At 47.8% G+C, this 287,311-nt stretch overlaps 3 protein-coding genes across 10 annotated transcripts; 2 read left to right on the top strand and 1 right to left on the bottom strand.

Annotated features, from left to right (window-relative positions):
- The first annotated feature begins 77,752 nt into the window (after window positions 1-77,752).
- Plekhg3 (pleckstrin homology and RhoGEF domain containing G3) lies at window positions 77,753-123,611 on the top strand. Of its 8 annotated transcripts, XM_038335768.2 has the most exons (19): window positions 77,753-78,026; window positions 103,614-104,003; window positions 105,475-105,572; window positions 106,815-106,884; window positions 107,156-107,202; window positions 107,303-107,453; window positions 107,544-107,675; window positions 107,841-108,023; window positions 108,169-108,261; window positions 108,529-108,615; window positions 108,819-108,852; window positions 109,171-109,269; window positions 112,321-112,410; window positions 112,831-112,869; window positions 113,282-113,301; window positions 113,776-114,036; window positions 114,642-114,755; window positions 117,173-118,595; window positions 118,986-123,611. In XM_038335768.2, the coding sequence occupies exons 2-19, from the start codon at window positions 103,653-103,655 to the stop codon at window positions 119,738-119,740; spliced, it is 4,047 nt and encodes a 1,348-aa protein (XP_038191696.1). In that variant the 5' UTR covers window positions 77,753-78,026; window positions 103,614-103,652; the 3' UTR covers window positions 119,741-123,611. The 8 variants fall into 8 exon arrangements, with proteins under 8 accessions (XP_038191696.1, XP_038191693.1, XP_038191691.1 ...); XM_038335765.2 differs by lacking the exon at window positions 112,321-112,410; XM_038335763.2 differs by lacking the exon at window positions 112,321-112,410 and having other exon boundaries at window positions 113,776-114,123.
- A 657-nt stretch (window positions 123,612-124,268) lies between these two features.
- On the bottom strand, window positions 124,269-247,962 carry Sptb (spectrin beta, erythrocytic). Its single transcript, XM_038335760.1, has 36 exons — window positions 247,766-247,962; window positions 193,205-193,406; window positions 174,706-174,857; window positions 172,936-173,109; window positions 172,062-172,153; window positions 171,065-171,145; window positions 170,625-170,740; window positions 170,047-170,159; window positions 168,809-168,996; window positions 166,986-167,103; window positions 166,188-166,346; window positions 165,030-165,332; window positions 164,263-164,413; window positions 162,843-163,713; window positions 161,300-161,437; window positions 154,390-155,146; window positions 153,807-154,009; window positions 153,613-153,703; window positions 152,259-152,405; window positions 150,509-150,772; window positions 149,986-150,192; window positions 149,490-149,579; window positions 147,232-147,510; window positions 146,462-146,592; window positions 145,375-145,579; window positions 144,720-145,094; window positions 143,023-143,267; window positions 141,527-141,665; window positions 141,022-141,106; window positions 139,850-140,046; window positions 139,531-139,580; window positions 138,984-139,059; window positions 128,374-128,633; window positions 125,346-125,519; window positions 124,985-125,027; window positions 124,269-124,817 (listed from the first exon to the last, which is right to left on the bottom strand). Exons 2-36 carry the CDS (start codon window positions 193,350-193,352, stop codon window positions 124,656-124,658), a joined length of 6,984 nt encoding a protein of 2,327 aa, XP_038191688.1. The 5' UTR covers window positions 193,353-193,406; window positions 247,766-247,962; the 3' UTR covers window positions 124,269-124,655.
- A 23,215-nt stretch (window positions 247,963-271,177) lies between these two features.
- Window positions 271,178-287,037, top strand: Churc1 (churchill domain containing 1). Its single transcript, XM_038338231.1, has 4 exons — window positions 271,178-271,302; window positions 278,044-278,179; window positions 279,597-279,667; window positions 286,867-287,037. Exons 1-4 carry the CDS (start codon window positions 271,264-271,266, stop codon window positions 286,957-286,959), a joined length of 339 nt encoding a protein of 112 aa, XP_038194159.1. The 5' UTR covers window positions 271,178-271,263; the 3' UTR covers window positions 286,960-287,037.
- Window positions 287,038-287,311: the final 274 nt, after the last annotated feature.

Here is a 287,311-nt window from a genome sequence, read left to right as displayed (position 1 = left end):
CTTTTTTTTCAAACTCTCTTTACCAACTTTGTCTTTATCTCTGGCAATATTATCTATGTATACATTGTATCTTGAACATATCCACTCTCAGCTCCAGCTCCATGTCCCCCCATCTCCCACACCTCCTAACAAGCTCCATTTCCTCCTTCATATGCACCCATACACACTGAATCCACTCTCAGCTCCAGCTCCATGGCCCCCTCCCCATCTCCCACACCTCCTAACAAGCTCCCTTCCCTCCTTCATATGCCTCCATACACAGAGTCCAATTAGTGCTGTCTGCTGGAACACAAACTGCCAATTCATGACTTGATCGTATGCAGGTGACCGTAATGTTGTCTATTTAAAGAGAAACAAATGGGACTGGAAGGATGGCTGAGTGGTAAAGAGCGTTTACTCTTCTCTCAGAAGACCTGAGTTCGATTCCTAGCACCCGCATTGCTCACAACTGTCTGCAACTCCAGTTCCAGGGCATCTGGTGCCCTCTTCTGGCATCTGTGTGGCACACACACATGCGTTCAGGCAAAACAAGCAAAGAACAAAAGCTTTAAGTGAAAAACTTGGAAAGCCTGACAGAAAAAGTCACATCTCGGGGCTGGAGAGATGGCTCAGAGGTTAAGAGCATTGCCTGCTCTTCCAAAGGTCCTGAGTTCAATTCCCAGCAACCACATGGTGGCTCACAACCATCTGTAATGGGGTCTTGTGCCCTCTTCTGGCCTGCAGGCATACACACAGACAGAATACTGTATACGTAATAAATAAATAAATATTTAAAAAGAAAAAGTCACGACTCTCCCCCAAGCCCTTTAAGGTTAACTTATTTTGTTGTGGTGGTGGTGGTTTGGTTTGGTTGTTTTTTGAGACAGAGTCTCACGGCCTAGGCCTAGCTGTCCTGGACTATGTAGACTAGACTGGCCTTGCACTCACAGAATTCCACGCATATCTGCCTCTTGAGTGCCAGACTAAAGGCCTGTGCCACCACACCTGCATCTTTAAGGCTAACTTTTTGCTCTGTTATTACCACCTTTAAATAATATGCTTAATTTTATCACCCATGTGACCAACACCATCTTCTTTCCTTCCTTTCTTTCTCTTTCCTTTCTTCTTTTACTTTCTTTCTTTTTCCGAGGCAGGGTCTCACGGAGTCGAGGGTAACCTCAGATTTACTGTGTCTGAGGACGGTCTTGAACCCCTTGATCTTCCTGCTTCTCTCTTCTGCGCAGTGAAATTACAGGCATGCACCACTATGTTTGGTTTTCATGTGGCGCTCTGGAATTGAACCCAAAGGAGTGGTACCAAGAGAGCCACAGCCTTATCTAGCTCATCTCAATTTCCTTGTGGTTGAATCAGCATCTTTCTGCTTATTATATCAGTAAACACCGTAACTTTGAAACACACACACACACACTCAAGAGTCTCTGCTCATTTACCTTCTTAAATCAATACACGAAGGAGCGGGCTCATCATGGCATTTTCAAATGTAGGTGGCATGACACTTTGCTCGCCTTCGTTCTTTCTCTCACTGCTTCTTGCACTCCTCCCCTTGTGCCGTTCAGCTTCAAACAATTTCTCTTGTTTCTCTGCAGTGCAAAGGACAGGAGAGAGGCTTGAGGACGCCATACCTTGCCCAGGCCACAATGGGTGAATGAGAGAGTTGACTACAAGCTTGGGTCAGTCACAAGCCCCTGAAAACTCTTCAGCACACGGTGTAATCTCCGTGGCCTGGAAACACTTATCCGGGTTCCTCTTGTGGAAGTGGGGTCACGTGCTATTTTTATAGCTGTTACTATATACAGCGAGCTGTTGCCCTGAGAACCGGACTGCGCTAGGGGATGCGAACACCTGTTATCTGGTTCTGAAGAAAGACTTACGGATGGGTTGCAGAGCGCTAGAAGTCTGAGCATTTTGAGTTCCCCTATCCTCTTGCTGCCTAGAGCAGGGATGAAAGAGTGCCTCTAGTGTATTTATGGTAATCTGAAAGAGTCCCTTAGTGTATTTATTTACGGTAATAGGATTGTTAGGGGGAAGCCAGCTCCGAGGTTTCCTCTTCAGTACTGTTAACCCCATAGTAATAAAACACAGAGGGACTGAAGTGAGGGGGAAGACAGGGCAAATCTTTAGGGTACCACCTCCGTGTCCCCCTCTCTGTGACACTGTGAAGGACTGGATTTATTCTCAATGCTCATTGGTGGTTTAAATCCCACATCAGATCTGGTCCCCACTGGAACTACTTGCCTCTCAAGCCTTTCGGTTATCCTACTACTTTTTCAGAACACGGAGTCCACAGTCCATGCTAAGATCAGCAGAATGGAATGCTGGGAATGCTTAACAAGGGGCTGTCCCTGGGCCTGACGACACCACATCTGCCAGTTTCCCTGGGTTGAGCACTTTCGTTGCAGATGATTTCCAGAAACCAGCCTGACTTCACTGAGCAGCGAGTCAAGAAGAGAGGTGCATAGAGGTAGTTCATGACCCAGTTTTCCCACTGATGGATGCTGCAGACAGAAATAGCCTTAAAGGGTAGGCAAAAGGAAAAGATACTAAGACAATTAGGAAGCAATGAATATGTTAGTATCAGTTGCTTGAAAATTAGGCACAGTAGCCGGGCAGTGGTGGCACATGCCTTTAATCCCAGCACTCGGGAGGCAGAGGCAGGCGGATCTCTGTGAGTTCGAGACCAGCCTGGTCTACAAGAGCTAGTTCCAGGACAGGCTCCAAAGCTACAGAGAAACCCTGTCTCGAAAAAACAAAACAAAACAAAACAAAAAACAGAAAATTAGGCACAGTGACACATGCTTGTAACTCAGCCCTTGTGAGACAGAAGCAGGAGGATCACAAGGTGGAAGTCAATAGCAAGTTTGAGGCTGGTATGGGATATATAAATTAGTCTGTCTGTCTGTCTTTCCTTCTCTCAGAAAAAAAAAAAGACAAAAAGTTGTGTGTTTGTCTTTACCTTTCAGTCCTCGAGTTTGCATGTGGGGCCTCGTGCACACCAAGCATGTACTCTACTTCTGAGCTACGCCCAGCCTCTATAGTTTCACGTTTAATAGTTCAGCCTTGTTCAGCAACTGGCTCGCAACTGTTTAGATTCCATAGCCAGCTCTCAAGAGCGGACACCCATGAGCTCCAGCATTCCCCTGCTCCTGTGTTTGCCGTAGCAGCCTGCTGCTAGAGCTAATGAGGAGGGGAGACAGGTCGGAAGGCAGCGACTGGCCTGGAAACAGTAAAGTGTGGGCTCTGGTCACAAAGAGAGAGCTGCCTGCCCAAGGCAAGCCCTCTATGAGATTTAAGACTTGTGTTTTGGGGAGTTACAGGGTGGGGTTTGTTGTCTCGGTGTCCTTTTATTGTTTTTGCTGCTTGTCTGTTTGTCGTTTGTTAAGGTGTGACATAGTAGTCAGTGTTCTCTAGAGGAACAGAAATGGTAGAGTGAATATATTTTTAAAGGATATTTATTGTTAGGCACTGTATCCTATACTTTGAATCCCAGCACTTGGGAGGCACAAACAGATGGATCTCTGTGAGTCTGAGGCCAGCCTGGTGTACACATAGAGTTCCAGGTATGTCAAGGTTAAGTAATGAGATCCTGTCTCATGAAAGGGAAGGGAGACTATTAGATTGTCTGTGTAGTCTACCAAAGTCTGACTAACACCAGAGAGGCTAAGAACCTTCTAGCTGCCTGGTCCACAAGGCTGGACGTCTCAGCAGTCCTGACCTGGTACCACAGACTGGAGTTTTCTTGGAGCTGCTGGTCTTCAGTCTATATTGGAAGCCTGGAGAAGCTGATTCTGGCATCAGTGAAGGAAAGCTGCCGTAGCAGCAACAGAAAGACAAGCTTGCCAGGAAGTGTGAAGGCACGCGGGCAAAGAGCAAAGATGTCCTTCTTCCAAGTTCTTTAGTCTGAGTGGCCACAGGAAGGTGCTGTCCACATTTAAGGTAGATCTCCCCACCTTAACTAATCTGATCAAGAGAGGCCCTCGCAGGTGTGCCCAGTGACCTGCCTTCTAGTTAATTCCAGATCCAGTCAAGTTGACAGCCAAGATTAGCCACCACACAGGGTCTCACACAGCCTAAGCTGGCCTCAACCTTGGTAGACAACTGAAGCTGGCTTTGAACTCCTGATTCTCCTGCCTCCACTCTCCAAGTGCTGTGATTATAGGCACACACCACCACATCTGGCTCAGATGCAAGTATCATCAGGATAAAATTCTATTCAATCCAGATGCACAAGGGGTGGCCCGGTTCTTGGGCTTGGGAGGTTGAACTGGTGGCAGAGGTTTAGGTGACAATGCCTCCATCCTTCTGGATTAATGTCATTTTCACAGGAGTAAGTTAGCATTCATGGGCCTACCCTCATCCTCTCAAGAGCAGGTTGTTACTGTACACACATGCTTCTCTCCCTCAGTTCTCTTGCCCAGTGAGGCAGGAAAAGCCTCACCAGATGCTGAACAGGTGCTAATGCCATGCCCCAGAACCGTGCATCAAATAAATTTATTCATAAACAACCCAGTCTTTAATATTCTGTCACAGCAACAGAAAGTGGGGGGAGTTGCTTACCTTTCTCCGAGACCTCGGTTCCCTCTGACTGGACAGAGAGAGGACTTCAACCTGTCTGAAAAGGGTAAGAAGATGAACACATTTTCTCCCATTTAGAATGGTCTCTTCCAAATTATCCCAGCCTGGAAGATCCCAGATCTTTAAACACAAATCCCGTTTTTCAATTTTCTCCCCGCCAACATAACTTTTTTTTAGCACAGATGGTAGATTGGTGTGTCAATGTTGCTATAACAAAGTCCCATGAACTGAGCAGTTTAACAATATACATGTATCATTTTGGGGTTCTAAAGGTTAGAAATCTGAGTTCAGGTTGTCAGTGAGCTGGTTTCTTCCTTGGCCTGGGAGGATAGGCTCTGCTGCAGGCTGCCTTCCTTGACTTGCAGAAGTCTATCTTCCTGCTCTGTCTTTTCAGATCATGCTGTCTGTCTGCAATGACTCCTCCCATGAGGAATGGTCTCCTAACTGATCCTGAACTTGTTCTATAGCTGAGGATGGTCTTGAACTCCTGATTGTTTCCCCACCCCATCCCAATTGCAGGCATTATAGTGAGTGCTACCATAACTACTTTATGTGGTCCTGAGGATGGAGCCCAGAGGAGTCTTACCTCGCTTTGTTGCTCCTTCCTTTCCCTCCCTCCTTCTTTCCCTCTCTCTCTCTCTCTCTCTCTCTCTCTCTCTCTCTCTCTCTCTCTCTCTCTCTCTCTCTCTCTCTCTCTCTCTCTCTCTCTCTCTCTCTCTCTCTCTCTCTCTCTCTCTCTCTCTCTCTCTCTCTCTCTCTCTCTCTTGTTTGTTTGTTTTTTGAGGCAGGGTTTCTCTGTGTAACAGTCCTGACTGTCCTGGAAGTCATTTTGTAGACCAGGCTGGCCTCGAACTCACAGAGATCTGCCTGCCTCTACCTCCTGAGTGCTGGGATTACAGGTGTGCGCCACCTATCTACGTGCACTGCCCAGCCTATCTATGTTGTTCTCTTAGGACCTTGGTTCCTCTGGTCATCTGGTCTGTATAAATGCTCTTTTTCCTGGATGTTTTTGAGAACTCAGATACGGGATGCCAACTATAGATATACAAGCTTATATCTATGACATGTATATGTGGTGATGGTTTATGTATATATGTATATGATGTGGCTCCAAAGCAATATATGTTTATTAATATACTAATGGTACATGTCACATAAAGTATTTGCCCATGGATAGACATTGTCAAGGAAGAAATGAAAATGTGGAAGTAGTACCGGTTTCGCCCTGTGCCCGTTTGTGTTGTCTTGGATACACCCCACTTTGAAGACCATTTCCCATCACTATGTTCTAACAAAGACCCTTCTTTTGTAGAGGAACTTGTAATCTGAAATAGAGCAATGACCTAGTTATTCACAATGACACGTCCCTTACCCTAAAGCACAGAAACCTGTTCCTGAAATGGGCGGAGCACCACAGAGCACCCCGATGTCAATGGAAAGAAAAATATACCAGTACGGTGCATTCTGAAGCATCATGCCCACTCTGTGGCAACCAAACATAATGGCCGAGCCCGTTTTTTCCAGGCCTGGGAGCAGACACCCTGCCTCTCTGCAGGCATGCACAGCTTGTTTTCCGCTCTCATCGGAACACCGACGTGTTAATGCTTGCCATTCCCTACTCTACTTGGAGCTTCAGCCCAGGCTGGCGTGTCCTTCATGTCAACGAGAGAGGAAGATGGATGCTGAACTTGCAAAGGGAGCCAGGAGCCGCTCGCAGTACAAGGCAAAATGCTGGGCTCTACATACCAAGAACAAACGAGGAAGTGCAATCCAAATCGGGATTTAGCTGTGATGATCATGCACCCCCCCCCATGCTTGATCACACCCCCACTCTCGAATAGTGTCGCCCCACCAGTCTGCCTGGAAGTCCTCATGTCAGAACAGTAGTCCCGACTGTGGGTCGATTCAGACTAAGGAGGCATCTGTGTAAGGACATCATTGCTCACACAAGATCTCTGAGAGCCCAGGATGCCCAGGGAATAGAATACATGACCCCGTTCTTGCATTTCGGGAAAGACTTTGAACAAAACTTAGGGGCCTTTGGAGAATTCTGTAACTAGTCACTTACCCAAGGTCTATCACATGGGTTTGTTCTGGCCGTAACCGCAGTGTGGCCAAGGAGAAAGAGCAAGTTGTTGGTTCCTAGTAACCGTTCATGGGGGGACTTGGGCGAGTTATGGTCTGATACAAGATGTGTCAAGTAAAGCTAGCTGACAGCAAAGCAGAGGCTTCCTAAAATAGTTTCCTCCAGCATTGCAGAGCATCTTCTGCCTGCCCGGTGCCTGTCCCATCAACCAGTAACCCAGAGGGATCACTGAAGGTACCTCTGATTGGAAAGACTAACTGCCCAGACATGTGTAGCATTCTAATTTAAAATTCATGTGGGATAGGTGTGGGAGAGGAAGAAGGAGAGGTGATAGCTCAAGCCTAACCTGGGCTATACTGAAGAGACCCTGTCTCAGCAAATGCCGTGGTTTGAATAAGATCAGCTTAGGGAGTGGCATGAGGGGGTGTGGCCTTGTTGGAGTGGGTGTGGCCTTGATAGAGGAAGTGGGTCACTGAGGGTGGGCTTTGGGGTTTCAAAAGCCCAAGCCAGACAGAGTAGTTCTCTCTCCCTCCCCCTTTCCCTGCTCCTCCCCCTTCCCCCTCCCTCTCTCTCCCTCCCTCTCTTTCTTTCTTTTCCTGGTGCTTGTGAATCTGGATGTAGAATTCTCAGCTTCTCCAGCACCATGTCTTCCAGGCACACCACCATGCCTCCCACTATGCTGATAATGGACTAAACCTCTGAAACTGTAAGCCAGCCCCATAATGTTTTCCTTTATAAGAGTTGCCATGGTCATGATGTCTTTTTCACAGCAATAGAACATTAACCAAGACAGCAAACAAAACACAGTTAGTTAGTTAATTAATTAATTAGTGTAAATTTTGCATATAAACAGTCAGGGAGTATCATTAGAAAAATCATAAATAGTTCCTCATCATAGTAATTTCCTCTCGGTGGTCCCAGGATATCCTAACTCACTCCCTTGTTTCCATGGTATTACACACAGTTTCCATAATTTTATACAGTTTCCATGGTATTATACACAGTTTCCATGGTACTATACACAGTTTCAATGCCTGCTGTCACATTTACATTTACAGTGGGAAGCTCTCTAATACCTGATTGTCTTCAAAATTAAAAGAATATATTGCCCACCATAGGACTCCAGGCGGCCTGACAGACAGTAGAAATATAAGTATTTCCCTAAAGCTTGTGTCTGGAAGAAACACATTTTTCACTTGTAGCTGAGCTGGCTATAGCTGCCAATTGGACCTCAGGCACAGACCTGGCAAAACCTCTCTCAGTCCTGAAACGTCTTTCTCATAGCCAATACCTGTTACCTTTACCGACTCATTGTCAGGACTGTCCTCTCCAGAAGTGTGATTGGTTAATTTCATGAGAACCGCAAGCAGAGATGGACAGGCCCAGGCTGGACCAGCAGCCAGATGTGCACAGTGATGGCCTTCGAGGAAGGGGAGGGGGAGACTGGCACATTAGTGATGGGGTTGAACTAACCATCCTGGGGGTATTGCTGGATGAGCAGATTTGTGGGAGCATCACATGGGAGTTTGGGCAGCTGGCAGGCAAGGAAGGAGGCGCCTGTTCCTGCCTTTAACATCTACCCTGATTTGTTTTTTTTTTTTTTTTTTTTTACCAAAATGCTAAAAACAAAACCCAACCCAAACAAACAACAAAACATGTGTAGGTGGGCCTGGCAGTGAATGTCCTTAACCCCAGTACTCAGGAAACAGGAGCACTCAGATCTTTGTGAGTTCAGGGTCAACCTGGTCTACATAGTGAGTTCCAGGACAGCTAGGGCTACATAGAGAGACCCTGTCTCAAAAAACTGGAAAAAAGTAAATAAAAATAAAATCACGTGTAAATGAACAAAAATCTTAAACTGAGGACTTTATCTCGGCAGTCGAGTGTTTACCTAATATCCACAAGGTCATGGGTTCCCAGCACATGCAAAACAAGCAGGCAGGTGCGACGGCCTTCTACTCCCACTAATTTGACTTCACATGTCCAGGCGTCTGTGCAGAGAGGTGTCTGTGCAGAGAGGCGTCTGTGCAGAGGCATCTGTGCCGAGCTTGGTGGACTCTGCAGTGCCTGTGGGAAACACTGCCACCTGCTGGACCTCTTTATAACGTCAACAAACCCTGTTCCCAAAACAACCAATCTTCCCCTCCATCACGGAGCAAGAGGCTCACAGTACACAAGATCTAAAGGCTGATTTTCACAGCAGCTTCCAGAAGCTCTTCAACGACCAGAACATACACATATTCAGTTAATTTCAGCGTTAGAGATTACTGTTTTTTGGTGGGGTTTTTTTTTGTTTGTTTGCTTGGTTGGTTTTGGTTTGTTTTTGTTTGGTTTTTCGAGACGGGGTTTCTCGAGACGGGGTTTCTCTGTGTAGCCTTGGCTGTCCTGCAACTTGCTCTGTAGAACAGGCTGGCCTTGAACTCACTGCCTCTGCCACCTGAATGCTAGGATTAAAGACAGGTACCGCCACCACCCCACCCCACCACACCACACCCCCCCCACAAGATTAGCATTTTTTGTTTCCTGAGATGACCCTTTTGTCTTACATCACCTCCAGAGAAATGGAGACAACTGGGAGTGACAGCACATATCTGGAATCTCAGGAGGATCACAGGGCCAAGTCCAGCCTAGGCTACATAGCAAGACACAAAGAGACAGGGCTGGAGAGATGGCGCCCGATAGTTAAGACAGTCAGCTCTTACAGGGGCCATGAGTGTGTTTCCCAGCCCCCACTCACAATTGCTCGTAATTCCAGAGGTTCCAGTGCCCTCTTCTGCCTCCTTGGGCATATACAGGCACGTGCACATAATACATGAAGACATACACGTAAATAAAATCAATAAATCTTCTTTTTTTTTCCAAGACAGGTTTTCTTTGTAGCTTTGGAGGCTGTTCTGGTACTCGCTTTGTAGACCAGGCTGGCCTCAAACACAGAGATCCGCCTGCCTCTGTCTCCCCAGTGCTGGGATTAAAGGCGTGTGCCACGACCACCTGGCCTTAATAAATCTGTTTAAAAAAAGAAACAAATGCAACCAACAAGAGACCATTAGATTCAATGAGTAAAATGTTTTCTTAGGTTTCTCCTTGATGGCTATAGGACATGGGGCAAGCCTTAACTTAGTAGGAACATTTACTCCACGTTGTTCTAAGGACTTAAAACCCGTGGCACTTAACTGCTTGATAAATTACTGCTCTTATTCTTGACTCAGTTCTAAAATTCTCTGAAATCTAAAGCATGGTAACATATTGACCCATTAAGAACCCAGATAAGCCCTTTGCTCTCCCTGATAGGAACTCCAGTCCTAAGAGAGGGACAGACTGTGGGAATCTGATCCAGTCAGACCTTACCTGTTATTCTAGAATGACCATGTTCCACCACCCTTGGTTTCCCGAAAACAAACCGTGGGCCCATATTTCATACAAAATATTTACAGGCAGGCTCTCTGGCCATACTTAATTTCCAAGGCAGCTGCAATCCTGCCAATTGCCTAGGGAGAGGTGTTGTTTCCAAAGCTGGTGACTTAAGTTGCAGGTGTTTCACTAGCCCCGTGTCCCCCAGAAAGAGAATATTAATGAGTATCCACCTTGGTTTGCCTGGGGGATAAAAGGTGTTTTGTATAATAAACGCGCATAGATCTTCAGGAGTGGATGAAGCCTGAGATGCCCTTCCGTTATGACTGTGTGAACTGTGTCTTGTTATTCCTCGCTCCTCCGCCTCCGTACCAGTCCAGTTAGGGGAAAATAGTTTCTATGTTGGGGCATACGGGCCCTGACAACAAACAAAGCAAAACAACTGCACCCCCTGTAGCACACACTAAGAATTTTGACCAGGATGTACGTACGTGGAGAACCACAATGGGACAGCAGAGAAGGAGAACGGCCACCAGGATTTTTTTTTCTTGGACCCTTGGAGACCAGTGCCTTTAGTGCTTCCATTTCTGGCCTAAGAACTTGGTTTAGGCCACTGATTAATGCTTAAATGTGGTTCTGCAGCCGGTGAGGGAAAGACATAGAGAAACAGAGCAGGCCAGACAGGAACTAGACTGGGCACCAGGATTGCAGGGGTGGGGAAGTGGGGAGGCCCCGGGTCTCAGTTCTCTCCTTCAGCCACGTGGGTCCCAGTGATCACTCTCAGGTGGCCAGGCCTGACAGTGGTGTGGGGGGAGGAGGGGAGGAAGAGACACTCCTCTCAGCAGCTCAGTGCAGCTGCCAAGAGGACATCCAAAGTGAAAAGGAGGCTGGAGATGTGGAAAACTGGGAGACAGGGAGAGGGGAGTCCCCCAGAAAGCCCCCCCCCAACTTCCTCTGTCCCCTCTCTGTGCTGGACTTGAAGTGAGGCAAACTCTGGCCTCCTGTGAGGTTCGGACAATTGTCCACTGTGGCAGGTGCAAGCTTGCCCGGGACATCTGGCCTTGACGTGAGAACATTCACACTCAACTTTCCCTTTGTCTGCAGAAGCAGTTTCCACAGAACGCAGTGGAAACAGGTGTTCCAGATGTTGGGTGAAAGACATTTCATTCTGGAATATTTCAGTTCTGGAAGCCGTTGAAACAAACACCGCAGGCATCGACCCAAATATAATCAGGGCCTGTGTAAACCAGAAAACAGGGGCAATCTGATCACTACCTGAACGGCTGGCTGTATTTTGTATGCTCATAAACGGGCATTGTTGCAAGACTGAAAGTCGCCCTCAAATCCAGCCAGTCAGAGCTCAGCTGTACTCAAGACGGGGGAACTACATTCAGCAACGGCACCAGGGTCCTGTCTGCCTCTGCTTTATAAGAAAATTAGGTCAATCTAGAAAGTGGATCATTGGTGTTTGGTAACAGCAACCAAATAAAACCTAGACGGAAACATTGCAAGAACAAAAACCCTTAACTGTGCCATTTAAAACACGAGGCAGCTGGTGGCAGCAGGGTCTGGGTGGATTGCAGTGTGTGAGGCTGGCTTTGAGGGTTACCGTGAAACGAGAAGTGGCTCTGCGTAGAGAGCATGTCTGCTGGGTCTCACAGCATGCGCTGTGGGCTGCTTGTCCACGCAAACTAAAACCCAAAGAAGCACAGCATAAATCTAGGTACTCAACCACGATGGGTACAATCCGAGGGCATAATTCCAAGGTGATATAGTATGTATGTTTTTATTTATTTATTTATTTATTTATTTATTTATTTATTTTGGTTTTTCAAGACAGGGTTTCCCTGTAGTTTCTAGAGCCTGTCCTGGAACTAGCTCTTGTAGACCAGGCTGGCCTCGAACTCAGAGATCCGCCTGCCTCTGCCTCCCGAGTGCTGGGATTAAAGGCGTGCGCCATCACCGCCCGGCTCAGTATGTATGTTTTTAATGACCAGACAATTATCCAGAGTGACAGATTTTTTATATTGTTTTTTAAAGACTTCAATTTTTTAAAATGTATGAGCAATCTCATTTTTTATAATTATAACTTTTACTTTTTGAAATTATTATATACTTATATTATTTCCCCCTTCCTTTTCCTCCTTCTACCCCTCTTGTTCTCTTTCAAACTGATGGCCTCTTTTTTTCTTAATTTGTTAGTGGTGGTGGTGGAAGTGTGTGTGTGTACATATGTATATGTGTGTGTGTATTCTTAAATATTTAAATCTCAGCTATAGAATGTTACTTGTATGTATATGTTCTCAGGGTTGACCATTTGGTATTGGATAACCAATTGGTGTGCTCTTCCATGGGGAAGACTATTTCTCCAAAGCTCAGCATTCCTTGGTTGCCTGGAGTTCTTCATTTAGTCTTGTGGCCTGTGAGCTTCTGCCATTCCATGTTAGCATGTCTGTTGGTACCGTCCTTGTTCAGATCATGTTTAGGCAGCCATGGCTAAATGATGATGAACTTCATGGGTGTAGCTTCTCTGACACTTGTAGGAGACACAATCTCACAGCAAGCTCCCTGATCCTTGGACTCTGATTGTCTTTCCACCCCCTCTTCCCCAATTCTCCCTGAGCCTTAGAAGCAGGGTAGAGGCTTCAGTTAAACAGCGGTTTTAGATTCACAGTAAAACTGAGTAGAGAACACAGAGAGTTCCCTTGTGCCCCTGGCCCGGCAAGCGCAGCTTCTCCATCACCCACATTCTCTACCAGAAAGGCACAGGCATTAATTGCAAGTAGTGGACCTCACTACTTGTGTGTGTGTGTGTGTGTGTGTGTGTGTGTGTGCAGAGGCCACAGCTCCAGTCTGGGGATCAGAGGACAGCTTTCTCCTTCCTCCATGTGAGTCCCGGGGTTTTGGGTCATCAGACTTGGTAACAAGTGGCTTAACCTACGGAGCCATCTGCTGGCTCGCTGATGTTATGTGGCTTTCGACAAATTTACAACACACGTGTCCTCCATCTCAATACCACACAGAATAGTTTGGAGGCTTTTGTGATACTACACACCTATAATCCCCAGCCCTTGGGAGGTAGAGGTGGGAGGTCGGCGGTTCAAAGCTAGCCTGGTCTACTGAGCAAGTTCTAGGACAGTCAAGAACTTTGATAAAGAAACCCTGTGAAAACACAAACTAAATAAATAATAACAAAACCAAGACCAAGCAAACCAGAACTTTACTCGCCTGAAAACCCTTAGTGCTCTGACTCTGCTTCTCTCTCATCCTTAATGACTTGTCTTATCATTTTTTAGATCAAATTTTGGCTGGGCTGGAGAAATGGCTCAGAGGTTAAGAGCATTGGCTCCTATTCCAGAGATCCTGAGTTCAATTCCCAGCGCCCACACGGTGACTCACGGCAATCTATAATGTGTTCTGGCGCCCTCTTCTGGTATGCAGCTCAGGCCTACAGGCAGGCAGAGCACTATCCACATAATAGATTGAGCTTTGGGAATGAGCCTAGGCACGCTCCTATTCATCATGCTCCTGCCTCCGAATGCACCGTCACCTGCTTCCTCCGTGTCTTCACAACTCATTTATTTTGCAGCAGAGTAATATTCTATGATACAGATCATGGCATCAGTTTGACTTCCAATGCGGTATTTTCGAAAGAAAGTCTTCTGGAGGAAAGGACGCTGGTTCTTGGCCTGATAAACTTCACAGCTCCTTGCAGTATTTGTGAGGCATCAGGGAAGGCCCTGGATCCATTTTCAGAAGATATTTTTATTGCTTCTTTGAGAATTTCACACAATGTATTTTGACACCTACTCCTAACTCCTCCCCCTAACCCAGATCCACCACTCATCCCACTAATCCCCTGACTTTAAAAACCAACCCATGGGGTCTAATTTGTACTGTCAATACACTCCCAGGAGTGGGGCCATCCCCGGGGCATGCCTGACAAGGATTTCACTGCGTAGTCAGGCTGGTCTCTAAGTCTTCATCCTCTTGCCCCAGACTCTCCTGGGTCCTAGGATTACAGGGGTGTGCCACCACACCCTACTAAATTACCGGTCTTTAAACTATCACAATTAAAAACGTGCAATGTCAGCGAAAACACGGGTAAATAAGATGTCCCTAGATAGACCCACACACAGTCACCTGATTTACAGCCAAGGTCCCATGCCACGTGTTGGGAAGAAATCAGACCCTGTCAACACACGGTGCCGATACCCTGCACATCTACATGTTCCTTGTATCACTCTGAATGCAAAAGCCCAGTCCAGATCAGTCACAGACCTAAAGGTAGAAAATGGAATCCTAGGACATCTAAAAGACACCACGAACCATCTTCACGAGCTTGAGAGAGCCGGTGCACAAGGAGTGCTTACTAGTCATTAAAGACGAAAAATATTGCATAGTTCATTAAAATGTAAACTTCTGTTAACCGCCAGGTGGTGGTGGCTCATACCTTTAACCCCAGCAGTCAAAAAGCCAAAATAAGTAACTAAGTAAGTAAATAAATAAACAAGGATTTTTTTTTTTCATTAATAGAAGTTTTTTGTTTAGTTGTTTGGTTGACTGGTTTTCAAGACAGAATTTCTCTGTGTAGCCGGGCTGTCCTGGATCTCCTTCTGTAGACCAAGCTGGTCTTGAACTAAAAGATCCACTTGCCTCTGATAACTCCCAAGGTTGGGGATTAAAAGCGTGTGCCACCATTGCCCGGCTTCTTTCATTTTTCCTTTCTTTCCTTTCTTTTTTTTTCCTTTTGAAGGCAGGGTCTCATTGTATGTTCCAAGTTCTCAATTCTCTTCTTTTTCTTTGTGTGTGTGGGGGTGGGCAGGGTTTTTCTGTGTAACGCTGTCTGTCCTGAAACTTGCTGTATAGGCCAGGCTGGCCTCGAACTCACAGAGTTCCACCTGATTCTCTCTCCTGAGTGATGGAATTAAAGGTGTGTGCCACCATCGTCAGGCCAAAAATACCTTTAAAAGAAGGAAAAGGAGATCTTCCAGATGTAAGAACACAGCTGCACCCAAACAGTTGGCTTAATGTACACTTGCTTTCTTCAAGTCGTTGAGAAAAGGGCCACCCGCTCCAAAAGGACACAAGCCATCAATGGCTTGGCCAGTGACTGAGGCTTTGGTAACCAGGGAGAAGCAGATTAAACCACATGGACTACCACTGCACCGCGTGTCAGTGTCTATGATCACATGACCACTTTAGAAATAGAAACATACACAGAGATTAACCAAACGATGTGTTCACAATCACTTTCTTCTTTATGGTTTTTCAAGACAAGGTTTCTCTGTGTTGACCTGGCTGTCTTCGAACTTACAGAGATCCGCCCACCTCTGCCTCCCGGGTGCTGGATTAAAGACGCGCACCCCCACTGCCTGTCTCAGGATCACCTTTGATTGATACCATCCCAAACTGAAAACAGTGCAGTGCCCATTGTGAATAGCAAAGCTAAGCAGACTCATCGTACAATGGGCTGTTTCCAGCCATTAAAGAGAACGGAGAAGCCACATCAAATCACAGCCTGGGTGGATTTCACAGATGCAATTTATTTTTGCAGAAGTATAATTTATATAATATAAAAGCCTTCCTCAGGCTGTCTTTCTTCATCTGTCGGGAGCGCATGTGCACACACACACACACACACACTAATAATAATAATGATGATGATTATAATTAACTAATCAATAATATAACTAATATATATAACTAATAAATAATAACATTTCAAAATAATGAAATGACTCCATTAAAGTGGAGCCATAAAGTGGAAAAGGCTTGAGCAGGAGTCCTTATGCACACATGGAATGATTACCTGCTCTGTTATGACATGAGCGAAAATAATTTTTATTATGCTAAGCCACTGAAAATTTAGGGTAGCCTTTTTTAAAAACTGAAGTAACATCCTGTATTTTTAATTTTTGTGGGTTTTTTTGTTTTGTTTTTGTTTGTTTGTTTGTTTGTTTGTTTTGGTGATGGGTTGAGTTTTTGTTGTTGTTTTTTATTTTTCAAGACAAGGTTTCTCAGTGTTGCCTTTATAGTCCTGGAGCTCCCTCTGTAGACAGGCTAGCCTTGAACTCAGAGAGACTGTGCCTGCATGTCCGCGTGTGCACCACATTTGTGTCTGGTGCCCTCGGAAGCCAGAGAGGGCATCAGGTCTGAAAGTGGAGTTAACGGATGTTTGGAAACTGCCATGTGGGTGCTGGGAATTGAACCCAGGTCTGGTAGAGCAGCCAGTGTTCCTGACCACTGAGCCATGTCTCTCAGGTGGAATGGCACCAGCATCAGTTACCCCCAGTCACACACAGGGCCATACACAGTTGCATGGAACAGTGGGTAACGCCGTAGTAGGCAGGAAAAGCTTATTAGCTGAGGCTGGAGTTTGAATGGTGGGTAGGGTTGGTATAGTTTCATGAGTGAGAGCCTGCGGCGGCACAGAAGCAGGGGGCTGACGCTGGTGGAGGACAAACTGGTGCACAACTCCTGCAGCGGGCAGGTGACAAGGGCCAGCAGCTTCCACAGGTGCTGTGAAAAAGACCAATTCCTTTCTCAAAATAAAAGATCTGCCACCCGTGATCCAAAATTAGGTAAGGCCTCGGTCTTCCATTCAGGGCAGTTTCGGTGAAGAGGTGTGATTCCTGTCTGCTGACAACATGGCTCAACGTCTCTTCTCTGTATAATTACAGTATCTGCTTCTGAGAGAATTTATGGGGCCGGATGAATAGCTTCACATTTTTCCCCCTTTAAACTCCCAGATGTTCTGACCAGATTCCAGCTTCCTGAGTTCCCAGGGCTTCCCAGAGCTCCTGGTGAATTTCTTGTCCTCCCCGGGACATTCCGATTTCCCACTGAGAAATGAGAAAACAACGCTGCCTCTCAAGGCGAGCTCCATCCCTGAGCGCTGGAATCTCCATTTTAGGAAAACTGTACCAGGGCGTGAGGCTCTGGAAGGAAATGCGCCTGAGAGTCTCCTGGGAAATAGTAAGACCACACCGAAAGGAAAGGACCGACCACAGGGATCTGCTGCTGGCTTCAGCTTCTGGGAAGCCGATTCCGATTAAACACCAGCTTGACACGAAAGCATGTGTGCACAAAAGTCAAGGATGTGAGGGAATGATAGAGAAAAAAGTGCCCTGAGAAAGCAAAGGCTACCACCTGTCACCCAGCTTGGACGGTTATCAGTATTTTACCCATTGTGTCCATGTCTCCCCTCTCCTGGTTTGTTTTCTTTTTTTCAATAGAGCAGGCATTGGCAACCCCTAATTCCATGGGCCAAATGCAGTCTGCTCCCTGTTTTTATAAATAAAGTTTTATTGGAATACAGCCATGTCCACTCATGTGCACACTACCTATATCTGCTCTCGCATGACTACCACAAGGCTGAAAAACTGTGACAAACCATGTGACCCTCTCCAGAAAAAGCTTGTCACCTCCTACCTTAGAATTTTAAAGTGACTAGTGGGCACGATCACATCTAACAAATGAGTGTTTCAGCATCAGCCTCTAACAGAGAAGGGCTTTAAGAACTAATACTCAACAAAATGTACGGTTACATCTAATAACAAATCTGTTTTTTAAGATTCGGTTCCCACAGAAAAATACATTCTCACAGTCAGCTTTGCCATACCTTGATCTAAACAAGGTCCACATACCCTGCTCAATTAACATATCTTCAGTATTTCTTAATCCAGCCACATCTCCTGAACACCCTCTTTTCTTTCCTCCATACTGAGAAAGTGCTTGGTAAGTGCTCTCTCACCGAACTGCATGTTCAGCCCTTGGTTTTGTGACAGGGTTTCGCTCTGGATGGTCTGGGCCATCCTTGAACTGATAGTACTCCTTAGCCTACCAAGAGCTGGGATTTTAGGCACATACCACACAACACCTGCCTGGCCTTTGCTTTCTCTAAGTCTTGAAGAAATTGGACCATTTCTACAGAACTCTGATTTGGAATATGACTGTGTTCTCACTACTTATTCAACATGGTCACAATGCAATTTAATTTTTTAAAAAATCATTTTAAAGATACCAGTTATGCTGCCTAGGCTGTTCCCGGACTCCTGGATCTCAGTTTTCTTTCTGCCTTAGCCTCCAGAGTAACTGTGACTAGAGGCACACACCTAGGGCTTAGAAGGGACATCTAACTCCCCAAGGCACAGCTACTGCACCCATGAGGTGGGGAGTGTCCTCCTGTCACTCATCACAGGGACAGTTCCTGGAGTTGGGTGTTCTTCAGGGGAAATACCTGGAAAGGAGGAAGGAGACTGCAGGGACACTGGACCCCAGTGACAACAGCGGAGGCGGCAGCATTTCAAAAATCATAAGCAATGCTCATTGAGAAAAAAACCAGCGCTCTGAGAGCATAGTCAGCTCCTGAATACACCCATTTCCCTTCCTCCGGTTCACAAGCGCTTTTTACCTTCCCAACATCCCTTTGGAGGGGATGGCAGTCTCACCTCACACAAGTTCCAGGCAGATCTTGCTTTGGCATTAGAATCAAGAGCCAGTGAAACCTGGGCATCGCTGTGTCCTTATTGTACCCATGGTTGAGATGACGTGGCTACATCTGTGTAACCTCAATGAAGTTGGCCGTGTGATGCCAGGGCATAGTGAATGACTCCAAAACTTAGAGATTTACAAGAAGAGTAAGCATTGGTCATCTCACACGATGCTGGCTCTTTGGGAGTGGCTCAGCCTCTGCAGCTCTGGCTCAAGCGTGTCAGGATATTACAACAGGATGTCAGTTAGGGCAGTTAGGAGCCACTTCTTGGCTGAGGCCAAAGAATGTCCTCACAGACTTGTCAAATTCCTCTGGCTGTGGTGGGAGGCTTGCTTGCTACAGTGTGGATGTCTCCATAAGGCCATTTGAGTCGCCTTAAAATGCAGCAGCAACCAGGTGGTGCTGGCACATGCCTTTAATCCCAGCGCTCTGGAGCAGAGGCAGGCGGATCTCTGCAAGCTCGAGGCCAGGTTGGTTTACAGAGCAAGTTCCAGGACAGGTTCCAAAGCTACAGAGAAACCCTGCCACATAAACAAAACAAACATAGCAACAGAGTCGCCTGAGGGCAGGTGATGAGGGTGACAGCCTCAGAAGTCCCCCCACCCCTTTCCTCAAACACTCGCAGGACACCACCTCCCAGCTCAATGCAGAGGGGACAGGGTGTGAGAGCGTGATGTTGGCAAGCAAGAGTCATCAAGAGTTTTTAAGATGCTGGTTGTCAAATAGTCTTGGTATGATATTGCTCTCAAAAACCATAACAGCCTAATATCTAGAGCAAAACCAGAAGGTTTTATAGAAGTCTCTAGATGAGGTAGGGGAATAAAGAATTACCCTGCAAAGAGCCCAGTGAAGCTTCTTAAGTGACCCATATCTGCAGTGTCCCCAGCCCCCACTCCTCACAGCAATTGCCCCTCAAAGTCTCCTTTCTGAGCCCATGAACATCTGAAGCTGGCATCCTCATTGTGACCTCCACTGCGGTGTACTGGATCACACGCTCTGAGGTAAGCCAGTCTGTGTTGTAAGGAGACTCAGGTAGTCCTGAGCCCCCCACTACAGCCAGCAGAACTTGCCAGGCGTGTGAGTGGCTTCATGAAGTGGATCCTCGTGGCTCAGAGGGTAAAGGCGCTTGAGGCTGAGGCTGATGACCTTGATTCCTGAGATCCACACAATGGAAGGAAAGCGAGGCCTCTCATAAGGTGTTCACATACACTATGGTGAGCACACACACAGACACACACCATGGTGTACACACACCACGGTGAGCACACAGACACCGACAAACACACATCATGGTGTACACACAGACAGACACACACACCATGGACAGACACAGACAAGCACACACCATGGTGAGCACACACACACAGAGACACACACACCATGGTGAGCACACACACACAGACACACACACACAGACACACACACACATCATGGTGAGCACACACATACAGACACACACCATGGTGAGCACACACACACACAGAGACACACACACACCATGGTGAGCACACACACACAAGCACACACACACCATGGTGAGCACACACATACAGACACACACACACCATGGTGAGCACACACACACACACAGACACACAAACATGATGAGCACATACACATATATATACACACACCATGGTAAATACACACACATACACACTAACTAAACTAAACTTGCTTTTAAACCTAGAACAGTCTCCAGCCCCACCAATTGTTTTTCTTTTTTTAAAAAAATATTTATTTATTTATTTATTTATTTATTATGTATACAATATTCTGTCTGTGTGTATGCCTGCAGGCCAGAAGAGGGCACCAAACCTCATTACAGATGGTTGTGAGCCACCATGTGGTTACTGGGAATTGAACTCAGGACCTTTGGAAGAGCAGGCAATGCTCTTAACCTCTGAGCCATCTCTCCAGCCCCATCCACCAAATGTTTTTCAAGACAGGATTTCTTTGTGCAGCCCTGGCTGTCCTGGAACTCACTCTGTAGATCAGACTGCCCTCTGGCTCACAGGGATCTGCCTGCTTCTGCCTCCCCAGTGCTGGAATTAAAGGAGTGCACCACCACTGCCCAGCAAAGAGAACCAATTTTTGTAAGGTGTCCTTTGACCTCCACACAAGTCTCATGGCACACATGGACCCACACGCATATGTATATCAATAAATAAATGTAAAATTTGAAATAAAAATACTAAAGCATATTATTGGTCGGTCTGTTTCTATGGAGGTTCTGTTAGCGTGCGGCAGACACACACACAGGGCAAACACTGAAGAAGCCCTGCAAACCTCAAGTGCACATCTAAGGTGACTCACAGAAGGAGCTCAGGAGGGACGACTAGGGAGCGGCTGAGTCTTTGAGGGGCTGACTTAGGGGAAAAAATAAAAAGGCAGTCAAGCAGTGGTAGCCCACACCTTTAATCCTAGAAGGCAGAGACAGGTGGATTTCTGTGAGTTCCAGGCCAGCCTGGTCTACAGAGTGAGTTCCAGGACAGGCTCCAAAGCTACAGAGAAACCCTGTCTCGAAAAAACCAAAAAACAAAACAAAACAAGCAAACAAAAACCCCAGCAATTTAACTAAATAAAGGCGAGCAGCTGTATTCACATAATCAGACGGCCAGCTGCAGCAGCCTGTAGCTCTGCCTCAGTCTACGAGGCCCCGAGCTGGGCGCATCCTTTGGAGAATGCAGGCTCCGTCACAGGTTACTAATACTGTGCTCATCCCCCACCCCAAGCCTGGCTGTGCTGGAATCACTAGACTCCTCTGGGTACTAAATCCTTAAACAGAACTTCAAAACTCATCCAGGGAAACTAGGAAGCAGCGCTTCTCTCCGAGGAAGCAGCTGATGGGAGACTTTCTAAAACAAGCCGCAGGGCTTCGGCAGCGGGATTCATGACATTTCTGCCCATCACGGCTGATGGCCCCCTCCCCTTGTTCAATAGCATGAAATAGTACTTTCAGCCTGCGGGAGCACAAGGCTGAGTAACTACTAAAACACTTCAAAAAAATGAGGAGAAAATGCCCTTATGCGGCCAGTGTGTTTCCCAAACAAAGCCTGCACAGCTGAGACAGAGGGAGACATGTTATGGAAATACTGGCTGTAGGACTCAGAAATAAGGGCCATAGGACTCTAGGGCTGGTGTGAGGACCCAGTGGTTTGAATTTTAGACTGCTGTGTACACATTTGTGTATTTCCACGGGGCATTTAACCGCTCAGAGTCTTACTTTTCTGTTCTGGAAATTGAGAAGGCTGCCCTAGAAGCATCTATGGGCTGCCTGGTCAGAGCCCCGAGTCTAGGAGAAACGCTATCGAGCTGAGGTCAGGGTGCAGCTTCCACTTGGTTCAAGTTCTGTGAGGCCCGTGAGAAGTGTTCTGTCTGGAGAGGCAATATGGCTGATGGGTGAACAGAAGCCGCGGGAGAGGAAGCATCCCGTGGAAGGTATTAGCCCAAGGAACTTGCGTTCTGGTGGACTGGTGGATTGGAACAGTTCGATTAAACACAGGACAGAAAAGATCCTAAGTTCGGTTCCCAGCACCCTCATCCTGCAGCTCACAACTGCCTGTAACTCCAGCTCCAAGGGATCTGATTCTCTCTCTAACTCTGAGGGCACCTGCACACATGGGGCCTGCATTCACACATACAGACACACAAACGCACAGACCAAAATAAAATAAATATTTAAAGTAAAAACAAAACGAATAAAACCCCCAAAGCAGAGCTCCCCCGACCCAAGGCAACCAGAGGCTGGCAGGAATTACATATCCATGGGTAGACCTAAGAGAACAACAGCAAAGACTCAGACATCTCTTCACACACACCCATAACAGCTGTGATGGCTACTGTTTTGTTGTTGTTGTTGTTGTTGTTGTTGTTTGTTTTTGTTTCTCGAGACAGAGTTTCTCTGTGTAACAGTCCTAGCTACACATAGTCCTGGAACTAGCTCTTGTAGACCAGGCTGGCCTCGAACTCACAGAGATCCACCTGCTTCTGCCTCCTAAGTGCTGGGATTAAAGACGTGAGCCACCACTGCCCAGCTGCTGTGATGGCTACTTTTAATTAGCAACTCGACCCAGTCTCAGATCATCCAGGAGAGAGTCTCAGAGCAGCAGATCAGGTTGGCCTATGGCTCTTCTGTCAGGATTGTCTTGATTACAATAATTAAAGCGGGAAGACCCACCTATCATGCACGTTGCCAGTCTCCGGATTTGGGTCCTGAACCGTGTAAGTGTAGAGGTGGGGTCGAGCACAAGAAACATGCGTGCATGCATGCGTTTCTCTCTGCTCTGGACGTGGGTGCAACTTGACATGGGTATAACTGATGAGCTGCTCCAAGCGTCAGCTCAGAGTGGCAGGAAGCAGATGGGGGGGTCACCAGACACTGGAGACAGTGGGGGGGGCATCCTCTAATGGATATGGAATCTTAGTTGGGTGATAATAAAAGGTTTTAGGTAGGGCTGGAGAGATAGCTCAGTGGTTAAGAGCACTGGCTGCTCTTCCAGAGGTCCTGAGTTCAATTCCCAGCAACCACAGGGTGGCTCACAACCATCTGTAATGAGATCTGGCGCCCTCTTCTGGAGTGCAGGCATACATGGAGGCAGAATGTTGTATACATAAGGTTTTAGGTATAAAAAAACATACCGATCACAAAACATGATGAACATATTTAATGGTCATGAATTGTGCACCTATGAATGATTAAAATAATAAAAGTGCCGCTAGATTGTTTTTTTTTTTTTTTTTTTTTAACCACAGTTGCATGTATTTGCTTGTTTATTCCGAGCTGGCTTGGGACTGCTGTCGAGCCTCTCCCCCTCCTGGCATTTTGTCACAGCTTTTTTTGTTTGTTTGCTTTGTGTTTTTTTCAAGACAGAGTTTCTCTGTGTAGCCTTGACTGTCCTGGAACTTGCTCCGTAGTGTTATGCCCAAATCCGCAAAGTCCCCGCAAAAGCGAACAAGGAGACCGAGTCCCGTATAAAAAGCAAAGAGCCTTTATTTTAAGCGAGTTTGCAAACTCGGTCTCTCTGCATACCCAAGGTACTGGAATAAACGGAGAGCCCTGAGCTCAGTTAGAATTGGTTTTTTATAGTAGGGGTCGTGAGGAGTTTCTGAGGTTCAGGACCCCTGATTGGCTGACATTTGTCTGGTGTCCTGGTGAGTGTGTGTTTGCACCTGGTTGGAATGTTAGGCATTTCCTTTGAATGGTCTGTTCTTGTGTGGGGGTCGGGTAATCTCCGCTTGTGGCTCTTCCTACAACCAGGTATTGCTTCAGGGTAAACTACTGAGACTCAGGCCTCCATATAAATTCCATTTAAATGTATTGATGGCCGAGTCCTACTCTGGCAGGTGATAATGATTGGAAGTAAAGAACTTCCTTTGGGTGACCTGCGCACACTTAGCTTGTCTGGGCTGGCCTTGAACTCGTAGATATCCTCCTGTTTCTGCCTGTGGAGTGCAGTCTTCATAACCATGCTTTTGAGGCAGCAGATGGGCAGGGAGAGGGAACACTAAATCTGCAGATTGTCAGGAGTTGCCAAAAAAGAACTGTCATCTTTAACAGTGTTAAGTACTCAATATGGATAGACTATGAGCGACTCTCTGTTCACTTGGCGTTCTTTAATTGCTTTCAGGAGTATTTTGGTTTTCATCAGTGTATCAGTCTTGCACTTTTTGCTTTTATTTTGTTTTTTTATTTTTTATTTTTTATTTTTTTTTTTTTGAAACAGAATTTCTCTGGGTAGCCCTGGTTGTCCTAGAACTCACTCTGTAGACCAGGCTGCCCTCGAACTCATAGAGATTCACCTGCCTCTGCTTCCCCAGTGCTGGAACTAAAGATGAGCACCACCAGCACCTGGCTTTATCATAGCTTTTAAAACAGGAACTGTGAGCTGCTTAGTTTTCTTTTTTGAGTCACGGTCACAGGCTGGCTTGGGACGCTCAGTCTTCCTGCCTGTAGAGCCGTGGCTACTCTTTCCCATCGTTCTCTTGTCTATGATTGCACTCTTACGTGTCTGACGCACCCGTCCACTGTCTCACCCACCACCCAGCTCCTTGCTCTGCGGCCTAATTGAGACCGTGCTGTCAGGCATTACCTCCTCTCCGAGTGGCTAACTGCGGAACTCCTTCTGACTGCTCAAGGCCACTCCTGGGAGAAGGACGCAGTGGAGTCCACTTGTTGGTTCCCGGCTGCTCAGCCCGGAAATAATCACACAGAAGCTGTATTATTTAAAACACTGCTTGGCCCATCAGCTCTAGATGCTTACTGGCTAACTTTTACATCTTAATTTAACCCAGTTCTAGTAATCTCTGTATCGTTACATGGCTGTGGCTTACCAGGTAAAGTTCTGGCGTCTATCTCCGGTAGGGCTACATGGCTTCTCTCTGACTCTACCTCCTTTCTCCCAGCATTCAGTTTAGTTTTTCCTACCTACGCCTATTCCCTGCGCAGCCCAAGACAGTTTCTTTATTAACCCATGGTATTCACAGCATACAGAGGGAAATCCCACATCAGGAGAAGGCCACAAAACACGGGCCTTTCTGCCTGACACATTTCCAAAGCAACCAGAGCAGCCACGGCTCCCCTTGCACACTAGCCTCTGTCGATGTGGACCACCATCCATAGTCTTAAAGGGTTTGTTGAGGGGCAGAGTTCCCAGCAGTTGCAGTTTTCCTTCTCGATATACAACTCCAAGAGCTTGGTTTAAAGTCCCCCAGCTTCTACCGGTAATGATCCTGGTAGCTGTCACCAGCTCAGAACATGACACATCCCCAAGGCAGACCGCAGCATGCTTCTGCAGCATTCCTGCCAAAAATACAAAAATCATGAGGGAGCTATTAGATGAACTCAAAACTGGGGCACATGTCCCATGCTCTGCAGAATGTCAAGGTCGTGAAAGACAGGAAAGCTTGAGGGGCCGTTCTAACTGAGGGGACCAAAGGCCACTGCAGCTAGCCGCAGTCTGCAGGCTGGGATCCCAGCTAAAACACTGGAACTGTAGAACACTGGCAAAGGAATGCGGTTTATGGCTTAGGGGCTATGTTCGACGCACCGTCAATTTCAGGCTGCAGTGGTTGTGCTGTGGCTGAGTGGGAACAGATCTTTGTATCTGGGAAGTCACAGACACAGATTAGTGTCAGCGCATCCTCTGAGCATGGGATATGGCTGAGGGAGGCAGGAGAACGGGCTTTGAAACCCATGGAACTTGGACCAGCATTGACAACCAAAGCTGTTTCATCTGTGTGGTGGAGATCATCCTGTACCACTTCAGGAGATGTTTTAAGAGTTCTGTGAGGGCTGGAGTGATGGTTCAGAAGATAAGAACACTGCCTGCTCTTCCAGAGGTCCTAAGTTCAATTCCCAGCACCCACATACTGGCTCACAACCATCTGTAATGAGATCTCGTACCTTTTCTGGCCTGCAGGGATACATGTAGGCAGAAAACTATAAACAAGATTTTTTAAAAAGAGTTCTGTGAGCTGATTTATATAAAAGGCTCAGCCGATTCCCTGGCCCAGAGCAAGGGTCCTCTGCTTCTTGGTATCGTCTTTACCCGTACAATACATAAAGATTTCCAGCTCTGTGGTTGAGATTCCTGCAGGTCCCCTCCAGGTTGTTCGGTTTCGAGGATGCGTCACCATCACCATGAGTATCGTCTCTGGAAACAGCCATTGGCTGAAATGATTTCCTTTGTCCTGCGCCAGAGTCCTAGACTAAAGCGCTGGAGCGTGAAGGAAATTCCCAGTCCGAGGTGGGGACCTCATTCCCAGTGTGGGCTTCTGGTTCCTTGTGACTTTAGCTTAATCTGGAGCCAGATGTGGTCTTTTTCAACCTCCTCATTTGAAAAGAGCTGGCAGGCAGCCAGCAAGGCAGGCCATCTTCTCCCTCAAAGTTGGCCTTTCTGTTTCCTTCAAGATGTCGTGGGCTAGACCCCAGAAGTATGTCACTATGGAGAAGGAAAGTGACATCTGTCCAAGCCAGAGGGATGTGGTTTGGGCCCTCCTCTGCCTGATTTACCACAAATTCAAGATTGGTGGGGTGTGGTGTTACACACCTGTACTCTCAGTACGGGAGATGTTGAGGCAGGAGGATTGCTGTGAATTTAAGATTAACCCGGGCAACAGAGTGAGATGCTAGCTCAAAAAGAAAAGCAAACTGAAGTAAGACTTGGAACACAATACTTACTCATCTGTGATTTGGCCTCGGTCCGGTGGGACCACACACCAAGGAGGGCTGACTGTTCTCTGTTCCACAACGTCTGGGGCTTCAAGTGGCAGATGCTGTGGAGGCTGATGATTGAGTCTACGGCTCCTACAAGTCCAGAGACTGATGTTTCCAGCTGGGGTCCTCACGTTATTTCAGGAAGTATACAGCCAGAAAGAAAGAAGTAGGAGGAGGCTGGGTTGCTTTTTATGACCTATGTGTATTAGTCAGAGAAACAAAACCAAAAGAGAAGGGGGAGGGTAGGAACAGGGGGCTGGATGGGGCAGGGAGAAAGAGAGAGGGGAGAGGGAACAAGAGCAAAATTTACTTTAAGGAACTGATTCATGCTATTCTGAAGGCTGGGAAATCCTTCTGAGCTTGCAGGCTGGAGACTCAAAGGCCTGATCTTGCTGCTCAAGTCCCAGACAGTTAGCAGGCTCGGACTTTCTGGGGGAGATGGTCAGATTTTGTTTATTCCTTCCATTGACAGAATGGATGAGAGATGGGACTCATGTAGTTGAATTTTTTCCCCACCCACCTCCCAAATAAATACACGGAGATGTACTATTACTTTTGAATCCCAGCCTTAGCTTGTCTTATTTCTAGCCAGCTTTTCTTAAATTATCCTGTCTCCCTTTTGCCTCTGGGCTTTTACCGTTCCCTGTTCTATATTTCTTTCTTTCCTTCTTCATGGCTGGCTGTGTGACTGGGTGGCTGGTCCCTGGTGTCCTCCTCTTCTTCTTTTCTTGCTCCTTCCTCTTCTCTCATTTACTCTCTCTGCCTGGCAGCCCCACCTGCTTCTCTCTCCTGCCTAGCTATTGGCCGTTCAGCTCTTTATTACACCAGGTGTTTTACACAGGCAAAGTAACTAACAGTCCTCATCAGGCCCACCCATATTACCCATATTATGAATCTGATTTGCTTAAAAGTCTGCAGATGTTAGTGTTTATTTCACCTCAAACACCCTCATGGAAGCTGTCCATCTGTAAAATTAACAATTTCACCTGGTTTCATAATTGTGCCAATTTCTGTTACCAGGGGCAACCATAATGGTCCTCTCAACATTTGGGAGAGAGGGTACAGATAGATTCTTCTATCAAAGCAGGATGCAGGATCACGACGTAATGGGGCACACAATGGTGTGACATACATAGCTGGGAAATTCAATCTGTCACTCATGCCTAGCTGCAGCATAAGAAAATGTTTGTACTGGGCGGTGGTGGCACATGCCTTTAATCCCAGCACTCAGGAGACAGAGGTAGGCGAGCCCAGCCTGGTCTACAAGGGCTAGTTCCAGGACAGCTAGGGCTGTTATACAGTGAAACCCTGTCCCCTGTCTTGAAAAACCAAAAAAAAAAAAAAAAAAAAAAAAAAAAAAAAAAAAAAAAGAAAGAAAGGAAGAAATGTTTATAATGAAATATTAAGCCTTTTCTTTTTTTTTTTTTTTTTTTTTTTTTGATAGGGTTTCTCAAAACCCTGGTGGTAATGGAATTCGTTTTGTAGACCAGGCCCACCTCGAACTCACAGAGATCCACAACATTAAATCTTTCAATGTGAGTGTCCAGTCAGGCTGCACATAAAATAAAGGGGAGCTGCTGGAAATCCCATGGTTAGCCACAGGATCACTTGGAATGAGAGCACTGTGAGTCTAGACTGCTGAGGAACTGCTGTAGCCTGGAGGAGCACATCCACTCCACCCCATCCCCCCACCCCCATGCCTCCCCACACCCCCGCCAAACTGATGACCGCAACATCCTTCACAAGATGAGGTCAGTGCTCCCGCCGTCTCCACGGTGTTTGCATTCCTACCAGAGCAAGAAGCAAAGTGTTTGTGTGGGGAATGTGGAGTTTGATTTTTAGGCTCGGCGCATCATAGTTAGATACACAAATACCATAGGGGAATTCTTGCAGAACTCTCCTAACTATTGCAGAAGGACTCAGCTGTCCAATCTCCCCCATCAAAAGCCCATAGCAGTCTCCTCATGGCTGAGCCAGGCCCAGTCTCTCTCTCTTTTTCTTTGCCTGCTGCCTGCAGGTCAGGATGTAAAGCTCTCAGCTACTGCTCAGCGCTGTGCCTGTCTGCTTCTCCCCATGGTGATCATGGACTAACCCTCTGAAACTGTAGGCGAGGCCCCAGTTGGATGTTTTCTGTTAGAAGAGTTGCCCTGGTCATGGTGACTCTTCACAGCAACAGAGCAGCGACTAAGTCAATGTCCAAGAGAACTGAGAACACGCCCACTCAAACTCTCTCACAGGCATGCGCATCTCAGCATAGTTCACAAAAGCTGAAGAGCAGAAACAGCCCACATGTCCACCAGCTGATGAATGGATAAACAGAATGTGGGGTGTGGATACAATGGAATGCTATTTGGAAATAAGGAATAAGGTGGTGCTAGTCCATACCACTGATATGAACGACCTTTGACATGTTATGCTAAGGAAAATAAGCCAGATACAAAAGATTCCTTCCTTCCTTTCTTCCTTCCTTCTTTCCTTCCTTCCTTTCTTTTGAAACAATGTTTCTCTGTATAGCTCTGGCTGTCCTGGAACTTGCTCTGTAGACCATGTTGGCCTGGTAATCACTCACAGAGATCCGCCTGCCTCTGCCTGCCATGTACTGGCGTTAAAGGTGTGCACCACCACAGTCCGGCTAAGACCACGTATTTTATGATTGCATTTGCACGCACCTTCCAAACATGCAGCTCTATAAAGACAGAAAGTAGAGTACTGGCTGCCAGAGCCTGGGGGAGGGAGGTACCAGGGAGAGACAGGAGGGAGCAGGCAGTGATTGTAGTGGCTGCGGGCCTCCTTGTGATGATGAGAGAAATGCTTAAGAACCTGAGGGTGGACATGTGGCACTCCAAACAGTGACTTGTAAACTTTAAAATGATGAATTTTATGTTCTATGGATTGTCTCCTAGTTAAGAAAAAAAAAAACCAAAACACTGCCATATGTTTGTATATATTGGATGAGGGAGGAGTGACTCATCTCTGGAAGAGATAGCAAATCAGCGGCTCTGGATCCACTCCCAGCCTTTCTGGATTCTCCTGCTAGCTCTGCTCATGAGTAAAGTTTGCTTTAAAGGTTGCAGTGTTTGGCACCTGGTGTGAGAAGGGGGCATGGCTGTGCTTTGTCTGTGCCTCTGTAAGGGCTGCCAGCATCCCCTGGATTTGGTCCATCACTGACACTTTTATTAATATTCAGAGAGGAAATCAGAGGTGAAGATGGTCACCCCACCCTAAAAATGACTTCTGGGGAGTGTCAGACTAACAAAAAGACCTTGCATAACCTCTGTGTGTGTGTGTGTGTTACAAGTCTCAGAATTTTGATTTACTTTACTGGAGTCTTCCTTCACACATTTACCTAAGAAGCTAAAGGAAATGTTCTTGTACTCTCTGCTCTAGGCAACCAAGCATGCCCAACTAAACAACTGTGTACAGTTCCAGGCCTGGAAGTACCGATGTAAGGATGGGGGCAGACACTCCCATGGGGATGTGTTCAGAGGGCCTTGTTTGATTGGTTTTAGAAATGACACTGCTCTGAGGCAGAGTGGAAAAGATGGACCTGTATCCATACCACAGGAGCAAAGAGGTCATGAAAGAATCTTAAGAAAAAGACAGACAGGGTCCTTTGAGATGACTCAGTGGATAAAGGTACCTGCCTACAAGCCTAAGGACCTGAGTTCCATCCTTGGACCCTTGTGGTAGAAGGAAAGAACCAATTTCCACACAAGTTGTCTTCTGATGTCTGTGTGTGTGTGTGTGAGAGAGAGAGAGACAGAGAGAGAGAGGGAGAGAGACAGAGAGAGAGAGAGAGAGAGAGAGAGAGAGAGAGAGAGAGAGTTTGTATGTGTGTGTGTTAGGTTTCTATTGCTCTGTAGAGACACCACGACCACGGCAACTCTTATAAATAAAAATCTTTAATTGGGTGGCTTACAGTTTCAGAGGTTTAGTCTATTATCATCACGGTGGGACTTGGTGGCAAAGAGGCAGACAGGGTGCTGGAGAAGGAGCTGAGAGTTCTACATCTTGATCCAGGCAACAGGAAGTGAACTGTCTACCACACTAAGTGTAGCTTGAGCAAAGGAGACCTTAAGGCCCATTTCCACACTGATACACTTCCTCCTACAAAGCCACACCTCCTAATAGTGCCACTCCCTTTGGGGGGCCATTTTTTTTTAAACCTCCGCAGTGCGAGTGTGTTTGTGACTGAGTGTGTATTTGTGAGTGTTTAAGTATGTGTACGAGTGTGAGGGTGTGATGATTTGAGACAGGTTCTTGCTATGTAACCCAGGCTTACTTCAAACTCCTAGGTCTCCCCTGCTTTCGTCTCCCAAATGGGTACTCAGGGCCTACAAATAGACACTTGGAATCTGAGCAGGAAGGAAGCTTGGGAGAGTGTGCCCACATCCTCTGGTTATTACAGACAAAAAGACAACCCAGGTCTGGAAAGAATAAGTAAAACCACTCTGCAAGCACCATGGGCGGGGGGGTGCCCTTGTTCCCACAGCACTTAAACATTGTTCTTACGCCCATCCTGCAGATGAGGAAACCAAGCTCAGAGTAGGTAACTTGTTCCAAAGCACATGGCTATTAAATAACAGAGCCAGAGTTTGAGGCCCGACCTGATGGACTCCAGATCTCAAGGTATCTAGGTTCTAGAAATTTTCCTTTTTTGTTTTGTTTTGTTTTTCAAGTCCTGGAATGTGAGAGCCCACCGAGCTGTGAGCCTGTTCTACCTTGACTGGAGGTCAGAGAGTTTGAGCTTATTTTTGCTCTCTCAAAGTTGTTGACAACAGGTGTGGCTACAAACAAGCAATTCTGACCTAGGGTGTGGTTAATTAGTATTTTGGGTATAGAGGTGGATCTGCTTCACCTGGACCAAAGGTCAGAGAATTCAAGTCTATTCCATTCACCATGTTAATAAAATCTGTTGCCTCCCCCTTCCCCTTTTGGAGCCAAGTATTTAAGAGGCAAATTCAGTATTCTCTGAATGTCCCTCACAATGCTGTTCTGTGTTTCTATCTCTTGCTTCTCCTAGATCTCTGTTCCTTTTGCCTAATAATTCTAAGCCTCACACTCCTACCCTAGAATATGAGTTTTGTCGAAGCCGGCTTGTGACACTAGAACTCACTCCATACCAGGCTGGCTTTGAACTCACAGAGTTCTGTCTCTGCCTTCCGAGATTAAATGTGTACTCCACCCCTGCCTGAAATTTTCCCTTTTCAGTTAATTCAACTTTCTCCCCAGGGCTCCTCTGAAATGAAAGCCTACATTCCATCCCAGACAGCAAAGAAAAGAAGGTTCCTACAGCATGGATGGAAATGCCAACGAGACGGACACCTGAAACATTGAGCCTAGGAAGGACACAGGTTTGGAGACCAGCATCTGAGGCGAGTCACCATCATCCAAGGCGGGTCACCAGTATCCAGGCGGTTCACCTGGACAAGTTTCCCTGCGGCCTCCCTAGAGGAGGGGAGGGGCTTAGGTCTGCAGGTAGAGATTTGATCAGAGTGGGAAGGGGGTTTAGAGGGGAACACTATCTGGTATTCCAGCTAAAGAAACTAATTCTGAACAGACAGCAAGTAAAGTCATGTCTGCAATCACAGTGTGGCAGCTGTTCCCTCACACCATCTTGGAAAAGGGCTCTTTTCTCAATTAGTAAGCCGAGTCTCTCAAAGGAGGTAATGTGACTGACCCATCCTCACTGGAGCAGGGACTTAGATCCAGCTCCCTTGGGCACACCACACTACCGTAGATGTATTGATGAGAGGTATTCTTGTAGCTCTCATAGGATGAATGAATGATGTGTGTTTGTTTCCCATGTTTGCCCTAGTATAGAAGTGTTGGAGCGCAGAGAACCTGGAGAGATGGAGAGGTGGCTGGGGGTTAAAATAACCTGCTCCTCTTGAGAAGGACCAGGGCTCCCTTCCTTGTATCTACACGATAACTCAAACCACCTTTCTTAACTCCAGTTCCAAGAGATCCAAAACCCTCTTTTGACCTCTGTGGATGCCATACACTCACATGGTGCATATGCAAAGCCCTCAAACACATGAAATAAAATAATCTTAAAAGGAAAAAAAAGGAACCATCTGGGCCTTGTATTAAGATGAGTACCTGGGGGTGGGGGTGGAGGGAGAGTGACACACACGTCTTTAATTCCAGTGCTCGGGAGGTAAATGCAGACTGATTTCTGTGAGTTTGAGGCCAGCCTGGTCTACAGAACTAGTTCCAGGACAGCCAGGGCTACACAGAGAAACTCTACCTCAAAAAGCAAAACAAAGCCGGGTGGTGGTGGCGCACGCCTTTAATCCCAGCACTTGGGAGGCAGAGGCAGGCGGATCTCTGTGAGTTCGAGGCCAGCCTGGTCTACAAGAGGTAGTTCCAGGACAGGCTCTAAAAAAGCTGCAGAGAAACCCTGTCTCGAAAAACCAAAAAAAAGAAAAGAAAAAAAAACAAAAAAAAAAAACAAAAAAGAGTGTTTCTTGTCTGACTATGGATCTATCCTGATGTAGTGTTCTTACTTTTAGTCCAGACAACCTCAGCCTACCTCTTTCCTGAAATATATGATGGTCTCTTTATATTAAGGGCTTTTATTCTTGTTTCTGTACGGGATCTCGGAGCACATATTTAGCTCCCCAGCTTCTTTCTCAGTGTCCTCTAGGGGGCAGAAGCAAGCTACTTGTCCATTCTTTGGATCCTTGGGACTGGCCCAACTTTTGTAAAAAAACAAACGTCCAGAGGCAACCAGAAAAGCAGAAAGAGCACATACTTTCTTTCTCGGTTGACATATGATCTAAGAGCCAGAGAGATGCCTCAGAGGGGAAAGGCACCTGCTTTCAAGCCGGACAAACCTGAGTTCCATTGCTGGGCCCCATAGAGAAAGGAGAGAATTGACAAGTTATCTTCTAACCTTTACTGTGCTTGTTGGCACGTGTGCGCCCCATCCCCGGCAAAATTAATAAATAAAATGAGTAAGAAATAAAAACAACATGATCTAGGGCTGGGTGTGGGGGTGCAGGGTGTGGGGGTGCACACCCTTAATCCCAGTACTCGGAAGACAAAAGTAGGCAGATCCCTGTGAATATGAGGCTAGCCTGGTGTACATTGTAGTTCCAAGCCAGCCAGAGCAACGCAGTGACACAGTGAGACCCTGTCTCAGAGAGAGAGAGAGAGAGAGAGAGAGAGAGAGAGAGAGAGAGAGAGAGAGAGAGAGAATCCTTTCAGAGACAAAATATTGGTTGGAACTTAGCTCCAAATTCAGTCTCCAATGTCAAACAAGTGTCAGAGGGATGCTTTCTGTCTTTGTCATCTCAGAAAGGCAAGAAAGAAGGAAAGAAATAAAGATTGAACATAGCCTAAATAGCCTAAGGCAGTGGTTCTCAACCTGTTCCCTTTGGGGGCTGAACAACCCTTTCACAGAGCTCACCTACGACCATCTGCCTGTCAGATATTTACATTATGATTCATAACAGTGGCAAAATTACAGTTATGAAGTAGCACAGACTGTTTCCTGCTGTCTTATTTCTCCTGTTTATTTGTTTACCATTGTGGAGGCAACACTCGCTGGTATGTGTTTGTGTGTGTGTATGTGTGCATATGTGTATATATATATATGTGTGTGTGTGTGTGTGTGTGTGTATGTATATGTGTGCATATGTGTGTATATGTGTGTATATGTGTATGTGTGTTCATATGACCTATTCCTTGTCCTGAAGATGCAGAAATCTATCAGTGCTTCTTTCTTGCAAAGCTGGGACTTCTTGCTTCTTCCTCACCAAGGAGAGAAAAACCTCAACCAACATCAAATCCCAAACCAACTGACCAAACACTGCTGGAGGCTGATGGACAGAAGCAAGGTGGATCTATGGACAATAAAGATCTCAAGATATAGCCAGGTAGAGGTGGCACATGCCTTTGTTCCCAGCACTCAGGAGGCAGAGGCAGGTGGATCTCTGAGTTCGAGGTCAGCCTGGTCGACAGAGCTAGTTCCAGGACAGTCGGGGCTACACAGAGAAACCCTGACTCAGAAAGCAAAAACAAAACCCAAAACCTCAAGATGTTTCAGGGCAAAGACACCAAGACAGTGAAGGATAAGGAAAGCAACACGTGAGCAAACGAGGGTGTGCTTGAAGCTCGGTGGGAGCGGGTAGCATGTATGGATTGGATTCCTTAGGCATGAGGCTGCTGGGGCAGGTGAATTGTGGGGAGAAGTGAACATGTACCAGAAGTTGAAGGCAGAATTTTTGTGTTCCTTGAGGTAAAGGAAAATACCTCCAGAAGGAAAGAAAATATGGGGCTAGACATGTTTCTTAGTTGCATGCAAAAGGTCCTGAGCTGGATCCCACAGCAGCCCACAAAACTGGGCACGATGGGTGTGACTGAAATACATGCACTTGGGAGTAGAAGCTATGGGGAATCAGAAGTTCAAGGTCAACTTCTGCTATATGATGAGTTGGAGGCCAGCCTGGGTTATATGCAGTCCTGTCCCAGAAAAGAAGAAGAGGAGGAGAAGGAAGAAGAAGAGGAGGAGGAGGAAGAGGAGGAGGAGGAAGAGGAGGAGGAGGAAGAGGAAGAGGAGGAGGAAGAGGAAGAAGAAAAAGAAGAAAAGGAGGAGGAGGAGGAAGAGGAGAAGGAGAAGGAGAAGGAGAAGGAGAAGGAGAAGAAGAAGAAGAAGAAGAAGAAGAAGAAGAAGAAGAAGAAGAAGAAGAAGAAGAAGAAGAAGAAATAAATGTAATAGAGAACCGACAAGATAGACTGCTAGCTCCACAATTCTGTACCATACTCTGACTCTGGGGACTGTCACCATGTAAATAGGACTAGGCAGGGCTTAGGGGAGGCTCCCCTCCCCCCAGGACTTGACCATATAAAATAATTGGCAGAGAAGGCTCCGTGGAAAAAGAGGAGGAAGCTGAGGTAGTTAAGGAAGTGTGTTTAAATATTTAGCGTAAAGAACACCATAATCTACGATTTCAGGTCCATCACATCCTGGAAAAAGCAAGTGACTGCATCAGAAATCAGATCAGGGGCCTCTGCATTGGGTGGCTGCAGCAATCCCAACCACTCAAAATGGGTACCTTTTAGGTGATGGAACTAGTTCAGATGTTACTTGGGGTGATGGTTATCCAAGTGCACACACTCGTCAAAACACATTCAAGTAGGCACTTTGAAAGAGTTTTACTGAATGTAAATTATAACTCATAAATGCAACTTAAAGTAAAATTGCAGGAGTTGCCCAACTTCACATGCCAGAACTAAACTGTTTCTGAAGAGTGAGCGCTCTTTTGCCTCTGGATTGGATGCAAACTTCACATGTATGTCTTTACATGTGGTAAAGTGGGAGAAATGTGCGTGCCTTTGTTTAATATAATATCTTAACTAATTCCTTGAGAATTTCATAAATGAATAGAATACATCTTATATTAACACACACGTAGTTTTTGCTGGGGTTTTTTGTATTTTTTGGGGGGGGAGCAGGTATTTCAAGATAGGGTTTCTTTGTGTAATAATCCTGGCTGTCCTGGAATTCCTGTTTACAACCAGGCTGGCCTTGAACTCACAGCACCCTCATAAGTGCTGGGATTAAAGGCATGCGCCACCTGTGCCCACCTATATGTTAGTTTTTGAGATGAGGTGTCTGTAGTCTGGACTAGCTTCCACCTCACTACAAAGCTGAGGGTGACCTTGAACTCCTAATCTTCCTGCTTTCATTTCCTAAATGCTGGGAATGAGGGTGTGTCCTAACACACCAGGTCTTTACTGGGAGAGTTTAAGCTTGAGATGAAAGAGAACCAGTCTTTTCTACTGTAAATTGGTTCAGAATTCCTGCTCTTCTGGACAGATAACTAAACCTCTGCCTGGACTACTGCGTCTCTGTTTTTCCTCTCTGGCTTGCCCTTCCTGGGTTTAACCCTGGGCAGTGGAGGAGGTGGCAGGTTTGGGTGCTGGCCCCTGTACTCTCGTCCTGGACTCAGTGACATCCATGTGGTGTCCTTCCTCGCACCTGCTCTATTGGTACCCACAGGGGCTGAGGGCTCCAGGTGGCTCACCTGGCTCCTGTGTCCTGTGTTAGTTCTGCAAACAGAACCTAGTTGAGGTCCTGCTCACTTTCCATCCCCCTCCAGGCTTGAGCTCTTGACAGGTCCCAGCTGTTGACTCACATCCACCTCTGCATTCCTAGGGACGATTAGGGGTTTTTTGGTTTCTCCAGGGCCACACATGAGCCAGAGGAAATTCGGATGGGGTCGGAGGACTTCTAACGTCTCTCTCCCAGACTGGTCATGCTTTGTGCTTCGACTCCGGGGGGAGGGGGCACAAATGCACTCACAAGGGGCGTGACTGTTCTGTGACTCTGTAGGAGAGCTGCACAAACAGCTTTTGTCTGAGAAGGCTGTCAGCCTCTGTGGAGGTTTCGGCTAGTCTCCCACCGCTTCGGGTGTGAGAAGATCTGGCTGATCTCCCATGTCTTATCTCCACACAGCTCCCTCCCAGCCCCAGGGGGTCTGTTCATCCTCTGCCTTCCAGCTTCTTCCTTCTGTCATTTTGTCTACCTTTCTGTTTGCCGAGGACCATAGCCCTGAGAAGGCATAGCTTACTGATGATGACCAGGCCTTTGAGAGGGACTCAGAGAGTCTTTCCCTTACCTCGGGCTTTTAAGAATGATAGCTGGGCATGATGGTGCGCGTCTTTAATCCCTGCATTTGGGACACAGGGGCAGGTGGAGCTCTGTGAGTTTGAGGTCAACCTATCTACTTAGGGAGTTCCAGGACAGTCGGGTCTATAAAGAGACCCTGTCTTTAAAAACAAAACAAAAACCCACTAAGGGGAAAAAATGAGATAGCCCTTCCAAGAGGGTGTTTGGGTTGGCCTGTTGAGGAATGGGCTCTAAAACAGCACTTGGTTCCCAGCCTGGAATTCTCCTCCCTTTAGTTAATGAATCTCCCTCCACTTTGTCTTCCTCAAGCCTGTGCCTCCTCTATGTTTCAAATCCACCCAAAGCACCCAAGCCAGAAGCTGGGAGCCCAGAGCTAGGAGCGGCAGTACACGTTCACAAACTTAGAATCACCATGAGCTTGGGGCGATCCTGAACTACCTATGCAAGGTCAGGGTCAGCCTGGGCTACATAGAAAGACCTAGCTCAAAACAAAATAAAATATCACCTAAAAACGAAGTTGAGTCTGGGCAGTGGTGGCCCACGCCTTTAATTCCAGCCCTCGGGAGGCAGAGGTAGGTGGATCTAAGAGAGTTCTGGCACAGCCTAATCTACAAAGAAGTTCAAAGACAGCCAGGACTGTTACACAGAGAAACCCTGTCCTGAAAAACCAAAAGAAAAAAGAAAAAGTTGAGGCCCTTCATGGACTCCTTTGTCTAATTTTACCTTTTGCGCCTCATCTGTCCCTGGTTATTTCTCCTCACACAATATTTCAGTCACTGTTCTACATCTGTGAAGAGACGCCATGACCAAGGCAACTATTATAAGAGAAAGCATTTCATAGGAGCTGGCTTGCAGCTTCAGATGTCCATTATCATCATGCAAGAAGCAAAGCAGCGTGCAAACACGGGAGCAGTAGCCAAGAGCTACATCCTGACTGTAGGCAGAGAGAGAGAGAGAGAGAGAGAGAGAGAGAGAGAGAGAGAGAGGGAGGGAGGGAGGGAGGGAGGGAGGGGGGGGAGAGGGAGAGGGAGAGGGAGAGGGAGAGGGAGAGGGAGAGAGAGAGAGGGAAAGAGAGACTCTGGGCTCGGCAAAGGCCACCCCCAGTGACACACTTCCTCCAACAAGGCCACACCTTTAATCCTTTCAAATAGTGCCACTCTCTGATACTAAGCATTCAGACCTCTGAGCCTATGGGGGCCACTCTCCATTCTTATCCAAACTACCACACACTTGAAGTCTTTTTCTCTTCTTTTGGTTTCTCAAAAGAGGGTTTTTCTCTGTGTAGCCTTGGCTATGCTGGAACTCCCTGTATAGACCAGACTGGCCTTGAACTCACAGAGATCCGCCTGCCTTTGCCTCTTAATGCTAGGATTAAAGGTGTGCACCGGCCGCCGCCAGCGCCGCCGCCACCACCACTACCACCACCACCGGCTATGCACAGAAGTCTTGTGTGGCCTCTTCTCCCACCCCACCCCCTTAGCTGACACTTCAGTCTCTCTCAGTTGGGTGGCTGAGATAATTTTCTAATGGGTCTTTCTGTCTCCAGAGATGCTGTCTTGCTCCCTAACACTCCACCTCTGCCAACCAGAGTGATGTTTCCAAATTCACAGCAGAATGCTCTGCTTAAACCCTCTCTGGGTCTAGAGGTCTCCGTACCTGTGTGACAGGGACTCTGTCTGCCTTTAAAAGTCCCTCTCTTTCTCCTTCACGCACAGTCTCTGCTCCACCCACCTTGGTTGACTTCCAGAAGCCTGACTATAGCCTGCTGGTCCTTTGCACTGTCTGTGCAGTCCAAAGAATGACGAGAGCCACACTCCTGGTTGGAGATGAGTGAGTTTACTAAGCGCACAACAAACAAAAAGAAGAGAATGAATAACAAGTCGCAAACAGGCAGCCAAACAGCCCCAAATCATGCTCTGTAAACATCCAGCAAACATGGCTAGAGTAGCCTGACTGAGAGAGAGGAACAAAGACGGTGCTTACAACGTCCAGCAGAAACTTACTGGGGAAGTCGAGGCAGTCAGCTGGAGTTCCTAATTGAGCTTTCTCTCCATGGTTAAACTTCTGACTTCTGGTTCCCACCGTAGACATTTTTATACCACGGGGTAAACAATAAGAGTACCACCTTTCTGTTCTCAGGAACACTATGTTGTTAATACCCTTAGTTAGCTACTTGTCGTTTTTCCCTCTCTCAGAGACAGAGTGGGGGTGGGGGGTAGAATGGAGTGGGGTGGGGCAGCCTGACCCAGAACCTGGGGTTTCGAGGAGACAGGGAAACTTTCCTTGCCCCCAGAGTCTGCTCTCAACAAGCTTAAACAACACGTGACAATTTCCCAACGTAACTCCCCTTACATGCCTGCCGGTCCCTCTGACTCTGATGTCCCTTCTTGCTTTCCCATCAGTCAACATTCACCCTGCAATTTCTTTCAAATCCCCCCAGTAAGAACTCCACCTCTGGTCAGCGCGGTATCAACTTGCCACCACTGGACACTTGCCCCAGAATTGCTTGGAGCCAGTCATAGGCAGTGGGTACCTTAATTTTCCTAGCAGGGGCACAGCAGGTCCATTGAGTGATGGTGAGCACCAGCCAGGAGTTAGAGAGATCTCTTGATATGACTGGGTTCTGTGTGTTTTTCAGGACTCTGAGAAATCCACTTGGTCATCCTCACATCCTAAGTGGTGACGTAACTAGGTCTGGCCTTCGGACACCAGAGCTGTCTCACTGCTCCGTGGGGCCATTAGACACAAAGAGGGGGCCAGGTAGGTCAGAAGGAGCTGGGTATGCTGGCCAGGTGTGTGCAGGGGTCAGTGAGAAGGGTCTAGAGGCAGAAACTTAGCTAAGGGCCTGGGTTTCACTTAGTCTCCTGCAGGAAAATGGGTCAGATCCACAATGGGCTTTTTGTGAAACCCCTTATGACTGTCAACCTGTGCGCATGCTAATAATGTACCCAGGGTCAGCACGAGCCGCTCACACCTGGAGCTACAATACTAATGAGTGGAGCTCATTTAAATACAGGCCCCATTCACTGCCGGTTTTGGTTCTTAATGAGACTGAGTGATTTAACAAGCCTGCTCTCATTCCCGACAACACAGGGATCGTCTCGTGGTTTGCTTTCTTTCAAACAAGATGTGTGTTTTGTGATTTAGAAAGGAGATGCTCTGATTACATCTGTCTTACCCTTTGACCTCCCAGAACATGAGCATGGAGGGACAGAGACATTCTGGAGTCACACAGGTGAAGACTGAGCCCTGGTAGTGAGATGGGCTGGGGGCAAGCTATGTGACTGCCCTAAGCATCCAGAACAGAGGCCACGTCCCTGTTCCCCACGGCTGACTCGGGCATAATCACAAACATGAGAGCACTGGCCGCAGACGGGGCGAACCTGGCCCAGGAGCCACAGAGCCAGGTTCTAATTCTTGTTCTGCTCCTTGCAAGGTGTGTGACCTTGTAAGGTTCCTAGTGTCTGTGGCAGTTGGACAGTAGCAAGAGCACAGAAATGCTGGGTGAGTTCCCTCCTTCTCCCCACTTCCAGGGGGAGCTCACTGTTTCTCTCCTCTGTACTACCCAAGGCACAAGGTCATTGGAGACATCAGACGTCTGCTCCCTTTGACCCCTTCCGTGAAGCCCACTCTTCCTGCCCTCATCCTCCTTGTTCTCCATTCCAATGATCAACACCTCAGGAAAGATCAAATACAAGCCCAATCCAGGCAGGTTCAGGACAGCATGGTTTCCTGCTTGGCTCAGTGCCAAGAGCTTTGTTCATTCAACACTGTGGCCTGGGCTGTGGTTCCTGCATCCTCCCTGAGGCCTGTTTGGACCTGTTGGAATAGCTCTTCTGTTCACTAGTCTCAGCTTACTCCCTAGAGTCCCAGCTGTGCAAGCCAGCTTCAGTCACCCTCCAAGTAGGTCTGCAACACCCCCACCCTGCCCCCTACTCTCCACCCCTACCATCACTCCTCCCCAGCCCCTCTCCCCCCATTCACCCCCACTCTACACCCTCATCCCCAACCCTCCATCCCCACCTCCCCTCCTCCCCACCCCACCCCACCCCAATCCCAGGCTCTGAGAAGCTCTGGTCCTGGAACAGGCGAAAGGGACAGAGGCAGAGCTCGGGTCAGACCCTCAGTTTAGAAAAACAGGAGCCAGAATCCTGCTGGTCATAAACTGAACACAGAGACTGCAAAATCTGCAGCTCTGGATCCTGTGTCTCTTCAAAACCTCCCACCAGTGACAGACAGCTCGAAGCCTAGGATCCCAGACATATAAACCCCGGAGTTCACTCCCATACCGGCTTGAAGGTGTCTGTGCTCTATCTAGATGGCCTTGCCTCACCATTGCCCCATATCCTGGGGCTAGGAATGCGGCTTCTGGAGCTTTGGCCCCATGTGTCCAGTCTCTTTACTGTATAATCATATGCTTGCCCTGTTAGCCCACCCACTTCAGCCACCAGCTCCGTAGTCCCATCCTGCTCATCCTATCCAGGATGACCTGTCTCCTCTCATGTCAGACAGAAAGCACCACTGTGTGCCCACTGTGGGCAGCGTGGGGACACAGGTCCCACACCTGGTCCCATGGAGCTGACCACAGAGGGAAGGGGTAGACAAGTACATGTTCACACTTGCAGGCCAACGCCCCAGAATATTCTGTCTCTTTCTGTATTAATGTCCAGACATCAGGGGTGAGGAAAGAACGTGAGGTTTCCTCCTGTGGTCATGAAGACGCTCTTGATTGACCAGTGACGCCATGCGACTCTGACTATTCTAAAAACCACAGCCTTACATACTTGAAGTGGGTGAACTAGACAGTATATAAATTAGCTCTCAAAAAATTGTTTACAAATTTGAAAGTTCGGGGCTGGCGAGATGGCTCAAAGGAGAGCGTGCTTGCTGTGTGCTTGCCACTAAGCCTGATGACTGAGTTCAATCCTCAGGTCCCACGTGAGAACACAGAGCAGTTTCGGCAGCTAGTCCTCTGACCTCCTCTGGCCACACACTCAAGAGTTCCAGCGGGTAGAAAGCAGGGGCCAGCCCCTGAATGTCACCAGTGGAGGGTTTTGAAGAGACCTAGGATCTGGGTCTACATAGACCTTTGCTGTTCCTGTGTTCTTTCTCATCAGCAGACTTCCAGCTTCTGGTCTAAATTTGGAGGCTGGCCCCTGCTCTACCACGCCCTTTCACCTATTCCAGGGCTAGAACTCTGAGTGTATGGTCAGAGGACCACCTGATGTAAGTGACTCCCCCACCCCCACCCAAACGAACTAAACAGATTTCTTAAAAGGGACTGAAGAGATGGCTCAGAGATTAAGAGCACTGGCTGCTCTTCCTGAGGTTCTGAGTTCAATTCCCAGCGACCTCATGGTGCCTCACAACCATCTATAATGAGACCTGGTGCCCTCTTCTGGTGTCCAAGCATGCAGGCAGAACACTGTATACATCGTAAATAACACTGTATGCATACATAGTAAATAAATCTTTAAAAACAACAACAACAACAAAAAGCTTCTTAAAAGTTTGAGCCAGGCAAGGAAGATCATACCTGTAATCCCAGCAATTGGGAAGGTGAGGCAGGAGGATCACCTCAAGTTCAAAACCAGTTTAGGCTACACAGTGAAGTGAACTTTAGGATAGCTTGGGCTATCGGGTGAGACTCTGTCTCAAATTAACTGATCAATTAATAGTCGAGTAATGAGTAAAATATGTTTTTTTTCTTCCTACCCTAAAAAGTATTCTTTCCTGCCAGGCGGTGGTGGTGCACGCCTTTAATCCCAGCACTCGAGAGGCAGAGACAGGCGGATCTCTGTGAGTTCGAGGCCAGCCTGGTCTACAAGAGCAAGTTCCTGGATAGGCTCCAAAGCTACAGAGAAAGCCTGTCTCAAAAAAACAAAACAAAACAAAAAACCAAACAAACAAAAAGTATTTTTTTTCCTAACCCCCTGGAAAGTTAGGCTTGAAGTTAGAGTTTTAGCATTCGTTGAGCCCCACAGGCTGAGCGTGGACAACACAGGCTACATTGTTTCCCTTCCCATCTGTCCCCAGGACACCTTGAGGGAGCCCGTGGACTCTAAGTCACAAGTTCCAGGTCCATTCCCAGACCCCCTCTGCCACCATGTGGTCTAGGAGTGTGCACCCTAACCGTGGGGTATGGCCTAAGCCAGACAGCATCACAGATCCAAGAAAACTAGGGCCTTTTGCAGGAAATTCTGGGTATTGGTCCAGGTCAGTGCTATCCTACAGAATAGTCTGTGGTGCTGGAGTTTTCTTTCTTTGATGCCCAGCAGAGTAGTCACTAGTAGCCACATGACATTTGGCTAATGCACCTGAGGAAATTAATGAACAAATAGATTATTTTGCATACTGAGATACAGTCTCGCTATGCTCCCCTGACTGAAACTGAACTATTTCCTGAAGTGATCCTCTTACCTCAGCCTCCCAGGTAGCAGAAACTATAGGTATACAGCACTGTGCTCATCTGGAACTTAATTTTAATTTATATGTTTAACCTATGGTTAAACATCTGGTTACCGCAGAAGACAATGGCATCCAGAAGATGGTGGTGGTCTCTACCCAGCTCAGCTTGCTCTTTGCTGGCTCCACGGATGGGGAGGGGCATGGCTAAGGGCAGAGGACAGGAGAGGGAGATACCACTGTCCATATAAGGCAGCAAGCTCCTGGCGCCCGGACCCTCCAATTGCTGAGGAGAGGGAGGCGGATGTCAGGGGGCCGGAGGAGGGGAGCGATTTGAGGCACCCCTTAGACAGGTCCTCCTGAGAGTCTCACAAGGACCCGTTTCTCATAGGAGACCCGCTTTGGTAAGCAGTGTCTGCTAGGACTGCGGGGCTCGGCAGAGCGAGGAGGCGCTGTTATTTTTTCTTCGGAGGCCATGTGAACAGGGCAGGCCGAGCACATAGTTTCCATGGCATAATCGGACTATAAAGCCCTGTGTGTCTGTGGGGGAGGGGTAAGGAGCGGCTCTTGGCCCAGCCTGGCTCAGGACTGGGCAGGGGCCCAGCAGGCACATTCCCTCCCAATTCCTGCAGGGCCTGGAGCCGCGGGAGGGAGAGGCTGTGCCTGGCTTCCCAGGGCTTTGGGAAGCTCATTTGGTTGATGACTGGGATGAGGGAGTTGACTCTCCCAGACGCCTAGACGGGAGGTAGTGGGAAGAGAATCTCCAGAGGACTGGGCCAGGCGGAGGCTCCGAGAGAACTCTGGGAGGCAAAGTGGGAGGCAGGTCCTTGTGTACACTTCATGACCCTCTCCCAGCGACAGAGAAGTGACCAAGGGACAATTCCTAGGAGGCAAAAATAAATAAATAAAGGGACAGGGTCATTGCCTTGAACGATTTTAGGCAGTGCATCAAATATCTTTTTCTCCTGGTGGAGATTCTTGCTGGAGAGAGGGTTCCTCTATGGAGGAGGGCTTTCTCCTCATCTCCTAAAGCTGGTTGATTGAGCCCAGTGGTGGTGGCGCACACCTTTAATCCCAGCACTCGCCATGCAAAGGTAGGCAGAATGCTGTGAGATCGAGACCAGCCTGGTCTACAGAGCGAGTTCCAGGACAGGCTGCAAAGCTTACAGAGAAACCCTGTCTTGAAAAACCAAACTAAGCAAAAACAACAACATTGAAACAAAAACTGATTCATTGAATAGAAGACCCGAGCCCGGTACAGGATACCTTTGGCGAGGTACCGATCTCTCGCTAAGCCAGGGGTTCTCAACCTTCCTGACTCTGCGACCCTATACTGTAGCTCTTCATGTTGTGGTGACCCCCTATCGTAAATATTTTCATTGCTACTTCATAATGGCAATTTTGTTGCTGTTATGAATCACAGTGTAAATATCTGAAATGTGGTACCGCAGGGGTCACGACCCACCGGTTGAGAACCACTGCCCTATTTTGCTTTTCTTCCCACGTGTAGAGCAGTACAGACTCCAGACAAGATAGGTATCTGTGTACTCAGTCTCCAAACCGCCCTGTCTTCGGAGAGGGAAACTATGCCTTATCTTCAGTTCTGCCCTAAGCCGTTTAGTCGTAACTGCCCCAGGGGAAGACTTTAACCCAGGCCCGATGTTCTGGGTGTGGGTTTGGGAGTCTCTCCACAGCACTGGATTGGTCCCACAGTTCTGACTTATCCAAGTTGCCCCAAAGCCTCTGCCTCAGCCTGCTTCTCATTGCTACCTTGACTCCTCAAGGCAGCTGAGGCTGGAGGGTTAGAGGGACCCTGTCCCCTGAGAGTGATTGTGTCTATAAATTTGCTGTCATGTACTGGGTGGAAGCCCCAGGCTGTGGAGGTTGCCCAGGACAATCGAGCCTTTCTGAGAGGCAAGCTATGCCACAAGTCTCAGGACACAGCTGACAGACACAATGGTCCCTCTCTCCACCAGAGCAGAAAGGCGTATTATTGCAGGTCTGGTGATTCCGGCTGCACTGACTGAGATGTTTATGGTCGGCACATCCCCCTAGAGGTACCTTCCAAGCCAGGACTTACAGGGCCAGAGGCCTCGCAGGGGCAGTCTTAGTGGCTCCTGGTGTCCTTCCTTCTCAGACGGGTCTTCTTATCCTCCGTTCTCACCAGCAGGCCCTTTCCCCTGAACTACATCTCATTCTCTCCAGGCTTTTTGTTTTTAGAGATTTGTTTTTATTTCATGTATAAGGGTGGTTTTGATTGTATATATATGTCTGTACACCACATGTATGGAATGCCTTCAGAGGCCAGAAGAGGGCGGTGGATCCTCTAGAACTGGAGTTACAGGTGCTTATTCGCGTCCGTGGAGTCTGGGACCCAAACCCTGGTCCTCTGCAGGAGTGGCAAGCATTCTTCACCTTCTCTCTAGTCTCAGTCTTTTTATTTTTTAAAGAAATATTTTTTTAATGCTGGGTGGTGGTGTTGTAGGCCTTAATCCCAGCACTCAGGAAGCAGAGGCAGGCAAAGCTCTGTGAGTTTGAGGCCAGCCTGGTCTACAAGAGCTAGTTCTAGGACAGGCTTCAAAGCCACAGAGAAACCCTGTCTCAAAAAAACAAATAAACAAAAAATTATTTTTATTGTGTGTGTGTATGTGTGTGCCACACATGTTTGGGTGCCCAAGGAGGCCAGAAAAGGGCATTGAATCTCTTGAAGCTGATAGTAGTTGTTACCTACCCAACATGAATACTGGGTTGTATAGACCTTGGGTCCTCCGGAAGTGCTCTTAACCACTGAGCCATCTCTCTGGCCCATCTTTAGCCTTTTTGGAGGCTAGTATCTAAATTACCCAAGAAAGCACACCGTGGTGCCTAGCCCAACAGGCTCTCCCCGGTATGACCTTTCTTTTCCCCTTTCCCCTCCTGGCATCTCCGGTTTGGACTCTATAAGTTGGAGGAATTTGGTCATCAGGAATTTTGACAGAGACCCTGAAAATGGCTTTGTTCTTAGTAACAACCCTGGCATGGGTTATTAAATCCTCAGCATGTGCTGGCACCTAGCCAGCTGCTCCCAATAGTCCCACAGTTCAGCTCCCTGTGACTGGACATGCCAAGAACAAACAGGAGGTCTGGAACTTGAGAGCAAGGCCAAGTGGTTGAGCCTGAGTCAAGCTCAGAATACAGTTTTTTCATGGTATTCTAATATCTCCACTGCTTTTCTAGACTGCAAACCTGGGGTGCTTATAGTGGTAGATGTTGACTGTCTCAGAACCAGATGGCAGAAGTTTAGTATCAAAGACGAGATGTGGGTAGGTCCTTTGGAGTATGTGGGGGAACCTTTCCCTGGCCTAGTTCCAGGTACTTGCTGGCATATTGATGGCCCTCACCTACCAATACCAAACTCTTCTGTCTAGAAAGCTGATAGAGGCCTTACCTGGGCATGGGAAAGTTGTTGAGACTGTGCCTGAGGCATACCAATTCCAGCAGTGCCAGGAGGAGGCAGGACTACCCGTTCAGCTGCTTCAAGCCTCTGGCCTTCTCTCCAGGCATCCAAGCTTAGCTCCATCCCACACCTGACCAGCCTTCTTTTATGACCCATACAGGCTCCCATACAACTTTCTGCCATATCCTCTCCTCACCCTAGAGGTTGGGTTTCTTCAGGCAGACCTCCTGAGGCATCAGGGCACAGCACAGACATGCTCTGTTCATGAGGCTGTACATTCCATTGTTCATGTGTACTTTATAGACAGTCCGTGTGTGTGTGTGTGTGTGTGTGTGTGTGTGTGTGTGTGTGTGTGTGTGCTGGATTTAGAACCCAGGGCCCCACACATACTAGCAAACTATCTACCACTGAAATACAACTCCAGCTGGCCTCCGGCTTTTGAAGGTTCAACGTGGGGCTCCCAGTTTTACAATGGTACAAAAAGGAGACTCAGGAAAATCTAAACTGAGAAATGTGCTTACTGCAAACCTGTCCAAAGGCTTGGGGGTGGGGGGGTCCTCGGCTCTGTGTAGGGAGGGGCCCTACAACTTTGTTCTGCTAAATGGATACGCTGTCAAGTTGCCTTCTAAATATTTATTAGACCCGCAGATTAGTGCTGCACTCAGCCTTGGCCAGGAAACTTCTCTTTGCCCTGGTGACCATTAATGCAAATACATGTGCTGGTCAGATCACTGAGAATTAGTAACTGTTGACTTAACCCTACACAGACCATCGATATCACCCTCTATCATGGTCTGAGGGAGAATGGACCCCACAGAGTCAAATATTTGGCTGGATACTTGATCCCATGCTGGTGGAACTGTTTGGGAAAGATCAGGAAGTTTTGTAGGAGGAGATAGTGCCACTAGGGGTACACTTTGAGGTTTCTAAAGACCCGCGCCATTCTGGTCCCTCTCTCTCCTGCCTTGTGGCTGTGTCTCAGGTTGTACACTCTTATACTGTTCTAGTCTCATTCCTGCCTGCCTGCTGCCATGCTTCCTACCAGGATGATCATGAACTTTAACACTCTGAAACGGTACACTCTTAATAAACTCTCCCTTATTATAAGTTGCCTTGGTCAAGGTGTCTCTTCATAGCAGTAGAAAAGTAACCAAGACAACCCTTCGAAAATGGGGGGCAGGGAAACATAAGATCTGGGGATGGGGATAGTGTTGCGACAGGTTGTGTTCTAGATAGGATGTCATCCTTGTGCTAGTGAGTTCGTAGCTGCTATGGTTACCAGCATTAGATCTATCCGCGATCAACCCTGTCAACATCCATGGAAGAAGAAGGGACTCATGAGGCCCAGACCTTCCCTAAGGAGCTATTGGCAGTTAATGGTTGCTGAGGAGGGGGAGTCATTTTCTTCAGTGGTGTAGCTACTGGTAAGTTGCCTTTGCTCAACAGCCTCCCACCCATGCTAATGTAAACAATCCTGATTAAACACAGTGAGTCACAGCACAATAAAACAAAGGACATGAGAGTAGGTGGGGGCTTGCTGGGAAGTGGGGTTCAGTGGGAGTGGGAGGGGAATGAGGTAGAGTGGTGAAGGTGAAAATGACCACAGTACACTATACACATGTATGAAACTATCAAATAATAATTTTTAAATGATTTTTAATCTATTTTTATTTTATGAGTATGGGTGTTTTGCTTGCCTTTATGTCTGTATATCATGTGTGTACAGTGGCCTCAGAGGCCAGAAGAGTGTGTCAGATTGTGTCAGAATGTGTCTGGGACTGGCGTTACAGACAGTTGTGAGCAACATGTGGATTCTGGGAACTGAGCAGTAAATATTCTCAATTGCTTAGCTAGCCCTCTAGCCCCAAAATATTTTTAAAGCCAAATTTGAAGCAAGCCTTAATTAAATACTGGCCAGATGGATGGGCTCTGGGCAGGTGCATACCCAGGTTCCTGGGAAATGGTCCTTGAAATATGTTTTAAGTACACACAGTACTGTAATCTCTCTTGTGGAGTCGGGCAGTGGCACTGAACCACAGCTTCCAGTCAGCCAGGGCCACCAGGGGAAGCAATCAGTGCCCTGGATCGTAGGCTATGCTGCTAAGTGTGATGGTCGAGATTAGGGCATTAGATGACTTTTGACTTTATGACATTTTCAGCTTACCGTAGCGTAGCAGGATGTAATTCCATCCCAACAAGGGAGCATCTATACTTTAACACGGTCACACTCATAACACTTTCCCGGGGCTTTGTACCCAGACCTGTGCTTTAAGGGAGGAGGGGTACATTTTGACTCAAGGTTCAGAGGGTACAGTCCACATGGTGGAAAAGCTGTGGAGACTAGGGTGGATCTGTTGTTAACACTGGGAGCTTTTGTCATAGCTTGATCACAGGTGCTGTTTTAATAACACACACACACTCAACATAGGCATGCCTAACACACACAGTCAACATAGGCATGCCTAACACACACACACAGTCAACATAGGCATGCCTAACACCGGGTCTGAAACATCCAGTTTCTGCCTTCGCCTTCCTATGCCATGATTACAGACTTGTGCCACTACCCCAGTTCTGATTCTTGTTTTTCTTTCTTTCTTTCTTTCTTTCTTTCTTTCTTTCTTTCTTTCTTTCTTTCTTCCTTCCTTCCTCTCTCTCTCTCTCTTTCTCTCTTCTTCTTCTTCTTCTTCTTCTTCTTCTTCTTCTTCTTCTTCTTCTTCTTCTTCTTCTTCTTCTTTTTGAGACAGCATTTCTCTGTGTAGCTCTGACTGTCCTAGAACTTGCTCTGTAGACCAGGCTAGCCTCAAATTTACAGAGATTCACCTGCATCTCATAGCCTCCCAAGTGCTGGGATTAAAGGCTTGTACCACCACTGCCCAGCTCTTGTATTTCTCTTCTTTTTCTTCTTCTTCTTCTTCTTCTTCTTCTTCTTCTTCTTCTTCTTCTTCTTCTTCTTCTTCTTCTTCTTCTTCTTCTTCCTCCTTCTCCTCCTCCTCCCCCTCTCTTCTTCTTCTTGTGATGATGATTATGACGATGCTGATAATGATAATGTATGTGGGCATTTTGGCCTGTATGCATCTACATGCACTGTGTGCATACCTGGTGTCTAAGGAGGCTAGAAGAGAGTGTTGGATCTCCTGGAACTGGAGTTACAGACAGTTGTTGGTCACCATGTGAGTGCTGGAAACTGAACAGCAAGTCCTGTTAATCACCGACCCATTTCTCCAGCCATCACTACCCTTTCTAATTTCTTGCATTTATTTACGTGTGTGTGTGTGTGTGTGTGTGTGTGTGTGTGTGTGTATGTGTGTGTGCACGTGTGCACGCAAGTGGGTGGGCATGCACATGTCACAGTACATGTGTGGAGGTCATGGACAACTTTCAGGAGATGGCTCTCTCTTTCTATCATGTGGGTACAGAGCTCAAATACTGGATCTCAGGCTTGGTGGCAGACATGTTTACCTACTGAGCCATCTCTCCAACTCAAAGTTTTGTATTTCTAGTAGGGGATATTTTCACACACACAAGACAGACACTGTTCTTCCTTTTTCCAGAGATGGTTATGTACTCTAGAAACTGTGCTGTGCCTTACTCCCCCACCACTGATCATGAGTTTTGGACCAACAGGACCAAAGGACTTCCTCACTGTTTTGTGGCCACATTGGATTTCATTTCCTGGAAGCCCATATATCATTTACATAACCAGTTCTCAGCAGGTAACAAACACATGTAGGCTATTTTTTTTTATTTTTTTGCTGTTTCAAACAAAGCAGTGACATTTTTAAATAGATATTCCATGACAATGTGATTTTGCGCATCAATGCTATCATAAGTGGATACTTAAGCAGGCAGTGACAACTCAAGGGGCACAGAAGACAAACTCTAAACCCTTGATGTGCTACCTGTTCCTCTCAACAACATCGTCATAAAAAACATTACATCACCAAGTTAAAATGGTTTCAGAGTGGAAGTCCATTATGATTAAGTGAAACCCAAACTCCAGGGGTTCAAGGTGGCCACACAAGTGACAAACCTTGACATCGACAAGGAAACATCACCAAACACAAACAGAAACTCTAGCTTCGCTCTTATTCAGCTGACTTAAAAATCATGGATTTTGGAGGCCCCAAAGCTAACTAAGGTACATATTTCTGATTTTTTAGTCATTTCACTTTAGATAACAATGTGTGGGTTATGATTATTGCCCGGGTTACCTTTGAGATAGATTCTACTGGGCTCTGCACAAAGACATGTTGATCATTGGAGAAACATTTGGACGAAAATTGTAATACAGGGCTAAGTTGGCCTGCTGTCCACTGAAGCTGATTTGTGGGGATTATAAGGGTTGTTTCCCCCTGCCCATGTCTGCTTGGCTGCTCAAAAATCCAGAGTTCTTTAGTCTTATTCTAAGACACAAACCAAACCGTGAGGCCAGTTATGATGCCAGCAGTGGGGGAGACTCCATAGTCTCTAAAAACTCTAAGCGTCCTTTGGTAGAAGAGCCACAGGGACCTAAGATCCTGGGTTGCCACGCCCATCAGCCCATCAAGATGCTTGCACACACGATCTTTTAAAACCAGGGCTATGACTCATGGTGGTTGTCAAACTCTATTCCCCTCAGAAAACTGATAAAAATCTGTAGTTCCTCTTGGTAAGCGAGCAACCCAGTTGTTTTTGCTTAGTGCTAGTTGATTTGAGGGACCTGCTAAAGGTGAAGAATCCATAGATGAGACAATCCATGTTTGTAAGGTGTGATTTGGCCTTGGTTCTACTGTGTCCAGGCCCCGAGATTCCCACCATCTGTTATCAGCTTTCTGTTTCTGGATCCTTTGTTTTTAATTTCTACAACCTCAGATATCCAGGAGTACGATGGGCATTACTCCATATATTGGGGGACAGCAGGGTGTCCTAGTCCCCAAAACCAACCCAAAGACTCTTGGTTTGGTGGAAGAGACAACTGTTCCATTGGATTCAGTGAGCGATGACTATCTGGATGTGAAGGATGGGAATAGTTACAGAGCTGCCAAAGAGAGAGACATTGGCAAGTCCAAGAGCTCTCATCTGAGCCCTGGGTCTCATTTAGTCTCAAATATCGCCAGACACATAGGCCTGGCGGTGAGGGCATAGTGGAGATCAACAAACAGGTCCTACCCTTAGGAAGCCTACGGGCATAGAGACCCAGAGTGAAGGAAGCCTTTACACAGGATACGAGCGGCCGTGAAAAAAGCAAAACAGAACGTACATTCCCCGGTTTAAGTCGGTTTAAGTCGACCTCAGAATTTAGAAGCAGATGAGAGCACCCGCCTTGACTCTCGAGGTCTTCCTGCTTTTCTTTTTACCACTCATCCTCCTCCCTCACTGACTCTGGGCAGGTGGAGGCCTGTAGGAGAGAAGCTGCTACCCACGGCACGCCTGGAAACACAGCGGCATTTCAGGATTTGCCGCTGCCGCCTGACGTCAGCCACGGCAGAGCTGCGCTGGTGCTGATGGGAGTGGCAGCAAAGAGATAAGGCAAGGCTGATGACCACCTGCCACCCTTCCCGGCGTGGCTGCCTCCCCTTTTTGGCCTTGGTGGTTCCATCAGCCCAGTGTTCTGTGCTTCTGAGCAGGCTCTCCCTTCCTGACACACAGGAAGACAGCGATCTGATAAAAACGGGTGGCCCTCCCGGGAATACACGTAGAGAGTTTTGCTTAGCAGCAAAGGAGGGACCTGCTAATTAAAGAGGCGGAAAGACGGTGAACTTTTATTTGGGTGGATCACAAGGGACCGTGCCCACCGCAGCGCTTCGTCTGGCTCAGGAAGGGCTTGTCTATAATCTCAGCCTGGATTTTATTGTTGTTTTCACTGTGAGGAATCCGTGTAAATGAAGCACCTGCCCCTCACTTTCATCAAAGCACTTGAAGAGCCAGCTGCTCCCGGTACCTGCTCAAAGGACAGGTCCTGGCCCTGAACCCATGGAGAGGGAACAACATTGACAGGGTTTCTCTTAGGTAAATGCTGTGCTTTTCAGTTTCTAAAGGTCACCTACTGTCCACCAGGTAGATGGAATCAAATGTTATCAGCTGTAATAAATGTAGATATTGAGCTGACTCCAGTCAGTGGTCGAGGGTTTGCCTGCAATGCAGGAAACCCTGGGTTCCGGAGACTCAGAAGTGCATGAACCCGGCTGGGTTGCTCATGCTTGTACTCCTAGCACTTGGGGGGTGGGGGTGTGCTAAGTGCTCTTGTTCTACAAGTGAGGAGGCTGTTGACAACGGATCCAACCACTTTCCATTGTGGTGTGGGCACACTGCTCACAATTCCAACGGCAAACAGTCAAACGACTAAAGAATTATAATTACTAATAACAAAAGATTGGTGGCTGGAGTGATGGCTCAGAGGGTAAAGCACTTGTTCTTCCAGAGAACCTGGGTTTGGTGCTCAGCGTCCCCATGGTGGCTCTCAAAGGTCTATAACTCCAGGGCATCCGCTGCCTTCCGGCACCTGCAGGTACCAGCTGCTCACGTGATACACAGACACACAAGCAAGGAAACCCTCAGATACTTGTAAAATGTTTTAATAGATACATTTTGGGGGGCCAGGCAAGGTAGTGCAGGTCTTTAATCCCAGCAATTGGAAGGCAGAGGCAGGCGGATCTCTGTGAGTTCAAGCCCAGCCTGGTCTACAAGAGCTAGTTCCAGGACAGGCTCCAAAGTTGCAAAGAAACCCTGTCTCAAAAAAACAATAAATAAATAAATAAATAAATAACAACAGAATAACAGATATTTTAAAAAACAACCGAAGATTTATAATAAATACTTTCCCAAATTAATATATTTTCTATAATAGGAATGTGAAAAGCTCACTTTATTTTCATTTAACATTTTTGTTATTTTATTTTATATTTTAAAATTGTATTAAAAAACTGTAGTTTTCCATTTTAACTTTTTTGTTCTTTGTGTGTGTGAGTTTGTTTTGTTTTGTTTATTTTTGAGACAGTGTTTCTCTGTAGCGTTGGAGCCTGTCCTGAAACTCACTCTTTTAGACCAGGCTAGCCTCGAAGTCACTGAGATCTGCCTGCCTCTGCCTCCCGAGTGCTGGGATTAAAGGTGAACGCCACCCTGCCCGACTCATTTTAACTATTTTAAGTGCACAATTCAGTGGTGTTAACTATATTCACATTACTGTATGACAGAGTCCTACAATTTTTTTTTCTTTTCTTTCTTTCTTTTTCTTTTCTTTTTTTTTTTTTTTTGATCATATAAAACTATAACTCTGAGCCGAGGGTGGTGATGCAGTGAGTTTCAAGACAGCCGGGGCTACACAGAGAAACCCTGCCTTGATAAAACAACCAACCCCTGGAACTCTGAACTCACAGAGGGCTAATTTCTCATCTCCACCTCCCAGCAACTCTGGGAAGCCGTCCCACTTTCTGCTTCTCCGCGTTAGACTGCTTTCCATACCTCATGCGATGGAGTCCTGCAGCATCTATTTTTTGTGACTAGCTTTTTTCACTTAGTATAATGTCCCCAATGTCCTCAATGTTCACCAATGTAGAATCCGGAGGATTTTCTTCATTTCAACAGGATTGATATTCCATTATATGCACAGCCGTGATTGTTTGGGTTGTCTCCTGCTCTGGGCTGTTGTGAATAACACTATCCTGTGTGGGTGAGCAAGCTCAGTGTGCTGTTCTAAAACGACACTCAGGGGTTGGGGATTTAGCTTACCTGGCAGAGTCTTGCCTGGCATACAGGAAGCCCCAGCACCATATAAACCTGGTGTTGTGGCACACACCTGTGATCTAGGCACTGTGGAGGTGGAGGTGGAAGGGTCAGAAGTTCAAGGTTATCCTCAGCCACAGTAGAAGTTTGAGATCTCCTTCTGTGAGACCCCATTTAAAACAAACAAAGTGGTGGGGACTTATCTGGAGAGATAACTCCATAGTTAAGAGGACAGCGCTGCCTGATTACAAGGCCAGAGACCAGATCCTAACACCCACACCACTAACACCCACACCACAAACTGAACATTTTGCAAACGCCTGTAATGCCAGCTTCAAGAGATAGGACTGCTGGAGCTAGCTTGCTTCCTGCCAACCAAGAAAAGATGAAGAGACCTTGGCTCAAAGAAATAGATGGGGGCTGGGGAGATGGCTCAGCGGTTAAGAGCATTGCCTGCTCTTCCAAGGGTCCTGAGTTCAATTCCCAGCAACCATATGGTGGCTCACAACCATCTGTAATAAGGTCCGGTGCCTTCTTCTGGCCTGCAGGCATACACACAAACAGAATACTGTATATATGTATTATGTATATATTTAATATGTATACAGTATGAATATAGAATACTGTATACATAATAAATAAATATTTTTAAAAAGAAATAGATGGAGACAGATGAGGACAGAAACAGAAGCCCTCTTTTCTGGCTTGTGCCCTTGGGCAAATACTTACACAGACACGCAAAAAAGAATTAATTCTTTAGAAAAAAGCTAACTCAAATGTCAGGTGGCATGTCATGGAAGCACTCAGATGACAGAATCAAAGGGATCATAGTTTCAAAGCTAGTCTGGGTCAAATAGTGAGATTCTGTACAGAAAACAAAAAACAGTGGAGAGGGAGGAAATGAATAAAAAATTTCAAAACAGCTGGGCAGTGGTGGCGCACGCCTTTAATCCCAGCACTCAGGAGGCAGAGGCAGGCGGATCTCTGAGTTCGAGGCCAGCCTGGTCTACAAGAGCTAGTTCCAGGACAGGCTCTAGAAACTACAGGGAAACCCTGTCTCAAAAACCAAAAAAAAACAAAAAACAAAAACAAAAACAAAAAAAAAAAAAAAAAAAAAAAAACCTTTCAAAACAAAGCAAACCAAACACCAGCAACAACATCCAAAGAGCCTAGAACTTGTGTGAAGTCCCTCATGAGCTAGGTCGCGAACCCCCTCCCACCCTCATCTTGATAGCCAGTCACCCTGCGTCAGTCAGAGCCCAATCTCTCCTGATGGTTGGCCCTGGAAGCTTGAAGAAGTTTGATATAGGAGCCACGGGGTATATATAGATGGTGCACTGGAAAGACCAAGTTGGCACAAGCCCGGCATGTGGCTCCCTTTGTGATCCATGGCCTCTGTCATGGCTTCTCTCAGCACTACCTGTTCCAACCTATGCCCTCGACTGGGAGACCTGAGCTGGGAGTTTCGTGGGTGTAGAGCTGTTCTACTTCTTTCCCCAGAGTTCATTTTTTAAAATAAAAAAAATTAAATTCAAATTAAAACTTCTTTTTGTTTTTGAAATGGGCTTTCTCTCTCTCTCTTTTTCTCTCTCTCTGTTTTTTTTCTTTTTCTTTTTCTTTTTTTCTTTTTTGAGACAGGGTTTCTCTCTGTGGCCCTGGTTGTCTTGGAACTCACTCTGTAGACCAGGCTGGCTTTGAACACACAGAGATCCTGCCTCCCCAGTGCTGGGATTAAAGGCACATGCTACCACCTCCTGGCTAACATGGGGTCTCTTTATACAGCCCTGGCTGTCCAGGAACTCTCTCTATAAAACAGGCTGGCCTAGTACTCAGAGACTGGTCTGCCTCAGCCCCTGCCTCTTCAGGGCTGAGATTAAAGGTGTGCATTCCTGGCCCTAAAATACAATGTTTTTAAATTAAAATTTAAACTTAAATAAATAAATAAAGCATAAGGTTGTACGCTGGTGTTCATGTGCAGGTCTAGTTTGGGTCTGCTGGTTTGGGGAAGCCAGTTACTTCAACCCTGACTGTGGGAACACAGCAGGTCCCTTTCTAGACAGGAGGCTGTGAGTGGAGCCGCCTGCTATCCGGCTGGATAGTTTCCCACTGTGTGAGGTGACAGCTTGTTCTTGGACAGGAAATTATATAAGTTCCACTTTTTCTCTGATGACCTGGAAAGCATGCAATCAACGCTTGTGAAACTGACACCCTGCAGGGACTTAGTGGACTTGTGACCCGAGGTCCTCCGACGCCACAGAAGATACTTTCCACTGTGAGGGTCGAGTATAGGATGTGGGGTCTCCACGCTCATGGTGGGCGGAGGGTTGTGTCCCTTCTGGGGCTTTTGGGAGGGATGGGATTTCCTTCCTTCCTCACCGGACAGTGGCTTCGCGGCCACCTGGTAGCCTCAGATGACTTTTGGTGAAGGCCTTTACATAGGCAGTGGCTCTCAGAGCTGGGTGACGGTTGCCAGGGCTCAGCAGCTGGTGTCTGTGACTAGGAAGGAAGTTAACACCAGGGGTCTTCCTCGTTTCCAGTCTACGCCACCTGCTTTCCTGTCAGCCACCCATGAGGATGCTGTGTTTCAATTTATCCTTTTTTTCCTTTTCCCCAGGCCCGGAGGTGAATGGCGGAAGGACGTTGCCTGAGATTTAGTGCCTAATATGTAGTCACTAGTTGTACATGGCTACAGAAGCCACATGGAGTATGGCTATTCATTTCAATTAAATATAAAGATAAATTCAGTTTCTTAGTTGTACTAAACATATTTCTCTGTGTGTGCACACATACATTTGTGTGTGTACATGCATTTGTGTGTGTGTTTGTGTGTGTGTTTATTTGTTTAGGTTTTAGTTTTTTGAGACAAGGCCTTTTATAAGAAGCCCAGAAACCCAGACTGGACTCAAATTAGTAAGCTGAGGCTGACCTTGAATTTATTATTATTATTATTGTTTACTAAATTCTTTTCAAGACAGGGTTTCACTGTGTAGCCTTGGCTGTCCTGGAATGTAGACTCACAGAGATCCACCTGCCTCTGCCTCCTGAGTGATGTGATTAAAGACATGTGCCACCACCGCCCAGCTGAGCCCACATTTTATTTAATTAAATTAATTAGTTGATTTTGGTTTCTTCGAGACAGGGTTTCTCTGAGTAGCTTTGGAGCCTGTCCTGGAACTTGCTCTGTAGACCATGCTGGCCTCAGACTCACGGAGATCCTCCTGCCTGGCCTGAGCCCACACTGAACTGTCCAATAGCTGCATGTGGCTGGTGGCTACTGTAATGAGCACTGTGGAAAAAGAAGAACACTCCCAGGAAAAAGAACACTCCCGCTGCACAGAAGATCCGCAGGCTGTCCTTGTCAGCAGGTGTCCGTGCTTTTCTCTGCTGCTCTGTCTGAAGTGTTTGAAAGTGGCCACCGTTGTCACCCAGCCTGTCCTGACCCAGAGTTCACTCTCCATTGAGATTCAAAAGCAGAGGTGAAGAGCTGGAAAACTCCTCGCCTTGTCAGTCAGTGTGGGCCCTGGGCAATCTAGGTTCTGAAAGGTTGCTCTTCCTGAGAGTGACACCTGCAGCCCAGAAGTCACCAGATCTTCTAAGCGAATTCTGGCTGGTGGGAAGCTCTGCTCACTGGCTGATCACCAAACCCGTTCGGTGAATTTTTGCAAGGAGAGACGGTCTATCAGCCATACCTGCCCTTCTCATCTGATGCCTATCCTGATATGACAAAACATATCAGATGCTGGTCCATAGGCTCACCCTTCTGCAGTGTTTTATAAGCTTTCCTGAAATTCAATGTTTCCCTGAAAGGAGAACATCTGGCCACCAGGTTGTTGAGGAAGCAGGGACTAGCGTCTATCTACAGGATCGGTAACAGGGATTTAGTTCCAGAACAACTCAGCAGGACTCCACAGGACATACAGATTTAGGACTTCAGAAGGGAATCTATTCAGCCTGCTGTTTTAGGTGCTTCTCACAGTTGTGATGGTACCTGATCAAAGAAACACATGAAGGGTTTATTTGGATTCACAGTTTGAGGTACAGCGGGGAAAATCGTCGCTATTGCTATGGCAGCAACTTCAGACAGCGGCCACACAGCTTCTGCAGGCAGTATTCCCTTTGCTTTCTCAGTTTTCCTTAGTCTGGGGAACCCCGGCCTACGGCCTACAGGATGGTGCCGCTCACAAGACAGATCTTCCCCCTAAACTCAGCTAACCCAATCAAGAAACTCCCTTACGGATGTGAAACCCCCTAACAGATGTGCCCAGAGGTTTGTCTCCCAGAAGATTCTACATCCTGTCAAGTTGGTTCTTTTCTTTTTTTTGGTTTTTCGAGACAGGGTTTCCCTGTAGTTTCTAGAGTCTGTCCTGGAACTAGCTCTTGTAGACCAGGCTGGCCTCGAACTCAGAGATCCGCCTGCCTCTGCCTCCCGAGTGCTGGGATTAAAGGCGTGCGCCACCACCGCCCGGCTAAGTTGGTTTTTTCTTAAAAGATTTCTCATTATTTATGTGTGTACATGCTTGTATGACTTGACATGCACCATGTGTGAGCCTTCCAGGTGAGTATGAAGCTCAGAGACTATTGGATCCCTTGGAGGATTGCGCAGGTGCCTGCAGGCATTGGCTTCTCTGCAGCTGGAGTTGCAGGTAGTTGTGAGCTGTCATGTGGGTGCTGGGACCTGCACTCAGTTCTTTGGAAGAGCAGTAAGCACCCTTAACCACCAAGCCATCTCTCCAACCTCAACAGTCAGTCTTGGAAACTGGGGCAGGGGGAGCTTCTCCTTGTCCTGCTGGGGTTACTAAGATGAGAGGTAAGGCTTGTCTTCCTTACTTCTCAATCCAAGCCAGCTTGAAGAGTGAGTCTCAATAGTGTGGGAAAATGGAGACAGGAGAGCCTTGCCTTGTCTCAGAGACTCCAGCACCCGTTGTGCCTAATTGCATGTGACAGTACCTTCACACTTCTTGGTTTAGCTTGAGTTGAGCCCCTGTCACTTGTAACCAAACAAACCTTCGTACAGTCATCAGGCTATAAGACTTGGGGATGACGGGAGAGGAAGCCTCTGCTTAGAGACCACATTCAAGTCCTTGTCAAAAGATCTGTGTCGTAGTTACTGTTCTATTGCTGTGAAGGGGCACCATGAACAAGGCTACTTGTAAAAGATAGCATTTAATAGGGGGCTTGCTTATAGCTTCAGAGGGTGAGTCCAGGACCGTCATTGTGGGAAGTATGGCAGCCTACAGACAGGGATGGCGCAGAAGCGGTAGGTAGCTGAGAACTTACATCCTGGTTCACAAGCTGGCGGGGGCAGAGGGAGGGAGGACTGGGCATGGCACAGGCTTTTGAGATCCTAAGGCTCTCCCCCACCCCCAATGACACACTTCCTTCAACAAGGTCTCTCTTAATCCTTCCTAAACAGTTTTACTAACTAGGGACCAATCATTCAAACATGAGCCTATGGGGACCATTCGCATTCAAACTGCCACAACTTGTAAGGAATGAGCAGATGGAACTATACGATCCAGAGACTACTAATATTGATCATAGATTTACCTTCCTACTGCTATCTTCTGCTCCTGATAATTCTTTTCCTCTTTGGTTTACAAAATATCAGGACTGTAAAAGCCCTAGCTAGGTGCTGTAGAGTTGGCTCAACAATTAAAGAGTACTTGCTGCTCTTCCAGAGGACTTGGGTTCAGTTCCAAGTGCCAACGTGGTGGCTCACAACTTTTGGTAACTCCAATTGCAGGGATATCTAATACCCTCTTTTGACCTATGAGGGCATCAGGTAGACACTCATACACATAAACTAATTTTTTCAAGACAGGATTTTGCTGTGGAACAATCCTTTTCTACACTGTAATGGTCTGTCCAGTCTCTTTAAGAGACAAGCCATGCCCCTCATTCCCCCCATCTGCTGAGGCAAGCTGATCTTCAGCTTCTAGCTTGAGTCCCTTCCTTTTCCATCTCTCTCTCAAGGAGGCAGCTTCTGTCTCTCCCTTATCCCCTTCCCCCAGTCTGTCTCTCCCCCCCCCCCCCCCCCCCCCTCTCTGCTCTTCTCCCCTTCTCTTTTTTCCCTCCATAACCCACTAAATAAATATCCAACCTTACTCTGCATGACGTGCCTATCGGTCTGTCTCTCACAGGACCAGCCACCTTTGGAGACCTGTGGAGTGGTCTCATGGTATGCCCAACAGTCTGTCTTTCCTCATGGCCTGATGCAGCCACTCCGGGAACTGTACCATCCCTGCCTGGGACTGGCTGCTCTCAGGACCTGCTGTTGGCTGCCTGATGCCACATGGCCCACTGCCACCACTCAGGGACCTGCGCCAGTCCCTGCTTAGGACTGGCTACTCTTGGACTTTCTGCCTACTGCCACCACTCAGGGACCTACAGCGTTTCTGCCACTGCAGCCTCTGGGGATCCCGCAACATTTTACTTAAACCATTACATGTACTACTCTCGTTGGTAAATAAAAAGCTAACAGGCTGGTAGCTGGGCAGGAAGTACAGGCAGGACAGTCAAACACAAAGGACTCTGGGAAGAAGGAAGACAGAGTCAGTAGAGATGCCAGCCAGCCACCAAGCAAATAGGATGTGTAAAAAATAAGGTAAAATGTTATGAGCCATATGGCAAAGCATAAACAAATTTATGGGTTAAATGTAAGAATTGGCTAGTAATAAGCCTGAGCTATTGACCGAACAATTATAATTCATATTCAGCCTCTGGGTAGGTTATTTAGGACCAGGTGGTAGGGACAGGAAACATCCGTTTACAGGGGTTCTCTTTGTAGTCCTGGCTGTCTTGGAACACACTCTGTACACCAGGCTGACCTCAAACTCAGAAAACCACCTGCCTCTCCCTCCCAAGTGCTGGGATTAAATGTGTGCACCACTATTGCCTAGCATAAAATAATTTTTAAAACTCTAAAAGAGCAAACAAAACAACAACCTGTTCAGAGCCCTTTGCCTCTGAAGGTTTTTCTGATCCTGTACGCAATGAGTTCCCTACCCTCTGCCCTCTAGTTCAGTTATCAATGACATCTGCTTCCCTTGTCTAGAATGAAACTTAAAAGACTTTGCTGTTGCCAGTAAAATCCACAAGGTCAATGTCAGAGATAGAGATTAATGCTGTTTTGTTTCTGTGTTGTGTAACAGTTTCCTCTGAGACTGAAACATTTCAACCTACAGGGAAACTCCTCAGTCAGGAACTGTAATGCCTGTGTAACTCTCTACAGTACAGCTCCCAAGCCATTGTACCATTCGAGAACCTGGCAAGGGCCTAGAGATTGAAAGAACACACAAGAGACCTGGGTCATTATACAAGCTTAGGAAAAACCTTATACACCTAGCTGCTGCACAATGGAATTTCCCCCAGGCAGGTGGGAAATTACCACGCCCAAGGTGGAGTAAGAAGTGCCCTATAGCTAATCACCAGGCGGGGCGTAGGGAGCACAGGATAGCTGGAAAATACAAAATGTCTGGCCAGAAACTGTCCTCAAGATGAACCCCAGGAGGAGGAGTAGACTCATGGGCCCTACAAGGAACAGCTTCAGGAAGTCCCTGAAAACGGACCAGACCAGACTCATTAGCTCCTCCCTCCCAGAATAAACAAGTCAAGCTGCAAAGACTCTGAGAGAGGGTGAGCTGCCTGGAAGAAAAGGAAATCAACGGGAACTGTCTGGAAAAGGTTTAAGACTAGAGGCACTTGGAAAGGACGCTCTCCAACCTGTTGAACGGCCTGCAGTGTGGTTCAGGTTACTAGCTTTTGTCATCTGTCACCTGTGCTGGGGTGGGCTTTGGCGATGTAGCTGTCCTTGTATCATTTCTGCTCTTGTAAGTTAACTTCTCACTCCATTTCCACCAAGTAATCCCAGTAAAACTTCATGGTTGACCAAGTTGGACTTTCATGATACTTTGGTTGGTCATGGGCTCCCTACCCGGGGTAAGTAGACATGTGTGTTGCTTCTTCCCAAAAAGTTTTATCACACAACACCCCGATAGGAAGCCAGTGTAATGTCCGGCACATAACTGCAATGGGATAATCCTCCTGTATGCTTTAAAGACATATTACTCTCATATTAATATATTATATATGTTAGTAATAATAAAGCAAATTGGCCAATAGCAAATTGGGTGGGACAATCAAGCTGAAGACTCGGATGAAGAAGGGTGGAGCCAAGAGACGCCAGTGAGCTACCTAAGAAGCAAGATGCTAGAGGACTGGTAAAACCATGAGCCACATGCAATGTATAGATTAATAGAAATGGGTTAATTTAATGTAAAAACTAGTTAGTAATAAATCTGAGCTATCAGCTGAGCATTCTGTAATAATATAAGCTTCTGTGTGCTTATTTGGGACCAGGCGATTGGACAGAAATTCCACCTCCATTTACATAGGATGTCCAACATACATACACATCTAGATACACAAAACGGAGCCCAGAGCGACTTCACAGTCATGCCTCTCGTGCGGGTCACAGTACAAAGACATGCCCCCTGGCTGCGATGCGTGGGCTTGAGCTGCAGCATGGTGGATTCTGGCAGCCTCACACGGGTCTCCCAGAGAGGTGTCTCCCAGCTGTGCACCGCATGGTGGATTTAGGGTGTTTGCTCATATGGACAGAATGGGTTAGAGATACGCAGTGAGGACAGATTCAGACAAAAGCCCTCTGAATGGAGCACAGTGTGTTTGAAAGAATGTGCACAGGCTTGAGAGAGAGAGAGAAGAGAGAGGGTAGAGACAGTCATAGATTTTTTTAAATGATTCAAAAATAATAAAGTCTTTAAAAAGTGAAGAGAGTAATAAGAAAACTATAAGTCACATAAAGATAGGAAATACACAGAAAGTCTGGATTCTATTTTATTGTGTTGTCTTTAGATTTGTCAACTGTCAATAAGCAAATAATAACTGCTAAGAGGCATCTGCTTATAAAAATTGCTAGATTAAACCAAGTTATATATTTTAAAAGTATCTTTACTTCAAAATTTAACTCAAGGAACTGGAGAGATGGCTCAATGATTAAGAGCACTGGCAGTTCTTCCAGAGGACAGGGTTTAATTCCCAGCACCCACATGGCAGCTCACAACTGCCTTTAACTCTACCTCCAGGGGATCTGACACTCGCAATATATCAATGCACATAAAGTAAAAATAAATAAATCATCAAAATTTAAGTAAAAAGATATGTTACTTTGGGGGGAGAGGTTATGCGTTTACTTATACAGGATATAAAAGGCTGTGGATTCATTCCAGGTTAAAGAAAATCAGATTCGACAGAGGAAGACCCTCTGAAACCCTGACTACAGACATGGGAAAATAACCAAAGTAAGGAAAGACACGTGATGTATATTTTACCTGCTCACACACATAACAAATCATCTTTGACTGACTGGTGTACGGCACACAGTTTATATTTGTATTAATACAGATATGTATGTTACCTTTAAAAGTTTATATATTTTCAGAACAAGGGGACCAGACACGAATAAAAATGGCCCAGGTGATCCAGCATTCAGAACAGCTTCAAGGCTGCTGACTGAGATGATCCAACTCCATTCACACCTAGCAGACCTCGAAGAATGATTGGGGAATCAGAAAATTTATGATTTTAAGCTAGAAAACAGCTGGGGTGTCACAGCGTGGGAGCAGCTAGAGACAAGATGCTTCCAGCTCTCCTTAGATGAAAGACAAGCGTGGGTATCCAAGGGCCGATGGCCATCAGCTGCACTCCTGTTACAGCCATTTGCTGGCCCCATGCCAGGGCCCATATCAGAGAATGAAGGCGAGGAAGGGAAGGAGCCAGAAGATAGGAAGGGCGGGGTGCTGAACCCAGCCCTTTGGAGCTCAGAGCTGTACTCCCGACCGGGGACTTGGGTGTCACAGTCCTGCTGTCACTTCTTGATCAGTGTCAACATTTCTCTAGATCAGGCTTCTTAATTTTTTCCCACGTGTGACTCTATTTCACCTAGGAAATTTTTACGTGACTCTAGGTATATCGGTACACAAAATAGATATACGAATCATTTTCTAAAGATAAACCACAGAGAAATTGATTTTAAAATAATTATTTGGTACACACATAATTTTAGCATTTATTAAAGATGATGGAAATTTCCATACTAATGAGATGGCTGTGCTCACTTATTTTTAAAATAACCTTTTAAGGCAGGTTTCCACTATGTACCCCGGGCTGGCCTTGAACTTGCAAGTAGAGCAAGTTTTGCCTTGAACTCAGGGAGATCCACCTGCCTCTGCCTCCTAAGCACTGAAATCAAAAGTGTGTGCCACCATACCCAGAAAAAATTAATTTGGGGGAGTGTAAGGGAGAGTCTTATGTCTTATGAAGCTCAAACCAGCTTTGATCCTTCCAAAGAGCCAAAAGTCACATAGCCAAAAATGACCTTGAATGTCTGACTCCCCCTGCTTCTGCCTCCCAAGTGCTGGGTGCTCCACTGTGCCTGCTTATTTGGTGCTCGGGACTCCGGAGTTTTGTGCGCACGAGGCAAGCACTCTACCAACTGAGCTAGATCCCCAGCCCCTAAGAGTTTTAGCCTGGCTGAGTAGCTGCAATTTCAGGAGGTAGAACATCTACGTTTTTCAAAGTGGATCAATATTCTGACTTTATAATTGTCATTACTGAGAATGCTAACTTTGCATGACTAGGTGGTACAAAGTAGCAGATTTATGTTTAGGGCTATTTCAGAAATCATTAGAAATCTTGTCCTACTCCCAAGCCAAATTCATTGAATGATTTAAATTTTTCCTTTTAATTAATTAATTAATTAATTAATTTATTTATTTATTTTTGACATAGGGTTTTTTTTTTCTGTGTAGCCCTGGCTGTCCTAGAACTCACTCTGTAGACCAGGCTGGCCTCAGAGATCCATCCACCTGCCTCTGCTTCAATGTTTTATTTACTTTTAGCCAGCCAGTGGTGGTGCAAACCTTTAATCTCAGGAGGCACAGGCAGGTGGATCTCTCAGTTTAAGGCCAGCTTGGCCTACAGAGCGAGTTCTAGGACAGCCGGGTCTACAATAGAGAAACCTTGTCTCAAAACCCCTCCCCTCAAAGTTTTATTTATTTTTATTTTATGTATGTATGTGTACCAAGTGTACCCTCAGAGGTCAGAAGAGGGGGTCAGTCCCCTGGAACTAGAGTTAGGGATGGTTGTGAGCTGCCATGTGCATTCTGGGGAACTGAACCTAGGTCCTCTGGAAGAGCAGTAAGTGTTCTTAACTGCTGGGCCATCTCTCCAGCCTTCCCCTTTTTTTTTTTTTTTTTTTTTTTTTTTTTTTTTTTTTTTTTTTTTTTTTTTTTGTGAAACTCATGCCAGTTACTCAAACAATAATTTTGTGGTTGTTTTGTTTTGCGGTACTGGGAATTGAACCTATGACCTCACAAACGCCAAGAAAGTGCTTTATCACCAAGTTACATCTCCAGTGTTCAGACAGCAGTTTTTAAAATCAAGCCTTCGCATACGATAAAATCCGAAGTTGATACTTGGCGCTGAAGGAGGAGGGTGAGAAAAGAGAAAAGGTCTGTCTTATCCACTGCTAAAGTCTCATGTTTCTAGGAAAGCAGAACACTTTGGTAGAAGCCCTGCAGTTCACGGCACAGTCTGTGAGCCTGGCATGGTGTGTGGGCACTAGCAGCATGAGGCCCAAGCGTGTGCTCCGAGCCCAGGCTCCGGTGAAGTCATGCCCCGCCAGGTGTTGAATGCTGACAGAATCACCTTGGATTCCTAAAGCGTCTCATTTAGAATTAATTTCCCTATAGGGCTTCTCCCACCGGATGGGAGACTGAATGACAGTCAGCCATTTCCCACACATCCTCCCCCAACCTAAAAATGCCCGGGATTTGACAACATTTGTGCTATTGAAAATAATTTAAAAGTCTCTTGAGTGGTGGGAAGATCCTTGAGATACGCGCATGCCTTGTTCTTTGAAAAGCAAATGCGTACTTCTGAGTCATTGCTAAACCCGGGGGGCGGACTGGAATATCTTTCTTCCCCTCGGGTCCAACAATAGAGGGTCACACAGAAAATACAGTTTGGAAAATAGAGACCGGCAAATATTTTCCATTTGTTTTGGAGTTTATTATTTGGTTTGGTACTTGCTTTCCCCCAGGAGCAATACCATGTCTTAGACTAAATTTACAAGTCCTGGTGATCAAAACGGCTGACAAGTGACTATCGGATGCACGGATGGATCGATGGGTGTGTGGCTGAGTAAGTGCGTAAGACACTTAGCTTGGAACGGAAGTTCCTCAGGAAAGTCACACCTACTAACTGAGTTGGAGGAGGATATCTTCTGGCTATTCAAATCTCTGACTCCATGTGGCAACAGGAGACTAGGATATTGTGGTTGGGCTTGGAAACCCAGCACTTATGATCTGAAATTTAAAAAGAAAACCAAACAAGCAGACAGCAAGCCGTTATTAGCTAGCTCTGTGCATTAGGAACAGCTGCTAAACGCCTTACCAATGTTTTCTCTCTCAAACTGAGGTACTGAGAACTTAAGTGGATTGATTGATCAAAGAGTGGAGATAGTAGGGTACGGAGGCGCAAGCCTAGAACCCCAGCTCCTCAAGAAGCTGAAGCAGGAGGAGCCCACGCTCAAAGTCTAGTTTAGCAAAACTGTGCTTCAGAAGCATGAGAAGAGGCAGCGGCTTTAGCTTAGAAGCATCATACTTGTCTGTATGAGGCCCTGGGCTTGGTTCTTACTGGATGAAAATGAGGATATGACCCCTCCTAGGTGTGGGTGAGAAGGTTTACTGTACACATGAGGGAGAACATAGCCTGAGGCATCTGGAAGAGTCCAGACTGAAGATGGTCAGCAGAATAGAACGGGCCATGACAGGAGAGAGAGAGAGAGAGGAAGAGGAGAGAAAAAGGAAAGACGGCAAGAGAGGAACCAAGAGATAGCCGGATTACATAGGAGAAAGAAGCTGGGGAAGGGAAGCTCAGGGGTTTAGAGTAGGAGGTGGGGGTGTGTATGAGAAATTTTAGAGGAGCCAGGACTCCAAACCGTGTACTTGGGATGCCGAGGGGGCACAGACACCAGCATCGATCGACCTTAATATGTTAGTAGGCACCTCAGCCATTTGTCCCCCAAGTTTCTTTGGGACCTAATACTTATACCTCACAAAGCAAAACAAAACTTTAAAAAGAATCTGTGGAGGTGGAGGGTGGAGAGATGGCTCAGGGTTAAGAACACTTGCTCTTCCAAAGGACCCAGGTTCAATTCCTGGCACCCACACAAGTCCTCTGTGGCTCTCATCTGTGTATTGATGCATCCACCTTCCAGGGAGACTGAAAAGCCCTGCAGAGAAAACAGGCTCTTTGGACCACAGGGAGGTGGAAGGGAGTGAAGTACTGGAGTAGCAAGAATCTTCAGAGAGAGGGGTCCTTAACTGGCTGGGGCTGTGAAAGAGTCCATGGACAATTTCAGGGATCTGCAGGAGTCTCTAAGCCCAGCAGCAAGCCAACTTTGTTCATGGTGCCTGGTACCCTCAGCTTTGCTCCACCAAGACATTCTCCAAGTTCCATCAGCAGGACTTGTGGGGGAAAGAGCTGTCCCTGGCTTGGGAGCCTCACATGTGTTTGGAGACTTTTTGCTTCTTCTTCCCTTCTCCTGAGCTTTATGACTCTGCTCACATTCTTCATTCCCCATCTGTCATTCATTTACCAAGCCCCATGACAAGTTTGTTACTCACGGTTCAGGACAGAGGTACTCAAACTCCACTACTCAAACTCCACTAATTGGACAGAGCAGAATAAGGTTTCTGGGGTTTAATTTGTTGAAGTTTGTTTTCACTTCCCCTGCTCTGGCCTAGTAGCTGGCTGTTTCAGGTCAGGGGAAGGCAATTTTGGTGGCTAAGAGCACAGGTTTAAGCTGCTGAGAGGCCTGGGTTCACATCTTTGACCTGCCATCAAGGATCATGTGACATTTGGAATATGTGACCTAACCCTCTAGATTCCATGTTTGTTCTCTTTCTCATCTATCTTTCCTCCTCCCTTGTTCTTTTCTCTTTTTTCTTTCTTTCTTTTTTGTTGTTGTTTTGTTTTTTGAGGCACAATTCTCTGTGTAGCTTTGGAGCCTGTCCTGGAACTTGCTCTGTAGACCAGGCTGGCCTCAAACTCACAGAGATCTGCCTGCCTCTGTCTCCCGAGTGCTGGGATTAAAGACATGCATTACCATGGCCTGGCTCGCTCTTCCTTCCTTCCTTCCTTCCTTCCTTCCTTCCTTCCTTCCTTCCTTCCTTCGTTCCTTCCTTCCTCCCTTCCTCCCTCCCTCTCTCCTTCCCTTCCTTCCTTTTCTCCCTCCCTCCCTCTCTCCTTTCCTCTCTGTCTCTGTCTCTGTCTCTTTTTCTCTCTCTCTCTGTCTCTCTCTCCTTCTGAGACAGTCTCACATAGCCCAGGATGACCGAAAATTCAAAGATGACTTTGAACTTCTAATCCTCCTGTCTCCTATCTCTATCTCCTAGGTGCTGGAATTACAGTCTGGTTTCTGTGGTACCACAGAACTTCTTGCATGATATAGGCAACTCTACTAACTGAGCTACACCCATACCCCTAGGTTTTGCTTTGTTTTAATAGGACAGAATACAAGGTTTTCCAGATTGAAAGAGAACATGGAATTTCTGTAAGCATGAGAAGAAAATAGCCTGGTTACATACAGGAGGGTGACAAGAGATGGCAAAAGCAAGACCATCAATCCCACATGAAGTAGCTGCAGGCTTTGGTAGGAGCACCTGGCAGCCAAGGATAGGACAGCCTGTGAGTCTTGTCACTGTGCAGGTGGAAATGCTGGCTCTGCCACTGACCCTTGTGTTAACTCCCCACTTTCCTAGGCAAGCTGCTGCTGATCCTAGAGACACTAGGAGCTGGGCCACAGTTACTATAGTTGTTATAACTAACTCAGCTTTCCTGTTCAGTCTGGTGCAAAAACCAAGGGAAGGGTACGCAGAGTGAGTTTCGTGGGTTTGCAGGCTCGACCGCCACCTAGTCATCTCTGTAAAGGAAGAGGAGGGAGCCAGGGCTGAGAACTCATAGGCCAATGAGGAAAACACAGCCCCAATTATAGTCAAGGAGAACTGCCTCCCTCTGCAAGCAACTGGGCAGTTACCTACTAATGAAGCTCTTGTTCATTGTTTTGGAAGGATATAGTGGAGTTCCTGGAAGCCCTGCCCTACCCTGCTGCTCAGCAAGGTGTTGAAGACTGAGAACTGCATATGGATTGAGGTGGAACTTCTCTACCTTGTTAACTATAACAGCCAGACTTACTCAAAAGTCAGGAGGCCTCACAAGCGCATGGGTTGTGGGGGGGGGGGGGATTGTAAGTGTGTGTGAACAGCACACACGTGCACATCCACAAAATAAATAAACAAGCAAATGTAATAAAAATGTGTATGGAGCTAGATAGATGGCTCAGCAGTTAAGAGCATTATGGCTTTTGCAGAGGGCAGAGTTTCGTTCCCAGCTCCCACATGAGAAGACCATAAACACCTGCAACTTCAGCTCCAGGGGAGTCTAACACTCTCTTCTGGCCTCCATGGGTGCCTGTACTCAAATGTGCATGCCCCTACACAATCATACACACAATTTAAAAAAATCCTAATTTTTTTAAAGAGTGCACATACCGAGCCAGGCATGGTGGCACATGCCTTAGTCTCAGCATTCAGGAGACAGAGAAAGGTAAATCTCTGATTTTGAGGTCAGACTGGTCTACAGAGCAGGATGCAGGCCAGCCATCTCAAAAAACCAAATCAAACAAATGAACAAACAAAAAATATTCATTCTAAAGCTGGGTGTGGCATGCATGCCTGTAATCCCAGCTCTCAGAAAGTGGGTACAGGAGGATCGGATCAGGGGCTCAAGGCTAGCCTTGGCTACGTGAGACTTATCAAACACCAACAAAGCAACAGAAAGAGTGCAGATCCACACAAGCCCTGACTTAGAAACCCTCTCTCTCTCTCTCTCTCTCTCTCTCTCTCTTTGGTTTTTCGAGACAGGGTTTCTCTGTAGCTTTGGAGCCTGTCCTAGAGCTAGCTTTAGCTTTAGTAGACCAGGCTGGCCTCGAACTCACAGAGATCCGCCTGCCTCTGCCTCCTAAGTGCTGGGATTAAAGGCATGCGCCACCACCGCCCGGCTTTTCTAGTGACTCTTAAGAGGGATGGCTCATAAGTTAAGAGCAGTGGCAGCTCTTCCAGAGGAGCTGAGTTCAAATCCCAGCACCCACATAGTGGCTCACCACCATCTGTAATGAGATCTGGTGCCATCTCCTGGCCTTTAGGCTATCTATCTATCTATCTATCTATCTATCTATCTATCTATCTATCTATCTATCTATCTATCTATAATCCCATGCCCGAAAAGCTCAGGTACAGAAGGATCCAGATAATCCAAATAACTCTAAACACCAGTAGGTCTACCCAGATGCCAGTGCACTTTGGCATGGGGCCTGTCTAGCTCTACACAGACACGCAGACGGAAGTCAGGAAATGCCCAGCAAGCTGTGTGTAAAGCAAACCCAGCGCCTCCAAGGCTGAGGTGTGAGTGCCAACTCCGTCTTAGGTGTTGTGAGTGCTGACGGGGCCCTTTTATCTCCTGATAAGGAAGTGAACATAAGTGATCTCCAGAAATGGTTCACACGGGCTCCCCGCTTCTTGAAAAACCGCAAGTGATTGGCAACCGCTTGTGTGGCAGACAAGAAGTCAAACAGCACCGCATTTCCTTCAGACTGCCCCTAGGGTGGCAGCCAGCTGTAGAGCTGGACATGGGACCGGCATCCTCTCCCTTCCCCCACGCCTCTTCCCCTTTCTGATGTCACATTTTTCTGACACCAGGAACAGAGGAAGCTATCAATAAAGGAGGGGACCATTTCCCCCCAAGAAGCCGCAGCCCTCTCTAAGAGTTAATTATAAACCTTCCTTTCCAGTTGTTTTGGGGAAGCTTGGGGCCACAAGACTTTGAATTATTGTTTTAGGCAGCAAATTACAGTGAACCTATTGCTTCATACAGAATTCTGTGCTGAGATGTGGAATTGAGCTTGCCCTGCCCCCACTCGCTGGGCATCCTAAGATGCTGATAGATTCGCATAGCTTTGTTTGTTTGAGACAGGGTCCCTCTCTATGGCCCTGGTTGGCCTCAAACTCATATGTCATAAAATTTTACCCATTTCATTAAAAAAAAAAAATACCCTGATGGCAATTTAAAAAAATCAGTCAATTTCAGAGAAACCCTGTCTCGAAAAAAAAAAAAAAAATCAGTCAATTTATTTTATATGTATGGTGTTTTGCTTGCTTGAATGCTCGGCAGCACACGCATGCCTGGTGTCTGTGGAGGCCAGAAGAGGGCATCAGATCCCCTGGAGCTGGAGTTACATCTGATTGTGAGCTGCCATGCCGGTACTGGGACTCAAACCTGGATTCTCCGGAAGAGCAGCCTGTGCTTTTAATCCCTGAACCATCTTTCCCATCCCCAGTTTACCCATTAAAAATACACAATCCAGCTGGATGTGAGGGTGAAAACCTTCAGTCTCAGCTGCTCACTAGGAGACTGTGCTGACTAATCTTGGTTGTCAGCTTGACTACATCCGGAACTAGAACCCCAAATGGAGGACATACCTGTGAGGAATGTTTGCTTAATTTGAAGTAGGAAGAGCCACTTTTTTCCCCTGATTTTTTGAGACAGGATTTCTCTGTGTAGCCTTTGAAAAGATCCACTTTAAAAAAATTATTGCACACCAGAAGAGGGCATCAGATCTCATTACAGATGGTTGTGAGCCACCATGTGATTGCTGGGAATTGAACTCAGGACCTCCAGAAAAGCAGTCAGTGCTCTTAATTTCTGAGCCATCTCTCTAGCTCCGGAAAGATCCACTTCTAATCTAGACCTTTGAGGGAGGAAGACACGCCTAACCCAGATCTGCTGAGCTGGGAAAAGACCTGTCTTTAATCCAGATCTACTCTGGGCCACACTTTCTGACAGAAGCCCATATGAGGACACGGAAGAAGGAAGCTTCTACTCTGCTTGCCCTCAACTTGCTAGCAAGCTTGCTGGCATGAGAGCCCACGTCTTCAGGATTCCAGCACAGATGGAAAGCCAGCTGAGACATTCAGCCTTGTGGACTGAGCAACTACTAGATTCTTGGACTTTCTGTTCACAGTCAGCCGTCATTGGATTAGCTGGACAACAACCTGTAAATCATTTTAGTAAATCCCCCCCCCCTTTTTTTGTTTTTTGAGACAGGGTTTCTCTGTAGATTTGGAGCCTGTCCTGGAACTAACTCTTGTAGCCCAGGCTGGCCTCGAACTCACAGAGATCCGCCCGCCTCTGCCTCCCAAGTGCTGGGATTAAAGGCGTGTACCACCACTGCCTGGCCCCATTTTTATATATAGAAAAAGATTTGGTCTATAAGCTCTTTTACTCTAAAGCCTCAGTTCTCAACCTGTGGGTTTCGGTCACTTTGGAGTCAAACAACCCTTTCTCAGGGGTCACCTAAGACCATCAGAAAACACAGGTGTTTACGTTATGATTCATAACAGTAGCGAAATTACAGTTATTAAGTAGCAATGAAAGTAATTTTATGATTGGGGGCCACCACAACATGAGGAACTGTATTAAAGGGTCATAGTGTCCAACATAAACAAACAATAACTATGACAACAAAACACGCTCTCCCCCCAAAACAAGCCTGACCCATCTGGTTAAATTGTAGTTTAAAATCTGTAGTAATTCTGGCTAGTGTGTAACTCAGTGAGAGAGCCCATGTTTAGCCTGGGTGCAATTCCCAACACGAACAAAATTGCAACTCAACAGTTATAATAACGAGTGCCATTTTCACAATAATTTATAGTCCTGGACTGGTTAGTAGTTCTTCCTCATTTCCTCCAATTTCCTGTGCTGGACAGTTCTTATAAGTGGGGCAATACAATATTTGGTCTATTATGATTGGTTTCTCAGCAATAGGCTTTCACGGTCACCCATGAACTGGAACTTCATTCTATTGTATTCTTTGTGTCATTGTGTTTACCATCAGCAGCTGAGGGCCTTTTGGGTTCCTACTGGTAGGGATAATGCTGTGTTGAACATTTATGTCCACTGTTATGTGTGGACAGGCGTTCTTGTTTCTCTAGGTACATTCCTGGGACTGGAATTGTGGTCATAAAGCAAATCTATGTTTAACCTTTGAAGAATGGCCAGACTGTTTGCAAAATGGGTGCACCAGCAGAGTGAGAGGGTTACAGCTTCTCCCCGTCCTCACGGACACTCACTGTCCCGTGCAAGCATCTTAGTGGACAAAGCAGTATTTCACTCTGGTTTCTTTTTCATGTTCTTGGCTAGTGTTGTTAGCATGTGTTTGTTGGCCATCTATATAGCTTCTCTGGGGAGATGTCTATTCAGATCTTTTACACTTTTAAAAAATGGGTTGTGTTTTTGAGTTGTAGGTTGTTTGTGTGTGTGTGTGTGTGTGTGTGTGTTTGTATCACAATGAAGTCCCTTAGTAAGATAACATAAATTTTTGCAGAAAGTTTCTCCCATTTTTAAAGCTACCTTTTCATAATCTCTCTCTCTCTCTCTCTCTCTCTCTCTCTCTCTCTCTCTCTCTCTCTCTCTTTCTCTCTCTTTCTCTCTCTCTCTCTTTCTCTCTCTCATCCCTGGGTCTTGCTACTTAGCCCTGGATGTCCTGAAATACACACTCTGTAGACCAGGACCTCCAGAGATCAGCCTGCCTCTGCCTCCAGAGTGCTGGGATTAAAGGCGTGTGCTACCACGCTGGCTTCTTCCTTTTTTTAAGATAACATCTCATTCTACAGTCTGAACTAGAAGTCACTATGTAGTCCTGACTGCCAGGACTACCATGCCTGACTTTTTTTTAAGTACCAGTCCCAGCCTCTCATACATGTTGCCCAAGCAATCAGCTGCATCCCTAGATCTTCACCCTTAATACATAAAAGTTGGGTGCTGGGAGTTTCTTATTTATTTTTTTCCTCTTTTGTTGTATGCAACTTAGACTTTTTCTTGCTTGTTTTCTGTGGTTCTGGGCTTCAAACCCAGAGTCTTGTCCGTGCTAGGCTCTACCACACTTCGAGAGACATTACTGAAAGTCAACTTGCAACCCTAAAGCCACTGGGATAATGTAATAGGCTATCAAGAGGGATTTCTTCCATGTTTGGGGATGAATTCTCTGTCAGCAGCAGCAGGCCTTGGCTCCTTCTCAAAGCCAGGGAATATGGCCCCTGGGGACCTATCTCCTGTGTTTACACCCCTCCCTTTCCTGAAGTCCACAATAGAGCAGCTGAAATGACAGTTTGGAAATGTCCTTTATTGTGAAAACTCAACAGCCTTTGTCTCTGGGATTTGAAGTTTTCATTCAGAAGGAGGTAGGGAAGGGATGAGATCCCTGCATGGTTCCTCGTGAGTCATCTTGACTCTAGGTTGTTTGGTTTTCTCACCCATAAACTAGAGAGCGCAGTTCCATTCTCCCATCCTAGCGGAGGGGCCCGTGAAGACGGATTAATTTGTATTTGTTAGACAGTTTGAGACCTTAGATTAAAAGCATTACTGAGACTCAAGGTGTTATTATAATAATAAATGATTTAATAGCAGGGTGAGGCTGTTGAAGCAGGAGCCGGGTGGGAAGGCAGAGGCTTAAAGCTGCAGCTGCGAGGGGTCGCTGCCTGAGAGCCTGGTCCAGACACGGACGCTCCGGTTTGGAGGCAGGAAACTAGTTTCTCATAAACCCTGGGTTGTTTCATCCGACTTTCAGCATAGCCTTATTGAATGTTTCCGACATAAATTCTGCTTCCTACATAAGTGAGATTACGATCTTTTCAGGAAACAGGCATATAAATTAAAGCAATTATAAACAACGTGGGGCGTCAGACTCAAGTGCAGGAGAGAACAGGAATCTAGAAGGAAGTGGAGGAAGAGCTGGGTAAATGCTGTTTTCCCTGTTAATGACTCCCAGCTCTACCGCCCACCAGCTGTGTGACCAAGCCTCAGTTTCTCCTTCTGTGACCACAATTGTTCTTGTAAAATTCTCCAAGTAAGGCTAACACAGTAAACGCTCCTCCTGTGTCAGAGTAGGCTTTGGCTGACCACGTGATCTAGGCCAGCCTGCTCCGTCCTCGGAGCCTCAGCGTTCTCCCCGTCCCTTTCTGGCAATCTTGGCTCTCACCTGCGCTGCCTTCTAGCTTGCCCCTCTTCAGGCCTAACCTGCGGACTAAGTAACGTGGGCCTAATTTTCTGGGCCTGCCAGGAGGAGCGCCTTCGCAGTCAGGAGCAAAGGATACCGGCTGGTCTACACCTTACCTTACCCTCCGCAGGGATCCCGTTTCAAAGTCACCTAAAAGCCGTTTCCTCTCGCGCTGCCCCGCCCCGCCCCTCCAGTAAATCACTAGGTGTTTTCCCTGGAGCAGCACTTTTTCTTGTTTTTTAAAGGATGGTTTAGGATTCCCACTTGTCTACACCTGGCCTTCTAAATGCTGGTGTAGAAGCCCCATTCCTGTTCCAAGGACCCCGTGCCTGCATCTAACCGGGGAGTCCCACCTCTTCTGTGGTCTCATCCTGGGCTCTCATCTCCCACCCCTCTTCAAGGTGGGTGTTGGGACAAAACCTAACTTCAGGTTTATGCTTCGCGTGGCGTAGTCACACATATCTGTAACTGCAGCACTCTGGCGGAGAGCCTACAGTTCGGGGCTAGCCTGGGCTACAAAGTGTGGTCCTATCTCAAATAAAAAAGTAAAAACAGTAATTAGGGTGTGGTGGTGCACACCAGTAATCCCAGCACTCGGGAGGTGGAGGCAGGAGAATCAGTTCGTTCAAGATCACCCTCCAGGGCTGGTGGGTGGTGGCCCACGCTTTTAATCCCAGCATGCGGGAGGTGGAGACAGGTGGGTCTCTGAGTTCGAGGCCAATCTGGTCCACAGAAAGTGTTCCAGGTCAGCCAAGGCTACACTGAGAAATCCTGTTTCGAAAAACAACAACAACAAAACAAAAAAAATTTCCCTCCGTCAGTCTTCTTGATAATTGAGATCCTGCTTCAACAAAAAAACAAACAAACCCAACCTTCCAAAAAAACCCAATAAACACAAAAGATCTATGTTCTTGTTCAAAACCTTTCTCGCCCGTATTCTATGTCCTTGTGCTACCTTCACCTCCCTTATTTTCCCAGCGCATGCCTTTTGTTGATACCCAGATCACATTCCAAATGGGGTCCTCTGTCACTCAGGTTCCTCAATCTGCTTTTCTCACTAACAGTCCTGCTGAGCGCCCCACCCAGCCCCAAGTTATGCGCGTCTTATCTCTTTCTCGTCAGAAGGTAAGATTTTTTACAGCTGTAAAGAGCCGCCGCCGAGACCTAGTTTCGGTGAGGAATTCGAGACGTGCCTTTCTGACTCAGTGGCCGTGGTGACCTGCTCCAGTAAGGACCAGGACGTCCTTCATCTAGCCAGGTGCTTCTCCTGGGAAAGTCCAGGGGGCTGAACAGGTGTCCTCCCTAGTCGGAACCCAGTCTGGAGGTGTGGGCTGCCCTCTCGGCGTGAGGTCAGGCTGCTGACACTAGGGTAACCCCACCACGTGCGTCTTGGAATCTTGGAGCTCCAGGTGACGGGGGATGGGGAGCGTCCAGCGGGACCCACACGGCCGGCCGCGCGCGTTAATCATTAGCCACACGGACGGCTGCCTCCAGCCCGAACCCCAGCTCGCACGTCGCGCCAGGAAGGTTCCCGGTGCCCCCACTGAGCCGCCAATTGCAGGATCGCAGCCGCGAGCGCAGTCTCCACCCACTGGAAACATTCCTGGCCCGCCCCTCCCTGGCTCCCTCCCTCCCTGCCTCCCTCAATCCCTCCCTCCCGCGGCAGCCTGGGCTCCGTTCGGCCGCAACTTCCTGCCGAGTGCTGGGGAACTGCGCCCGTTTCGGGGACCCTCGAAGTTCGGTGCTCGTAGCGGGAAGAAGCTGGGACCGCAGGACGGCCAGCCGTGGGCGGGAGTGGCCAGCTGCTCCAGTAGCTTCCGAGAGCGACTTTCAAACTCGCGCCCGCTTTGCGGCGCCACCTGGGCAGCTCCGCGTTCCCTGCGCGTCGCGAACCGGCCAGCCGGCGGGGTGGCCACCGCTCGGTGAGTGTCCCTGGGTTTGCCCCTCTCCCTTTGCCCGTGCGCAATCGGTGGCACCCTTCGGGGTGCCCCAGGCTAGCCTTCTGTGGGATGAGGATGTGGTCCAGGCTTCATCGGACGCACTTGGAGGAGGTTGGAGCGCGGGAAGGTCGTAAAGGGGAGTCACTTTCTGTCCCCACCCCGGAAACCAAAGGAGCATAGGCTCGAGGTGGCTTCGCCGAGTTTGAAATACGGGCAGCTCTCGACGTTCCCGCCACTCCATTCCCCTTGAGTGCACTGGCGCCAGTGAGTTAATGCTTGCCCGGGACTGTGAGACCTTCTAGAAGGATTCGCCTCTGGTCCCGTGAGCCCAGGAGTGCGTAGGCACTCAGCCTGTTCCGGGTTGGTGCCACACGGTGCTTGCTCCTGGGAATCTCAGTTGCCTATTTGGGCGGGTTAGAGTGGGTGCCAGAAACGGAGTGTCCAGGACCTGCAAGCCTAGAGCCCCTCTCTGGCTGCTCCTAACAGCCTAGCCCTCCCACACTTCCAACTGGTTTGGGTATTTGTACCCTGCTCCCAGACCTTCGATTTGGGAAGTTCGGGCCAGGCTTGAAGGCTTCAGTTAGTTGTTCATGATGCTGTTTCGGTGGCAGCGTTTACTCTGAAGCTACTTTTGAAAACAAAAGGGAAAAAAAACCTGGAACGAGCCATGGAATGGTTGTAGGGTAGAAAAAAGCGGCTTTTCGAGGTGGTGCTGAAGATTGGATAAGAGCATTCATCTCAGTCACTCACTAAACTCTTGGTAGATGTAGGGACTGTTAGGCTTCTCTGAGGGCCCCCCAGATCCGACTGGCACAGTAGCACCTTACGGAGAACCCTACTCTTGGGGTTCCCAGTCTCCCAAGCCGTGCCTCTTCACACATTCCAGTCACATGGCCCTTGCTCAAGAAATAATTAGCATGGAGTATAATGACAGTCCTGAGAGAGAGATGCTTCCTGCTGTGTCTGGCCTTCCGGAGAGGTCCTTTCTATCCCTCCTTTGCTAGACTGGAATCTTGGGTCATGAAACCTCAGCATAAAAAGCTAGGGACTAAGCCGGGCGGTGGTGGCGCAAGCCTTTAATCCCAGCACTCGGGAGGCAGAGGCAGGCGGATCTCTGTGAGTTCGAGACCAGCCTGGTCTACAAGAGCTAGTTCCAGGATAGGCTTCAAAGCTACAGAGAAACCCTGTCTCGAAAAACCAAAAAAAAAAAAAAAAAAAAACCAAAACAAAAAGCTAGGGACTAAACACCAGAAAGTCAACAACTCTGTTACTATTATTCCTGTATGGTTCTGGGCTTAGACCTCATCTCCCATTTGTATGGGTACTTTTCACATGCTTGCTGCCTCTGCTGGCCCTCCCCTGCTAGGCTTATCCACGTGATGCTGGGAATTGGGAATGAAGTAGGGGCCTTTCTCATCCCTCCACTTAGTCTGGGTTGATAAGGGTGGGCTGTCTGTTTTAGAGCGGTGGCCCAGCCAGGAGAGTGGGAGCCCCACTGGACTGAGAGTCCAGTGAGTTTTTGCAGGAGGTTTAATGCTGGCCCTATTGAGTTACAGCGAAGATAGATACTGCTTTTTGCATACATAATTCGCCCATGGCCAGATCGCACTCTCTTCCCAGATCACTTATCTTTTCTGACTCAGTTTCCATACGGAGTACCTGTTTTTCTTTATAGGGGATGTGGTGACGATCAAAAGAAGGTGCCCGTGTGAGAAGTACACCATACATTACTATAAAAAAAGAAACGCTGTCTAGTGGCTGGCCAAGGGGCCCGTCAGTGTTTGCTGGATAGGCCTCATGCATCATAACACAGGACATCAGGAGCCGGTGGTGCGAGCTTACCCTCTGGCTTGCAGTATCTTAGTCTCAGAGTAAACACTGGCCTTACTAACTCCACTGCTATCTCAGGGTCACTGTGTTTACACCAGAACAGGCCAAAGGCCATGGCCTGCGAGGTGACCAGTCCTGGGCGGGGAGAAGGTGTGGGTCCCAGATGTGAGGCCTGCTCGCTACTCCCACCCCGCCCTGAGAGCCCCATGCAGGCTTTGGTCCCCAGACAGGGAGGGTGCTACAAGCTGTGACAGGCCCTGGAGGGTTAATTGTGAAGTCTTCTCTCTTGTGCTGGGGTGGAGGGGACTGTGGTGATGGGAGGCGTTGCTTTTGCAGCTGCACGCAGGGCTGACTTCAGCCCAGCCATCCGGGCCGTCCCTCTGGCCCAGGCCACTGCGATGTCCCGCCTCTCCGGCCAGCTGCATGTCCACAGGCCTTTGTTCAAGAGCTATAGCCCGCCCCACTCATTACTTTCCTCCCCCCAGTTTCTAGAGGCCTTCGGGCAGGGGGTTTGGCAGCTAAGAATTACGACTGACAGTGGAAAAACCCTTCCGGAGTCCCCAGGGTCTGACAGACCTGGCAGGCTCATTCTGGGACCCCCATCACTCCTCGGTACACACTCCTTCACTCTCCTTCCTCATCTCTCCCTCCTTACACTCGAGTGTCTTATATCTATTTTATGCATTCACCCATTATTATTAGCATCTTCTAAGTGTGAGTACTGGGCATTGGGGACACAGCAGTGAACAAAGTATGGTTTTCAGTAATTGTTGACCTGGTGGAGCTGGATTCTACTAGGGGCAGCTGACAGAAAACAAGATGTGTCTGTCATTGGAAGCATCTTAGAGAAAGTCAGTGTGAATTGTCATGGAAGACAGGAGAGACAGTTGTTCCCTAAGGAAGGGACTTTGGAGTCATTTAGCCAGGGGAGACATTTTTTCTACGCACGTCTGTCCCTTGAAACCCAGGTCAGCGTCCTGATGTGACATTTAAGATCAGGGGTTTGCAGTTGGACGGACCTGGATTTAAACCTTGGCTTGGCAACTTCCTAACCCTGCAGCAATCTGTGGACTAACTCCTTTGAGTCTGCTTCTCACCTGTAAAACGGAGTTAGTCATTGCGCCTACCACCTGTGGCGTGGTGAGAATCAGCAATGAGATAACTCGTCTGCGGTGTTCAGAGAGCCCCCGTGGAGCTACGCTGCCGGTTCTTTCTCTCGCCGAATTCCACAGACTGAGGTAGCAGCGATATTTCCTGCCAGTGCACTCACCCTGGGTTAAAAGCTGTGCATTTGCACTTTAAGAGCTGGGATGGACAGGAATGAATTCAAAAGGAGAGTAACTAGAAAGCTTGAGTCAATCTAGTCCCTTATGCGACCCGGGACAGCAGCCGGTTGGGGATGCAAGGCTCCTATTGGATGTGTGCTGGCCACTGTCCCTCAGATAGATAGGGTGGCTTAGGGCAGCCCTGGCCTGCCTCGCTATGGAATTCCCCCTGCATCCAATCAGCTGATGAATCACACCTTCGTCCCTAGTCTCTTCACTTGGCCTCAGTCCTGGAGGTTCTCCGTCTGTCTTCATCTTTACGGCATAGATATATTATACGGGGGTTAAGAATGGGGAGGTTAGGGAGTGGAAGGAGAGGGGTATACATTGTGAGCAGGCTGTGCAAGGAGAGTGAGCAAGGATGGCAGGACAAGATAGAGGTTCTGAGGCACCCTGCAAAGACTTTGATAAGGGCTCCCCAGGGACCACAATGAATTAAAAATGTAGAGGTCAACTTATGGGAGTCCTTCTACCACGAGGGTCCTGTGGATCAAGCTTAGTCCATCGGGATTGGTGAAAAATGCCTTTATCCACTGAGCCATTGTGTTGGCCCAGAAATTAGCATAGCCTTGTGGTGTTATCTAGGCTACCTTCTCTTTCCTGGGCTCCAGAAATCTCAACTCTCAGAATTTCAACTGGCTGGACTGCAGAGAAGCCCAGGGTCAGGCGTGTGCAAATCTAAGCCGTCTCCGCCCAACCCATGTGATGAGTCTCTTCCCCTCTCTGCTAGAACCACCACCCTCCTCCAGAGAGGTTTAATCTAAAATGTTGTTGCCAAAGCTTGTGGCCAGCGGTTTCCTGGGGGCCCTGCTCCTGTGCAGGAAGTGGAAGATGGGCTGCGGAGGGGCCAGGCCTAGGGAAGTGGTTGTCAGCCAGACCACTCCTCCCAGGCCTCTGCAGGCACATACATGCACAGCCGGGCCCGCCCTGTGATGAAGGAACTTTTGGAGACTGTCAGTTGGTATAGAGCCTCAGAGGAAGTTAGAAAGAGGGCCCTGCATAGCCCCAGGCATGTTTGTGACTTTGGTACCTTGAAGTCAGAAAGAAGGTCCAGTGATCCACAAGAGGCTATCCTGGAGATGCTAACCATTCCTCTGATGTCTGGGGACCAGCATGTCTTGCTAACTGGATATGGTTTGTTGGGTTTTTTTTCCCCCTTTGAAACCAGATCTGATGGACCCAGAACTCCTTTCTTTACCCCCTAGACCATTTTCATCTTAAACTTGCAGTGATCCACTTCCCTTTGCGTCCCAAGCGCTGAGGTTTGTGCCGTCATGCTTGGTCTTGCTGGCTTGTTTTGATTGGAAGCGCTCTGAGAGCTGGAATAGCGCTTCGCTTATCCTTGTCCTCATACAGGACTGGGAATAGCAGAAAACATGACCTATGGGGCATGACTGACTGGTGCTGGTGCTCCATCTGAGAGGAATCCTGGCTTGGTGGTCTCATATGCTCCAGGACTGTGTGAAGAAAGCAGGGGTGGAGTCCACACTGGGTGAGCTGTTGCCGTCTGAGAAGGCAAGTTAAAAGGAGACCAATAGCTTGATAGCTGTTTTGGCTGGCATTTGGAGAGGATGCTTGTATTTAATGTCATGATGAACAGCTCAAGAGCTGAACATAGAAACTGAACAGGGTTCTAGAAGGTGCTGGGTACATGGGGCTTTTTTTTTTAGAAACAGAGTGAGAATCCTGGGAATTTCTCTGATGACTGCTGGAGTCTGAGTTGAGATGGGAGAGAGGAATGAATGGAGGAAAAAAGTCACATGTTTGGTGTGTGTGTGTGTGTGTGTGCGCGCACGCATGTGTGTGTTCAGAGGACAGCTTGTGGGAGTTCTTTCCCCTACCGTGTAGGACCTAGGAATTGAACTCACATTGTCAGGTTTGGTGTCAGGTGCCTTTACCCAGTGAGACACTTGTTTTATTTTACTCTTGACCCCAAGGGGGTATCCTGTGCTATCTTTGTATATGAATTCAGCAGGCTACTAGGACAGTTTAAAAATTCTTATGTTGTAAAATTGACTCTGTTGTTTTTTAATCCCAGGCTAACATGGGACCTCCTCATATGACTGAGGATAACCTTGAGTTTAAGGTGTTTCTCCACTTCCCCCATACCTTGACTACTGGCACCCGGCACCACGTCTGGTTTATATGCCATGCTAGGGATTGGACACTCGGCTTCGTGTATGCTGGGCAAGCACCCTGCCGACTGAGTCACAACTCTGGCTCTCCTACCCTCTTTAAAATTTTTGAGACAGGATGTTTCTATGTAGTCAGAATGGCTTTTATTTATTATTATTATTATTATTATTATTATTTATTTATTTTTTCCGAGACAGGGTTTCTCTGTAGCTTTTGAGCCTGTCCTGGAACTAGCTCTTGTAGACCAGGCTGGTCTCGAACTCACAGAGACCCTCCTGCCTCTGCCTCCAAAGTGCTGGGATTAAAGGCGTACGCCACTACCACCTGGCCTATTTTTTTTTTTTTTTTAAAGCTAGGGGCTGGAGAGACGGCTCAGTGATTAAGAGCACCGGCTGTTCTTCCAGAGGACCTGGATTTGATTCCTGTTAGGTGGCTAGCAACTGTCCACAACTCCAGTTGCAGGGGATCAGATTTCCTCTTGTAGCCTCCACAGGCGCTGCACTCCTGTGAAGCACAGATGTACATGCAGGCAGAGCACCTGTACACGTGACAAAAATAAATGATCTTTTAAAAAAAAAAAGAAAACCTCATAGCTTTTACTCTTAAGGCTATGAAGACACTCCTCCCTCCCTCCCTCTCCCTCTCCCTTTCCCTCTCTCTCTCTCTTTCTCTCTCTGTCTCTTTCGTGTGTGTGTGTGTGTGTGTGTGTGTGTGTGTGTGTGTATAAACCAGAGACTTGAGCAACAGATGACAAATATTTATTGTAGGGAAAGGGGAACTAGTGTTCTTGCAGCCTCTATGTAGGTCGTTGCTACATCCCCAGTGTCTGTACATGGTAGGATTACAGTAAATACTTGTCAGATAAGCTTTATGCTGCTCTGTGCTAAACCTCAGGAATGGAGGTTTCTCCTTCACTTTTGTTTGTGTTTCTCTGGTCTCCAGTCTGGCCTTGAACTCACAGTCTTCCTGCCTCGTCCACCAAGTGTTGGGATTACAGACGTGAGCCACTGTGCCTGGTTTACAAATGATCCGTTCTTGGCTAAAGTGAGCGATCAGGACCTAGGATTCTAATTTTAACCTGGCAAGGCAGTGATGCAGGCAGCCTGGTATTGCAGCTTGCAAAGCAAAGGGAACCTGGAGTCGCTGGGACCCAGATTCCCAGGCCTGCTGCTGAGTTTACCGCCATGCAAACTGGGCCGGAACAGGACAGCAGGGTGTGCTTATAGCTTTGAATACATGTCCCATAATATCCCATAATACCACGCCCACCCAGCTGCTTGGCAACCTCCCTCACAGTCCTGCTCATCTGCTCATAGCCAGGGGTTGAGATGCCCGTGAAATCCACACCAGCCTCCTCTGAGCCGGTTCAGTTCTCCCCATAACCTGTGTCTTCTGTCTGAGCCCATTGCAGATAGGTAGCAGTGAGAGCTGGGAGGAAACTGGAAGAGAAAGGGAAGCCACTGTGGGGCAGCGAGTTGGCAATGGAAGCAGGCTGAAACAGAAACGCCAGGAAAGGCCGCGGCTAGCGGAAGGACCCAGGGTCATTTGTTTGCAGGGAATGGCTTGACACACCTTCCACCTGGGGCTCATTAGAGATGATGGACGCTTGGCTCGCAGCCGTGACCCTGACTCCTGAAGAAAAGGCGAAGCTGTGTGCCCTTAACCCTGACTACGGTTGGGAGAGGCAAGGAAGTGTAAAACATGATCACCAGTCAGGGGGCTGGAGAGATGGCTCAGCCGTTAAGAGCACTGACTGCCGCTCTTCCAGAGGACCCCGGTTCTGTTCCCAGCACCCATATGGCAGCTAACAGCTGTCTCTGACTCGACACACAGATAGACATGAAGGGAAAATACCAGTGCAAATAGAATAAAAATAAGTTGTTTTTTTTTTTTTTTTTTTTTTTTTTTTTTTTGTTGTTGTTTTTAAATATTCCCAGTCAGATTGGTTGGGATCTTAAGAGATGTTGAGAACTGGGTAGTGACCACCTCACAGCCCCCACATCCTTCCACGGTCTGGTGAATTGCCCAGGATCGCTGCGCTGACACTTCACAAAGATTAAATCTGAACTTTCCTTACCCTTTAAAAACTTTTTCTTTTCTTTTTTTTTTTTTTTTGGTGGCATTGGAAGTGAGCCCAGGGTCCTCTGCCTGCTGGGAAAGCCAGCCATCTCCGCCATACCTCGAGCTCAGGATTTGAACTTCCTAATGACTCCGGAGCCCGGAGCTCTTAGCTCTCTCAGCATTTTGAAACTGCACGTGTGGTCTTTTAGACTGTTCTCTGTGCTGTCTTTGTGGGGCTGGGGCCCGGGTTTGGGTTCAGTAGAGTTTCACAAAAACAGACTGCCAGATACCCCAGGTGGTGCTTGCCTCTGTCAAGACAAGCCTCTGTGCATCCCAGGCATCTTCTGCACCTACTGGCTTTTTCTGGGGCTGGAAAATGACAGGGAGGGCTGCCCTCTCAACTGTCCACAGGAATTCACTCCTTTGTGTGGGTTCTGAGCCCTGCTGAAGATGCTGAACTGTGTGGTCTTGGCGCCTAATGATCTTGCATAGTCAGTTTTCATACTTATTTCTCTCGTCTTTTTTTCTTTTCTTTTCTTTTTGTTGGGGGTGGGTGGGTTTCAAGACATGTTTCCCGTAGCTTTGGAGCCTGCCCTGGAACTTGCTCTGTACACCAGGCTGGCCTCGAACTCACAGAGATCCGCCTGCCTCTGCCTCCCAAGTGCTGGGATTAAAGGTGTGCACCACCACTGCCCGGCTTCATTTCTTATAGGAATAAGATGTTACAGATTTTACCCACTCTACTCCCATTTTAAATGTGTGGCCGGAATGTATTTTCTGGTTGCTGGTTTTCGGCCCTGGCAGGACAAGAAAGAGCTTTAGCATATGCATCGATGCCTAAGCTTTGCTCTGTATTTCATCATGGTCACAGACTGCTTCAAGAACCTTGTCTGTTACCATGGTTAACTTTGGAAGATGCAAATGATTTTTTTTTTCAAGACTAGCCACCCTCCATCCCATGGCCTGCCCTCCATTGCTTATTGGATGATCTACACTACCGACTTATCCTTAATGTTTCTTTCTTTATTATTGAGGGTTTCATTGAGGTGTATTTCACATATATTAAGTCACCCATATGCAGTGTATATAGATCATTGATTTTTAGTATCATCAGCAGAGTTGTGCAACTGTTGCTATCTAATTTTGTAACGTTATTGTTACTTCCAGAAAAGACCTGTCCCCATTAGCAGTCATTTCCAGTTTTCACCAGCCCCCGGCTCCAGGCGGCTACTGGAATACTTCCTGTTTCTCTAGAGTTGCCTTTTCTGGGCATGTTGTATAAGTGGAGTTTTATACTCTCTGTCTTTATGACAGGCTTTCCTTTGCTGGGCTTCCACTTCATCAGTGTCTCCTAACATGTGCCATGTTGTAGAAAGTAATTCATTTTTATTGCTAAGTAACTCAGTATTAGGTGGATATATTACATTTTGTGTATTTATCCACCATCTGATGGACAGTTCTGCTTCAGTATTTTTGTTTATATTTTGTTTTTTGAGACAGGATTTCTCTGTGTAGCCCTGGCTGTTCTGGAACTCACTCTGTAGACCAAGCTGGCCTCTAACTCACCGAGATCCGCCTGCCTCTGCCTCCCGTGCTGGGATTAAAGGCGTGCGCCACCACTCCTGGCGTCTTTGATGTGTGGCCCTCCCCAGTTAAAAAACATTTATTTGAGGCCGTTCCAGCTCTTTAGCTGTTATGAGCAGTGCTGTTGCATGAGGCCATAGCTCAGTGGGACTTGCCTAGATGCACAAGGCCCCTGGGTTTGACTCCTGGCATTGCCAGTAAGTAAATAAATGTTAAAAGTGAGGAATGCTGCTGTGGACATTAGATTATGTAATGCAGAGCCATCTTGGTGTGGGCATATGTTAATGATTTACTGAAGAGTAGGATTGTTGGGTCATATGGTAACCCTGTGTTTAATTAAAAAAAACCTTTGTGTATGAGTATGCGTGCGTGTGTGCATGTGTATGTGTGTGTGTGTGCGCGCGTGTTCATGTGGTTGAGTGTGTGGAGGTCAGACAACAACCTCGGATGTGGTTCCCTGTCTTTGACCTTGCTTAAGAAAGGGTCCCCTGTGCACTGCTGTGCACACTGAGCTGTCCCGTGTGTTCCTGGGAATTCGCCTGCCTCTGCTTCACTGTGACCTGCTTTCTCTAACAGGACCCCACCAATTAAACGGAATTATCTTGTTAAAAACTTATTGACTGTAAATGGAGTTTTATTTCTGTCCTCTCTATTCTGTGCTTCTGGCTCATGTCTTCTCATGTGAGCGTAACACAGTCTTGATGGCTGTGCTTTCGAGGGAGCCGGGATCAGGAGAGCTGAATCTGCAGATAAAGTTTGTCAGAAGTTGCCAAGAAAGAGAACTGCCATTTTTAACGCTGTTAAATGCTCAATATGGATAGACTATGAATGATTCTCTGTTCATTTGATGCTCTTTAATTTCTTTCTTTTTCCTTTCTTCCTTCCTTTCTTCCTTCCTTCCTTCCTTCCTTCCTTTCTTTCTTTCTTTCTTTTTTTCTTTCTTTCTTTCTTTCTTTCACAGGATTTCTCTGTGTAGTCCTGGCTGTCTTGGCCTTCGCTCTGTAAATTGGGCTGGTCTCGAGTTTAGAGACCTACCTGTGTCTCCCTAGTGCCACTGCCCAGCTCTTTAATTTCTTTCAACAATATTCTAGTTTGTGTATCAGTCTTGTACTTTTTTCTTTTGTATTTTTATTATTTATTTATTTATTTTTATTTTTTGAGACAAGGTCTCTCCACGTAGCTCTGGCTGTCCTGGAACTCACTATGTAGACCAGGATGGCCTTGAATTCACAGTGATCTTCCTGCGTCTGGGGTTAAAGATGTGCACACACAGACACACACCTCATTTAAAGAACATTTATTTGTGGGGCTGGAGATATGGCTCAGTGGTTAAGAGACCTCTTGACTGCCCTTCCAGAGCTTCTGAGTTCAGTTTCTAGCACCCTCATGGCAGCTCACAGCTGTCTATAACTATAGTCTCATGGAAACCAGTGCCCTCTTTGGGTGTTCATACATGTAGACACAACATCCATACACTCAAAATACATACATCAATGAATCTAAAAAAATTATTTATTTATTTATTATTGATTGATTGATTGATTGATTGATTGGGCTGCTTGAGGTCAGAGGACAACCGACGTTCCCTTCTTCTCCATAGGGTCCAGGGACCTGAACTCTGATGATCCATCAGGTTTGTGTGCTGAGCCATCTCTCCACCTTGGATTGTTGTCTTTTTATGTTTCCAGATTTTTCATTATTATTGTATAGGAACAGATCTTATTGTGTGCCGTGTGTTGGGTGTCTGTGGAGGCCAGAAGAGAGTGTCAGATCCCCTGCAGATGGCTGTCCATGCTGGGTGCTGGGACTAAACTCAGGTCCTCTGCAGGACCAGGAAGTGCTCTTAACTGCTGAGCCTTCGCTCAGATCCTTTGTAGATTTTAGAAACAAGGTCTTGCTGTGTAGCCCAGGCTGGCCTGGGATTTACTCCATAGCACAGATGGTTTTTCAGCACACCCATCCCCCACCCCCGGTTGCCACCTCCTAAGTGTTGTGATTATTAGAATTTTGTGTCCTGTTACATTGCTGAAATCTTTTACTGGACTTTGTGTATTGTGCCATCCAGAAAGAGATAATTTATAATTTGACTTTTTACAGTCTGGATCTTTCTTATTTATGTTCGACCTTGATAGCACAGTTCAACAGAATCAGAATAACTTGGGGAGTGTTGGTCCCTTCCCTATTTTTTTTGACGTTTGTAAATAATTATGGTTTCTTTAAATGTTTGCCATAGTTTAACATTGAAGCCCTCTAGTCCTGGACTTTCATTTTAATTTTTAAAATTACAAATTGCTGTCTGTCTTGCCAGAGTCTGTTCCTCCTGGACCCATCAGTAGTTTGTGTTGTTCTAGAATTTGTATTGTTTATACTATTTTATTCATTGGCATAGAGGAGTTGTCCATAGTTTCTTATACTTTTTCCTGTCTTTTTCTTTTCTTTTTTTTTTTTTTGAGTCAGGGTTTCACTGTAGACCTGGCTGGCTTGGAATTTATTCTGTAAGTCAGGCTTTTATTTACTCTTTTACACTTATTTATTTGTTTATTGTGTGTGTGTGTTGGGGGTTATGCTCATGCTGTGGCCTGCATATGGAATTCTGAAGATAACTCCCAGTAGCTGGTTCTTCTGCAACTATGTGGGTCCCAGAGATAAGCTAAGGTCATCGGGCATTAGCAGAAAATGCCTTTACTCATGGGGTCATCCTGCCAGCTCCTTGCAATCACGGGATGCTGAGAGATGGACACTTCAAAGCAAGATAATTTTACAGATCTGTATTTACTGGTGGTGATTAAGGTGGGGTAGAGGAAAAGACCAGAAGGCTTCGCCTGTCTGGCTACTGTTTATTGTGTATGTCTCAACAGTCACCTCAGAGACACCTCATCCACACCCCTCTACCTAGCAAAGATCCCATCCCCCCAGTGACACTGTTTTTCCTGTTTTTTCTTCTGCTTGGCACTTAGGGCTGTACTGAAATCTATTAACTGTTTACTGGTATGGCCATCTGCCCCACATCACCTGAGTTCTTCAAGAAGCATTGGGTTGCTGGTGTTGCTGGTTGCTGTCCCCAGCACTAGCATATGATTTATTCTGTGATCAGACATGAGGGATCCCCTGCCTTTGTTGGGGGCACTGATTCCTGGGCCTCCCACACGCCAGGCAAGCATTCTACCACCGGGGGGGGGGGGAAGGGGGGGTGTATTTCAGCTTTGATTCCGTAGCATCAGCTGGGCTGAGTATGGCCAGGCAGCAAGCAAGTGAGCTATACCCCCCCCATCCCGCCCGCCTTCCCAAGCCTATCTCTGTCTCCTCTGCCAGGAGGACCCCTCTTTCCTTTCTTCACTGTAGTCACCCACAAAATGCCATCCCTCTCCACATTGCCCACACACATCAGCCACCTTCTGGCAATTCCTTACACAGCTGCCAGCACAGTTGACAAGACCTGGAGAACGAGAAGGGCCCAAACCTGGAAGACCCAGACTTGCCACCTGTGGTTTTATAGCAGGGTGCATGCAGAAGCACCTCAGGATTCTTGTCCCTCACCGAGTGCAGATCACCCCCCACCCACAGCCACAGAGTGTGTGGGCAGAAGAACGACACTCTTTTGTGTTTGGTCTTCTGCTGGCCTCACAAGTGCTTTCTGTCTGGAAGCGTCTATGGGTGAGTTATCAATTTCCAGGTGACTTTGTTTGGGCCTCTTTCTGGGGTTGTCACACTGTGTGGGAACTTTCTCCCAGTAAAATGAAAACTTTTAAAAGGAGCAGGAAAAAAAAAATATCCCGTGGGGGGACCCAAGGGGACGGTTTACCTACATTCCTTTTAGGCTCTGGCTCCTGGGTCCTGTGTATGAGGAGGGAGAGGCGTGTGTTGCTTGTGAATGGATTGCCCAGGGATCTGGAGTCCAGCAAACCCCGGCTCCCCACTTCCCTAGCTGCGTGGTCTTGAGTGGAGGAGTGTTGTGGGCATAGCGAATGTGTCAGAGCAGTGCCTGTACGCCCTCAGGAGATTTTAGTTTGGTGTCTGGGAACTAAAACTGAGGTGCCCGCGCCTCAGTTTTCCTGACCTGGATAATGTTGATGCCTTCTGTTCCACCCTCCAGCTTGCTGTTGTGCGGACAGAGGGTTAATAGCCTTGGGCTGTATCGGCCTGAGTGGGGGAAGGTGCCCCATAAATGGAGCATTGTTGTGTTGGTGACTGATCTGGCTTTGTTTGAGTCTTCAGTGTTTGACTTCCTGCATTTTAGTATCCCGTGTGCTTAGTCTCTGGAGATATTTGTGGCCCTCGGCTGCACGGTGCTTACCCCCTGGGGCTGTGGCCCGGGTCCTCACCCATTGGGAACCTGCTGAGTTGTGGTGGGAAGCTGCATTTCCTTGGTGGCTCCTCCCCACCAGCAATCTGGAATGAGAGAAATGTAGCAAGTATGACCCACACGTGGAACTGGTTCTGAATAGGACGTTTATTAAAGAGGTTTCACGGGAGGCAGCGGGCACTTTAATTCCCAAGGCTGTTGGTGGCAGTTTGCTGCTCGCCCAGCCCAAGCCTGTTAACTGCTGGACTGCCGCACTCCTGGAGAGAATGCAGCTCCCTAGCCCCTGGCCACCTTCCCAGTGTTTCTCTTTGTGTTGGGATGGGAGCCCTTTTGAGGAAAGCGGTAGGTACCCTCTGGGGCCAGGCCAAGGGGGTCCGAGTGGGCTGCAGGTGGGACTCTGGGAATCTAAGCCTTTCTTGGCAACCTCTGGGGAATGTGAACAGCCACAGGTTTGGGACACAAGGCAGAGTCTCCCCCGGAGGTTCAGAAATGGAGAGCCATACCTGGTTCAGGGGGTAGATGAGTGGACTCCCCTTACCTTGTCCTGGGTGCTTCCAGTAGGTTTGGTCTTGGGACTGGGAAACAGGCAGACAATCCTGCAGAGTGTGGAGTGCTTTACTTGGGGACTTCCGAGGTATCTCCTCCAAACATTCACAGTTGGTGGGAGGGGTGTGCTCGAGATCTTGGGTGATCCCACTGCCCTCATACCCGTACACATAACATGCATACTGGGAAAAGCATAGCTAATTCCTCATTTCTTCCTGAAGTTTCATTTGCCCAGAATCCACAGGGAGGTGGTTTATTTTGGGTGAAATCTAGTGGCACCATTAGTAGAGGAGGTGAGAACTGGGTCCTAGATACCCTAAAGTGTACCAGGCCGGATGGGGTCAGAACCTCGTTTGCATAATAGCTCTGGGCAGCAGGTGCAGGGAGCTGGGGTAGAGACCCCTGCTTGGACATCACTATCTCTTCCCTTTGGGTATCAAGGCCTGTCTCTTCATGGAGTAGACTGCCACGGGGCTGTGCCTCTCCTTGTGCATCTCCTTGCCCGGTGTCCCGCGTAGCCTCTGGGGTTTGGCGACAGGTAAGGGAGCTGTCGAAATTCTGGTCTTTGTGTGCTCTTTACTAAGGGAGAAGGCTCCTCTCTTGTACTGGAAACTGGTTGGATGAGTTCCCCTAGTCCTCTCTGGCTGAGGCCTCTTAGCCAGGATGTGAGGGACTGGGGGATGGGAGTGGAGGGGTTCGTCTGGGGCTGCAGCTCTGCTTGGTAGGAAAGTGTGTGAGGTCCCCGATCTGAAGACCTAGCCACCCCATGAGGATTCACACTTGTGTGTGAGTCCCTAGGGCCTGCCTCGGAAAAGCCACTCCCCTAACCCTGCGCTAGGATCCTAAGGCCCCTGGTGGAAGCCCAGGCAGTGGAAGAGGGTGGGTTGTGGAAAAGCCAGGGTGAGGAAGCTGATGGTTTAACTAACTGCATCGTCCTGGAAGGAGTTTGTTTCCATTCCTGAAGGCTCATGCTTAAAATTTTGAAGGAACCGAGACTGGGGGAGATACACTGCTGGCAGCCTTATCCCCAGTTCTGATGTGTGGGAAAGGAAGGTGGCGTGTGGTGGGGGGCAACCCCCCAGATGTTAAGATTCATATGGACCCTTCCCCAGCCCAGATGAGGGCTCTGGGCCTCTACTCCCTGAGGGAGATTCCCTCCTGGCTACTACCTGGAATCTCAGTGGCTGGTCCCCGTTGGTAGTGGCCTAGGGTTGTATGGGATTGTGTCAGGCCATACAGTCCCTTTGTAGTCCATTCTCTTTGAGATAGGGTCTCATAGCCCATTTTAGACTCAGACTCCCTATGTAGCTCAGGGTGACTTTGAACTTCCTATCTTCCTGCTCCCACCTCTGGTTTTATGTGTTGCTCCATCTCAAACCCAGGCTTTCCTGACAGGCAAGCCATTGAGCACTGAGCTACATCCTAGCCCTTCTTCCTGCTTTCAGAAACATCCAATTTATGCATTGCATCATGTCGCCTTGATCTTAGATCACACATCTTCCCCACTGCATGCGAGTATTTCTTGCTCCTTTTTAGACGGTGCTCTCTCTGCCATACCCAGCCCCCTTTGCTTTTTTCTAGAAAAAAAGGACCTGCTGTGGAAAGTCAGCAGGACCTCCTGGGCCTCTGCATTCTTTTCGGAACCCTTCTTGGTCCTGGGACAACTGTAGCTGCAGTCTGCATCCCAGATGGTATTTTTTTAGTGCGTATTCTCACGCCTCCTCTCCCAGCCTGTTTGCACCTGTCCTGGTGTTTGATCTTCCAGACCTGCCCTAGTAGTCCTTTTCCCACAAAACAATCCAGATGCCCCCAGGATACACAGGATCCCAGGCCTTTCTCTGGAGCTGACTTTTGATGACCCTTTCAGATCTCTTCATCTGGATTAGTCATGGGTGTTGACTCAGCCAGAATGTCTTTTCCTGCAAGGCTTGCGGGTCCCAGGCACACTTGGCTTTCTCTAAGCATCTTTTGTGTATTCATTGTTCATTTCTGCGCTAGCTCTCAAGGCATTGTTACGTAGATGATCTGCATACATTCCTTTTCTCCTAGAATTCAAGTTCTTCAAAGACAGGGTAGTGTGTCATTCATTTTAGTGTCTCCAGGGCCTAGCATCACGCTCAGAAGTGTTGAGTTCCTAAGCTGGAGGCTTCTGGAGCTCTCAGGAAGCTCATAAACTCCACTCTCTGGATTTTTGTTTTGTCTTCATGATACAAGGCCTTGAACCCGAGACCTGGAGCATGCTAGCAAGCCCTCCACCTAGCTGTCCCCCAGCCCATGCTGCCACTTTACCTCTTTTGGTAATAGAATGCGCTCTTGTGAGTTGGGTCTGTGTGCGATACATTGTTACAGTAGGTACTGAATAAATGGCTTGGTGAGTGAGTGAATTCTGAAGCTCAGAGCTTAGGAAGGAAGGGCAGCTATCATTATCTCTGAGGAGGGTCATCTTGGAGGTACAGCCAGTGTTTGGGGACACAGTTAGGGCCCCTTCAGAGGCATCTTAGTTACTGTTCTGTTGTTGTGAAGAGACACCATACCCAACACAGCTTATAGTAGAGAAGCATTTAATTGGGGGCTGGCTTACAGTTCCAGAGGGTGAGTCCGTGACCATATGGCAGAGAACACAGCTGTAAGCAGGCGGGCAGGCAGGCGGGGCACTAGGTGTAAGCTTAGAGTCTACTTCTGATTTATAGGTCAGAGGTGGGATAGGGGAAAGGCTGGGCCTGGCCTGGGTTTTTCAAACCTCAAAGCCCACCCCCAGCGACACACCTTCTCCAACAAAGGCCACACTTCCTAATCCTTCCTAAACAAATCTACCAACTGTGAACCAAGCATTCACTGTCTGAGCCTCTGGGGGCCATTCTCACCCAAACCACTGCAGCTGGCGACAGTCCTTGGCTCCTCTGTACTCTTTCTTTCTGTTTGATATTCCCCTTGACTTAGGAACACTGTCATCTTTGCTGCATTGACTTTTGTCCCCTGTCCTAACGCTCCACCAGAAGCTGTACTTAAAACCCAGGGACTAGCGTGAAGGATGGGATTGGTTGGTCGCTTATTTGTACCTTTGCTCCTACAATGCTTTGACTGTCCTGTTGGACTGGTGGTTCCCCAGGACCCAGCCGCCTCACCCTATGGAATGCTGAGGAATGTGTCCCACTGCGATAGCCCTGGGACTTTCCCTGACCCGTGCTGGCTATCAGTCGAACTGCTCTTGCGAGGTTATGAGATCATGGTCTGAACTGTGTTGGGCCCCTAGACAGATAAGCACTGGTTTAGTGGGGAGGGATAGCACAGGCTGATTCACCGAGTTTAACTTGAGCCTTTATTGTTCTTATTTTACATTTATTTATTTTGCATGCATAAAGGGATTGAACTCACTGTCATTTGGCTTGGTGGCAAAGCCTTTACCTGCTGAGTCATAGTTTGAGATATGGGTGGGTAAAAAATAAGGTCTTCGTCAGAATAATATTTCATCCTCGTGCTTTTGGGGCTAGCGTTTTCCCTCGGGTTCTTGGTTGGGTTCCTGTATGCTGATTGTGCAGGTTGCTTGTGTACTCCAGTCTTGGTGACAGTCAGTGAGGTTGACAATATTGTAACCACTTTGCTCCTGGACAACTAGAAGCTGAAGGCCACATAGAGTTGTGGGAAAGTAGAGGACCTAGACTTCAAATCAGGTCTACCCGGTTCCAAGACCCGTGGTATAAATTCAGTGCGTTTTAACCTGTTTCGTGCACACAACATCTCTTTGCCGCTTCTGAGAACTCTGCTGGCCACAGTAGATTCCAGCTGTGCGTCTCCTGTGCCTTTGAAGCGGTCTCAGGAACAGATGCTATAGCTCTGAAGGTGTGGCTCCTTTTCTCCTTTTGTAATTAGCTTCCTATCACCCTCTTCTAGGCCTCAAAGCAAGCAGCTCCCCAAATGAGGGTGGGGTGAGGGGCACAATGACTAATAACATGGGTAATTTTTCAGGACTGGGCCTTGGAGTCATGTCCTTGAAGTTTGCTAATAAGTAGTACTGGTTGTACTTGAGTGGAGTGTGTGTGTGTGTGTGTGTGTGTGTGTGTGTAAGTACTAGATACTAGAGATTGAACCCAGGACTTAGTACATGTTAGGCAAGCGCTCTACCAATTAGCGACATCCCTAGCCCCGCCTGATCCCTTTAAATCTAGGATGAGGGGTGGTGGGAGAGAACCTCAGTGGTTAAGAACTGCTGACTTGGGTTTAGTTTCCAGCACCCACATGGTGGCTCATAACCATCTGTAACTCTAGTTCCAGGGGATCCAACACCCTCTTCTGGATTCCATGGGCACCAGTTACGCAGGTGGTGCACATACATTCAGGCAGACCACACATACACATAAAATCAAAATACAAAACAACAATAACAACAAAAACAAAACATTTTTAAACCTAGAGATGTGAGAAGTGGTGGCTTCCGAGCACTTGAAGTGGGTTTGCAGTTGCCTCTGGCACTGACTTCTGGGACCTTGGCTGCTTCCAAGGCCTTGTCGGCTTCCTCTCCTGCTACTTTGTATCTTTTTCTGTAAATGGCAAGATTTGCCAGAAGCTGTAACTGACTAACCCCAGCAGTGAGCAAAAGTACCTACCTTCCTCTGGGTAAGTGAAATGTCTTGGTAGGCTGCTTTTATATAATATATATTTGAGGGGGGGATATTTATAGGGAGGCCTTATCGTTGCAGTCCTGTGTCTAGACTTGACTGCTCTCGTCTTTCCTCCAGTCTTTTATGACTGATCGCTGAGTCTGTGGCACGGCAGGGAGCCTCTGCCGGGCCAAGTATGACGAGGTTGTCGGGGTGAACCATCAGTCACTGGTGCTGGCTGTCTTGGCTCCAGGGACTCTTGCTGGCGGTGACTAATGTTGAGTCCTTCCAGGAGGAACTAGCTTAGGTCGCAATCTCAAGCACAGTGTAGCTGTTTCTTGACTGTGGGAACCGTGAGAGGATTCTAGGTCTGATCTTGCAGCTCTCCCAGTGGGCATTCAGACTTTAGTCCAGAAGAAATGCTTGCATGTGTCAATCTCATGGATCAATGTGTCAAGTGATACCCAGGATCATTAGAGTGGAAAGAAGCACAATAGCTTCCTATTCTGCTGTAACACACACACACACACACACACACACACACACACACACACACACTTTTATTTAAAGCATTAAACTTTGCTTTAGATTTTTTCTTTTTATGTGTAGGAGGGTTTTGCCTGATTGTATGTATGAGGTCACCACACGGGTGCTGGGAACCAAACTTGGGTCCTCTGTACAAGAAAGTGTTCTTAACCACTGAACTATCTCTCCAATCTTCAAGTTAGGGAGGATAGAATTTACTCTGGGCCCATGGGTGTTCGGAGCTGCTGCACCCTTTGACTCGTGGTTAGATTTCTGACTCGGGCTTCTGCTGCGTGTGCCTTTTATGATCATGCTGGGCTCACTCAGATAATTCAAGATCATCTCCCTTCCTCAGAATACTTTATTTGATCATGGTGTGAAGTACCTTTAGGTGCTACAGGTTCCAAGGATTGGGATGAGGATGTCTTCGGTGGGGGACAGTATTTGGCCAACAGTAGAGAGTACATTAAATTGGAGGGATTAGAAATGGTTGAAGCAGAGTGATTCTGAAAGCAAGCAGTGGTTGGTCTAATGTAGAGGGAGGGGGTCTGGGGGACTTCCCAGTTTGAGAAAAAGCATCCTAAACACAGGCTTAGGTTATCGGGGGAGGGGCAGTAGGAAGTAGGAGAATGTTCCTCCCTCTGAAGCAGGGTGCCAGGGGCTTTCCTTCCCTTCCAAGGCTAAGCTGAATTTTCTGGACTCCCATCAGGAGGCCCAGACAGGCCTCCTCTGGAATTCAGGTGGGAGTACCCCACTGACATGGTCCTTCCTAGCAACCGTGGTCTTGTTGCCTCTCATTCAGCCAAGGGCTGCTGCTGCTCTTGGGTGGTGGGAAAATGAGTTTGAGCCAGCTGGGCTGGGTTTGGGTGGCCCAGAAACCCTGGTCACACTGTTCACACAACCTCTCCAGAACACATTGCTCACATTGAACACAATCACTCCCCAGAGAGTGTCTCGGGGATTCAGGGCTCTTGAATCTCTAGGAGGCATGGAATGGACCCATGAGCAATACACTGGGGATAGTGGCAGAGAGCCACACCTCCTCAGAGCTCTCCCTCCCTTGAGAACCTTGGAGGGGTGTGTGTAGCTTTAAGAACAGACCGGCAAAAGCGAGGCTTCTGGGAACACTTAGGAAGTAAGTATGATGCAGGGGTCTGCTGAGCTGTGGGGAGAGCCCAGCCCAGCGGTTTGTGGAGCTCGCTGGAGACCTCTGAGGAAGTTCACGTTGCTCCTCACCCTGTTTGAATGGAAAAGTTGTGCCTGTTCTCTGTGGCTTCCTCCTGGCCCTCTCTAGGGAGGTTCTGAAAGTGGAATTGGGGTTGCTCTGGGGAAGATCAAAGGCCCTTTGGCTACCCCGATCTTGAGAGTTTGGGATGGGAGGCCAAGGCGGCCAGTGGATGGAGGCTGTATTGCCATCTCTGGGGAAGGACTGCCATCTGTGTGCAAAGGGGGGCCTAGGGACCAGTTACCTTTGCAACCCCACCCCCACCCCTTTTCTCTGGGCTGCTGGGTAGGCGTGTTGCTGTGGGGCTTCAGCTCTTGGGTATTGGGTGAAGGGCAATAGGTGAAAGGTTAGCCTTTCGGAGCCAGAATATTTTCAGGGAGTCTCCAACCTCTCCACCTGCCAGACTTGGGGTCTGTGCCAAGCGTGCTCTTCACCTCTCCTACCTTCTCCGCTTATTCTCCAGAGATGGGCTAAGGGAGTGTAGCCAATTCTTGGGTGTTTCTCCAGGACCTTCAACAAGAGAGTTCCAGAAGGCTCCAGGGGATTCTTTGGGGGAGGATCTTTTGTGGAGGGAAGAGGGTCTTAATTCCCTCAGTGAGAGGAGGCCTGAGGACAACACAGAGACACTGGCAATGTCTGGGGACTTGGGGGTATCCCCCTTTGGGTCAAATTGAGGGCACAGTACTGAGGCATAGTTGGAAGGGAAAGGTGTGGGACTTGGCTCCAGTTTACTGCTGGGAATCCAAGGACCTGTTGCAGCCTGCCTGCCTCCTTGCCTGGGGAGCCCAGGGAAGGTCCTTGGGAGGTGGAGCATACACTTAACACACGTGTGCATGGAGGAAGGGAGTAGATACATTTTAATTTAGATAGGGAAGGAGGGGAGGAAGTGGAAGGAAGGGAGGGAAGGTGGGTTTCTCTTCCTGTCCCTGGATTCTTTGGGAGACGTCTCAAAGGGCTTCATAGTGTAGGGTTTGAGAGTCGGTTCTCTAGAAGGTTGGTTTAAGGATTGATACCTGACAGGGTTGAGTCAGGCAGAAAGATGAACTTGGCCTCTGCAGGAGACATCTGGAGGCTTGGCTGTGGACAGGTGGGCTTGACTCTTGACTGCTGCCTTCTTCAGAGGCAAGTTTAGTTTAAGCCTGGCAGTGGTGGTACACACCTTTAATCCCAACACTCGAGAGGCAATCAGATCTACTAAGTTTGAGGCCAGCCTGGTCTACAGAGCGAGTTCCAGGACTACATAGAGAAACCCTGTCTCAAAAAACAAAAACAGAACAGACAAGGTTGAGGAACCAAATTCTTGTCCTGGTATAGGGTGAATCTTGGTGGGTGCTGCTCATCGGGTAGGAAGGAAGGACAGGCTGCCCTGCCCAAGGGAGCATTTGGGTAAGATCTGGCATAGGAGTCTGCACTGTACACACAGCAGTGATGTGGGGTGGCCAGCCTAACCATCCACTCTTGAATCCTGCTCTAACATACTCACCACCACTTGAGGTTCTTTGAACCCTTTGTGGTCTCCTGCCTAGGAGAGGTGACCTTATGATCATGCGTAGGACCCTAGATCACTGCAGTATCATCTGAGACATGGAACGTCTGATCCTGGGAATCCTTTGTTCACTGCCTGCCTGTGGCCCATGACCTCTTGATCCAGAGTCTGTATTGTCCCATGCCAGAGCGATTGTCAGAGGCCATCCACATGGTGCAGATTCAGACAAGCCTTCTCAGCCCTTTGGATGGTCACGATGCCCTTGTAGCTTATCCTACATCAAAGCACTGGAAACCAGGGGCCATGACTAACGCATCGGGTATGGCCCTGACAGGTGTGAGGTCCTTTAGGGAGGTAGTGGCTGGAGTCCACATGCCCAAGTCTGGTGGGCTCCACACTTAGTGCATCTGTACAAGGGCACTCTAGCGCCCACTGAGCGGTGTTGTTAGGTGAGACTCAGCACCCTGCAGCTCTTAGATCATTGAGCAAGTGACTCATCTGTTTTGTTTTGGCTCTGGGGGATTCAGGCAGGTACATTCTGCTTTCAACAGGACAGCTGGCTTTGCAAACAGGTAGCTGTGTTTAACTAGAGAAGTGGAGTCCCTATGAGTGGCTCTCAGAAGGTTCCTTTCATAGAGTAAACCCCTGATAGTGTGTGTGTGGGGGGGTATAAGTTAGGTCTGTAAGGCTTATGACCTTACTGGCTGTGACTTCCTTTGGGGACTTGGGTCTCTTCCGTTTAGCCTCCCCCAAAGGAGCTGACATGACCCCAGGGCTAATCTGGGAAAGATCTCAGGCCATAAATCTTTGTCTGGTTGTTTTTCCAGCTGGGACCGATGGGACTAGAGGTCAAGGTCAGGGTAGAGTTTGGGCCCAGTCTTTCCACAGAAGGGTGCAGCTGGTTAGCATGAAGTCTTTGAGGGTGGGAGGAAGCGGCGGCAGCACAGGGCTCCTGAGTGGTCCCCTAAGGCTTAGCTTCCTGTGTCGTAGGCAGAGGCAAACACCAGCACCAATCCTAGAGCCACCCTTGGCCTGTAACTTGTCACGTGATAGGCACCTTGCTCTGCATAAAATCCCTTAGCTGAGACTCAGGGCCGAAATGCTGTGAGAAGGGCCTGGCTGGGTTAGTGTTGACCCATAAGTGGGTCTGAACACGTTCAACTTTTAGCTTAATAAAGCAACAGTCTGGGGATATGGCTCCATCGGTAGACTACTTGCCTAGCGTTCACAAAGCCTCAGGGTTGAGCCCCAGCACCCCATAAGTTAGGTCGGTGACTTGTTCCTGTAATCCCAGGAATCCGGAGATGCAGGCAGGAGGACCAGACGGTCAGGAACATCCTTGGGAGTTGGAAGCCAGCCTTGGGTATTAGAGACCCCGTCACAAAACGGAGAAAAAAAAACTTTGCCAAAAAAAAAAAAGTCAACTTATTTGCCATTGCTACTCTCCAAACTGGTCCTGATGATCCCTGCTTGTGTAACTGTTAGCCCCGGGCAGAGGGTCTCAAGCGAATCACAGTCACACAGTGAGTTAACAAAAGAGAAAACTTGAGGCAACAAGAGTGCACAGCAGAGGCCTCCAGGTCTGCCGCTTATGGGGAGGTTCCTAGAGAGAGAACGTCTAGCCTAAGACGGGAAGGTCGAGAACGATGTGGAGTAGGTATGGAGGAGAAATGGCAGGCAGAGACGGCAACGTGTACAAAAGGCAGAACACAGGTCCTGGTTTCCACGTCGGGGTAGAGACACAAGAAAACAGGCTGGAGTGGCCACCGCATGTTATGGATCCTGTTGGCCAAGGCTGATCTGGCAGCCTCTGAGTCCTAGGGACTGTAGAGGTGAGAGAGGTCCCTGGGGTCCTCGCCTCCTCACCAAACTGGTCCTAATGATTCAGGCTCCTCCTCTTCTCCCTGCTCCTCCCCTGAGGAAATAGCAAGCCATGGAGGGTCTGGCAGCTTTGGTCCCGTGGGTAGGCATGAGGTGTTTTCTCTGGAGTGGGTTGTGAGCATTACCATCTGCTCAGGGAATAAAGTTCACCTGTGACTGTATTTGCCTCACCTGGGTGCAGCTTCCTGCCTTCTATGCCGCTTTGCCCAGCCGTGCTGAGGGAAGACTCAGCTGTTGCTCAGCCCTGGGGAATTTCCTGGCGTGGCTGAGTCAGGGGCCTGCCTACACCCGGTGCCTGGGAGTGGGACAAGGGGTAAAACTGGCTCATTCTTTGCCGTCCCTTCTCTTCCCTCTCAGTACAGGTGGAGCCACTGGTGCTCCAAGATGTAGCAATTTTTCAGAGAGTATCACATGCTGGTGCAACCCTGTTAGGAGTCTGTGCTGGTGGGAGGGCTCAGTGGGTGAAAGTACCAAGCCTGATGACGTGAACTTAATTGAAGACGTGAAACTAATGGCAGGAGAGAACCAACTTCCACAAGTTGTCCTCTGACCTCCACATGCACACACACACACACACACACACACACACATACACATAAATACATAATACATTTTTTTAAAAAAAAGCCAGCTTTTGCAGCACTCGGGTGGCAGAGGAAGGCGGATCTCTGTGAGTTCGAGGCTAGCCTGGTCTACAAGAGTTAGTTCCAGGACAGGCTCCAAAGCTACAGAGAAACCCTGTCTCAAAAAAACAAAAACAAAAACAGCTTTTAGCTCATCCCTCTGCAATGACGGCCAGCAAAGACTCAGACAGGCAGGCACATTTTGATAGCTGCCTTTATCATCATGTACTGATGATTTGTAGAGCAGTCACTGTGCCGTGCACCGGGCTCCAAGGGCAGGTGGCAGGTTGCATCACCTTGAGGATATAGCTCTGGGGTACACTGTTACAGGTAAAGCCCTGAGAGGCCAAGCACTTTGCCCAAGTGGCAATGCTTGTTTGTCTTGTTTCCTTTCTGCATTTTTTTTAAAATGATAGATGTTTAGATATGAAGCCGGGGCTAACCTGGAACTCACTGTATGGCTGAGGATGACTTTGAACTTCTGATGCTCTTACCTCTACTTCCCTAGTCCTGGGGTGACAGGTGTGGGCCACCATGCCAGTAGGTTTTTTTTTGTTTTCGAGAAAGGGTTTCTCTGTGTAGCTCTGGCTGTTCTGGAACTCTCTCTGTAGACCAGGCTGGCCTCAAATTCACATCCGCCTGCCTCTGCCTCCCAAGTGCTGAGATTAAAGGCGTGTGCCGCCACCACTCAGCCATACCTGGTTTTATGTGATGCTAAGAATTTAACTTAACGGCCTTGTGCATGCTAGGCGAGTGCGTTATCAACTGAGCTATATTCTCAGTCCCTAGGACTGCGTTTTGAGTTCTTTAGAAGGTACCCTAGACCCTCTCTGCTCTTCTGAGAACTTACTGTCTCCTAGTGTAGACCATGTATCTCCACCCTGGGGAAGACAGAGGCTGAGCTGCTGAGATCCAGAAAGGATGTAGCTTGAGCATCCTTGCCAGTAGTGTTCATACTTTGAGGGAATGGCTTTTCTCGGTGTTTAGACTTTTTATTGGCATTGTTTGTTAAATTACCTCCATTTATTTATTTGGGAGGTGGTGCGCATGCCGTGGCACACATTTGGAGGTCAGAGGTCACCTTGCAGGCTATCGGTTCTCTTTTCTCACCTCGTGTGTCTCAAACAAGGAGCTCAGGTTGCCAGACCTGGTGGCAAGTGCCTCTACTTGCTACTTCGTCTCACTGACCTTATTCTTAAAATATATAAAAGTTAATGTTTAGCATCTTAGCCATTTGTAAATGTGGTTCAGTGACATTAAGTCCCTTCATGTTGTCCCCACATCGCTATGCGTTCTGGAGCTGTTTTCATCTCCTCAAACTGGACTTTGTACCTGCTATCAGTGACTTCCCATTGTGTGCCTTCCCTGTCTCCAGCAACCTCCCTTCCTCTTTCGGATTCTGTAGCTACTCAGAATTTGACCCTCCATCTGTCCGTTTTATTCCAGAATCTCCCCGAGGTGACAATCCCGGGCAGCGATGCCAGGATGCCCGTCTCCACTGCCCTCCACCAAGATGGCAGCCAGGAGCGTCCACCCAGCCTAATGTCCACCACTTCCTCATCTGGCTCCTCCCGTGACAGCCACAGTGCCATGGAGGAGCCCGCCAGCTCTGAGGCTTCAGCCCAGAATGGGACAGGCTCCCCTTGGGGCCGGCACGTCCCCAATAGCAACAACAACTCCAGCGGCTGGCTGAACATGAAGGGACCCCTCTCCCCTTTCAACGGCCGTGCAGGGACAAGTCCTGCCCACCACAAACTCAGCTACCTGGGCCGGGTGGTGCGAGAGATTGTGGAGACAGAGCGCATGTATGTCCAGGACCTGCGGAGTATTGTGGAGGTGAGTGCTGAGGCTGGGAGGGGCTGGGCAGCTCTCAGTGGCCCAGCTCTTTAGTACAACCTGACTCTGCCCCAGGATGGAAGGCTCCCCCTGGACTTCTCTCTCTGTTCTGTAATCTGCCTCCCATGAGGCCATGAGGAAGCTTTGGGGACCTGCCTGGTGGGAACTGTGCTTCTTTATAACCCTGAGCCACCTTCCATCACACAAGTAGGGTAATTGAATTTCTTGTAGGTGCTTGGGGAATGGGCACTGTGATAGCAAAGAGAAAGGCTTTAGCCTGAGTAGGGAGACCTAGGTGCTCTGCAGGGATTAAACCTGGGCAGGTTCACCCAGGTTCCCCACTCTGCTGTTTCCTGGCTGTGGATCCTTGGGTATGGGCCTGGGTTCCTTGCCTGCAGAATGAATAGGGCTGGCACAAGTACAGTGCTCCGCACTGTGAGGCACATAGGGAAAGGTGACACATGCCTGCCACTGAGGATCCCTCTGCCTGGTGAGGAGCAGGCTTGGGAGTCCATTAAGGCTATGCCGCAAATTACCCAAACCTCCTGGCTTAAAGCACCGGAAATGAATTCTCTTTTGGATTGTTTGTTTTCAGTAAGGAAAAAAAAAAGTGTGGACTGGAGAGATGGCTCAGTGGTTAAAAGCACTCACTTAGCTGCTCTTCCAGAGGTCCTGGGTTCAATTCCCAGCACCCACAGGGTGGCTCACAGTCATCTATAATGGGATCTGTTGCTCCCTTCTGGCCTGCATGAAGATAGTGCACTCCTATACATAAAATACATGAATAAAGAACTCTAAAAGCTGGGCATGGTGGCCTTTAATTCCAGCACTCGGGAGGCAGAGGAAGTGGTGTGTGGGGGGTGCACAGTGCCCACGTGGAGGTCAAAAGACAGCTTTGTGGAGTCGCTTCTCTCGGTCCGCCTTTACATGGCCCTAGGGGTTGAGCTCAGGTCACTAGGCAAATGCCTTTACCATCTCACCAGCCTCTTGGTTTGGTTTCTTCTGAGATAGGATTTTGCCGTGTATCCCAGGCTGGCCTTTAACTCAAGGCAGTTCTCCTGACTCTGCCTCCCAAGTACCAGGATTGCAGAAAGCCAGAGCTTATTTTCTCTGTTGTCCTTTGGCCTGGGATTGCGTTATCCTAGCTCCTAACCAACACCTGGCTTATGCCTGTGCCCCTTTCTCTTAGAAGGACATCAGCCGTTGGAGCCTCCTTAAATATCTAATGATGTCATCTTGAGAGGTTTCACTGATGACATCTACGAAGACCCTGTTTCCAAATAAGGTTGCATTCCAAGTTGCCAAGTAGACTTGAATTTTTGAGTAAATCCCCATGGCTTAGGACAGTGCACACTGCCTGTGAACTCGTGTCATAGCCACACAATGCAGTATAGATTAAGGTGTGACTGGTGGGGGGGTGTTAGGTGACCAAGCCAAGCGGTGCCGGGTCCTCATACTTCTCTCCATGCAGGACTACCTCTTGAAGATCATTGACACTCCCGGGCTCCTGAAGCCAGAGCAAGTCAGTGCCCTCTTTGGGAACATCGAGAGCATCTATGCGCTGAACAGGTATGTTCTGGCCTGGGGCACACGTGAGAGCCTGGGGACAATCTCTGGATGGCTGGACATATGGCTGTGACATGCAGGCATGACTGCAGAGACGGGGAATTGAATGCTACCCTTGCTCAAGATCAAAGCGCTGTGCCGGAAGAGGGCCTCAGCTGACCTTTCTAGGAAGTTCTGATTTGAAGTCATGTGTTTGCTGGTTCCAGCACCTTCTGGGTCTTGTGCACATTGCTAGGCCTTGCACACTTGTTCTCTTCCTTCTATATCGTCTCGCATATCTTATAGTTTATTTCTTCTCTTTCCCACTGAGCCCAAGGGAAGTAAGGATTCCCTGGAGAGCTGACCCATTATAGCAGTTCTCAAACTGTGGGTTGCAACCCCTTCAGCGAACCTCTATCTCCAAAAAATATTTACATTACGATTCATAACGGTAGCAGAATTAGTTACGAAGTAGCAACGAAAATAATTTTATGGTTGTGAGGGGGTCACCGTCTTAAAGGGTTGCAGGAACTACATTAAAGGGTCGCAGCGTTGGGAAGGTTGAGAACCACTGTGTTAGTGTATCACACAGGCCAGGCAAAACAGGCTTGACCAGTCTGTGAAGGTTGAATCTGCTGCTGTAGGACCACAGTTAGACAAGGGTACTATCAAGAGAAACAGTTTAGAGAGCGGTGTTGACGGGACAGGGTCCCCTTGCAGCTGGGGGAGTCTGGGCAGTGTGTAGGTGGGAGGGGAGGGTGCAGGCAGTACTCAGGAAGGTGGGGAGGAGGCAGCTCGGGAGAGAGGAGGGAAGCAGATAGAGGAGGCGAGGAGTACTGTCTCCAGTATATCTGCAGTCCTCCCTACCTAGATCCGAGTGCTCAGTCTCACCTGTCCCTCTCTGCTCCCTGCACCCTCCCATCTGGGAACACTTTTTGCTTCTTTCCTGTCCTTAGCCTCCTTTAATCTCTGCTTTTGTGTGTTTGACTCCTGCCTACAGAGGAGCTGTGTCCCCTTCAGAGGTGGGTACTGGTAGCTCCTTTTCCGTTGCTGCTTGCTGAAAACGTGTGTCTCCCTGTTTTTGTGGCGTGCTGGATTCTTTCTGTGGTTGCTGCCTGGGGCAAGGTTTAGTCAGGGTGGAAGCTGCGACTCAGTGCAACACCAGGGCCGGCCATGATCTGTGTCTGAGGGAGTGGGCAGGGGTGTGTGTAGCTACAGAGGTGGCTACAGATGTTGGAGTCTAATGGCCTCTCTCCCTTTACCCAGCCAGCTTCTCAGAGACCTGGACAGCTGCAATAGTGACCCTGTGGCTGTGGCCAGCTGCTTCGTGGAAAGGGTAAGAAGAACCAGATCCTTGCTCCTTGTCCCATGTTTCTAGGATAGACGGTCCCACTGTAAGATGACACTTGAGTCCTGGGGATCCCTTGTCCACGGCTAGCGGGTGGATGAGATGCCCTAGTCAGATGCTAAGATGGTTCTGCAGCTTCTCAGAGATGACAGTGTGCTCAGGGGGTCAGGAGCCTGTCCTTGGTCTCCTCATGTTTTCTAGTCAGATGAGCATCTTCCTGAAATCATTTTTGTTTTCTTTTCCCCCTGTCTTTCCTTAGAGCCAAGAGTTTGATATCTACACTCAGTATTGTAACAACTACCCCAAGTGAGTGATTTTGGGGAGGGGGGTCATTTGATGAGTGTGGGGCTCCTGCCTCCTCACCAGACGTCCCCCAGGTGGTAACTCTCACTCTGCCCTCTCCCAGCTCAGTGGCAGCCCTGACGGAGTGCATGCAGGACAAGCAGCAGGCCAAGTTCTTCCGAGACCGGCAGGCGCTGCTGCAGCACTCCCTGCCTCTGGGCTCCTACCTGCTGAAGCCCGTTCAGCGCATCCTCAAGTACCACCTGCTGCTCCAGGTAGCTGCAGGGCTCCTGCCCAGGATCTGTGCTGGGGTACCGGGCAGAGCCTTGGAGCCGGTTTTTCCCAGACGCTTGTCTTTGGTCTAGGAAATTGCCAAACATTTTGACGAAGAAGAGGAAGGCTTCGAGGTGGTAGAGGATGCCATCGACACAATGACATGTGTGGCCTGGTACATCAATGACATGAAGAGGAGGCATGAGCACGCGGTTCGGCTGCAGGTGCCCTGGGGCTGGGGGGCGGCAAGGATTGGGAGAAGGAATACTGTCACTGTGCTTAACTGAGTGGAAGGGTGGTATCCACGGAAGCCTTTGGGGTGAGAGGGCTCGGTGACCTCCCTGAGGACAGTGAGGCCTGACTCTGGGTGTCGGGATGCTCTGCTGCAGGAGATTCAGTCGCTGCTCATTAACTGGAAGGGGCCAGACCTGACCACCTATGGAGAACTGGTCCTGGAAGCCACCTTCCGCGTACACCGCGTGCGCAACGAGAGGACTTTCTTCCTCTTTGACAAGATACTGCTCATCACCAAGAAGCGGGGCGATCACTTCGTCTACAAGGGTCACATTCCGGTAACGAAGCTGTCTTCGCTTATGCTCCCTTCTCCACAGACCCTGGCTCCTCAGCTTCCCTCTGGCTTCATCAGGCTCCCGTGCCGACTTCCGAGGGTTGGGGTCCTTTTCTCTCCTGCTGAATTATCTTGTTCTCTGCCCCCAGTGCTCCTCACTGATGCTGATCGAAAGCACCAGAGACTCCCTCTGCTTCACCGTTACCCACTATAAGCACAGCAAGCAGCAGTACAGCATCCAGGTGAGGAGCGGCCCACGCAAGGGACTGGGGAACTTCTAAGCACACTTGCTTGTGGCTCCCTGTTCCCTGACTGCCCCCATGCCCTAGTGTCTCCATCTGCAAAGGTGAGATCATCGTGGGCACATCTCCGAGGTGTACGCAGACACCCTAGCATAGCCCTTATTACTCCCTCTACCCCCCACCCGCCCCCAGCAGAAGTCCTGGGTGTGCTTAGGCAGTTTTGACCTGAAATAATAAACCCCGTTCTTTCTCCTTGCGCCCTCCTAGGCCAAGACAGTGGAGGAGAAACGGAGCTGGACGCACCACATCAAGAGACTCATCTTGGAGAACCACCATGCCACCATCCCCCAGAAGGTTGGTTCCTAGGGTTCTCTCAGATGGGCTTCAGGGAGAGCCCGTCCCCTCACCCAGTTCCCAAGGATCTGTTAGAGCTTCACTTGCTGGCTCTGGTGGACAGCGGGTGTTGGTACATGCCATGGCACGACCCCGCGTGAGTCCTCCGGTGGGCAGGCGAGGCACGGTCAGGTGGTTACTATGGGGGTCTCCTTTCCTTATAGGCCAAGGAAGCCATCTTGGAAATGGACTCTTACTGTAAGTCACCCTTTTCTGCCTGTGTTGTTCTTGATTGTGTACATCGTTACGTCAGGCAATATCTCGGGCAAAGCTTGTTTGGTATTTCTGTCTAGGAACAGGAAGGAAGGGGGACTCAGTCTGTCAAGGGCTGGGGGGGATCAGTTGTGTGACTAACGACACAGCCCCCAGTTGTAAGAAGATAGATGCTGGGGGACCTCCAGAGGCATCCAGGACCTTCGGAGGCGGGTGTGGGTGGAAGACATTGTCCTGTGCAGGCAGCATCTTGGTAGGCCGCTGGGGAAGCAAAAGGCCTGATTGTTTCTCTCCTGGCTGCAGATCCCAGCAGGTATCGTTGCAGCCCTGAGCGGCTGAAGAAGGCGTGGTCATCCCAGGATGAGGTATCTACCCACGTGCGCCAAGGACGCCGGCAGTCTGGTAAGAGAAGGGCTTTGTGGACAGGAACTTTCTCCATAGGATCCTGGCCCAGGCTGGGGATCATCTTCATAGTGGGGTGTTACTCTTTTCAGAAAACTGGGGGAGACAGGAGGGTGGTCTGTGGACCATTTCCTCTTTGCGCCCATGCTGCCCTTCACCAGAAGCTTCCTGGGCCTCTGCTCACTGGGGCTGTCCACCTATTCAGGGGTCTGGGGGTATTTGTTATTCAGAACTTGGAGTCTCTTCTTAGCCACCCAGACCTCCTTGTGTTGCTGCCCAGCCGGGAGTAGCACTTGGACATCATGGATAGTTCTGGAGTGACAGAGCAGAGGCTGGGTGGGAGGAAAAATAGCTTAGACCAAGTGGCACCAAATCCAGACAGGAAATATTTATTTTGGGTCGTACCATTTTCCTCTCCTGGGTTTTCTCCCATGACGGGATTTGCTAATGTGTTCTTGGAGTTGTTAGAATGAAGTATCTGTTTAGAAAGAGAAGACCTCGCTTTTTCAGTCTTAGCTCTGCTGTGATGGTGTGGGTGTTTCTGTGGCTGATTTTCCCTTTTTTCCTATACTTTTCTCTCATTTACCAATAAGTCTGAGGCCCAGGAACAGACCTGGATTAATCTATGGTGGAGTCTGGAAGTGAGGCCCATGCACCAGTAGCTTAGAGCAAATGATTTTAGATTGAGACTCTTGTTTCGGCTGTAGTCACAAGTGCATTGGATCTTGAGTGGCCACCACCTGTGGGGTCCTTCAACACTTGTGATTGATACCTGAACTTTGACCTTCTGGAAGGTGGAGCCAGGTGGTCTCTGGAGAGTTTTCAGGTTTGCAATGTTTGCTATTATTCCAGGTGGCTCCTCTCTAGGCTAACCTAGTTTGGTTCTATAAATTTTATAGTTAAAAGCCTCAAACTAGGGTGTTGCTTTATCCGTCTCTGGCCATCTGTATTTCTCTTCCCTTCTATAATTCTCTCCCCTTTTCTCTAACGTCCCCTCTTAGCTTGCTGTAGCTCGGCACTGAGAGAGTCTGGCACATGGAAGTATTCAGGCAGCAATGGTAATTGTTCCAGTTTCTGGTGTTGCGATGAAATGCTCTCATCTTAGAGGAAAGGATTCATTCAGCTCACACTTCTAGATCATAGTCCGTCGTTGAGGGAAGTCAAGGCAGGAACTTAAGGCAGACCTGCTTGCTATTCCATGCATTACCTGTGACCGAGGAGCTCACTTTCCAGCCAAGACATACAGCAGGAACCATGGAGGCTGCTGCTTGCTACCTGACTCACTAAGGCTTATGCCCAGAGAGCTTCTTTATACCGCCTAGGGAATGGCGCCCTCCACAGTGAGCTGGGTCCTCCCACGTCAATTAGCAATCAAGAAAAATCCATCACAGACATGCCCACAGGCCAACCCAATAAAGGCAGTTACTCATTTGAAACTTTCAGATGATTCTAGGATGTGACAAGCAAACAATTAATGCTAACAAGGATGGTCATGGTATTAATTCTATGGTTTGTCCTGACATCAGCATCAGAACTTTAGCCCTAGGAGATAGGGATATAGCTCAGTGGCAGGGCACTTGGCTTAACATGCCAATGCCCTAGGTTCAAGTCCTCAGTACCACAACAGACGTCTCAACCCAGAAAAGCACCCCTACACACACACACACACACACACACACACACACAGAGAGAGAGAGAGAGCACTGAGGTACAGCTATGTGAAGGCACTTAAAGCTGTTGATGTGTGTACTTTATATACACAGGTGACGTGTCTGGTGTGCGAATTACAGCTCAGTAAAACTGTTACCTCCACCTCAAGACTTGAGCCATCCAGGGCGGTCAGGAAATGAGCAAACAGGCAAGGCTGAAGTTTCCATGTGACAGAGAGTTTAGCCTGTGAATACTAAGAGACTTGGCTTTTTAAAAACTCATTAACTTTCCTGAGACATGCCTCATCTTCTGGAGCCTTCTAGAAGAGGGCTCTGGCCACAATTGCACTTTTCCTTTTCTGGAACTGATGCTTCAGTGCCACTGATGGTGTGGGAGCTGCCAGATGATGTGGTGGCAGCACTGCGGTTGCCATGGCGATGGCCTGTGTCTGAGGTTTATGTTCATCGTGGTATTCCTTCCATAACACCAAGGAGTGTTCATCATCTTAGTCCTAGCACGTTCCCTATAGCGGCTCTTCTTCCTCCTGTGTGGGAGAGATCAGTTGATGGGCTGGCAAGAATTGTATGAGAAAAGGACTCAGACCACATGCTATACAGCCTAGGTGCCCAGGCTGAGCCTTGGGGTCTTTGACACAGACAGCTGTGTCAGGCAGACAAGTCCACTTTGGGATTAGTAAGATCCCTCATGACTTTTAAACTCTTAAATATTCTTGCTATAAGCTTTCAACAGAAAGAAAAGAATATTTCTATTTCTCGCTTTGTTACATTTTAAAATCTTTCATTTTTACTACACACATTTCTGTGTGTGTGTCTAATATGTGTATTCAAGGGTGGTGGCATTTGTGTGAGGTCAGAGGACAACTTTGGGAAGTCGGTCCTTTACTTCCACCTTGCGTGTTCTGGGATCAGACTCAGGCCGTCTGGCTCAGCAGCAGGTGCCTAGCCAGAGGAGCCTCTTCTCATTTTAACATCAGCTGAGGGTGGTGGGGGGATAGGTTAGTTGATATGCTTGCCACATAGGAATGAGACCTGAGTCGGATCCCCAGTGCTCACATTAATAGCTAGCTATCTATAGTTGTATGTGTCTCTGATCCAGTGTTGGGGAGTTAGAGGCAGGAGGGTCTCTGGGGCTTGCTTGCTCTCTGTTTTTCGTTCTTTTTTTTTAAAAAAAAAATAATTTACTTAACTTTATTTTATGTACAGTGGTGTGAGGGTGTTGGATTCCCTGGACCTAGAGTTACAGACAGTTGTGAGATGCCATGTGGATGCTGGGAATTGAACCTGGATCCTCTGGAAGAGCACTGTTTTCATTCTGTCCCCAGAAAGGCTGGGTACAATGTAACGACACCATTAGCCTAATAGTTGTGTTTTGTGTCCCCAGAGCCTGGCTATACCCTGTTCAGCAGGGCATCACTTCCCAGCAGGCAGCAAGGATTGGAGATGCCAGGCCTTAAAGGCCGTAGAAAGTCGGGTGCGACCCCTGCTTCCCGGCTTGCACGCTATGAGGGGCTTGGTGTGGGGCGTAGCTGTGTGCTGATGCTGTAGTAGAGGTAGAGGGGCTTGAGATAGAAGCGTGGCTAGTGGCTAGCTGGTCTGAAGTGGGTAGCATGGGGCGGATCCCTTCAGATGACTACATAACCAAGGCCTTGCCTGGCATACTAATACAAGGACTGAGCCGTTCGTTCACTGTGTGCCGCAGAGGAGAAGTGGGGCCTCATCTGGGGCCTCAGTAACACTTTGAAGAAAGCCTCCCTGAGGCCTAGGGTGGCTGGGGGCCAGCTAGGGTGGACTTTGGGCTGGTGGTGATGGGCTGGTGGCACTGTGAGCTTGGGACCCAGGTCAGGTGCAGCTGTTTCTTGGCTTGTGCTAACTGCCCGTTTGTGTTCCTCAGAGCCGACCAGACACCTGCTCAGGCAGCTGAATGACAAAGGTGAGTGTGTGCGGAAGGGCAGTCAGGGCTCTCTAGGTGGGGTGGGAGGGTGAAAGCAGGCAGTAAGCTGGCTGGAGATTATGGAGAATAAGCTAGAGGGAATATGGCTTCGTTCTTCACCCCTGATGTCTGCAGAGAGCCTCGGCTCCCCTGCCCATACACCATGCCCTTCCTTCTGCTGCAGTGGGAGTTCAGCAGCTTGCCCAGACCTGCGCCACTTTCTGCTGAACTTCTGAGCTGTCAGCCATCCCTTTGAAAGCCAGGACTAGGGAGGGATTCAGGAGTGTAGGGACCCCTGTGAGACTCCCCCCAGGGACTCCAGTCTCTCTAAAGAGGCTCTCTTTTTTATTTACTGGTGTCTTCCTCTGTGCTCCTCCCACCATGTGCTTGGACCCTGTGATGGTGTCAGCAGCCAGAGCAGCAGGAATGAAGGTGAGTGCTGAGCCTCAGAGGCCAGAGAAGGGGGCTGGAAGGAGGGAGTGTGGGTGGCACTGCCCAGATCAGCCCTTAGGGACCCTCCCTGTCTTCCTCCTGCAGCAGCACCCTGTGGTGCCTGCCTGGCCTGTGTCCTCTTATTTTCCTCTCTTGGGATATATAAGCTCGTTTGGAGACACTTTATTCCCAGCTAGATCTCAGCCCTTTCCACATAAAATGCTCCGTTCCGGAGGAGGTTGAGATAGGGTCTCTCTATGTAGCCTTGGCTGTTCTGGAACTAGCTCTGTAGATCAGGCTGGCCTCGAACTCATAGAGCTCTGCCTGCCTCTGGCTTTCCGAGTGCTGGCATTAAAGGCGTTGCACCACCACCACCTAGCAGGAGTAGATTTTTATATGAAGTCATCTCTGGCTACCTACAGGAGGGGGTTTGCCCACAGGGTAGATCACAGGGGCATCTTGTGCTCTGAACAGCATGCAGGCAGTGCCGGAGCCCTCCTGGACTTTGGGCAGCTACCCCCTGCACAGGACCTGCAACCAGAGGCTGAGGGGGCTGCCACGGAGGAGCTTGAGGAAGAGGAGGAGATAGTGGAGGAGGAAGAGCAGCAGCAGACCTTCCCAGTCTCCCTGGAAGACTTGGCAGGGCATGAAGGCAGTGAGAAGGTGCCTGGGCCAGAGCTCCCAGGCTCGGAGGAGGAGGAGGAGGAGGAGGAGAGTCTAGCAGTGGCTGAGCAGGTAGCTGACTTTGCCAGCTCCCTGCTGGCTGCCCTCCACTGCTGGCACTATCGGGCCAACGCTTTACTTTTCTCCCGGGGTGCTATGGTGAGGTGTCTCTTTGATCTCCCTTCTTCTTTGCATGTTAGCCTGACATGTGCATGTCCTTCTGAGAGTCCCTTCCTGTGTCCTTCCCACCCCGCCTCACCCCGTTCCTTGTCCCTTTCCCCCCAGCTGTCAGCAACTTCTTAACTCACTCACTGTCACGCCCTGGTGAGCCCCTGGCATGCACCGGTCTAGGACCGGGTACCCACTGGTATACTACCCACTGAGCAGGACTAACAGGGTTGGGGGGAGGGGAAACCGGCATCCGTTAAGTGAGAAGGTCAACTCACTGCATCTGGAAGGGAAGGTGGGCTGGGTTTTTTATAAAACTGCACACTTTGAAAGGATTTCTGTGGCCCTGGACCTGGCAGTTCAGGCTGTTTGCAATGGCTCGGGCATAGGACTGGCTTTCGGGTACTTCATGTACCTCTGGGGATAGTGGGAGTCACTGTCCATGTTGGAATGGAATACAGAAGGGACCAGGTCTCAGTTGTCAACTGACTTCTTTCTGCTTGCTGCAGGGGAAGAGACACAGGGAGTCTGAAGACTCTAAAAGCTGCAGAAGGCCCAGCGACCGGTCTCCAACCAGCGCAGAGAATCGCATGAGCTTCGAGTCTGTTTCTTCCCTGCCAGAGGTGAGCAGCAAGCAGATGGGAGGGAGATAGTTCAGGGGATCTGGTGTCCGTATCTCCAGGTTTACAGGCAGGGTGTCTTGAGCAAAGGAACTCTCTACTTCTTGACCCTCACCGCTTCCAGAGGCCTGGCCAGCCTCAGGGTGTGTGGTTTGGCTAGCAGCCAGCCTATTTCTATGAATTAAACAAAGGTGACCTTCCCTGGGCACCCTCGGACAGGTGGCCTGGAGGGGACGTAAGCATGCCCTGAAAACTATGCTAGATGCCTAAGTCCTGGCTGTGGCCACCTGGGCAGAGGGATAGAGTGTGCATATCCATTGGGTACCCCACAACTGCTCCAGAAAGAAAAGAGGTTTGGAAAGACTGCTTGACAGGGTACACTGCAGGCAGCATCTGAGGGGGGTGGTGGACCTGACTCCTTTGCTTTCTCAAAGTTAAAAGGATGAAGTCATGAGCTAGACCCCAGGTAAGCCTCAGCTAGGACAGAGCTGAGAACCTAGATGGCCCTAGATAGAAATAGAACTGTCCACTTAAGCTGCTGTAACAACGTATCTTCGACCAAGAGCTTGTAAACAATGAAAGCGTGTCGTTCAGAGTAGAGAGACTGCCAAGTTCAAGATCAAGGCCCCATCAGCCGGTTCACTCTTTGATGAGAATCCCCTCTCTGCTTCAGTCACATCCTTCTTGTGTCTTCGCAGCAAGAACGCTTCCTTTAGCCTCTTTCATGAGGTGTGAGTATGGAGCCCTTATGATGTAGTCACTTCCTTAAAGGCCCTACTTGTTTGTGCTCTCACAGAGGACAGAAAGTTCTAACAGGAGTCTTCTGGAATTAGCACTAAAGATTCAGACCATGGCAATCGTACTGTCTAGGAATGATCGAATGTGGTGGCCCTATGTGGAACTGAAATTGTTTAGAATCTAGTCATACATGTTCCATTATGCCACCAGCCCACCATATTTTCTAGTAACCATGTTAAGAAATAAAAAGAAGCCGGGTGGCGGCGGCACACACCTTTAATCCCAGCACTGGCAGAGGCAGGTGAATCTCTGTGAGATTCAAGGTCAGCCTGGTCCGCAAAGTGAGTTCCAGAACAGCCAGAGCTACACAGAGAAACCCTGTCTCAAAAAAAAAAAAAAAAAAAAAACAAAAATGAAAAACAAAAAGAAAAAAAGAAAGAAAGAAAAAAGAAGCTGGGCAGTATAGTGCATGCCTATAATCTTAGTACCCAGGAAGCAGAGGCAATAGGATTTGACACTTTAAAGCTAGCCTTAGATACATATAACAAGTGTGAGGCCATAGTGGGCTCTATGAGAACCTGTCTCAAAAGGGGGGGAGTGAGTTTTAATGTCATATTTTATGTAGCCTAACAGAACCAAAGTAAAATTACTGATCCAGTCTATGTTTTATACACAGCCTTCCAAATCTGGATGTATCTTACCCTTCCAGCAGGTCTTGATTTGGGCTGGCTTCATCTCAGATGCTAGAATGGCTGGTGGCTACTGTGGTGGGCAGCGCGGCTCTAGATCATGGGTGTGGCTCTACAGATGATGGAGTTGCTCTTATGCTTCTGAATTTTATGTCTGTTCTGATCTTCTCCCAGAGGACTGCTCTGGGAAGCTGCCTGTGCCAGCAGCTTACGGGCCCAGTGACCAGCTGGTCAGGAGGGAATTCTCCTGTTTGCTTTCTCCTTGCCCATCTGTTGGGCATATGCAGAGACACTGGGCTCACAGGTGCTAAGACAGGTTGGCTGATAGAAGCTAAATCCTTGCCCTCACCTTTAGGGGGCAGGGAGAGTGTTTTCCAAGTGTAAGTGCTGGTGTGGTCATGTGCATATCAGTGAACATAACTTGGAAGTCTGGTCTCTCTTTCCGCTGTGAGATCTGGGGATTGACCTCACCTCCAACAGTGATCAACAGTGATCCAGCACACAGCTGAATTGCCCTCTGGCCCCTGGCCCCATGGAATCTTTTTGGTCCCTTGGGAAAGTTGGGATATCCATTCATAATTGCTCATTTCTGGATTTGATTCCTAGACTCCCAAGGTGCTTTGACATCAGGCAGGGGAATCTCCAAAATACTTCTTGCCTATGTGGCCCCCCTGGGAAACTGAAGTAGTGTCCAGACACTAATCCATGTTGCCTGTTTCCACACCGTGCCCGTAGTTCCCATGCAGGCTGCCGCTGAGAGAGGCTGCCACGCTTCTTCATTTCTGGTGTTTTTCTTGGTCATGAGGACATGGGCCTGTCCTCTAGCTGCAGGGTAGCTAGAGAAATAAATGGACCTTTTGAGTCCTGCTTATTCTGATTGTCCTAAGCTGCAGAACCTCCACCTGGCCTGAGAGCAGGCTGTGCCATCTTGTCCCCCACGCCTCATGAAGGAGCTTCACCCCCATCCCTAATATGTTCCCCATTGCCTCCCAGGTTGAGACAGATCCTGAGCCTGGGGCTGAGCAAGAGGCCTTGACTGCCTTGGAAGGTCCCAGCACTGAGGAGATGCCTTCAGAGCCAGAATCTCCAGGAGTTCTGGAAACACAGCTCCATGTCCCCAAGGGGCTGTTGCAGGTAGATGGTCCAGTTGATGTGGTGGACTTTGTGGAGCCTGAGGGCACTGAGGACCTTAAGGCCCTGAGTAGTGAAGAGGAGGAAGAGGAGGAACTGGGAGCTCCCCAGGAGCCCGAGAGCCTGCTGCCACCCTCAGTGCTGGACCAGGCCAGTGTCATCGCTGAGCGGTTTGCCAGTAGCTTCTCTCGGCGGAGCAGCCTGGCCATAGAGGATGGGAAGTCCAGTGGCCTCGGGACACCGCGGCTGGTCAGCCGGAGCAGCAGCGTGCTTAGCCTGGAGGGCAGTGAGAAGGGCCTAGCCCGATGGAGCAGCACTGGGGACTCCCTCAGCAACCCCCCCACCCCAGAAGTGGTCATCAGTGCAGACATGGTCACAGACAATGGCCCTTCTGTCAATGGAACGGAATCTCCAAATTCAGGCTCAGGCTGCTCCACGGAACCGGACAAATCTTCCTGCAAGAAGAAGGAATCAGCATTGTCCACCCGAGACCGGCAGTTGCTGGACAAAATCAAGAACTACTACGAAAATGCAGAGCACCACGACGCAGGCTTCAGCATCCGGCGGCGGGAGAGCCTCTCCTACATCCCGAAAGGATTGGTGCGGAGCTCGGTGTCCAGGTTCAACAGCCTCCCCAAGCCAGATTCAGAGCCAGCAGCTCCAATTGGGTACAAGAGGCCAGGGAGTTCTCGGCCAGCCTCATGGGCCTTGTTTGACCTCCCAGGACCCAGCCAGTCAGGCACAGGGGAGCCCGCTCCCATCACAGATGCTGAGTTTCGCCCATCTTCAGAAATTGTGAAGATATGGGAGAGAATGGAATCTTCAGAGAGAAGTCCACGGACAGGGCCTGGTCAGAGCCAGGCCAACGGCTTTGAGCTCCAAGAGCCGTTGTTCATCTTGGAGGAGCACGAGCTGGGGGCTATCACCGAGGAGTCTGCCGTGGCCTCTCCGGAAAGTGCCTCTCCCACCGAGCAGCCCAACCCAGCCCACCTGGCCCAGGAGCTGAAAGAGCTGGTGAGAGAGCTGAGCAGCAGTGTCCAGGGGGAGCTGGTCACCCCATTGCACCCCCGAATCATGCAGCTCTCCCACGTGATGGACAGCCATATGAGTGAGCGGGTCAAGAACAAGGTCTACCAACTGGCCCGCCAGTACAGCCTCCGAATTAAGAACATCAAGGCAGCTAGGCCACCTCTGCCGTGGGATAAAGCATCTCCTGACAGGGATGAGCAGATCCCCACCATCTCTGGCCAGCCCGAGGAAGCTGGAGAGCTGTCAGGGGGCAAAGGTATGACGGGGGTAGGAGGATTAAGAGTAGAAAAGCCAATTAGAATCCAGTGTTTTTGTGGGTTTGGGGGAATAACCTCTAAAGAGGCCATGCTGGACCCAGGGCACCATGGGTGTACAGTGAGCCTTGGCAATCTGTTTTACACTCTGGCCCATCCTGCTCTCCTGATTGAAGCCTTAGTCTGCCCCCTCCCTCTCCCCAGCTCTTCAAGGTGAGCAGAGAAAGCTTGGAGAAATGGCTAGGGCCTCATTCCTTACCAAGGAGAGGGTAAAGTGGGGTTTCTTCCTGTACATTCCAGTTCCCTTGCAGCTGAAGATGGCTCCCATCTCTCCCCTCCTGCTTCCTTCTCTCCCTCCACAGTAATTCACATAGCTTGCTCTCTCTTCGCAGCCAGGAGGAAGCCTGTGCTATCCCTCCTTAGCTATGAGCAGCTAATGGCCCAGGAACAGGGTACCTCCAAGACTTCCTCTGCTGTTGCTGCTGCTGCTGCTGCTGCAGAGACCTCCCCACGCCGGTTCTCCCTCAGCCCTTCTGCGCTCAGCCCAAGAAGTGCCTCCTCCGGGTCTCGGCCCTCCACTCGGAGCCCCCTCAGCCCCTTCGACACTGAGACCTTCAACTGGCCTGATGTCCGAGAGCTCTGCTCCAAGTATACATCCAACGACAAGGCTGCCCAAGCCGAGAGCAGCTGGCCGCGTGGCCTTCTGGTCAACCGGAGCCGCTCCTTGCCTGAGAACATAGTAGAGCCTCCTGTATCTGGCAAGGTGGGCCGCTGCAGCAGTATGAACACAAAGAGGCGCCAGGGGGATGGGGAGGCTTCCCAGCCGCCACCTCCTGAGTCTCCTCCCCAAAGCAGGCTGAATGGAGAGGAATCCCTGTATATCACTGCAGACCTTACCCTGGAGAACAACCAGCGAGTGATTGTCATGGAGAAAGGGCCCCATCCCAGCTCCACTATGGGGATGGAGGAGGGCAGTGGGAAGGAACTGAGTTCACCAGTAGCTTTGAAAGGGCAGGGCCAAGGTTTCCTGGGGTCTACAGAGTACCAGCCCAAGGAAGACGGTTCCAGGGACCCAGCAGACACAAACAAGCAGGGTAGAGTGAGAAACCTGAGGGAGAAATTCCAGGCCTTAAACTCTGTGGGTTGACTGACCCCTGAAGGAGAGAGCGGCCATGTCAAGGACTGGCATGCTCCACCAGGCCTGGGTCGCTAAGGCTGTGCCTCCATTCTTCTGGAAGAGTAACCGGTTTGGGGAGCGTGTGTGAACTCAGCTGCTACCTGTGTTGGCATGTCCTCACCTCCCCAGGGAGGTCCTGTGAGAACTTTCCTTAGGCCCAGATGAGCCACTTACCTTGTAAATATTTCTCTGATAAGAAGCCAAATATTTTATTTAAGCTTACTCTGCCCAAGGGGAGCAAGTACTGTCCTGGCTTCCCTTACTGCCTGGCCACTGCCTGGCTGGGGATCCAAGGGGAAACCTAGGAAGCAGCCTGGGCAGACTCTGCTCTTTACCTGCCTTGTCTTAGGACCTAGGCGGGAATGAGGCCAATAATTTATTGCTTTCAATCCTGTGGGGTGCGTGGATACATGTGTGTGAGCGTGTATGTGTGTGTGACTGTAAGCGTGCCCGCACATGCACGCACGTGTCCTGTAAAGAATGTAACGGACTTAGTTCAGGTACTCTTGAAGGTTGTCTTGCTGGCCCCGTGGTTGTTGCTGATGAATACACATTTCATTATTTGCCAATGGTGCAGTAACCACTGCTGGCCATCCAACCAACCTGTGTGTGGTCTCCTTATTGGGGACCACTCGGGAGGATTCTTCACGGGTCAAGGGACATGGAATGCTCACTCAGTGTCTAAGCACAGGAAACAGGAGACACCGGGGTGCTCCCAGGTCCGGTGGGGTACAGAGTGTGAGATGGGAACTTTGTCCCTGCCATGTCTGCTTCTCTGCACTGCTCTGTCCACCCCACGGCCCAGCATCCTGTCTGGGTTGGGAATCCCACATGTGAGCCCTTCACTTTTCTCCCAAAGACAAAATTATATTAACACGCTGGAGTTGCTAGGGGCAAGCAGAACACCTCAGATAAGCAAGTTTCTGGTGCCCAGTGCCTTTCCCTCCTTCTCTCCCTCTCCAGCTCCTAGGAGCAGGGATCCTAAGGCCGAGGCCTAGAAATGTCCTCCGGTGGTTTGCAGTGTTGTGGGAATGCACAGGCATTTTGTTAGGGTGGACCCCGTTTTCGCAGCATCCACAGAACTGTCCCGTTGCAGAGGACCAGGAATGCCCCATTTCTGGGTGGACCCTTTCCTCCACGGAAGACCAGCCTTACTTCATCTTGTTTGTTCTGTCTGGGGCCAGAAAGGAGGGGACTGTAGGGCCCTGGTGGTTGATAGAGAGGTCAGTCTCTTGAGTATTGTCTGCAAGTCTATAGAATTAAGACCTGGGGAATCTTCCAACCTAGGAGGATGGATTAAATCTGAACATGGGTCCATCCAGTCCCCCACTGTCGGGTGAGTGGTGGCCTCCTGGGCATGAGCAGAGCTGGACCGCATTAGCCCATGTTAGTTGTTCTGAGTCTTCTATGGCCCTTTGGTAGTCACTGAGAAGACAGCTACCGGTTTTGAGCAGGCCCATCCCAGGATGTGACACCTGATAGCAATCGTAAAAGCACTGGATAGATGACTCAAACTCCTGCCCCAGCCTTGCTGGCAGCTAGCTGGGACACCCAACTGTGTACTTTCCTCACCTCCAGATTGAAGGCTGGATGAGTCACTGTTTCTCAGACTCAGTGATGCCACCCAGGCGTGGAGCCTCAGCAGTTGTTGCTAATGTCTTTCGGATGTTCCTCACACTCAGTGTCTAGGTGTGCCTGGGAACCTTGGACAGGGATCATTGCTTTCACTGGTACTTATCAGAATATCTGAGGGGCCTCTGGAACCTGGCAGTCTTGTATCCCACCCAGGTCAAACAACCCTGAAAATGGATCCCCAAACAGATTAGGGATCAAGCTCCTGCACCCTGTAGTGAAGAGCATGAACAGTGATTGCTGAGGAATGACTTTGATCTAGAGTTGATTGAATTCATGAGTAAGCAAGCTTCCTCGGGGTCTCAGAATGGGTTTAGGGCCTGGATGCCAACAGAGTCAGCACGTAATCCTCTCAGGAACAAACCAAAGTCTAGCGGTCCCTCTGTTTCCATGGTACCTGTCCTCTGAAGTTCAGTTCAAAGGAAGACGAGAATAGTCAAAGAAACAGAAACAAACACGGAGTATTATTGATTTATTAGAAAAACTAGTAAATGGGATTCCTCTGGTTATGGAAGCACGTTTGAGCAGGTGGAGGACAAGGCCCAGCCAGCCCCAGGACCAGCCCCAGATGGCATGATCTGTGCCCAACAGGGTCGCATTCCTCTACAGTCACCTCGTCTTATGTCCTCCCTGAGCTTGTTTGTCCAAGGGACCAAGCCATGTGGCCTGCTGGCCACCTCCTCTGAATCTGCTTCCTCTTGCTGAGAGGAGGCAGATCCAGGGCCAGCCTAGAGGACCTGTTGCCCTCCAATAGGCAGGAAGGAGAGGTGGGGGTCAGGGGGAGTGCCTACACAGACTTCTGTTAGTACCAATGGAGGTGGGGTGGGAGGGTCCCGGGACCCTCTCTATTCCTCCTCAGCCCATCTGCCATGGCCCAGGACAAAGGGACAGGGAAAGGGACCTTGTCTGACCAAGCCCAGAGAGCTTCCTCCAACTACCCTGGGGAGGAAGCCTGTTATGCTGGTGTGGACGGTAGCTGAGTTAACCCAGTTTGGGAGTACTGTCAAGGAAGACCGCAAAGTAGAAAATACCAGGAGAAAAATCAGCCTGCCAGGACACCGGGAGAGCCTAGCCCTGGAATGCAGAATTCCCCCAAAGTTGGCCACTTGTAGAGTCAGTTCCATGCCTAGGGGCCTGGATGATGTGGATGAGAAGTGTGTGTGGGGGGGTGCTGTTTGTGATGGTAGGTCACGGTGCAGTTGACTAGCCTGTGTGATCCTTTGAGATGAGATTCTAGCTCTTCCATTGGAGCCTTCCTTTTTGGCTTTGCGGAATTTCTCACTTCAGGTGCTACATGGGTACATGTTGAGGGGAAATAATAGACCCCTGTACCTTGATGCCCCCTGTCCAAAGACTAGACCAAGGAAAGTGCCTGCGGGAGCTGTTTGCCACCCAATGCTTCAGCATGGAGTCCAGAGATAGACATCCCTTCTCTCCATGCACCATGGCACTTTTTATTGTCAGGGGTGCACGTGCCTCCCTGTCTGCTGCTTTGGTTTCTCCAGCTGTAAAAAGAGGCTGGCGGATGGTGCCCACTGTGTTCCCCATAGAAGGGGAGGGCTATAGGGTCCTATACACCAAGGCCAAGTAAAGACGCTGTGGAGATGAGAAAACCAGGGCCCGATGGCCACAGTGGCCTCAGTGGCTTTTATCTACTGGGGTTGCATTCATACTCACATGTTGGGGGGTCACAGGTGCACCTGATCTCTGAGTTATACCTGCCTGGTCGACAAGGGGTTCTGGGGAGGCCTAGGAACTGGGCGCTTCCCATTGAGCCTTACCCACGGGGAAGGCAGTAGAAACTGGCTGTGATCCCTGGAGACACGGATGGTCTCCTAGGTGAAAAGGCCTGTTGCCTCGACTCCACCTAACTCCAGCTGCCAGACTGGCTGGAGCTATGTTGCTTCCAGTTGTGTAGCAGAGAATGTCTTCAGGACCAGCGGTCCTATTCCTCCACAGGCACGGGGAATCGCTCCCTGGGGTGGGCGACAGAGCCCCCTTTGATGCTTGGAGAGGGATGGTAGGTGTTTGGAGACCTTTATACCATGTGAGCCCCCAGAATCTAAGACTAGGCCTGCAGAAGCCAATCAGCAGGGGTCATACCTTTAAGACTGTGTTCCCAACATCCATCCCTATATTCCAGGGGTAATTATGTCACATGCCTGCATTTGTCATCCCTTGGTAATAAACAGAGCTCTGTGACCAGCCACTGACCGGGTACCAACTGTATGGGGTGGTGGTGGGGGACACAGTGGGCATTTAGCTTTATGATACTTTACTGTAGGACCTGGATATTCAGCTTGTATCTGGCACCAGCCCTGGCCACATATTGCTGGTTTGGTTGCAACTGGGGAAAAGAGCCGCAGTATAGAGGCAGAATCTTAAGCAGTGTTGGGACCTTTCTGTCCCTCCTGCAGCAGAGGCCTGAGCCCTAATAGGCTCTAGCCAGGGTTTCCAAAGGAGTGGGATGAGGGCTTCTGGTCCTAATACTCCCCAATGCAAGGAGGAGCAAAGGGTGCCAAAAGAGGAAGAGCAGGAGGCTCATTGACTCAGGACTCACCAAAACTCTTAGCGGTGTGAGAAGGAAAAAAAAAAGGGACATGCTAGCCCTGAGGAGAGAGTCCCATTTCTGAGGGAGCCCAGCGGCGAGGAGGCTGGCAGTACTCAAAGCTTGACACCCCTTATTGTCCCCTTGGTACCTCACCAGCTGGTATACCAAGCCCAGAGCTGGGGCTCTGAAGTCCCTTTCCCCTGCCCCTGAGAAGCAGGGCAGCCATTGCCGATATCCCTTTTCCTGGCTGATTGTGGTCAGTGACACCCCCCCCCCCCAGGGGCAGTTGCTGTGGTCGTAGGCAGTGCTGGAGGAACCCCATTAGGCTTCCCAGCTTGTTGGGGGCACGAAGAGGAGAGTATACGCCTTACAGAACCCAGAACCGTCTCTAGCCCCAAAGGGACTGAGCCTCCTGTCCCTGGAGCCCAGCCAGCTGCATGGCGTGGGGGAGGTGGAGGGCTATTGGCAGGCATTGGGAAGGCCGGGGAGGCCAGGCAGGCAAGGCAGCTATCGCGGCGCAGTGTGGGCCCTGGGGCCGGCCCAGCAACTTGAACAGGCAGGCTGCAGGCAGTGGGGTGGCAGGCAGGAGGAGGACTGGCCGCTGTGGAGATCCGAGGCCGTGGGCTCCTGGTCCTTACACGTCCCGATGCACGCACGCTGCAGTGCTGCCTGGCTGGCCCCGCCCACGGGGGCCTCCAGCTGCTACTTCTTCTTGGGGAAGAAGCTAAACCTCTTTTCCTTCTTGCCAAGGCTGGCATCAGGACCCGCAAGGGAAGGCAGAGGCAGGCTCTGTGCCTTGACACGGATGCTTTGGGACTCGTTGATGGCAGTGCTCATGCTCTGTAGCCACAGCAGCATCTCCTCCTGTGGGCGTGGACATGTCAGGGAGTCTAGAGGTGCACAGCCCTCCTGGGGCCATGAAGGGAGGCGCGTGCTTCTGACCCCTCCCTTCCGAGGGAGTGCTGGGATGAGTGTCGGGTTTCCACCCACCGCATTGTTAGCCTCCTCTGAGTTAGGTCAGCCATACTTACCTCATCCTTGCCATGGAAGAGCCACTCACTGCCGTTGCTTAACCTAGGAAGACAAAGGGTTTGGGGTTGTGGTACTATCTCTAAAAGTCTTTGCCTGGGCAGGGAGCTAGCCACTGTCCTACAGCCTCTATGTAGGATTTCCTTGCCCCTCTAGGGTAGCAGGCCATCCTAGAAAGCTAAAAGTCTATGAGACCGTGAGTCTTTTAAAAACAAAACAAAAAACAAAAAACAAAAAACCCACCCAAGGAACAGCACCAGCTTGGAGCTGGGCTACAGTGGGTCTCTGCTGGGCCATTATTGCCCAGCAATAAAGGTTCAGAAGGCGTACGGGTCAGGCCGAGGTGCTGGCGGCAAAGCTCACCTCAGCTTAAATACGTGCTTCTTCTTCTTATAGTTGGCAGCAATCTCACAGATGGCATGCCTCAGGGCCAGGGGCTCCTCGCCGTGGTAGGGCACCCCGAGGGCCAGGTTTTTAGCATCCTTGTAGAAGGTCAGTTGGCTGTTCCTGAGCACACAGTACAGGTTGTTCCAGGACCTGCAACAATGTGGACAGGCATGTCACCTGTGGTCCTGATAGAGCAGCTCACAGATTCTATAGCCTTGCGGCTTGTTTGTAGTGCAACTTTTTTTTTTCATGGATAAATAGTACCAGATTCTGTTGCTTAAAGAAGAGGGGAGATTAAAAACCATCTGCACCACCAGAAGGTAACTATTGTTCCCATACTGTGTCCTCCTGGTCTCTGTTCTGTTTACATTTTTCTACTCACAGAGATAACTAAAATTAGATTATAATGTATATTGTGTCCCCCCACCCCAGGAATTGAGCTCAGGTCCTGAACATCTATCACTGCTACATGCCCAGTCTTCCATATTCAATTTTATATTGGCTTTTAGGCATAACAGGTATTTCTTCATAATATCAATACTATTTAAAAATAAATTTTGCGTAGCTGTATGGTAACCTATTATTGGTAGATTTTTAAAAATTTATTTATTTATTGTGTGTACAGTATTCTGCCTACATGCATGCAGGCCAGAAGAGGGCACCAGATCTCATTACAGATGGTTGTGAGCCACCATGTGGTTGCTGGGAATTGAACTCAGGACCTTTAGATAAGCAGGCAGTGCTCTTAACCACTGAGCCATCTCTCCAGCCCTGGTAGATCTTATAATAGTGGAAAACTTATGTAATAGTAATATGATGAATATTCCTTTTTCCTTTTTTTAGGCTTAATAAACTACATTTATTGAGAACGTTTCTTTAACACAGTGGGAGATTGTGTTTCTTTTTGGTGATACTGGGGGTTGAACCCAGGGCTACAGGCAAGCGCTAGACAAGTATTGCGCTATAGCCCCACCCTCAGCTCCAAACATTCCAATGCACAGTTTGTTGCTAATAATTCTAGTGTTTGATTTTTTAGGGATAAAATTTTTAATTAATTAATTAATTAATTAATTTTGAGAGACAGGATCTTACTCTGTCATCTCGACTGGCCTGGAACTCGCTATGTAGACCAAGCATGCTTCAAACTCACAAAGATAACACCACTTTTGCCTTAAAGGCGAGTGCCACTTATGTGTGTGTCTACATGTCTGCGTGTGGTTTGTGTTCACGACTGCAGGTGCCCTTGGAGGCCAGAAGAGGGAATCAGATCCCCAGGAGTGCAGGTGTTAGGAAGTAATCTTGAGTTCTTAACTGCAAGCCTTCTCTCCAAGGTCCCTTGAGTTAGAACTCATGGCCTTGCACATGCTAGACAAATGCTCTACTTGAGAGTTACATCCCTAAGCCACTGTTTATTTCGTAATTTAAATTCTACAGTGCTGGGGACTAAACCCATGCTAGACAAATGCTATGATTCTGATTGTTTCTTGAAGCTTCTTTGTATATTTATACATCAGTGTGGAGAATTAGACTTTTTATTTTGATTAATATGTGTGTGTACATATATATATATATATATATATATATATATATATATATATATATATTGTACTCAGTATACTGACCTAGCCCCCACACCCTTTTTTTTTTTTGGTTTGTGTTTGTTTTTTTGAGCCAGGATCTCAAGTCTGTAGCGTAGACTGGTCTTGAGGTTGATAGTAGAGGCATGTCTGATTCTGTCTATCATTTAAGAAAAAAACAAGCAAAATAACCCTCAAACACCAGATTTGTGCAAGTCTAGGCTTGTTTCCATGCTTGTGTTTGGAGAACACGAAGCTCCTGAGCTCACGGTGGGCTTGCCCAAGCTCCTGCACAGACAATGGGAGGCATGGTGCTGTGTTTTTATGGTAAGGAGCACTCAGCTCTCCTGCCTCTGGTCCTCCTCCCTCCGTCTGTCTTTTGAAGGCAGGTGGGGAGCTGGGAGGGCACAGAGGGAAGAAGCACCATCTGGCCAAAGAGAGAGCTTGATTCAGGCAGATTGGCTGCAGAGAGCTTTTCCCAAAGCCCTGGTCCCTGATGGAGCTCAGGGTCCTTCCGCCTGCAGAAAAGCAGTGGCTAAGAAGTGACAGTCCTGCCTCGAGCAAATGACTTAACCTCCCTGAGGTACTGTTTTCCCCATCTGGAAAATAGAAACTGCAGAGTTCCATTGCACATGTAAAGATCTGCCCAGTCCTGTTAGAATGCCAAGCACACAGGAGGTACCCAGTAAATGGTCGTTTCCCCTTTCCCCTGAACTCTGAACTTAAAACAGTGAATCTCTTCAGGGCAGTCTAGTCCCCCACATGGCTGTTCCTTTTTTGTTGAATCCCCTAGGGCAAACACTGGCTTCCACCTTCCAATGCTGCCCCATTTCCCTGTCTTTGGCATTCTCCACCTGAGGCCAGTTCTCTTCTACCACAGGCTACTGGCTCAGACCCTGTAGTGCTGCTAAAACGGAAAAGACCCCGGGGAAGCCAGGCAGGGGCAGACCATGACTGGCTCTGTGGTGTGCACCAGCCCCGGAAGGGTCCTGTGACAGGCATCTACGGCATTCATGTGTCTTAATCACCTCCCAGAGTACAGCAAGGAAAGGGAAGTCCCGACGGGTGAAGGTGAGGCTCGGTCGTGACCATGCTGTCAGCACCAAGGCTTCCTGTGATAACTGGCCAGCGCTCACCGTGAGCCTGCCGTGTGCCAGGCCCAGCACCCATTCTGAAAAGGCCAGCTGTGGCCATCATCCATCCTCATCCCATTTAAAAATGGGGAAACCTAACAGGGGAGTTGGGTAATCTTTGATGAAGTCATACTGTTTGAACTCAGGACCAAAGTCGAGATAGCCGTTTCCTGCCATGCCCAATAATACACATCATGGCCTGCTCTCCCCAGCATACACCTGTGTCCTCAAAGCTCTGCTGGTGGCTTGGCCCCTGGAGCTGCTCAGCCTCCCCAGTGGCCTTCCCCAACACACCTGTTCGAGGCCTTCTTGTTGGGCCCCTCTAGGTCGTGCTTTCTGCCCAGGTAGCCCTCCATCTGCACAGTGTGCCCGAGGTCCCGCTGGGCTGGCAGCGTCGTGGGCTCGTCACCCTCACTCAGGGGTGTGTCCAGGACCTTAAAGAGGGGCTCTGTGGCAGGCCTCTCCTCCCCAACGGATTTATCCTGCTCATCCTTGCGGTGTCCTGGCAGGGGTGGTGGCTGCAGATCCTGAGGCCAATTTCCTCTTTCTTCCCCCTGCTCAGGGGCACAAGAGAGGAGCATGCCTTCACGAGGGTTCAGGCCAGGGGTAGCTTTTCTTTGGTGCCTTCCTCCTGAGCCTACTTCTCTTGTGCTGCAAACTGCTGGGCCTACCCCAGCTCTCCTATGATGCTTGTGATGGCTGCCTACTCATTTCACTGGACTCTGGCTCCGCTTCCCTGACCTCACAGTAGCACAACCCCATCTCCATCTTAACTGGCAAAAGAGGGTTGTTAGAAGAGATGAAAGGCACACTGGCGATTAACGCATCCTGAGTGGGTTTCAGGGCTGTGGCCAAGCTCTCTAAGGCCTGCTCCAGGCTCCAACCCGGCTTCCTCCAGATTATTTCCAACTTCAAGACACCACGGGGCTCTAGAAAGACTTTCTCTGCAGAAAGGGCCTGCCGTGTGCACACATAACAAGCCACCTGGACAAGAGTGTTGACTGGGTACTCTTCCGTAACCTTCACATTGTAACCAAAGCCCCAAGTCTCCCTCACCTTACACTATGCTGGATCTTAGCCCAAAAGTTGAGGCGTGATCCCCTCACCTTATTATAAAACAAATGGGGTCTCTTCTGGCTCTGGCAAGTCCTCTGCTGTCACCGGGTGGGAACTTGTCAGATAGGGCAGGGTTCCTAACCATCACTGACCGCTTGTCTTGTGGAAGGCTGTGGTGTTTACCTCTGTGTGGGGTTCCTGCAGACCAAGCCGGGCGAGGGAAGCAGCTCCTTGCTGGAGGTATCGGGTGCCGGTGAGGAGAGGAGGGCATCCCGTTTCCTAGCTGGACATATCTTACAGAGCCTCTTTGACCTGACCTTGTACTAAAGGCAGCAGAATGTGGGGACAGCTATCCTTCCATTGCCAAGTGAGGCAAGACCAATAGGAGGGTCTTCTGAATGGGTACCAAACAAGGCAGTTTTACATGGGGCTAGCGCATCATCCCTGTGGCTGACTGCCGCTCACCTCAGGAGAAGGTAGGAAGGTGTCCCTAGAAGGCACATGTGGAAGCCTGAGGAGCCGTGGAGGACCAGAGTTACCCAAGCAGTAAAGGGACCACTCTGGAATCGGCTCTGTCTGACCTGCACCAGCAACTGACTGGAGGCTCAGAAGAACATTGAGGAGGAGCAGGTCGTGTTCCTTTCATTGGGAGCTTAGCCTTTCCCTGTCCTGAAGCAGAAAGTGGAGTGTACTTTTAACAGCTGCAATGACGGGGCTTTGCCTGAGGTGGCGCTGTGGAATGCCTGGAGAAGACTGGAGAAGCTGTGTGTGTGCGCTCATCACTTTAAACAAGCGCTAAAGTAGGGGTCCGGTAACATTTCATTCAAAGGAAGGGAAACCTGGCTGGAAGCATTTGGAAACCACTGACCAAACACTTTTTATAGATAATGAGAAAAGCAGTGCTCAGAGGTTAATGACATTTGGGATGTCATATAGCTAATGGGTATACAAAGTAATTAGGAAACTCTACTCCAGAATCGGGCAAGCCTGCATTTTATTCCATCTCCTTTCCTTTGTTAGGGTCCCATGAGGGTTGTGGAGAGGCCACTATTCTCTGTGTATGCTGAGGAGTTTCTATCTCAGAGTGTGTGCCATGCATCGGCCCCAAAGCTCTGAGGCCCTGAAATGCCTGTGTTGTTATCTTCTAGTGAGGAGTGGCAGGGATGGGACCTGAAACCTCAGTTTGGAGTCCTGTGGCCCCAATGCAGCCGACCTCCTTCCTTGGATAGAAAGTTCTGGAGGCAATCGCCTGCCTCTCAGCCCCAGACTCAAGTCTAATGGGGCTTTCTTATCCCCCCGAGAGGGGACTCTGTCCAGAGGATAGAAGTGTGAGCCCAATACCCCACACTGTCTTATCTCTACCTCTCCTAGAGATAGGCCAGGAGGAAGCTGAAGTCTGGGAGAAGATGCCACCCCGGTGCAAGGAGGAAGGCCATCAGCCTGTTACGCAGCTGCATTCGGCTGCCGGCTCCCTACCCCTCTCCCAGCCTCTGCCCTATTGCAGTTGCTTCCTATGCTTTAAATCCCACCCCTTTCCCAGCCTTTGAGCAACTGGCCTTTGAAAATCAAGGTAGATTCAGCTAGGGCTGACTCCTTCCTGTTGCATCCCGGGTAGGGACTAGCCAAGGCTGGAGCTGGGGCGTTTTGAACAGACTTGGCTGAGTTACAAGTTAGCTTGGAAACCTGGGGTTTTCCAGTGTATGCAAAGGGTTCTTCTCTGGTTTTGCTTTTGGAGTGGATTTCAGTGCATCCTGCCTCCAACCCCACACAAAGGTCAAGACCTAAGAGGGAGGAACCAAAAATAACGGTGGGGTGGAGGGCTTTGATTTGGGGAGTCCTCAGTTCCCTCCTGGATCCGGGAGATACACTGAGGAGGAAGATTGGCTGGAAGGAAGGTGGATGCAGGGGAGGGCAGAGAGGATGGAGAGGCCCCAGGACTTTCCATCTCTTCAGCTCCCAAGGAAGTCTGGCCAACTTCTGGAGGAGTAGGGGAGGATGGGGAAAAAGAAAAGAACACCCCTTCTATAGTAGCCACCTTTTCTCCATCAAACCATGCCCCACGGTACACCCGCACTTTTTCTAGTGCCCAAGGCCCACCTGCTGGGTCAGACAGACTTGGGGCTAAGTCCCTAGGCATCCATAAGGAACAGGAGAAGACTCAGCAAGTCACCAAGCCTTCCTGATACTGTCTGCTTGTAGGGCAGTACCTGCGTCCACTTTATGGGTGATCTGAAGCCCCGCAGAGTAAGACAGTATCTGCAAATGTTGGCTGTTATGATCCCAAGTCCTCCAGACCCATCTCCCGGCTCCGCTGAACTGTTGTGGCCAGTGCCTGCATGGTCAGTGAGAGACTGCCTCAAAACTCGTCTCAAGTATGGGATTTCAGGATGCCTTAGTGAAGCCTCCATGGGGAATCCTGACTGCATGCTGGCAGGCCAGATCCTACCCGCTACTCCTCCACTGTTTTCAGCTGGACTATTCTAAAGCTCCAGTCAGGAACAGAGACACTACGGTGAAGAAGTAAAGCCCTTCAGGGCAGCTCCGATTCGTCCTGAAGCTCACAGAGCTTAAAGATGAGGGTGAGAAGAAGGTGCCTCCTTTGAAGACAAAGGCAGAAGAAGGCAGTGGACAGGGCTGAGGTCAACAGTGAGTGGAAGAGCCTGGTAATTCACCTTCGGAGTTTTCCAAAGATCTCACAACTTGGCGAAGTCTACAAGGGACACTCTACCTAGCCTTATATATCCGTGGTCGGAAGTAAAGGCAGTGCTTAGAAGGGCTGCCTCCCAGCTTAAGGTCAGTCCTGCTCATAGTGTGCCCAAAACATGAGCATGGTTGTACAAGTCTTTCCTTTGGAATGCATAAGCGATTAGGAATTCCCCCTGGGGTTTTGACTTGCAGCTGTGCCTCAGGGAGGAGGGGCATGTAGGTAGAGCCAGCAATGAAGGCCTTATTAGGAAGGCAAGTCCCACTGGAGAAAGCTGGGGGTGGCAGGGACAGATGGAGCCCCCATGGGAGGCGAGAAGACATTCGTAAGGCTTTTTGAGGCTGAGAAGGGGTCTTGGGGAATAACTGAATCAACTCGTCCTATCAGAGATTGGAAAACTGGATTCCAGGAAGTTCGGGGAGGATCTCGGGTCACCTAGCATGTTAGTGGGGTCAGGGCAAGGGTCCACAGTATTGCTTCTCTGCCCGAAAAAAAAAACGCCTTGCAAATTTGAAAGGTAGGCAGCACAGGACCCTGGGCTAGACCTAGGCAGGCAGGTGGTCAGGGAACCAAAGGAAGAGACCCACTCACTGCCTGGGCTGCCTGATCCTAGCTCCAAACCTGCCATGAATGAGTTTGAGGCTGGCAGTGTTGCTGAATGAGTTACTGCCCCTTTCTAGGATGGGTGATGCATCAAGGATTTCCCAGCAAACATCTGGACCATGACCCCATCCCACAGTGGAACCAGAGGTCAGGTTGGCGGATGGCTCGGGCAGAAGGACCAATCTTGCCTAGGTCCTAAGAGTAAATAATGTAGGAAAGAGACAGGAAGAGGCGGCCATTCTCTTCTCCCTGGATGTGTATGAACTGGGGGATCCACTGTACCTGTCAGGCAGAGGAGTCTGGCAGCAAGTGTCTAGAGAAGGAGAAGGAGGTCATGGCTTAGGGCTGCTCTGCATCCAGGTCAGGTGCATGTATTAAGGACAGGCAGGTTTTGCATAGGCACTGTATGGAGGAGGTAAGCAGAGCCCCTGGCACCCTCTCTGCATTTAGCCAGCCCAGCCAGCCTTGGTTATCAGGAAAACTCAGTTCCACATCACTGAGGGGTGTCCATCTTAGGATGGCACCCAGAGGAGCTGGAGACAGACTGAAGGAGAATGCCCTAGCTACCTGGAGGGAATTCTGGGTATTGGGCTGCCATATGATGAAGAGGCACCACCTGTGATGAAGGCTGATCAGTGAATCACCTGCTGGGATATCAGAGAAAGAAAGGCATTGCCTGCTGATCAAGGGGCATTATGGGAAGAAAAGGTACTCAGAAGAGCCTTGTGGGACCTCGTAGTATTAAAACCAAACCAAGGAGAGGCCCCAGGTTCCTGATGTGAGGGGGACAGCCACCTGAGCCTTGGAATCATGACAGAGCCTTGCAAAGCCAAGGAAGTCACATAAGCTTGGCTTATAAGCACACACTGCCTCTTGGTAGGGTCGGGGAAGTAAACGAGTTAGTGAGGAGCTTCCTCACCGATGTTGAGAAGTGGGAAAGTGGATAGAAAGGGTTAAATTTCTTCTGGGGGAACTGACTTGAAGATGCATTTCCAGGATCCGTCAGCAGGTGGTGTGGGGGACTGCACACAGACCATTAATTCCACAGGCCAAAGTAGCCTGCTTCAGGACCACAGGGCCTTCCCAAAGTTCTGAAGATGTTCAGTGAATTCAGATGTACCCCGTAAGCAAAGACACCTCTACTGACAGTTTTCTCCCTGCAGTTAATGTTGGTGAGAACCAGGGTGCAGGGATGGACCTCAGAGCAGACAGCTGGACATCAGCAGTGTAACAAGTTCTGTGACAGGAGCCTGGGACAAATGGAGATGGAGTCTCAGGGATGGAGCAGGCTGGTTGGTGTCTAAGGCCTTGGCAATGTCACAGTCCATACGAGGGACAGTTCTTCTAAAAGATGGCGGGCTGGGGTGAGGATGACGGGACTTAAATGACCATAGGCTAAGAGCCAGATTCCTCACAGCTTTCTCGTTTTACTGACCAGGAGAGCCAGATCTAACAATGGAAGATGGAAGGCACAGGGCTGCCTGGCTCTGAACACAAGGCGCTCTCTACTCAGTCCCGGTGTGTTTACGTGTGTATAATACTATGACTCCTGAAGAAAGTATCGCCTGGTGGGGGTCCCAGTCTAAGTGAGACGTGCCACTTAGAAGGGGCTGGAAACAGGGTTTGTGCTACGTAAGCTTCACTGCTAGGTGCCTTAGGCAACTAAATGGTACCAGGTGACGGCAGGGCAAACGGAGCCACCTGTTGAGGATATTTGCTCTCCCCAGTGTCTGATGTCTTGGCTCCCAGGCTCCAGGGAAGAAGGGTTGTCTAGACAGTTTGTAAGGGCTGTGTGAAGACAGCCGTTTGCAAGAGAAGAAAAAGAGCTTGCTGAGTTGAAAGTAGCCAAAGAGATGGAAACTTGGGCTGGGTAGGAACAGCTACCCCAGAGGAGAAAGGAGAGGTTGTGCTGGACAGGAAGTGTAGGGGTGGGGAAGAAAAGGCAAGCTGGGGCAGTTAGCTAGCAGCCCCATGGATGGCAGGCCAGGAGATGGTGAGGGGCTCTCAGGAGAAGAGGGGTTTATGGAGCAGAGTAGCTCAATGCTATAGCCCCAGGACTCAGCGCTCTGAGATAGCTACTGTGGAGCTCAGTCAGGCAAGATGGAGGGAATATGGTACAGGCCACTGGACAAAGCAAAGGTAAGTGGGAAGATTGTTTGCTGGCTCCTCGTGGACACAGGAAGAGGAGACCTGGTCCACTGCCACCAGAGGAGAGCGAGGCTTCTTCAGGGGTTGTCTTCACCAAGCCTGTCACCTGTGTTGACATTAGAGGAGCTGATGGCTGCTGAGTTTCTTAGTGACCTGGTCCTCAGCACTAAATCACTAGTGTCCAGATAACCAGTTTCCCACCTACTCTGAGGCACTTCCAAATGTTAATGGGGTCTCATCCTGAGCCCACCAGTATCTGGGACACTGGGAGACATAGCTTGAAACAAGGAATTTCAGGAAACTTTGCAGCAGAGTGGCCAGGCGTTGGCATCTGGCATCGCAAAGAGAAAGCTGGGCACACCCAGCTGTGGGTAAATGTCCAGAAGGAGAGCAGGTTTCTCCAGGGAGCCAGGGCACGGTGCCAGACTGCAGGCAGACACGCCCTTGCCACGCTGACTCAGGCATCCTGGGGAGACAGAAACACGCCCAAGTTTGGGGCAAAGCTGACGTTTGTTCCAGGCTGAGACTGCCCTTTTGGAACAAACAGGATTTGCATTCGCTGCAAAATGTCTGAAAAAGCCGCCGCTGTTCGGGGGTGGGGAGGGGCAAGGACTGGGAAAGCTGTTCAGGCAAGAAGAAACACAGCTGCTATTCCACACCCACAGCGCCCACCAACGTCAGAGCCTCACTGCCGGCTGCTAATTAAAGCTCCAGGCTGATGAGGGCAACACTGGCTGGGGCTAGCAGCCTTTGCACAAAGGTGGCCACGGACCCCGATCTTAGTGCCCTCATAGTCCCTGGGGTACTGCCCCTCTCATTTGCAAGTGCTGGCTATTTCCCAAAGCCTCTGAGACAACGGAAGGAAGAGACAAGGATCAGAGAGATCCAGATCAGTCCGTCAGCTCTACTGTGATGCTCGGCCCCACTCCCCAGGGAAGTTGGCTGTGTTGCTAGTCTCAGAAGGTCCCACTTAAAAGCGGTGTTTGTGAACTGCCCTTGGGGAAAGATTCCTCCCTGACAGCCTGCGGAAGCTTCACCATAAGTGGTACCGTACCCACAAAATGCCACTCTCTGGAGTGGCCTTCATTTCCAGGGTCCTCCTGCACTGCACACTGGGGTCTAGCCTGGGGACCTGGAGGCAGGAAGGGTATGTTGGTTCCAAGCAGGAGACTGCTTCTTGTTGCAGCCCCTGAGGACATCCGTGTCTTTAGAGTGTCATCGCAGTAGCCCCGCAGGGGCAGTGCAAGAGCAGCGTGTAGGAAGAGGTCTTGAGCCTGGGGAAACTCACACCCACTTTAACACGAGAGCCCACTTTCCTCCCTCCTGGAGAAGACATCTTCCCACAAACACCACTCTGTCCTGGAAGATGAAGAACACTCCTCCAGGGCCTCAGGCCTTTCTGAGGAGAAGGGAAGATACCTAAGGCAGAGAGGGTGTCTGCCACTTGCCAGAATGTTCTCATGCATTACACTCTGGGCAGACACACGACGAGCTACCAGCTCCCCAACCCCCGGCCCTTTCCCCAAACAGGGACAAGGGCCAGTGTCCTAGCCCATGACCTCTTCTTCCCTGTCCTGGCCTCACGATATCTGGTGGGGCCTCAAAGTTAGGAGCAGATGGTGGGAAACAGGAAAGCCATCTCCTCCAACCCCTCCCTTGAAAGGCTACATTGCTGACACATGGGAACGGAGGCTTTCTGCGACCCCACAAAGGGACCTTTATGAGGCAGTGGACTTGGAGGGGGAGGGAAGGGCTCCAAACCCACACAATGTTCCAACAGAACCAAAGATCAGACCCCAGACATTCTGACTTCAAGTCCTGCTCCTCATGATACCTTGTCTTTGGCTTGCCTTCACACTTACCTGTGGGGGAGGGCCTGGCTTTTTTTTTTTTTTTTTTAACCAGGATGCGCTCTAACATGCAGAGGCGAGGGGCAGCAGTGGCATTGCAGTGATGGTTTGGCAGCTCACTCATTGCATGTACACACACAGGAAGGGGAAGATTGGATTGGGGCCTGCAGGGTGCTGCCCTGCGGGATGTACTATCCCGACAGGGCAAGGGTGCTTGATCCACTCCCGTTCGTAACTCCAGCAGGAAGCAGCATGCATTAGTAAGGGCTTTTACACGAAGCAATGTGGCATGTGTCTATACTACAGGACCCGACACCAGACTGTACAGATAGGACCAGCGGGAGAGCCATGGCACCCCAGGCCTATTCATGAGAAGGCGCAGCAGACAGCTGAACCTTCCTGTGATGGGCCAGAGATTCTGTGAAGCCAGTTTCTGTGAAACTGGGTTGGGTTTTCTCCGCCAGTATGGGCTCCATCCTCTTTCTCATATCAAAGATGATTTGGAGTTAGACCCTCCCCAAGCATCTTAAAGGCTCGGAAAGGGCTGTGGCAGGAAGTCTGTCTCCAGGAGGCCCTGGGTCTGGTGTTCATTTGATTAGCCATCTGGCTGCTTTCGGTATAGACATGGGCTGCTTTTCCCATCTGGTGAGTGGTTGGTTCCTCAGCAAGGGCCTCCCGTAGGGGCTCATTCCTCCCCCAGAGAAACACTCAGATTTAAGCAAATTTTATTCCTCCCAACCCAGTGATATTCAGGTGTTGGATGGAGGTGGCTCGGGGGCACACGTAGTCACACTGGCACAGACGTACACGGACACGACAGACAATGGTGCCGAGATGCTCAGGTGGTCATGAAGCCCGCACACCGGGGACACCACGGCATGCAGACACACAGGGATGCAGGGCAGAAGCGCAGAAGGTGGAGGCAGGAGGCAGGGACAGCTCCAGCCCTTGTCCACAGTCCATATCAGCCCCTGGAGTTCTCTCTCCCTCTGGTGGGAGTGGGGTGAGGTGGGGATGGGGTCAGGGGAGTTGGTGCTGGGAAAAGGGAGCTGGATGACAGTTTACCACAAATAGGGTGATGGGACCAGCAGCAGGATCTTCAGAGATAGGTCTTCCAGCAGAGCCCAACAGTGCCCTCTGCTGACCAGGATGGGCTACTACACCTCAGAAAAGGTGACCAAAGCCCCGAGGGTGTGTGTGTGTGTGTGTCTGTCTGTCTGTCTGTCTGTCTGTCTGTCTGTCTGTCTGTCTGTCTGTCTCTGTGTGTGTGTGTACAGGGATTTTGCACAGGGAGGTATATGCATCTCTTGGGGTAGCCCATGTAGCAGAAGTTCCCACTGAGGGAGGATGCTAATCTTTCTAAATCCCTTCTCAGGTCACTCATGCTCACCTGGGCTCTGGGAGGGGGAACACTAAGTATCTGATGCTCCTGCAATCCCCAAAGCCACATGCCACAGAGATCCATGCACTGGTGTGAATCACTTATGGACTCTTGCTTTCTTCTCAGCCAGCTACTCCTTCCCAACCTGAGTCAGAGCTGCCTGGGCTTCCTGAACAGACTCCCAGGGTCCAAAAGAACCCGCTCTGGGGTAACAGCATAAGGCTGTATGTCCTGGGCTTCCTGAACAGACTCCCAGGGTCCAAAAGAACCCGCTCTGGGGTAACAGCATAAGGCTGTATGTCCTGGGCTTCCTGAACAGACTCCCAGGGTCCAAAAGAACCCGCTCTGGGGTAACAGCATAAGGCTGTATGTCCTGGGCTTCCTGAACAGACTCCCAGGGTCCAAAAGAACCTGCTCTGGGGTAACAGCATAAGGCTGTATGTCCTGGGCCTCTGGAAGCCATTTTTCTTTAAACCGCTCAGATAAGGCTCTGACTCACTGTTCTATAAACTGGGGTTTCCCTGAAGGGCTATCTCTGGAGTTCTCCTCTGCACTTGCAGGATTCAAGCCTAATCTTGCCTCAGAACCATCCCCATAGTCAAACTCTATGACCCATAGCCATGGGGGATGAGCTCTGCCGAGAAAGAAGAAATCTTCTAGAAGGGTGGATAGTCACACTTTGCTGCACGGAATGGCTGTGGAGGGCTCAGGCAGGATGAGGCAGCCTGTTGATCCATGTGCCCTGTACATGTATGTGCCAGCATGTATATGAAGGGGGCACTGTGCTAAGGACGGAGTTTGAAGGAAAATGGGGAGACCATGTACCGAGAGGAATTGCCTCTGTATAAAGTGTTATCTGTCCCTGTGCTGCTGGGGATGTAGCAGTCCCATAAAACTTACTAGACTAGATAAAACCAAACTTGTAGAACCATGTTGGTGGGCAGGTTTCTGGGTTGGGAGGAGAGGACTTATTTAATAATTAAAATCTAATATAAAAGTAGACTGATCTAAAGAAGGCTCCTTAGAGGGGCAGGATGAGGGTGGGGACTAGGCAGCCCACCCTGTCCTCGCCTTCTTTCTGCCCTGGCTGAGCCTAGTAGGGGTGACCGGGCTCTGGCAGCAGCGACTCCCAGGAACTAGACAGGCGGGACATGAAACTGACCGGGGATGTTCGCTCAGTGGCCGCACGGTGGACCTGGGGAGCCTCGCCAGCTGTCTCGCCTTCCTCCTCTTGAGGCCTACGGAAGACACAACCGTCTTTAGTGACAGGTGCCTGGTTTTCTCTGGCTCTCTACCCACTGGGGAGCTCAGAGCATGTATAGCGCATTATCCTTGGCTCTCCTTCCCAGAGGTGCTCGGCAAGGACATGCCCCAAGGCTTCATGGGAAAAGTGGAGATAAATACGTGGGAAATGGATGAATTCCATGTGAGACAGCTTAAGGGCAGTGTCCGGGAGTTCCTAAGGAAGAGGTTGGCTTAGTAACAGCCACTGCTAGCCACCCCTTCCTTTCTTTACCGGGACCCGGTGCAACACAACTCTTAAACTCCATCCATTCTGCGTTGTTCTGACAGGGCACCCAGGAGAAGAGGTCAAACGTTTTTGTTCACATGGCAGCTGCTGGTCAGTAGCTTCCTTTCCCTCCTCCCTAGCCACCCCCTTTACAGCATGCTTGGTTTCCTGTACACAGGCACACAGTGCTGACACTCACCCAGGTTCCTCTGCGGGTCTGTCTGGAGTCTGGCGTTCCTTAAGCTCCAGCTGGGGGTGGAAAAGGTAAAGTGGTCAGAGCAGTCACACAGGGGAGCTACATCCTCAGATGATCTCAGTTTGGCCCTGAACCCCAACATGCCCTAATGTTTGCACCTGAGTCACAGCCTTTGTCTTTGGTGTTTATGCGCCAGTACTTTCTTGTACCTGTTTACCCTCTGACACCAGCCCAGGTACATGACAGCTGGCTGGGAGTACCTTGTAACAGCCCATCCCAATAGCTGTGGCCTTCCCAGTCCCCCCAGACGACCTCCGCTCACCGTGGTGGGCTTCTCCAGGGCAGCAAAGCGCTCTGCCCAGCTCGCTGTGGATTTCTCAAAAGCCTCGTGCCTCTTGATGAGCTTTTCCACGCTGTCCACTGTGTGTCCAAAGTCCCGGCTGGCCAGATAGGGCTCCTGGGCGATCAGCCATGCCTCGGCCACAGAGGCATCCCTCGAGAACTGGCACACCTCCAGCACTGCCGGGAGAAGCCACAAACCCACCCGCAAGGCCCTGGGGTCAGTTAGCACTCAGGTATCCCCCAACTATATGGGTACTTTGCTCAGTGGTGAATTTCTATGTAAGCCATTCCATCCCCACACTAGAGGCCCACCCCATCTCTACCAATGGCTACATGGCTACATAAAAATTTACATGTATATAATTTTATTTACATAAATTTCTCTCTCTATATGTATATAATTATATATAACTTTTTTATTTTGTATGGTGGTGCTGGGGGTCAAATTCAGGCCTATGTGCATACTCTATCATTGATATGCTATCATTGAATTTCATCCCTAGCCCTTAGCTTTTGAGACAGGTCTCAGTGTTCAGTTTAGGCTAGCCTCCGACTCTCAATCCTCCTGCCTCCACCCCCACCAAGTGCTAAGATTAATTGTGTGTGCCACCAAGCACAATCACAGTCATAGTTTTAAGTAGCCATTGGGACCAACTCCATTGTGGCTCACATCACCTTGCTTTAGGGAGCAATCCCCTGCCTCAAATTCTTGTTCTTGTCCCTCTCACACGGTCACAGACGAGCCTGCATGGGGATTAACTAGTCCTGGCTTTATCCTTGTTCATAACTTACCTGGGAGGTTAAGATTTTTCTTCTCTCTCTCCTCAGCCTCTAGCTGCTGGAGGACAGAGCACCTCAGCTCCATAGAACAAGAAGGTCAAATACCCAGGAGAAACTAGTGCTGCCTGACCCCTCACAAGCCACAGCTCAGCAGGGGAACCATCCTGGGCACAGGCAGGGTAGCAGTGGGTGATAAGAAGGGTGGACAGGGGTAAGAGGGTTGAACATGTGTCTACACAGGCCTTCTGCCTGCCTCCACTCAGGCCGGGGCCTAGAGCTTTGTACCCTGCCATGGAGTTTCCTCCAGTTATGGTGTGGTACCCGCTACCTCCAGTAGGGGCCTCAGGTTCCCCAGCCCTGAGCTATACTCACACATGTGAAGCCTGTCAGAGCGGGCCTCCCACTTGTCATTCATCTCCTGCCTCCTGGACACCACCTGCTGCAATTTCTCCCGGATCTGTGGGGTGGAAAGGGGAAGAGCCCAGGCTTCAGCAATGCTTCCTTCTGTCTGAGGCAGCCACAGACAGCTTCCAAGAGCAAGCTTGGTCACACAGTCCTAGATTCAAGTCTCGGCTCTGCTACTTGCCAGTGTGTGGCTTTGGGGAAATGACTTCATCCTTCTGAGGCACCTGTGAGGTGTCTCACCTGTGAAGTAGGGTCAACAACTCAGAAGTACGTGCACATGTGGGTACTGGGTAGGTACAGGCCTGCTCTCCTTCAGTGAGAATCCACCTCCCCAAGGCAGGGGACAGGCTCCTATGGCTCCGATTTCTGGCCTGAAGGCACTTCAGCTACTTGGAAGCATCCTCTCCTCCCCGCTCCGCACCCTGATGCTGCTTGGCCAGCAAGCATGGAGCAGGAACAATGAGGGACTCACCTCTTCTGAGGCCTGGTGTCGCCGCTGAAGCAGGGACTCCCCGAGTTCTAGGCAGGTGCTAAAGTTCTTGGCTCTGGTGTTGATCTCAGCTTTGATGCCCTGGTGATACTTCAAGAGCAATTCCACAGAGGAGACATCCCTGAAGACAGGAGGGTCAGGGCAGAGATGCAATTGGAGAGACAAACTGGACCACTCAGACCTGCCTCAAGGAGTCAGTCCCTAGTCTTTCTTCTCTCTGGCTAGCCTGCAATTCCTCTTCTGCCTCAGTCCCAGCAGTGACACTGGCATTTTAGTGTCTTCATTGCTCAGTGGCTCAGCAAGGTGAAGAGGTACCCCAGTGAAGCCCAGGAATATGATTTGATGGTAAAAAGAAATAAAGTACTGAATCATGTTTACATGGATGAACCTCTGAAACAGGCGAAGGAAAGAAACCAGTCACAGGAGACAATGTACTATGTGACACCATTTATATAAAACTTAGAGAATAGGTCAACCTAGAGAGACAGAAAGTAGAAAAGCAGCTGCCCCAGGGGCCAGAGTCAGGGAGCACAGTGATTGACTATGCATGGGAGTGGTTTTATGCGCGCACATATACACATGTGTGCGCACGCATGCGTACGATTGTGTGTGTGTGTGTGTGTGTGTGAGAGAGAGAGAGAGAGAGAGAGAGAGAGAGAGAGAGAGAGAGAGAGAGAGAGAGAGAGAGAGAGAGAGAGAGAGTGGGGCAATGATCGCATAATTGGGAATATATGAACACCACAGGATAATGCACTTTAAATAGGTCAAGGATGGCATATGAATTATATCTCTGAAAATGTTAATGTGTACGGTGGAGGGGGACGGAAGGACAGAGAGAGGTCACCAATACTTGCTCAGGTAGAGGTCCAGCCCCACTGGATCTCAACTGCCTGTGAGTCTGACCTGGCCTCGTATGGACAGTCAACTTTATATTGAGTTTTAGGGGAGTGACCTTGACACCCAGTGCTGAGGAAGAATGAGCTTGAGCCTGTCCAGCTCTGGATATATGAATCACCTACTTTCACTGATAGTGGTCATGGTCCCCTTGGAGAATCTATATGACCTTTTACTTTGAAAAGGTCAGTCCTCCCAGTAGATGATAAACCACTGTGTTTCCATCTGAACCCAATCAGGTCTCTGGTACCCCTCAGGAACTTCCATTCACTGGGACCATCCCTTTGGGGAGGAGCCTTGACTCTCTCAGGATGTACGAGAGCAGTGGTTCTCAACCTGTGGGTCACAGCCCAACTGGAGGTCAAATGACCTTTTCACAGGGGTTGACTAAGGCCATCGAAAAACATAGATACTTACATTATGATTCATAACAGTAGCAAAATTACAACATGAAATATGAAATAGCAACAAACATAATGCTATGGTCAGGGTCACCACGACACGAGGAACTGTATTAAAGGGTCGCAGCGTCAGGAAGGTAGAGAACCATGGTACTAGAGCATCCCCAAGGACACACCCCTCACCTGGGTCTCTCCTGGGTCTCGATCTGCCGGATGATGCTCTCCATCCAGGAGAGGAGGTCGCGAACCATGCTGAAGAAGCGGAACTTGTCTGCTGTGTCCACCAGCTGAGCGCGGCGCCCGGCGCAGGCATCAAGTAGTGCCTGCCAGGCTGCGGACACCTCCTGCTCCTTGCTCTGGATGGCATCTGCATTCTCTCCTGCATATGCTGTCTGCAGTCGGGTGGCCACATCCTGGAACTGCTGCACCTGTGCTCAGGCAAAACCGTAGCTATGGTTTTATGATGTGTTATTGAAGTGCAACCGTCTCCGTCAGCGTCCTCTCCAGGGTGCTACTGGAAAGCAGGATGCTACAGGATAGGGTCCCCTGCTCTAGCACCTCTGCCTGCCCAGGGCATGTGCTGGTCTCTGACCCAGGATTTGAGAATGGGAGGGTCTGTCTCAATTCCCCTTGGCCTCCTCAGGAGTGCAACAATGAGAGTAACTGCTGAGCAAGTATGGTCCTAGAAATGTAATTAGCTCTCCTCCTCTTTGCGGCAATCCATCCAGAGGTACTACTATATCCCTGCTTCTGTGATGTGGGAACCAAGGCACAGGGATGCTAAGTGGGCGACTCCAGGTTCCTCCCACTAACCACAGGGACAGCTGGGACTGGACCTGTACACTCGGGTCCCTGGTTCTTATTTACCCCCATGCTCCCTCTTCAAAGATAGGCCTACCCCAAATCCTTTGACTGGGGCCCACTCAGGGACAATGAAGCCTCTCTCCTGAATCCTCAATGCACTATACCTGTCTCCATAGTTCTGACATCCCAGATACAACAGTTACATACCAGACCCCGCCTTCAGCAGGAGGACAAATCCCTAAGATAAATCAGAGGTCCAGTCTTTCTCGGTGCTCCCTCCTTGAACCCTGCAGAGCCGGCTCAAGACTGTACAGCCAGCCCAACTCTCCCTACTCCACTGGAAGCCTGGGGAGCTGGCAGCTGGGATCCCTCACTTAATCCTTTCTACCCAGTCAAGCTCAGAGAAATCTAGAGAGTCTACAGAGGTTCCTTGGGATATGCTCTGGTGATCAGAGAGCGGATTTAGGCAGAACCTTTTTTTTTTTTCATTATTCAAGATGGATTTTCTCTGTAACTTTGGAGCCTGTCCTGGAACTCACTCAATAGACGAGGCTGTTCTTGAACTCACAGATATCCACCTGTCTCTACCTCCCGGCTGCTAGGATTAAAGACATGCACCACCACCACCTGACAATATAGGCAGCTCTTAGAGACTCTAGAACCCCATGAATGGCAGCCCTGTCTGATAGCTAACTAAACGTGAGGGATCTTGAGCCAGGGCACTAGGACCTGCGTTCTGGCTCCACTTTGTATCTCTTATTTTCCAGGTAACAATGACCCCTCTCTACCTCATTGTCCTTGTCTGCAAACACAACATGAGTGCCTCCTCAGAGGTGGCTGTGAAGATCCAACAACTGTGCACATCACTTAAAATCATACCTCGTACTGACAGAGCACGGCTGGGCTCGCTAGTAAACAGTACATAAGCCAGAAGACTAGAGCTTGCAGCACTACTCCTGAAGCTAATAAATTCCCGAGAGCTGCTGGGCTCTGTCCTGTGCTGCTGGCTGTCCAAGGAAGAGAAGCCAGGAGAAGGTGGTTGAGATGCCCACAGGTAGGAAGTGGGTGGAAGGTACCTGCACACCCAGGAGGTGGAGCTCCCGCTCGAAGGCGGTGTGGACCCGGTGGAAAGACTCGGCCGTGCTGGCGTCCAGCCCCACATCCTCCGGCAGCTCTCTGTGCTTCTCATCTATGAGGCCCAGGATCTCAGTGCCTGTGTAGAAGTAGCGGTGCCGGTCGTAGGAGGCAGCCAGCAGCTGCATGCGGGTGTCAATGAGCTCCAGCAGGTCGGCCCACATGTCATTCAGCCCATCCTTCCACTCGGCAATGGTGGCTGCCTCGCTGTGGCCCGCGTCGATGAGCCGCTCGATGATAGCATTCACGTTGTCTACCCGCTCTTGCCCGATCGCCCCGGTCTCCCGGGCGAAGTCTCTGAACTTGTCACGGAGCATCTGAAACACGGGGTAGACAGAATGTGGTTAGCTGAGCGCAAGGGTGCGTGGTGATCACGTTGTCAGGTTGCCACTGTGGCCACATGGAGCTGGCTGTCACATGCTCTCCAGGGTAGATTGTCTTTCAGTTACCGCCCCCCACTACCGCCCCACTGGCATAACCCCATCTCTGCAGTTTCTTCCACTTGGCAGGGGAGGGGACATGTGGGTCTGGGGTGACGGTGGCCTGTGTCTACGAAATTAGAGGAAGGCAAAGAAAGTAAGAGCTGTGGCTACTCACGGTCACGTGGTCAAAGTCTTGCCCCATTTCCTGGGATGAGGCCACCATCTCTTTCTCTGTAATCCACTGCTCCAAGTCGTCAGCCTCTCTCTTCAGCTGGAACAGGTGGTACATGTTCTCCAGCTTCCGCCTGCGCTCCTCAGCCATGTCCTTCAGTCCCGCGTATTGCTTATCCACTTGTCCCTGGAGCCGGATGATCTGTTCCCTGGGAGTCAAACCAAGAAATGCTTTAAGGAAGGTGACCAAGACCCAAAGCCTTCTTGCCTAGCAGGTTGTGGGATCACAGGCTCCATCCTCAGTACAACGAAACAAAATACAACAGAAGAACCCAGAGTAGCGGGCTTAGAGGTGACAACCTACTCTTCTCCAGACCCCAGAAATTACAACGGTTTTCCCAGGAAAAGAACTGGGGAGAAAATGAAGCGCCACCCACCGGGAGACAGCAGGATTGTGTTGGAATTTTGTCCCAGTACCTCTCACAGTGCCTCTCTCTCTCTCTCTCTCTCTCTCTCTCTCTCTCTCTCTCTCTCTCTCTCTCTCTCTCTCTGCCACAGATTCAAGTACAAAGCATGGACCACGGATGGAGCTTCAGAAGGAATGATTCCTGATTCCAATTAGCTCTCCAGAAAAGGACAGAACCAGAGACTCAGTTCTTGGGGTTCCCTGGGAGATATGTGGGGTGGCTGCCCAGGAAACACAATGCGTGTTGGGAGGTGTGCCCTAATGGTAGCTGAGGAGCGGGCCATGGCTGAAGCAGCCTGTGAAGTCTGACCAGTAGTTACCTGACTCCCACCTAGGATTTGCTGCAAGACCTTCAGGTCTCTTAGGACAGGGTAACTCTTCAAGAGAGTGGGGCTCCCAGTTCATCAGGGGCACTCCGACTCTGACCTTTCTATAAATGTGGTCTCGGGGGCCTACCTTGTATGACTTCTGTACACAACCCAAAGAATAAAATGAAATAGGGACAACCAGTATTTCAGAGACCTCTAGTTCTCTGGAAACTGGTCCTACTTCTTTCCCCTTGGACCTGAAAGGCCCCTGGCTTGATCCCCACACCCGGTCGTATCATCCCAGGAGGCACACATACCCCTCAGGGTGGCCTGCAGACAGCAGGTTCTGAGCGCGGCCGGCCAGCTGCTTGATATTCCGCCCGTACTCCTCCACAGTGCGCTGCTGCCGCAGGTGCCGCTTGAGCATCACGATGGCTCCCTCTTCATCCTGCGAGGCAGCAGTGGTCAGTACCAGAGCGCGGCCCCACCATACACCGTCTGGGAACTGCCCCACCTGACTCCGTTCTTTGGAAAGCTAAGGCTGAGCTCTGGGGAGCCCAGTTGAAGAGGAAAGCATTCATACCTTCCCTTCCTGTTCCTGTGACTCCTAGGAGGGCTGTTCTCGGCCCCTCTCTCAACTCCTTAGAGTCTTATTTGGTATCTGCCCTGCCTTTCAAGCCCAATTCCAATAATCTGTCCCTGGGAAAATATCCTAGCTCCTGGAAAGCTGGCTCAGAGGAGGAAACCTATTCCTCTGAGTCTCCCAGAATGACAATGGCTTCTCTGGGGAAATAACTGGGTTATTGCAGCCTTGAGAGACCCTTTTATATCCTTCCTCACCCTATCTGGTAGCATGGCTACAATATAATATGAAGAACCCTTGGGTGGAACACCTACTGGTGGCGAGTGGCAGACCGGTAGGATGTTCTTAATGAGGTGGGATGCCCTAAGGGGTATCAGGAGAGCAGGAGTCTGTAGGTTCCCTACACACCCATAACTTGTCTTCTCATACACCTGGACTTCCAGGCTCCCCAAGTGCCTGCCCACCCCAACTCTCTCGCTGGCAGACTCTGCCATTCCAGCATACCTTGGGGGGCTCGTCAGAGAACACATAGAGCTCCTGCTCGCCGATCCAGGCTTCTGCCTCACCAGCATCCAGATAGTACTGCTGTGCCTCATGGGCATCCCGCAGGCGCTGCAGCCGGCCAGCTGCCGCCTCCCGCAGTGTGTCCCACGAGCCCTGCAGATGCCCCAGGTGCTCCTCGATGTCTTGACAGTCGATCTCTGCCTCCTTCACCAGCTGCTGCCCTCGTTGTAGCACGTCCTCCACCCGTGGGGCATGGCCCAGGATCTCATTCTGCAGGGTCTGCGGCCAGAGGAAGGACTCAGAGGCAGAGCCTTCTCCCCGGAGGAGGACGCCAAGTCTACAGACGGCAGAGGGAGACCCCTCCCTCCCCCTCCTGCCAGAGCAGAGCAAGTGATAGCCTTAACACTGTTCCTGAGAAGCTGGCTCAGTGCAGTGAAGACAGGGCTGAGACTAAAGCACATATCTCTCTGATTCCACGGTCTTTGCGTTTTAAAAAATAAATTTAAAAGAGATTTTTATTTATTTATTTTTTACTTGTGTGTTTGCATGTGTCTGAGTATATGCCCCATGTGTGCAGGTATCATGGAGGCAGGTATCATGGAGGTATCACTGGATTCCCTTGATTGGGAGATACAAATAGTTGTGATCTGTCTGATGGAGGTGAGGGGAACTGAACTCAGGTTCTTTAGGAGGGCAGTAAGTACTCTTAACTGTCAGTCACCTCTCCCTTCAGTCATCCTCCCCCAACCCTAGCCCCACACTGTTTGAGACAGGGTCTTATGTAGCTCTGGACTGGCCTTGAAAGCATGATCCTTCTGCCTCCACCATGCTCAGAAACTGGGGTTACAGGTATTCACCACATGCCCAGTGTATGTGGAGCTGACTCATGGCTTTGCACATGCTAGGCGAAGTTCTACCATCTATGCTGCATCCCCAGGCTAAGCCTTGCTCTGGACCACTGCCTATAGCTGCATCCTCAGGCTAACCTGTGCTCTGGACCACTGCCTATAGATGCATCCTCAGGCTAAACCATGCTCTGGACCACTCCCTATCTGCATCCTGGAGCTAGGTTTCAGGTCTCTATGCTGGGGGAAAGAAGAAGGACTTCAAACTGGCCAACTGCCATCCCTAGCATTTTTCTTTTTGTTTGTTCCAGGTAAAAGAACAAGCTGATGGCTACCCCTCGGGGAAAGCTTTGGCTTTTATTTCCCTCCATTTCTATGACTCATATCTGAACCGTGTATTATTATTTCTTGTTTGAGCCCAAATGGCCCTTTCCTTGCTCTGTGGTAACTGGATTACACTTTTCTTCAGGAGTTCCTGATACTTGATTCCCTTTCTGGATCCTAGAGGCCCAGGCTTGCTGTAGCTTCTGTGTATACTCCAGGTCCCTTAGACCTGTTTCCTCCCTCTTGACAATCTCAAACCCTTTAAAGTCATCTAAAGGCAGGAGCCCTGAGGGCAGAGTGTGAGACCACCAACTTCCGTGCTTAAACATACACGCATAACAAACAATGCGCACGAGGAGTATGGCTGGAGTGTGCATTGTATTTTACACTCAGAATCTTGCTTCCTAGTGAAAGGTCTGTGGCCAACCCCAGCCCAGGCATGAAGCCACTGCAATGCCACACAGCTGGCTTTTTTAGGATTTAGGCTCCCTCTGCAGCCCCGACAGGGGAAGTGTTTGGTGCCTGCCTATAATTCAGGATTTCAGCCGGAAGTACCTAATTTGTTCTAAGAGAGTGGATCAGTAGATGCTTGTTTCTGGGACTCAAGAGTTGAAATTCGTTGGCTAAAGGGGTTGAACCTCACAGGAATGGTCACGTGTCCAGAAGAATAGGGTCTATATACCCTGAGGACAATGCACATGCCAAGCTTAGCCCCAGGAGAGGGCTAGGCAGTGCTTCAGTGCTGGTGGCATCCTCTTGGGAGGCTACCCAAAATAGGACGATGGCAGCACATTGACCCCACCTGCCTCAAGCCAGGCACTCATTTGAACCTAGTAGAGTCTGGTGGTCCCAAATTTCCAAGTAACATGAAGCTTTCTTTGTCTGTGATCCTCCCAGAATCCGCTCTGCAGCCACTTTAAGCATTGCCCTTTCTGCATTGCAACTTCCCACGAAGTTAGGGGACTGAAAGCAACCATCAGGAGCAATAATCTGCTGTCACCAGCCTTCTGCACAGCAGAGCTAAGCTGACCCCCCTGGGGGCCAGGCTAGAACAAGCAGGGGCAGATGCACTGGTGAGGTGGGACTCACCTGGTTCTTCTTCATGAACAGCTGCACAGTTTGCAGATTAGTGCCATAGTCAGCGGACTGAGCCAGTGGCAGCCTCTCTTCCACCCAGAGCTGCAGAGACCAGAAGGCAGGAAGACAGCTGAAGTAATATTCCCAGACAGCTACCCCTTTCCCGAACACACACAAAGAGCCAGACAAGGCGCTGCCTGGCTCTTCCCAACACCCCCATTCTACAGACAGATGTTTCAAACTAGGTTTCCAAATAACCTGCTCCCTTTCCCAATGTGGGATCTTGATCCCACGGTCTGACTGGCCAGTACTAACACTGACTTGTAAGTTACCATTCACAAAGGATCTGTCCTGATTTTTCTATTTAGTGCAATCTCCAAAGCAACCCTACAAGGTCAGGGGCAAGATGACCAGTCATCCGTTGCCAAGATTGCTCTGGACAGCCCCAGCTAGCCCCGTGGCAGCTGGCACCTCAGCTCTGGGGGGAGAGAGTCTGCAGCCCACGTACCGTCTCATCCTCCAAGTCCCGGCTGATCTGTAGCTTGGCTTTGGATAATTCCAGCTGCTTCCTCCTCCTCCCCAGAGGTTCTAGAAGATCTAGGAACCGCTTCTCGATGCTCATGTCTGTGTCTCCTGCCTCCGCTCCCAGAGAGGGTGCCTCAGCAAAAAGTTCCTCCAGCTCCTCCTTCCGCAAGTTCACTTGGTCCTCCACTCGCTGGGACATGGGGACCAGTGTCAGTACTGTCTGTGACACCTGGACAGGGGCTGTCCCTCCACCCACCCATGTTCCATCCACTTTTAAAGTGCAGCCTCCTCCAAGAAGTTTCCATGGCTGCCCCCCCTTCTATTTCACACGCATAGTTTTACTAGGTTCCTGCCCTACCCATTGCAAAAGGATAGGAGACGGCTTCCGAATCAGGAGGCATTTTTTGCAGAATACCAACAGAAGGAGCGCTTACTTTAAGGCTTCAGGTTGGCTCCCTAAGATCCCTTCTACTCCAACACTCTGAGTCTACCGCCTCTTCACATGCCTTCAACTTAGCCAGCATCCGGTTGACAGTGGTCAGATCCTTGCCCAAGTCATCTGATCGTAGCTGGTCCTCCATGGCGCCGATCCATTTGTTAAGGTCTGCATGGGTCTGCAAACGCAGGTCGGAGCTCCGGGCTGCCGAGAGCTGTTCAGTCTTCGCCTTCGTGGTTGTCTGCAGCTCGTCCCAGAGCTTGTGCAGGGCATCCAGCCTTTCTGACACCGCATCCTTGAACTGGGGCTTCTCTTCCATCAGCTGCCTCCCTTCCTGTGGGGGAAGGAGGAGAGCTCACTTTTGGTTTCAGTGGCCTTTGAAGGGCCCCACTCCAGAGAAATTGCAAGAGAAATCCTGAAGGGAGGTTGGTAAGGCCAGGAATTGACACAGACCTTAGGTGAGGCGCCACCCAAACACCATTTGAACTCTGCAAAGGGGTGTGGGGCAGGGAGAACAGTGTTTCGGCAAAGGACTCAGAAGGAACCCAGTAAAGGGAACTGATACTCAAAGAAAAATTCAAGATTCATTTAGGAGACAGGGCTGCTAACATGGGTCTATCACTCTAGCACTCGAAAGGCTGAGGCAGGAGGATAGTGAGTTGAAGGACAGCTTGATGTATGAAATGAACTAAAGCGTAACCCTGGCAACTTAGTGAGACCCTGTCTCAAAACAACAACAACAACAAAACCCAAAAAACAAAAATGGGGGGGGGGAAGGAATCTAGCTGTATGGTAGAGGTTTAATTCCTGGTTATCCCTCTCCTAGGAAAGAAAAGAAAAGAAAAGAAAAGGAAAGAATATCAAAATCCATCCAGGAGTCAGTTATAGCGGTACACAGCAGTAATCTATCAGCTCAGGCTGAAGCAGGAAAGATATGAGTTCAAGGCTATCCTGGGCTACAGAGCAAAACTCTGTCTCATAAAACAATTAATAATAATAATAATGAATAAACTAACAAAATCAGATCCAGGTAGCCATAGCATGGGAACCCCTTATAAGTTCCAGAAGCAGTATTTTTGCCTCAGGAATAAGTTGGTCATTGGGACTGCCTGACCTTGTTTCCCTGTATAAATGTCTGGGTTTTGGGTGTGGAGAGTAGACTAGAACTTGGCTCTAGGCAAATATTCTATTAATAGTGGTCAATATTATCAATGACCTCACAATTGCCAAATACTATCTTAAGTGCTTGATCTGTCTGCAAGCACACAATGCCCACAACTCAGTTGTTAAGAGCTACTGTCCCCATTTCAGAGAGGAAGAGCTGAGGGCAGAGAAGAGAAGCCAGTCTGGCTCCCGAGGCTATGCCCTAACCACTTGGCTTCAAGCGGACACAGGGCCTAATTCTTATTGGACAAGCACAGCAGGGAGAGCAAAGGGCCATGATTCCCAGGTGTAAGTCCTGCCACACTCTGGCCTGTGCCACTGGAAAGCCCAATACAGAGAAGCCCCATGCTTTCATCTGCAAGGGCAGTGAATAGTAGCTTCCTGGTGATTTTGCCCATCCAAACAACAGGGAACACAGTACTGGAAGGCTAGCAGAAATGACTGCCCCCTGGCTACTGGCTACTGAACCCTAATTGTTCTTGCCGGGTTTAACGAGTCTAGCTACAGCAGGAACACTAAAGCTTTCATTACTGTTTAGATGAGGCTGTTTTATTTTTACTGCCAAGTTCTATACAATACAGCAAGCTTCGGGACTGTCTGTGTCATGAATGCCACCCCAGCCGCAGGAGCACATCTGAGCTCATTCCTCTACTTACTGCATCAATGTTCTCAAGCCACCCTTGATGAGAAGCCAGTTCTGCCACAAATGCCTGGTGCTTCATCCATTTGTTGTGAAGGTTGCGAGCTTCGTCATAGGAGACATCAGGAGATGTCAGCAGCTTGTCATTGATCCAGAGAGTAAGCTGTGGGCAGAAACGATAAGCCCTATGTTTTCTGAGTGTGCCACTTTGGCAAGGCAGGATCGTGAGTCTCCTACCGCTTGCTGCAGGGTCTCCCACCACTAGCTGCAGGGTCTCCCACGGCTTGCTGCAGGGTCTCCCACGGCTTGCTGCAGGGTCTCTCACGGCTTGCTGCAGGGTCTCCCACCGCTAGCTGCAGGGTCTCCCACGGCTTGCTGCAGGGTCTCTCATCACTAGCTGCAGGGTCTCCCACTGCTAGCTGCAGGGTCTCCCATGGCTTGCTGCAGGGTCTCCCACCACTAGCTGCAGATGGAGGTCAAGGGGATACCCATGTCTTCCTCACTAGAGTGTGTGTGGTTGTGAGATAGTTTGCTCTTTCCATAGTTCCAGACCCTAGGACAAGGCCTAAGATACTGCAACAACTCAGCATATTCTTACTAGATGGATAGGTGGATAAATCCATCCTGACAGTGGGTGACAAATAATTAAGAAACACCAAGAAGATGTTACATCAGGAAGAGGTTAACAGCAACAATTAAAAAGGAGAAGGGAAAGTTGTGTGTGCAGTATTTCCAAGATGGCTGTACCAAGGACAAAGGTAAACAAAAAGGAAACAAAGTTATATGGATTATATGGATTGAGAGGAAGTCCTAAGACAAGAGCAAGTGGGATGCCAGAGACAGACCCATTGCATGTGGGGAGTTCCATCAGCAGACTTTCTCCTTAAGGCTCTTATCCATCTGCCCTCAGGGGGCCTAACAATCTGTTTGTCCCCAGGCCCAGAATTGGTCCATAATTTAAGGACCCAGGACAAAATGAAGATGCTCAAAAGTATTAACAAATGTCAAGTCAGCATCACCAGGGCAGTATGATTGGGTCCTTTGTGGGATGCTGTGTGGATGAAAACATGGATCAGACATCCTTGCATGTAGCCCTGTCTAGACCCTAGGTAGTTCCAACCCAGAATGTTCTCAGACCACCCTTGGAGAACCTTGTCTTAGATCAGGTAAATAAAAGGGAGACTTCAGACTTGGGGGTTGATGGCAGAAAAGAACTGTGGAATGGAAGGGTTCAAGAAATGTCAAGCTGAGTACCCCGAGTCCCCAGCTCATGAGATGTCACTAGTCTTGGGTGAGACAGGAATCCTATGGCCTTGTTCTTCTGAGCCCTTCAGACTGAAATCAAAGAGGCACCCAACTGTTGGCCTCACCTCCTTGCAGTTCTGGAGGAAGTTCTGTAACTCCAGGTTGTCTCTTAAGAGAATTGTAACCTCCTGGGCCTTCTCATTGTTCTTCTTGTGCCTGGGAAGCCAAGGGAAGTCACACTAGCACCAAGTCTGGTGTCCTTGCCCGGCACCCCAACCCCAGTAGCATAGGGCCTCATGGTCCTTGGGGTGGGGAGTACCTGTCTTCAATCAGCTGCACCTTCTCTTTGATCTTGTCCGAATACAGGTTGCCCTCAGCCACCAGCTTGTTTCCAGAGTCCACAGGACTCAAGACCTTATGGTGGTTGTTTTCCATAGACCCTAAGAAATCTTCAAACTTTCGGATCCCAGCCTCCGCTGCTGCCAGGGAATCTGGAGGCTCTAAATGAGCCAGAGTGTATTCCTGTTAAAGAAAGGTTTCCAGAGGAGGCCTGAGGATGGGCTAAGCAAGAACACCACGGGCAGCTTGTGCAGGCTGCAGTGCACCCTTAGAGCAGGGCAAGGAGAGTGCTCTATCCCCCAGGCGTGGCCTCCCATTCCCACCCGAGGCGGGGCACGTGGCCAGTGGTGAAAACTACATGGAAGGGCAGCAATGCAGGGCAAGGTTCACTTCTCTAGCTTCAGAATGACCCCAAAATAAGACAGCTTGGGACATACGACCAGAAAGTGACATGAAGAGGAAGGAGCAGAGAGGATTTCCTTTAACTGGTAACCATGAAGCCTTCACCACTAGTGAGTCTCCTGAGGGACTCCTGTGCCCGAACCCTGTATGCTTCTCCCTACCTGGTTGCTGAGGATGGCTTCAGCCTGCTTGGCATCTTTCTGGAACTCTTGGAAGCCCAGGCACTGGGTGAGGGAGTGCCCTCGGCTCTCCCACATCCGGCACAGAGCATCCCAGCCGGTATCTAGGCCCTCTAGCCGCTGACCCAGAAGCTGGTACTCTGGGTCCCTCTGGCCTTCAATCACCTTCTCCCCAGAAGCCTTGACCTGGTGGTAATTGTTTTTATGCGCATCAATCTCTTCCTTAATGGCTGCATGCTGCTGTAGTAGCTGCTCAACCTCTGGGAGTGATTCAGGCATGTCCTCAGAGGCCACTGCCTTTTGGGCCATGGACAGCCAGACTTGGAAGTCATCCAGCTCCTGCAGGAAAGCCTGCAGCTTGCTGGCCTCACCTAAGGAGAGCTCCTGATCTTGCAAGGCATCTTGCAGGCCCTTCCACAGCTTTTCAACATCTGCTTGCCGCTGGCCAATGTCCTCTTTCTGTTCAGGGTGGGACTCCATCAAATGCTGTGACTCACGTTGCAGCGCACTCACACGGTCCTGGATGGCCAGCTTATCCCGCTCCAGCCCTGACAACTTTCGCTGGATGGAAATGACCCCCGCCAGGTCCTGCCCCAGGTCCTTGATAGACTCCACAACTTTCGTCTTGTCCACGATCCACTTGCTGGTCTCCTCACAATCCACACAGTAGTTGTTCACTCGAAGGGCCGAGTCCACAGCCTCTCTCTGCTCCGACACCACTGCCTGGAAGTCCTGCCATCTGCCAGGGGAGACAAAGGCCAAGGGGACCCAGATACCATGCTGTCTTTAGCTCTTCCCACAGAAGCCCCTTTCCCACATTTCTCACGCGTCTTCCCCACAGACCTCCTGTTACCTGCCATCCCCAAGAAGTATCTACCTTCTGTGGGTAAACAAAATTAATTTGTCCAATTTTACTCAAGATATATTGATGAATCTCTGTCAGCCAATGATCTTTAAGAGGTGGGACCAGGTTAGGGTGTGACCTTTTGAGTACCCAGAAAAAAAAAATGCCAGCCTGCCCAAGGTTTGTTCTCTCTGTGGTTCCCACGCTACACAACTGAGGTTGGACTTCTCATTCCTGTTTCGTGAGTTTGCCCCTTATAATAAAGAAAATACAACTGGTTTATTTTGGAGTTAGCCTGGGATTCTTGGACCCGCATCTGGCAACAATATATCTAGCAGAGTACCAGAATTCCTTGGTTCTCAAGAGTCAAATAATGATATGATCCTAGCCATATGTAATATTCAACTAGACTTTAGGTAAACATGAATGCCCTTGGATTTGCGATGGTTAGGCTTTTGTCTAGTGGGCAGGTAATATGTATTTAGTAGGAACTGTGCTTTGAATGTTGTCCTTTGCCTGAGCTGGAAGTATTACATGTAGTGATATTTCATTTGTATTTTAATAAATAAAGCTTGCCTGAAGATCAGAATGCAAAACAGCCACACTAGTCAACACTAGTCAGCCACACAGGCCAGGCAGTGGCGGCACACACCTTCAACCCCAGCAGCCACACTAGTTAGCCATAGAGGCTGGGCAGTGGTGGTGCACACCTTTAATCCCAGCACTAGAGAGGAATATAAGGCAGGATGAGACAGGAATTTGCTCTCATTCAGTCTGAAGATTTCATAGAGGTAAGAGCTCTCTAGTGAGTGGCTTGGCTGATGTGCTTTTTCTGATCTTCAGGTTGAACTCCCCCCCCCCATATCTGTCTCTGGGTTTTTATTATTCGTGTCACAATCAGGTATGGTACTGGGCAGGGGCAGCAGGCTGCAGCTCCCAATCAGCCGTGTGACCACAGGTTAACAACCAACACTACAGACTGCCAGGTTGCTGGCAACTTGGAGCTGCCAAGACTGGTCTCTGACTCTTGGTACAGGGGGCCTCCTATTTTAGTTTCCAGAGTAGCTAAGATTAGTGCCACAATGCATGACCATACGTGTGTGTGTGCGCGTGCGCGTGTCTGAGAGAGAGAGAGAGAGAGAGAGAGAGAGAGGTGTATGTGTGCATGTGTGTACGGGGGCACGCGCCCCTGTGTGCATATGTGGAGGCCACGGGATGATGTCAGGTGTTTTCCCCTCCCCCATCTTATTTTTTGAGAGAGTTCCACACGAGACCCGAAGCAGTTTTGGCTAGGCTAGCAGGCTGGCACAGCCAGCTGCCTGTCTCTGTCCCACCCCATCCCCATGCTGGGAATACAATTACACTTATATTCCGTGGCTTTTATGTGAGTGTTGGGGATTTGAGCTCGGGTCCTCTTGCTTGCATAGCGAGCTCTGATACCCACTTGCCCCCTGCAAATGCACTTTCTGCTTATGATACAGACAACGTACAATGGGTTTATTGGGTTGTAACTCCATCGCAAGTCAAAGAGCATCTGCATACAATTTCCCAAGAGTTTTAGAAACGTTGGAAATATCTAGAAAGCTCACAGTATTAACTTCTTCAGTAAGAATTCTTCAGGATAGTTCTCAGCTTCCCTTCAGAGAAGTTTGAAAATGCCCAAGGCTACATTCAAAGTGCCCTAGGGCCTGAAAACAAAAAACGAAAGAGGCCTGGGGAAAAGAGAGGAGAAGGAAAGAGAGGAGAGGAAGACTCCAGCTAGGACTGTGATGACGATGTGCAGCAATATCGGTCTTCAGGTGCGACACGGCTATGAAATGGGGGATATGTCAAGGTCTGGCATATGTCCTGGAGTCTTTCAGTGAGTGTGAAGCACCAGCCTTAGAGAGCTGTCCACCAGCCAAGCAGACCACTGAGTCCACACTTACCCACCTCACAGCAGAAGAATCCATAGCACACAAGAGTAAACTAAATGCCTATGTGGTAGTTTGGATGAGAAATGTCCCCCCTAAGTCAGGTATTTGGACACTCGGTCCCCAGCTGGTGGCACTGTCTTGGGGAACTATGGAATCATTAGGAGGCAGAGCCTTATTTGAGGAAGTACATCACTTTGGACGGAGTTTGACTGTTTGTAGGGTTGCTATACTTCCTGCTCACTCTTTCTGCTTTGTACTTAGGGCTTAGCATCTGAGTTCTCAGCTTCCTGCCCCTGCTACCATGTTATTATTTCTTCCTGCCATACCCCTCCTTTTTATCCGTCTGGAACCAGAAACCCTTCCTTTTACACGTTGCCTTGGTCAGGGCATTGGCTACCGCAGTTGAATGGAAATTAACAGAGAGGCTGATAGCAGAGATTCCCGTTCCTTGGAAGAACCTGACCATGTTGTTTTCTGGAGGAATAGGGAAGACTTTGAGATTCGGGGCTAGAAAAGCAGTTGAATATTGTAAGCAGAGTTTAACAAGCTACTCTAGTAGGAGCCTGGAGGACAGCCGTGCCAAGAGCACTGAGGACCTTAGAGGCCCAACTCAAGAGCTTTCAGAGGAGAGGAAGGCCATTAACAGCAGCTGCTTAGAGACCATTCTTGTAAGATTCTGGCAAATGCCCATGTTGTGAGAACTTGCTCGAGGCTAAATTTAAAAGTAATGACCTAGTTTCTTCGGTGAAGAAAATTTCAAGACTAAGTAATGTTTGTCTGGTTTGTGGCCTATGTATTACTGATAGTGCTTATGCAGGTTTTTAGTAGAAGAAAGAAAGTGGGGCAGAAGGAAATATAAAATGCATGGTCCCGAGAGAAAGGGAGCACCCTGAAGCTTTATGTTCTGGCTAAGGCATGTGCTGGAAGACGTTGTTACGGAGACTGGTGCCATTAAGTGAAGGACTTTCTTTTCTGGACTGGGATAAAGGGAAGTGTGCCCTTAGGGCAAGACCCCATCCAACTAAGTCCCCAGCTTGTGAAAGAGAGCAAGAGAGCATAAAGCGCGCGCGCGCGCGTGTATGTGTGTTCTCCTAAGTGCAACCAAAAGCCGCTGCTAATGCAGTTCAAGGCGATCAGGGTCCATCCCAAGCTGCTAGTCCAACTTGGAAGTGTCATCCACATGGCGCTGACTTTTGAGGCATGATGGACATAAGAGTGAAGGGATCATGGGTTCTTCCTCCATCATTTCAAAAAGCCACCGACGCCAGGCGACAGGTGATAGGAGAAACCCTACGTGAAGGCCCTGAGAGGGCAAGAGGTTTGAGAGGTCATGGCATGAAGCTGAGAAAGCGAAGTCGGGTTACCATGGAAACTCCAGGTTGTTGGAATTGCCAAGAGCTACACACAGGAAGTGGAGCCAGCCAGAGAGAGAGAAAGAGAGAGAGAGAGAGAGAGAGAGAGAGAGAGAGAGAGAGAGAGAGAGACAGAGAGACAGAGAGACAGAGAGACAGAGAGACAGAGAGACAGAGAGAGACAGACAGAGAAATGCTGTAGGCAGCAAAGCCAGAGAGGCAAGCCATCTAAGCCTTTGACATGGGACCTGGAGCTATAGGATTTGGAGTTTGCCCTGCTGGGCTTTGTTTTGGTCCAGTATTTCTTCATTATACCGCCACTCCTCTCTTTTGGAATGGAAATACATATTCTGTGCCATTACAGGTTGGAATTATAGAATTTGATTTTTGCTTTATCAGGGGCTTATGGTTAAGGAAGGGCTTGTCTTGAGTCTCTGAAGAGACTTTGGACTTTAAAACAGTGTTGAGACTCAGAGACTTTGGGGACTCTGGAGGTGGAAATAAATGCATTTTGCATGATGTGCATGGCATGAGCCTCTGGGGTCAGAAAGTGGGATATGGTAGTTTGAATGAGAAATGCCCCTCACTTGGGCGGCTGAACACTTGGTCCCCAGCTGGTGGCACTGTCTGGGGAGGCTGGGGTGCCTTTGGAGCTCTTGCTACTTCCTGTTTGCTCTCTCTGTTGTGCTTGAGGATGATGAATGAGCACACTGGGTGTATGTTCCATTTAACACGTTTTTCTGTAAACAGCATGTTATGTTTGCCAGACCCTGCTTCATATATGTTATATGTTTATGATCATGTCATTTTGCTGCGTCACTTTCTTGCTGGACCTAATCTGGATCTAGTGTTTTAGTGTTGGCCCTGGGGATTGAACCCAGATCCTTGTGCATGCTAAGTATACTGTACTGCTAACCTACTTCCCCAGCTATTCTCATGTTATTTTTGCTCGCTATGTTCTTGAAGCAACGGCATAGTTGCCATCTAGCCCAGGCGTGCAGGAGGTTAGGCCCCTCCCTGAGGTTAGGTCAGTACGTTCTGTGATGTCCACACAGTGACAAAACTGGCTAATGACAGAGTTCCAATACGGTATTCCTGGTCGCAAGCGTTTCCGAACTGTATGTTATAAACTCAGGGTAAGAGGGGCTGGAGAGAGGACTCGGCTGTTAAGAGCGCTTGCTGCTCCTGCAGAAGACTTGGGTTGGGTTCCCAGCACCCACATGGCAGCCAACCACCATTTCAAACTCCAGTTCCACAGGACAGAATTCCCTCTTCTGACCTCGGAGGGAGGAGGTGTGAATACGGTAGACATATATACATACACACAGGCTCTCTCACACACACACAGAAATGAACGAATCTTTAAACACAAGGTAGGATGCGAAGCTCAGAACTAGTGAGAAGGAAGGCAGGGGGTATTTTTCAACTGGCAATGAGCCTGGCCTGGGTTAAACATGGCCAGGTTTGGAATCTATGGTTGGAAGAATAATCACATGGGCAGAGAGGAACAGAAGTGGGGAAGTGGCCCTGTGGTGGGGTACAGAAAGAACGTGAGATGAATCACGGCATCTCTGAGGAGCTGAGCCAGAACAAATATGTCAAGGAGACGATTTCCACTATTCAACATCAGTCCAAACATTCTAACCCAAGGAGCTGGTCCCAAGTGGGGTGAGCTCCATGGTAAAGAGGTGGCCTTCCCTTCTCTGCTGTATTGAATGGCTTTTCAGGCCTCTCCACTCTTAGACTTAATGTAAACTACCTCATCGTTCTGCACCTCAGCTCTTCTCCAACCTGAGAATTGCAACTGCCACCCATTGAAGGGGCAGGGTGTGGTTTAGCCTTTGTAACCATCAGCACACAGAGACCACCATGCATTGCACAGCTGGCAAGTTCTCCCTGCCTGGAAGCTTCTCTGGTTTAAACTGATCTAACTGCTTCACTTAAAAAGCAACTCAAAAAAAAAAAAAAAAAAAACAAAAACAAAACAAAACAAAAAAAAACCCCTGCCCCTCCCACTCTCACACATAGAGAGTACCTATAAGCCTAGTAAAGAGGCTTCCTTCTTTGAATTAACATCAGACTTGCAGGTAGGTCCCAGCCTTGCCTGCTGAGATGCTCAGCCCCATTCCACTGGCTCTAGACCATCTCTTTCAGCTTGGGGTTCCCACAGGCTCTCAACGATCCCCACAGTGTCTTTGCAGCTGACTATCCCCTAAGTCACCTTCTGAACTGCCTTAGGCAGAGAATAAAGCTCCTGAACGCATCCATGGAAGGGGCCAGCCAGCGTTAGGAAGAGGGAGTGAGCATGCGGCATTGCACGTGCGCGGTTGAGGTAAAGGCAGAAGATGCAAGAATCTGCTCTGTCCTCAAAGATCCTCCAGGAATGAATGAGCAATTATGTCCTGCTCTGAAAGCAGCCCCTCTCTAAAGGCTCCTCAGGGCCTGCTTTTCGTTCCAGCCATGAAGCTTGCTCAAGGCTCCCTGCTAATTCTCTTCGCTCAAGCCAGTCTTATTATTGATGCTGCATTTTGGCACAGGCAGGGACATTCTTTTATGGACAGTACTTAAGAACTCTCAGAAAGCAATTTCCCATGTCCAGGAATGTCTGGGGAAATATGGCTAAGTACCACGTGACCTACTAACTGTCTGCACGCTCAGAATGGCCCTTTCATCATGGGTGCACAGACATCTGCCCTCCCCCAAGACACAGCACTCGTCCCCATGATGCTGACAGTAGCATAGGCTTCCCCCTTGCTGCCGCAGCCCTGCCCACTCCCCACCTCTTGTTCAGGCGATCCTGATACTGCTTTACTTCCCCACTGCGTGGGTGGCCACTCTCCACCAGGTTGTTGGCAGCAAGGTTCACGCCGTCGATCTGAGTCATCAAAGTCTTCATTTCCTGGTCCAGGATGTCAAACCTGATATGGACGGAGAACACGGGAGCAGTGAGTGGCAGCAGAACCACCGGGTTCCAGTGGGTCCCAGTTTCCAGATGTGTAGACCTTGCTCCCTCACTCCACATCCTGAGTGTTTTGTCCAGGCGAGGGAGAAAAGGAGGCAGACAGGCTAGCAAAGTTTTGGTTCGATAGTTCAGTTTCACGTCTTGGTATTTCTGGACCAAGTTAGGGGACGGTTCTTTGCTATATAGGTATCAGCTACCCAGGAGAGTGTGAAGTAGGGCCATAGTGCTGGGAGTCAGTCACCCCACGGACCATCTGCTACACTTCCATTGTCTTAGTTGCTGTTCTACCCTAATCCTGCTACCAAAAATGGCTAAATCCTCCCCCCCCCCCCCCCCCCGCGCAACCCTGCAAGTCTGGCGGTTTAGTCCCAGGATGGGTAAGGGAGGGCTGCTCAGGGAAGAAGGCCAACTTCTCCTGGCAGGAGTCCAGCACCCTCTAGCACAGTGGTTCTCAACCTGTGGGCCGAGACTCCTCAGAGGTCAAACGACCTTTCACAGTTCACAACAGTAGCAAAATTACAGTTATGAAGTAGCAGCAAAAATCATTTTATAATTGGGAGTCACCATAAAATGAGGAACTGTATCGAAGGGGCACAGCATTAGGAAGACTGAGGACCAGTGCTCTGGCACTAGTGCAGGAAGACCCTGGCATCACTCCAGGGAGCAGCTCCTCCTGCTCTGTGACTCTTGGACCACGCAGCCTGCACGCCTGCCCCCATCCACAGGTGGAACTCACTTCCTCTCCATTACCTGACCATTCCTCCATCCATAGACCCCTGCATAGCCTGAACACCCCATTTGTCTACAGCCTGAGCACGGCTCCGGCTCCTCGTCACAGTAGGGGGCACCCCTCCTAGTGCCTTAGAACCAACCACCCCCCTCAGCCTGGGCATGCCACACTCTACTGAGCAAGATCACCCCCTCCCACAGGATGAACTTGCCCCCACCCTACCCAAGGTGCTGATGGAATCAGAATACCGGAAGTGAAAGCAGCCTCAGACACCTGTGGTTTACAGATTGGTGCCTGTGGCCCCCTGGAGTTCTCTGGCTTAGGGACCAACGTAGAGAGTTAGCGATGACAAAGTCCCAGCCCCCCAGTCCCCATGTACACAGCACCTCCATTTCCCCCGGGGTTCCATGCTCAGAATTCATCTGAGCAAAGGCTGCTGTAGCTGAGAAGCAACTGAATAAAGAAAAATCCCCTTTGTGTCAGGAACATAGTGGTGGGTGAAGTATTGGGGTACCCTGACCCCCAACCAGAACAGAACTCAACTCCTGATGCCAGCATATTAAGTACTGTTCTCTCAAAGAGACCCCTGCTGCGTCAGCTGGGAGATGAGCAAAGGCTGAGCCTCTCTGACCTGTGCTGCACCACCTCCAGGTCCTCCAGCGTGTTTGGGGTGTCCATCTTGTTCAGCCACTTCTCCTTCTCACTCATCCACAGCTCACAGGCGTCTGATTCCCCGAACACCGTGTACAAGTCCAGGGCATCCTGCAGCCTCTGTCCACGCAATTCCGCCTGAGCCAACACCTGCTGGTAGAGCTTCCGGAGGGTCTGTAACCGGCTCGTGACATCCGGGGAATCTCGGAATTCCTCGGGGAAACCCTGGGCTTGGTGCTCTAAGTGCTCCATCACCCCGCGGCTCTCCTCCAGCTCTTCTAGAAACTCCTTGTGCTTCTTTCCCAGGGCTCTCGTGGCACCTTCGTCTTGCCCTACGTCCTCACCGGAGAGCAGCCGGTGAGCATCTTGCAGCCAAGCCTTCAGGTCGTCTGCATCGCCCTGGAACTGGAAGAAGTCCTCTGCATTCTGCAGGTCCTTCTTCCGAAAGGCAGCCAGCTCTTTCAGGTGGTCCCACTGGGCAGAGACCTCCTTGACACGGTTCTCGATCTGTGGGTGTCCAAACTGCTTTTGGGCAACCATACCCTCAGCCTCCTGGAAGATCTGCTTCAGGTGGGCATCTAGCCCACGGAGCTCATCCTCGAAAGCCTTGTGCTTGCGCTGTAAGATGAGCACGCTGGTCAGATCCTTTCCATAGTCCAGGGAGGAGTAGATCTGCTCCTTTTCCTTGATCCAGCTTTCGGCCTCGTCCATCTCCCAGAAGAACTTCCAGAGTCGCTTGGATTGCTCCAGCTGTGCCTTCCGTCCAGCCGCCATGTTGCTTAGTTCACTGAAGCACTGCTCAAGGTGACTGACACGGTCCTGGATGACCTGGGGATCACAAGGCTGGTACCCTGGAGGGAGAGGAGGAGGAGGGGACTCATTTATTGGCAAGTTTCAGCTCAGAACCACACATCCTGTATCTTCCACCTCTCAGGGTCTTGGGGACCTTGTGTGTGGTAGGCAAAGCTCTACCACTGCTATGACTTTGACGTCCTTGGGGATTGGATGCATGGAGTCTCAGTTCCTCAGAGGACAGGCTTCATTACGTAACTGGTTCTCACTAAACTTCAGGAATGAGGGAGATTAAAAGTTGAGACGGTTCTTAGAAACGTACAACATGACATGGGATTCCCAGGAGGTAATGCACTCTCTTCTTTAAGAAACTAGAAACACAGTCTCAGACACTAGCAAAAGGAACAGCAGACAGATGATATCTTACGATGCTTATGGATGTCTTTCTGGTTATGGGCTGCTGAAACAGCTGGCCCTCAGGAGAGCCCTGTTACCCTTCAAGTTTTGCATTCTAAAGGTGGTTCTAGATTTACTCAAGTGGGGGGGTAGGGGCCAGAGGATGGGGTCAGCATCAGTGGCCTCAACAGAGGGGGCGGTCTTGGCCTCACCTTTCCCCTCAGTGAACTGCAGGGTGGCTGCTGTGATAGCCTTCACTTTGTCCCCTTGGATGGCAATATCGGCCTCCATCAGCTTGTGTTTCTGAAGCAGGTCTTCAACCTCCAATAGATGCTTCCCAAATTCAGCAGACAAGATGTGAGCCTGACAACGGACAAGGGCAAGTGAGGAGAGAGGACACCTCCAGAGGGTGTTTGGATGCATGTTAGCCAGGGGAAGTGGATGCAGTAGGGAGGTGTCTGCTGCTTGGGACAGGAGATGCTGCAGAGCAGGATTTCCTATAAAAAAGGGTGCCCTATGGAATCTTCCATGGAATGTCCTTCAAAATCTCAAGTTTCACACTTATCTATATCATCTTTTTTGAGGTCTGGAGCCTGGGCATGTTTATTTTTAGAAAGTCTATGGTTAATTTCCTGCTTACTTTCACCCAAGACCTCCTGGAGCCGACTGAGAGAAAGATTTCAGATTTCTTTGGTTTCCCTGTGCAGAGGGGTCTGGATTCTAACTAGAATCAAACCCTGATTACTTGGAGCTAGATTCTCTGGGTTTCTCATTAACACTTATCTCTTCTAATTCCTGTAGGGTGGTGCTTGTGCAACCATCAACCCAGGATTCCTAGGTTATTGGGGGATATTGTGAACATGGGCTAGTGACATCTTTGTCCTTTCTCTGTTATGACCCAGAGGTGCAGCCAGAGGGCAGGCATGGAAGAAAGACGTGCGGACTCTAACGGGTGAGGGGCGGGCAGCCGCAGGCGCACCTTGATCTCATCCATCCAGTCGATACTGTGCAGCATGTCCTGGAAGAGCTTCTGCAGCGCCAGGGTGGCCTCGAGCCTCTGGCGCCGGGACCGCAGCAGCTCTTGGAGGTAGCTCCACAGGCGGAGGATATTGTCCTTCCGGGCCATGATGCGCTTCTGGTCATGGTAATTCTCTTTCTCGAGCTCCTGGGCCAGATCTTCCAGGGCCTTCACCCGCTCCTCATAGGCGGCTGTGTCGGTCTCGATGGCTTCGTGCTTCTTCTTGGCGGCCTCCACAGCTGCCAGGTCACACCCGAAGTTATCCTGCCCCCAGGAGGAAAACAACAACAGAGAAAACAGCAGCTCAGTCAGACTCCCCTGGGCGCTGACGCGAGGGGTCCCTGGAGTGCAGCTGCCAGACGGGAAGAACACATTTCTGCGTTATCTCTGCGTCCCTGCTGCCTGTCTTATCAGAGCAGCTTCTAAATGTCTCACCAGCACCCCTAAAAGCCCCCGGTTTTACTCTCTGTGCCACACATGCAGGTGAGGCTGTGTGTTCATTCCAGGGTCCTCTGGTGGCCCGCTGGTACTTCCCACCCTGCCTTGAGAAGATCTCTCCATTTCTGGGCAGGCGGGGCGCATGCCACATGGATGCAAACAGAAGGTTTACCCACACACTATCTGGGGCGCGCGTACACTCTCCGATGCTCTTAGAACACTCGCTATCCTCTTAACAGACAGAATTTAATTTGATTCTAAGCTCTAAGTGGGAGGGAACAGATGCTCTGATGGAGAATCAGCCTCGGGGTTCACCGTTTGCCAGTAAAATATGTCCCAGTCCTGGAGGCCAAGAAACCAAAGGCACACTCTGGCTTAGCCCTGCTTGCAGAGAAGAATCATCGATGTCAACTTTGTCTCCTGGGTCTATGCATGCTACAGGCAACACAAGATACTCTGGGGGCCCGTTCTAGTCTGTGAGGCTCTGTTCTAAAACGAAGACTTAATATGGGCTGGGAGTGTATCTCAGTGGGGGGACACTTGCTGGTTTGATTCAGTCAGACACCTGCGAGGTTGAGAAGGGGCTTATCAGGCTGTTGCTGAGACTGGCTTGAGCTCCAGTTCCATCGAGATTAGTGCTCTAAAGCACTTCCCCTCTCCTGCCACGGTGTCCTCCCTTACCTGGGTCACGAGGCGCTGGTTTTCATTGAGCCACGTCTCTCTCATGGCAGCCTTTCGGTCGAAGCGTCTCGCCAGCTGTTCCAGTTTCTCCTGTCGAATGAGCTCGCTCCTCAGGGCCAGCTCCCTTTGGTATTCTGCTTCCTCCAGGCTCTCCCAGGCCTGCAATGGGGCAGAGGAGAATTCTTGGGGAACAGGAAGAATATGCGGGCTTGGGGTTGTCTTTTTCACTTGATCCTGGATGACTGTATAAATCCAGGGAGATCCTGCCACTATGGGGTGAGGTGGTAGCAGATTAAAGTTTAGTAACATCCTTTGATTTTTGTCTGGGCTGAAGCGGTCAGACTTCCCAGCTCTACCTCCCTAGGCCTGCCTCAGACACTGGATTAATAATACAATGGCTTCCACCTCTGTAGATGCTCAGCAAATTGTCGTCCGAATAGCCACCTCCATTCTACTAGAGCTTCCAGATGGTACTGAGTCTCCAAACCCCTGACACGTCACACAGCATTTCCCCTCTGTCGTAAGTAATTAACATTCTAGACTCCAAGACAAGCTCAAGGTTCATTAGAGGACAGGCTACCAAAAATGGCCTCAAAGAACGGTTCTGGGTACCTAAAAAGAGTGAAATGTGAGAGGGGCAGGGAGCAGCTTATGAACGCTTACAGACACGTTCAAATGACTCTCCTAAATAGCCAGCGTGTAATTAATGCCAAATAAAGTGGCCTGGTCTAGCCTTGCTCAGTGACCACTCCGCAAATCCTCAGGAACTCAGAAGGGCAATTGACACGGTCACAGTACCCGGTTGATGTCAGACACTAGCTTCCCGTCGTGGGGCGTGTACACTTTCTGGTTGTTGGCTCTCATCCGGGATTGGATAGTGAACAGGAGGACTTCCAGATTCCCCTTCTCCTGAAACCTGTGGGGAGCAGAAGTAGGGATCCTGGTATTGAAGTCCCCACAGACACGTTGTTTGCTGCGGTCGGTATGGGAACCCTGACAGCCTGGATCTGGGAAGGCAGAGCCTATTTGCTTTAACAACAAAGAAGGAAAGACACAAGATAGGTCTGCTTACCTGCTAAGACCTCCGCCACTCTCACTGGCAGAGATCAGATAAGAAGGTGAGGCTTTGCAGCTCAATTCAGAGAAAATGCAATGGCTATCAGAGTATTCATTTGCCTCCGCAGGGATTAGCTAACTGGAATATTCTGGTAACTCCAATCAATACCAAGTTTTACCAACCCGCACAAAGGAACTCTTTTCTGTCCCACAAATAAAAGCTTTTCAGACACAAATAGTTTTTAGTCAATAAAACCTTAGAAGCAGCAATATCCCTCAAGAACACAGTGCTGGAAACTTTTACCCTGGTCTGTTAGACGGATCTCCCAAATCCTATAGGCCAGATATGTTCAAGGGGCCTGGAGGAGCTGGGCTTTGTGGGTGTAGAGGACAATGTCCAGGTTCACCTTCCCTCTTCCTCAGGCACCAAGAGTCTACCCTGAACTACTGAGTCCACCACTTCTCCCTGCTGAACACAGCATTGAGGACTCAGGGAGCCTGAGGCCCTGGAGCACTGAGGGCACAGGTGAGAGGCATCAACTTTGTATACTGGGCCTCACAGTATCAGGATTGCATTTGGGGCTTTAAAAGTGGGTTAGTGTCGGACCAGAAACCAGATCCAGAGTTACAGAACATCCTGGGCTTAGCGTCTCCTTTCTGCCTCTCTGAGAGACTTGAATGGTGAGTGTGAGATGAGACGGGAGGAGAAACAGAGGACATCACTGACGAACTAGAAGCGTCGTTCTCTTCAGGGCTAGACAAGTTACCAGCAGAGAGCCTGCAATTCCTGACGTGCATAGCTGTGCACACATGTTTATATGCGTGCATATTTGGAAATGCACACTGACGTGTGCGCGCGCCTGCATACCTCTAAGTACCCACACATGTGTGGACACATGTGTGAGTACCCACATGTGTGTTCATGTGTTCATGTGCATGTGTTGCATGGTTGTGAATATGTGTATATACATATGTACATAGCTGTATCTGTATGTGTCTGCATAGCTGTGTGTGTGGTTATGTATGTGCGTGCTTATGTTCATTATACATGCATGCACAATTGTGTGCATGGTTCCACATGCGCATGTATGGCTGTGTGTGCACGCATGTGGTAGGGCGGGGTAGAAGCTGGCTTAGTGCTTTGCTGATGAACAATACGAGGTGGGATGGAGAAAGATGGATAGACTTGATGACACAGGGACCAGCACAGGGCACTCGGGGACGGATGACACAATGGTCGTTTACCTGAAAAGAAACTCCCAGCTCAGGGAACAGATGCACTATAAGAAGCTATCCGGTACTGGCTCTCCAAAGAAGCCTGAAAGGCCCCTCTGCTGGCCTTGAGAGTCTAGAAAAGCCCTCCCTTTGTCTATAAGCAAGAGTCACTCATCAGTGTCAGCGAAGCTGGGTGGCGTAGAAGGGGGTGGCCAAGTAGATAGAAGTCCAGCCATGGAACTTAAGGACGGGCCTTGTAGATATTCTTCTTAGGGCCCAACCCCCAGCTCTCAACTTTTTCGGCTCCCGAGGCCCGACCACCCCCCCCCCCCCACGTTCCAGGGCCTTACTTGGGTGGCTTCTCCACAGTACGGTAGGTGCTGAAGGCCTGTAGCTGCTGTTGGACGCCACTCAATGAGTTGGCAAACTTGCGGCTGTTCAGAACATTGATGGTTTGCTCAATCCAGGTGAGCAGGTCTGAGGCTAGCCCGCTGTACTTTTCGATCATCTTCTCGGTCTCGATGGCATGGTCAATGACCTAGGGAGTTCGCCTTGTCACTTACTCTCATCAGAGGGGAAATGCCTCCAATAACACAATGACGCCACCAATGAGACCTACCATCGGTGTGAACTACTCTGGGGCTCCTGCGTCTCTCAGGCTCTGTTAGTGTTCTAGGTTGGGTTTGTTCCCCCAAGATCTCCTCTCCTGCACTGACTGTGTTGAGGTTCAATGGTCGCATCCCCCTCCTTTAAGCCTACAGAATGGTGGTTCTCAACCTGTGGGTTGTGACCCCTTGGAATCACATATCAGATTATCACATTATGATTCCTAACAGTAGCAAAATTACAGTTATGAAGTAGCAATGAAAATAATTTTGTGGTTGGGGGTCAGCACAACATGAGGAACTGTATTAAAGGATCACAGCACTAGGAAGGTTGAGAACCACCGCTATAGAAAAATCAATAAGCTTGTTGAGCCAGGATACCAGCCTCTCAAGGTTGGTGTCTTCCTCAATCACTTTCCAGCCTAGGTTTTAAGATAGAATCTCTTCACTGGACCTGAAGCCTGCTGTTTCGGCTACAACTGTTTGGGCACGAGCCCCTGGGCGCTATTTTATTTCCAACTGTTTATTAGGAATCAAAGACATCCAGGCAGCCTTTGTGACACACGAGGCACCTGGAGACGGATAGGGGTCAGTCTTTCTTGAGGAGCTGAAGAACCAGCAGGGGAGAGGAAGCAGGCATGTCACTCTGCACCAAGGGCTGTGCTCCCGGTGCACCGTGGGAGCCTGCAAGGTCTGACGCTACAATCAGCAGAACAAATTAAGAGTCTGTGGTGCTTCCTGGGGACGTCTGGGAGACACGGGCTTCCGGGTGAACTACAGACTCAGACCTGGGGCTGTTGCGCAGCAGGACAGACACGGCATTCTTTGGAGTCAAGGTTGAGGGTTTCCAAGGGGACTTTAGAGGAACTGGGGAGCAGGTGTTCTACACAGCAAACCGCAGCTAGGGGCCCAAACACGAAGCCTTTTGGATGGACAGGGAGCTCCCACTCAAGACTCGGGGCCAGCAAACAAACAGCTGATACCTTGCCGACTCGCTTGCCCTCCACCGCCAGCACCTTCATCTTGGAGAAGTAGTGATAAAAGGCCACCACATAGGTGATGATGGATTTCTCGTCCGGGTTTTCCGTGAAGACATCTGTAAAGGGAGACGGTACATTCTGAGTCCCCAAACTAGAGCCCAGGAAAGCCATGTTTCTGGCATTAGCCTCACTTTCTCCATCTTGGAGTACAATCATAGTCATCAAATGACAGCCAACAGGGCACAAAATGGAGGAGTAGCTGGGTACAGAGTCAGAGGTAAGAGCATCAGTTCAAGGACAGCTTCAGATACAAAGTGAGCTCTAAAAGAAGCAAAAAAACTGAGCAGATGCCTTTTATCTCAGACAATGATGAGACCCACATTAGAACCATGAACTATGAAAGAGAATGAAGGAGGGTCCAAGGCATCAAAGACCCTCCCCATATGCCAGATGTCTGCTGAAAACCTACTTGTCACTGAGGAGCAGAGCAGGGCCCCTGACTTGGTCTCAATATCCCTGTGCCTGTAGCTTCCCAGGCACCTGGACCAGCCCTGGGAGGGAGTAAAATGGGTGGGACTCACCTTCGGGGTCAAGGAGTGGGATGATGCCCAGCTGGCGTTCGGCCACATCAAACGCGTGCTCCAAGTTATGCCGGGCGTTGGAATCCTTTAGCTTGTCAAAGTCGATGAGGTCAGGCCTGGGGACAAGGGTTGAACTGTTAAGATGGTGTGGCCATGGTGGTCCCACATGCAGGACAGTAGCAGCGTGAAGTAAGGATGCTAGACAAACGTAGGGAGTTGGGAAGGCAGGTGGGAGAAATGAGACACAAGACCAGAGACAGGGGAACCGGGAGCACCAGTTTGGAAGGAAACAGGCAGCCGCAGGACCGGAAGTTGAAGGAAGCAGGAGCCCTAGGGAAGGCCAAGGATGAAAGGAGAAGCAGCAGAGGCAACCCCCCACCCCCGCCCTCTGGTTAAGTGCAGGGTATCAAATCCTCCCTCAGTACCAGGGCTCCCCTTACCGGTGTTTATGTATTAGGGCATTGAAGGCCAGGCCATCTTTCCAGCTGGAGGTGAAGTTGGTGACATTGACATGGGGGTAGCTGCATTCAAGAGAAACATTAAAACTAAGAAACACATCCTTTTGAGGTCCCAGACAAGCATCTGAGCTGAGGGTACATATGCCAGGAGAGGGACAGACCTGCCCCATCTTGAGCTGCTTCAACATAAGAACACACGCTGTAGTGAGTGGCATTTCATTTGTATTTTAATAAATAAAGTTTGCCTGAAGATCAGAGAGCAAAACAGTCCTGCTGGTCAGCCTTACAGACCAGGCAGTGCTAATACACACCTTTAATCCCAGCCCTAGAGAGGAGTATAAAATGGGAGGAGACAGCTCATAGACACAGTATCATTCTGAGATTCCTGGAGGCAGGATCGCCATTTCGGACTGAGGTAGAGGTAAGAGCCAGTGGCTGGTTGTTTTGCTTTTCTGACCTTCAGGTTGAACCCCAATTTCTCTATCTGAGTTTTTATTAATCATGCTTCATACAGCTAAGCCACACAAAAACACCCCCCCACCCCCGTTAACTGTGGCTCATAACTCAACAGGTTCCACAGTTTGACCGTGGTAACTCTGGAAAGGAATCTCGAGTTTCAGAAGAATCAGGTCAGGGCAGACTTGAATCAATTGTACCAAAGCTGCTATAGTTCTGAGGGACCGGTGCCTCTTGGGGAATGGTAACCTGAGGGCAGAAGTTTGGGGGGAGGGTCAAACAACCCTTTCACAGGGTCACATATCAGACAACCTGCATATCAGATATTTACATAACGATTCAGAACGGTAGCAAAATTATAGTTATGAAGTGGCAACAAAAATAATTTTATGGTTGGGGTCCCCACAACATGAGGAACTGTATTAAAGGGTCTCAGCGTTAGGAAGGTTGAGAACCACTGCCTTAGGGGAAGCAAGGGGCTGGTAGGAGACACAGTAATGGCAGGTTGGAAGGGCATACACACCCCGCCGTCTTCATCTGGCACCACAGGAGCAGCGCGTCCTTAGCTGAGCGTGTCTCACGACCTTCTTGTGTTTGGACAACAATGTCCTGAATCTGGGAATGGCAGAATAAGAAAGAGAAGAGTAACTGTGTATCTGGCTCTATGCCTTCCTGCTTTCCCGGGGAGACTCTTTCCCTTGGCCCCTCCACATCTCTGTAGCACTCATCCCTACAGCCCCCTTGCGGTCTTGGGTCCTAGTTGCTGACTTGTTTGCCTCAGTCAACCAGAACGGCACCTGGTATCAGAGGTGACACAGATACCTCTAGCAGGAGTCTGAGAACAATAAGATGCCCTGACACCTTCCCCAGAGGTACAATGCCTCGCAGGGTGGCGCAACAGATGTTGGGTGGAATTGCTAACATGGGAGTACTGAGCTCAGGCTAGCAGATCAGTGACACACACTTCTGGGTGTGTCTGTGAGGGTGTGTCCAAACGTGGTTAGCTGTGGGAAGAAGACACACCTATGTGTGGACAGCATCCCCCTCCTAAGGTGGAGGCCGAGGATCAAGGAGAGAACCTTGAGTTTTAGATGGGAAAACGTATGTAGTTTTAAAAGCATAAAAGGGTGTTTTTCTTTCTGTACTATTTTTGCAATTTCTGAGCCATATTATTTCAAACAGGAAGAAGTTACACACAAAGGACACAACACTGCATCCTAGATACGAGTCAACTTCTATTTCCCCCCTCGAAAGACTGCAGCTGGGCAGCTGTCCTGAGCTATAGCACTTTGGAATGTAGCTCCTCCATCCCATGATCACTTCTAGTCTCCCTAGATGTCCATAAACATGCTCTAGTCAGCATTTTGTAAAGGTCTCGGTGCCGGAGTGGAACCTACCTGGAATCGGAGGATGATGGTCCAGATGAGGCCTAGGACCAGGCGGTGGTTGCCATCCACGATATCATGGGAGCCCATATTCTCCAGGTGCACGCGCTGCTCCTTGAGGAACTGCAAGGCTTTGTCCACATTCTCCAGGCAGTGGATGCGCATCTTGCCCTTGGTGGGCCTTGGCTAAGGGACAACAGTGGCCTCGTGGGCATGAAGGGACGTCACAGTCACACCAGAGGTGGCCGCAACCTGTATCAGCTGATGCCACCAGCTCTACCCTTCATCTTCCTGGTCAAATTCCAGATTCCACCATCACTCCTGACCCTTTACAGTTTTTTACATTTATTTATTTATTTTCATCTTTATGTTTCTGGGTGTTTTGCCTGTATTTATGTCAGCGCACCATATGCACGCAGCGTCCAGAGAGTCCAGAAGAGGGCATTAGATACCCTGGAACTGGAGTTACAGGAAGCCATCCCAGTACTGGGAATTGAAACTAGGTCCTCTGAAAGAGTAGCCAGGGCTTAACAGGATGGGCAATCTCTCCAGTACTTCCTTCCTTTATCAAAATTCAGAAGGTTCCTGTCTCAAGCACTCAACCAGGCTCCCTAAGAGCCCCTCCCTTCTGAGTGGGTGCTAAATGACAATCAGACTCCGGAACACAGCAGTGAACTGAATACTTGCCATGTACAAACACAGTTCTAAGAACTACTCTCTGCTAATCAGTAGTAAGAATGGTTTTCAGATTGGTGACTGACAATGTCCCCATCCCCACCAAATCTTCCTCCCCTGAATACCTCAGCCGAAACCCAAGGGGATTATTATTAACGCTAGTGTGCGGGTATGGATGCATGTGTGTGCAGATATAAAGGTGTGTGTGGAGGTCAGAGGACAACGCTGAGTGTCACTCTTCAGTCACTGCTCACCATTTTTGTTTTGAGTCTTTGAGACACTTGCCAAGGAGGCTGGATTGGCTGGACTGGGAGTCCCAGGGATTGCCCTGTATCTACCTTCCTGGTGCTGTGATTATAAAAGCCCAACATACCACCATGCCCAGTTTTCCTATGTGCATTCTGAGTCTGGGGTCAGACGCAGGTCCTCAAGCACTCTACCAGCTTGGCCCACTGCTCCTAATTGTCTTTTGAAGGGGTCCTAGGGCAACTCTTTCCCGTGGAATTTCAGTGTGGGCTAAAGAGTGAAGAACTGCAGCCTGGAACGGAAAAGGTAGAAGAACCCGGCGGCTTTTCATTAAGACCCCGAGGATCTCACAATACCTCATTCTATACCTGGAAGAAGTAGAGGCAAGAAAGATCCTACCTGATAGCCCAAGGTCACAAAGGAAGTGAAGGAGCAAAGTAAACACCCTCACCTACCACAGTGCTAGCAGGGACCACCAAGAGGCCCCCTAATGGGCTCCACTTGGACCTGTGGCAAAGTACACAGAAAACTTTCTCCCATCCTTCCCCTTGGTTCCAAGAGGAACAAAAATCTCTCCAGCAGCATCCCAGCTCCAGATTGCCCAGAGACCCCAGTGAGAACAGTAAAGCTCTTCGTAGCTTCTGGAATGAGCCTGAAGGGGCGGGAGTGGTCAGAGGGGGCAGGGCAATCTGGGAAGAAGTCAGAGAACCCAGCCAGCCATAGACTCTTGACACTGTAAGTCTGGAGCCTCGGAGAGGAACAGAGAGAAACCCTGGCAGCCGAGGGCACCCTCTGGCTCCAGCAAATGCTTTTCCTGAAGAGGGGCTGACGGCATCAGCCACAGGCTGGGAGGGGCCTTACCAGCATCTCTCCGGAGAGCACTTCCAGCAGCTTGATGAGCATGCGCCCATCCCGCAGGTCCTTGTAGAGGTCACTGATGCGGCAGGACACTCGAGCCAGGTGGGAGTTGACCCATTTCGTAAAGGTCTTCTTCTGAACAACTTCCCGCTCATCTGGTGAGGAAAAGAGCCTTGGGTGAGCTGCCCGGGGTTGGGAGGGCTGGTGTACCACAGAGCTGAAGAGTTTTACTGTAATTCTAGGGTCATCCTTGCCTGGCAGAGGAGGCTGTTGCATTCATTCCACGTCATTTCTGGGAGTATTTGCCAACCTTGGCAGCTGGGGACCTTCAGAACCAAGGCAGTGGAGCAATCACCACCACCTCTACCACCTATGCACTGTAACAAGACACCTGATTCAGCCTCCTGTTTCCTCATGTCTACCATTGAATTTAGATTTTAATAACAGCTCGATCCATCTCTCAATCCATCCATCATCCCACTTTCCCTACCTCCTGATGTGGGATTTCCCCCATATGCTGTGATTACCATTAATGAATAAAGAAACTGCTTTGGACCTATAGCAGGGCAGAACTTAGCTAGGCAGGGAAAACTAAACTGAATGCTGGGAGGAAGAAGGGCAGAGTCAGAGAGAAGCCATGGAGCCGCCAGAGGCAGACACCGGTTGGAATCTTGCGGTAAGCCACAGTCATGTGGCGATACACAGATTACTAGAAATGGGTTAAATTAATATGTAAGAGTTAGCCAATAAGAAGCTAGAGCTAATGGGCCAAGCAGTGATTTAATTAATACAGTTTTGGGTGATTGTTTTGGGGCTGAACAGCCGGGAACAAACAAGTGGCCTCCTCTCCAACAACCTTCACCCTTCCATCCATTCCTTCTGCCTGGAATGCTCTTAGCATTTTCCCACACGCCCTGCACTTAATTCCTGTTTGTCCTTTAAAGTCAGGGCAAATGGATTTCTCAGGAGTGCTTTTCTTGACTCCCTCTATGGGCGCCTATGATTCCTGAATTCTCGTTGTGAAGGATTAGTTGAATATATGTCTTTCCTACAGACTGTGGCTCACGGGGCCCACAGTAGCCCTGTCTCATTTGCCTCTCCATTCTCTGGCCCTGAAGCTTGCTACCCAGTAGGCACTCCATAGCTGTATCGCGGGGGACTAGCGAGGCGTTCATTCAGTTCCGTTATGTGGCAGGCGTGTGCTGGGTCTAACGGCAGAGTGTGTGCTCTCAAGCTCCTGCTAGGCAGAAAATGACATGAAGAGTTGAGACGTGCAGACCGCTGATCCACAGGAGATTATAGGGGACAAAGGCTTGGGCTGGAAGCCGTCGGTGCGTATGTTATCATCTCACCCCCGAATGGCAGGCAAGGGATGCTGACTTTCAGCCCTGGGATGGTGACAAGGCACCTCCACGATGGAATGAGCAGCCAAAGCCCCTAGCCTGTGTTAAACTAGTTCAGATGGGCACCACCCGGAACCTCTGTGCAATAAATACTGCTGAGGTTTCCAGGCTAGGGCCTGAGAGAAGAGACTGGACAGCACAAACAGAAGGGAGAGAATGGCAAAGAGGAGCAGCAAGGGAGGGGAAAAACGACAGAAACAGCAGGAGAGAAGACACCTGTGGAGCTGACCTGGGAGCATGTCTGGGTCTAGGGTCCTGCAGGATGCCTGGGCAGAGTGCGTGTGAGTGTGGGTCACAGCCGGGACAGACACGGGTATCCCATCCAGGAGGGGATGCCAACACTGGAGAGGAGGACTGGATGTGCACTCAACTGAGTCCAAACCAAGGAAGGGTTGGCTTTTTAGATGATTAAATGTCAGGCTTGACATAACACAAGAGGAACTGAGCTGGTGCTGCCCCCAGGGTATGATGCTGGCAGCCCCAGAGGCTCACGCCATCAGACTCCTTCCTACTTCGTGGCTGTTTCAGTGGTAAGAACTCAGCCTCTTTATTTGTCTGTTTACCCATTCAGCAAATGCTAACTCTACCACCATAACGTGTCCATCACTGAGTGGAGGTCGTAGGGAACGCAAGGGCGAGCCAGAGGCTTCCTATCCTGAGCGGACAGACTCTGTGAGCAATGCGATGGGTGTGAGAGCCACATCTAAACACTTCTAAGGCAGCCACTTAAAGAAGATCTCCACGAAGAGGAGGGGAACTGTGCTGATCTTAAATAAATGGAAAACTTAAGTGGCATTCACTCATTCTGGGCCTCTGGGCCAAGAAAATCCCCAACGTACCCTTCCGTCAACAGCAAATTAAAATGTTTTCTTGGTTTTACGGGCTGCTTTAGCAAAAATGTAAGTAAAGTTTTGATGATATGCAGGACGGAATGCAAGGGTATTTACTCTGGGTATACTGGGCTTCAGCAGAGCCAGCTGGAGCCCCCACCCCCACCCCAAGGCCTTCCCTAGACTTGTTCCTTAAGTCAGAGGTGAAAACTTTGACCCAGGGACTAGCGTTTGGGCCACTCTAGAGGTGAGTGTCCTCAAAAACTGACTCCTTCTTTTTGTTTCCTAAGTATCCTGCTCAAAAATCCAAAGGTTTTGCAAGGTGGTCTTTAATCTTAGTACTTGGGAGACAGAAGCGGGCGGAGCTCTGTGAGTTCAAGGCCAGCCTGGTCAACAGCTAGTTCCAGGACAGCCAAGGCTACACAGAGAAATCCTGTCTATAAAAACAAACTAACAAACATTAAAAAAAAAATCTGAAGATTTTACTACATGGTGCTCATCCTTATTTATTTGTGCCTGAGAAAGAATAAGGACATGTTTCTAGCCGGGGCCACAGAATCTAACTCCAGGCTGCTGGGCTGGCGTAAACACTGGTGCAGAAGTCTCATAAAGCACCCCGGGCCCTCCTCAGTTTTCAATACACAATGATGCTGGAGTTGCAGCCTTGGATCACAGCAGATGGCCTCTCGGCTGCCTTCATTTAAGGGGGGAGATTACCCAGAATCCCTAGCACTGTGAAACACTTTGCCGTGTTGAGACCTGGGAAAGATTCTGAGAGGCTAACGATGATCACAAGCAGAGGAAGGGCCCAGCGGTGGGGGTAGTTTCCATTAGCTGCTCGCTCAGCTGCAACACACTGGCACGCTCAGCACATTCCTCCCTTAAGACCTAGATGCTCCTAGGGAGTCGCCTGAGTGCAGGGAAGGCCAGTGGGCCTGAGCCAGCTGCTGGTTGAACCATGGTCAGATGAGCAGGAAGAAGGGACTGTGCATGAGGCCTGCTGCTCACAAAAGACCCAACAATCTTAACATTGAGCCTGAAGAAAACGAAAGCTTCAATAAGGCCCTGCAGGAGCTAGTGCTTGTTTCTAGAGCCCCGGCCTTGCCCACACAGCAAAGGGGGAGGGACGTGGATATTGTTGTAGTTTGGATGTAATTAGCCCCCATAAGCTCAGAGGGAGTGGTACTATTAGGAGGTGTGGCTTTGTTGGAGTAGACATCATCTTATTGGAGGAAGTGTGTCACTGTGGGGGTGGACTGTGGGGTTTCATGTACGCTCAAGCCATGCCCAGTGTCTCAGTTCAGTTCCTGTTGCCTGGCAAGATATAGAACTCTCAGCTACCGCTCCAGCACCATGTCTCACTATGATGATAGCGGACTAAATCTCTGAACTGTAGACCACTGTTTTCCTTTATAACAGTTGCCATAGTTGCTGCCAGGCAGTGGTGGCGCACGCCTTTAATCCTAGCACTCAGGGAGGCAGAGGCAGGCGGATCTCTGTGAGTTCGAGGTCAGCTGGCCTACAGATTGAATTCCAGGACAGCCATGGCTACAGAGAAACCCTGTCTCGAAAAACCAAAAGAGTTGCCATGGTCACAGTGTCCCTTCACAGCAATAGAAAAATAGAAACTCTAACCACGTGTCTCTGTAGCATAAAGCATGGCCTCTCCATTCTCCTCTGTTCCTTTCTCACTCATTCCCTACTTCCTGCAAAAGTTTGGCTTGAAGTCAAATATACCCATGATACTGAAACCCTCAAAGAGCTACCCACTGACAAGCACGGTTGTGTATGAAAAGTGCCGGCACACAGAAGGTGCCGTCCTTCCACCACCCAGGAACTGTCCCAGAGGCTGTTGAGAAACAGACAAATGGCTCACACTCCCTCGGTAAGGATCTGGTTCAAGAAAATACACAAACTCGCTAACAGTTCGTTTTGTGGCCAAGATGTCTGGGATGAGAGGCTTAAAACAAAGTGCCATGCTCGTAGTGACCAACCTGACCACACCTGCAGTCAGCTGAAGCCCATGCAACTGGGTATGTCTGGGAGGGACTTTTTTTGGGGGGGTGTATGGGGGGGTTGTTACAAGCCAGTTTCTCTGTGTAACAGCTCTAGCTGTCCTGGAACTCGCTCTGAAGACCAGGCTGGCCTCGAACTCAGAGATCCACCTGCCTCTGCCTCCCAAGTGCTGGGATTAAGGTGTGTACCACCATCACTGAGCTGTGAGGGACTTTCTTGATTGGCTCTTTTGAGGTTCGGTGAGCTACTCTAAATGTGGGCCATACCTACTGGTGGCAGCCCACATAAAAGGACATGGAAGAAGGGAGCTTTTGCCTTTTCCCTGCTTACTCTCACTCTCCCTGGATAGGTAATCTATTCTGTTGTGAAGCTTTACTGTATTGGTCTTAGGAACTACTTCGGGATTTCAATGTAGACAGACGCTCTCGAGGAATCCTCCAAGACTCCAGCACCAGATTGGGACTGCTGACCTTCAGGCCACGGGATGAACAGCTACTGAATTGTTAGCCTTCTGTTGGGAGACAGTCATTGCTGGACTACCCAAACAGACTACAGTCTATGAGCCACTCTAATAAATGGCTTGCAAGTGCGCCCACATGTGTGCGCGCATGCACACACACACACACACACACACACACACACACAATTACACAATTCTATCAGGTCTGTTCCTTTAGAGCAGTGGTTCTCAACCTGTGGGTCGTGATCCCCAGGGGTCAAACACCTCTTTCACAGGGGTCGCCCAAAACCATCTGCATATCAAATATTTATATTATGATTCATAACAGTAGCAAAATTACCATTATGAAGTAGCAGCGAAGATAATTGTGAAAGTCAGAAAATGAAAGATTGAAAGCTCAAATGCATTAAAAATGTTGTGTGTGTGTGTGTGTGTGTGTGTGTGTGTGTGTGTAGAGAACATTATGAACAAGGGGAAACTAATGAGGAGAAATGCTATCATGTGAAAACCTACTGCTATAGCTTGGACAGGAATGGTCCCCAAATGTCCATGTAATAGAGGCTCGAAATGGTCTACAACTTGCTGCTTCTGGAAGGCCGTGGAAACTTTAAGATGTGGGGCCCAGCAGGAAGTCTTCAGGGGCATGTGGTGGATTAAATGAGGATGGCCCCCATATTTGAATTCTTGGCCCCTCGTTGGTGACTATTTGGAAAGATTAAGGGGAGGTGGCCTTGTTGGAGGAGGTGTATCACATGGACTAGCTCTCTCTGCTTCCTACCTGAGGACGAGGATGCAGGCACTCTCCCTGCCTCCCTGCCACCATGCTCCCGGCCATGATGGTCAAGGACTCTAGGCCTTCCCAATAAACCCTTTCTTCTACAAGTTGCCTTGGTTCAGTGTCTTATCACAGCAGCAGAAACACAACAATCTCAAAATGGGGGTTACAGGACCCAATGCTTTGTCTGCATCCTGTCTTCCCACCTCCTTGCACGCACGCCTATATCTCGGCTGTGAACTCAGCAGCTCTGACCTTCTCTGTGTTTTCACTGAGACACAGCACCTTGCCAAATTGTTATTGATATATATGGATATATATAAGGATATATATGTGTGTGTGTGTGTGTATAAGGATATAAGTATATATGGATATATAAGGATATATATATATATATATATATATCCTTCAAATATATGAAAAGCTCTCCATGATGCTCGTGGAATCACACATCAAAAGCATACACATGATGCCGAAGGGTTGGCTCAGAAGTTAGCAGCACTTGCTACTCTTGTAGAAGTCCTGAATTGATTCCCAGCACCTCCATGGCAGCCCACAACTCTCTTTAACTCTGATTCCAAAGAATCCAGTGTTCTTTTCAGACCTGCATGGGCACCAGGCACACATGTGGTACACAAATACACAGGCAGGTAAAACATTTATAAACATAAAATAAATCTAGAACTAAATTAAAACACACACCCAAGCACACACAAATATAAAAACGAACAGCTCTTATTGGAAAAGGCAGCTGTGAGACAACAGGGAAAATGGTTTCTCTCGGATTTTGATTATCAGGGAATTGTTGCTAATTGTGTCAGGTATAACAGTGGTACAATGGTTGTTAGTTTTTTTTGTTTGTTTGTTTGTTTGTTTCTGAGACAGGGTTTCTTTGTGTAACAGCCCTGGCTGTCCTGGAACTCACTCTGTAGACCAAGCTGGCCTTGAACTCCCAGAGATCTGCCTGCCTCTGCTGGGATTAAAGCTGTGCCCGGCAAGAGTGGAATAATGTTTAAGTGGGAAATGCTCTTGCTTATCAAAGACTCAGACAAAGGGGTTTAGGGGAAACTCTCATGACAGTCTTTAGTTTACTTCAAAATAGTTCAGTCCCCAACACACAGACATATCGATAACACTAAGTTTGGACGGTGGTTTATTTTCTCGTCACCTCTGATATTTTCGTGTTTGGAATTTCTCATGCTAAAAGCAAGAAAGCAAAAGGAAGGCACATGAAGACATGAATGTTTTACTCGTCAGATGAAAAAAGATTGCAAGTGTGACAAATAAGAGTTTTTTCAGAATGCAGAGGACGCAGCATTCACACGCTGCTGGGAAAAGCTAACAAGACTGGCCTCTGGGAAAGGCAATTGGGTAAGGATGATCTCAAACGCACACATACTTCTCCTAGTGACTCCATACTAGGAACTTACCCCTCAAGCACACTCAGATCATCCACACCATCAAGCGGGTTCAAGGTTAGTCACTGTAGTTTTGCAACCAGTTAAAGATTAGAAATAACCTAAATATATACAATTGGGGGACTTGTTACACTAAGATTACAGGTTCTTTTTTTTTTTTAAAGATTTTATTTATTATGTATACAACATTCTGCCTCCATGTATGCCCACATGCCAGAGGAGGGCACCAGATCTCATTACAGATGGTTGTGAGCCACCATGTGGTTGCTGGGAATTGAACTCAGGTCCTCTGGAAGAGCAGGCAGCGCTCTTAACCACTGAGCCATCTCTCCAGCCCAAGATTACAGGTTCTTACAACGGAAAATTATTTAACTGCAAACAGAATGAGGAGAGTTTTGTGTGTTTATATATTTCAAGATACATTGGGTGAAAGTTTGTAGAACTGTGCAAAAATTAAAAAAAAACAAAGTTATGAAAAACCAATATAGACTGTGTGTTTAAATATGCATAAAATACTCTGGGAAAGATACAGAAGATGTGGCTAACTCTGTGGGCCACCTGTTTATTCCTCCTGTGCCCATAAAATTCCATGAGTGCTTGATGACTTTCTCCATTTTATCTGTCTGAAATCTCTTAGAACAAAGAATGGTGGGCTGGGTGTAGAGCCCAGTGCTAAAGAGCTTCCTATCATGCAGGAGCCCTGACGGTTCATCTCTATTTCCAAAAGAAACGAGAAAAAGTAGGGAATGACAGCCCACAAAAACAACAACGGGGTAATTTTTTATTCTGGTTACATTAATGAGAATATTGTGAATGTTACATAAGAAGTTTCAACAATAAGAAAGGGAAAATTCAGGTTGTCAAGCCATGTGCAAAATACGACTTTATAAATAAAAAAATTTAAGCTCGGTGGTAAGACTATGGGTGATATTTGTTTTCTTCTTAATTGGTCACATAGTTTCTACAATGACAAAAAAAGGTAAAAAAGAAAATTTCTGCTATGAGCATATATATTACTTTTTAAATGTATGTACATTGGTGTTTTGTCTACATGTATGTCTGTGTGAAGGTGTCGGATCCCCTGGAACAGAGCTTACAGACAGCTGTGAGCTACCATGGGGGTTCTGGGAAATCGATCCGGGTTCTTGTGGAAGTGCACCCACAGCTCTGAACCGCCAGTCATCTCTTCAGCCCCCAGCATATGTTACTTTTAATAATAAGAAACAACAGATGTCACAGAGAATAGCGTAAAAGTTCATAAATCCCAAGGAACCAACAATAAAAATCAAAAAAGGGCAGCCTTTCTGAAGGAATCTGCATTTTAACCAGTTGACAGCCTAACGCACTGGCCAAAATTAGCTAGAAAGACAAGCGTGATAAGAGGCCTTGAGAGGCAGGGACAGACGGTGAGGGGCCTGTGAATTGGCCTCTGAGAGACAAGAGAGGCCCGTGATTGGTCATTGAGCATGCGCCTGGGTCAGACCTGAAAACAAGGGTAGGCAGTGCCCAGGCTCAGGCTCTCTCCCGGAAACCAACCCCAGTGTGCTGTGCTTTCACTCCCATGAACTTGGGTTAAGCCTCAGTGACACAGAAGCCAGTCCTTTATACAGCTAAGATTAGAAGCAGACCCTCGGGGACACATCAGAAATGGTGTTGGTGGCATGAATTCTGTTCTTGTTTAACTCTTAGGGGAGGAATCCTCCTTTCAACCAACTCCCGTTCAGTAGACTGGTACCGTGAACGGCTGAAGGCAGTCTGGCCCTTAACAACTGACAGCCTAGCTAGCGTTGACAGCAAAGGAGCTTTAGGGTGTGACCACAAACCTGAGAAAACGAAACGTAAGAATAAAGCACTTAGAAATGATTCGAGTTGAACACATAAAGTTGGCTAATGAGCTTGGAGTAAATTAATGTAAAGGAACACTAGGAAGCCATTAAAGCAGTGGTTCTCAACCTCTGGGTCACAACCCTTTGGGTGGGTGGGACGACCCTTTCACAGGGGTTGTGCATCAAATATTTATAGTACATTCCATAACAGCAGCAAAATTACAGCTATGAAGTAGCATTGAAAATAATTTTATGGTTGGAGGTCACCACAACGTGAGGACCTGTATCAAGGGGTTGCGGAGTTAGGAAGGTTGAGAACCACTGCATTAAAGAGATAATCTGCGTATTTGCTAATGAGAATTAATAGAGTGCATTTAGTGAGAAAGATTTAGAACTGTAGCTAACATTCTCATACATAGTCATATCTATAGGCATGGAAATAGCTTACGAGACATTAACAATGTCTTTAGTTTTTTATTTTTATCTTTTCTATGCTAAAATATATTCTGGTTAATAAAGTGCTCAAAAGATACAAAAGTAATTGTCTTGGAGTTCTCTGTCACCGCAAAAGAAACCACTTTATCATAAATCAGCTTACATCAAAACATTTTTATCTTTGAAGGCTAGCTTTGATCTGAGGGCTGAAGATGATGCCGCCTTTAGAATACTGGGAAGAAAATTGGATTCTGCTCTAAAGTTCCTTGAGTGGGAAGGGTATGCGTGTGTGCGTGTGTGCATGCATGTGTGAATGTGTGTGTGCATGCGTGCATGCACATGCGTATGATGGCCTTACTTGGTTGCAACTTGACTACATCTGCAATTAACTAAAACCCCAATGGATGGGCACACCTGTGAGAGATTTTTTTCCTTAATTAAATCAATTGAAGTGGGAAGATTCTCAAAGAACCACTTCTAATCAAAGAACCAGTTCTTTGAGGTAGAAGATCCACCTTTAATCTGGGCCACTCCTTCTGCTGGAAGAACATATAAAGACATGGAAGAAGGAAGCTTACTCTCTGCCCGCTGTCTCTCACCCTCACTGGCAAGCCCATGCCTTCACTGGCATTAGAGCCTACTTCTTTGGGATTGTGCTGTATACTGAAGACCAGCTGAGGCGTGGAGCCTTACAGGCTGAACAACTCCTGGATTTTTGGACCTTCTGTTGGTAGACAGCTAGTACTAGTTGGACCACAGCCTATAAGTAATTCTAATAAATTTCCTTTATGTACAGAGATTTGTTCAATAAGTTCTAGTCCTCTAAAGAAGCCTGATTGATCCAGGGAGCAACTGTCAGATTCAAAAGAAATCCAGGACAAATGGCACTGTGGTGCTTATTAGCATACAGAAGGGCCTGCTGACCTCGAGGCTTTCTTAGCATTGCGAGTACCAGTTACAGAGTCCCTAGCTGGCAACCTCTCAGCACGCCCCCTACACTGAACTTCTCCAGCCCGTGGGCTTCCCTTCCCCCAGCATCTCACTCCTGTATAACCCTGCCATTTTGGGCATGAGTGCTCTTTATTCTCTTGGCTCTCTCTTAGTCTTCCGATCCTCCTCCTCCTCCTCTTTCTCTTTTTCTTCTTCTTTTTTTGAGACAGGGTTTCTCTGTGTAACAGCCCTAGCTGTTCTGGAACTCACTTTGAAGACCAGCTAACCTCCAATCCACTGAGATCTGCCTGCCTCTGCCTCCCAAGTGTGGGCCATCTTTTTTGATCTTCTTTGCTCCCTCTCTCTTCTCTGCCGTTGCTCCTCCCCTTCCGCTCATGGTCTGGTTCAGTCTGCTGGTCCTGTTCAGTCTACTGTTTTCTCTCCCTGCTCCGGACTCTCCCAGATGCCTCTGGCTGTCCTCTCCCTCATCTCTACAATAAAAACCTTCTCCTCGGCCATGCCCTAGAGCATCCATACACTCCTTTCATTCACAAGCAGCAAGTGTGCTCAAGCGTGTGCATGTTTGGGGGCTGGGATGTAAAGCAGGGAACTGATCCAGAGCAAAAGCTAAAGAAGAATTTGAATTTGGTGCTCCGGCTGAAGAGCTTAGTGGTTCCAAGGTAAAGAAGGGCAGCCCTACACATGTGTTGGAGGACAATGATTCCAAGGGGACCCAGAGCAGGGAAACCAATTCAGAGTCGGTGACAGATGCCTCTACATGGGGTGACATGAAAGGTCTGGATGTAAAATATTTTGCGTTCCTCTGGGAAATTCTGCGGTCAGAGGTTCGTTGTTCCCCGGCGGGTGACAGTATTCTGAGGCTGAAGGACAGCGGTGAGCTCAAGGTTATGATCAGAAAGTCTCAAGAGGCTGCAGGTGATAAGAAAAACAAGAATAGGCATCTGGAGTGGGGTGTAAAGCTCAGATCATGGAGGGCGGAGACAGATCACGGAGAACTCAGGAGTATGCAAGATGGCTGGAGGACTTAGCACAGTGATGAGCGACATCGCTCCGGTCCTTTCTGCCAAGGGTGAGTGGAACAGCTCTGTCTGCCTCCTTCACAGGGTACTTGAGGGGTTGTGGAGTCAACCTGGATAAAGCATGTGGCCACAGACTCACATGTGCTGTTAGCATGTGGCATGCACTCACTGGGAACGCAAGACTATAGGAGTCAAGGTGGTCTAGGACACAACCCCAATCCAGGCAAGAATTTCTGAGAACCTCATGATTTGTTAAAAAGGTTAAATTCCGGGGCTGGAGAGATGGCTCAGCGGTTAAGAGCACTGACTGCTCTTCCAGAGGTCCTGAGTTCAATTCCCAGCAACCACATGGTGGCTCACAACAATCTATAATGAGATCTGCTGCCCTCTTCTGGCCTACAGGCAGGATATTGTATAAATAAATAAATCTTTAAAAAAAAAGGTTAAATTCCCTTTCTCCAAACCAGGACCCAAAGCCCCATCAATCACTCTGACCTTTGTCGATGATGCCCCCCCGTAAGTGATTTCTCAGGTGGGTGGAGCTGGAAGAGCCTGGAGCATCAACTGATTCAAGTTCCTAGTTTTCAGGTAAGGAACCAGAGGTGGGAGGAGCAGAAAAGCGGCAGACGAAGGTCCCTCGACTACAGCATCAGGACAGAACACTCCTGCCAGCATGCATTACTTTCTCCCCGCATACGGTGGCCCCCTAGCTCAAGCAGCCATCTGCTCTTCCGAGACTTCTGCATAGCTTCCCCATACCTGCTGGCCCCATGAAGTCAAAGCAACCACCTCCTATCCTGAGACCATGGAGCCCTCTCAGCTAACATGTTCTCCCTCTGACCACTCCACTTGCCATTCTTGTTGCAAATAGTCTCCTTCGCCACCTTTTTTGAGGTTTTGTTTCCTTCCAGGATTTTTCTATGGCCTCTAAGGCCCTTTAGGAAATGGTTGCCACATGCCCTCCTCCTTTCTCTACCATTAAATCAAACTTGAACTGAAGCAAGCTTAATGAGTGAGCTATAAGCTATGGGTCATGTTATGAACTTATATAGTTTGCAGGAAACCTTACCAGTATGTGGGGTGTGTGTGTGTGTGTGTGTGTGTGTGTGTGTGTGTATCGGAGTGTATATGATTATTTGATCCTCTCTCACTTTTCTGTGAGGTGAGATTTCCTGGCAGACCCAGTTTCCAGCATCTGAAAGCCAGTGTTGGGATGAGAACTCCCAGACTTCTGCCAGAAGCCTCCCTAGCACTCTCTTACTGACATGATAAAAAGAGAAAAATGAACAGATGCTCTGAAAACAACACCCTTGGCACCTCTTCAGCCAGGCAGCATCCGAGGGAGCCCTGGGGGAACCGGGGGTGGGGATAGGCTGCTCCTAGGAGGCCTGGTGCTGGAGCCTGCCCTTGGGAATGAGGCTGACAACCCACAGGAATGTCCCAAAGATGGAGGAGGCTATTAATGTGGCTCACTCAGACTGCACGGCACAGGGAGGGAGCAGAATTTTATTATTAACCTCAGTGCATTAATATTTGATAAAGCTTCTTCACAATGATAGATAGTAGTTACCCACATGAGAGGAACAGCTTGTGTCTGTAAGAGGCTCAGAAAGGATGAACAGCTTTCATCAAGAGAGGAGAGGGCGCTGGGAGACAGCTCAGTCAGAGAAGGGCTTGCTGTATTAATATGAAGCCCTGAGTCAGATCTCTGGAGCCTATGTAAGGAAGTAAACCATGGTGACATGCACTGGCCAGTCTAGTTTAAATGGTGAGTCCCAGGCCAGGTGAGAGACCCTGGCTCAAAAAACCAAGTGGACAGTATCTAAAGAATGTCACTTGGGCTGGAGAGATAGCTCAACGGTTAAGAGCACTGACTGCTCTTGCAGAGGACTAGAGTTCAATTCCCAGCACCCACACGGCAGCTCACAATTATAACTCCAAGATCTGACACCTTCACACAATGATACATGCAGGAAGACATTAATGCGAATAAAATAATTAATTAAAACCACTCAGAGCAGATTTCTGGCCTTTACACATCCCTGCACACACACAAGCAACTGTACACATACACACACACACACACACACACACACACACACACACACACAGAGAGAGAGGAGACAATGGGAGGAAGTATCATACTATCCTGGGCAGGGAGCTCTTCCTGGGACCACACAGGTCAGGCAACATGTTCTCTCTTGCGGGCTTTCTGCACAGGAAATGGCAGCTTCAAGTCTGCAGAGGCCTGCCTGGGATTGGGTTCAGATTCACAACTGCCCACCTCCAAGAAGAAGCTGTTGATTCAATTATTTTTCTGCTACGGATAGTACATTAAAATGACTGCCGAGGAGTAGACACTTCTCTAAATAATGTTTTCCCAATATATATTTTCTAGATGTTTTGAAATCTGAGAAGACAAAACCAAAACAAAACCCCCAAACCTTGAAAGCTGCCATTAGTGTCACAGCCTCTGTGCTCACAGGTAGCTGGAGGGATGCTGTGACCACAAAGAGTTGATGTCTTGGTGGTGGCAGCTGCTTCTTCCGAATCATCAACAAACTGTCATGAAGTAGTGGTTGCCCACCCACTGAGGTAAAATCCTGCTCCCTAAGGGAAATCAGACATCCTCTAGACATGAAACCCTTTCTGGGACAGTAGGGACAACAGGATCCTGGCACCAGTAGGGAAGGCAGCTAGAGGGCAAGATCTTCAGGCATCTCTTAAGGAGATTTTGAAGGCCATTGGCTACCAAGGTCAGGACAAAGCCATGCTGCCCTCTTTGGGGAGTCCTGAGACATCCACAGAGGAGCCAGCAGCACTGAACCCTGAGGGCTGCCACCCAAGATTTGGATGGAATACCTGCTAGTTACAGAGTTTAACCTCAGGGCCGGCAGTGCCCCCGCCATCGGCATGGCCCCCGCTCAATCTCTAAATTGTCCTCATTCACTCTCACTGCTGGGCTTCATCCCGCTGTCAGAAAGAAGACTACAAAGGGAACCCAGAAGGAAGCCTGCCTCCCTTCTGAAGCATCCTGGAGGTTCACCTCACAGGCAAAGCGAAGCCAGCTGCATAATGTCATGCCCTTGTTTGAAAGGAGGGGCTCTGTCTAGTTACTCCCCGAGGAACCGTTTCGCTGGGCAACACACAGGAAGATGGAGACAGAACACGTCAGCCTCTCTTCCTCACAGGTCCCTCATGGGACTGGACTGTTCTCTGTGCTGCAACCTTCGAGCTGCATCTGTGTGCATGGAAGGACCGACCGTACATCCCATAAATCAGGCAGCGAGTGGCATATGGGGTGCGGGACGCCAAGCTGTGTGCCTGTAAGACAGGGGGAGTGGGAAGAAGGAAGGGTGTGGGAAGATGGAGCAGGGAGGGGAGGGAGGCACTGCACTGAGTTATCTTCTGGGGACATCTTTGTGTTGTTTTCTTTCTGGCCCTCCTCTTCTACCTGGGCCACATCTGTCGCCAGGCATCCTCCCTAGGGTGCACAGCCAAGTGCAGGGAAGGGTGTGTGGGCAGGCAGAAGCAGTGAGCAGAGAGTACAGAGGTCAGCATCCTAGCTGTTGGCATTCTCTGCCAACCTCAGCACTTTGCCTCCCGTTCAGATGACCACACGTGTGGTTTCTAACCCAAACAGTGGGAGAACATCCGGATGACAGTGAGGGTTGGCTCTAGGAGACCCTGGGAGTCTGCCGTCTGAAACATGAAGGTTGGAGTCTTGGGAAGGATAGGGATTTTGGCTTTTCATCTGTTCCCTTCTTCTAACCCTTAAAGCAGATCCAGAGGGAGAAATATAGCTACACTAGAGACAGCTGCAAAGACTGGTCAGAGGAAGCCTCCAGGCTACCCACCACTTAGCCTGGCAAATGCGGCGGCGAGCCAGAGAATTGACGTTAAAAAAGTCAAAGTATACTTACAGACCTAAGGGAAAATTCCTTCTGGATCCCAGCACTACATGCCCACCTCCCACTCCCCGCCCCCACCAAGGTCAAATGCATCACCTCTGCAAGTTTTCTCTCCATCTCTCTCTTCACTTTAATCAAATATTTCAAATCAAAAATCACTTAGTCTAGAGCGAGCTCAGGATTTTATACCTAAAGACAAGATAACCAACCAGATAGCTTGTTTTAAGTTAGGTCTGGGGGAAGAACCAACAATGATACAAAAAATAGAAGAGGAAATGTGTTCTCTAACCCTCACAAGCAGTGCACTTAAGAGACAGAACCATGATGAGTCTGTTAACCTGAGGGTCACTAGGAGGAGGAGAAGCAAGAGGGTCTGCCATGCTGGGGAGGGACTTGAACAAGCCTATTACAGTGTGGACGTGGGCCCCCATGGGCTGGAAGCAAAGCAAAAGTCTTGAACTAGATGACCTCATGGGGAGAGGGGCAGCATCCACACCCAAGCTTGAGGCTAATTTCTGCGGTCCTGGGATACCCGAAAAGTGGGAGAGGGCACGAGATTCTGAGTGACAGCAAGGGTGTTTCTAGGAGATCCTAGGAGCCTGTCAGTGTTTTCTTCCAACTTCAGCTTCCCCAGATAGTGTGTGTGTGTGTGTGTGTGTGTGTGTAAGGGAGGGGTAGTCAAGGAGGAAGGAATGGATCCTGAGGATGATCGTGGGCACTGGAGAAAGGACAGAAAGTATTTATAGAGAGCTTTCTTGAGACCAATAAAATCTACCATTCACTCGGTTTTTTTTAATTATTGATTTTTCATTTTTCATAAACTTTAGCCTATTTGATCTTCGCAACCTTGGGAAAGTACCGCCACCACTTTGGAGACTGGGATGAAGGGCTAGCGCTCTCCCATGGCAATAGCAACAGAGGGAGAATCAGATTCCAATCTGAATCTTGTGACATTTCTTGCACTCCAGGCCTTCAACAGTAGAAAGAAAATGGCAACCCAGTATATTTAACCTCACATGTGTGCCTGCGGCCAGCATGAAGAAGCACAGAGCCCAAGCCTTCTGGCCTTAGCATTCTTACAGGTGGTGTCCAGTAGACCATGTGATATGACGGCATCAAGCGTAGCTTCCATTTCCTGAGGCTCCACTAGAAAAGGTGACCCCTGCCTGTCCTGATAATATGGCTGCACAGACTATTGAAGAGAAAATTTCAAAAAGTAAAAACTGAAGAAATCTGCCATGTTTCTCTCTCTCCTCTGTTCATCCAGCAGAATGGACCTTCCCAAAGCCCTAGCTTCTAGCAGAGATCATTCCACACCACCTCCCAGGAGAAAGCCAGCAAATGTCTCAGCTGATCTGTAGAGGCAATGCAAGGATCCCAGGTTGACATGTTTACTTGGTAAGCAGGTTTCTGCGTGAAGGTCCAGGCCTGGGATCCTCCACTCCCATGGGGAGCATCCCTATCCTTTGGAAGGTAATATGTTCTTGGTTGTGAACAGACTTATCCATGCACAGCCAACACTAGGCAAAGCTGTTTCCTGATAACTAGGGCTGACTATGAAGTTTCTCGTATGATACCGTCTCCTCTTTGCCTCTTTAACACGTCTCTACCACTTGTCCGCTGACTTGCCAGACCTAACTGCTTGCCAGTACTCCCCCAGGCCAACTGGAGACGCCCCATGCCCTTCTGATTTCCCAGATTATACCCAGCCTTCCACCCCCAGCTCATGGCTAATGCCCCCACAAACTAGTCTGATTCTCGATGTATCATCTCCTTTGAGCTCTCATTGCTGTTTAATTTATGTGCCTTCCCCCACAGTTCTCCAGTTCCACTCATGCTAATTAATTGTGAGCACAGTTCATTTTCCCCCTAATAGATTATAAAGTCCTTAGAGACAGATGCTATATTGAATTTATCTCCGCGGTTCCCCACTCTCCTTTCATATCTAACGGGGAGGGGTAGATTTAAACTTTGTGGGCATACAATAAGTAATTATTACAGTGAAATTTACATAGGTTTTGTGTGTGCATGTATACAAAGATATACATGCATTATCCATGAAACAGATTAAAAACCCTGCACAGGTCAGACTCAGCTCTCATGACATCCTTTGGAAAGATTATGGGACATATGGAACATGGTCACCATTTCTCTGGACATCACTGGGGCCATTGCAATCAAATGTAGCATTCAGGGAGACAGAGGCAAAGCCCCAGAGGGACAAGGCTAGTGTTTCAAGTTGATTTGGCTATTTGAAGAAGTTAAAATTGCTTAAGCAAAAGGAAAGGAGCACTGCTATTCCATAACCCCCAAGGAAAACCAAAGAAGGATTTTATAGAGTTAGGTAAGATGAGAAGATGAGGGGGAAAGTGTTTCCTACAATACACAGGACACAAATGGAGACGGTCAAGTCCTATGATGACAAAGGAGGTTAGACGCCACAGTCTTGGTCTGGAGGGAGAGCCATTACCAAGGGGCCTAGGACCCTGCTCATGCTGCCAGGTTTCCCAGGAACCAAGGTATCTGGAATAGAGTGGAGGGAGGAAAGGAGGAAGACACCTCAAGCAGCACTGTAAGACAGAGGATTACCCACAGAACGCCTATGGGAAGGGCTGAGACTTTCTTGCAAGGTAGAAGATGGCAGCAACCAATGATGGTGTTCAGGTCCAACCAGGTAAAGGCCAGCTCCACCCCATCCACACACCCCACTCCGTCCATATAGCTCAGAGTTTCTCAGAGTATACTTCCCCCGAGTCAAGTTCCAGGAAGACAGTTGGTTAAAAGGGGGGCTGTTTAGGGGGTATTTCCCAAAGACTCAGATCTCAGACAGCAGAGAGACAAACCATTTTTACTAGAAATGTAAGATATTCCCTCCAACACACACACACACACACACACACACACACACACACACACACACGCAAGCGGGGAGCCTCATGAGCCTGCTAAGCACAAATCTAATCCCAGTTCAAGGATGAGCGGCTCCATGCAGCAAATTCTCCTGCCTAAAGCAGATTGGAAAGGAGGCTCTCTGCTTTCAATATCCGCTTTTCATCTGGACCACAGAGACAAGGATGCTGATCCCTCTCTCCATGCACAGGCAGAGCACTAAGTGCACAGGACATCTCTTGAACTTGTGCCGGTGTGGCCCCTCTGGCACTCCTTCACCCAGAGTGTCCTCACACTTCTGACTTTGGTGCCAGGCTACTTGGGACAGAGACAGACGGCAGAACCCACCCACCACCAATGCCAGCACTTCCCTGCCTTTCAGAAGAAGTGGGGGATTCTGGGACAAGCTGCTGAATCCTGTAACCCCTGGGGAAGGGGTGCTCTCTGAACTTGGCAAAGGTGTTCAGTTACTGCCATACCAGGACTCACATACAGAGGCTCCACCATAGCAAGAAGGGACATGGACCTGATGCGTGTGACCTTCTGACCCCCATGGCCCCAAGTGGTACCTGCCAAGGCCTTGATCCGGGACCTCTCAAAGAGCCTGGCTGAGCTGTTGTCATTATCCAACTCATCATCCGGGGCATCCCAGCGGGCGTTGATCCGGCTGTATGGCGGCTGGTTGCCTACGTTTTCAAACTCTGTGGCCGATGTCATGTCAGCAGGCTCTTCTTAGCAGCTGTGCCTGTCTCAGTCTTCATGGAAAGGTCCCTAGGGGACAGCAACACAGCAGAGGGTTAGCTTCCACGTCCCTCGCTCGTTTTCTCGGTGGTAACGTATTAGGGGAATCCAACAGAAGAGATCCTACAGGAGCCACGCACGCATTGTGCTACCTGTCGGGGCATGGTTCTTCCCCCTGGGCTCTCAGGGTCCTGAGTTACAGGATACTGCAGCCCGAGTAACAGCAGCAGCAGTGAGAGTCAGGGACAGAGACTGAGAGCTGCATGCAGCAGGGTCAGGATGGCCAGCAGGTGGAGACATAAGTCCCAGCCAGCCTGTTTCCTTCAAACCTGAGGCTGCCAGGGCTCAAAACAGCTTGAGAGACAGCTCTCCTGGGAGCCAGAGGATGGGGTGTGGGGTGGGCAAACGAGGAAGAGAAACCCCACTCCTGGATTGAGATCGGAAGCCTGCCTGGTGGTGGAGACAAGGCCAGGGAGAGAGAGAAGAGAACTTGAAAGTCAACTGAGTCTGACTTCTTAAGACCAGCATGCTGCCACAGAGACTCTGGCCCCCACAACTGGAAAGGCAAGCCACTGCTTGAAAGTGTGTGTAGCTGCTGGAATAAGGTCTCCTGTTGAATCCCTAACCAGACCAAGCAGCCCAAAGGAGCCTGTTGCCCCATTCAGGCTGGCAGCACCAGGCGTTGGATGTCACAACAGAGAGAATTGGGTTTGTTAGGGACTGAGTGCCAAGGAAAAAGGAAGCTCAATGTGATTGGTAGACAGTTCCCAAGGAAGTTTGGAGGTACTCATGGAAGGATAGGTAGAAAGGGATGAGAGCCCAAACAAAAGGGAAAAAGAACAGGGGCAATCTTAAAAACAAAGATAAGAAGCAACCAGCAAGAACTAGGGAGCTGGCGGGTAACTGGGGGATGGGAGAGATCAGGGAGAAAAGTGAGATAGGAGGCTGGCGAGGCCATCTTGGTAACCAACGTCCCTGGCCTTTGGAAAATGACTGTCTTCCCTCGTCCGTGCTTGGCTTCAGGCATCTCCCTGGGAACGGAGGGCAGTCCACATTTAAGTCTGTATTTTAGAATGGGGGCTCAGTGCCTTGAAATTCAAGAGAATAACAGGGGGAGGAGGGGGCTTTGGAGGCAAGGGAAGCAGTCAGATGACAAATGTCAGTAAGTATCGAACTATGCACCGTATTCTCACATATCCCAACACGTGGGCTCACACCCCTGACACGTTCCCCAGAAGGCGCACGCAGGCAGGAAGCAACAATGCACGCTCACCGCTCTGAGCATGACTCAGGGCCCTGGGCCTTACTTTTCAGACTCTTGTCTCCCAGGCTGACAAATCAATCCCACCACATCCCTTTGAGGTAAGACAGAAGCCAGAATTATCCACCCTAAGAGAACAAGGGGGGGGGGGAAAGGCACAGGATGAGGCCTCCCCAAGGTCATCCGAAACCACTGTGGAGGTTTAGACCAAACGTCAAACTGTAGCCCTGTTTGTCACCCTTGACTGGACCGGTCTTAGGGATGCACATGGATGGAGAACTCGGCCCACGGAGCCAGTGTGCTCCAGCTGCTAGGGCTAAACAAAGGTATTTGCCACCCAGGGGAAGGAGACTATGCAAAGTGGGATTGCCAGTCATTATCCTGAACGCGGTGTACCCCATTATGCCCAGGCCTGCAGACCTGCGTTCAAGACCACTTCTGTCCCTGCCTGGTCTCCATAATGAACCAGCTGCTTCTAGGGCTGAGATTTCCCTCTCAATTGTCTGAGCAAAGATAGCTGGGAAGAATTCCTACTCCTCATGTCTTCCCCACCTCCTTCAGAGGCTGACAGGGTGGCCATCACCTATGGGGTCACAATTCAACCAGCAGCCCCCGAGAAGGGCTGCCAGACATGGAGGTGCGGTAAGATCTGCCCAGAGCACCAGAGGTAACCAGACCCTTGCTTGCTCTCTTCATCCTGGGCTATTTTTAAGAGTGGCGGAGAGAGGCCCAGGCTGCGGGGCTGGGGAGTGAGATTACCTTAGCTATGGCTCCGTAAATAAGTCTGTCCCAGAAAGATGAGCCCAAGCAGGCAGACCAGCAGAACCAGTGTGCAAGACAAGATTGATGGCCCTGGGTGCAGGAGAGCAGCAACACAACGCAATTCATCCTGCTTAAAAACGCCATCCTCCCTGGGACTGCGGCTCGCAGAAAACAGCGGCCAGACGGTGGCTCTGCCAGGAATGTGGGAAAATACATGTGTGTTTCTGAGTGCATGAGTCTACTGTGTGTGTGTGTGTGTGTATTTACTTGCTAACAGGAAGACCAGCTCCCTGGGGATACCACAGAAAAAAAAGATAGCACCAAAGAATGAGGCCTCTTCCCTCTGCCACTAGCCCCGGCCCGGCTGGCATTTCACTAGAGTCGAGGGGTGGTGAGGTGTGCCCACATGCTCAGGCAAGGATGATCTCTGAGAATCGGATGTAGGAGCACACAGGAAGAGAGAAGGAAGGTTACCTGCGGTTATTCCAGAAATAAACAACACCCCTCACCCCAGGTCACGGCAGTGAGCCTGAAACCAAATTCGACCCAGTGCTTTCTCGGTGTCACCACGTCTCCTCCCGTTAGTATTACCATGACCCTACAAAGGCCTGGCGAAAAGGAGCCAGGGTGGCTGAAGAGGCTAGTGTATATTGAAGTCTCACTGGGGAACACCCAATCATGAGGAACCACAGAAACGGCGTTCGAGCTGCTATCTGAGAGGAGCTTAGAAATGGGATTATGTGACCGTAGCTCCAGCGATGTAGGTCATCTGTACATACAGAGTGTCTTCCATGACTCACGAAGGTCACTGATACGAGTAGTCCCTCGTACATCCACACTTCCCGGTTCACCCCAAAGGCCTTTTTAAATCACCAAACCCCTTACCAAAGTACAGGTGGGTCTTCCCTGTCCCGTGTCCAGAGTCACCCTTATCTGACAACGGCATCTGCTCTCTCCAGGAGATATTGGTAGACAGGTCCTAAGAAGCTTGCCCATTTACAGCTTAGCTCTGAAAAGCCCACATGACCATACAGAACATGGAGTGTTTGCTTGCTGAAGGAACGCGCTTACTCAAAAATGTATTGCACGGCCACTCACAGCCGCCTCTCCCCCAGACCCGAACCTGCTCCTAGAGCGAGTGTGAGGCCTCAGAATCCCAGCCTCTCGTGGGCTTTGCTCATCAGTGGACCCCAGGCAGTGCCAGGGGCTACCGTGCTCTCCCTGTGAGTCTGGGTTGTGCTTTGTGTCAGCTCTTCACCATCCCTCAGCAGAGAGAACGCATCTCCCTCTACCCCCAGTCTCCCAACGCAGTCACCAGCCCCCCTTCTTCTCCAGGTTCCTTGAAGCCACAAAGTGCCGAGCCACTTCAGGACTGGGAAACTGGGCCACGTCAGGTAATGCCGGTCTTCCTCGGTGGGGCCGAGGGGGAGACCGATGCAGTCCTTCAGACAATGACTTCCTTAAATAGGACTGAACACTTGAGGTTTGTCTTGTCTAATTGTACGGTCTGCCTTTACATGTTTTCTAGTCTGTGCTGTTGCTTATGCCGCGCCAACCTGCTTTTAACCTATTTGGTACTATGGCAACCCAGGTCAGGAGATTACATCCTGCAGTTCCCTTGGTTACTTTTCTTCGAGTGCATCGCCAATGAGGGAAGGTGCCCTTCTACCCCACCCCCAACCCCAGCTCATAACTGGATTGCATATGCATAGACACCTTAAAGAAAAGTCAAGTACATAAGTGCACACTCGCTGGCACAGAATGAGAACCAACGAGATGCCATTGCAGACTCCAGGCACCCCCACTGTCAACCTGACATCTCCACCTACGTAATACAGCTCAGTCTCGATAAGGCTGCGACTGTGCACATAGCTCTCAGCACACAGAACACGGGAGCATGCCAGCATCATGGGGACGCAAGGAGGCCTGGTAAATGCCACCTGTGAGTGGCCTTTCATGCAGGTGAAAACCAGCACCACGTCTCATTCCAGAGCACTCTCTGCCTTGCCACACCTTGTGGCTCACATGCCAACACCGCCTGGCCACAGTGACTCTTGGAGCGCCAAGACTGTCTGAAGTTGCCAGCATCAAGGGTCCCCATGCATTTGGGTTGTACTGACTGTACTTGACCGTCACTGTTTGGTGAGGCCTTTCGAAGTCCCTGCTGGGCAGTTTCTATCACTAGGCAGGGGCTTCAGACTCACATGTTATAACTTGCCTGCCATCATCACGGAAAAAAATCTATTAAGAACTGTCTCTGGTCATACTGCAGCTGCTGAAGCAGGGGCGGGGTGGTGAGAACTCAGCCCTGCCCGTCCTTATTGGGATTTGGTTGGGAACAGGTGCTGCTTAGCCCTGTATGGGGATTGGCTTTTAAAAGCGGTGTCGACCAGCACTCTCACGTCCTGCTCCCTTGGGGACAGTTAGAGAGCAAAAAGGAGACTCTTATATGAAGGGTGAGCATCCCTAGTTGATAACGCTCCAAACTCTGAAGTCTTTTCAGCTTTGACATGATATTGCAAGTGGAAAATTCCTTAGTTGGGTCACAAGCCACAGTCAGGGTCACTGAAAATACGGCGTAAAATTACCTAGGATTATGTATGTAAGACGTACATAAAGTTTACACGGATTTCATATGTAGACTTGGGAACCCTTAGGAATTTTCTTATGTATATACAAATATTCCAAAAAAATCATCAAAAAGTTAAAAAAAATACTTCAGGTCCCACAACCAGCACAGAAACTTCAAAGACTGGTGTGTCCGAGCTCAACAACAACAGTTACAGAAAACTAATACCGGGAAATCCTACTTCTTCTGCAGACTCATTTTCTGTTAAGATCAATATTAATTTATTCTCTTGGGGAAAGTAGTAGGTGAATTGAAAATGTAAATGTATACTTTTTCTTCTTTCACTAGGACACCCCCAACCAAAAAAAAAAGTCATTTATCTGAAAAGAACTGGAGCTGATGACGTAGCAAGGCTTTGACAGAAGAAATGGTGAGAATAGACTGAAGTAATAAAATTTGATTGATTATTTCTAATAAAATAATTGATCCAAGACAGATCAAATTAAAGGACTCTCAGTATCACTGAGACTGGGATTAGACCTTGTGCGCAACACGAAGGACCCTCTGGCCTGTGATCTGGCCTGTGATTTTCTTGTCAAAACTGTGGAGCCTCAGAATCAAGTCTTTAGAACTGACTTTGCATTTTCAGGATTTGCAGGAAATCAAGAGACAAGGAAGCAAAGAGACAAATCTGGAGCTCTGAGCATCCTGCAAACAACTGACTCAGTATCTTCTTCACGTCACTGAAACAAGGTGGGTTTGTCTGCTTGCTTGCTTGCTTGCTTGCTTGCTTGCTTGCTTGCTTTAAAGAGGAAGGAAGTGGAACTGTTGGATCGAAAGAGACTCAGAAGATGTACCGAACAAACACAATGTACACACTGTTTTGCATCTTAGGGCAATCAAAGCTATTTGAATTACAGGTTTAGTTTTGGATGATAACCAGGAATTCTAGTCAACAGTAATAGGTGTGATAATGACGCTATGATTATGTAAGGAAACTAAACTGTGGTAGTTCGAATGAAAATGGCCCCCATAGGCTCTTAGAGAGCGGCACTATTAAGAGGCGTGTCCTTATTGGTGTGGGTGTGGCCTTGTTGGAGGAAGTGTGTCACTGGAGGTGGGCTTTGAGGTTTCAAATGCTCAAGCCAGGCCCAGCCAGTCTCTCTCTCTCTCTCTCTCTCTCTCTCTCTCTCTCTCTCTCTCTCTCTCTCTCTCTCTCTCTCTCTCTCTTTCCTTGCTGCCTGCCGATTGGGACAAATAATTCTCAACTACCTCTCCAGCACACTGTCTGCCTGCATGCTGCCATGCTTCCCTCCATGATGACAATGGACCAAACCTCTGAACTTACATGTAAGCCGGCTCCAATGAAATGTTTTTCTTTAAAAGAGTTGCCGTGATCATGATGTCTCTTCACAGCAACAGAAGCCCTAGATAAGCCATAAACCTCCTGCATATTTTAATGATGCTGCATAACACAGTGGCAAGCAAGGCATGTGATCTGGAATTTGCTTAACCCTGTTTTAGGAAAGCAGGAAACAGGAAACAAATGAGAAACCGCTAGCAACTGACTTGGAGTAAGATAGACGGGGATCTGTGATACCATTTCCCCTGCTTCTACAGTAAAATTCTTGTAAGCTAGCTAATTTTTAAAACATTTAAACATTCAAAATGTATTAAAATTTTGCAGCTTTGATAGCCTATGCCATCCCAGCATTCAGGAGGATGAGGCAGGAGGATCGCCATGAGTTCAAGGCCACAGTAAGTGTCAGCTCAGCCTGGGCTACACAGTGAGACTCTATCAAAAAGCAAATAAAAAAGGTTTTAATAAAATGTATACTTAATTTTACATTAACTTTATAAAATATAGTGGTCTATCTTTCATAAGAGATACAGTCCTAGATCTTCAAGTAGATACTTAAGAGCAGCTAGTTCTGAACTATATATATATATATATACACACACACACACACACACACACACACACACACATATGAGTGTTTTTCTCTGTACATATAAACTATAATAAAGTTTATAAATTAGACACAGCAGATCAACACAACTCATAACAGAATAAAACAACTATAACTCTACAGTTTAATACAATTTCCAGCACCACTACTCTTGTACATTGGTTCCACTGAGTAAAATAAGTTACTTAAATTCTAGACTATCATTCCATGAAAGCCAGCCTGATACTAGAAAGGGGATCTAAGTGAGTGGTGGGTGGGTATCATGGATATGTTGAATAAGAATAACAGAATGAGGCCAGGCGGTGGTGGCACACACCTTTAATCCCAGCACTTGGGAGGCAGAGGCAGGAGGATCTCAGGGAGTTCAAGGCCAGCCTGGTCTACAGAGCGAGTTCCAGGACAGTCAAGACTGTTACACAGAGAAACCCTGTCTCGAAAAAGCAAAAAAGAAAAAGAATAATGGAATGATTCATGTTGGAGTAGGAGGTGCAAGATTGCATCCTGCTACTTAGAAACAGCATGCAGTCTCAAGCTCTCAGATTTATTTCTGAAGTGTTTCCCACTTACTACTCTCAGCTTGCTGCAACCACTGGCATTGAGGGGAGAACTGCTTAGTGGTCACAAGCCCGAGGCAACATGAGCACAGCCTTAGTCCGGCACAGTCTGGCAGCTTCTGCCTCCCCTTCTGAGCTCATCTTCTGCCTGCATGGCATGTATTCTCCAGGCCTTCCTTTATCTCCTCAAACATGTCTTGTCTGGACCACCCTTGGGCCCTGTTATTCTGGGCCTGTACCAGACACTTTTCGGAGCGACCATACAGGTCTGTCTCTTTCCTGTTCCCCAAGACTCTTTGTGGGCATCGCTTCCTGTGGCGGTCCTCCCTGAGCATTCCTCCAAAGGTGAGTCCTCCCTGAGCATTCCCCCTAAGGTAAGTCCTCCCTGAGCATTCCCCCTAAGGTAAGTCCTCCCTGAGCGTTCCTCCTAAGGTGAGTCCTCCCTGAGCATCCCTCCTAAGGTAAGTCCTCCCTGAGCATTCCTCCTAAGGTAAGTCCTCCCTGAGCATTCCTCCTAAGGTGAGTCCTCCCTGAGCATTCCCCCTAGGGTAAGTCCTCTTTGAGCATTCCTCCTAAGGTGAGTCCTCCCTGAGCATTCCTCCTAAGGTGAGTCCTCCTTGAGCATTCCTCCCAAGGTGAGTCCTCCCTGCGCCCTTGGAATCAGCCTCCTGACCCACCATTAGAACTGCACTCACACCTGTCTGTTGACTTTCTTCCCACTTTCTCTCCCCTTGTCTACGCAGTAGGCTCCATGTAGGCAGGCAGTAGGCATATCCATCTTACTCACTGGATCCTAGTCCTCAGCCATGCACCTGGGACACAAGCAGGTTCTCAATAAATAATATTGCCTTAGAGACCTGCCCTCACTCTGGAGCCCCTCCCACCTCCACCTCCACCACACTCCTTACCCCGTGGACTCATTTCCCCAGTTACCCACTTATGAGCACCAAGCCCTCACTTACTATCTATTACCACTAAGTCCAGATGTTACGCATCTGGAGAGCACCTTTCGTTTACCATTCCTTCACTTCCAAAGCTCGCTCTTCACTTCAGGCTCTCACCACATCTTGGCTGGCTTTGGAAAACGGTCTCTTTCTTCCTAAGCTTAGGCCTTCAACCTACCCCCTATAAGGACATACCCTTCTCTGGAAGCTTCCACCAACACGGTCTGATCTGAAACTACGGCATCTGGGACCGGGGCCGGAGTCTTCCTGTGCTGACTCTGCCTAATGTATCCTGAGCCTCCCCATTACACGTGTCCCATCCCATACACTGAAATTCAGCGTCTCTCCTCCTGCTTGGTGGTCGTCGTCGCCGTCGTTTGTTTGTTTGTTTTTACAATGAATACGTCTTTTCATTTAGAAACACAACATAGAGCAGTTTCTCAGAATTTAATTGGGGCTACCTTTTCCCTCCCACTCAGCTTTCTGGGTCCTCCACTGCCTCTAGGCCCAAGTGGAAGGGGCAGTGAAACGGAGTAAGGAAACTGGTGGGAGCCCAGACACTGACTTTATTTCCCAGCCTTACTCCGCCCCCTCAACCTCAATTGCCATGGCTAGTAAGTCTGGATCCACACTAGTCCTCCCTACAGCCCATCCCTCAAACCTGGCGAGGAGTGACATAGTACTTAGCTTTTGGTCAACTTGACACACAAAAAAAAGAGTCAACTGGGAAGAGAGAACTTGTTAAGGAATTGCCTCCATCAGATTGCCCTGAGGGCATCTTCTTGATGAATGATTGATATGGTAGGGCCAGCCCACTGTGGACAAAGCCATCCCTGAGCAAGTGGCCCTGGACTGTGTAGGAAAGCACGCTGAGCAAGCCACGGAAAGCAAGCCAGTAAGCGTCCCTCCTCCACAGCCTCTGCTTCAGTGCCTGCCTCCAGATTCTTGTTTGAGTTTCTGCCCTGACTTCCCTCAGAGATGGACTGTGACCTATAAATTGTAAGATGAAATAAACTCTTTCCTCCCCGAGAGTTTTGGTCATGGTGTTAATCACAGCAACAATAGGTAACTCCTCCCACCTTCGTTTTAGCATGCTCAAGTCTTTACCATCTTTAGCAAAATTCTTTGCCACCCTCCTCCTCCCTTTCATAACCAAACTTCTTGACAAAGTTGCCAAGGACATAAACAGGTAACTGACATAAACGGAAACCCAGGAGGCTAAAACATGGCCAAGAGACAGCCAAACCTCTCAGAATGGAGAAATGCATATGAAACGAGGAGGTGAAGGCAAACTTAGCAAGCTAGAGAATGCCAGGTGCGGATGATAATGGAGAAAGATGTTACTAACGGCAGTATGGACCGGACCGGCGTAATGCCAGACATACCAAATGGCCTAGATGGCATTGCTGAACAAATGCACAAGGCTGAGAAATGGTCTTAAGAGAACTTCTATAGGAGACATACTATTTGAGGGTCAAGGAGCCTGGGGGCTAGAAACATGGCACATGCAATCATACTGAAGAGTCATTAATATCCACTTAATTCATTAATATCACTGTTGCTCCTGCTGCCTCAGCCACATACCCTCAGCATCTCTCCTTCTGTCGCTGGACAGTGTGGTTGAAGGGACAGACAGTGACATTGGAGCCCAAGCCCTTACGAGTCTCTGTACATCTTAAAGCCTCTGCCCCAACCCCCACTCAGTGTCCTCATTCATGGGAAAGAAGAGCAGCCACTTCTCCAGATGCTTCCAGACAGGAATGCCCTCCCCATCCTATGCAGAAGTTTTTCATGTCTCCTTCATCATGCCACAGAAATGCCAGTCATGGAATGATTGCAACCCCAACATCTCCACCACGATAAACAAAAGCAGCTATTTTAAAAGACTGACTTTTAAATAATGTATAAGTTATGAGTGCCAATTTGCTCATTCATGTTGGAGCTCTTACAGTAATTCAATTAAAGCTCGTCTTTGAACAGTATCTCGGGCCCACGGGAACAGGTGCTGGCCAAGGGGTTTTCCTATCCCTGGCCAGGGCACCGAGCCTGACTTCATGGGGCCATCCTCTGGGGACATTTAGGAAGTTATCTACAAGAGGCAGCTCCAGTCTCAAGCAGAGGTAACTGCAACTTTTCGAGGCCTGTACACCCAGTATCCTGCTACACCCAGTATCCCAGTCCTTCACAGGGCTCTTCAGCCCCTGTCTGAGCTCTGCTGGAGGGAAGCACCAGCCACCAGCTTATAAAAGGCACAGTGTAGGCCACTCTCCTCAGGGACAATTTTGAGCTTTGGATGATTGTGAGGCAGAGCCTGGGGCTAGGAATGTCCTAGCTACTACCTTGTCTGTTGCTATTGATGTCCCCCGCCCCCCCAGAACAAGTCAGTAAAGGATGGGTTTACTCTGGCTCATAGTTTTGGGGTAGTCCTTCATGGTGGGAAGAGTTTGAGGCAGCAGTTATACTACGTCTGTAGTCAAGAAGCAGGGCAGAGTGGGGGGGGGGGCAGGTACCGATGCTCAGTTAACGTTGTTCCCCTTTGTATTCGGTCCAGAACCCAACCTCAGAAAATGGTGCCACCCACCTTAGTTCACCTAAACAAGCTACTCTCTCACAGCTGTGGCCAGAGGCTGACCTAATCTAGATAATCCTTCACACACGTGTCAGGAGGCTTGTCTCCCAGGTGGTCCCAGAGCCTGTCAAGATGACAATCGGCACAACCATCACAGAAGGGAACCCAGAATCATTAAGACTTCAGTGTGTATGACCCCACTTAGTGCGCACTCGCCTGAACCAACTGTTAAGCCACACTGTCATTACTATGGCTGTTACCCCATTCTGCGGGGTTAAAGACCTCACTTGACATCCTAACTTCCATTCCTAGTAGTTGTGCATCCTTCTACAAGTCACTTACCCACTCTGTGCCTCAGTTTCCCTGAGCTGTTGCGGCACAATTACTCAGCCTACCCATTGCTCGATGCTCCATTTTCTGCCCCCACACAGTTTCCAGGCACCCTTCTGCCTAAGTGAGGCCGGGTGACTACATAGAAGTGACCGGCATCTCTTCAAGGTCTTAGCCATAAAACCTTTCCCACCATCCTCTGATCCTGGCCCCTATGTTCCTAGAATCAGGGCCACAGAAGGGCGGAACACGGTGGCTCAAGCTTTTGTGAGTTTGAGACCAACCTGGTATGCAGGGTAAGTTCCAGGATAGCCAGGACTACACAGAGAAACCCTGTCTTGGAAAAACAAAACAAACAAACAAGCAAAGCACAGCCTGTTGAGCCAGGGAAGGCCTGGCAGCAGAAGCCCGAGGCAGCTGGTTATGCTGCACCTGTATCAGGAAGCAAAGTTGGTGGAATGTTTAAGCTTAACTCATTTTTTCCTGTGTTTTCGGCCCAGACAGTGGCCCATGGGATGGTACTGCCCACGTTTAGGGTGAGTCTTCCCACCTCAGTGAACCTAATCTGAACAATCTTCAAACGGAACTAGAGATTTGTTTCCATGGTGATACCTCCTCCTTCTTCTCTCTCTGTCTCTCCCTCCTCCCCCTCAAGATAGGGTTTCTGTAGACCAGGCTGGTCTCTAATTCAGAGATCCATCTGCCTCTGCTGGGGTTAAAGGCATGTGCCACCACTGCCAGCCTCCATGGTGGTTCTAAATTCAATCAAGTTAACAGTAAAGGTTGGTCATCACAGAGGAAGACCCTGACCAGGGAGTGGGAGTTGTCCGAGGTTTATGTGGCTGGGAGGGTGCCAACATGCCGGCTAGCACTCTGTTCTCTTGGAGCTACACACAGACTGCTGAGCCTCACTGCTGACTTATAAACAAGAGATTGCATGAGCTTCCCAATCCTATTCTAGCATCTTGTATTTTATTACAGAATCAAGACGAGCACTCACAAGTTGGCTACAATGGCTTATTCATGAATTCAACAAATGAGCCATGAACTACAGAACCCCCAAATCTATTACTCAGCCATAAATATACAAAAACACATGAAATTTTTAAAGGAAAGCTATAGAGCACTAATGGAATAAATCAAAGGTCTAGATTAAGGGTTAGAAGAGTCAATGTTTTTAAAGATTAGAAGAGTCAATGGTGCCAAGACGCCAAGTCTCCAAAAACTGATCTACAAACTCAACATAATACCAGATAAAATCCTGACAGGACCTTTTTGGTAGAAATCAACAGCTGGTTTTAAAATTTCAATGGAAAGGTAGGTTAGAAAAAAAAAAACACGAAGACTTTGAGACGAAGAAAACTCATAACACCCATCTCAAACTTTCCATAAAGCTACAGTCATCAAGATAGCAAAAACTTCCAGGCATGGTTGATGCACACCTTTAGTCCCAGGACTCAGGAGGCAGAGTGTAACAGATCTCTCTGAGTTTGATGCCAGCCTGGTCTACAAAGTGAGTTCCAGGATAGTAAAGTATGGTACAAGGCCAGCCATACATGCCGATGGAATAGAACAAAGTCCAAAAGTAGATGGGCATATGCACCAATTTTGTTTTTAGCTTTATTTATTTTATTTTATGAGTGTTTTGCCTCTGCGTATGTCTGTGTGTCACATACATATCTGGTGCTCTCAGAGGTCAGAAGAAAAGGTTGCATCACTTGGACCTGGAGTTATTATGGATGGTTGTGAGTCACCATGTGGATGCTGGGAGCTGAACCTGGGTCCTCTGCAAGATCAGCAAGTGCTCTTAACCACTCAGCCACCTCTTCCAGACTCTCAACTAATTTTTGAAAAAGCTGCAAGAGCAACTTAAAAGAGAAAGGATAGCTTGTCTGTTTTACAACAAATGGTGCTGGAACAGCTATATATCCGGATGCAAAACTGTGAACTGTGGCCCATAACCTGAAACAGAATGTTCAAAATCAACTTGAGATGAGTTATATATCTAACTATAAAGCCTACAACTATAAAACTTCTAGAAAAAAAAGAAATCTTAGGGACATTAGACTAAGCAAAAGAAAAATAATTTAAACATATCAACAGCACAATCCGCAAGAGACAAGATATAAAAGGAAAGTTTGATAAATCTGACCACTCGAATTAAAATCATCTGCTCCTTAAAAGGCGCTGCCAAGAGTGTGAAAATAAGAGCAGTAGACTGGGAAGAAATGTTTGCAAAACACACATTTGATAAGGAATTCCATCCAGAAACGTAAAGAACTCTCAAAACCCATTAATAAAAAAACCAAACCCTCATGAGAAAGCAAAAGGTTTCTGAAGATGCTTCTCTAGAAAAAGCACAAGAAAATGTGCTTAGCCTGATAGGGAGATGCAAATCAAATCCACAATAAGACAGAAGTTTATGCTTATTCAAATTGCATATAATATATATATATATGTGTGTGTGTGTGTGTGTGTGTGTGTGTGTGTGTGTGTGTGTGTATAAAATAAGCCCTTGACTGATCAGGATGCCGACACTGAGACTCCCACATGTCGCTTGTGAGATGCAAAATCGTACAGCAACTATAGAAAACAGTATAGAAAACAGTGACAGAGATTAAACATGCATTTACCATACGACCTAGCAATCCCACTCCTAGGCATCTGCCCAAGAGCAGTGAAAACTTCTGTTCACACAAAAACTTCTATGCAAATATTTATAGTGACTTTATCAACCAGAAATTGGAAACAACCTAAATGCTTTTCAGCTGAAGAATAGCTAAGCCAACTGGGACATCCACAAAGTAGAATATTACTCAGTGATTAAAAAAAAAAGACTTGATATACACACAGCATTGATGAGTCACAAATACATTATGCTAAGTAAAAAAAAGATAGAATCAGAAGGCTTTGTGTTATATAATTCAATGTATGTGACATTTTGGAAATAACAAAACTATAGGGACAGAAGCAAATCGATGATACGGGGGGGGGATTAGAGTTAGGACAGGAAGCTGGTAACAAATAAGCCGGCGTGAACGCTGAGGGAGGTGTGACTGTGGTAGTAGTTACACAACTAAACCTATAGAATCATAACCCCAAATTAAGAAAGTGGATGTTAATGATACCTGAATAAACCTAAAAATAAAATAATGAAGCTAAATTATAAATAAACATAAAAGTCTTAAACACCTGTGGAATACTTACTTCTTGCAGTCCCACTATTATTAATAGCCCCGAAATCAATAATTTAGGATAATTACTACAATTAATTTTTATGTAGAGGGTTTTTTGAGCAAGATCCTGTAATGTGAATATGTATAGGGAAGAATCCCAGGGGCAGGAGGGACGGCTCACGGGTTAAGGCAGTTACTGCTTTTGTAAAGGACCGGGGTTTGATTCCCAACACACACATGGGGGCAGGGACTTATTATAACTTGAGCTGCAGAGATCCGAGGCCCTTGTCTGGCTTCCACAGATACCTACACATGCACACACACATACACACACACACACACACACACACACACACACATACACGCACACACACACTTAAATCTTGCTGGGTGGTGGTGGTGCACACCTTTAATCCCATCACTTGGGAGGCAGAGGCAGGGGGATCTCTGTGAGTTTGAGGCCAGCCTGGTCTACAAGAGCTAGTTCTAGGATAGGCTCCAAAGCTACAGAAAAACAAAAACAACAACAAAAAAAATTAAATAAATCTTAAAAAAAATTCTCCATGCCTATGTTATCTAAAATATAGTATAAATAATGATAGAATATGTGGCAATAAGTGGGATTTCAGAGGTAAGAAAGAATATTTAAAGATAGAAAAATCTTTTAGAAGGAACAGTTGAGACAGAGTGTTTATTTTTATTGTTCAATGTAAATAATAATTATCAGAAAGTTTTCTCAAGTCATCTCTCCCCAGTCACCTTAATATGTTTGTAATATAGCTGAGGACACACTACTAATCTCAGTGCAGCTAGAAAAATCAGGAGTTGGAAATCAAATTCTCTACCTAAGACTTGGGATGGTGAAGCCAACGTCTGAATGCAGAACTTCAGAGAGAGCTTCGTTTTGCTTGGTTGAAAGCCGCACCCCAACCCCTGGCATTCATATACCCAAAGGGTATGCAGTGTTTGGGTGGAAAGTCCCATCCCAAGCTCCTCACCTAGGTGTTGCCTATGTCCAGACTCCACCTCTGAGAAAGCCCGCCAAACACTGACCCCTCCCCAGAGATGCTCAAGACCACCCCCACAGTCTATCTAAACTGCCTCCCAGAGAACAAACCAGTGGTTTCCCAGTTGTCCTTCATCTCCTCTCTGAGGGCCTGGAAGGCCACCCGGGAACACTAGTATCCATTAAACCTGGGCTTTTCCTAATTCAGTTTGATTTGGTCTGATTTGGATTATTGCATAGGGCCACAAAACCTTTTCAGGTTTGTTTTCTGTCCATAGCATAATTGCTTCAAGCAAAACTCTTAAGACAGGCCAGGACTGTTGATGGGCCACTGCCATCTCAGGGTCCTTCATGAGAGCTGGCTGCCCCTTGCTTTCCTGGCCCTTGATAGTGTCCCATAAATACAACATGCTTATTTGAGCCTTTGTTTTCTGAGACAGGGTTTCTCGTAGCTTTGGAGCCTGTCCTGGAACTTACTTTGTAAACCAGGCTGGCCTCGAACTCAGAGATCAACCTGCCTCTTCCTTCCGAGTGCTGAGATTAATGCCTGGCTTGCTTGTTTGTGTCTTTATCTAATATGAATGAGAGAGCCAACAGAGTGAAGGGTGTGTGTGTGTGTGTGTGTGTGTGTGTGTGTGTGTGTGTCTAAGAGAGAGACAGAGAGAGAGGAGGAGGAGAGAGACATGTGCATACGGATGTTAGAGGACAACTTTTGGAAAGTGGGTCTTCCCTTACATTGTGGATTCCGGGAAGTGAACTCGTGGTCAGGATTCATCAGGCTTGTGTGACAAGACTTTACTCACTAGGTACCCTGCCTTCTTGTCCATCTTTTATTTTGAGACCTGGTCTCTCTCTGAACCTGGGGCCCCCCAGTTATTCTAGACTGGTTAGCCAGCAAGCACCAGGGTCCTCCCCTAATATCCCTAACCCAGAGCTCTGGGATTACAGGCATGGCTGGCTATTATGTGAAGCTATGTTATGTTACATTATGGTATGTTACATTATGTTATGTGGGTGTTGGGGTGTTAGGAACTCAAGCTTGTGCAGCAAGCCCTTTACAGACAGAACCAACTCCTCAGCCCACAGCAGAGGTTTTCTGAGGTAACTGGTTATATTCTGGTTTAAATGTTTCAAACCACCTTTTATAAATACAAAAGAAAAAGCCTTGAAAGTCACAAGGGTGATACTGACTTTCTCAAATGCAAGGTAATAGGCATATCCTGTCATTGTTTAATATCCAACCCTAGATTCTGGTGCAAATTCAGAAAGCTGTGTTTACTCTTTGGAGAGATCAGTTTCCAAATAGAACCTCCTTGTGACTATGGGACTAAGGACAGCACATGTTCCCAGGGCTCACCTGCCTGAACTTTAACGCACATAACCCTTGGTACCACTCCTGCACACACAGTATGCTCACACACTGAGCTCCCTGCTGCTGGAACCTGTCCAGATGTCCAACTCTAAGCAGAGGGGAGGTAAGAGACAGAGCAGTCCTTCTCCACTGTAGAAACCACTGCACCAGAGGAATGATGTCTACAACCTACACTTTTTACTGTGAGATACATCTTTTTGACCACCAATGGCAAAATGATACAGGGCAATACTGTGATGAATATCACCTATTTCCTGTGTGGGTGCTAAACAGATGTTCATAAGAAGGTGGACTGTCCTTGTCCCCCAAGGAGTAAGTCACGGACTGAAATGTCCTTACAGACAGAACTGGAAATGCTCCTCCTCTCTCTGCTCCACCTGGCTAACCGGGAGCCAAATTCTCCTGCTATGAAGCTGGGACCATCAGATATTTATGGACAATTTGTCTTGTGCCAGGCATGGGGTTTTGAAAACACCATCACATGGAAACCTCAGAACAGCCCCAAGAGGCAGCCATTCTCTTAATCTCCATTTGATAGATAGGTCAGGAAATGGGGCTTAGAGGATCAGCGACTCATTCCAGTCAATCAGCCTGTGAGGGACAGAGCTAGGATTCAAACCCTGGCAGTCTGGCTCAAGCCTCTGCCCTTATCCACTGTGGTCACCGCTTCATTGGCCCAACCTGACCCCAGCCCTGTGCAGGAAGGAATAGGGAGATCAAAGGGGCTGGGAAGGTATAAACAATTTTAAAAGCATCAGAGATGAATTCTTCCACATCCAACTCAACACCAGGCAACAAGAACTTCCAGAAAGGCAACAGGAAAGAAAGATGATCTTCACAGGGAGGCCCAAGAGGCCTCTTCAGGTCACAGCTAATCCACCCTGGTATTTCAGAACACAAACACACCGGGCCTCTAGCCTGTACCAGATCCATGTTTCATAAGATCCTCAGCTACTTTTACCGCCCCCCACCACCCCCTGCCCCTGCTCACTCACAGACAACAAAAGAGAGCATTCTGGGACAGAAAAGAAACTGAGGCAGAAGGGAAACGTTGGCAACCAGTCCCAGGGCTCCCATCTGAAGCCCCACCTTGTGTTCTCAGAGGCTTCCTTTAGCATGGACCTCATCCACCTATCTGCAGCAGGGAAGCCCCAGTGTGTGCCAGACAAGAGGCTTCTAGTAGAAGGCTTCGCAAGGTGTTGTGGCTTGATACCGGTTTCCCCGTATCTGTTGAAGAACGCGGCAAATCTTATCATCTGGAAGCAGCGGGAGCAAGACACCCCCTAATTCTAAGCACTGTACATGGGTTCCCCAGAAACTCCTGCCCTGGACTTCATGTCAGCACCTCTTCCGTCACCTAATCAGGCTGAGCTGCCTCCTGAGTCACCAAGACCACATTCTCCTCTTTTTTTTTTTTTCTTTTTTCTTTTTTTGGTTTTTCGAGACAGGGTTTCTCTGCAGCTTTTTTAGAGCCTGGCCTGGAACTAGCTCTTGTAGACCAGGCTGGCCTCAAACTCACAGAGATCCGCCTGCCTCTGCCTCCCGAGTGCTGGGATTAAAGGCGTGCGCCACCACCGCCCGGCTCACATTCTCCTCTTAAAGGGGCTTGATTCCAAATAGCTCCCAGGGAGCAATGGCTGCAAGACTACAGAGGGCCACCTGTTCCTGGGAGTCACGCAGTGTGGCCGGAATGGTGGACACGTAAGCCAGGCTAGACCATTTGCAAAGTGTGGAGAAATGAGTGTGTCCTGCTAAAACAGTGTACAAGCAACCCCAAAGCACCAGCCAAGCCTCAGTGTGCTCTAACACAAGCCAACAGGAATCTTCTGTTCAGGAAGGGTTTGAACTAGTTTCCAGAAAGAGTCAGAGGGAAGCATAAGAGGGATTTAGGACCAGAAACACTAGACAAAGGTGACTCTGGCCCGATGTTGTGAACCAGGCAGTATTTTGTGCAGAGCAGGCATATCTAGACGCAGACGGCCTAGAGGGAGCTGGACACAGCTGTGTACTAACTGTGCGGCCTTAGGCTGCTTAAACTCCATAAGCCTCTCATTCTTCGTCTATAAAGTGGAGTTAATAACAGGCCTCATCCACCAGTACTGCTGCCTGGATCAAATGAGACAATGTGTTAGAGTCCTTGATGGAGTACCCAAGTGCCTGGCACACAAGACATGTGGGCTAATGCAGCTCTGTCTCCTCATTGTTGGCCCCTCTTAGTGCCAGAGTCTCTATCTAGTAACCAGTCCTCCCTCTGTTCGCGACACTTTAAAAGAGGAAGCGTACAGAAGTAGTCTTTTGCTCTTTCTTTAATCACCCAGAAGTCTATTATCCCGTGTTCACATGGCATCTGCATAGGCTGCGCCACCCTGCCCTGTCTGGGTGTCTATGCGGGGCCTCTAATAAGAGATGCCAGGTTCCTGCTAAATGAGCCATCTATCCTTTTGCACATATCATGGTTTTGTGGTGCTGGGAACAGGCATGAGGCAGCATCTCCTGGCGCCAGGATAGTCTCTAAAAGAGATACTGTGGAAAGTTCCGAGAGTACTGTAGTTAGCCCTCAGGAATTGTAAGATTGTTACCAACCCCATTTCCCATCTGACAGAAGGAAACATGGTTTTAGTGCACTAGAAGGAAAGAAACAATATCCAAATGTTTGCCACAATTCTTCACAAGAAAAGCCCCCCATCCCCATCTTTTCATGTCTCTGTGGTCATGGCACTAGGACAGCTCCAGGCTGTTTCACTGCATAGACTCTGAGGCTCAGAAAGGCCAGCTGTGACTTCCTGTTAGTCCAGGCTTCAGGCTTGGCTTGGTGGCTCCCTTCAGACAAAGTCCACTACGAAAGCTGGGCTGAGAGGTAGGATGGGGTTTGCAGGGAGGAATGCTGCCTGGCTCACCTCGGCAGCACACCCATCACCCAGCTGACAGGCCCAGAGAAACCATCATTGTTCTCTTTGGCATCAGCCCGTGGGCTTTGACCCAGACCATTCCATGCTCCATTTAGAAGCTGCCCGTTCTCATCTATAAACCCCAGTATCCTGGAGGTCAGGTAGGAGGGTCATGAGTACAAGGCCAACCTGGGCTACATGTTGAGCCTTTGTCTCAAAAAAAAAAAAACAAAAACAAAAAAAAACAGAACAAACAACAAAAAACCCAGACTTCCCAGTCTTGCTAGGACTCTATACATAGCTCTCACCACCAGGCCACTGTTCCAGAACAGAACTGTGTAGCCTGTGTTTATACAGGGACAGTTAATTTGACATGTCTCCTTCCTGCCAAGCTAATCCATTTTATTTGATCGCTTTTAATCATCAATGTGATGTATGCCAAGCCCTTAGAAAACCCCAACCAAAAAGACTGCAGCTGAGATCCAACAATAGTGGGCTCTATCCACACTCAGAATCATGCCTCCCAACTGAGGAGAGAATCCACATGATGGATAGCAAGGGACGGTCCTTCTCTCTAAGAACTGCTTGGCCAGAGTCACGGCATAAACATGACCAGCTAGAAAACCCACTCTTTGTATTTACACTTGCCAATTATACTGCCAATAAACGGATGTCATTTATTATGCCATTATCTCTGTCATAAAGTATCCACATAGGCATAAAGGGATCAAGCCCCAATACACAACAGGAAGTTGATCTCCAATAACAGACAGCTATAAACTACGTCTCTGAGAGCAATATTATTTATACATAGTATCTGGGTAAAACGACCCTAAATACACTTTCTTTTTACTTTGAGTGACTTTTGTCTGATCTGGAGACAGAGTCTCATGTAGCCAAGGCTAGTTTCAAACTCATTATGTAACAGAGAATGACCTTCAGTTTCTGATCCTCCTGCCTCACCTCTTGAGTGTTGCGAGGACAGATGTGCACTGCCCCACACCTAGTTAATTAAGTCAGTCTAGGGATCAAATCCAGGTCTTCATGCGCATTAGACAAGCACTCCATCAACCGAATCACATGCCAGCCCCTACGAGTGTCTTTCACTTGCTCTACTTCATACCTGTAGAGACTTAGAGAAGGTAAGGATGTTGCCCAAGGCCACATGAGGAGAAAAAGGAAAGGGTGAGGTGTGACCTCCACCCACCTGTTGTGGGCCTCGCAGGATCATCTGGGGATGAACTGACTCTACTGATAACTCACACTAACACTTAGGAGGGCTTTAAGAGTCAAGAACTGTAAAGAGGATTGCTGGTGCTTGCTGTAAATACCTCCCACAAGAAAGAGTCAGACTTACTCTCCTCCCCTGCCCCAACACCATTTCTATCAAAAATAACCAAATGTTTCTAATACACAACCATCCGAGAAATACCTAGGGGCTCCACCTGATCTCCACAGTGGGGAAAGGTGCCCAGTTTCTTTGGTGGCCACAGGATGCTACATCAGAAACGGAGTGGAATCTGTCATTCCTAAAGGACCTGGGTGATTCGTGTTACTAGCCCAACAGACATAATACCCAGAGTCTGTGTCCTTGAACTGTTGTTCTCATGCGTCTTGTTAAAGGGACACAGGGACAGAAAACACACATAACAGGGGGAGCCCAAAGATCCAAGTCATTCCTGACCACATCACTAACCAAGACAGACTGTGGCGGCCGCCATGTAGAATGCCTCTCTTGAGTCCTCCCCATTATCTAGGTGTGGCAGAACAGGCCCGCTCCCCTTGCTTATCTCTTCGTGCCCCACACTGCTTTCTACGCTCACTGCCTGTAGACATCTTTATCAGGAAATATCCAGAGAGCTAGTTGGTGCTTTTGAACACGAGCGGCTATGTAGCCCGCCAAAAGATTGATAATTCTGTGTCTGCCTATTGGCACATACATTATGAACAAACACGCGGCTGGTGGGTCCTGAGCCCACGCCGACTGCAGAGCAGAATGGTTTTGGGTGCAGCCAACCTACTCACGAAGCTATGGTCCTACCCCTGCCCCCAAAATGCCTGCCATTCTCCTCATGCCCGACACCTGGAAAACAAAACCAGAGCTTGCTAGGCTTGGAGTAATATTAATTCATTCCATAAATATCCTCTAAGCACTGTGCTGAATTCCCACATAGGATGTTTGGCCAAACTGTAGGGTTCTAGAGATGAAACCAAAGGCATCCTACGGCCCTTTTGTGATGATAGCATTAGGAGACAGTGGGATCTCTGAGCTTATAGCCTTGCCGAACTGCAGCAGGCTTTGACAACATGAAATGATATTTTTTTAAGGCTTAAAAGTTCTCGCGTGTGTTTCTGACATTGTGAAATAATAAGCTTGCCCCAGGCTCATCTACTTTCGTGGCTTCTGAGTCTTTTTAGAAATTATCACTTATAGTTCTAATGCACGCAAATTATTTATTAAATACTCACGGTCAGACATTTGAGGCCAATATTGATTTTTAAAAGGATGCTTCACATTTTATGCATAAAGTAGGTAGACCGCGGAATGCAGAGAAAACATGTAATGCCTTCCTGATCATTAAGAGATTGAAAGCCACCCACCGTAAAGCATGCTTGCAGGCGCAGCCTAAGGTCCCTCGTGAAATACTAGAGGCTACGTCCCTGTATCGCCTGTGATCACAGTGAAAGCAGAGAACTGTCACTCCTGACTTGTGGTAAAGTAACCCGACTATAATGCAGCAGGCGGACTGGAATTCCCTTCTCCCGGCACAGAGAAGCCTGATCTCAACCACAGAACAAAGACTACACAGTAATTAAACACCCTGGCCCAGAAGTGGAGCGGGGAGTGGACCTCATTCTCCGGTCGCCCTTTCAAAGAGTCAGTAAACATCAGAGGTAGGAGAGGCAGGAGAAAGCCCCTCAATCTGGCAATCCCTATCTGTACAAGGCTAAGGGGGCTCGCATACTCTGCGTAGACAATACGCGGCGGCATCAACGGTGCAGCTTCACCAAGAGGCAGGACCCAGGTTCCTGCAAGGTGCAGCTCATCAGAACGTGTAACTGGATGAAAAGCGCAAAGAAGATGAAAGTGTGCACCTGCCCGGTGGCCGCTGATGAATTCTATTACTATTTATTGAGCACCTGCGAAGTTCAGGGCTGAATGCTATGGGCAGAAGTAGACAGAACCCCGTGCCCTCATACGCCCACGGCCACATTATAAAATGGCAATGGCAGGGAGAGCGGACAGCTGAGTCTCTTCAGGTCCCGTGTGAGCCATACTCAGATCCTTCCAACCGGGTTTAAACCTATGTCCAGGGTGGGCTTGGTGCCACGGACCCTACACATTCTTGCACAGCGACAACAGGGAGAAGTCAGCTCAACTAGCTGAATCCGATCTGGTCTGCAGTTCTGCTGACATCAGGGACTCCCCACAGCCTCAGAGCAGGAGGGGGAGGGCATGGGGCAGCATGTATGTTAAGGTCTGTGGACAGCCCCCCTGAGCCCTCAGGAGCCAAATGCCCACCTCCACACCTCCATTCTTTTAATTCTTCATTTTTGAGTTTGATTTTAGCGTTTTTGACAGTGTTTGTACATGTTTTGAGACAGGGTATTGCTATGAACTCCAAGCTTTCTCAGGATTTTCTGTATAATCGCCCAGGCTGTCCTAGAACTTACTTCCTGCCTTTCCCAACCTCCTAACTGCTGGGATTACAGGTACACCACCATGCCAGGATATCTGCATATTTTTTCTCTTTATGGGTATGGGTGCATGTCACATGTATGCATGTGTACTTCCTTGGTTGCCAGAGGCATCAGATCCAAGATTTATAGACAGCTATGAGTCACCTGATGTGGGTGCTGAGACCCTACCTCAGTTCTCTGCAAGAGCAGCAAATGCTTCTAATCACTGAGCCATCTCTCCAGTCCGTATCCTTAATATTGTTTAACAATCAAAAAATCATTAGTCTGTATGTATAGTCGCTTCAGGATATGGTTCCTCCCACTTCTCCCTGGATGCATGAGGCCTAATCAGGTCTGGATTGAGCATTTAATCCCCAAAGCTCCAGAAAACTAAAATGGAATTTCAGTAGGAAACAGTTGTGTGGCAAGCCAGTGAGGAAGTATAACTAGGCTGCTGATTCTTCCTCCTAAAGTCCTCAAGTCCAAAATCCTAGCCACATGAGAACATGTGTCCCACAGGCAGTCAGTATCTGCAGACAGACTCTCTCAAGCACAGAAAAGCCCTCAGGCTACGACCACCCCAGTAGGAGAATGGAAAAGTCTATTCATCCTTCAGACACCTTCCAAGGCTGGCTGCTACCCTCTCAAGCCACAGTGACCGTGCCTCAGACCTTTAGATTGACACATGAGGGTAGCTGGCTGAGGAGTTCAGTGGTTGCCTCCCCTAAGCCCAACCAGCAAGCGGAACACCAGAAACCTCTGAGATGAGAGCATTTTCCACCCTGAGACAGCAGGCCAGCTGTGGGAAATGCTGACTTGTATCCCTTCCTTTTCCGGGCAGATTCTAAATAAACCACTTGAAACTGACTGCGGAGTTCATGGCGAGCAGAGCAACCTTCCCTTCGCTGCGGTGGCACAGACCAGCTTTTCCTCCCCTCTCATCGCCCCCACCCCCAGCACTCTGTAGTGAGGGAAGGCACCCCTCCCCCCCACTCCCTCCACAATCCACAGGCAGCAGAGCCAGGCGATCAACTCTGCAGCGCTGTTCTCCCTCTCGTCTCCTGATATTTACACTGATCAATCATCCAAGGTCACTTTTAAATATAGTCTGAGAATAGAGGAGCCCATGCTTCCCTTTGATAATCTCTCCGAGTGACTCACAGCCCTCACATTAATGTTTTATATTTGGCTTTCATTCCTTCCCTGCCATTTAAACCAGATAGAGAGAGAGAGAGAGAGAGAGAGAGAGAGAGAGAGAGAGAGAGAGAGAGAGAGAGAGAGAGAGAGAGAGAGAGAGAGATGGTTCCTCCTATTTTACCTTCAATGAAAGTCGGAATCTGACTGAAGTATTCAGTTTCCCCCCTCATACGCCTTAGATTTTTACTGTGGATCCCATTACAATGAGACACACTCATTTTCTCCACCCTTCTTAATGCCAGCTCCTAATTCCCCTCATTCCCCTCGAGCAAGAGCTCTCTAAGGAGAGCAGTCTATGCAGGGAGCAGGCCAGATGCTCTGAGAGGATGACCACCGTCCCTGTCGTCCTGAGAGGTCACTTTCAGCACCGCCCATCACACCACTTGGCTGTCTGCTGCTTTAAATGAGCGGTTAGATCTAAGACACAAAAGCCCCTTTTCGGATTTTCATGGGTATCTCTAGGTCAGTTATTATGCACATTACAATGATGGAACTAGCCTACCATTCCTTCACTTACCAGCCCGTGGAGTTCAGTTGTTTTTAATTTAGTTACCAACCTGCGATCCATCAAAGTTGGGTTTTGGCTTAGTTATACGCTATAGAGGAGTTCCAACATTTTCTTTTTATACATTTTTATTACCTTTATTTAATTCTGTGGCCAGGAGGATTGAAATGAGGATTTCAGGCTGGGCAGAAAGCTGAGCCATCTATCTAAGCCCCCAACAATCAATCTATCTTTCTACCAGTCTATCTATCTATCTATCTATCTATCTATCTATCTATCCATCCATCTATCATCTACCTATCAATCATCTATTTATCTATGTGTGTTTGCACATTCATATATATGAATATATACACACACATATACCATTTTTTAAAATTAAAAGTGGTAAGGAACATCAGGGCCAGTTGTTTAACAGCCACAGAGAATACATCCTTGGAATAAAGGAAGAATATCTTCTGTTCTCAATCTTTGTATCCACTGCAGACAAGAGGTCTAGAAAAGAGGCTGTGTCCACCTCAAGTGTAGCCAGATGTTCCTGGGCTCCAGATCTGACCCATGCCTTTCTCATGCCACATGTGTGACGTGCATGGTTTTTAACACCAAAGTGCAGCACAAGCCAGATTGGGTCCCTTATTTTGCACACGGAGGAGCCCAAAGCTGCAGCTGGAAGGATGGCTTTGAACCCAGAATCACCCAGCGGCAATGCCCAGACTGCTTCTCTACAGCACACAGCACACAGTGGGGTCTAGATTTTTATTTTTGCTATGTTTTATTTTACTTTATGTGTATAAGGGCTTTGCCCACCTATGTGGATGTGTACCATATGCCTTCCTGGTATTAGATTTCACTGGAACTGGAGTTATGGATGATTGCAACATACCACATGTTGATGGAACTGCGGGGCTGCATCCTGCCACCGGCTAGCTTTTCACCCGAAATAATTACACAGAAACTGTATTCTTTTAAACACTGCCTGGTCCATTAGTTTCAGCCTCTTATTGGTTAATTCTCACATCTTCCTTTAACCCATATTTAGTAATCTGTGTAGCACCACGAGGTGGTCGCTTACCAGGAGAGATCTTAACTTGCGTCCATCTCGGAGAGGAGAGGCATGACGACTGCTTATGGCTACTGCCTGAAGCGTCTGCCCAACTCTCCTTCCTTTCTCCCACAATTCTGTTCTGTCTACTCTGCCTACCTAATTTTCTGTCCTCTTAAAGGGCCAAGGCAGTTTCTTTATTAATTAACCAATGAAAGTCCTCCATCAACCACATGAGTAGAAGTTAACTTGATTCGGGAAATAACTAGGCTATCTAAAAGATAAAGCAATTATATTTTTATTTATTTTAAGGGGCAAACTCATGAAACAGGAACGAGAAGTCCAAGCTCAGCTGTACTGCAAGGGAACCACACAGAGAGAGAGCGCACCTGGGTTGCATGCTGTTTTCTCCGGGTCCCAGAAAACTATACCCTCTTAAAGATAATTGGTTAACAAGGATTCCCCATCACACATGGGTATTAGGAACCGAATCTAGGTCTTCTGTAAGAGCAGCAAATGTTATTAATCACTGAGCCATTTCTCCATGCCCAGATTTTAGATTTTTAAGGGACCGTAAAATAAACAAGAGTGTTTGGCAGAGACCACATGTGGCCTGTACTCTCCAGCCCTTTGCCGGAATGGCTTGCTACCCCCACTTCTGTACCTGTTCGAAGTTTATGGAGGGCCAGAAACTGTGACTGCTTACATGGCTCACCACCAGTGGTACAGAGAGAGGGGGCATCAGATGGGTAGACAGTGATTCCAGAAAAGGCCCTCTTCAGACACCCCGCCGAGCAATGGCTTCCTAGGAAGTCTCCAACCTGATCCCAGAGCTGGCTGAATTGACCTTAGAGATATTTTTAAATGGCCCCCCCTTTTCTTACAGTACCTTTCACCCCATTATGTCAGCAGAGAAGCATCTGCAGATTTCTTTAAGTTTCAGGCCCTTCCCAAGGGCTCCCTCCCAACCCTGAGATTCTTTCACAGGTAGAACCTGTACTGCATGTGACCACGACCGAAGCTAGGACACTAGTCCTCCACCCTCCCGCGTGAACAGCTGGGTCTTAGAAGAAGCGGGATGTAGATAATGTCTGCACCTTTTAATTCCCATTTTTTTTTAATTTAAAAATTATTGTGGGGGGATGTGCGGTGTATATGGGTGGGTAGGCATGGGTGCATGTACAAGGACCAAGAGTCAATGCTTAGGGTAGATTATGGGGTTCAAATCCCAACTCTGTCCCTTATAAGCTATAAGAGCTTAGACAAAAGAATGCAATCCCTTTGTGCCTTGGGGTCTTCTTCTATGAGATGAAACTATGAAGATCACCCACTCTACGGGATTGTTGTGAAGATTAAACATTTTATATATATATATAAAGCCTAGCCTAAAATAATGCCTGACACCTGGAAAAAATAAAAAAATACCTGTTAATGTCAATAGTAGTCATTGTATGAGTCTACACCTTGATCCCATTGCTGGGGGTTCCCTCACTCGTTCTTTAAAAGGGTGATGCATGTTGCCCTTTGCATGGAAGTTACATTGGCATGGGAGTTACAAAGAATATCATAACCCAGTGCCTTCTGATCTACAGATATTGTCTCTTCCCCCTACCCCGCTCCAAAAAAATGTTTTTTTTTTAAAACCGTACTCCTAGTTGGGTGGTGGTGGTGCACACCTTTAATTCCAGCACTCAGGAGGCAGAGGTGGGAAGATCTCTGAGTTCAAGGCCAGCCTGGTCTACAGAGCGAGTTCCAGGATAGCCAGGACTATACAGAGAAATCCTGTCTCAAAAAACCAACCAACCAACCAACCATCAAGCAAAAACCATGTTTCTGTGTTTGAGACAGTTGTAAAAACAGACTAGTCTTGGAAATCACAAGGTAAGACAAGAATAGAGAAACACCCAGGGTCTGTGCAGCATAGGAGAACATACAGAAGGTCTGCAACGGTGGGTAGAACAGGTGGAGCAGAGTCCTCAAGAAGGAAGAATTGGAATCAGGGGTGTAGCTCATACGTGGCGCCCTGGGTATGATCGATCCCCTGCACTGCATAAACCTGGAACGGTGGTACAGGACTGGAGCTCCAGCTCTCTGGAGGTGGATGCAGGAGGATCGGGAGGGCCTAGTTTAGATTTAGAGTGCATCTGAGGCCACCCTGGGCTACATGGAACATGGCTTAAAAAAAAGGAAGGAGTCAACGAAGGAGCAAGAGAAGAGGCAAATTAGGTGAGGGCATCCCAAGGAAAAGGAAGTCAAAGCAACAGAAACCCTGGGTGGAAGGAAGGAGCAGCCTGAGTCACAGAAGTTGGAAGCAGCCAGCAGCGCGGTGAGGGCCAAGACACGAACAGGAAGAAACAGACAGATAACATGGAGGGCTGTAAGTGGAATGGTAAGGGTAGGCTTGGTTTCTGAGAAAACTGCTTTGGTAGATAGAGACAGAGGTTGGTTTAAAAGGGAAATGGCCAAGAGTAGAGGCAAGGGAAGCAATTAAGGGAAATGTGGACCGGGTGGTGGTGGTGCACACCTTTAGTCCCAGCACTCGGGAGGCAGAGGCAGGAGGATCTGTGAGTTTGAGGCCAGCCTGGGCTACAGAGTGAGTTCCAGGACAGCCAGAGCTGCACAGAAAAACCCTGTCTCCAACAAACAAACAATAAGTGTGGTCATGGGGATGAGGTGGTACAGGCAAGCCAAGGTGAGGGCTGATAACAAAACTGCTGAGAATATTAGTGGGTAGCTGGGAATGGCAGGTGAGAGTGACACATGACTCATCCATGGGGGGGGGGGGGGCCCCATCACCAGTGTGGAGATTGCAGGAAAGGAAGCCGTTTACTGGAAGGGATGACGAGTCTAATGGGTCTATGTGAGCAGAGAATTGGGTGCTGGCAACACAGCAATGAAGCAGAATACGAAGGCTCTTTGTTTTTGTGGTGCTTTCTGTCCAGTGAGGGAGATTAGCAGACAGTGAATTATTAGACATAATTGGTAATTTACCAATTGCGGAGTCCTGCAGATAGGCCACAGCTATTAGGAGCATGCTAACTGAACATCCTCCCGTCGCCCGGGCAGAAGTGGCTTTCCTGGACAAGTAGCCTTTAAATGGAGACCTGTGGAATCAGTAAGTGTCGGACAGACAAAGAATGGGGAAAGTGCTTGTGTCAGGTGCACAATTGCCATCTCGGACATCCTGTGGGATGTCTGCTTAGAAGCGTTTAGCCTGCAGCTAGCTATCCAAGTCTTAGAGTCTGGAGAAAGTAGAGTCAGTCATCTGTCACTAAAGTGGTAGCAGAAACACTCAAAGTAGGCAATATTGCCCCACAAGAGGTACAGAATGCCCAGGATTGGAACTGAGGGTGGACTCTGGGAACCCCTCCCTTAGGCTATGCCAAAAAATTCCATAAAAGAACAAGGCAAGAGAGGAGATCATCAAAAAAGAAACTGCCAGCACCAGGGAGCAAACAACAGTGTCTAACGTCCCAGAGAATCTGATCTATTCCCAACTGGGACCACAGTAACGGTGGCAAACGTGTGGATAGATCCCAGTGACTTAAGAAACAATAGACTAATGAACACAGTCCATTCCTTCAAAACATCAGATGGAAGTATGGGAGGGTGGCAAGACAGTGCTTCTATCAGAGGGAAAAACAACATCAGCAGCAACAAAAACAATTAAACCGGCCTCATCTAAAAACTAGAGGAAAATAGCAAGTCAGAGAGAAAGACTGGAGACCTGTATGCCAGGTCTGAAGAGTTGGTAGGCAGTTCCTATGTCGACTACCCAAGAATCTCACAGAGTGGGTACTTAAGAAAATGTAAAGTCTGGGCAAAACCATGTCATAGTGGTGCAAAGGGTACAACTCTCAGTGATGCTTCAGTTGGCATTTGTAGAATTAACAAGAAATCCACACAGACAAGAGGGTATCTCCTCAAATTACTCCACAGCCCATTCTCCAGGATGCTGGGAGGCTCATCCTCACTCCAGCTCAAACTGACAACAGCTTTGCGTGTCATTAAAGGGGAAACTGAGAAATTTGGTACCATTTTCTGTTGGGGACTGCAGACCACCAGACCCTGACTTTCTAGTCAACAACTTGTTTTCCTCTACTCTGAGCAGCCTGCAGCTGCTCTGAGCACGAGACAGGGGAATTGGTTCTGATGGGGCTGCAGCTAAAAGATCCCGAGAGCTGGGGCGTGGCCAGAGCCCTATATAAGCTGCCCCTGCGCACAATTAAGTTGGCATCCTTATATCAAGAATGACCCGTGCCCCCGTGTGTCTGTCTGTCTGTGCGTGTGTTTTTCAGTCTCCAGCTTAGTTCCCGGCTCGCATACCGTCCCGTAGTGCAGGTGCTACAATTTCCTGGTAAAGAATCAACAGGCCTATGCTGCAGAGTCTGGCTGCGAGGGTTGCTGGTGTCCCCAGGACAGAGCTGGCTCCTCGACCATCTTTTCCGAAAGAGGCACCTGAATGAGATCATCCTTGGGTCCTTTGCCCTTAACTAAGGGCAACACTCCAGAAAGCAGGTGCCCTTTACAACCACTCTGGTCAAATGACAGCAGGGACACCTGGAACCAGTTGGCTCTAGGAAGGAGAAGGGGAAGCAACGCTCTACCTATCGGGTAAAGGGCTTCGGAGTCAACAGAGGAACAATGCATCAAACCAAAGAGTGGCAAAATCTTAGAAAGGCAAAAAGAGAGGGCAAATAAAAGGGATAAAAAGGTCAACAAAGCATCTATATGAAGAAGAAAGATGACTTCACAGGGGCGCCAGCATCGAGACCTTGGACCAATAGAAGAAAATACATTCTAATACAATTTCTTCTGAAATATGGAACTAACACTCTAATCAGTGTGTGCATGTGTGCGTGTGTGAGTGTGTGTGTGTGTATGTGTGTGTGTGTGCACACAGTTGTGCTAGGGATCAAACCCATGGTGGTATACATGCCAAGCAAGCACTCCACCGGCTGAACTATATCCCCAACCCTACTAACCTCCACTAACTAGCTATAAGAATGGGGTTTGGGGAGAGAGAAGAGGGTGTTAGGCAGTATTAGTTGAAATACTTCTCTCACCAGGTCCCAGATACAGTATCCTGAGTTCTGGCTCAACACAATTGCCTGGAGAAAACTGAGAACTCTTCTCAGTGGCCTCCAGACTTGAATTCTTCCACATAATTCTTGGAGCTATTGGGGGATCACAAAATCCATGCAACCAAACATACGATAAAGAAGGAGTGGAAGGGTATGTCTGGGTACCCACAGAGGAGACATGATATTTGCTTATTCTCTCTGGTTGGGGGAGGGGGTCTCCTGGAGTTCCCCAGCGCCTCCTGAAGCGCTGCAGCAGGGGCTGATCTCAGGAGGCCAGGCCCCCCAGGAGGACACCTGCTCAGTGCACTGAGAGAGGCTCTCAGGAACACTGGCCACCACCCAGGCCCCAACCTGAGCAGTGAGTCCTGGCAGATGGCAAGGACACACATGCCCCAGCTGGCCTTGGAGCCTCCTTGCTTGGTTCAGGGAAGAAATGAGAGGGAAAGCGGTGGAGAAAAGAATAGACATTTCCAAAAAGAAAACGGAGTGCACTAATACTATGTTCTGTAGCTCCACCGGCTGACGTGGGAAGGAAACCTGGGTGAAAGCAGAAGGCTGGCTGGCTCTCTGGGTATCTCGCTCAGGAGGAGACAGCAATGCCGTGGTTTCGATGGGAAGCTCCGTCCTAGGGAAGGAAACTTCCGACACTCACAAGTCTACAGGGTCAGACCAAGTCCTTCCTGACCCTCCCTTGCCAGGACTCTTTCCAGCTGCCTGCCACCTGAGAGGGAACATCCTGCCGAGCTGACCACAGCCAAGTGCCTTCACTTTCATGAGAAGTCCAACTTTTACAGCACAAACATAGGGTTACCCGCGTGGCCTAGCCAGGTGCAGCGAGGAGGCAAGAGCTCCAAGATTCTGAAGGAAAAATTCAGACTAGTCAAAAACTTTGGGGTCCATTCCCTGGGCAAACCACTTCACACACTCACAAAGCCTTCTATTTGAGAAGAAAGGGACCCTACTACCCAGTTCAGATGTCACTCAGCTGGTACAATGCTAGCCTAGCATGCACAAGTTCTGGGTACAATCCCTATTGTCACACAAACTGGGTGTGCGGGTACACACCTGTGATCTCAGCAACTGGGATGCAGAAGCAGGAGGACCAACACTTCAAAGTCATCCTTAGGCCAGGCGGTGGTGGTGCACGCCTTTAATCCCAGCACTCAGGAGGCAGAGGTAGGCAGATCTCTGTGAGATCGAGACCAGCCTGGTCAACAAGAGCTAGTTCCAGGACAGGCTCTAAAGCAATACAGAGAAACCCTGTCTCAGAAAACAACATGAACAAAGTCATCCTCAGCTATATAGCAAGTTCCAGACCTGCATGAACTACATGAGATCCTGTTTCTGAAGAGGGTCTATGTGGCTGGGGAGACGTCTCAGTGAACAAACTGTATTGTCTGAGCATGAAAATCCAAGTTTAGACCCTTAGAGCCCACATAAAAAACTGGACATGGCAGAACCTGCCTCTAACCCCAGCAATGTGGAAGAGGGGTAGAAACAGGCACATCTCAGGGGATGGGGGTCAACCCATTCAGCTGAAATAGTGAGCTCCAAGTTCCCCAAATAATAAGGCAGAGACGTAATGGAAGAAAACATTCCAACATCAACCTCTGGCCGCTACATATCTGTATAGGTAAGCATATTTGTGTATATACATATATGTATATACATACACAATAAAAATACACATATACACACAGTCACATACATACAGTCACACATGCACACACAGAAACATCACACACCACTCACACATGCACACAGTCTCTCACACACACAACACACTCACACACACCACTCACACACACACTCACTCACACACTCACACATTCACAGAGGAGGGACAACTTAGTCTCAAGCACTGCAGAGCTACCGTCAGAGGTCACTGACTCGAACACTGCACGCAAGCCGCAGCTGCTGTTGACATGTTGACAACCGTGCGTAGGGAACAAAGTTCTTCATTTCTGCAGCCAGTGAACCAACACTGGACCTCCAGCCAAGGAACTCAGAGCACCCAGCATGAAACCCCAGCATGCAGCATGGCTCCTGCAAGCAACCAGGGCACACACCGCCACTGCTGCACTAATCTAGGACAAAGCCGCGAACGAGCGAGCAAAATCCTGACCAAGAAGCTCCGTGGTGCACATTTGTGTCCATAATTGAGTCACAAAGAACATCTTCTAACAACTGTAGGATTTTAGAAAGAGAAGCAAGAAAACAAAAACCAAAAAGTCCAACTCAAATCCTGGGAGGCACTGAGTGTGAAAGGAAAAGCTAATCTCTCAACATTACAAATTATTGCTGGGCATAGTGGCTCACACCTGTATGTAATTCCAGCACTGTGGAAGCAGAGGCAGGAGGACCACCTTGAAGGTGGTCTGAGGCTAGCCCCAGACTGCATAGTGAGTTCCAGTCCAACCAGGGCTACATAGTAAAACTGTTTTTTTAAAAAGATTTTTTAAAAAAAAATACACACACAGAGACAGGGAACTTCAGATATCTGAATTCCCATCCTAAATTTTTGTTTTATTAACCATTTTATTGACTGTTGCCAAAAATAAGAGAAGCATTAGTTGTCAAAATGTTTGTGTTCAAAGGACCTTGGACACATTGATCCTTTACAACACAGGAGGACATCAGCTCCACACTAGCAAATTTGATAAAGAAAATTCAAGCTACAGGGACAACAGCAACTAGCATTTGTGGCTCACTGGCCACATGCCAGGCAGGCATCTGACACACATTTCTGTCCATACCACGGCACACACCTGTCAGTCAGGTGGATAGTGTTATTCCCCATTTGACTTAGGAGGACAATGAAGCTTTCAAAGATCACATGGCCTGCTGTGGCCACTCAGCTAGCAAGTACTAGAACCTGAATTCAAAGCCAGCTAAGACTGTAGCCAACACATAAGATTTTCTGCCATGCCACAAGGCAGGAGCTCCTACTAGAAATAAGTCATCACAGGAAGAATGGAAATTTACTACTCGCTGCTCCACAGACAGAGGGCGAGGAGTGCTGGGTGACCGCAGACAAGGAGGCTGCTCGCTCGGGCAGCTGCCTTAGGCTGGACTTTTATTTAAATCTTTTAAAAGGCAGGGCAGGTGATGTGGGGAAGCAGCGGTTTAATGTGTTTTTACAGAGGAGACTGCGGGAGAAGCCACCAGTTTCTAACAAGGGCACCCTCTGGAGAAATCAAGAAATACAGGTAGAGGTAAAAAAGAGATGGAACGGAGGCAGTGGGAGGCCTCATTGAGGGATGGGCAGGTAAGTCAAACCCAGGCACCCATGGGCAGCGGGAGGCCTCACTGAGGGATAGGCTGGTAAGCCAAACCCAGGCACCCACAGATGAACAGGGCATGAGGAAGGAGCTAGAGAGTAAGGGGACACCAAGTCAGCAAGAGCAGGCAGGTGGGAGGACAGGAAAGCCAGGCAAAATGAGGTCACCTGGACTAAGGAAGCTTTATAAGAAAAAGTCCATGCCTGGCTCCTGCCTGGGAGAAGGGGCAGGGACTCCCCTGGGCCCCAGGAAAAGTCTTTTTTAATTTGCCTGTGGGGACAGAACAGCGGGATTGTACAGATCAGCTTTCTCCTTCCTCAATAAAACATTTTACTAAGCCCTCCTAGCCAAGACAAGCCACGCCCACCCCTATCAATCAAAGACCTGTTCCATATTACTCGTTAAAACCAAACCAAAAGGAAACTAAAGCGATCCAAGTAGACATCACATCAGCATGGGCTGATGAAGCTTGGCTCTTCTATACAACAGAACAATTAGGTAGAAAGTAGATCTATAGTTATACTTACATAGAAAGATGACCTTTATGCAATGGTAAATAAAATAATGTGCCGGGTGGTAGCAGCACATACCTTCAATCCCAGCTCTTGGGAGGCAGAGGCAGGCGGATCTCTGGGAGTTTCAGGCCAGCCTGGTCTAAAAAGTGAGTTCTAGGACAGCCAGGGCTGTTATACAGAGAAACCTTGTCTCAAACAAAAACAAAACAAACAAACAAAACAGAAGAAAAGAAAGAAAAAGAAAAATAGTAATGATAATAATTTAGGGATAGGGAAGGTAAATGATGCCAATTTTTATTTTTTAATGATCTCTATATATGTAGTTTCTAGTGTATTTTACATTAGTAAAACTTAGTGTCACATCAGTAGTCAAAAGAAGGATTCCTGAAAAAGTCACCAATAAAAAAGTGACTCCTGCCTCATCTTAATGAGAAAAGGATAAAATAGCCTCAAACGTAAAGGAATTAATGTTCCCCACAAACAAAATACTTTCAACTCCTAGAAACTAAGAACTACATCAACTATGGCCTGATACTTGGGTTCTTCTCTTTCCCCAGAACAGAATTTGGGGTAGCTCCTAGGAGCTGGGCTTCTTAACAGAGAGCCCCCCTGTTCATTAGGCAAGAGGGAACTCCTCCAGCGACAGGACCAAGCAAAGAAAGTGTATTCACACCCAGAGAGCTAGCAGGAAACAGGATCTCTCTTATCACCAGCCACCAGGAGACTCATCTTTCAGCCACTCGTTGAATGAGCCCCTTTGTTTCCCCTAAAGGATCATCATATGTTCATCCAGCTTACAGAACACTGAGCAGCTCGGGATGAGCCCCAGTAAAAGTGTACATGCCTGCAGTTTCAGGAGGAACAGGTGGAAGAGAGGGATCCTGGAAGGGGGTGGGGCGAATGCCTAGGTAGGTGCAGATACGTGATAGAGAAAATGGTTCGCCAGCTAACTGTGTTTTGAATCTTAACACATTACCTTCTTTTTCAAATGACTCACAATGGAGCCCTCAAAAGGAGAAAAGGAAAAGAAAAAGAAAAAAGAAACCCTCCCCAGGATGCTGAGAACAGGAGCCCATTGGTCTGTTGACAAATGCTACCAACCATGCTACCCACCACACGCTGTTCCTACTACTGTGCCACCTGCCAAGCGGTAGGGGCTCCATCTACAGCAGAGCCATATACTGTGAGCTGACGGGCTTCCTCTCCGCTGATGCTTCCACCCCCACGCCCCCCAACGCCGTTCACTGACCCTTTGCCCGCGGCTAGTAGCCTTTACATCTGATTTGCTCCCCCCACCCAACTTCCCTTGACCTGTCTTACACATTCTTCCTCCATCAGGTTTACAGAAAAGCAGCTGGAAATCCCTCTGGCTTTTACTCTGGAATTCCTAATAATCAAATGTAGCTCCTTCTCCGCTGCCTTCTCGAAGGTCACCGCAGGCTCAGCCTGTTGCAGCCTCTCCCTGACTCCAGACTCATGGTAGCAGCTCCCCAGGCACACACTGTTGAGATTTCCCACCAAACATGTCAACAGTGAATTCTGTCTTTGTATCCTCTCCCAATGCCCAGAAATACTGACTTTGTTTAGGCTTAAACCTCCAGAAGTTAGCAATGCCAAGCTTTTGGAAACCATAGCTAGAGGACTGACCGTTCAGCTACTCTCCCACCACCTCACCACCGGCTGCGCGACAAGTTCGAGCCTTCCGTGAGGCTCATGTTTTCCTCGGATCCCCTTCTAAAGTGATCCTACACTAGTAAAAATAAAAACCTGCTTTTAATGTATTTTTAGAAGGGTCGGGACGGACTCCCTTGACAGCAAAATGAATACTGCAAAATCAAAATTAAGAAAAATTTGAAAATCTTTTCCAAAAAAAAATTGTTTTGTTTGGTTTGGTTTGGGTTTTTAAAGATGAGCACAGGCTAGCCTTGAACTCCTGATCCTATTGTTTCTCTTTCCTTAGTGCCGGGATTACAGGTGTGTGCCGTTATGCCCAGTTCTTTCAGGTATTTTTGGATGGCAAAACATGTTTAATATAAGACACTTCTAGCTTGTACCCTTTGGTCCTTGATGCAATGAAGACTATAAAGACAGACAGTGGGACCTACGCCCAACAGAAGTCCAGACACTTGCTTTTCGGGAGCTCATGTTCACTTCTTCTGTGCCAGTCCTTCTGCCCCAGTTTAAGTCTCCTGAGCCCTCATTATATTTCTCCATGACATCCTAACACACACCCAACCCCTATTAAAAACTCCACAGTGGATGCGAAGGTGATCTGACCATTACCTCTGTCACTCAATTGACCATCAGGGTTGATTCCACGGCTCTGGCTGGCTATGCGGTGTCTCTTTCCTCCCTCACAGGTTCGGAAGAGGATGACTTCTCTGATAAAGGAGGTTCACTCTTTTGTCAAGGGTGTGAGTGGCTGTGCTCCTCTACTAACGCCTCAAAAACAAGCTCTCTAAAATCCTGACGCTAGCCAGGAGGTGGTGGCGCATGCCTTTTATCCCAGCACTCAGGAGGCAGAGGCAGGGGGATCTCCGTGAGTTCGAGGCCACCCTGGTCCACAGAGTGAATTCCAGGACAGGCTCCGAAGCTACAGAGAAACCCTGTCTCAAAAAAAAAAAAAAAAAAAAATCTTGATGCTATCCCAAGGATCTATAAGCTCTTTCCACTCATCCTTGGCCAGTGTCTCCCATACTAACCAGATTCCATTTGACCCATTAAATGCCAGCTCCCCTACTTGTTTCTCAGGCCAATGCAGATGGCTTCTCTTTGGCAAAGCCTGCCTTCTCTGAGTCTCTAGCCCAAACCAGGCTTAGCTTCCTGGCACCGTGGAGCACGCTGCAGCCCCGCCACAGTGCTTGCCTGACTCTGCTTTGTATTCCGCCACAAGCATCTCAAGAGTGGGGACTGTACCTCAGTCACCTCTGTCCTTCCCACACGGCCTAGCGCACACCAGAGGATCACGTGTCTGAAGAATGGCTGCTTGTCTCACATGCTCTAATCATCAAGTGTCTTGGCTCCCTTGATATTTTGCTCTCCATGTCATTGCTGTGTTCATGGTGAACTACTAGCTACGATGAAAACAGCCAGCGTGAAGGAACTAGATTTTCAATGCTTTGCTCTTTACATATCAGGAGTCTGGCGTTCAACTGACGGTGTGACCTCAGGTAGACATGACTTGACCTAGACTCAGTTACTCCATCAGCAAAATGGAAATGAGGATATCTCATTCTCCTGTCTTGTGAAGCGAGGAGTCAAGGCACTTGAAGCTCCTCGCAGGCCCCAGGAGCAGGAACTAGCGAACTAGGAGTTAGTGGCAGAAACAAAGGAAAGCAGAAATTCAGAGTTCTCCAACCGTGTGGGCCACGTGACCTTGTCAGAGGTTTCCTTCTTGGATACTGTTAAAATGAGAGATTCTTACTTCAACATCAATAATCTAGGACTCAGATTCTAGAGTCCTGCTTACGGGACAAAATTTATCACAAAGACATAGCAGGATCTTAACATACCATGGACTGTTAAGAATGAATACATAGGGCCAGGAGTGGCACATGCCTTTAATCCTAGGAGGCAGAGTAGGCAGATCTCTAGATCTCTGAGTTCAAAGCCAGTCTGGTTTACAGAATGAGTTCTAGCCAGTCAGGGATACACAGTGAGATCCTGTCTCACAAAAAGAAGAAGGAGTATGTATACAAACACACACACACACACACACACACACACACACGCATGCACACACACACACACATGCACAAACACTCACACACATAATGTGCAAACACGCACGCACACATGCACAAACACGCGCACACACACATGCGCAAACACACGCACACACATGTGCATACACACACACATGTTTGTGTGCACACAGACATCCACCTACACAAATATTCACAAATCTATAGCTATACAAGAATTTGCTGGTAGTGGTTGTATCGAGTGAAACATTTGTACTACTCTGCACTGTTGGACTCCTTTTCAGCATGGGCATCTGCTCATGTTATAATTTCTAAAAAAAAAAAAAAAAAAAAAACCTAGGGCTGGAGAGATGGCTCAGAGGTTAAGAGCATTGCCTGCTCTTCCAAAGGTCCTGAGTTCAATTCCAAGCAACCACATAGTGGCTCACAACCATCTGTAATGAAGTCTGGTGCCCTCTTCTGACCTGCAGGCATACACACAGACAGAATATTGTATACATAATAAATAAATAAATAAATAAATAAACCTAGTATAGGCAGGGTCTGACACAGGGCCTGAGAGATGGATGGACTGACAGGTAAAGAAAGTCACTTGCTACCATGACTGACCATCGGGTTCAGTTCCTGGAGCCACAGAACAGAGAGCGAGAAGTCAGTCATACAAGTTGTCCTCTAACCTCCACATGAGCACAGTGGCATGAGCAACACCCAACACACACACACCAATGAACAAACAAATGTTAAAAATTGTTAAGACAAGCGGGCAATGGTGATGCACGCCTTCAATTCCAGCACTCAGGAGGCAGAGACAGGTGGATCTCTGAGAGTTCAAGGCCAGCCTACTCTACAGAGCAAGTTCCAGAAGAGCCAGGGTTCCATAAGAAACCCTGTCTTGAAAAACAAAAACAAACAAACAAAAGACAAAACAAAAAAATAAAACAAAGAGTTCTACGTGTTTGGCGATTTCAAACTACATCCCTTTTTATTAAATATTTTACATTAAGAGGCCAAAAATGGCTCAGTAGTTAGAAGCACTTGTTGCTCTTGCAGAGGACCCAGGTTCAATTTTCAGCAACCACATGGCAACTTCAAACCCTCTGGAACTCCAATTCCAGGAGAGCTGATGCCTCCTCTGGACTCCGTGGGCACCAGGCACACACGTTATACACAGGCGCACGTGCAGGTAAAACACCCATACACATAAAATTAAAAAGAATAAGTTTGTGCTGGACAGTGATGGCACATACCTTTAATCCCAGCACTTAGGAGGCAGAGGCAGGCGGATCTCTGTGAGAGGCCAGCCTGGTCTACAGAGTGAGTTCCAGGACAGCCAGGGCTACAAAGAGAAACCCTGGGGGGGGGGGGTTGCAAAAAATATGAAACTTTAAAAAATACACACAAAACAAACAAAAAGAACCTAAAGAGTGGAATCAGATGTTTCCAGGGATGGTTCTGGAGTTATTGATGTGTGGACAAGGTGCTTTGATACATTGTATCCACCTACATCTTTCTTTGAGGAGTTCTGCTGCCTCACGCATCAGGTTTTGAAAGAAGCAATGCAGATGCAACTTCCTCTCCATCCTCTTGGCAATTCAATGAAAAAGCCTCCCTGCTGTTTTATAGACAGAAACCGAGTGTAGTTTGAAATGATCGCTTGCCATCCAAAGGCACTGCTCACTAGACTCAGCCGTTTGCAAAGACGTACGACTGCCAGGAGTTGTTAGCTCCGGATTCATTCCGCGTCTCTTCTGCAGAGGAGGCGCAAGGCTTATGCAAAACAAGCATAAGGCGCTCTTCGCTGGTGGAAGCAGGGTGAGATGTAAAATGACTTCCTCTGGGTCACAGTATAAACAAAGCTGGCTCCCAGCAGAGGCAGGAAGCATTCCACCCTGGGGAGCAGGTCTGCATCCCTCCCCCACCTGGACTGGGAGCTTCACCTTGAGCCGAGAGCTTCACTGCAGTCATTTTCCGAGTGTTTTCTGGGTCAGAAGCAGTGAGAGCAGCCGAGCCCAGGCTGCCAGAGGAATTGCTACATTCAGAGTGCCGAACCGTGTTAACTTGCGTACTGTACACACCCCCTGAGCTCACGCAGCCCCAGCAAGAAGAGCCCAGCTGGAATAGACCAGCTGAGTATTTTTCCAGTCTCTGGGCAAAGTGACTTCACCCAGTTTTGCAATGCAAATGACCTGGTTTGTCCTCGTAGGTACAGGTTTCTGTCTTGGAGGATACTTACTTCCTCTCCCAGGGTTCTTGGCGTGGGTCCTAGGATGGTACCTCACTTCCCGCACCTGTAAACACCTCCATTCTTCTCAGTCCACACAGCGAAGGACCCTCTTCCGGCCCAACCGTTTCAGTCAGCACACATAGAAAGGCAAACTTGATATACCAGCTCTCTATGTAGGAGCCCAGAATTCATACGAGACGGGAGACCAGAGAGCAACCAGAACACTACAATGGAAACCATTTCCAAACATACAAAGGATTGGTCCTTCAAAAGGCATACAACCGAGCCACCAGCAGCCAGACTACCACCAGTGACCTCTGCTGTGGCTCCTAGTGTCCCAACAGGACGATCACTGTTTTTCATGGCTTCGGAGCTTAGTCTACTCTCACCCTATCAAGGGTGTTGACTGTTATCTATCACTGGCTTCACTATTATGCCCCTCAGAACGCAATGAGATTCTAGCCAACTACCCTGGCTGAGTCCCTTCTTGACCTCTCTGCCCCCAAGACTCCATCACAAAGTCTGACTTTGTCCTCTGTATTTCTTTATCCCGAGGACAACTTTCCAAAGTCTTTGAGGGCCTTCTGTTGACCAGTTCATCTCAGACCCTACACATATTTACAAAGGCATCCTAACTCCACTCACTGACTTTGGCATTCAAACGCCAGCTCCTATCTGTCACAGGGCACAGATTGGGGCAAGAGTAGGAGTGTGCCCATGACAGAGAGTTTTGTTAAAAGAAACAAAACACACTCAAAGGCCTGAGCAAGCGGAATGCTAGCGAGCCCAGCCACTGGTGAAACTCAGTTTGTATGGGGAAGGCAGAAAGAGCAGAATAAACCAACCAAGTAAGCACTATAATACAACACAGCTTCCTTCCACTTTGTGTGTATAAGACGAGCAAACAGCCAAGCAGGTTGCATGGACCCAGAAAATCAAAAATTCCATACAGGCATGTTGGAGAATTGTTTGCTTTTTCCTGAAATGTTTCTCTTAGCTCTTTCCCCTTCTAAGACCAACATGATATGGTTGCAACGGAAACAATCATCAAAGAGCCTTTCATCACTGCGGTCTAGGGGTCAGCACCAAGCATCCACTGAAAAATGAGGCGGGAGGGACTGAATGCTGGATGAATAAATTCTCTAGCAACAGACGTGTTCTGATGATGCCTGTTAAAATCAGCTGCTCCTTTTCCTTCCAATGCGGAGAAAGCAGCTGGAGGAGGCAGAGGTGGGAAGAGCTTCCACTGACAGCTTCAACAGTCCTCACCCTCAGCCCCATTCATGAACAGCTAGTATCTTCCATTAGCCCATCTTCAGAGACTGCTGCGGGTGCCTATTTTGGTTTAGCACAGAGCTGAATATTCTAGAAAGCTCCTCCATTACCCAATTCAGTCAGCAGGTCTAGACTATCATGCATGAGCCCGGGAGTGAACCAGGCACTGGAGTCTCCATGGGAACAAGACACTTGTCCAATCTACAAAGGAACTCGTAACCTAGCAGAGTCTTACACATGACCGAGCAGTGTTAAGAACCAACAGGGGAGAAAAACATGTCTCCCCAAGTTAGGGCAGAGAGATAGAGGCTTCCGGAAATTTTCACAGTTTGACCTGAGGGTTTTATCTGAGTGGTGTCTTCAGGTGCACAACAGACAGAGTCTGTGGCTAACAAAGATGGACAGGCATCCCAGGACTAGACAGACAGCAGAAGAAACCCAGGCACAGAGGTATGAGAATATATCTCAAGCTGAGCAAAGTCGCAGGCCTCCAGAGTGGAGAAAGGAGAGGAGATGGGTCTGCTGTTCCGCTGAACTCTATTTCCTCAATGGGAGTTGAACTCAAGTTAGGTAAGTCTCTATCAGTGAGTTATGTCATAGCCTTTCCTCTTTATACTGTGCTTGGGGGCAATGGAGAACCTAAGAACTATAAAACAGTAAAATGACCGGGTGGTGGTGGTGCATGACTTTAATTGCAGCACTTGGGAGGCAGAGGCAGGCAGATCTCTGTGAGTTCGAGGCCAGCCTGGTCTCTACAGTAAGTGCCAGGGCAGCCAGAGCTGTTACACAGAGAAACCCTATCTTAAAAACCAAACCAACCAAACAAAAATTGTAAAATGCCTTGATCAGACTCATAGTTCAAAGAATAATTCCAAGGTGAGGTATGGAATGGATTGAGGAGGTAAAGGTGGAAAAACAGTTATGCAAACGTAACGTAACGGTGGACACTGAGAGACAGAAACTAATTTGGAAATTCTGCAAGCAAAACCAAACAGAAGTTGGCGACCAGGCGGATGCGAAAGCTCGAGAAGAAGTAGAAAAAATGCTGCTGAGGTCTTCATCTGGGGACATGGGAGAACAGGAGCCACCAACAAACGGCAGACTAGCAGGACTAGGGCTGCTCTGCAGCAGGGAGAATGGCAACAGCTATGTGCTGTGGTGCACATCTAGGGCTAAGAAGGGAGGCGGAGGCCAGGTCAGGCTGCAGATGCTGGCAACCCCGACAATTAATAGCTCATAGAAAGGGATGGGCCGAGAAAAAGGTAAGAGTAAGTATGATAGCCAGGCGGTGGTGGCACATCCTTTTAATCCCAGTACTCCGAGGCAGAGGCAGGTGGATCTCCGTGAGTATGAGGCCAGCCTGGTTACAGAGTGAGTTCCAGGACAGCCAGAGCTACACAGAGAAACCCTGTCACAAAAAAAAGAAAAAAGAAAGAAAAGGAAGGAAAGAAAGAAGGAAGGAAGGAAGGAAGGAAGGAAGGAAGGAAGGAAGGAATTTTTAAAAGTATAATAAGAGAAGAACAGAGAACCCAGATGGCAGAGTCCAAGGCAGGGCCCAGTGTCAGACTGAGCATGCTTGTGGATTATAGGGCTTCACGGGAGCCACTGCCTGAACAATAATTCTGACTTTTCCTAAAGCAGCTTTACTGTAGCTGCCTCACAACCACGGGTATATATTGTGCACTACTAATCAACATCTCTGTCCTCAGATGTCAAAGAACCATGTCGGAAGTAAGACTCAGAACATCAATTATTTATTTAAGGCTAACAAAGGGATTCAAGCCTATGAGGTTAAATCCTTGCAAATATAAAGCAGCATGTGGAAGTGTCCAATTAATTACCTATCTAATTCGAGGCTATTAAAAATGCAGGACTTTAAAGAAAAGAATCCTTGAAACTGAGAGTCTTGCAATGTTAGCCTCCACCCAAATAGGGTAAGCACAATGGTTCTAAGCCAGCCCTTTGGAATAAATACATGTGAGTTCAAGTCTGGCTTTAATCTTAGTGGGTAAATTAACTTCTTTTTTTTTTTACTTTGTTTTTTTAATCTGTTGAATTCGGATAATAATAATACATATATGATATTATAAATACATATGAACTGCGCGGGGGTGGTGCATGTCTTTAATCCCACCACTGAGGATGTGGAGTCATGTGGATCTCTGTGAATTTGAGGCCAGCCTAATAAACAGAGAGAGTTCCAGGACAGGCTTTAAAGCTACACAGAGAAACTCTGTCTCAAAAGTAGATAGATAGATAGGTAGGTAGATAGATAGATAGATAGATAGATAGATAGATAGATAGATAGATATAGTATCTAGACTAGCACATAAGTTTTCAATAAATGTTGACTTATTGTTACTATAAATTCATTTCCAACCTAAAATATATATTAATTTGGGGTGGAAAGACTGGCTCAGAGTACTAGCCACTCTTCCAGATGACCCAGGTTCAATTTCCAGCACCCACATGGAGGCTCACAATTGTCTGAAACTCCACGGGCACCAGGCATACATGTGATACACAGACATGAATGAAAGTAAAATACCTATATACATAAAATTGATACATACACACACATAGGTACACATAATGTCAAACATTCAGTCTTTTGTATTTTAGTCAATAAAAATTTTTGACCCACTCTCTTCTGTGTGCCAACCTGATGGTTTTAGGTGCTTTAGGTGCTAGGAATATTTTTTTAAACTAGAAAAAATTAAAGAAAGGAAGGAAAAGGAAAGATAGAGTTCAGTGTGCTATCTCAAGAAACCTGAAAATAGTGTAGAAGGCAAGTTGACAGATGGCAAATGGTTCATCCTATAGCTAAGAAATGAGAAAAGTACCCTGGAAATGAGGGATTACCCTGAGCCCTAGCAAGGGAAGGGGCCACCAGCAAGGCGGTTCAGATGAGGCAATATGTAAGCTTGAAAGAGTCTGTATGGAAAAATTTGAGGGAAATGATAAACATTAAGGTGACACATGTACACCTTGGGAATGTCAGAGAAAGAGGGAGCTCTTGCCCAAGGGCAAACAGAACGAGAAAAGAGCTGGAATCGGCCCAGATGCTCATCACCTGGCTCAAGGAGACTGCTTGGCTGACGTACATCTTCCTATAATATTTACACCTTCTCTACCTGAGTTTGGCTACATGGTCTGTGAAGCAAAATAAACACTTACCTGTCCTCTAAGTGTCTTCAGTCTAAAAATAGACAAACTGATCTATGGACACATTTGGGAGCTTGGACAAGTTATTCCCCAAAGACAGTGATCTCAAAAAATATTTAGGTTCGGTGTGACCACCAACGTGATGATATTGATAGATTTTTTTTTCTCTCTTCCCTTTGGAGATATTAAACAGAGGAAGAGAATATTAAAATGGATAGCTGGAGCCCTTAAAAATAGAATATATGATGATCCAGCAACTCTGCTTCTAGATATATAGCCAAAAGGAAAAACAGGATTTGGAGGAGATGTACGCATTTTTCACAGTGATATCGTGTTCGCAGCAGTGCAATTTACAATAGGCAAAGGTTGGAAGCGACCCAAGCGTCTGTGGATGGCGAGGAGAGAGAATGGAGTTAGTGGATACAGTGTTTGCGTTTAGGAAGATGAGAGACTGCTCTAGAGATGGATGGAGATGGTGGCAGGAGAGAAGGTGGATGCAATGTTGCCACTGAACTGAATACTTAAACGTTATCCGAATAAGAAACTTTATATCAAGCTTATTTATCACCATTTAGGAAGAAAAACATTTTAATTGCACGGTTGCCATGCCCATGAAATAACTGTTCTTCATCATCCAGGGGCAAAAAGCCAAACCTTTGTTTCTGACAAGCAGATAAAGCACCTTGGATGTGTGTGGCTGAGGGGTAGAATTGTTCTTCCTCACAGGGAGGAGGCCCTGGGTTCCATCCTGGCCACCTGAAGAGATGGAGAGCATGAATCGGGGTATAGCAGGAAGTCCTTTATTTAGAGCAGAGGTTCTCAGCCTTCCTAACGTTGTGAGCCTTTAATACAGTTCTTCATGTCGTTGTGGCCCCCAACCATAAAATTATTTTCTTTGCTACTTCATAACTGTAATGTGTTGTTGTTGTGAACCATAGCATAAACACTTGATATGCAGGAGATCTGATAAGCAATCCCCTGAAAGGGTCATTTGGCCCCTAAAGGGGTCTCAACCCACAGGTTGAAAACCACTGATCTAAAGGAACAATATCCAGTGACCTGGGAAAGGGCACTTTTGTAACCCACTAGAAAGGGAGCCTTGTGGTTAGCTATCACCTGGCCATTTTCCATTAATCTAACTCTGTATACTAGCACCATCTATCAGACACCACTAGCAAGCAGCTGAACAAGGTTGCACATGTCTGTAACCACAGTACACAGGAGGCAAAGGGAGAAGATTGTGAGTTTGAGACCCCCCCCCCAACTATGAACTACATAATGAGATCTCCTCTCAAGCCACAAACAAAAATTGACTAGTCAGTATAAAACTTAGATCAATTAGCGGAGCAGTGGTGGCACACGCCTTTAATTCCAGCACTTGGGAGGCAGAGGCTGGTGATCCTGTGAGTTTGAGGCCAGCCTGGTCTAAAGAGCAAGTTCCAGGACAGGTTCCAAAACTACAGAGAAACCCTGTCTCGAAAAACAAAAGAAAACAAACAAACAAAAAAACCCAACTTAGATCAATTACAAAAATTGTAAAGTAAAAATAAAATAGGCAGTTGTTTGGAAGTCGCAAATGGAACTTCTGCTTCAGAAAGCATGACCCAGGACTGCAATTCCTACTCTAGTTCCTTCTCTTCAGAGTTTCTTAGCAGCCAGGTACTACCGTATCAGCAGTGGAGAAGCTGAGCCACAAGGATCACAAATTTAAGACCAGCCTAAACTGCATAATGAGTCTTAAAGAAACAAACGCTTGCCACGGAGACTGACAACCTGAGTCCAATCCCCAGGACCCACTACGGTGGAAAGGAAGAACTGATTCCCAAAAGTTGTCCTCTGACCTCCCCACTCGAAGTCCAAAATAATAGACTCGTGTATGTTTGATAAAATGTATCACGATAGCCGGTTCTGGTGGCACAGGCCAGTAGGATTTGCTGAAGCAGGAAGAGGCAGGAGGATCTGGAGTTCAAGGCCAGCCTGGATTACACTTAAAAAAAAGTATCACCATCTCAATATCTTTTTATTTTGACATTTGCTCAAAACAATTACATCATCCTTGATTTATTCTTTTCTTTCTTACCCTCCTTATCCAAATCCCATCAGCCCTACCTTCCAAATACACCCAGAACCCAACAACACAGTACCACCTCTCTCACCCCAAGGCCTGTCTGTCACCTGGACAGCAGGCATTTTCATTGAGCTCCCTGCTTCCACCCTTGTCCCCCACAATCAGTCCTCTGGACACCAGAGAGAACCTCTTGAAATACGAACCTAAACAGGTTATTTTTCTGTTCAAAACGTCCAGTGACTTCTTATCTTCCTCGGACTAAAGCTAAAACCTGAATCTCCACACCCAAATACCCTCATGACCTCCTTTTCCTTCATCTAAATATCTGCTTATCACCATCCCACCCAACAGAACCTTTTCTCCCTCCCCCTCCTCTCTTTTGGTTTTTCAAGCAGGGTTTCTCTGTGTAACCCTGGTGGTCCTAGATCTCTCTATGTAGACCAGACTGACCTCGAACTCACAGAGATCCACCTGCCTCTGTCTCCCTGAGTTCTGGTATTAAAGGCGTGCACCACCACCATCCTTCATGCTGCTTAATTTTCCTGTCACACCCGATATTATGATCTGCCCATCCGCTGCCTGGTGATGTGACGTAATACTTGTCTCTCCCAATGAGGATATTCATTCCGTGATGTCAGACTTTTTTTCCCTCCCATGTTCACTGTGGTATCCCCTGAGCCTAGAATCTGTTGGAAATGAGAATGGAATCTGTTGGAAATGAGAACTCACTAAATATTCTTTTGGAGGTTGAGGGAGGTACAAACCAAAAGCAGCTGGCATCACTGGGAAAAACAAGAGATTTCTGAGGTCCCAGATGAGACAGAAGTATAAAGATGTACAGCAAACTTGGGATAAGGGATTGGAAAAGTCAAAGCATCGACAAGCATAGAAACCCATCATTTTATTATCTGTGGCATCTGCTGGTAATCCATTAATTTGTGCTTTGCCTCACCATTACAGTATACTCTGTAGGGCCATCCTTGAGGCTTTGTGGCGATGTTAGAATGTAAATGCTAACACCAGCTTCTCTATGCCTCTCTCCAAAACCAATAAACTCAGATGGAAAGTTCTGCTGAAGGAAGAGAGAAATTTCTCTTGGCCACAAAGTCCAGAATATTCGGTAGAAAGGAATGAACCTAGACAAGCTCCAGCAATAGAACTAGGAAACAGGGCGATAGAGAAGTTCCAATATCAACCACTGGGTACATTTCTAACTCAGGCCCCCAACTCTAAAGGAAGGATAATGAGATATTCTTGTGTGGTCATTTTAAGATAAAATGAAGTGATAACAAGACATCCTAAAAGCTGAAGGGACTAAACATTATCTGAGTGATCACTCCCTTGATTTAGGGTAAGTGCACCTTGTACCAGACTCTAATTCACTTTCTCTTCCCACAGTTAAAGAGCTTTGTCCAAACAAGGATCTGGTCAGGTCCCTCTGACACACACATCTCCAGTTGAAAGCATACACTGATTTCAACATGGACGTCTGAAGTTCTTCAACAAAGCAACCCTAAACCATCTTTGTTGTGTGGTCACACTCCAGCCACATGGACCTACTCATTCTGGAATGTGATGATGCTCTACTGCCCATCTGTGTGGCACCACACACTTACAACCCTGCACCATGCCCACCCCGGGCTCTCTTTACCTATAGCCCTTGACACTTTTTAAAGTCTTCCTGAACACCCCGACCTGAGTCAGATCTCCCTTTGCCTAGGAATACCATTTTCCCCCAGTCTACTGTGCCATTGCTTGTTTGCAGGTCTACCTCCTCCTAGTGAGTGGACCTCCATCTGCCCCCTTTCTGTGTCCTTGAGCATATATACCAGGGTGAGGTGCACAGTGCCTGCCCTATTGCTCTCTTTTAATAGATCTCAATTGCTTTCTCAGGCCTTTCCTGCGAAGTCTCCATGACTTCTGACTCAGGGTTGGGAAAGGTCTTGTCTTGTCTTTGTGCCCTGCCAAGGAAACAAGATGGAAGGGGAGGCGGATTCACCACTCTTAGCCAAGAGTCTTCTGGAAAGAGTCAAGAGCTGAGCATGGGGACAGGATGAGGTCCCAGACTGCTCTCCCATCCTCATAAGTTAAGACTTTAAATGCACCTCACTTCATCTGAAAGGCTATGGATTCTCACGTGAGACACGCCCGTATTTATGTCTGGTACAAGGAGAAAGACTTTCAACTTATTCATTTTCAAGACTATCCAAGCTTCTGCTGCTTTCCCAATAGTGAAAACTTCAGAACTGACTATAATTCAAAGCAATTATTGTTCTTTGACTGTCAAGGTGCCCTGTTCCTCTTTTCATAAATATCCTGCAGGATCCTGGGCCAATTCAGTGCAAAGTCTTTTCTTCCAGCCCCATTCTTACTCATTTGCTACATTTACAGCATTCAAATGAAAGAAAGGGAACCTGCTTTTGTCCCACTGTTAACATGATATATGTCTGAGTTTTAATTGCCCTTTAATTATACCCTCAGCCAGGTCTGCACCGATATAATGGAAATAAAACATTATAGCAAAGCCCGGGAGGGCCTTGCTGAGGCAGCAGGAAGACAGCATTTGTAATACTTCCTGCAACCAAAAGGGAAGAATGAAATGAGAGGTGGTCTGGGGTGTCAGAAGCCAGCCGAACAATTCACTGAGAAAGCATTCTGTCTGTGACTACACTTCAGCCTTTCAACTCGGGGAGCTGCGAGGCTGGTGATCCCCTGGCGATTTGTTGCTCAGCTAAGGCTGGCTAAAAATGAGAGAACTCAGATTGCTCGGCTGTGAATTAAGAAATAAGCTGAGCAACCAAAGGAAACATGCTATGACATTTTCTAAATATTTACCACCAGGAGTGGGAGCTGACTACTTGGTGAGAGGAGCCAGATCTGGCAGTGAAGGCCCCTGACTGCTTCCTCAATTCTCCTTTGGTCTCCAATTCCACCTTTCAAGAGACCCACACCTCCTGGGGCTGTCAGAGGAGAGACACGCGTCTGATGACCCCAACAAACGCAGAGTTATGACCCAGGGCACAGGCCCTTGTAGGCGCTCTTCCTCCCATGTTCCTTCCCTGCAACAGAGTAGCCCAAAACATCTTCCCCTAAAGACCAAAAGTCCAAACTGCTCTATAGACGAAACACCCATATGCAAGTATCCTTGTCCATATTTTCGTCTTACCACATTTGCCTGCGTGGCTTCAGAGTCCAGTATCCATGGACTCCCTGCCAAGCACCTTTATAAAATCAAATTTCTCATGAGCCCACATAACAGCTATTTTCATTCCTGATGCTCCCAACTCAATTGATAAGTGTTAATCTGAAGGCCGGAGGTTGATGAAGAAAGCATCATAGACAATGAACAAATGTATCTGATAATACTCCACACTTCCCACTCATCATGTTTTCTGCCTTTCATGTCTTGAGCAGGGTTTGATTTTGGACACAATTTGAAACATTGTTTCTTGATTTTGAAACAATATTCTTCAAGAGCAATTTGGAGATTAGGTTAGATTAAAATAGGTATCTGAGTACTGGAGAGATGACCCAGCAGTTAAGAGTCTTGCAAAGGACATAGGTTCTGTTCCCAACACACAGAAAGAGTCTAACTCCGGTTCCAGAGGATCCAATGCTCTCTTCCAGCCCCACACACTACTAGGCACACATGTGGTACACATATATACATTTAGGCTAAATATTCACATGCATGAGAAACAAAAAAAATTAACAAACAAATAAAAAAAACAAACAAACAGGTACCTGACAGTCCCTACAGCTCTTTCTCATCCTCCAGAAATGTTACATACTAATATTTGCCTTGAGTGTATATTGCCTGTAGGTAATGGAATGTCCATACCTTTTTGTGGGAATACATATACACACACATACACACACACACACACACACACACACAACACCTATAGAGTTAACAAGCAATGGGGAAATTAGAGAATAGTTTAGCATTTAATTATCACAAACATATTCTCCTTTTCCTACCCCATTTTCTTTCCTGGTATGAATCTCACTAAGCTGTAAGTATTGGATATTAAAATATGTTCTTGCTTATCTCCCCCAAAGGAATGAAACCTCAGTGGTGTGAATGGACAGAACCTCATTTGCCATGGGAGAGAAGGAACTACAGGGAAAAAATGGGTTAGAATGATAGAAAGGAAGGAAGGAATATAAATGACAAGACGGACGGTAGCTAGGTCTCGTCTTTAAGCAAGCAGTCACATAAACAGAAGGCTAGAGTCAGTGACCTCCAAGGTCCCTTCCAACCCCATCCCTGTCTGCCTCATGAATTTTTTATAGTCATCCCCCATCCTACCACACTGTTCCTATGCATCATCAAACCCTCCGGCCACTTCCAGGACTGAAAGAAAAATCTGTTTTGTTTTATTTTGGTTTTTTTTTTTTTAGATCTGTGTTTGACTATTGCCCAAATCATAATTCTGTCCTTGAAACAATGACCTGAAAATAATAGGCCAGGCTAAAGAACTTTGGAGCAAATAAATGCTCGATTCTGTCTTGAGGCAATGTATTTTTTTTATATTTATTTATTATGTATACAATATTCTGTCTGTGTGTATGCCTGCACGCCAGAAGAGGGCACCAGACCCCATTACAGATGGTTGTGAGCCACCATGTGGTTGCTGGGAATTGAACTCAGGACCTTTGGAAGAGCAGGCAATGCTCTTAACCTCTGAGCCATCTCTCCAGCCCCCGAGGCAATGTATTTTAAACTTCTCTGATACAAGCACAGTTATGGCCCGAGGTTCCAGGAACGAAGAACGTGACGCTTAACGGAAAATGCTACAGCCAATCTTCCCGAGCTATTCCACATCCCCTGCAGAGTGTCTAATCTGAAAAAGACAACAGAGCCAGCAATGGAGCCCGAATCCTGGCCTCACCTCCTCTCTCATTATCTATGTGATGCCAACAAGTTATTAAATTCCCTGACCCTATTTCCTCACTTTAAGAAAATGTATTATTATGGTATGTATGCACGTGTGCACTTGTGGAGGCTGGAGGACAACTTTGTGGGGACCATGACAAGGCTTGTAGAGCAAGCACCTCTACCCACTGAGCCATCTCACTGCACCTGTCTCTTCACCTTTTAAAACAGGATAGTATGAGTGACCTTGCAGAATTGACAATTAATACAACGATATAAAAAAGATCTCTGGTCATTCATTAGATTAACTGAGAATGCACTACTAGCCAGCCACAAATACATAAAAGATAGACAAAATGAAAGATATTACTCTTTCTATTTACTGAAAACCTACTATTTCCCCAAAATGTGGCAGACTGACTTTACTTCAAAGCTTTCGCTCACACCTAGTTTGCCTGAAATAGTCGTGTTTATTTCGTCAAATGTGACTGCAGGTGGGGGTCAGCCTCCAGTTATGCCTTTACCCCCAAGCTAACAATCCAATAGGCGTTGTTTCTACTAACGGACACCTTCAGAACACTTGGAAGAAGCAATGACCGGAGCAAAAGGTGGTATCCCAGCTCTCTACTGGGCAAGTCACTCGGAAAACTTGATATGCCTGTGTGACAAGGCCCAGCCTGAATGCCTGGAAGGTTTTGGGTGCTTTCAATTCCATTAGTGGACTCTGTGTCTCCCAAGGACTCAAGATTAACAGGGCTGGCTCGTTCCCAGCCACTACCACCAAGTTACTGATAAACCGGGGTGCAACAGCAAAGAGGTCCATCTCCTTCCAACTGTGCTTTACTCCACAGTAGAATTTGAAAACACTTTGAATAAACGGCTGGCCTTTGGAGTCAGTTCATTTCAAGGTCGGTGGGCTGTTCTCTGTTCTGACTTTACTATTCCTTTTGTTAGCTAGTTCCCCAGCCTCTGGGGGTGCAGAGCATCCAGCCAGCACATACATTAAGCAACATTTTGCACTTGTAAGAGTTTCCCAGGGCTCATTGGAAAAGCATGTAAGTCTGATCCTGAAATAGGAAATGGCTAGCCCGGGTCATGGTCATAGAGCAGTTGAAAAGGGAATTTAGAATAAAATTCTGAGCGATCTGTGCAGATAAAGGGAGCCTAGGAGAACAGCTTAAATAATGTGCCTCTTCCCCCCCCCCCCCAAGACTCCTCTCATTCTGAAGCTGTCTGAATAACCTCCCTTGGAAACCGAACTATATACATCCTGATTGCCACAGGCAGAGGTTTTGCGTGGCTGCCTCCTAGCGTGGAGGTGACAGCCATATCCTGTCCCCACTGAAGTTCTCAGCAAAAGAGACCGTCACTATATAATCCCATCCCACCGCGCCGGATGCATCTAAAACAGTGGCTTCTTTCCATGTTTCTTCAGTGAGTTAAGGGTGTTATTAACTCCTAGCACCTCTAATTGCTCACTGAAAACAGTGGTTTGGATATTAATAGGCTATAAATCAAGGCCCTACCTAAGGCTTGTTGTCACGGAAACTGTACTCAAGTCTCGCAGCTATTATCCCTTTGGGAAGTCGGGGTAAGTTGGTGGGATTTGAGGGTTGTGTTAAAGCTCTTATTTCTTCCACTTTCTGCTATTTCTTCGAGCCAAGTTGTTGGAACTGGCACGAAGGGTACGAGTGGGCAGTAGACGCTTGGAGAATAGAGCTCAAAGGGAATGGGATGGGTAGGGGGGTCCTTGAAGTATAGTTCTGAGACATTTGATCTTTCCCTTCTCGGTCTACACAGGGCCACCCTGCACGTCCCGCCCGACGTCCAAAGGCTCGGCCCCCTCTGCTGCCCTGAACTGTCCTCCCAGCCTTGGCGCTGGGCAGCCTAGAGCGAGCTAGCCAAGTTCCAGAAGAGGATCCGACACGCCCGGAGGTTGAGAAGCCAACGGAAGGCACCGGCGCGGGCAGTCGTCGGACCGGTGATAGGCAACCCCCGCCCCCCATGTTCCCAGGCGAGGGTCCTGGGGGAGGCGGCCGAGAACACACACACACACACACACACACACACACACCCCAAACCCACTCCCAAAGCCCGAGGGTAACACTCTACTAGCCGGCTTCCCAAAGCTAGCGCCGCCCCGCTCGCCCAGCGCCTGCGAAGCCCACGCGTCTTCCCGCGTCCCGGGGTGACGACTGCAGCAGCCGCCAGGGCCTCCTGGGCTCCGCACCCCTCCCGCTCCACGCTTGGCACCCGGGGCCAGGCCCCCACAGGGCCGGCGCGTCATCCGCCTCCTGGGCCCCGTGCTCCCCTGAGCTGGCTCCGAGGCACCCAGCTCCCTCCCGCCGCGCGGCCCTCAGGGACTCACCTGCGCTGGAGCTGAAGCGGCGGCCACCCCGAGCCCGGGGGCGGCGGCGCAGGGGGAGGAGGGCAGCACGGGGCTCCTGGCACAGTGGCCGCCGGGCGCCTGGTGCTGCGGAGCCGCGGACCCGCCCAGAGATATAAATAACATTATCTGAGGAGGGACATTCCTGCCGGGGGACATCGCTGCTGCCGGGACCAGATAGTCCCGCGGCGGGGGCGGGGAGGCGGGGCCGCAGCCTCCCGCAGCGCCAGGCCCGCCTTCCCCACCCACTCCTGCACCTGCCAATCAGCCTGCGCGCCCGGGGGCACCTGCCCAGCCGCTAGCGCCGCCGCCGCCCGGACCAGGGGCGCCCCAGTTCTTGCTCACCTCTCCTGATCCTGCACACCCCGAGACCCTAACCTAGGGAGAAGGGTTTGACTCTGCAGTTCGGGCCTAATTCATGTGCCCGGAGCGGCAAGCCTGGCGGCGAAAAGAAGTCCTCCCAGCCTTTCCCGCCCTGCTTCCCCGCAGACTATGATCTGGTTTTGAAAATACACCGAAAGACCCCTTTAGGCCGTAGGGTAGGTGAGGAGGACTTCCGCGCTGTTTGCGCCGCTCCTGAGATCGGTTGGAAGGGACAGACTGTTCCCGTGGGCCGGTTACGTTAGAAAGCGCGCTCCCGGCCGGCTACAACCCGCTGGTAGTAGGAGCAGACGCTGGGAGCGCAGGGGGTGGGCACTGGGCCGAGGCCCCCGCCCCCAGCCTGCGGGCTCGAGGCCACGGTTCCAGCTTTCAAGCCTCGTACCGTCCGGGAGAACCGGGCTGTGCAGATTGATGGCGCGCAGCCTGCAGTTGCACATTGCAGGGGCCGTAATCAACAGGCAAGTGAGCACACCAGCCCACCTGCACCTTCCGGTGAGCCCGGGTCTCTGGGCAGAGCTCGGCTTTCTAACTACAAGCTTTGGTGGGGTGGGGTACAGTAGGCCAGAATCAAAGATGCCTAGAAAGAACCTTCAGGCATCTCCGATCGACTAGGGAGAGTGACACAGACAAGCATGGGCGGCTTGCAGGGCAGGCTGTTTCCTTGACTTCTCAACAACACAAGGTCATTGCTCTGTAAGGTTTGCTGTGCGCCTTGCTGTGCCTCTCATCATATTTATTTTTCCACACACTGTGCCTGGGATGATCTCTCACGGACCATCAACCCAGGTAATCGCAGGTGTAATGGAGACAGCAGTGACGATTAAAAAGAGCGTAGATGCAGAAGGGAGTTTTAACTTTGATGCTCCCAGGAATTCTTAAGAAGAAACAGCCTTATTTTTGACTTGTTTGCATGAGTATATAATTACGCTGTTTTCTAGGATTCATAGGCAAAGGATTTCAACTGCCAGATGTTCAAGCTTAGTTTGCCTATAAAGGTACGCAAAAGATATTTCACTGCCGGCTGCAGTCACACTTTTTGAGAGTAGGTATTTGGACAAAATCCACAGGTATTACAAAGCCACAGGAGTCCACTCTCCTTTTGCCCAAGTCCTTATTACGTACCAGTTTCCCTAATGGCACAGACATTACAAGGAAGATGACATAAGGGACCTGGTCATTCTAGAGGTTAGCAGTGATTTCTCTCCCACTTCCCCCCCAGCTGGATGACATCTAGCGTACTTGGTAGGGAGCTGGGGCTATAGCTCTTCAGTAAAGCCCACGTTTACCACTCCAAAAGCCCTGGGACTCCACAGCCTCCCAAATAATTTGCTTTGCTTATTACTGACTTAAAAATTGTCTTTTTAAAAACAAAATTCTGGCAAAAACAAAAAACAAATACAGGCCACCTTCAAAAACTGAGACTTGCATATCACGAGTAGAAATCCTATGATCTATTTTTGAAATGAAAAAAGGGGAAATTATGCATTTATATTTTTTAAACCCTGTGTGACTAAACTTATTAAATAAATTCATGAATCCCAGACTTGCAGCTTTGCTGCTTCATAATTGTATATTGCAGGAAACAGATAATTCTTAGCTGCAGGTTTGTGGCTCAAAACTGAATGGTTGCACATGCATTCAAATTTATAATTTTCAACCACAAGAAAAAAAATAAGATAATGAAAGCTCCAAAGCAGCAGATGGATTGCCCCCCAAGATTTTACAAACCAGCACGTCTACCGTGCCTATCTCCACTTTGCTGAATGATAAATAATTCAATACAACCTCATTTGCTGCAGATCCTGTTATCCTAACAACATCCCCAAATGCATCTCAGCTAATAGAGTTACAGAGAAATGATAAATCAGAGCCCAGTGAGAAAGGAAGGTTAGAGGTGCAGAGAAAAAGGGCATCACCCCAAAAGGGATGATGGAAAGGGGGGAAAGGAAACACTAATAGAATGTCTCACTATCAAGGTCACGCTTGAGGAAGAGAGCCTTCAGGGACCTTCTTTGAGGATTACAGAGTGTCTTTGAGAATTATTCACATGAGCGAAAGATGGACCTCACCTTTATTGGTCAAGGGACTGACCCTGCCCATGTTGACACCTTGTACTTCCTCCCAAGCTTCCCAATTAATCTACAGCATTGAAAGAGTTCGGGGGACTGAAGGGAATACGTGTACTTAAGACTATAGTAGAAGCTGACAGTCAAGGAGTGGGAGGGAGCTTCAGAGACTGTGCACCCAGCTCTAGCTGAAAGCAATAGGTGGGGCAGAGAGGATGTAAGTAACAAGTAAGGACACTAAAGGCATCTAACTACAGGGAACCTTATGCTATTCTCACCACCATTCATACCTCTTTCTCTGACTTCTTTGAGAGTTTCTTATAACATGTTTGGATCATATTCAATCCCCTCCCCAGCTCTTCTCAGATCCACCCGCCTTTCCCTACCCACCCAAGTTCATGTCCCCCCCAACCCTTTCAGACTAATTTGTGCTACCCACAAATTAGTTTGGTTTTGAATCACAAAACCAAAGCTATTTAAATAAATCACTTTGAATTAAACATGAACAAATATATTAGAAAGGTACTCAAAGGCAAATATCAAGCCAAATCTGATCAATTCAAATCCTCAGTAACAATATTGAAGGAATGAAAAACTCATGATTCTAACATGCACTTTCCCTGAGCTGCATTTCAGGAGACTAAGCTGGATTTTCCTTTTCCTATCTGGGATTGCCTACGGATTCCACATCCTTCACAACTTGCAAAGACAAAGAAGCAGTAAGGCTAATTCAAAACACACACCATTGAGAACCAAGAGAGGCTGGGGACTGGGGATTAAGCCTTTGTCTTCAGATGCCTCAATCAGAAATCCTGGTTGCCTGTGTAGTCTCCTGACCGCTCCCCCATGTCCTTCTTCTTCTTCCACACCACAGCCAAATTCTGCTCTAAGAAGGAAACCAGATCAAGCCATTGTTACTTTCAGGATGTAGTTCCAAGCACTTAGCCTGGTGCACGACACATGAGACAAGCTTAGTAAAGATACGATGGGTGAATAAATGAACAAATCAAGAAAGTAAAAGAGGTTGCAATCCTGGAGACCAACCAGAGAAGTAATTAAAAGCCTTCTCCCTGCCCTGCTTATATATGCGTTATATGTGATTTTTTTTCATGATGTTCCCTTTCTATTTATGTCAAATAAGGTTACTTAAATGAATTCACATTCTTTGAGATGTAATTGACGATACTGCGGCTGAATTTTGCCGGCTCCTCCCCCACCTCAGCACAGCCACACCTAACTCCTGTCTGTGGGGGAGAACAGGGGAAATTAATTAAGGAGTCCTTGCGGTCATGCCTACCACCCAGCTCACTTATGGGCCTTTCCTCTTCTTGTATCTCCTGGATAGCAAGATCAAATGAGCAGCCATGGTTCGGGTGGCGTTTGTCTCTCGTTGCTCTACTCTCTCAATGCCGTTTCCAATCATAACCCTCAGACGGTCACCCCTGCATCCCCACGCTCCAGCATGCCTAGGTCTTGAGCACACAGGAATGTAGGTCAAAATGCATTATAAGGAAGGAGTTAATGTTCTGACATTGACTGTCTCGCGTATTTCACAGAGTAGATATGCTCTATGTGGTTAATCAGGAGAGCCTGGTCCTAAAACCTGTTTTTCATCCTTCATTAATATTTATCAGACAGGAACTCAGACCACAGGAAGAATTTATAACTTAAAAATTGACTTTGGGGTGGCTGGAGAGATGGCTCAGCAGGTAAGAGTCCATGTTGTTCTTATAGAGAACCCAGGCCTCCTTCCCTGTACCCACATAGTGAGTGGTTCACTCCTCTTGTAGGGGATCCAATGCCTTCTTCTGAGCTCTGAGAGCACCAGTCATGCATAGTCACACATGCAGGCAAAACATGCATACACATAAAATAAACAAATTTAAGGAATTTGCAATTGAGTTTATAATAAAGAATGATAGCTACCCTACTGTTCTAACAATTCAACTAACTAAACAATTTTCTGTGTATGTGGTAATTGTTGCCAGCATAAATGGTCTTGTTAATTGTTTTGTTTGCAAGTAAGCAATTACCAAACTCACAGTATTTTTGTTTCATAATATTAACCAAGACCTTTGGGAAAATTTCAATAAAGTTTGGAAAGAATCGGCCATAAAAAGCTCCATTACCTCTGCAAATTAATTTCACTTTCTATTCTGCGGGTTGTTTCTACAGCTGCTCAGCTTCTGTCTGAGTACTTCCTCAATGTTTTGAAGTCTGTAAGAAACTGCAATTCAGCTTAAATATGATGTATTTTATAGAATACATACAGAATATAGTTGATTCTTGCCACAACTTATTTTTTCTTTTATTTGTTTGTTTATTTGTTTGTTTTCTGTTTTTGTTTTACAAGACAGAGTTTCTCTGTGTAGCCCTGGCTGTCCTGGAACTCATTCTGTAGACCAGGCTAGCCTTGAGCTCATAGAAATCCACTTGCCTCCCCAGTGCTAAGATTAAAGGCATTCACCGCCACCACCTGGTGGAGAGTTTCATTTTTAAAAAGTTATCATTTTCCTTCTCAAATGTTTTTATTTGTTTTCAGTAAATAAAGTGTTTTGTGTGTTTTTTAAAGTTATATATATAATTTATAGATTAATAATTATAAAAGTTATAGATATAAAACATGGAATTTAGATAACACAAAAATGTATAAAGAATATAAGAAAGCACTATTTCCTAGAATTAAGAAGAGCTGGCTTTCATAGGTATGGTATTTCAACATCAGTTACTATTATTAGCTTTACTGTTAGGTCAAGAATCTTAGAATTTAAGTAATTTCCCAAAGACAACCGAACTCCAGATCTCATGCTTGTTAAGAGTTATCTCTTCAGGAAGTAGTAATTCAGTTTTTGTTTATTTTATTCCTTTTCTTCTTTTTTTCTTTCTTCCTTTATTGATTTATTTTTATTCAGAGTTTCACTCTGTTGTCCAGACTGGCCCAGAATTCACAGCAATCCTCCTGCCTCAGCTCCCACCCTGCTAGGAGTATAGATGCTGAGTCACAATGGGACTTTGAGTCTTAAGCAGGTTCTCATGATACTTAATTCAGAGGCTCCATATTATTGTCTCCTAAATGAAGTCAATGGTTTGTTCAAGAATTTAGCCCTAAATTATTCCGAGCATGTGTACAGTAACAGCTCCGTGCTCCATACCCTCTCCCCACCACCATAGAAATGATCCAGATGTGTCTCACGTAGCACCCAGAGCCATGCCTTCCAGACAAATCAACTGAAAGCTGTCACCCTTCTCTTGGAATGTCTGGGAGGTTATAAATAAGCATTGATATTCCATCACTAATCCAGTCACTGCCTATCTTCTTGACTGCCCTTCACCTCCACCAAGTACTGCCAGAAATCAGTAGACATTTGCTTCATAGGACTTTAGGTGCTTGGGGCGTCTCCTGCTGGCATCCCAAAAGACGATAATACTTTATTCCATAATTAAAAACAAACCCGAGGGGAGGAGATGGAAATTTTTAAATATAAAAAAATAAACCATAAAAAATAAAAAATAAATAAAAAATAAAAACAAACCCTTAGAGGCAACTGACTTTGGGAAGGAGTTAGCTTTTAAAGTTCAACCTTTTGGTATAGGAATAAGAAAGAAAACTCAGCAATATTTATCATTTTATAGTCAGTATCAGCATAGTCTCAAAAGACAGGTAGATGGAGACTCAAAAGGCTCCGCCTCCCCTTAAGCTCTCCATGCTTCAATTTCTCAGCCACAAAACCAAGACATTGAACCACCTAGACTCTAAGGACTCTCCCAGCTTGATCAAGCTTTCAATATTTTACACCTATACTAAGAATTTATGAGATGTTTGTCAGTGAAATTGTTGATAATAATGAAAAAGTACAAGCAATGTTAATATTCTCAAAAATGGAATTTTTTTTAAAAATTGAGATCAAAATTGGTTAAAATGATGTTGAATACAGTATGTGGGAGTCCAGAACCTTGGAGTGGACACCTGTACTGGGCCAAGTATTCTAACCAACGGAGAGCTGAATCACGGCAAATCAGCTTTGGCTGGTGGCAGGAAGCCTTGGAAGGACTAAATTAGTTAAGCTAAGCACCTAGCTGGCTGAACCTAAGACATAGCCTGTAAATTGTTTTCTATGCCTCGCTTCCATTTCCTTGTACTTGCTGGCTAACAGCGTTGACTGAATTCTCAGAACCTTCCCTGGTCCTTAGAGCTGCCTGATTTGTGGCCCAATTTTGTTTGTTTCGCACCAATGAACTCCACTGAAATTTAATTGGTCTACACAGTTCCCTTTTAAAATCAATTATGGTACATGTACGCACACAAAGAAATGTTAATTTAAGTGGGGGTGTAGTTTCATAATCACTAAAAAGGGGAAATGTCATGATATGTTATTAACTTTTTTAAAAGGGCTCCAAGTGGGAGCCAGGGAGATGCCTCAGTGGTTAAGAATATTTGTTGCTCAGTCATGAGAACCGGAGTTTGGATCCCAGCACCTGTGAATCACAGATCACACGTGCCTCTGATAACAGCTGTACGGCTTTCAACACCCTCCCTGGCCTCTATGCACGTGTGTATAATTGCGCACACGCACACACACACACACACACACACACACACACACACACACACACAGATTCTGTCTGGGACATAGTTAAATATAGCTACTCCTGTAGCTGTCATTTAGAAACTGTGGCACGTGGGTTGCAACACCCTGCAGGAGGTCTCTGTGCGGGATGAAAGGTCTGTGGCTAAGCGTCTAATGTGCTCCGAGGGATGCTTCTGTGACTGACTTCTGTTATTTGTTCTACGGTGTTTGCTCATGAGCCGCATCATGCCTTCCGTATCTGAAGAAACACCTTCATTCATTTTGGGGCTCACCAGTTATACAGAGCTAGAGAAAGCCCTTGTAGATGAAGCTATCCTACAAGGACAATCCCTAAGATTCAGGCTCAGCCTCTCAGGAAGACTACTGGCCCTGCATACTAAGCACTGATCATGGCAGGAAATAAAGCCAAGGCGGTCTAAGTCAAAGACAACTATATATAGGGTAGTATCTTTATTAGCTTACTATGTGTTTTAGCCTGCTCTCCGAAAGGCTTTTAAAGGAAAATTTGTACCTTTTATTTATGAGTAAAATCCTAAGCCAACTTTCTCAGCTGACTTATGTATGTCTAACACTTAAGAATCTGTCTTCAGTTTCTTCTCTATGTCTCGTAGTGTCTGGTATCATGGAAAACAGTGATAGATGGGCAGGCAGAATGATAATACTGGAGAGTTTAATAGCAACACCACTATGTAGTTGCTTTTATTTATCCTAGGTTACTTAGCAAAGCCATGTTGCAGTGACCACAGTGTGGCCATACATCCCCTTTGCCCATGCTGGTTTACCTCTGCTATTCCAGCATAATCATTAAGTGTTGCCTTGTGTTCAGATGTGTGATATCATATATAATGACCTTGTTCATCAGCTGCCACCCAGAGGCTTCCTAGGAAATTCTTGTGCGTAGAAAGTGAGTTGACTTTAGTCATAAAAGAAACATTTGTGACAAAAAGACACTCAGTACACTGTGAAGATTACCTTACTAACTATGTCCTATCAAGGACGATTTCTCTCTATATAAATTTAAGTCAACTCTGCCCTCTACTGTCTTCTGACAGTAGTATGACGCTGTTCGCAGTGGCTGACGCTTGACGCTTGGTTCTATGACTGCTTAGAGTGGTGGTCCCCAACCTATCTACAGCTACAGCCGCTTTTTGGAGTCTCTAACAGCCAGTTAAGTCAGTTAGATCAGAACCTCTGGTGGGAAGACCAGCATACCACGTGTTTGGAAGCCCTCCACCTGGTCTCCTGTGTGCAGTCACGACTGAGAATGACTGCTTCAAAATGTCAGGTCAAATACTCTATAGTAGGTCGCTTAGCTCTTTTATTCGCAATTTAGATTATAATATATGCCTAATCATATCTAGCTAAACTTTGAAGGTTTGAGGAAAAGGTAAGACCATCAGGGCAAATCAAATCGCTACTGGGAAACTGACATTATTTTCCTCCCTAAGGGATGATGCTTTCCCTAGTAGAAGTCTTTTTTCTTTTTAATTTGTTGTGATGATACGGTGGAGCCTATTAGAAGATGAGCCTATTCAGGCATCACCTTGGTGCCGCAGCTCAGCCCTAATTCTTTGCTGATGAAATTACAGCTGAGGAAGCTCCAGGAGAGCCAAGAAAGTTGAAGTAAAAAGACAGGGGGCAAATGAGGTAGTGCCCATTGCATTAAATGACTGTTTCCTTTTTCTGACCGTTCGGAGTCCTGTTAAGGGGTCTACCATATGGAAAAAGCGTTGATGTGGAAGCTTGGGAAATCTGCAGGAGTGGACGTCGCAATAATTAGAACATTAACTAAATTGAGTCACTAGGGAGGATTGACTCCAAAGGGAATAAGATAGAAAGATGCAGAAAAATCATTACTAATCAGCAAGGGAGACAGAGAGAGCGTCTGTAGACACATAACTGGAAAAGAAATGTTGAGCAATAAGCTAGAAGCTCACTTCCAAAGCTAACGGGCCCAGGGGCCTGGATCTGCAGGATTTGTCCTTCAGGAAACGACGTCATTCTTCCTAAAGCAGACTCATAACTGTGGGAGGCACCAGAGTGTTGGTGAGAGAAAGAAAGGCTCTTTGCAGAATTTGGAGACTGAACACCTGGGTGGAAGCCTCCTGTGCAATCAGCAGAGGATTTTGCTGTCAGATGGCAGAGAGCAGAAAGGGAAGTCGGGGCAGAGGGTTGGGCCTTTGGACACCTTTCTCTTGCTGTTGTTGCATGATGTCATTCTGTCCAGCAGAAGGCAGGATTTGACATGAGAGGGACATCTGTGGCTGATTCCGCTGTGGAACAACGACTGAGACTTTCAAAGATTCCTTTCCAAGGAGTCAGTAAGCACAAAGTGGAAACAGCTCCATAGGTGTCCTTACGAACTCGCAAGAGCTACGGCAAGGCTGGTGGCTCATGCTGCGGTCTCAGGATTTGGGAGGATGGGTAGGGTTGGCATCATATCACTGCCAATTTGGGCTATGAGACCCTGTCTCCAATAGGGAAAAATTAATAGCTGTTATTCTTTTCTGAGTGACAGACACCATGAGCGCCTGATGAAGGCTAGGAGCCCTCTCCCCTGGGTGGGGGCGGGGTGATGGATAGTTCTATAGAGGTATATAGTTACACAGATAGTTACAATGTTTTGCTACTTAAGAACTCTTGATTGATAAAAAATAGGCTATAAATGAACTTATTAACATTGCTGTAAACATGTATTAAGATCATAAAAGCACAGAAATCTGTGAAGTGAGAGCTCAATAAACTAGGTTACATGGTGACAAGAGCCTACTCCTAGCAACCTGTAGTGAACATATATTGGGTTTTTTGGATTTCTGTTTTTGCTTTTGTCTTTTTTGTTGTTGTTCCATCTTGCTATATAGTCCAGGCTGGTTTTGAACTTAAAATCTTGGTCCCTACCTTGCCAGGCACTGGATTACAGGAATGTGTCACTGTGATGGACTTTAACACATAGTCTCTTTTTTAATGATTTATTTCTATTTCTTGTGTGCACTGGTTTGTTTTTTTTTTTTTTTTTTTGCCTGCATGTATTCCTGTATGAGGGTATCAAATCCCCTGGAACTGGAGTTACAGACAGTTGTAAGCTGCCATGTGGGTGCTGGGAATGAAACCTGGGTCCTCTGGGAGAGCAGATGGTGCTGTTAACTGCTGAGCCGTCTCTCCAGCACCAACACGTACTATTCTTAGAGCCTTAGAAAGGACGCTGATGCTACAGCAAAAATAAAAGTGAGCTGGGCATGATGGCGCACACCTTTAATCCTAGCAAATGGGAGGCAGAAGCAGGTGGATCTCTGTGAGGTTGAGGTAGCCTGGTCTACATAACGAGTTCTAGGCCAGCCAGGGCTAGAAAGAAAAGAAAAGAAAATCAAATAAATAAAATAGAAAATAAAATAAAAGTATTTGAAACTGGAGAGATGGTTCAGCAGTTAAGAACAAGAGCCCGGATGCTCCTGCAGAGGAGCTCCATGGGTTTGGGTCCCCAAACTTACTTTTTGCCTTACCTGTAACTCCAGTTCCAGAGGATCTGACTGTTTCCTCTAGTACCATATCCAATGGAACACACTTACATACATTGCAGGCAGAACACACATACAAATAAAAATTATATGTATATTGTTTTTTTGAGACAGTGTTTCTCTATGTAACAGTTCTAGCTGTCCTGGAACTTCCTCTTGTAGGTTGGCCTCGAGCTCACAGAGATCTGCCTGCCTCTGCCTCCCGAGTACTGGGATTAAAGGTCACCACCACCACCCAGCATAAAAATAAATCTTAAATAAATAAAAATATTGGCACTGCAGAGATAGGTCAATAGTTAAAGCACTTGTTGCACCAGCAGGAGAATGGGAGTTCTGATCCAGAACCCACATAAATGGAGGTTGTGTGGCCTGTCTGTAGTTCTCAGCTTCCACAGGCAGAGAGAGGATGCCCCGGAGATTCACCAGGGCAAGCTTCTAGCAAGATTAGCCAAACCTTTGAGCTCTGGGTTTTATGAGAGAACCTGCCTCAATGAGGAAGGTGGGAGATAAATCAAGGATGATTCTGAACAGTAGCTATGGACCTTGACATGAGTGTATGTCCACATGTGCCTTCACACGTGCATACCACGCACACATAGCAAAATAAAATATTAATTATTTTTGGATATTTGAGACAGGGTTTCTCTGTGTAACAGCCCTGGCTGACCTGGAACTTGCTTTGTAGACCAGATTGGCCTCTAACTCAGAGATCTACCTGCCTCCGCCTCCCGAGTGTACCCCTATCACCTGGCTAGTCATTTTTAGCTGCTATCCCAACAGATCATGCTCTTACAGCCCACAGTCTCACAATCCTAAGGGTTACACTCAGGGAGACATAATGTAACCTATGCCTCCTCTTCCATCTTCTTCCTCCTCCACCTTCTTCTTCCTCCTCCATCTTCCTCCTCCTCTTCCTCCTCCACATTCTTCCTCCTCCTCCTTTTTTCTGTGCAATGTGTGGACAAATACATGCAGGCGTATGGAGGCCAGGAGACAAACTTGGATGATATGGTTCTCAGAAATGCAATCTACTCCATTTAAGGCGGTGTCTCTCCTGGACCTGGAGCTCACTGGAGATTAAATTGGGTGCCAGTGAACCCCCAGGATCCTCATGACCCTTCTTCTCCAGTGTTGGAACTGCAAGCATGGGCCACAACACCTGCCTTTTTCACATGGGTCCTGAGGGTTGAACTCAGGTCTCATTCTTACAAACAAGCACTTTACTGAGCCTTTCCCCTCAGCGCCTACCTTCTTAATAGCTCCCTGTAAGCCATTCCTGATCCTCACTTTCTTCTTTGCTTCTCCTTTTTTTCTAGCTTATGCCCTAACTCTTCCTTCAGGCACTGACTGAAGATCCACCAGGCCCCCAAGCTCTTTACCACGTGCCCCTCACCACAGAGATTCACCCTCACCCTTAAGTTTCTAAATGTAATGTTTGCACCCTCAGCAAGCATATGATGTATCACCTAGGTGGTGGTGTTTGGGTGTTGAAGGGGACACAATTATACATAATCCAAAACCTCGTCAACTTGGAGCAATACGACAAAACGGGCCATATGATCACCCTGCCAATGTAGCATTTATTTACCACTCCGGGTGTGTTATTGGCAGTGTTTGTTGATCTGTTAAAATACATGTATGTATGTAAGTGCGTACACCCTTCCTCTTCATGGCCGTAAATCATCTGAATCCAGCCCATGTAATTTCCCTGTTACCTATCCCTGCCAGTGTCTTACACATAGGATGCACTAAAAACATTCATATGATGATATCTGAATCTGTTATTTAGGAATAAAATATGAGTTATGAGTTTTCAGAAGCAGTGAATTCACCACCCAATTCACATGCTGGTAGGAAGTTAAAACCCCTGTGTTCCCAGAAACACCGATACAAAAACTGTCCTCGGCATTTTTATGCAGACCAGGCTGTGGCCACCAGCACATGGTCTGCCCCCCGGCTTTGTCACTTAGTAATATTCTTGTCTCTATCTCAACAGCACGCTCTTTCCATTGCTGTCACACAGACTGTAGATGATGGCTCCAACCCGGGGCTTATGTAAATCACATCAAAATAAAGCCGTACCTAAGGAAATGCTGCTAGTGTAGCTAATGAACCCCAAGCCAAATATTGGAACGTTTTGATTTGTTTGGCTTATTTTGCTTATTTAACATCTGACCCCTGTTCAGTGTCATTCCTGCTGAACTACCAGTAAGCAGAGAAGGAAGGAGAGAGACAAACAGAAAAAGACAGCAGACAGAATGGCATAGGCTCTGGAAATAGACTAGAACCCAAACCAGGAAAGGAAGGAGCCCTGGAAAGAGATAATTAGGACAGAATCGTGTCCTAGGAGCAAATACTCGATGGAAAATGAGAAAATCATCAGGTCAAAATCTGACATGAGGTAAGCCAAGACCCAACTCTTGGAAGGAATATCGTTTTGTTCTAATTACTCAGCTTCCTCCAGTCCCTCGTCAACAGATGACTAGGAGCATTGGCAGCGTTCATCTGCCTTTCCTGGGGATGACAGACAGATGTTTGCTTTCCACTCCTCTGGACTTCAGTTCCCAGAGAGATTTCATCTGTAAACATCGAGCCCAACATTTTTATTTCGGTGCAAACTGCCTCATGACATCAGCAGGCTCAGTAAACACATGACTCTAGTCAGATATTCTAAGCACCAGCCTCTTAAACTGTGGAGTGGAGCCCGTTGTGAACCAATGTTGAGGGTCACAAATGATTCCGCAGCAGCATAGGGTTTCTGAGTACGCCGGGCACAACTCTTAACTCAGAATCGAACGTGTAATGAGTCTCAGGTGTCGCCGACGGCGCTTGTCTGTGTTGTCTCATGTGACTTGACTGCATTGCTGGTTCTCAGCATGCAGACTGCATGCTTTGCACCAATGCTGCCTGAAACATTGTTGCACTTTACAGACTGCAGCGTCTCCACTGCATATACAGTTTTTTTGTTGCTGAAATATGATTGCTTAATTACAGTATACTACGAGTAAGTATTTTCTACTGGCATTTCTCAGAAGGTATTTAATTAATACATCATTGGATTTTACTGTGACAAATGTATGCTTTTTCTTTTTTTTTAATCTAAGGATTGTGGTTGTAGTTCTGATGGTAGAGTGCTTGCCTAGCTTGCAGAAATCTTCAGATTCAATCCTTAGCACCATATACATTGGCAGTGGTGGTGCATGCGTGTAATTCCAGCACGCAGGCAGCAAAGGCAGGAAGATTGGAAGTTGAGGGTCAGGCTGGAGAGATGGCTCAGAGATTAAGAACATTGGCTGCTCTTCCGGAGAACCTGGTTCAATTCCCAATACCACAGGACAACCAAAAGACTGTGAACTCCGGTTCCAGGGATCCATTGCCCTCTTCTGGCCTCTGTGGGTATTGTAGGCACACAAAGTACAGATTTAAAAGCAGGGGATGCCGGGCGGTGGTGGCGCACGCCTTTAATCCCAGCACTCGGGAGGCAGAGGCAGGCGGATCTCTGTGAGTTCGAGACCAGCCTGGTCTACAAGAGCTAGCTCCAGGACAGGCTCTAAAGCCGCAGAGAAACCCTGTCTCGAAAAAACAAAACAAAACAAAACAAAACAAAACAAAAAAAATAAAAAAAAATAAAAGCAGGGGAAACACCAACACACATAAAATTTAAAAACAGAACAAAAAAATAAGAAGTTCAATGTCACCCTTGGCTACATAGGGAATTCAAAGCTAGCCTAGGATATGTTTAAATTTCTGCCTAAGTCAAGTGGTGGCACACTCATTTAGTCCCAGCGGTTGGGAGGCAGAAGCAGGTGGATCTCTATTAAGTTTGAGGCCAGCCTGGTCTACAGAGTGAGTTCCAGGACAGCCAGGGCTACACAGAGAAACCCTGTTTTGAAAGCCAAAAACAAAACAAAACAAAAAAAAATCAGTCGCTACGCTATATTGTGATCTCTGGGTCTTCTCCCCTTCCCTAGAATCTGAGTCTTGAAGACAGTACCCAGAACACAAATTATATGGATTAAATCCCTGAGCTTTAATACGGTCATATTACCTCTTCCATATATATTTGAGTTTTGGATACCGTCTATTCTGAAATGGAAGGCTCTCTGGTGCCTGTGTCTCAGATATAAACTGGTTGGTCAGGGAACGGAAGGGCTACTGTTGGGAGAGTTACCAACGCTCCTTCCATTCAAAGCAATAAACAGTTTTTCTTAGTTTTCTGTTGCTGTAATAAAATACCCAAGGCCGGGCAATTTAAATGGAAGGGGTTTATTTGGAGGTCCAAGAACAGGGCTCTGGTTATCTATTCATTTCTGTGGTGGGCCTTTTGACTACATCAAAACATGCCAGATGCCATCACTGTGGGAATGTAGGTAAGAAGGAGAGGTCCACGACACAGGAAAGCGGAGATGCAGGGTCCAGGGTCACTCGGTTTTGGAGCACCCTGCTAGCGGGGTCCCACGGGAACTCTGTCTTCCAAAGGCGATGCTCCAATGACCTACCTTCTCCCTGTCTTCACTTCTTACACACTCTGCCACCTTTTCAGCATTGCCACACTGGAGCTAATTGAAATCAGGAGGTGTTGCTGACCTTCCAGGAATGAGGTGACAAGCTAGACTCCAGGTTTATAGATCGCTTCCTAGAGAGTGATAAGGTGTTACAGCATGCGACATCAGAACACACTGTTCCCCTTGCCATGAAGACAGGGCAGCAATAAATTCTCATTCTCGGTGACCTTATTCAAGTTTCATTGGACTTTAATTCTTTTGTTGCTAGACTTTTTTAGAGATGGGGCCTGACTAGATAGCCCAGGCTGACCTGGAATTCACTATGTAACTCGGGATAGCCTCCAGCTTGTGGCCATATCTCAGTCCCCCAAGTCCTAATATTACAAGCACGAGCCACTATGCCAAGCTCAAGCATTTTGTTGCTGTTGTTTATTTTTTGTTGTTTGTCCCCTGCCCCACATGCCCAACAGAGCTTCTACACAGCCCTGGCTGTCCTGGAACTCGCTCTGTAGGCTGGCCTTGAACTCAGAAACCCACCTACCTCTGTCCAGAGAGTGCTGGAATTAAAGACATGTGCCACCAACATCTGGCTCAAGCGTTTTAGTACATATTTTATTTAGTTTATAAAATTTATTAACTGTGTGGGTGCACATGTGGGGTAGCACGTATGTGGGAGTCGGAGTAAAGCTTCCCAAAGTTCTGCCTTCTACTTAAGGCAGTGCGTCATGCTTCTGTTGTTGTTGTGCTTCCTGGCTGGCTTCCAGATGGTTCTCCAGTCTCTGCCTCCCATTTCACTGGAGGATTGCTAGGATTATGGATTCATACCACAGATCCACAGTTTTTTTTTCTCCAGAGACAGGGTTTCTCTGTAGCTTTGGAGCCTGTCCTGGAACTAGCTCTTGTAGATCCGGCTGGCCTCGAACTCACAGACAGCTACCTGCCTCTGCCTCCTGAGTGCTGGGATTAAAGGCGTGCGCCACCACCGCCTGGCTTCAGATCCTGAATTTTATGTGAGTTCTGGGAATTGTACATGGGTCATTGGGTTTGCATGACTAATGCCCTTACCCAGTGAGGCATCTCTCGGTCCCCTCAAAAAAAAAAAAAAATAGGGGCTGGAGAGATGGCTCAGTGGTTAGGAGCATTGCTTGCTCTTCCTAAAGGTCTTGAGTTCAATTCCCAGCAACCACATGGTGGCTTACAACCGTCTGTAATGAGGTCTGGTGCCCTCTTCTGGCCTGCAGACATACACACAGACAGAATATTGTATGCATAACAAATAAATAAATATTTTTTAAAAAATATACACACACTTGAATGTATGTATATTATCTAAATGCTAAAATTTATTTTCTTTCTAAAATTCAAATCCGCTTTGAGAACAAGGACCTAGAATAAAGTCTAAATGAGACACGTGAAATGATAGCTATGAGTTTGAGACAAGGCAGGAGGAGGTGTGAAGCCATTTTCAACTTTTGTAAACAACGAGAAAGAATAGTTAGAGAGCACTCAGTACGTTTCAGACATAATGGGGAGAGCTGGAAACAAGTCTCCATTCTTAGTTTATATCTAAGTGGTGAGCCTGATCCCACAAAACTATATATATTTTGGTTTTTTGAGACAGGGTTTTTTCTAGAGCCTGTCCTGGAACTAGCTCTTGTAGACCAGGCTGGCCTTGAACTCAGAGATCCGCCTGCCTCTGCCTCCCGAATGCTGGGATTAAAGGCGTGTGCCACCACCGCCCGGCACAAAACTATATTATTGCAACACTGCTTGGCTTATTAACTCAGGATTCTTTTTTTCAGTTTTTTTTATTGATATTTATTGAACTCTACATTTTTCTCTGCTCCCCTCCCTGCCTCACCCCTCTCCTGCTCAACCCTCCCCCAAGGTTCCCATGCTCAGGAGATCTTGTCTTTTTTTATTTTCTACTTCCCATGTAGAATGGATTTATGTAAGTCTTTTTTAGTGTCCGCATTGTTGACTAAGTTCTCTGGGATTGTGGTTTGTAGGCTGGTTCTTTGCTTCATATTTAAAAACCACCTATGAGTGAGTACATGTGATAATTGTCTTTCTGTGTCTGGGTTACCTAACTCAAAATAATGTTTTCTAGCTCCATCCATTTGCCTGAAAAATTCAAGATGTTATTTTTTTTCTGCTGTGTAGTACTCCATTGTGTAAATGTACCACATTTTCCTTATCCATTCTTTGGTAGAGGGGCATTTAGGTTGTTTCCAGGTTCTGGCTATGACAAACAAAGCTGCTATGAACATAATTGAGCACATGTCCTTGTGGCACGATTGAGCATCCTTTGGATATATACCCAAAAGTGATATTACTGGGTCTTGAGGAAGATTGTTTCCTAATTTTCTGAGAAATCGCCACACTGACATCCAAAGGGGCTGTACCAGCTTGCATTCCCATCAGCAGTGCAGGAGTGTTCCCTTTTCCCCACAACCTCTCCATAAGTTGTCATCAGTGTTTTTGATCTTGGCCATTCTTACAGGTGTAAGATGGAATCTCAGAGTTGTTTTGATTTGCATTTCTCTGATGACTAAGGATGCTGAACATTTCCTTAAGTGTCTTTCAGCCATTTTAGATTCCTCTGTTGAGAGTTCTCTGTTTAGGTCTGTACTCCATTTTTTATTGGATTATGTGTTCTTTTGGGTGTCCCAATTTCTTGAGTTCTTTGTATGTTTTGGAAATCAGACCTCTGTCTGATGTGGGGTTAGTGAAGATATTTTCCCATTCTGTAGTCTGTCGTTTTGTCTTGTTGGCCGTGTCCTTTGCTTTTCAGTTTCTGGAGGTCCCATTTATTAATTGTTTCAGTGTCTGGTGCTGCTGGGGTTCTATTTAGGAAGTGGTTCCCTGTGCCAACACATTCAAGTGTAGTTCCCACTTTCTCTTCTATAAGGTTCAGTGTGGCTGGCTTTATGTTGAGGTCTTTGATCCATTTGGACGAGTGAAATTCTTTTCTGACAAGGAGCATTTAAAATGGTGTGGTTTAAAGCAGTGTGGTTGTGGCAGCCCTGGATGCTGGCTCTGCCTCTCTGGCAGAGGTAGTTCACTGCCAGCTTTGGGACCACCTGGTGGCAGGCACACTCACCACCTCAACCCTGGGAAGCAGTTGGCCCATGCTGCCACCAAGTAACTTGCAGCATGCTGCCCACAAACCTCATTCAAGCAGAACCTCTGGAAAGATTGAGAGCCATTCTTGCCATCAGCATAAACCAGGAAGCAGTTTTGCTGCTTGAGTCAGGAAGTCATCTCTTTAAGGAGCTGTGCCTCTGCTCACTGACAAGCGAACAGAGCCAATCTGAAAAACATGTGGCTACCAAGAAGCTCCAATTGACTCCTGTTTTTTGTGGGTCTAGAAGCGCTTTTTTAAAAAGCTTTCTTAGGCTTTATGTGAAATGTACTTGCCAAACATTGGGTGTCATTATAAGCAGAGGCTGCGTGTTCATTTCCCAGCTGCCCAGACCCGAATATTCACACAAAAACTATATTAATTACAACACTGTTTGGGTCTATTAGCTCAGGCTTCTTTTAACTAACTCTTACAATCTTAAATTGACCCATTTCCTAGTCCATCTATGTATCACCACAAGGCTGTGGCTTTCTGGTAAGGTTCTGGAGTTCTGGAGTCTTTCTCCATCAGCAGCTACATGACATCTCTTTGATTCTGCATACTCTCCCTATATATTTCTGTTTGGATTTCCCACCTGATTTTATTCTGCCCTGCCATAGACCAAAGCAGCTTCTTTATTAACCAATGGTAATAAAACCATTTACACAGCATACATAGGTGAATCCTATATCAATTAATGTTTTCCTTACTGTGGTCATGGTATCTCTTCACAGCAATGGAACAGAAGTACAGAACAAGAACAGCAAGGCATGAGGCTGTAGAAGTAGACTGGCCAAGGCTTGTTTCTTTTCTGGTTTTTATTGTTATTATTATAATTTGTTTTTTGAGACAGGATTTCTCTGTCTAATAGTCTTGGCTGTCCTGAAAACTCATTTTGTAAACCAGGATGGCCTCGAACTCACAGAGATCTATCTGCCTCTACCCTCCCAAGTGCTGGGATTAAAGGCATGATTCACCATCACACCTGGCAACTGGCCACATCTTAACAGCCTTTAAATGTGTACCAAGGAATTTGATCTTTACCCCGAGAGAATGGGAAATCATGGGATTTTAAAGTGATGGGGTACTGAGATCTCTACTTACTGTTAGATTCTTGGCACTGTGCACCATAGTCACATAACAGTATACCTTAACTCTTGCAAACCTGGTTATGAACTCCCCCTGGTTCACAAGGAGAAAGGTACTCAAAGAGCCAGAAGCATTGTTGTGAATCTGTGGTCAATTATGAAGTAGCATTTGCAAAGGGTCTCTGTTGTTTCTGGCCCTGAGGAAACTTTCCAAGGCCATGCTCTAGAGGAGAACAGCCATCTATTCTTTCGCTCTCTCCAGGATTGTATCAACAGCTCACTCTCTGGATCCACGTGCACAGAATCATTCAGGCACACATTCCCTGTCATCCATCCATATCTGTCTGTCATGGATCCCACTTACTACAGGCTACAGCATTGTAACGAGAGCCTTTGTGGTCCAGTCCCAAGACGTCACCTAGACTGGCTGCTATGCCATTCGCCACAGTGAGGTGACACCAGGTGAGGACAGCTACAGGCTCTTGTTTCACACTTTCCTTAGACAATGGAAAGAACACCTACACCTTCGCTGAGCAGCTGAGCGCCTTCTATCCCATGAAATGGACTAACAATGTTACCAGGAAGTCAGGGGGGTACTTCTTTAACCCTTTAAATAAATGACAGAGAAGGCAGACACCATTGGCCCTGCATCCTTCAGCCTCCTGGCTTTGGGCGTCATAATAAATCTTACGGGGGAAAAAGGAGATTCAAAAGTTTGATACTCCTTTGCTTTAGGCATGTGATGAGTTTTGTGTGTTTGTTTTCCTATTAAAAATAAAAAATAAATCCAGGTGTACCCACCTGTAATACCAGCACTTGTGATGCTGAGGCAGGAGGATCACTGTGAGTTTGAAGTCAGCTGAGTTATTGAGCTCCAGTCCTGCCTGGGCTACAGACTGACACCCTGTCGCAACAAACCAAATATAGGATACAATGTAAAAGGAAATTCAAACTGTACTCTTGAGGGGAAGCTTTACTCCTGTCTCAGAGGAGTAGTTCAGCAATTGGACCAGAAAAGTTGGACATTTTAATATTTACATTCGCCTAAATCGATTCCATTTATCAAGAGACAGTCTCTTGTATTAACTGAAGCCTCTGTATATATTTGGCATACAACACTAACATCGTATCTCTAAAAGGTTAATATGGGTAGAGTGGTATTCCAGGGGGAAAAAATCATTATTGAGATAGAAACAATGGTTTCTGCAAACTTTATTTTATATAATTATGTGTAAGGGAAAGGAAAAAAGGTTATTTTAATCGTTCTCTCATTTTACATCACAATTGTTGATGACTTTGGGTGTAACCCTTCTGCTTTGTAGCCCCTCTTTCCTTTCTTCCACCTACCACGCTCAGATCTATTTTTTATGTCCCTGTTCCCATAATCACACTTGAATATCTGGTCCTGTCCACCTACCCACGCCAAGTCTGGTCTTACTTGCTTCCCCCTTCCTGAATGTGACTAGATTTGAATGGAGGGCCTTGGTGGATAGCTCTTAGATCTTTATTCTCTACGACTATAAGACGACTTCTCCCTCCCCAATTAGTCATTTTAACTGAGGAAGTAAAATGGCACCTGTAATTTTGTATAATGTCTTTCATGCCCCTAAACACGAAACTACTTCAAGTATGCCAAAGGAAGTGGTTGGTGACAATCCTGTAAGTTTTTACATATCTTTTGGTGGTGGTAGTTGGGGAGGCAGGTTGTCCTGTATGGGATGGCCACTACCGATGTATACGCAGAAAGATGTATATCTCCCCCTAGTGGTTCCCCTTGGTGTCTGTCGTTCTCATCTCCATCCCAACAAACTGCTCCGGAAATAATCCTCAAGGGCAAGTCCAGAGCCACTTTCTCCTCACCTTTCAATGGCTCTCTACCACCCAGAGAGCAACGCCTAACACCCATCTGAACAAATAGTTACGTAAGCTCTGCAGTTCTGAGACAGGGTCTGTCTATACAGTTAGAGCAACCGTTAGGCACAGAAGCTGCGGAACTTCACGTTGGGCTGTACACTTTCACTATCGGATATATTTCATGCAGTTTACCACCAAGAGTGAAAAATCCTTGATCGTGCAGACCATCCTTCCTATCTGCTTTCATAGCTCGTCTATTTCCTGCTTTCAGACCGTCCTTGTCCCCTAGTGGTTAACCTTTCTTATTCTCTCTATATCTATATATAATATCGCACTCACACGCACATTAGCTTATATATATATATATATATATATATATACACACACACACACACACACACATATGCTAGTGGCTAGATTCTGCATGTCATTGAGAAGAGCATTTTCCCCCTCCTGAGATTGTGTTACCTTCCTTAACATTATGTCCATCCATTTTCCTGCACTTTGTGATTTCATTATTCCTTAGAGCTGAATAGCATTCTCTCTCTCTCTCTCTCTCTCTCTCTCTCTCTCTCTCTCTCTCTCTCTCTCTGTGTGTGTGTGTGTGTGTGTGTGTGTGTGTGTGTTTTGAGACAGGGTTTCTCTGTGTAGCTCTGGTTGTCCTGGAACTAGCTCTGTAGATAAGGCTGGCCTCAAACTCAGATGTATCTACCTCTGCCTCTCAGGTGCTGGGATCAAACACGTGCACCACCACCACCCAGCTTTTCAATTTTTTACATATAGAAAATTTTCATTTTCTGTTCATCTGTTGATGACCAACTGAACTGATATTTATTTTTTTGCGAGAGTGAACCGTGCACCAGTAAACACGGGGTGCAAATATCTCTATGTTAAGGCATGGAGTTTTGGGGTAAATATCTCTATGTCAGGACATGGAGTTTTGGGGGTAAATATCTCTATGTCAGGGCATGGAGTTTTGGAGGTAAATATCTCTATGTCAGGGCATGGACTTTTCGGGGTAAATGCCCAGAGGCAAGGTAGCAGGCTCACGTGATAGCTCCAGTTGGACTTTTTTTTGAGGAATCTCCAAACTGACTTCCACAATGGCTGTGTTAATTTCCACCGCCACCAACAGTAAATGAATTCCTTTCTCTCCTCATCCTCTCCAACTCCGGTTGTCAGATTTATTGATGATGGCCATTCAGACTGAAGTGAGGGAGTAGCTCAAGGTCGTTTTGATTTTCACTTCCCCGATGGGCAATGATATTGAACCTTAAAAAAATAGTTATTGGCTGTTTGTGCTTCTTCTTTTGAAAAGCGTCTTATTCAGTTCACTTGCCTATTTACTGACAACTTTAGCTCCTGGGTATACAATTTCCACAGTTCTTGTAAGCTTAATCAAACCCGTCTGAAGTGTGGCAGTGAAAGGTGTTCTCCCATGCTGTGGGTTGTTTGCTCCTCTGATCGTGTCATTTGCTGAACAGAAACCTTTTCATGAAGTGTCGTCTGTTGATAGGTTGGGTTAGATCCTGTAAATATGGGTGAGTAAGTATCCTACTCAAAAATTTCTTGCCCAACACAGTTATCTTGAAAGGTATCTCTTATGTTTTCTTCTGGACGTTTCAGTGTTTCCGGTTTTAGATAAAGAGCTTTGATCCATTTTGAATTGATTTTTGTACCAGGTGAAAGATAAGAATCTAAGTATTTTAGTAGATTCTCATCAGCCCTTTAAGCCTCTCTTCCCAAAACCTGTTTTGCTCCCTTTCTGAGGTCTTTTCTATTATAGCACAAATGGCACTTAAACTATCATTCCAGGGTTTTTTAATCCGGAGTAAATGGAAGCAAGGAAAAACAATTCCCTTTCTTGTGCTGCGATTCCCCCCTCATTTTTTTAAATTAGAGAATCAGACTTGAAGAAGATGCCTGTTAGAAGTTCGCCCAGCCTCACATTGGCTTCCCCATTTAGACACATCTTCAAGTCCTCAGATTTTTTTTTTTAGCCGAGGGGGTGTTTTGTTTGTTTGTTTGGTTGGTTGGTTAGTTTTTCAAGACAGGGTTTCTCTGTGTAACAGCCCTGGCTGTCCTGGAACTAGCTCTTGTAGACCAGGCTGGCCTCGAACTCAGAGATCCACCTGCCTCTGTCTCCAAGTGTTGGGATTAAACAGGTGCACCACCACCGATTCACCCTAGTCGCTGGGAAACCACAGTTCGCCCCGCCTAACAACCGTTGCTATGGGCGGACACTTGGAGTCAGCGCGGAGTCTTTAGGACGCCTGCGGCGGCGACCGAAGTCTCAGCTCTCGCGAGGTTTCCTCTTCCGGGAGTCGCTGGGGGACGTTCTCCGCGAACTGTGTGGCGATGTGTGGGGACTGTGTGAAGAAGGAGTACCCCAATCGGGTGAGCAAGCGGGCGCGGAGAGCCTCCCCGGCCCGGTCTTCGGCCAACATTCCTAGACAGGCCAGGCCCCCTCTGCAGTCCTGTCATCCCCGTGACCCTGGTCTCCGGGCGGCTGGTCCCCTCCCTGGTGGCTGACGTCAGTGGTCCTTCCGGTTCTCCCGCGTTTCTGGGGACAACCGAGAAACCTCACCATTACTTACCCGACCCGGGTTGACAGCAGCCCCTCAGCCCCTCACGGCCATTCCGGCTTCATCCTCCGGCTCGATTTGATGGAATTGTTTTATCTAATCCTGGCTCTGGATGAACCTTGGAGGTCATGTTAGAACCCACTTTTTTAAGACAGGTCTCGTGTAGCCCAGGCTGGCCTCAAACTCACTGTGTAGCCGAGGATGTTCTTTAACGTCTGTTCCTCCTGCCTCCATGTCTTGAACGCTGGCATCACAGGTGTGCGCCACTGCGTCCGATTTATATAATGCTAGGGATAGAACCCGGGGCTTGGTGCCTGCTAGGTTAGCTTCCCACCAGCTGAAGTGCATACACCCCAGCCTCTTGTTCTAAACCACCTGTGTGCGTGTGTGCATGTGTGTGTGTGTGTAATTTAAAAAAAAAATTACGTACCAATCCCAGTTCCCTCTTCCTCTTCTCCTCCTATTCCCTCCACACCCCTCCACCATCCGCTTCTCAGAGAGGGTAAAGCCTCCTGGGAAAGTCAACTAAGTCTCCTTGAGGCAGGACCAAAACACCGCTCCCCATCCCCACCCGGCCCCTACCTCCGCCGGGCTGAGCAAGGTATCTCTCCATAGAGAATGGGCTCCACAAAGTCAGTTCATGCATTAGGGTTAGTTAGATCCTGGTCCCACTGCCCAAGCCACACCATTGTCACCTGCTTTCAGGGGGCCTAGTTCAGTCCTAGTTGTCAGTCCAGCGTCAGTAAGTTCCCACTAACTCGGGTCAGCTTTCCCCATTATTGACCCCTTTGCTCATGTTATTTATTGCTCTTCCCTCTCTTCGATTGCAGCAATCATTTTTATAATTCGTTACTAACCCATCTGAGGATGGAACCCAGAGCCGGTACCTGCCAGGCAAGCACTCTACCTACCGATCTGTGCTCCCAGCCTTTAAGTCTTTGTTTCTCTCAGGCTTGATTTTCCTCATTCTTTTAGGGAATACTTACTGCACCTTGCTATGTATAGGCAGATTGTTTGGCTAGGCTGTAAAAGCGGTGCTTCTCAACTTCTGGGTTTTGACCCCTGGGTTCGATCAACCCTTTCCCAGGGGTTGCCTAAGACCATCGGAAAACACGGATGTTTACATTGTGATTCATAACAGTAGCAAAATTACGGTTATGAAGTAGCAACAAAGTAGTTTTATGATTGGAAGTCATCACAACAGGAGGAACTGTGTTAAAGGGTGAGAACACCTACTGCGGTAAAAGAATGACTCACAGGGCAGCTTAAGAGTTTATAGTTTGGGGGAGTATGATTGACACAATGTGATTTAAAGTTAGTGAAAGGGAAGGCTGGTAGGGAATAGGATTGCAATGTTTTTCATCCAAAGAAGGTGGCTTTCGGAGGATTGTTAAGTTAGAGGAGAAAGAAACCCAGGGAAAATAACAAGATGAAAGATTTCTTGGTTTGGTTAAGAAGTAAAGCATATTCATAGTTCTTTCTCTTAATATTTTATGAGGTGTTGGTAGCGCATGCCCAGAACTTGAGAGCCAGAAGCAGGCAGATCACAGAGTTCAAAACAGCCTGCTCTACAAAGTGAGTTCCAGGACTACCAGGCTACACAGAGAAACCCTGTCTTGAAAAAAAAAAAAAAAAAAAAAAAAAAAAAAAAAAAAAAAAACAAGACAATCTCTCTCATATATATCATATATATGTATATATCTCTCTCATATATATTTATATATGAGAGAGATATGTAAGTCATATATGTAACTCGTGTTCCTAAAAGGGAATATAAAAGTAGAGTCATGTAAGTGAGTTAACTCTGTGTGGCTCTCAGGTGGGAATGGCTTTGCCTCCCAGGGGCATTTGGCAGTATCCAAAGACTTTTGTTTGTTTGTTTGTTTGTTTTTCAAGAAGGGTTTCTCTGTAGCCCTGACTGTCCTGGAACTTGCCCTGTAGAAGGCTGGCCTTGAACTCCCAGAGGTCCGCCTGTCTGTGTCTCCTGAGTGCAGGGAGTGATGGTGTGCCCCACCGTCACCCGGCTAGAGACATTTTGATTATCACAATGAAGGAATTACTGGCCATCTCATGGGTGAAGACCAACTATACTGCTGCCATAGATGCACAGGACAGCCATGAAAACAGAGGACTGTATGCCCTAGTGTCAGTCGTGCTGAGCTTGAGGAACCCTGAGTTAGGGCAACGAAAGCACTAGAATTAGATACAGCAGTCTGACTTTAGTCTGGCTGTATTGATAAAGAATGCATGAAGTGCAATTTTAAATCAAGCCAACTAAAATATAGTAAGAATTTCCTGGTTGCTAAAACCAGGTTGGAAAGCAAGAAGTTACTGTAAAATCATTGTATTGATGGCTGCTGAATGTTATGCTCAAGAGTGGTCGTATAAGGGACCAGAGATTGCTCAGTGGTTGGTGCTGTTGAGAAGGACCAGGATTTAGTTCCCCATACCCACATGGCAGCTAGCAACTGTCTGTAACTCCAGTTCCAGTTCCTCTTCTGGCTTCCATGAGTACCTGGCAGGCATTCACATATGTAAAATAAAGACAATTTTTTAAACAAAAAGAACAAGGGAGAAGTTTCTGGAATGTAAGAAGTGTTTTTGACTTGACTGGTGGTTCTGCAGTTTGTAATTGTTATTCTGTATGTTTCTGATTTTACTATTTTTCTATATTGTGTTTTAGCTTATGCTTTAATATCTAGAACGGTTTTTGAGTCTTAATGAACACTGCACATTGGGAACTGTGAGGGTAAGTTCCCTGTGGAGCTTGTTAACAGAGCTGATTAGGGGCTAGAGAAATGACTCAGAAGTCAAGAGCAGTTAATGCTGCAGCAGAGACTCCAAGTTCAGTTCCCACCACTCAGGTCAGCTGCTCACAGCAGCCTGGAACTCTGGCTCCTGGAGGAGGGGTGGTCCAGTACCCTCCTCTGGCCTTCTCAGGCACCTGCATTCATTATACACCCCCCTTCCCCCCACACACACAGACAAGGACACATTAATCTTTTAAAAAGAGAGATTAGCTGGGCAGTGGTGGCTCACGCCTTAATCCCAGCACTCGGGAGGCAGAGGCTGGAAGATCTCTGTGAATTTGAGGCCAGCCTGGTCTACAAGAGCTTGTTCCAAGACAGGCCCCAAAGCTACAGAGAAACCCTGTCTTGAAAAACAAAACAAAAAAAAACAAAAAAAAAACAGAGAGAGAGAGAGAGAGAGAGAGAGAGAGAGAGAGAGAGAGAGAGAGAGAGAGTGGTTATTGGTTTATTTCCCCCCTCCCCGAAGTAGCAAGATAACTGTATTTAGAGTGAAGTGACAGTACGGGTTAAAGGGAGATGCACTGGGCTGGCAAGATGACTTAGTGGGTCAAGGTACTTGCTTGTCAAGCCTGACGACCCAAGTTCCATCCCCAGGACTCACATGGTGGAGGAAGAGAGCCAAGGCCTGCAGGTGTCCTCTGACCGCCACGTGTGGCACAGGTGTGCTCCCCCAAATAAATACAGAGATGTAATGACAGAGAGACTGTCAGAGTTGAGCAAGAAGAAGCTTGACAGAGAAGCTCTGGGCTGCCTAGAAAGTGCCATTCTGAAGCATTCTTTTGCTTTTATTCTGCTTTAAATAATTAAAGGGCTGTCATGAGAAAGAATTAAATGTTTCTTCGACATTTGAGAAGGCATATTTAGAAATAACTAATGGGTAGACAGAAAAGCTTCCCATACAGTTTCAGATATGGGATGGAGAGCTCTAAAGGAACTCAGAACAGCTTTGTCCAGTTGAAGCTCAGTGACCATTTAGAATCCCTACTTAATTCCCATTCTTAGAAGGAAATTCTTTTTCCAGAATCAGGATTCTTCCAATTAACTGGGGTTCTTTTAAGTCAGGCATATATTTTCAAAGATTTATTTTTATTATTTTTAGTTACATGTATATGTGTGGGTATGCATCGTGGCATATTTTAAAGAATAAGAATAGAAGATAGGAATAGAAGCTGCGTGGTGGTGTTGCATGTCTTTAATTCCCAACACTTGGGAGATAGATGTAGGTGGATCTCTGAGATTGAGGACAGCCTGGTCTACAGAGTGAGTTCCAGGACAGCCAGGGCTACACAGAGAAACCCTACCTGTCCCAGAGTTTGTGTTTGGAGGAAGTCAGACAAGAGCCAGTGGAGAAATGTTGCTTCCTGACTGTCAGCTTGTCTTCTTACACAGTCCAGAACCTACCACCTTCCCAGGGGTGGCCCTGCCCATGGTGGGCTGGCCTGTAGCACAAATTCTAATTGGTCTTAATAACAAAAACTTGGAGTCAACTGTCAGGGTGAAAGCTGAAGGGATCAGAGAAACAGCTGTCAGCCACCACAGAGTTCTTACCTCTACGATGCTCAGAGCAAAGAGACAATTTTGTCCCTACAAAGCATCAGACTGCATTCTCAGACTGTTCCTGAAACTGCCCCGAGCTCCTGTCTCCTCCCACCTTACATTCCTCTCTCTGCCCAGCCATATCGCTCCTGTCTCTACTTCTCTAGTGCTGGGACTAAAGACGGGTGATCCCAAGTGCTGGGATCACCTTTGTGTGAGCTCTGTTTCTCTTTTAGACAAGATTCAATTTTGTGTAGCCCAGGGTGGCCTTGAACTCACAGATCCCTGCCTGCCTCTGTCTCTGGGATTAAAGGTGTGTGCACCACTGCCTGGCCTCTATGGCTAACTAGCTCTGCACTCTGATCTTCAGGCAAGCTTTGTTTGTTAGATCACAAATAAAATATCACCACATTGGCCTTTCCACATTGGTCTTTATCAAGAAAATGCCCCATAGGACATGCCAACAGGTCAGTCGAATGGAGGCAGGTCCTCAGTTGAGATTCTTTCTTTCCAAATCTGTTTGTGTCAAGTTGAAAAAAAAAAAAAAAAAAAAAAAACAGCTCATTGACCTTTACAATGTGTAGGTTCACTAGTTCTTCATAGCTGAAAGTCTACAATTCCAAAATTCGTTTGTTTTTTTCTTCAAAGTATTTTAAGTAAGTATCTATTTCTAACTATATAGTCATATCTTTTTAAATTTATTTAATGTGTATTTATGCTTTGCTTGCATACATATCTGTGTAAGGGTGTCATATCCCCTGGAACTGGAGTTACAGACAGTTGTGAGCTGTCATGTAGATGCTGGAAATTGAACCCAGGTTCTCTGCAAGAGCAGCCAGTGATCTAAACCACTGAGCTATCTCTCCAACCCCATATAGTCATATCTTAATTCCTCCTCCAGAACTAATCTCTTCTTTAATACACAGAGGTAAGACACCCTCAGAAGGGAGAGATTAATTGTGGTGTGGGAACCAGGAAGACTCATTTAAGGTTGCTCTTCTAAACTAACACATTTGGCTCACCCTTGAATCATCCCTAGAGCTCTCTGTGGCATCAGATACACAGATGCTCTGGGGAAATGTTGTGAATGATTTTTGTATCACATTACTTATTAAAAATGCCCAACCAGGCAGGAGAAACGACTCAATAGCTAAAGACTTGCTGTTCAAGCCTGTTGACCCAAGTTCGATACCCAGAACCAGCGTAAGGGTGGATGACTCCATGGAGTGCTCCTTTGACTTCTGCACATGCAGCTGGGCCCATGCACATTGCTCACCACAATAATAAAATATATTCTTAAAAACAGAAATAATCAGTATTTTTTAGAACTGTATTAGATTATCTGTAAGATAGCATTCATAGGTGTTAACAAAGTCTTAGCAGAGATGTCTCTCCGAGACAGGAGTCTGTTTAGATCCTCATGCTAAAGGAGAAGCCTCTGCTCCTTGACCACCATTGGGTCGGTCTGGTCCACTGGCGCACCTAACCTTCTCTGCCTCAATACCACATACTCTTAAAGACTGAGTCGTAGCTGGGATACTTTCCGGTATTCTGTGGTATTATTAAAGGCTTGAGAGGAAGCTGTTTCAGTGTGTGCAGTTATCTTTAGCATTGACTCATTGCTTCTATTTTGATTGACTTAATTCTAGTTTTGTTTTTCAAGACACAGTTTTTCTGTGTAGCCTTGGCTGTCCTGAAACTCACTTTGTAGACCAGGGTGGCCTCAAACTCACAGAGACCTCTGTCTCTCAAGTGCTGGGATCTTAATTCTAGTTTTATGGCTGGTCCTTTAAAAAGTACTTCTAAAATGATCTAATTTCTTTTTCATATTGAATGTTTTTCCTTGTTATTTCTAACTATTTGGACTTAGTTCTCTTTTATGCTTGTTTGCCCTGTGGTACAGGGATTGCACCTAAGCTGGTTATTTAAAAATGTACTTCAAGCAGGGTGGTGGCGGCTCACTACTTTAATCCCAGCACTCGAGAAGCAGAGGCAGGCGGATCTCTGAGTTCAAAGCCAGCCTGGTCTACAGAGCAAGTTCCAGGACAGGCTACTACACAGAGAAATCTTGTCTTAAACAAACAAACAGAAATGTACTTCAAGCAGGTATCTTCTGGCTGTGTCTTTTGCCTGTCGAGATTTGGGGCCTATTAATCAGTTTCACCAAAGTTTTCAAAGTGTAAGAAAATTCCTATCTAATACTTTAGGGGAGCACCTGTCTGGAGAATGGATCATTCTTGCTGAACTTCACAGGCTGTGCGGTGTGCAATAAGTTGGATTTTATGCTGATCACTAACAGATCACTGAAAGAAGAAGATGGAGAAGAAATAGTTACCTATGATCGTAAGTCGAGTTTGTTTTGAAATGCAAAGCCATTGGTATCAGCTTTCAGAAACTGGTGTTCCGCACAGGTGTGCCAAGGGCACGGCCAGTGTCGTGTTGCAGGGTATAGTTACTGAGAGGAAAATCCAGTTAAGACCTCCTCCTTTACCCAGCATCTCCACACTGAAGAACTGCAAATAACTCAATGGTGAGATTCAGGTCTTGCTTGCTTTGTAGCTCAGGCTAACCTAAACTTGTGATCTTCCTGATCCTGCCTCTTCAGCAATGAGATTATAGACATGTGCCACCACACCCAGCCAATTGTAAAGACTTTATATCATCTTAAATGGGATACACACAGAAAGTTTATTGTTTGGGGTCACATTCTTGTGTTAGGAATTCTGGCTCCAAATCCAAACCTCCTATGTCTGTAGTTGTCTGTTTACTTAATCACAGTATGTCTTTGTTTCCTGACAAAGGGAAAATAATATTATGTTTCATTGAATTTGAGATTATATGAATAGCTAAAAAGAAAAAAGTGTTTAAAGATACCTGGCATACAGTAACTGCAGTTTGTTTATGTTAAATTATTTTTAGTAGGTTATTTTGTTACCATCCAGTGTTACCATCACTTTAATGTCCACCTGGTTTTATTGATGCCTGGGCGTAGCTGCCCGCTTACTCTCTTTCCTGAGAATAACAGCATTTGTGTAGCCAGATGGGTCCACTCTATACAAAACACAATGTTAGTCTTGCTAGCACAGGCCTTTGATCCCAGCTACTTTGTGACAAGCGTCTTTACTCAGTCTTGCCAGATTGGTCCCAGCTACTCAGGAGGCTGAAAGGTCAAGGCCTGCCTGGGCTACAGAGTGAGTTCAAAGCCAACCAGGGCAATTTAGTGAGAACTTAACCCAAAAAGTGACAAGAGCCAGGAGGTGGTGGCACACACCTTTAACCCCAGTACTCAGGAGGCAGGCAGATGTCGGTGAGTTCTGGGCCAGTACAGAACAAGTTCCACAACAGCAAGGGCTGTACAGAGAAACCCCGTCTCAAACAAAACAAAACAAAGCAAAATAGAAAAAGTGACAAGAAGACTGGGAACGTAGGTCAGTGGTAGAGTGCCAGCTCTAGGTTCAGTTCCTAGTACCCCAAAAGTAAATGAATAAATAAATGACATCTAAGTATCTGTGTATTGATTTCTGTAGGTAGCTTTCAGTGGGAGTTAATGTATATACATTGAGCCTTTGAGTTCAGGTCCTAATTAGGTAATGTTGTGATAGAATCTGGATTTCCTAAGGTCAGCACTCTAATTTAGAGTTTCCTGCTGTGTTAAATGTGACAGAGTTAAGATTCCTTTTAAGCATTATATGCTAAGAATAGGAATTTCATTGTTTTAAGAAATTTGTCCAGACTTCATTATGTGTCTTTGTTTTGACAGATCTGTGTAAGAATTGTCATCATGTAGTAGCCAGACATGAGTATACATTCAGTATCATGGATGAATTTCAGGTAAATGTATATGTGGGTATTATTGAGGTGGGACAAAGACTAAAAGTACCCTCTAGTATCTACACACAGTTTTTGTAATGAAGTACTAGCAATTATTAGTGGAAACCACCACGACTTTACTTGTGTAAGCTGGGAAACCTTAACCATGGGTGGATCTGTGCATCTCCACAGGAATCACAAATCAAAATATGTGCTTTATAAATGATATTTCAATCCTGTCATTTTATTTAATTAGCTTACTATGGATTCTTTCTTTCTTTCTTTCTTTCTTTCTTTCTTTCTTTCTTTCTTTCTTTCTTTCTTTCTTTCTTTCTTTCTTTAAGTTTCATCTATTTGTTACGTGTACAGTGTTCTGCACGCCAGAAGAGGGCACCAGATCTCGTCCTAGATGGTTGTGAGCCACCATGTGATTGCTGGGAATTGAACTCAGGACCTCTGGAAGAGCAGCCAGTGCTCTTAACCTCTGAGCCATATCTCCAGCCCCCATGGGTTCTTTCTTAAAAATAAGTTTTAAAATATTTATTGCTTTGTATGTGTATGTGTGTTTGTCTGCGTGTGTGCGCACATGTGTATGTGTGCATACCTGTGAATACTTGGTGCCCACAAAGACCAGAAAAAGGTTCTAGATCTCCTGGAACTGGAGTGACAGACGGCTGTGAGTCATCTTGGGTCTTGGCAGGAGCACCAGTGCTCTTCACTGCCATCTCTAGTCTGCCAGTGTGGGTTTGTATGAGATTACAGCAGTGGTGCCTTTTCTGCAGTGCTGTGGGGATTGCACAGTTGTCTTAATTTAAGTGCTGGCTACTGGGTGGTAGTGGCAGTAGCAGCGCACGCCTTTAATCCCAGCACTCAGGAGGCAGAGGCAAGCGGATCTCTGAGTTTGAGGCTAGCCTGGTCTGCAGAGTGATTTCCAGGCATTGTCCTGTCCACTTGGTGGGTATGAAAATCTGATAAGGATGTTATGCCCAAATTGGCATGTGGATTTGAGAAACTGTTTGTTCTCAAGTATACTAAGCCTTTTTTAAATATATAATCTGTTAAGCTAACTTGAAAGATAGCTCTATCAAGGATGGAGGAGCAAAGCAGAATCACTGGAGAAAAGGGGTTTGTTACATTAGTTCTCCTGCAGTCGGGAGAAGTTTGAAGAGCTCTAGTCTCTAGTGTAGGCTCATGGTTGCTGAAGGTCTGGTGGTCAGGACAAACGTCCTGATATCAGCGGGACCTAACTCTGGACAAACCAGGGCCCAGGACTCTTCCTTATGGTGCTTGTTTTCAATTTTTAAACTGGCTTTGTGTGAACTGTGTATTTATCCACAAGATAAGAGTATCAGGTTAGCCTCCAAACAGCCAAGAAAATTTTTTTAAGCCATTCAAATTTAAATAGTATTTATTTAGGAAAATAAAATGTAATCGGCCACAGCAAAACCATAAAATAGCGTAATACCTTCTACTCATATTTTTAAATTTTTACTTATTTTTAAATTTTTTTGAGATTTGTTTTTACTTTTATGTGTGTAAGTGTTTTGCCTTCATGTATGTCTATGTACTATGTCTATGTACCACCACAGAGGCCAGAAGAAGGTGTCATATCCCCCTAAAACTGGAGTTACAGTTGTGAGCTGCCACACGGGTGCTGGGAATAGGAGCCAGATCCTCTGGAAGAGCAGCCATTACTTTAATAACTGTGCCATCTCTCCATTCCCTAAATTTTGCTTATTTTTATTCTGTGTATGAGTGTTTTGCCTGCATGTATGTACCACATTTGTGCCTGGTACCCATGAAGACCAGATTAGAGGACGAAATCTCCTAGAACTGAAGTCACACATAGCTATGAACTGGAGTGTGAGGGGTTGGAAACTGAACCCAGGTCTTCTGCAAGAGCAGCAGAAACAGCAAGTGCCTTTAACTACCTAGCCATCTCTAGTCCCTCATTCATATTTTTAAATGGAAAGAGGAACATATATACACAATCACATATGTCAGGATCTGATCTGAGATATTTTGGTTAATCTAAACATCTTGACTATAACTCTCCCGACTCCCCCACCTCAGACAGGATTTCTCTGTGTATCAGCCCTGACTGTCCTGGAACTCGCTCAGTAAGCCAGGCTGGCCTCAAACTCACAGAGAGATCCATCTGCCTTTCTGCCTCCCAAGTGCTGGGATTAAAGATGTGCACCGCCACTGCCCAATGACCATAAAACTCTTTTTTTTTTTTGGTTTTTCAAGACAGGGTTTCTCTGTAGCTTTGGAGCCTGTCCTGGAACGAGCTCTTGTAGACCAGGTTGGTCTCGAACTCACAGAGATCCGCCTGCCTCTGCCTCCCGAGTGCTGGGATTAAAGGCGTGCGCCACCGCCGCCCGGCCATAAAACTCTTTTTAACAACCAAAATTTATGCCTTAAAATATTTATATGATATGTGTAACTTACAGCAAAACCAAGGTCTCAGGGACCAAAGAACAGTGAGTATTTCATAAACTTAGAAACCCCTAGCTCTGTCTTTGTGAGAGGAAGCGGGTGTTTACAGCTCTCCTAAGTGCACATGAGGTCTTTGAGTGGATATTGAGATTGCCTGGTTAGTCCTGAGAGGGCTGTTGTGAAGCACTTCAGTGAGACCAAAGTCCAGTTCATTTTCCTTTATGACTGAGTATAACCACCTTCAAACAGCCCCCAGAATTACTCTGTGTAGAAGCAAGAAAAGGAAAAGGGAGTTGACTTGTAGTCATAACGCCCAATTAATTTCCAGTTCTCTTGCAAACAGAATCTCTTGCACTGACTGGGCTCTACCTTTAGTCCTACATTATCAACATCTGTTCTTGCTCAACCCACATCCTATACTTAGCCATCCAATGGTTTTTAAAAATGATTCCTTTATACTACCTTGCTGGCCTTGGGCAGCCATCATTGCTGTAACACATGTCCAGGCTCCTTACCCCAAGACTGTAGCTGGCCCAGCTTCTCTCACTCATTCCCCATGTGAATAGAATAGTGTTCCCACGGTGGATTTGCCTTTGTTCTCTTGAATGCTACTCTACCCCATATCCTGAGGGATCGCATGGTACTATCCCCAGCATCTTTTCTAGGTTAGAAATTTTATGTTAAGGCTATCCAAATGCCCTCTTTTGGCCTCTGTGAGCACTGCCCTTACATATATTAATCTGCAACACACACACAAATGCACATAATTTTTAAAAAAGTATCTAATAATGGTGGCTTACGCCTTTAATTCCAGCACTCGGGAGGCAGAGACAGATGGATTTCTGCGAGTTTTAGGCTAGCCTGGTCTACAGAGTGAATTCCAAGACAACTAGATCTACACAGAGAAACCCTGTCTCAAAAACGAAGCCAAAACAAATCAAAAAGTTTAAAAATTGCTTTAAACATGCTTAGTTCTTACTTTGTTAAAAATAATTTTAACTTATTTGTTTCACTCAGCTGCTTCTGTGATCCATTCTGGAATCAGCTCTTTAATTGTTTTGGCCTTTTTTCTTGAATAGTTTTGTTTTTCCTATTTTGGAAGTGTCTCATTGTGTAGCACTGGAGAGTCTCCTGCCTTACCCCCGCCCCCCCACCGTGCTGAGATTAGGGACCTGTGCCACCTTGCTCAGTTTTGAATCTCTAACAACTCTCCTATTTCTGTGTTCCTCTAACTCTCTTTAAAGTGGCTTTCATTTTCATTTGATTAAAGCTCCTGTCCCGCAGGCCTCTGCAGCCCATCTTACTCCCGTGCTGTTGCTGTTTGTAACTCTCACTGTCTTTTCCAGATCTGGGTTTGTTAACCTTTGGCTCCTTAAGTGTTTCTTTTCTTGCGGTCTGCTTGACTGTTTTTTCTGTGTCTTAAAATAGATTTTAACTGCTTTTTTCTCTTTGCTTCTTTCTCTAATGCTCTTTCCTGTTTTCTCATGGCAAGGCTACACGGGGCGAAATGGAGAGGGAAGTACAGAGTACATCAGGAATATATTACACGTGACTGAAATCTTTGAAATCTGACAAAAACCCTTAAATGGATGGTGTGTTCACCTTGGGGAATATGTGGGTGAGTTGGGGGTGGTGGCTAGGGGTGGGAGACAGCCTTTATTCCTTAGTGGGCTGGAAAGATGTAGTAGGTTAGAGAACAAAGGCCTCTGAGTGAGCACTTGAGATTCCCTCTGCTCCACCCTTCCCCTAGATGGCTACTCCTAGCCCTCTGAGCCTCCCTAAGAATGCCTGGGGCCTGTAAATTCTACCCCCCCCCCCCCACATCCCCACTTGGCCAGGTTTGTAAAAGATGTTCTGATCTCGCAGGGCCCCGTGTCCCTAGCATCTTAGCTTACTTTCCCACAGAAGCACTGTAGTAGGTGGTTAGATCCCACAGCCTTTGTACAACATAAACTTAAAAGACTTGTGCGTTTTCCTGGGAATCTAACTGCCACATATGTAACATACTCCCATGGGGAGCTACTTTGGAATTCTAAATCACTGACTTATAATGAAATTCACATTCCTGGCTGCCCATAAATCAGAGGTTACAAATAAGGCCAGTTTCACTGATTTAATAATCTTACAGGTTAGATCATGCATTGTATCAGTTTTTTTCCAAGTCAAGAGCGTTAATTTTGTAAGGGTCAGGGTGTGTTCTTTCCTTTGTTCGTGACTGACCACTGCACACAGCACATGCAGAGCATGGACGCATTCACTAGAAACTCGACAGGTTAGGTTTGTGGAAAATCCAGCTCTCACTCTTTCTCTCTCTCTCTCTTTCAATTGAACATTTTTATTTTGTTGCTGTTTAGTGTTTTTTTTTTGTTTGTTTGTTTTGGGCCATACTGGGGAATTAAACCTTAGTCCTCATGCTTGCAAGGCAAGCACTCCACCAGCTGAGCCAAAACTCAGCCCTTTGTCTCTCTCTGCCCTCCCCCCCACCCCCGTTGTGTGTGTGTGTGTGTGTGTGTGTGTGTGTGTGTGTGCGTCTGTGTTGAGACAAGGGCTTGCAGTGTAGCTCAAGCTGACCTCAGCCTTGTGACCCTCCTGCCTCAGTTTCCCAAGTGTGGGATTAGAAGTGCTCGCCATCACACTTTGTCTTCCAGTAGTGATGTCTGGTGGGTTCAAGCAGTAGATGTGTTGACAACAGCAGATACCTTGTAGAGGGTAGATTTTTATTGTTTTTTATGCTCATGAGTAGTATCTATTCTCTAAGCGTTAGCCTGTATGTATTTCTACTGGGTCTATAGAGGAGACTTAGTCACTAGTGCTGAGAGGTAACTCAGTGGAAGGGTGCCTGTCTAGGATGCTCAAAGCTCTGGACTTAACTTCCAGCACTAAAAATCAATCAATTGGCCAATTGCTTAATCCAAGAACAGTCTTCAAAAGTGACTGTCTGCTGTCTGCTGGACTTGCCAGTTGAAATGGAAAGGCACTTGTCTTCTTTGGGGACTTTGTGCCTTGTAATTGTTTAGCTCTGCAGTACTTTCTAGTGACTGTCCAGACCGAGAGACACTGACTGATCCACTCCCCGACAGCAACATCTGGTGTGGAGGCACTAGTAGATTCAACATAGATACTTGTTTTCCTAAACAAAACAAAAATAAATAAAAAGTTTAAAGGACATACATCTGTGACAGCTGTAAGAATGGGACTTTGCCTTAAGGAATTTTGCTTAAAATAAAGTCCCTTCTGTCACCAGTCTAGACATTTGTTAAGCATAAGACACATGAAACTTAATAAAAACTTAGATACTAAATAGATGAAATCTTGAGCAATTAACTGTTTAAATATGAGTTGTGGTATGCTAGGGAACTTAATATTTTTATTTTCTAGGGCTAATAAAGGTAGCTTTTTCAGCTTGAGAATTTTGTCTCCCTCCCCCACCCCCATTGTATAAATATCTTAATAGCCTAAGAATAAAAATTTGTCCTTTGAAATACACACCCAATCTGGTTCATTATGTATTTTATTTATTCATGTTTTTAAGAGGTTCATTTTAGCTAGTCAGTAATGGTACACACCTTTAATGCCAGCACCTGGGAGGCAGAGACAGGTGGATTTCTGGGAGTTTGAAGCCAGCCTAGTCTACAGAGTAGGTTCCAGGGCAGCCAAGACTACACAGAAAAACTGTCACGAAAAACAAAACAAACAAAAAAAGAGGTTCATTTATTCAATTACTATTTATGTGTGTGTGATATGCATATTTGCCATGAAACATATACAGAGTCAGAGGATAAAACTTGGGAGTCCATTCTTCCACTGTCTACGGTCCTGGGATCAAGGTCACCAAGCTCAGGTCACCATGATTGAACAGCAAATGCCCTTTACCTGCTGAGCCACCTCACTGCTCACTGGCTCTTCCTTCCTTCCTTCCTTCCTTCCTTCCTTCCTTCCTTCCTTCCTTCCCTCCTTTCTTTCTCTCTCTCTTTCTCTTTCTCTCTCTCTTTCTCTCTCGTTCTCTTTCTTTCTCTTTCTCTCTCTCGTTCTCTTTCTCTCTCTCTTTCTCTTTCTCTCTCTCTTTCTCTCTCGTTCTCTTTCTTTTTCTCTCTCTCTCTCTTTCTTTCTTTCACAAGGTTTCATGGAGTCCAGGCCGGCTTTGAACTCCTGATCCTCCTGCCTCCAGGAGCCTTCTGAGTGCTGGTGTACAGTTGTGTGCTACCATGCCCAGTTTGTGCAGTACTGAAGACTGAAACCAGGGCTTTGTGCATAGCAGACAAGTTCTTTACCAATTGAGCTACATGCAGCCTCAGCCCAGGTATCTTCATTAGTTTAAATAGAAGCACTAAGCAAAATGTGTATGCTTTCTTTTTTTTTTTTTTTTTATGGTTTTTTGAGACAGGGTTTCTCTGCAGCTTTAGAGCCTGTCCTGGAACTAGCTCTTGTAGACCAGGCTGGTCTCGAACTCACAGAGATCCGCCTGCCTCTGCCTCCCGAGTGCTGGGATTAAAGGCGTGCGCCACCACCGCCCGGCATGTGTATGCTTTCTTAGTGTGAGAAGTAGCCATGTACTTTCAAATGCCGTTCTTACATACATGATGAATAAGAGTTTGCATGAACAAAAGGTTCCAAGAGTGTGCAGAATAAACGTAAGGCACTGCTAGTGGGTGTTGAAGAACTAATCTGATGCGCTGCAGGATCACCAGTGACAACTTGCAGGAAAGCTTTTCTGGGCAGTCGTTTATGGAGCATCTTTCTCCCTGTCCCTTGAGGTAATTTTGTACTTTGTCTTGTTCTAGGAGTACACCATGCTGTGTCTGTTGTGTGGCAAAGCTGAAGACACCATCAGTATTCTCCCTGATGACCCCCGACAAATGACTTTGTTATTCTAAGCTTCCTGTGGTTCTATTGTAGCTATGTTGACTTGGTTTACAATATAGCAGGCCTAATGGTTTGTCTAATATTGAAAATTCTTTGTAATTTTTTTCCTGCTTAGACTTACCTCCTTGGAAGAAAAAGTAATTTGGGGAATTGTTTCCTAGAGTTGAGCTCCTCTGCTAATCCCCTGTACATGCCAGAGTGAAATATCTGTGCTCGTGGTTATTTGGCTAGAAAACCACTAGAGCCTGTGCACATTCTGCACTCAGATCTTGGTTTCCTGTCAGAGGAATCCACGAATCCTTGCAAAAGTAAGTGATGGAGTGGGCAGGAGTTCTACATGATGAACTTAAGAGTATTTTATGC

This window comes from Arvicola amphibius, chromosome 7, assembly GCF_903992535.2.
Source record: "Arvicola amphibius chromosome 7, mArvAmp1.2, whole genome shotgun sequence".
Classification (NCBI taxonomy): Eukaryota; Metazoa; Chordata; class Mammalia; order Rodentia; family Cricetidae; genus Arvicola; species Arvicola amphibius.
Note: the sequence above shows the minus strand (reverse complement) of the source record. Positions and strands in the feature narration are given on the sequence as shown.

Coding starts and splice junctions, on each gene's coding strand:
- Plekhg3 (XM_038335761.2), top strand. CDS start 103,653: ATGCCCGTCTCCACTGCCCTCCACCAAGATGGCAGCCAGGAGCGTCCA. Junction 105,573..106,814: donor AGCATCTATGCGCTGAACAG/GTATGTTCTGGC, acceptor CCCTTTACCCAG/CCAGCTTCTCAGAGACCTGG. Junction 118,596..118,985: donor AGAGCTGTCAGGGGGCAAAG/GTATGACGGGGG, acceptor CTCTCTTCGCAG/CCAGGAGGAAGCCTGTGCTA.
- Sptb (XM_038335760.1), bottom strand. CDS start 193,352: ATGACATCGGCCACAGAGTTTGAAAACGTAGGCAACCAGCCGCCATAC. Junction 168,997..170,046: donor AGGGCAAGCGAGTCGGCAAG/GTATCAGCTGTT, acceptor CGAACTCCCTAG/GTCATTGACCATGCCATCGA. Junction 152,406..153,612: donor TCCTCCAGAACTGCAAGGAG/GTGAGGCCAACA, acceptor TTCTGCCCACAG/CTTACTCTCTGGATCAATGA.
- Churc1 (XM_038338231.1), top strand. CDS start 271,264: ATGTGTGGGGACTGTGTGAAGAAGGAGTACCCCAATCGG. Junction 271,303..278,043: donor AGAAGGAGTACCCCAATCGG/GTGAGCAAGCGG, acceptor CTAATACTTTAG/GGGAGCACCTGTCTGGAGAA. Junction 279,668..286,866: donor GTATCATGGATGAATTTCAG/GTAAATGTATAT, acceptor GTCTTGTTCTAG/GAGTACACCATGCTGTGTCT.